This window comes from Ranitomeya variabilis, chromosome 3, assembly GCF_051348905.1.
Source record: "Ranitomeya variabilis isolate aRanVar5 chromosome 3, aRanVar5.hap1, whole genome shotgun sequence".
Classification (NCBI taxonomy): domain Eukaryota; kingdom Metazoa; phylum Chordata; class Amphibia; order Anura; family Dendrobatidae; genus Ranitomeya; species Ranitomeya variabilis.
The window spans coordinates 472,439,644-472,728,001 of NC_135234.1; the positions used below are offsets into that span (position 1 = coordinate 472,439,644).

The 288,358-nt window shown below is 44.6% G+C and overlaps 1 protein-coding gene and 1 long non-coding RNA gene across 3 annotated transcripts; one reads left to right on the forward strand and one right to left on the reverse strand.

Annotated features, from left to right (window-relative positions):
* Positions 1 to 744: 744 nt before the first annotated feature.
* Positions 745 to 91,867, reverse strand: TAB3 (TGF-beta activated kinase 1 (MAP3K7) binding protein 3). Of its 2 annotated transcripts, none has more exons than XM_077296687.1 (8): positions 91,623 to 91,867; positions 34,496 to 34,686; positions 20,402 to 21,791; positions 12,406 to 12,566; positions 7,148 to 7,241; positions 6,112 to 6,201; positions 5,567 to 5,668; positions 745 to 2,330 (listed from the first exon to the last, which is right to left on the reverse strand). In XM_077296687.1, exons 2-8 carry the CDS (start codon positions 34,595 to 34,597, stop codon positions 2,191 to 2,193), a joined length of 2,079 nt encoding a protein of 692 aa, XP_077152802.1. In that variant the 5' UTR covers positions 34,598 to 34,686; positions 91,623 to 91,867; the 3' UTR covers positions 745 to 2,190. The 2 variants fall into 2 exon arrangements, with proteins under 2 accessions (XP_077152802.1, XP_077152803.1); XM_077296688.1 differs by lacking the exon at positions 91,623 to 91,867 and adding an exon at positions 82,707 to 82,794.
* Positions 91,845 to 133,990, forward strand: LOC143816396 (uncharacterized). The gene is made up of 3 exons (XR_013223936.1): positions 91,845 to 91,931; positions 99,294 to 99,824; positions 133,887 to 133,990. It is a non-coding gene; the product is annotated as an uncharacterized LOC143816396 (long non-coding RNA).
* The last annotated feature ends 154,368 nt before the right edge of the window (positions 133,991 to 288,358 follow it).

Sequence of the window (288,358 nt, forward strand, 5' to 3'; positions counted from 1 at the left end):
TCGGAAGGTGAGAATAACCATATTGTTTATTATTTTTCATTTCTGTCATGCCACTTTGCATTAATTCCTGAAAAGCACTTGAAGGGTTAATATAATACCTGACAGCAGTTTTCAATATGTCAGGGGGTGCTCTTTTTAAAATGGTATAACTTTTGGGGGTTTCCCAATATATCAAACCACTAAAGGCACTTTAAACATAGATAGGTCCCTAAAAAAATAAATTTTGTAAATTTTCTTGAAAAAATGAAAAATTACTGCTACATTTTTAAACCTCCTAAAATGCTAACAAAATATAATAACATTTTACAAATGGTGCTGATGTAAAGCAGACATGTGGGAAATATTATTTATTAATGCTTTGCTGTGGTATGACTATCTGGATTAAAGGGAAAATCATTCAAAGTGTGACATTTGCAAATTTGTAAAATTTTTCTCAAATTTCTGATATTTTTTATAAATAAACAAAACATATCGACCTACATTTACGATTATCATAAAGAATAATGTGTCATGAAAAAACAGTCTCAAAATCACTGGGATTTGTTGAAGTATTCCGGAATTATTACCACATAAAGTGACACTGGTCAGATTTCAAAAATTTGGCTCCGTCACTAAGGGATTAAGGTGTTAAGAAAACTAAACCTGCTACAGCCTAAACCTGTAGTCTCCAGTCCAGAGGCAGAGGAGGCAGCCTCTCCACAGCTACTGTCATAGGGCGATAGGGAAAACTCAAATTCTTTCATCTCACAAAAGTATTAGGTGCTTTATTTTGTCAGCCACTTGCATGATGCAAACCAATCACCTTGACAATACAGGATTTTAGATGCATTAAAAGTACCAATATGAATTTTTTCACCCAGATATTTTTCCCATGTATTTTGTACTAACAAAAAAAGAAAAGAAAATTAAAAATACCTTAATGAAAAAAACAAACAAAAATCTTATGCAGTGTACAACATTTCTAAATCTGCCCTCACTTTTTATAAGTAGGCTTGTTAACAATGTGCAAATAACACAGCTATTTTGAGTCTGGCATTTTATTTTCATTAAAGTCAAGTGGGTCCATCGAGGGCACAAAGTACCTTCTTTGCTGTAAACATCAAGCAATTTTCACAAAAAATGGAAGCTTAACAGAAGGTTAGGGTGAATAAGGAAAAGACGTGGACAATGGAAGAGACAGAATGTGTATCCATACGCACATACACCACAGGTCCACTTTTCTTGTGAAATATCACATTCCAGAGAACAGATAAAATAATGCTGTAGTACACATCAGGATTAGGTGGACTATTTACTTCTTGCTCTCAACTGCTGATAAATATACAATATATAGATATATATTAGTGTATAGATTTCAAAGAACGTAAATCAGCGCTTGGCAGAGGTGCCGTGAATAATCATACAAGATGGTCACAGTTAATGTGCCTAACAGCTTTGGGGAATCACTTCAATAGGAATACAGACTTTATACATGCAGTAATATTTCCATCTTCAGCTTGGTATATATTAAAATTGTGAACATAACCAGTAGTTTGAGGACATATCTTGCCTGACACAACGTAGACGAAGATAGAAAAAAAGAAATAAGAGGGGGGGGGGGGGGGGGGAAGGACTGCATCATCACATCAGATAATGTGCTCTACAAAGATAAGGCTAAAACCTTGATTTCTTTTCACCAACAACATTTTAGAACAGCATTTTTCAGCTTGGATTGACTTAATTACCCTGAAAAAAAGCAGCAATTATGTCCTGTGAATATGCTTTATAGGATATTTTACACTCCAACACCTGCTCCCTGCCAAAGTTTTCATTCAGTAGGATAATGCTGGGAAGCAGAAAGAATATTTCTTGATCATTCCATCTCCATAAATCCAATTAATTGATCTACAAATCTCCATCCCCATGTGCCCCTCCATTATGTCATCTTCTGGAGAAGAAACCAAATGACCAGCATTTTGAAACCTCCATCATGTATGCACAAAACTGCAGAGAGGGTTTTGGTGGATCACCAACAAAACTGTCCTGCCACTCATTAATATAACTTGTGACCAATGTGTCTCCAACTGCAGCACTGGAGCTGGGCTCAGCTTGCGGATTAACTTAAGAGTAAGGTCCCTTACTTTCTTGTGCATGCTAGATAGTAGTATCTTGATAAAAACTTCAAGCAAAGTGAAGCAGTGGGCAGCGAGCTCAGGTGAACCGCGGCATCTCACACTGCTCACAGCGGTTTAGTGCCGGGTGATTGAGAAAAGTACAGCTATTGCAGTTCCATGGAGACCCCTCAAAATCTTCATCTCTTGCTGGTCTCGGACTGGACCTATTTCGATTAACTGGAAAACAGATAGACAATGTGATAATGTAAATGTAAACACGACAATATACAAAAACTTTATTACGCTGTTTTCCTTAAAAAAAATTAAGACATGGTGAAAATTTGCACAGGTAATATTCTCAGTAAATTAGAGTAGTAGGCAAGTACACAACATTTCAAAAAACGAATACATATGTTGTGTACATTTTCTGTGGAGCAGAATTTTAAATCCACAGCATGTTAGATCGTTTGGAGATTTTCTCCACTGACTTCAAAAAGGAGAAAAAAACCCCAGCAATTAAACCTGAATACATTTGTTTACTTGGGATTCTGCTGCAGATTATATATGAATCCACAAAATTGTGGTACAAATTTCTGGCTCAAAGTTAGTTAGTTGGTGTAAAATAAAGAGAATCTTACAGCGGATACATGCTGCCCAATACAGGGGCGACAAGCATCAGGCACTGGCTGAATCAACTCACAACTCAGCCAGGTACATACGACTCTGAAATGCTGCATTTTTTTTCCCAAAATGTTTTGGAGGAAAGTGGGTGTGTGTCATAGTCCAGATGTACCTGGCTGTGGCTGGGGGTCGGATGCGGCAAAGCAGCGGGTCACAGGAGGCAGGAGCCGGCGCTGAGGCCGACACGTGTGCCTGCAATTAAAGATGATGAATATGCAGTTCTTCCTGTGCCCATAATCTCGTCCACCTCTCTGCACTGAAGCCGGCACGGAGATGTGAGCAGGACTATGGGCGTGGGGAGCAGTGAATATTCATTTTCCTTAATACTCCCGACATGTCAGGCATGGACAGACTTCTGGAGGACAGTTAGCTTAATTTACCCTTTACACGCTAGCACTTAGCTGACAACCTGGTGAACAGGGAGCAGCAGGCTATATAGCAGATGAAGATAAGCAGTACTGCAGGTGAACAAAAGGTACCTTCACACTGAACGATATCGCTAGCGATCCGTGACGTTGCAGCGTCCTGGCTAGCGATATCGTTGAGTTTGACAGGCAGCAGCGATCAGGATCCTGCTGTGCCATCGTTGGTCGGAGCAGAAAGGCCAGAACTTTATTTCGTCGCTGGATCTCCCGTAGACATCGCTGAATTGGCGTGTGTGACGCCGATTCAGCGATGTCTTCACTGGTAACCAGGGTAAACATCGGGTTACTAAAAGCAGGGCCGCGCTTAGTAACCCGATGTTTACCCTGGTTACCAGTGTAAATGTAAAAATAAAAAAACACTACATACTTACATTCCAGTGTCTGTCCCCCGGCGCTGTGCTTCTCTGCACTGTGTAAGCGCCGGCTGGCCGGAAAGCAGAGCACAGCGGTGACGTCACCGCTGTGCTCTGCTTTACGGCCGGCCGGCGCTGACACATTCAGTGCAGGGAAGCCGCCGGCGGGGGACGTGACAGACATCAGAAGGTGAGTATGTAGTGTTTTTTTTTACTTTTACAACGGTAACCAGGGTAAATATCGGGTTACTAAGCGCGGCCCTGCGCTTAGTAACCCGATATTTACCCTGGTTACAAGTGAACACATCGCTGGATCGGTGCCACACACACCGATCCAGCGATGACAGCGGGTGATCAGCGACTAAATAAAGTTCTGGACTTCTAGCTCCGACCAGCGATATCACAGCGGGATCCAGATCGCTGCTGCGTGTCAAACACAACGAGATCGCTATCCAGGACGCTGCAACGTCACGGATCGTCGTCGTTCTCGCTGCAAAGTCGCTTAGTGTGAAGGGAACAAAATTTAAAATGCGGTGAAATTGCAAAAAAAAGTGCAATTCCACATTAGATTCTGTTTTGCTAGTTTACCATGTTCGGTAAATGCTAAAACTGACCTGCCATTATGATTCTCCAGATGATTAAGAGTGCATAGATACAAAACATGTATAGGTTTCTTTTTTATTTAAATGGTGAAAAAAAATCTAAAGTTTCTTAAAAAAAAATAAATAAAGCTGCCATTTTCCAAGACCTGTAGCATCTCCATTTTTTGTGATCTGGGGCTGGGTGAGGGCTTAATTTTTGCCCGCTGAGCTGACATTTTTAGTGATACCATCTTTGTGTAGAAATGATCTTTTGATCGCCTGTTATTGCATTTTAAAAAAAAGCGATTCTGGCATTTTGACTTCTCTCGCTATGCCGCTTACCAATCGGATTAATTCTTTTTATATATTGATAGTTCAGGCGATTCTGGACGCAGAGATACCAAATGTTTATTATTTTTTTCTTTATTGTTTTATTTTGAATGGGGCAAATAGGGGGTGATTTGAACTTTTGTATTTTAATATTTTTAAAACTTATTTTTTTGTTTTACTTTTTACTGCTTCAGGGAGACTAGAAGTTGCAATCTTCTGCTCGCTTGTGCTACACAGGGCAGGGCGGAAGCCCTGCTCTATGTAGCTAAAATGCTCACTTGCCATGAACGTCGACCGCTGCGCGGCGCTCATAGATATCCGGCAATGACAACCACAAGGGTCTGTTGCAGACTCCGGGTTGTCATGCCAACCAATTGAGGACCCGCGGTCATGTGACATGGGATCTGATGGGTGGGATTAGTGACGCGCTTCTGGCGCGAGCATGTTAAATGCCGCTGTCAGATTGACAGAGGCATTTAAGGTGTTAACAGCCGCTGGTGGATTGCAATTAGGGGCTGTTAGGGGCACATGTCAGCTGTTCAAGTCAGCTGACATGTGCCGGAAAAGGTGCAGGCTCACCACTGGAGCACGCAGCAAACAGAGGGAGCCCACCTTAGACGCAACCATACATCTAAGGTGAAAAAGGGGTTAAAAGCCACCAGGGACAAAGTAGTGCTGCAGACTAATTGGACAGGCGGATCACCAGAGGCTTTTCCCCGCCCACTGGCCCAGATTGAAAGACACCTGCTTATGAGCGCGTATTGGTTATTAAAGTAGGCTTTTCTCTGAAAAGCCACAGCCTTTCAGAGTTAAACATGGCTGGCTGAGTTTGTTCAGCCAGTACCCGATATATGCTGCCCATGGATCAGGTAGCATGTATCAGATGTCAGGTTCTCTAAGTTTACACCACATCTTAGATGACTTACCTTGAGCAGGAAATTTGAAAGACAATTTTGGCATGTTACTTTTTAATGGAAATAACATGCAGCTAATAAGACCTGTGAGGACATCCTGTAAAGTGAGAACTATGCTACATGCACAGAGTGCTGCATTTCAAAAAGGCACTATACATAAGAAAATAGTATTCAAAATGGAATACATACCAATGTCTACAGCACTTGGATTAGGAATATCAGGTGGCTCAACTTTTGTGGTCACACTTATTCTTCTAGCTTTTCGCTCTCCTGATGAAGATTCAGAGGATTCTTAAAATGAAAACAAAATAACAAAAAGCACTTTAAAAAATCTAGTGTCTAAACATAAGCTTAAACACACAGGCAAATGGGTTAATTTTAGTGATGAGGGAGTATGCTCGTTACTCGGATTTCTCCAAGCATTCTTGGGTGGTCTCCGAGTATTTCGGCGTGCTTGCAAGGATTGCCTTGTTTGTTAAGCAACCCCCACACGTATTCAAGCTGTCTAGCGGCCGCAAATCATGCAGCTGCGTCCACATAAACTAAATCTCCGAGCACGCCAAAATACTCGGAGACCACCTGAGCAAGCTCAGAGAAACCAGAGTAACGAATAACATATTCGCTCATCACTAGTTAATTTTACTATTCAGGCAATATTAGGTTAAGATCTACTTTTATTGCAATCTCTTTAATGTTTAACTTAAAAGTATAATTTTAATCTTAAAATAACATACCTTTTTTACAGGAGTTGGGAGGTACAGCAGGACCAGGAGCTATGTTATCATAGAAGTTGCTCATTGCCTTTGCATCAAGTTTTCCCACTCCTATGTTTAAAAAAAAAAAAAAGAAAAAAGAAAACCATTGCATTTTAAGAATCAATGGACTAATAGTATACAAGTATGGATTTTGTTAGGTGTTTATTTTGAAACAGATCTCTTTTAAAAAATCCATCTAAAAACTGCTTGTAATTTAGTCTCTTGCATACATGTGATTTGTTAACAGAAATGTAAGAACGGGAGCGGAACCTGAAAACCGAGATTGTTCCTTGTTTTAACATTTTGGGATATTTTTTTTTTTCTAACCTCCCCACAAACAACTCTAAAAAAACAGTGGCAACAAACTGTCATTTTGTCAGCATGTTTAGTCAGTAGCAAAGATTAGCAGAGAAGCTAATCCAAATATGACAATCAATAAATAAGCACTTCCTGTTCCCGTCTAATCAAAACATAAAAATTACACTCTCCGTAGGTAAATATAAGAAAAGAAGCATAATTACCAAACTTTCTCCAATTAAAGAGGATTACTGCCCAAAACTTAATATGGCTGCTAATTAAAAAAAATAAACTTTCTCTTCCGATTTAGTAATATGTGGCCATTTTAACAGCTTTGGGCGTAATCCTCTTTAATTGTATACACATATTGTACACCCTGGTCATCCTAAACTAATCTTTTAACTTGCGGGTAACAGCAAGCGAGAGAAAGATTATACAAAGAGATGGAAGCTTTCGCAGAAGGGCCTTGGAGATCACTTCAATATCAACTACACTTCAAATAAAACAAGTCTATGAAACGCAGGATATTACCAGATTTTACATGCAGACAGTACTTAAGGGATAATCACGACAAATTTCCTGCAGCTTTTTTGAAAATTAATTTTTCCTCGACATACATTTAAAAAAAAAAAAAAAAGAAAACTTAAAACCACAAGCTTTGTTGACTCAAACACATGTATGTCCCAATTACTCCCACGTATGAGCTCTTTCACGTTACCTCTGGACTGCAGCACGTCAACTTCTTTCAGTGTACAGTCTATATTGATTTGGAGCTGCCTATTCAGGCTCCTCAGTCTGGTCATCTCTTCTGGCTGAGAGGATGGATAACAACATAAGTACAGCAAGTGGGAAGAAACAAAGCAGAGGTAACTATTAGTGATGAGCGAACATGCTCCTATAGGGTGTTATCCTGGCGGGCTCGAATAATGTGGCTGCATGTCCCGCCACTATTAGGCAATCTCTGCACGTGTCGAACAGCTGCAGGGAATCCAGCATATTTTTCGAGCACGTCGAAGACACTTGGCACACGAGCATGCTGGGAACACTCCATATTCGAGCACATTCGCTCATCTCGAACAACCAACCTCTTAATGAGCACCCCATCATGCTTTTAGGGCAGATGCTCTGGAGAACACGTCAGAAGCACAGCCTTTATATTTTGGGGCTACAGAAGTCTACAGAGCTGTGTGTTGCACATTCCAGATCCTCTATTGCCTGAGGCTGATCACTGGGCAATGATGGGAGGCCAAGAAAGTCTGATCATTTAACCCTTTAAGTGCCACAATGAAATACCTATAGGGGACTACTCTCTTGTCTGGATACAAACCCCAGAGTAATCTTCTCTTAACCTGTATTTTCTCTAAAGTAAACAATCTGAAACCCAATGGCATAATTGCAGCTTATTTAGCAACCCTCTTAAAAAGATATCAAATTATATAGAACCCAAAATAGTACTAACAACAACTTCAAACTTAAAAAAACAAAAAAAGAAGCCCAAATACGACTACACTGACTAAAGAGAAGATCTTAAAAAAAAAAAAAAAAAAAAGGGTGCGAGGGGTGTGAGCAGGCTGGGGTTCTCAGGAAGCAGCTATTTAAACCTTCCAGCCCCCCTTTCTGCAAAGCAATTATTGACATATTCCTGCTATCTTATGGAATATTAAACTTAATTGTGTGGTTAAGACTACATTCCCACAATGAGCTTTTGATGTCGCAGACTTTCTGCACCATTTTGGCACATATTAAAGTGAACCTGTCAGCAGGATTGTGCACAGAAACCTACAGACAGTGTCAGGCCGGCACCGTTATACTGATTACAATGATACCTTGGTTGATGAAATCCGTCTTGTGGTTCTAGTTTAATCTCTATTTTCAGTTTTGAGTTAATGATATGCTCATGCCCCGGGCAGGGCTGTGGGGGGGTCTTCATGTGGTGCTCTGATTAGCTATTCATAATGCAGACTGCTAACAGGTCACTGATCCCTCATTGACCTGCCCCCTAGTTAATGAATACCTGCACATCCTGAAGAAAAAAAACCCTTCTGCAGGCAGGTGCCGGCCATGGAACCTGTGCTGCAGCATAATCGTATGTTTATTGTCCAAATAATAAATGTGCTTGATGTTATTAAAGGGAACCTGTCACCCCCAAAATCGAAGGTGAGCTAAGCCCACCGGCATCAGGGGATTATCTACAGCATTCTATAATGCTGTAGATAAGCCCCCGATGTATCCTGAAAGATGAGAAAAAGAGGTTATATTATACTCACCTGGGCGGGCGGTCCGATCCGATGGGTGTCGAGGTCCGGGGCCTCCCATCTTCAAAGGATGGCGTCCTCTTGTCTTCACACTGCGGCTCCGGCGCAGTCGTACATTGTCTGCCCTGTTGAGGCCTCTCTGACCTTTCCCGGCGCCTGCCCACTGAAGTACTTTGCTCTCCCCTCAACAGGGCAGACAAACTACGCCTGCGCCAGAGCCGCACCGTGAAGACAAGAAGAGGATGCCATCGTAAGAAGATGGGAGGAGCTGGAGCGGACCGTGACGCCCATCGGACAGGACCGCAGCTTTCTCATCTTTCAGGATACATCGGGCGCTTATCTGCAGCATTACAGAATGCTGTAGATAAGCCTCTGATGCCGGTGGGCTTAGCTCAACTTCCATTTTGGGGGGTGACAGGTTCCCTTTAAGATAGAAAAAAAAATCAATTTTAAAATGGCGCCCGGGCAGTAGCAGCTATTGGTGTATATAGGAGATCAGATAGCTGCCACTGCGCATGCGCCGGCGACATCTTGCTGGAGAAGAAAAAAAATATTTCCTCCTCCAAGATAACGTCGCCGGCACATGCGCAGTGGCAACTATAAGATCGCAGCTATATACACCCATAGCTGCTAGTGCGCGGGCTCCATTTCAACATTTTTTTTTCTATCTTACTAACATCAAGCACAGTTATTATCAGGACACTAAACGTGATTATGCTGCAGCACAGGTGCCACAGCTGGCACCTGCCTGCAGAAGGATTGTTTTTTTTGTTTGTTTTTTTTTTGCAGTATGTACATATACCGTATATACTTTAGTATACGCCGACCCCCCTAATTTTGCCACAAAAAACTGGGAAAACTCAATGACTCGAGTATAAGCCTAGGGTGGGAAATGCAGCAGCTACCGGTAAATGTCAAAAGTAAAGATAGATACCAATAAAAGTAAAATTAATTGAGAAATCAGTAGGTTAAGTGTTTTTGAATATCCATATTGAATCAGGAGCCCCATATAATGCTCCATACAGTTTATGATGGCCCCATAAGATGCTCCATATTAAAATTTGCCCCATATAATCCTGCATAAAGGTTAATAATGGCCCCATAAGATGCTCCATAGACACATTTGCTCAATAAAATGCTGCACAAATGTTGATTATGGCCCCATAAGATGCTCCATAAAGATATTTGCCCCATATAGTGCTGCACAAACGTTATGGCCCCATACAGACACTTGACCCATACAGTGCTGCACAAACGTTACGTTATGGCCCCATAAGATGCTTCATACAGACACTTGCCCCGTTATAGTGCTGCAGAAACGTTATGGCCCCATAAGATGCTCTATACAGACACTTGCCCCATATAGTGCTGCACAAACGTTATGGCCCCATAAGATGCTCCATACAGACACTTGCCCCATACAGTGCTGCACAAACGTTATGGCCCCACAAGATGCTCCATACAGACACTTGCCCCATATAGTGCTGCACAAACGTTATGGCCCCACAAGATGCTCCATACAGACACTTGCCCCATATAGTGCTGCACAAACGTTGATTATGGCCCCATAAGATGCTCCATACAGACACTTGCCCCATACAGTGCTGCACAAACGTTATGGCCCCACAAGATGCTCCATACAGACACTTGCCCCATATAGTGCTGCACAAACGTTATGGCCCCACAAGATGCTCCATACAGACACTTGCCCCATATAGTGCTGCACAAACGTTGATTATGGCCCCATAAGATGCTCCATACAGACACTTGCCCCATACAGTGCTGCACAAACGTTATGGCCCCACAAGATGCTCCATACAGACACTTGCCCCATATAGTGCTGCACAAACGTTGATTATGGCCCCATAAGATGCTCCATACAGACACTTGCCCCATTTGCTGTTTCTGCAATAAAAAAAAATAAATCACATACTCACCTCTACGTCGCTCAGTCCCCTGGCACTTCCAATATTCACCTGACTTCGTTCCGGCGCTGCTGCATCTTCAGCACTGATGTTCAGGCAGAGGGCGCGCACTAACCACGTCACCGCTCCCTCTGACCTGAGCGTCACTGCAGAAGATGCTAAAGACGGAACGGCGCCCGGAAAGAGGAGCAGGTGAATATCGTGCAGCGCAGCGCTCCCCTCCCCGTTATACTCACCTGCTCCTGGCGCGGTCCCTGCTTCCCAGCGCCGCAGCTTCTTGCTGTACTGAGCGGTCACCGTTACCGCTCATTACAATAATGAATATGCGGCTCCACCCCTATGAAAGGTGGAGCCGCATATTCATTACTTTAATGAGCGGTACCATGTGACCGCTCAGTACAGGAAGAAGCTGGGGCACCAGGAAGCAGGGACCTGCAGGGATCGCGCCAGGAGTAGGTATTATTACACAGCCCCCGCTCCCCCTCCCCTGCCGACGCCTGGGTATGACTCGAGTATAAGCCGAGGGGGACTTTCAGCCCAAAAAAATGGGCTGAAAATCTCGGCTTATACTCAAGTATATACGGTATTCATTATGTAAACTAGGGGGCAGGTCAGTGAGGGATCAGTCACCTGTCAGCAGTCTGCATTCTGAATATATAATCAGAGCACTACATACCCCACCTTCGGGCAAGAGAATCTCATTAACACAAAACTGAAAATAAAGATTAAGAAACAACCATACGACGGATTTCATCACCAAGGTATCATTTTATTCAGTATAACGGCGCCAACCTGACATTGTCTGTAGTTTAGTAACACTATCCTGCTGACAGGTTACCATTTGGTTACTTGCAGGTTTTCATTGTGTTTTTAGTGCGTTTTTATTTTACATGCGTTTTTATCACTGCTTTTTTTCCTTTGCTTGGTAGGTCATTTTTTAAACAAAGCGGTTTTGTTTTCGATACTTTATCGGCTTTGACAGAACTTTATGGATATAGTTATATGCAGATTACATGCATTTTTGATGACGAAAATAGCTAAAAATGCATGTACTTTTTTTTACCTGTAGATTTTCTGCATCTAATACAAGTCAATGGGAAAAATCAGCACATTATACTCCGGGTACCCGCAAAAGAAATTGACATGTTGCGGATTTGAAACATGCATCACAGGTTTAATCCTATTCACTTTGCTGGAACTGTAAGCACGCAGCGTCAAAAACTCACCAAAAGCTCAGTGGGTGCACAGCCAAAAATAGCAAATTAACTATGAAAATAAAAAAAAAAAAACAATTGTGGAACTCTTGATTCTTTTCCATTTTTCCTCAGAAATAAAATGTTAATATGTCAGTGATATGTACGCCAAAATATCAAAATTGTGACATTCCTCCAAATCTAAAGAAAAATTATGGTGAAAGAGTGTGCACAATCATAGTTCTTTGAAATAACTTAGGAGATTGTACTCCCTGAATGTCATCATGGACCAGCCAAGGTCAGTGCTTTGGGCTACTGTGTACCTATGCAGTAGGAAACCGTGTCCTGTCTCCTCAGTCTTCTCCAGTATGGAGTCACCGCTGTAGGATCACGTGTGATTCTACAGCAGTGACCCTTGAAATGGCTACACGGGCCTAGGAGGCAGAGAAGGCCACTGTGCTCCTAGTGCACAGATGTGAGCAGCCCACAATGTGGCCAGTGTCTATCCCATACAAATGACTTCAAGTAGAATCTGCTATGCAATGTATCTAGAAGAACCATTTTAGAGAGGCTTATGTGATGGAAGCATGGCAGACAGCTTACTGTTGGGATTGCTGTGGTACAGCTCACTCTCCTCAGGCGTCTTTGCATCAGATCGTGCTCCATTCCATTCACTTCGGCCTTCAACATCTCCAGGTTGTCTTTTTCAAGTTTTAGTTCCTTTGCAAGTCTTTCCATTCTTGCACGCTGGTGCAACAATAAGGCTATGTATAAGAACACCAGATTGTGTTATTCCAGGTTTTTCAGGAGTCAATAGTCAGCCTCACACTGTCAAACCTTCTAGTACTACTCTGGGCTCTCCACCTGACAGTAAATTGAAAAACCTGATTTTGGCAGCATGCTAGAATGTGAATTACCAATGCCTGAGAGCTGCATTCCTTGATGCAGAATTTTATGTACAGTACAGACCAAAAGTTTGGACACACCTTCTCATTTAAAGATTTTTCTGTACTTTCATGACTATGAAAATTGCAAATTCACACTGAAGGCATCAAAACTATGAATTAACACATGTGGAATTATACACTTAAAAAGTGTGAAACAACTGAAAATATGTCTTATATTCTAGGTTCTTCAAAGTAACCACCTTTTGGTTTGATGACTGCTTTGCACACTCTTGGTATTCTCTTGATGAGCTTCAAGAGGTAGTCACCGGGAATGGTTTTCCAACAATCTTGAAGGAGTTCCCAGAGATGCTTAGCACTTGTTGGCCCTTTTGCCTTCACTCTGCGGTCCAGCTCACTCCAAACCATCTCGATTGGGTTCAGGTTTGGTTGGTGACTGGCAAAGCACCCCATCACTCTCCTTCTTGGTCAAATAGCCCTTAGACAGCCTGGAGGTGTGTTTGGGGTCATTGTCCTGTTGAAAAATAAATAATGGTCCAACTAAACGCAAACCGTATGGAATAACATGCCGCTGCAAGATGCTGTGGTAGCCATGCTGGTTCAGTATGCCTTCAATTTTGAATAAATCCCCAACAGTGTCACCAGCAAAGCACCCCCACACCATCACACCTCCTCCTCCATGCTTCACGATGGAAACCAGGCATGTAGAGGCATCCGTTCACCTTTTCTGCGTCGCACACAGCCACGGTGGTTGGAACCAAACATCTCAAATTTGGACTCATCAGACCAAAGCACAGATTTCCACTGGTCTAATGTCTATTCCTTGTGTTCTTTAGCCCAAACAAGTCTCTTCGGCTTGTTGCCTGTCCTTAGCAGTGGTTTCCTAGCAGCTATTTTACCATGAAGGCCTGCTGCACAGTCTCCTCTTAACAGTTGTAGAGATGTGTCTGCTGCTAGAACTCTGTGTGGCATTGACCTGGTCTCTAATCTGAGCTGCTGTTAACCTGCGATTTCTGAGGCTGGTGACTCGGATAAACTCATCCTCAGAAGCAGAGGTGACTCTTGGTCTTCCTTTCCTGGGGAGGTCCTCATGTGAGCCAGTTTCTTTGTAGCGCTTGATGGTTTTTGCAACTGCACTTGTGGACACTTTCAAAGTTTTCCCAATTTTTCGGACTGACTGACCTTCATTTCTTAAAGTAATGATGGCCACTCGTTTTTCTTAGCTGCTTTTTTCTTGCCATAATACAAATTCTAACAGTCTATTCAGTAGGACTATCAGCTGTGTATCCACCAAACTTCTGCTCAACACAACTGATGGTCCCAACCCCATTTATAAGGCAAGAAATCCCACTTATTAGACCTGACAGGGCACACCTGTGAAGTGAAAACTATTTCCGGTGACTACTTCTTGAAGCTCCTCAAGAGAATGCCAAGAGTGTGCAAAGCAGTCATCAAAGCAAAAGGTGGCTACTTTGAAGAACCTAGAATATAAGACATATTTTCAATTTTTTCACACTTTTTTGTTAAGTATATAATTCCACATGTGTTAATTCATAGTTTTGATGCCTTCAGGGTGAATGTACAATTTTCATAGTCATGAAAATACAGAAAAATCTTTAAATAAGAAGGTGTGTCCAAACTTTTGGTCTGTACTGTATATTGCATGAACTTCTAGTATTTTGTAAGTCTCTAGGAGTGAACAGAACCGGCGTACAGCCCTTTTTAGAACACTAATATTCCAACAAGACTTTAAATTGATGCTTTGTTCATACTGCCAGTATAGACGTGATATGTAATATAGGTGAACAAATTGGAAGGTGTGTTTTTGCAGTGCCTATTAAAAGTTAAAGGTGTTTTCTGGGCTACAACTAGATGTCTGCAGTGCCTCTATGGATAGTGTGCAATAGTCACATTCAGGACATCACTTCTGTTGTCTGCTCAAGCTGTCATCATGCGACCACAAATATGTCATTTCCATAGGTATCGATCAGCGACTTTTCCCTACTTCTCCCAATGTTCAAGATGAGGAGAAACCAATCGGCACATTGTCGCCAACATGCAAATCGCATACTTGGGACATGTGACTGCAACTCGAGCAGGAACACAGCCTGGAATCCTAACAGCATGCATATTACATGGTCAGGATTCTCCAGGGTCTCTAATGTAGTTTGACACCAGAAATTCCCCTTAAGTTATATTTTCCTAAGGTTCGGCAGATATTTATGGCACACCCACAGAGTGCACTGTCGCCTCTGTAAATCCCATACAAGTGTGCATTCATCTCTCAATTCTGTGTGCACTCTATATATTACTGAACAGGAGAGAACCAAGGGGTACTGCATATAATAAATCACTAAAATGGATAAAAAATTAAAATACAATTTTAATAAATTGAGAATTTCTAGACAGCTATAAAGGTTCATCTTGGACAACCACTTTAAATCGAGTGGTCACTGTGCGTTCTTAAAGAGTCTGTGCTGCTGGTACCAAAACAACAGCCTTAATCTACACTTAAATGCAATGTTCACACGTTACATTTTTGATGCATTTTTTCCCGCAGGCAAAACCTACTCTATATGGCAGTAAAGAAGCTATGCTAAAAAAAAGCAGGTTTTGCTGGGTGCTGCGTTTTTATTGCAGCGTCAGGGTACATTTGTCTCTTGTGCTGGTAAAGTTTAGTGCACAAAAAATTATCTGATCTAGCCTCATCAGGTTTTGGAGTGTTTTTTGTACTACCCATTGCTTGCAAGGGGTGAAAAACGCTGAAAGAAGCAACATGCTGCATTTTGCAAATACACAGCTCTTTGACAAAACAAGTCAGGGAAAAAAACAAAAAAAAAAAACACGTGTGCGCATGAGAGTTCTGTAATCTCAGACTTTGCTGGAACTGTGAGGGTATGTGCACACGTCAGGATTTCTTGCAGAAATTTTCTGAAGAAAACCGGAAACTTTTTGCAAGAAATCCGCATTTTTTTTTGCGTTTTTTTCCCGGTTTTTTTCGCTTTTTTTTTAGCATTTTGCAAGCGTAATTACCGTAGCTTGCAGAATGCTAAAGTTTTCCAAGCGATCTGTAGCATCGCTTGGAAAACTGACTGACAGGTTGGTCACACTTGTCAAACATAGTGTTTGACAAGTGTGACCAACTTTTTACTATAGATGCTGCTTATGCAGCATCAATAGTAAAGAGATATCATGTTAAAAATAATTAAAAAATGGTTATACTCACCCTCTGCAGACAGCCGATCTCCTCAGCGGCGTCCGTTCCTATAGATGGTGTGTGCAGGACCTTCGATGACGTCGCGGTCACATGAGCGGTCATGCGACCAATCACAAGACAGCGACGTCATCGCAGGTCCTTCACACAGAGCATCTATAGGAACGGAAGAGAGAGCATGCAGCGCTGAGAGGCGGGAACACTCCGGGGGCCATCGAAGGTGAGTATATGACTATTTTTTATTTTAATTCTTTTTTTTTGACCAATTATATGGTGCCCAGTCCGTGGAGGAGAGTCTCCTCTCCTCCACCCTGGGTACCAACCGCACATAATCTGCTTACTTCCCGCATGGTGTGCACAGCCCCGTGCGGGAAGTAAGATCAATGCACTCCTAGGTGTGCGGAATCCCCGCAATTCCGCAAATTTAATGAACATGTTGCTTTTTTTCCCGCAATGCGATTTTTTCGTGGAAAGAAATGCAACATTTGCACAAAAAATGCGGAATATCCTGAAAATAATGGGAGGCAGGGCCGGACTGGCCATCGGGCAGTTCTGGCAAATGCCAGAAGGGCCGGTGCCAGTAGTGGGCCGCTGCATGCCGACTCACCCTCCCCCCAGCGCCGCCGCTGGCGCATTCAACTATACCGGCGTCTATGATGCTGGTACAGTTGAATGCAATGATGGAGGAGAGAGACCACCTGATGCTCCCTCTCCCATCATTCCCCGCTCTGCCTCTGACACTGCGGGTGTGCGCATTTGGCCTATGCTGTATACTACTATGTGGGCTGTGCTGTATACTACTATGTGGGCAGTGCTGTATAATACTATGTGGGCAGTGCTGTATACTACTGTGTGGGCTCTGCTGTATACTACTATGTGGGCTGTGCTGTATACGGCTATATGGGCTGTGCTATATACTACTGTGTGGGCTCTGCTGTATACTACTGTGTGGGCTGTGCTATACACTACTATGTGGGCTCTGCTGTATACTACTATGTGGGCAGTGTGGATACTACTATGTGGGCTCTGCTGTATACTACTATGTGGGCAGTGCTGTATACTACTATGTGGGCTGTGCTGTATACTATCATGTGGGCAGTGCTGTATACTACTATGTGGGCTGTGCTGTATACTGCTACATGGGCTGTGTAATCTGCAATGCGGGTTGTGCTATATACTATGGGGGTATATTATATTCTATGGGGAGGCCGTGTTATATACTATGTGGCTGCTATATATACTATTGTGGGGGTATATTATATTCTATGGGGGAGGCTGTGTTATACTATGGGGGGCTGCATTATATTCTATGGGGGCTACATTATATATTATGGGGAGGTGGGCTGTATTATATTCTATGGGGTGGCTGCATTATACTCTGGGGTGGCTGCATTATAGTCTGGGGTGGGTGCATTATATTCTGTAGGGTGGTGGCTGCATTATACTATATGTGGGCTGCATTATACTGTATCGAGGATTATGGGGAATACGTTATACTATATGAAGAACTAAGGGGTGCATTATACTATGGGAAGTGAATTGTACTACATGGATGACTATGGCGGTGCATTATACTATATGGAGCACTATGAGGAGTGTATTATGCTATATGGAGGACTATGAAGAGTGTATTATGCTATATGGAGGACTGAGAAGTGTATTTTAATAAATAGAGGACTATAGGTAGTGTATTATACTATATGGAGGACTGTGGTGCACATTATAATATAGGGAGGACTATGGGGTGTATTTTACTAAACAAGCAAAATGCTGCATATTCAGATTGTTTTTGCTGGAACAAATATCTTTGTTCTCAGCAGCACATCGCTGGTGTAAACTGTAGATGTGCTGCTGATAACATGATACTGTATGGTGATCTGTTAATGATCTATTAGTGATTGTTCTGTCCCATCATTATTCCTCAGCTGATGGAAGGAGGCCGGGAAACAAGTGAACAACTTCAGTATTGTTGATCAAACTCATTTAGTGGCCTGAACTCAGCGCTTGTAAATACAACCGAAATGCTTTTGTGTGATGTGCAATATGTTAGCATTTAGAGCCCCATTTTAAACTTTGCCTAGGCGTAGGGCCCCACTTTGCCTAAAACCGGCCGTGCCTACAAGTGTACAAAGATATTATACAGTCACCATGTGACAAGTGGGCCTGTGTAACTTCAAATGCCAGGGCTGAATTTTAGTCCCAGTCCGGCCCTGATGGGAGGCATATGTTAGCCTTTTTTTCGCGTTTTTTTTCGCGTTTTTATAGCGAAAAATACTGAACGTGTGCACATGGCCTAAAACGCAGCAGAAAATTTGCATTAAAAAGTGCTGCAAAAAATGCAAAGTGTGAACACATGCTAAAAGTCAACAAATCTCAGCCCGAGGCGTGTGCCTTCACAGCTGGCCATTACAGGCCTCTCCATGGTCACTAACTTTCCCTGCCAATACTACAAATGCACAGTAGTCTTCGGTCCTCTACATGCATGTACCGCTGCTCACTAGGAGATACCCTCTGGCGACTAAACACTAATTCAACCTTTACATTCAAAGAAAAATGCATTTTTGTGACTATTTGTTTAGCTGAAAACTGATGACAATTGGGAAAGAAATACATGACATATGAGCCCAATATTAATGTGACAAGTAGATTAGTACCATTATGCATGTCTGTGAGGCTTCAGTTTAACATTACAAGGTATACAGAGGTATATAACATTGTTTAGCACACCTTATTCCCATAAGCAGCGAAGACTGTACTTACACATACCTTCTAAGCCCAGAGACAGTAGCACCGCCATGCATATGCAATTCATATTTATTGTTCAGCATGTGCATTCTGGCATTAGAAGCATAATCCCACATGGATTAAGGATTAGACACAGTGCACACTTCTGACTCGCTAGCAACACAATCAGGGCACACTTCCCACCACTGACATTACAGCCAGAGCCGATGCTGTTATTCAGCCTTTAAAATGGGGCTGCGCTCGGTGCAAAATATACACCTTGTCATCTACTTGTTTCCATACATCTCCACCCTTCATAAAGAGAAGGGGGTGGGGTGCAGATTCAGGGGAAATGACTGGCCACACTGCTGGGCCTCTAGGGGGTACTTTGTTTGAACAGTCATTCTGTTGCGGACAGAGTCCCTATAAGTGCACGTTCCCACCTGCTTGGTTTCCATCTATGCCCTTTTCTGACTATGAAGCCAGAGATATCAGAGTAGAGGAAAAACAACCAGATGAGAAGGTGCACATAAATGACTGGCCCTGCCATGTTGCATCAAGCGCCTGTACCTTGTCAGCACAGACTGACTGTTCAGAATCCCTTTAAAAGGGAACTGGTCACCTCAAGAAAAGTGATTTACCGTAGATACAGGGTTACTCTGCAGGTAAATCGTGTAGCCGGGTTACTGGAGCAGCGGTAAATTATACTGTACTCTCCTGGCAGTCATCAGGGGCGGTGGCAGTCACTATTCGGTGAGCGTGTTGGAATCACACTGACTGACAGCCTGCTCTACAGAGGGTGTGTAGTGTGTTTAGAGCTGGCTGCCAGAGTGTCGAGGAGCCATTACAAGTGCACTCACTGAATAGAGAGCAGCGGCCTTAATCCCTCCCAATGAAGGGAAGAGAGTGGCTACTGTGAGAATAACGCTATTTTTCCCTGTAGCTGCTGCTCTAGTAAGCAGTGATTAAACTGAAGATTAACCCTATATCTGGAATAGTGTTTCTCGAGGCAATAGGATCCCTTTAGGGCAGCGGTCTCAAATGGCTGCATCTTTTCACTAAGCTATCAGAGTGTATATTCAGTCTATGGGAACAGTAAAGTCTGCAGCTAATCAGCAGGCACTGATTGTTGTGTCACGACTGTTGCAGACAACATCACATGTACAGTCTAAAACACAAATAGCAGGCAACTATTGACCGCTTTAATTTTCTATGAGGCAGTGATGTGATAAAGCAGGAGTTGGGTAGTAGTGGACAAGCACTTCAATATGACACCTGCTGTCTTACACAAATGCATTTTTGCCCTTCTTGAGTAAAATGTCATATGACCCTTAAGTTAAGGTCTAAAATGTTGAGCATTAGTCTTAAAGGGAGAAGACAGCCAAGGGCCACATCAGACTTAGGGAAGCGTTAGATGGCCGTATAACATGGACAGGGATCGCAACGCAATGTTCAGACTGGCCGCCTGCTCTCCTGACAGCCCGAATGTGACCGCTGCATAGAAATGCATGCTGTCATGCTCATGTCGGGAGTTTGAGCATTGTGTGGCAATCCTCGTCAGAGTTATACGGCAGTCTGACTCTTCCCTTAGTCTTTCCCTATAGTCCAAAGCGATACAGCATTTCAGAGTAAAATACACCTGAATGTAATTGTGCAGCAAGGCTCCGATTCATGCAGCTCATGGTTCTCTTTAACAAAACCTAAGTGAATTTATAATAACTATTACTTACTTACTAAAACGGAAAGAAAAAATTACCTTGTGTATAGGCGTAATCATCCGAGCCCGAACTTGAACTTCTGTGGTATTTCGGAATACCTTTTTCGATACCAGGTATTGGCATTAATGAAATGGGTTGTATTGGTTCTGGAGCTCCTGGATGATGCTCTTGGTCCACAATGTTTAAAAGATTTTCCGTAGGAGCCCGTGCAACAGTAATTTTTAAAAAAGCTGGGTTAGATGGGGACATCAGTACACGTTGTGAAGGGGTTGGAGAGCCAGAGGTGGCTGGTGGTTGTGTGTATGTAATATACAATGGGTTAACACCATAAGGAGTCTTTGGCTGGCCAGGCAAAGCTCTTGATGGGGACCCTGACCGTGCATTTGAGGCATATGCAGAGTGATGACTCCTCTGGGAAGACTGATTATTTATTGGTGAAGGACTTCTATTCATTGCGGTTCCAGGTCTTTGTGGTGACTCCACTGTGATTTCTATCTTGTTCATGGGAGACTTATTTATGCCAGATCCATAGGGAAGATAGGATAAGCTAGGTTGCTTTGGATATGGAGGTGGAGCTTGCTGAAAAGAATGAGGTGATGCTGATGGACTAGGAGGCAAAAACACATGTGATGTCTGGTGGCCCAATGCATTGGGCTGCACTTGATGCTGGGGAGAGCCATAAGGAGACGTGCACTGAGATGTGGGAGGGGAACAGAAAGAAGGCTGTGGAATTGGTGACTGCTTTGGAGAATACTGTGTAGGTTGATAACCTTGAGAATACAAAGGAAGAGGACATGGACTATAGTTAGGCATAGGAACGGAAGGAGATTGTGCCCAAGGAGAGTTCTGTGGGGTCTGCCTGCCTGGAGAATTTTGTGTCGACTGCCTTATGTATATAGAATTCGGAGTCCCATAAGGATTGCTCTGAACTTGAGGAACAATTTGTAAAGCTCTTGGCACGTTATGAGCTGCAGGTATATTTTGTGACACTGTTACGGTAATAGGATTTGGACTGTAGCGAGGTAAGTGCATGTATGTTGGCAGCGACGGTTGCATAGCTGATGAATTTACACCTTGCTGCTGAAGAGGGGGTGGAGTCGGTGAGTTTCGACTCTGGTCATTCAAGAAAAACGGATTAAAATTTTGTGCCACAATTGCTGGCGCCGAATGGGGCTCCACCAAACAGATAAACTTGCCAGAAGAGCGCTGTGGGTCAATGTGCCCATCACTTGAACTATGAACCAGAGGTCTTCCATTCATTGGTGTTCCATCTCCTCCCTGGAAATTGCTGCCTGAATGGATACCAAGATTGATGTGCAAAAGATTGCCATTCGTTCTACAGTCCTCAGGGTTGTGACCCTCCATATAAAGGTATTTGCAGCTTTCTTTACTCAGAGCTCTGCAGCAAGCTTCAATGTTACCATTGTTCTTTAATTTGATAGAGAAAAAAATAAATCAGAATTAGAAATGGCTGAAGCCAAATTCAGCACACGCTTTCAGCACACGCTTTCAGTAGACAATGTTGAAATACATTCATTACTGCACACAAATGGACTTCTAATCATTTTATCAAAATGTAGATATTGAAACAATTCGTACAGAATGCAAGAATATTCAAACAGGCTAGTATTTCTCGGTAGGCAAAGAAGGTCTTTTTAAACCAGACATGTAATTTTTTTTTCTTTTATTTTTACATTTTAACAGGTACAGTTATCAAACTACATAAGGGCATGTTAAAGGGTTATTCCCACTATGGCAAATATAAAAAAAAAAAACAACCAGCACCTCCAAACAGAATAAGACAAGAGTGAACACATGCAAGCCGTCACCAACTATTTAATGTAACCAAGAAAATACAGCTGCACTCTGAAATGCAATAATATGCAAACACCGAACATAAGAAATAGGAACTGCACTACTGCCATAGAAAATATGTTAAAAAAGGAGATTTTTGTGTACTCACCGTAAAATCTCTTTCTCTTAGCCTCTAATTGGGGGACACAGGACCATGGGTGTTATGCTGCTGTCCACTAGGAGGCGACACTATGCATAATCTGAAAAAGATTAACTGTGGCTCCTCCTGTGCAGTATACACCCCTGGACGGCATCAGCCTTCTCCAGTTTTGTGCAAAAGCAGTAGGAGGAACATAACATGAATAACATAATTATGCCTGTAAGAAGGCAACTATGTAACATGAATAACATAATTATGCCTGTAAGAAGGCAACTATGTACGAGCTCAAGAAAACAATATGAGAACTCAACAGTTACAACGGCCCGGAAAGGGCAACAGGGTGGGAGCTGTGTCCCCCAATTAGAGGCTAAGAGAAAGAGATTTTACGGTGAGTACACAAAAATCTCCTTTACTCTGTCGCCTCATTGGGGGACACAGGACCATGGGACGTCCTAAAGCAGTCCCTGGGTGGGAAGCAATGGACGAATATTGTGCAGACAGGCCCCTATACTTAGGGCACCGCCGCCTGCAGGACACATCTACCCAGGCTCGCGTCCGCTGAGGACTGGGTATGAACCCTGTAGTGTTTAGTAAATGTGTGTAAGCTAGTCTAAGTGGCCGCCTTACACACTTGTTGTGCCGAATGGCCCAGGTGGCCCCTACCGCCCGTGTAGAGTGTGCCGTAATACCGGCTGGAAGAGGAGAATTCTTAAGGCGGTAGGCCTATTGTATGGTGGATTTGATCCACCTGGCAAGGGTAGCTTTGGAAGCTGGCAGACCCTTGTGGCCGCCTTCCGGAAGGAGGAAAAGAGAATCAGACCTCCGGAAGGACGCAGTCCTAGACACGTATATACGCAATGCCCTGACAAGGTCAAGCGTATGCAGAGCGTTCTCCACTCTATGAACCGGAACCGGACAAAGGGATGGTAGTGAAATTTCCTCACTGAGGTGGAAGTCGGACACAACCTTCGGAAGGAAGGATGGGACCGTACGAAGAACTACCTTGTCCTGGTGAAAAGCCAGGAAGGGCCGTCTGCAGGAGAGTGCTGTCAGTTCAGACACCCTGCGTAGCGAGGTGATTGCCACCAGGAAAACCACCTTCTGGGAAAGAAGTCGGAGCGGGACCTCCTTAAGGGGTTCGAAGGGTGGTTCCTGCAATGCTGTCAGGACCAGGTTGAGGTCCCACGTTTCTAGTGGTCGTCTGTAGGGGGGAACCAATCGGGAAACCCCCTGAAGGAAAGTCCTTACTTGCGGCTTGGTAGCAATGCGCCTTTGAAAAAGCACTGAGAGGGCTGACACCTGGCTCTTAAGCGAGCCCAATGACAGCCTGGCCTCCAGACCCGATTGGAGAAAACCAAGTACTTTGGGTAGGGAATAAGGGAGTGGGATCTGGCCACGAGATTCGCACCAGGTAAAGAAAGCTTTCCAGGTACGGTAATAAATCTTGGCAGAGGCTGGTTTCCGTGCTCTGATCATGGTTCCAATGACGTCCGTCGAGAGCCCTGCCTGGGTTAGAACCCAGGTCTCAAGGGCCACGCCGTCAAATTGAGAGCCCCTGAGTTCTGGTGGTAGAACAGGCCTTGTGATAGAAGATCGTGGCGGTTGGGGAGACGCCAGGGGGCGACTGCTGTGAGTTGTACGATGTCGGCGTACCATGTGCGTCTGGGCCAGTCCGATGCAATTAGGATGGTTGGAACTCCCACTTGTTTGATCTTCCTCACCACTCTGGATATCAGGGGGAGAGGTGGAAAAATATACAGAAGCTGGAACTGGGTCCAGTCCTGAACCAGAGCGTCTGCTCCGAGCGACCGCGGGTCGTGTGTTCTGGCCATGAAGTTGGAGACCTTGGCATTGAAGTGGGATGCCATTAGGTCCACATCCGGGGTCCCCCAGCGGAGACAGATGTGTTGAAAAATTTCGGGATGGAGAGACCACTCTCCCGAGTCTATTCCCTGTCGGCTGAGGAAGTCTGCTTCCCAGTTGTCCACACCCGGAATGTGGACCGCCGAAAGAACCGACCCTGTGTCCTCCGCCCAGCGGAGGATGTGTGACACTTCTCGCATCGCCTGGGTACTGCGGGTCCCCCCTTGGTGATTCACATATGCCACAGCTGTGACATTGTCCGACTGTATTCTGATGTGAGAGGCTGCCAGCAAGTGATGGAAGGCCCTCAATGCCAGAAGGATGGCACGAATTTCCAGGATGTTGATGGGCATGGTCGCTTCCACTGGGGACCACTTGCCCTGTGGTGTAGGTGCACCACACCCCAACCCGTCAGGCTCGCGTCGGTGGTCAGAACCTTCCATTGACCTGTGAGAAAGGATTTCCCCTTTGCTAGCGAGGTTGGCTTGAGCCACCAGTGCAGGGACCTCCTGGTTGACGACGTTAGCTGGAACTCCCTGTCGAGAGAAAAGGGATTCCTGTCCCAGGACTTGAGAATGGCTAGTTGGAGAGGTCTGAGGTGAAACTGGGCAAATGGGACAGCTTCTATTGCTGCTGCCATCTTGCCGAGGACTCATGGCAAACCAGAGAGATCGAGGGGGTTTGCGGAGGAGGGTGCGCAGTCGGAGAGCCAGTGCCTTGTCCTTGGGAAGGAGCACTAGACCCCTGGAGGTGTTGAATAACATTCCCAGGAAGGTCAGGGACTGACTCGGGGTTGGTGATGACTTTTGTAGGTTGATTAACCAGCCCATGCGACTGAGAGTATCGGTTGCGATTGAGACGCTGAGCTCGCAGTCCTTGAAGGTGGGAGCCTTGATGAGTAGATCGTCCAAGTATGGAATGACTACTATGCCTCTGGAGTGCAGGACGTCCATGGTGGCTGCCATGACCTGGTCCTGGCCTATTGCGAACCTGAGAAACCTCTGATGGGCAGGTGCAATGGGTATATGCAGGTATGCGTCTTGTATGTCTATGGAGGCGAGATATTCTCCCTTCTCCATGGACGCAATGATGGACCGAAGGGACTCCATGCGGAAAAGACGGACCCGTACATATTTGTTGAGCTGTTTTAGGTCTAGTATGGGCCGTACGCTGCCTCCTTTCTTGGGAACTACGAACAGATTGGAGTAGAACCCTCGGAAGCGGTCGGTCGTGGGTACCGGTACTATGACTCCTGCTTGAAAAAGCGAGGAGACCGCTTGGTGGTAGGCACGAGCCTTGGCTGGCGGTTTTGGGGGGACAGAGAGGAAGAATCGGTCCGGTGGGTTGGAGGTGAAGTCTATTTTGTATCCGGAAGACACTAGTTCCATGACCCACCTGTCTTCTGTAATAGGCAGCCAGACTTGATGAAAGAGCAAAAGTCGGCCGCCTACTGGTGTGGTGTCTTCCGGAGTCCGTGAGTCATGATGAGGAGAAAGTCTGAGATTTTCCTCCTCTGGGCTTAGGCTGGCCTGCTTTTGGCTGCCAGGTCTTGTCCGACCTTTGCGTCGATCGTAAGTTGTCCCTGCGTGGGGAACAGTTACGATTTTGTGCTGGACGCGAGACGGACCAGCCGGAGGAATTCCGAAAGGATCGGAATCGAGTTTGGTTACGCTTCTTGTAAGTGCATTTAGGTTTCAGTTGGGGAAGAGAAGTACTCTTACCCCCGGTGGCGTTGGATATCATAGTGTCCAACTGTTCACCGAAAAGTCTCCCACTGAGGTAGGGGAGGTGCGTGAGGGACTTCTTTGAGGCTGCGTCCGCTTTCCATCCCCGCAGCCAGAGGATACGCCGAATCGTGATGGCGTTTGATGCTATCCCCGCTACTCCCATTGGTGAATCCAGAGCTGCATGGAGCATGTAGTCTGCTACAACTGCTATTTGAACTGCTTGGTCCGACAGCTCAGGAGCGGATGCTTGGAGAGCTTGTAAATTCTTTGCCCAGGCCAGAATGGCCTTGGCAGCCCAAACTGAGGCGAACGCGGGAGCCAGGGATGCCCCTGCTGCCTCGAAAATTGAACGAGCCATGCGTTCTACCTGCCGGTCAGCTGCGTCCCTGAGGGTTGAGCTATCTGGCAGTGAAAGGAGGGTCTGTGCTGCTAGCCTAGAGACTGGGGGGTCCACTTCAGGTGGATCTGTCCATTCCTTGGTGTCCTTCTGTGGGAAGGGGTACCTCGCCTCCAGATATTTGCGATTAGCGAATTTTTTCTCAGGCTGTGAGAGCTGCTTTTTAAGGATCGCCTTAAACTCAGGGTGGTTAGAGGAAACCTTAGGCGGCTTCAGAGGTCCTTCAAAGGAAATCTTATGTTCTGGGGCCTCTGGTGGCGGATCAGAAATGTTCAGCACCTGATGGATGGATGAAATTATGTCCTCAGCTAGCGCTGTATTGCTAGGAGGGATTGGGATCAGGGACCCCTCCGTTTCTCTGTCTGAGTCCGAGTCGCAGATGCCTTCCGAATCCTGTGTATCACTGAGGCGTCCCCTGCTGAGTGGGCTGGGGAGGAGGCCTTCTCTGGTCGGGGATTGCGGAGATCTGCATTGTCTGTCCCTGGAATGGGGCGGTATAGATGACCTGGAGCTACGGTGTCTCTCCCTAGAGGGGGATGACCGTGTGCTATGGGATGACGCAGATGGACTTGATCTATGGGTCGGCTTGCGTCCTGACCTAGACGTGGATGTGCCAGGGTCATCTTGTTCCTGAGTCAAGCTCTCCCTTTGCTAGGTAATGGTCATAGCCGGGGCATGACCCTGCAGAGCCTGAGGCAATGTGGAGGTTAGGTTATCTATAGACTGCGTCATAGATTGCGATATCTGAGTAGCCCATTCCGGCGTGGCATTAGACACCGAGGCATTGGCAGGGGCTTCTTGGGGCTCTGACACATTAGTTTGTATACAGTTCTGACAATGCGTACGTGCTACTACTGGGGAGAGCGGTCCCGCAGGCTGTGCAGAATGCATAATAGCAGTTCTGCCTGGTTCTCTTGGACCTTGAGCCCGGCATAGTGCACAGAGTGCAGAAGTGCTGCCAGCAGAGGACCTTACAGGGGTAGAGAAACCTATAGGGGAGCCTTATAGGTAATATGGATTCACAGCTGAGTAAAAAACCCAGCTGTGATCTTACCCCACCAGTGTGCCCCTAGGTCCAGCGCCGAAGATCCACAGTCCTGTGCCCCCCGGAGACTGGCTGCCTGGTCCTGGTCCTGCAGACCGGGAGATGCAGGGTTAATCTGCAGCCGAAAATGGCTGCTGAGACAGAGAGGAAAGGAGGAGAAGGGGGCGGAGAGCTGGAAAAAGGCGGCAAGGCTGTGTAAAAACGCGCCCTTTCTGTCTCGATCCACCCCCTTTATGACACTGTAGTGTCATATTTGTCATGCGGGGGGCGGGCCGGGGGGCGGAGAGGAGGCGGCAGCTTCAGCTAGGCCTAAGCCGGGGCCTAAATTAGATGCCTGAGGCCCAGAAGGGCTCCAGGTCGGCGCGAAAGTCCAGGAGGGGGTCGGATCTGAACCGGACCCCTCCGGATTTAAAGGCAGGATGGCGGTGGGGCTATAAGCGGAAAGGGGAGCCCGGTAGGGGTCTCCCTGAGGCAGTATAGAGCTGGTGCTGCCGCAGAGACAGGAGCGCAGGGAGCCCTGTGTCTGTATGTGCCATGCCTGCCTGCACTCCCCCCGGCCCCAACAGGAGCCCGCAGCTGGGCTGGGGTCCCTGGATGCAGGCGCAGTGTGCTGGCCCATTGCTGGGAGCTGTAGAATGCTGCCTGTACAGGCCCTACCTGAGGTGTCTCAACCTAATACCCCCAGAGGGGGATAGGGAGGGTGCTGTTGTCACCTTCAGGGGCCTTTATCCTCGCCTCAACCTCAACCCAGAAACCAAAAGGAATTGGGGAAGGAGGGGGGGTCTCGACTTCGAACCAGCACCCGAGGGACTGGGGAAGGAGCAACATGGGGAATAGCCATCTCTACTTCAACTGGGCACCCCATAATAGGGGGCCGAGGAAGGAGCCATGACGGGAGTCTCACAGGAGACCCTCTTTTCTTCATCTGTAATCCCGTCGGAAAAAACGGAGTAAAAATCTTTTAGGTGTGCCTCCTATGTGACACTAAGCAAAAACTGGAGAAGGCTGATGCCGTCCAGGGGTGTATACTGCACAGGAGGAGCCACAGTTAATCTTTTTCAGATTATGCATAGTGTCGCCTCCTAGTGGACAGCAGCATAACACCCATGTTCCTGTGTCCCCCAATGAGGCGACAGAGTAATTGAAGGTACTTAGCACACAAGTTGTTCCCCTTTGTTGAGACCCTAACATTTTATGCTTCTCTCGGTGTGAAAGCCTACAATTTTAAGTTTTTAAAGTAAAAATGCCTTAGACCAGACCTGAGCAAAGTGTGGCCCGAGAGGTCCACGGGCCGCACCGTGCCCGCTCTCTCGCTGTCTCCATCTGCGCTTACTGCATTGGTGGAGGAGGGGCCTCCGACCACTTCCTCTACTAATCATCCTGTGAAACAGCTGACGCCCTGATGTCATTTCATCGCGTCAGCTGTGTACTGTGGACAGTCAGCACACCAGAGACAGAGAGAGAAGCTGAGCACTGGGGAACGGAACCAAGGTGAGTATGCAGTGGTCTATTTTTCAATATGAATGGGATGTTTGGGTGGAATGGGGAGGCTATGGGGGCGTCAGGCTGCACATGGGGAGGCTATGGGGGCGTCAGGCTGCACATGGGGAGGCTATGGGGGCGTCAGGCTGCACATGGGGAGGCTATGGGGGCGTCAGGCTGCACATGGGGAGGCCGTGTGGGACTCATGCAGTATATAAGGGGGGAGGCAGTGTGGGGCTCATGCAGCACATATGGGGGGAGGCCTTGTGGGGCTCATGCAGCACATATGGGGGAGGCCGTGTGGGGCTCATGCCGCATATGGGCAGCTGGCTTCCATCAATTAGGCAGCGGAAAGCCAGCTGTCAATCAGCATGACACCAGTAGTCCTGCCCTGTGAACAGGAAAAGAAAAAGCTGCTCTGTTGATGTGATGTCAGTGATGTCTGTTACCGCTCTTTGCTGGCAGAGAACAGTGCTAACACAACAAACAGGTGGGTATCAACTACCTGACTGTTAGTGCTTAGGCACTTTTTTTTTTTTTTTTTTTAAGTCCCGGATATCCCCTTTAAGTGGAAACTATGCATTTAATTTTGCATCTACACTTGTTTTCAGGTTCCTCCACGTATTATGGCTAATTACTGGACATAATTGTTGTTGGGAGACTCCTCTAACACAAAAGGAATTATCCAAAGTGGTCAATCATTTTAGTCAAATGAAATAGAATGCATTAGGATAGTCAATATGTATGTCTCTGTCAAAAATTCAATCTTGGTTTTGATCTTCAAGGATCACGCATTTTCCTAAAACATCTGCTGTTCCAACAACAGAAGTCCGTAATGGCCAAGGTGCTTGGTGCTGGGGCCTCAGCTATTATGGAAACAGTTGACTAACATACCTTTAACAGGATGGTGCCAATTTTTTCTTTGCAAGTATTCTACATAATGCTGCACAATAAATATCAACAACATTAGGAATTGACCATTTTACCTTCTAACATCATTTTTTAGGATGTGAGCATATGGTCCCTGTATTTCAGTGCCAAATTTCAAGTTGCTATCTTGCACTAGACCAATTATCCAAGTTTGCTGTTTTCAGTACTTCATTTTTTTATTGGCACCATTACTATTTTTCCAGTGCAACTGACAAACTTATTTGTGGGCTGTACCTGTACCGTAAATATGAATAACTTTCCTTGCCATCAGACTAATGAAGAAGCATGAATTTACTGCTAGCTATCGTTCACCAAAGTGCCAGGAAATAATTAGATTTATGATAGGTAATTAGGGACACAAGAATCTTTTCTTCCAGATTAGAACCATGATAGACTTGACACTGCAGCAGCACCGTGAATTAGAAGGACATGCAGCAAGTGTGTTATTTCACTAACCGATGGTCTCCATATTACAATGAACGCTATGCAGTACTGTGCAGAAAACCAAAAAAGTGAGGCTAATCATTGAGGGTAAATACAGTATACAGGAAAAGTAAAAAGAACAAGAAAAATTCTGTGCTAATTACTACATTTTTATAATGTGCTTATCTTAAGCTTCAAATAAATAGTAATGAATTTCCTGCGACCTACTATGTGTAAGAAGGCAATGTGTAACTTCAGGCTAAACTGAAAAATCAAAGATGACTAAACTAGATGAACTTGAACTACCATATAAATTATACAAAAAGATTTTGGTGGCTCTTATGAATACTTTCTTTTAAGGATAGCACCCAAGTTGAAAACACAGGAAACACCATTAAAGGAGTTTTCAAACTAACAAAAGTACATTTTAATTAAAGGGGTTGGGCCACCATAAAGAATACATTTAATTAAGCAGAAAAGGTGGACATAAATGGTTTAGTAATTTACATTTATTAAAAATTATGCTCCATACAAAAAGTAACAAGCTTTCATCTTGTGAAGTATGCCCCCTGGCGTTATACCATTCCGTCCTCCCAGTGGCCGATCATGCACAGTTCCTGTCATCAGAGTTCTCCCCAACTCCCCACCCCCAGTGTGCACAGCGCATGCTCCCTGCGCTCCCCTCACATTGTTAGACCTATGTGAGGGGAGCGCAGGGAGCATGCGATGTGCACACTGGGGGTGGAAATTTCGGGGGAACTCTTATGACAGGAACTGCGCATGCTCGGCCAGTTGATCGGCCACTGGGAGGACGGAATGGTATAAAGCCAGGGGGCATACTTCACAAGATGAAAGTTTGTTACTTTTTGAATGGAGCATAATTTTTATTAAATGTAAATTTCAAAACCATTTATGTCCACCTTTTCTGCTTAGTTAAAAGTATTCTTTATGGTGGCCCAATCCCTTTAACCCCCAGAGGTATTTTCATTTTTGAGTATTCGTTTTTTGCTCCCCTTCTTCCCAGAGCCATAACTTAACATTTTCATTTTTTAGTCAATAAGGTCACGTGATGGCTTGTTTTTTGCGGGACTAGTTGTACTTTTGAATGACACCATTGGTTTTGCCATATAGTTTACTGGGAAAGGGGAACAAAATTCAAAATGCGGTGAAATTGCAAAAAAGTGCAATTCCACATTAGATTTTGTTTTGCTATTTTACCATTCCCGTTGTGGCCTAGAAAAAAGGAAAAAAAATCCAAGCGCGGTGAAATTGCAAATCTACAATTGTTTTTTGGTTTGCTTTTTTTTACAGTGTTCATTAAATGGGGAAATTGACCTGCCCTTAAAGATTCTTCAGGTCATTATGAGTTCATAGACACCAAACATGTCTAGGGTTCTTTGTAATCTAAGTGGTGAAAAAAAAATCCAAACTTTGTTAAATTTTTTTTTTTTTTAAATGGTGCCATTTCCAATACCCGTAGCGTCCACATTTTTCGTGATCTCTGGTTGGGTGAGGGCTTATTTTCTTGCGTGTCGAGCTGACGTTTTTAATGATACCATTTTGGTGCAGATATAATCTTTTGATGGCCCGTTGTTGCATTTTAATGCAATGTCGCAGTGCCCCAAAAATGTAATTCTGGTATTTTGACTTTTTTCCTCATTACACCGTTTAGCGATCGGGTTAATTCTTTTTTTATATTGATAGATCGGGCGATTCTGAAAGGTTTGATTTTTTTTCTTCATTGTTTTATTTTGAATGGGGCAAAAGGTGGGTGATTTTAACTTTTATTTTTTTTTTTTATATTTTTAAAAACATTTTTTTTTTTTTTACTTTTAAGATTCTTCAGTAGTATCCATGGGAGACTAGAAGCTGCCATAACCCGATCGCCTCTGCTATATACAGTTGTGTGAAAAAGTGTTTGCCCCCTTCCTGATTGCCTTTTCTTTTGCATTTTTGTCACACGTAAATGTTTCAGATCACCAAACAAATTTAAATATTAGACAAATAACACAAGTAAGCACAAAATGCTGTTTTTAAATGAGGGCTTTTATTATGAAGGGACAAAAAATCCAAATCTACAGGACCCGGTGTGAAAAAGTGATTGCCCCGAAACATAAAACTGTTGGGCCACCCTTAGCAGCAACAACAACTGCAATCAAGCATTTGCCAGTTATTGCAATGAGTCTTTTACAATACTCTGTAGGAATTTTGGCCCACTCATTATTGCAGAATTGTTAGAATTCAACCACATTGGAGGGTTTCCCAGCATGAACCATCTTTTTTAAGGTCTTGACTTTGACTTGGCAACTCCAAAGTCTTAATTTTGTTTTTCTTAAGCCATTCAGAGGTGCACTTGCTGGTGTGTTTTGGATCATTGTCCTGCTGCATAACCCAAGGGCACTTCAGCTTGAGGTCACAAACAGATGGCCAAACATTCTCCTTTAGGATTTTCTGGTAGGCAGCAGAATTGATGGCTCCATTTACCACAGCAAGTCTTCGAGGTCTTGAAGAAGCAAATCAGCCCCAGACTATCACACTACCACCACCATTATTTTACTGTTGGTATGATGTTCCTTTTCTGAAATGATTTGTTACGTCTACATTAGATGTAATGCCACATACACCTTACATAAAGTTCAACTTTTGCCTCATTAATCCACAGAATATTCTCCCAAAAGTAATGGGGATCATCAAGATGTTTTCTGTCAAAACTGAGATGAGCCTTTATGTTCTTATTGCTCAGCAGTTGTTTTAGTCTTTTGAACTTCTGCCATGCAGATCACTTTTGCCCAGTCTCTTTCTTATGGTGGGGTCATGAAAACTGACCTTAACTGAGGTATGTGAGCCTTGCAGTTCTTTAGAAGTTGTTCTGAGGTCTTTTATGACCTCTGATGAGTCGTTGCTGAGCTCCTGGGGTAATTTTGCTTGGAAGGCCACTTCTGGGAAGGTTCATCACAGTACCATGTTTTCGACATTTGTAGATAATGACTCACACTGTTGTTCGCTGGAATACCAAAGCTTTAGAAATAGCTATATAAACTTTTCTAGACTGATAAATCTCAATTACTTTGTTTCTCATTTGGTACAGAATTTCTTTGGATCGCAGCATAGTGTATAGCTTTTGAGGATCTCTTGGTCTAATTAACTTTGTCAGGCAGGTCCTATTTAAGTGATTTCTTGATTGAGAACAGGTGTGGCATTAATCAGGCCTGGGTGTGTCTAGGGAATTTGAACTCAGCTTCCCAAAGATGTGATTTAATATATGTTTTAAGGGGGAGGGGGCAATCACTTTTTTACACAAGGCCCTGTAGGTTTGGATTTCTTTTTCTCTTAATAATAAAGGCCTTCAATTAAACACTGCATTTTGTGTTTACTTGCATTATATTTGTTTAATATTTACATTTGTTTCATGATCTGAAACATTTAAGTGTGACAAACATGTGAAAGAATAGGAAATCAGGAAGGGTGCAAACACTTTCACACAACTGTATATTTTTGGATACCCTTATTCCTATTTTCCCTGTGATTATTAGTGCCAACTAATACTAAAAAGTATTACAGCTCTGAATCTTTCTAGAATCAAGGTGTGTAAAATGCCCTTAAAGATCCTGACATGTAGCAGTGTCATAACTATTAGACCAACTGTAGCGAAGTGTGAAAAGTTGATAGGATGACACAAAGGCCAAAGGTATTGGCAGGTAACAAACTTGTCGATATCCCTATAGTGAAGAATATAAGAATTGTAAATATCCAAGTCTTCGACCCTCACAAAGTGTCCATGGCTGCCCACCTGATGTACACTTCACGTAATTCATATCCATGTGAAATACTAAGAAGACTCCTCATGAATTAAGGATGTGCAAGTGGCTTTTAGTCACATTAAACCTCTGCGCATCCCCCACCAAATGGCATTATCGTTTCTGCAGCCTGCTAAAATTTGTTGTGTGAACCTTCCCTTCTGAAAGCAAATATGGCTGCCTTCTGTGATTTCATAAAAGGTGGACAGACAGCATAATGAGATTCTCCCGACTGGTTCAGTTCACAAAAAAAGAAAAACAAAAAAAGCTCTCTTATACAATTATCTATGATATAGGGTAAAAGCTTGACTTTTGCCATATGTCTGGAATGTTTTCTCAGAACAAAGAATTACCCCCCCCCCCCTTCCCCACAAAACTTATTTAAAAATTATTTGTGGGATGCAACAACTAGAGGAGGTCATCAGTTTCACCTGAAAAGGGAGCTGTTAAAACGGCAAATTATGGAAAGAGACAGTAAAAAGACTCTAGACACTGTCGTCACACTAGCACATACCTGCATCATGCACTGAGATACCACTTCAAGTGGGATCTCAGGGAAGCGTTGCTGAAGATCGCTCAATACCTGGATGTCAAGCTGATGATTGCTCTGTGCCATCTCCGGTTGTGTGCTGGATTAAGATGGTAAAGGACGGGGACTCAGAACGCCCACCAGTGGTTGTGGTCTTCTGACCCTTCCGGCATTTTCTGCCACAAATTGGAAACCAAACAAAACAAAAAAGGACACACAAAAAAGTGTTAGCAATATTGCTACTAAATCGCATCGCTACAACTAATATCTGTGACCTCGTCTCCCGGTACTTTCCTACACGCAACCTCCGATCCTCACAAGATCTCCTTCTCTACTCCCCTCTTATCTCCTCTTCCCACAATCGTATACAAGATTTCTCTCGCGTATCACCCCTACTCTGGAACCCTCTACCACAACACATCAGACTCTCGCCTACCATTGAAACCTTCAAAGAGAGCCTGAAGACCCACCTCTTCCGACAAGCCTACAACCTGCAGTAACCACCGATCAACCGCTGCATGACCAGCTCTATCCTCACCTACTGCATTCTCACCCATCCCTTGTGGATTGTAAGCCTTCACGGGCAGGGTCCTCTCTCCTCCTGTACCAGTTATGACTTGTATTAAGATTATTGTACTTCTTTTTATTATGTATACCCCTCCTCACATGTAAAGCACCATGGAATAAATGGCGCTATAACAATAAATAATAATAATAATAATAATGTTATTGTAAAATAATTATCTCTAGCGTTTCGGATTTGCAGTTAGAAACAATCTAGACTGAGAGGCACATATATTATTTTTGTCATGAAGATTTTAATTTCTTTTATACTAGGTCTTTATTTTGTGATGAAGTGGTGAGCTATGCTGGTCTCATAGGAATAAATGTCTTGGGTTTTTCTATAAATTATTTTTAAACAAAAAAGAAACAAACTGCAGGAAGTATTCACATACAGAAAAAAAGCGTATAGCAAATGATTTGACATTTGCACCAAGTGACATTTCTATAGCACCCTAAAGACAATGTTCTTCAAATATGCTGTTGTGCAAGATTGGATCGGCAGTACCCGACAGTGACCACTAAACAGTTCCCAGAGCGGTGCTGCTCAGCCCTGCAATTGTGGAAATATGTCCGCAACAAGAGCGCAGAACAGCTGATCAATTGGGGTGCCAGGGGTCAGACCCCCACAGATCCAAAGAATAGGATTGGAGTAGTCACACACCCCTTTGATAAAGATTATCACTGAACTTATTGTATCAGATCTAATAAATTAGTTTGTGAAGCAACGGCCAATAAGGTTAGTCAGTTGCCTAGAAATGCTAGGTTTGATCTCCATTTTATGTGCAAACTTGATTTAGTCACTCAGATTCTCCTGTGCTGGAGCATAAAGACTGAAGAAGAAAATATGGCAGCTAGGATCAAAAGGAAATCGGAAGAGTAGTTCATAGGCCCCTATGGAAATCCAATATGCCAGATTGATCTCTCCCTTATCTTCACCTGTTGGGGAAAAGTTGGGAGGCCTCCATACACAAAACTGTAGGCAAACTGTGCCAACATCAGCCTTATATCTTCCACTTCTTATCTGGCCTTAAAAAGTGAGGTCCATGCTTGGACAATCTCTGTTAGAAACACTCCTTGTTTATATCCCATCAATAGCTTGTACACAAAAGCAGATCAATCAGAAACAAATACTATAATTATAACTTAACTATATCTGTATTTGGCAGTCCTTGGAGGCCCACCAAGCAGGGCTTGCGGTGACTAAAGGCCCCCAAAACACACTAGAATAACAGCGTCTAAATCTGCCGATATTAGGGTCATTCCATGTCAAGTGAACCAATGATTTTTACCTCTATATTTTTAATTCTTTTGAGATTTTGTTAATTGGCAATAGTGTGTCAGAGACTGCAAAATGTGAAGGAAAAAAAAAAATTCTAGATATATATATATTTTTTAATTGATTTTCAAAGTTCGGAAAAAGTGCGAATTTCGGTGTTGCCTGCCTTTATATTTCTCCTCATAACTCAGGCTAGAAAAAAGATAGAGAAACAAAAACACCATTCTACTCAGAACTGTACAGGCTTTCACCAGATATGTCACAAGAACAGCTTTGTTAATATTTTACCCATGCGAACGGAAACGCAAAGTTTTAAAACGCATTTCCGAAAAAAACGTTTATTTTCAAAATGTCAAAAACTGCACATTTGCCTGCTATGCTCCTAGCCACATCTGTACCAAAACACAAGCTGGGATCGTGATGGGATCATATTTTAAAAAATAAAACTATTACAGTGTCAATTCGAAAATCTGGAATTCATATCTGTTCAGCCTGTGGTGTAAAAGTGTGGGGTCTATATTTACCAGATAATCCATGATTGTTAGATATTACTGTATTATTTTATGTTATAGAGTCTTAGAAGCAGGAGAGGACAGAGGAGAAAGCTTTAGGTTCACATTGCGTTAATGTGTGCACGCTAACGGACAGCGTTGCACGGCGAAAATGTCGCAATTAACGCCGTGCAACGGGTCCGTTAGCGCACCCATTGACAGCAATGTGAAGTTTCCCTGTAGCGCATCGCTAGCGCGTGCCTTTTTCGGCTCGCGCTAGCGATGTGCCGTTCTTCTGTGGCGCGCCTCGGACGCTGCTTGCAGCGTCCGCGGCGCGCCCGAGGTCCGTTCCCCGCTCTCGCAGATCGGGGATCTGCGAGAGCGGGGACGTTAACGCGACCCCTAACACGGCCCCTAAATAAACATTGCGCTAGCGCTAAACGGATTGCCCTAACGCAATGTGAACCTAGCCTTAGGGCTCATGAGAATGACCAGGGGTAGACAGTGACTGCAGAGCAGATGACAGGCCGTGAGCTCCAGCCTCCAGAGGCCAGATTCACACCAACTCTTAACACCCAGGCAACTCCTCAAATGGAGGGAGAAAAATATTCTTAACATCCAGTTCATGTATTGTACAAACCAGGACTACGAAGAGGAGGAGAGTTTGTGAAAACATCGGTTACGGGAAGCAATACCGGACTGTCATTCCATAAGGTGAAACAGAAATAAAAACAAGGATTTCTTCATTCAGCAGAGACAGTGAAGTCCATGAAGTGGTAGAAGGCGGCACAAGATTGGCAATGGATGGCATAACTGGTTACGTGACCTGTGAATATGATTGGCGCTGGTGGCTACTGTACTCTCCAAAAATTGTGAAAATCTAGAAGCAGAAGTGACTTCTGGTCCAGCGCCGTCCTTTGTGTATCCAAGAAAACCAGACATTGTAAAAGTGAACAAAAATCAGATATTAACTCAGGTGGAGCCCAACACCATGACAGGCCATCCATTGCTAGTAAGCGCTTATGGACAAGATGACATTTCACCCACTAGAAGGGACACATTGATGATAACAGGCCAGTTTAAAAACCTACTATTAATTGTTTGATTAGTTCATATTTTATAGAACGAGGATTTATCTACTGTACTATTCTTCTTAACCCCTTAGTGACAGAGCCAATTTGGTACTTAATGACCGAGCCAATTTTTACAATTCTGACCACTGTCACTTTATGAGGTTATAACTCTGGAACGCTTTAACGGATCCTGCTGATTCTGAGATTGTTTTTTCGTGACATGTTGTACTTCATGTTAGTGGTAAAATTTCTTCGATATTACTTGCGATTATTTATGAAAAAAATGGAAATATGGTGAAAATTTTTAAAATTTTGCAATTTTCAAATTTTTAATTTTTATGCCCTTAAATCAGAGAGATATGTCACACAAAATAGTTAATAAATAACATTTCCGACATGTCTACTTTACATCAGCACAATTTTGGAAACAAAATTTTTTTTTTGTTAGGGAGTTATAAGGGTTAAAATTTGACCAGCAATTTCTCATTTTTACAACACCATTTTTTTTTTAGGGACCACATCACATTTGAAGTCATTTTGAGGGGTCTATATGATAGAAAATAACCAAGTGTGACACCATTCTAAAAACTGCACCCCTCAAGGTACTTAAAACCACATTCAAGAAGTTTATTAACCCTTTACGTGCTTCACAGGAACTCAAACAATGTGGAAGGAAAACATGAACATTTAACTTTTTTTGCAAACACTTTAATTCAGAACCATATTTTTTTATTTTCACAAGTGTAAAAACAGAAATTTAAACAAACATTTTGTTGTGCAATTTCTCCTGAATACGCTGATACCCCATATGTGGGGGTAAACCACTGTTTGGGCGCACCGCAGAGCTTGGAAGAGAAGGAGCACCGTTTGACTTTTTCAATGCAGAATTGGCTGGAATTGAGATCGGATGCCATGTCACGTTTGGAGAGCCCCTGATGTGCCTAAACAGTGGAAACGCTCCACAAGTGACACCATTTTGGAAACTAGACCCCTTAAGGAACTTAACTAGATGTGTGGTGAGCACTTTGAGCCCCCAAGTGCTTCACAGAAGTTTATAACGTAGAGCCGTGAAAATAAAAAATCGCATTTGTTTACACAAAAATGATATTTTCGCCCACAAATTCTTATTTTCACAAGGGTAACAGGAGAAATTAGACCACAAAAGTTGTTGTGCAATTTCTCCTGAGTACGTCGATACCCCATATGTGGGGGTAAACCACTGTTTGGGCGCACCGCAGAGCTTGGAAGAGAAGGAGTGCCGTTTTACTTTTTCAATGTAGAATTGGCTGGAATTGAGATCGGATGCCATGTCGCGTTTGGAGAGCCACTGATGTGCCTAAACAGTTTAAATCCCCCACAAATGACACCATTTTGGAAACTAGACCCCTTAAGGAACTTATCTAGATGTGTGGTGAGCACTTTAAACCCCCAGGTGCTTCACGGAAGTTTATAACGTAGAGCCGTGAAAATAAAAAATCCTTTTTTTTCACTCAAAAATGATTTTTTAGCCTGCAATTTTTTATTTTATCAAGGGTAACAGGAGACATTGGACCACAAAATCTGTTGACCAGTTTGTCCTGAGTACGTTGATACCCCATATGTGGGGGGAGGGCACTGTTTGGGCACACATCAGGGCTCGGAAGGGAAGGAGCGCCGCTTGGAATGCAGACTTTGATGGGATGGTCTGCAGGTGTCATGTTGCATTTGCAGAAATCCTGATGTACCTAAACAGTAGAAACCCCCCACAAGTGACTCCATTTTGGAAACTAGACCCCCCAAAGAGCTTATCTAGATGTGTGGTGAGCACTAGGAACCCCCAACTGCTTCACAGAAGTTTATAATATAGAGCCATGAAAATAAAAAAAATCATATTTTTTCCACAAAAATGATCTTCTCACCCCAAAATTTTTACTTTCACAAGGGTAACAGGAAAAATTGGACCCCAAAATTTATTGTGCAATTTATGCTGAGTAGGCTGATACTCCATATGTGGGGGATAAACCACTGTTTGGGCGCATGGCAGAGCTTGGAAGGGAAGGAGCGCCGTTTTGGAATGCAGACTTTGACAGAATGGTCTGCAGGCATTATGTTGCGTTTGCAGAGCCCCCGATGTACCTAAACAGTAGAAACCCCCCACAAGTGACCTCATTTTGGAAAATAGACCCCCCAAGGAACTTATCTAGATGTATTGTGAGAACTTTGAATGCCCAAGTGCTTCACAGAAGTTTATAATGCAGAGTCGTGAAAACAAAAAAAAATATTTTTTTCACAAAAAAGATTTTTTTAGCCCCCCAATTTTTATTTTCACAAAGGTAACAAGAGAAATTGGACCCCAAAAGTTGTTGTCCAATTTGTCCTGAGTACACTGATACCCCATGTGTGGGGGGGACCACTGTTTAGGTGCATGGCTGAGCTCGGAAGGGAAGGAGTGCCGTTTTGGAATGCAGACTTTGATAGAATGGTCTGCGGGCGTTATGTTGCATTTGCAGAGCCCCAGATATACCTAAACAGTAAAGACCCCCCAGAAGTGACCCCATTTTGGAAACTAGACCCCCCAAGGAACTTATCTAGATGTGTGGTGAGAACTTTGAATGCCCAAGTGCTTCACAGAAGTTTATAATGCAGAGTCGTGAAAATAAAAAATATTTTTTTTTTCCACAAAAAAAGATTTTTTAGCCCCCAAGTTTTTATTTTCACAAGGGTATCAGGAGAAATTGGACCCCAAAAGTTGTTGTCCAATTTATCCCGAGTACGCTGATGCCCCATATGTGGGGGTAAACCACTGTTTGGGCGCACGGCAGAGCTCAGAAGGTAGGGAGCATCATTTTACTTTTTAAGCACAAAATTGGCTGTGGCGTTTAGAGACCCCCTGATGTACCTAAACAGTGGAAACCCCCCAATTCTAACTCCAACCCTAACCCCAACACACCCCTAACCCTAATCCCAACCCGATCCATAATTCTAATCACAACCCTAACCCCCAAAACACCCCTAACCCTAATCCCAAAGCTAACCATAACCCTAATCAAAACCCTAAACCCAACACCTCCCTAATCCTAATCTCAACCCTAACCTCAAAACCTAACCCTAATCCCAATACACCCCTATCCTTAATCCCAACCCTAGCCTTAACCCTAATCCCAAACCTAACCCTAATCCCAAATGTAACCCTAATGCCAACCCTAATCCAAATCCTAATCCCAACTCTAACCCTAACTTTAGCCCAAACCCTAACTTTAGCCCTAAACCTAGCCCCAACCCTAACCCTAACTTTAGCCCCAACCCTAGCTCTAACCCTAATCCTAGCTCTAACCCTAACCCAAGCCCTAAGGCTATGTGCACATGTTGCAGATTTTGCTGCGGATCCGCAGCGTTTCCGCAGCTGTGGGTCCGCAGCAGTTTCCCATGAGTTTACAGTACAATGTAAACCTATGGGAAACATAAAACGCTGTGCCCATGCTGCGGAAAAAAAACACACGGAAACGCAGCGGTTTACATTCCGCAGCATGTCAATTCTTTCTGCTGATTCCGCAGCAGTTTTACACCTGCTCCATAATAGAAAACCGCAGGTGTAAAACCGCAGTGGAATCCGCACAAAAACCGCGGTACATCCGCGATAAATCCGCAGGAAAAACGCAGCGCTTTGGTCCTGCGGATTTATCAAATCCGCTGCGGAAAAATCCGCGGAGAACCATTCTATGTGTGCACATATCCTAACCCTACCCCTACCCCTACCCCTACCCCTAACCCTATTTGGAAAATTGAAATTCATACATTTTTTTTATTTTATTACTTTTTTCTTACTAAGGGGGTGATAAAGGGGGGGGTTATTTACTATATTTTTTATTTTGATCACTGTGATAGGATCTCACAGTGACCAAAATAAAAAAAGAGGAAGAATTTTCTTCTGCCGCCCGGCAGATCATGGCGGGCGCACTGCGCATGCGCCCGCCATTTTCTTACCGAAGCAAGAAGCCGGCGGCCAGCAGAAGAAGCAGGAGGACCCAGGGACACCGGTAAGTATAACAGGGTCCCCGAATCCCCCTATTTCTCTGTCCTCTGATGTGCGATCACATCAGAGGACAGAGAAATGACATCGCTTTTTTTTTTTTTTGCGGTCGCCGGTAAACAGTTAATTACCGGCGATCGCAAAACAGGGGTCGGTAAAAACCGACCCCGATCATGTTCTTTGGGGTCTCGGCTACCCCCGGCAGCCGAGACCCCAAAGAACATCCAGGTGTCGGGCGCACTGCGCATGCGCCCGCCATTATTTCCCCGGAAAAAGATGGCGGCGCCCATCGGGAGCCACGAGGAGCTCCGGGGGAGGTAGGTGAGTATTGGGGGGCTATCTGGGGCTATCGGGGACCACATTTCTCTGTCCTCCGATGTGCGATCACATCGGAGGACAGAGAAATTAAATGACAAATCGCGTTTTGGTTTTTTTTGCGACCGCCGATAAACTGTTGATTACCGGCGATCGCAACTCGGGGGTCGGTAAAAAACCCCCGAATCATGTTCTCTGGGGTCTCGGCTACCCCCGGCAACCGAGACCCCAGAGAAAATCCGACTCTGGGGGGCGCTATTCACTTTTTCCACAGCGCCGTTAATTAACGGCGCTGTGGTTTAAGTACCCTTAGCGGCCGCCGTTAAAAGGCGTATCGGCGGTCGTTAAGGGGTTAAACACTTCATAAATGACATGTTTAGTGATATAATAGACAAAAAATTGTTCCATGTATAAATAGGTGGTGAAAATATTGGTTCTTTTAATCTGGTTTTTAACATATATACCGTAATTAGGATCAGACTGTATTTAGAAAATCACACTTGAGGATATGATCACCTTTTTCTTTTGGCTTGCTCAGCATTTTCAACATGCATTGAACAAGTTGTGTTATGATTAAGGTGTATTTATTCTGGCACTTCGGTATTTGTTTTTTGTGTTTCTTTATTGTTGCATATAAATATTGAATTCAATAAGTTGTAATTTGAAAAGAAAAAAGGAAGAAACTCACACAAACATAAAATCAGATGATTCAAGGCTCAAAAAAAAGTAATACAAATTTGATAGGTCCCAAGTTGAATCCCTGTACATATATAAACAAGAACACAGGTAACACACATGCATGTTTTCACAACTTTAAAACATACGTTTTTTTCACAATTGCGCATCAAAATTTTGAATTTGATTTCTCTAAAACAAAATATAAAGAAACAGTCTTGTGACATAAACAAAAGCCGGTACCATTCTGAGAAAAATGAGGCCTCTCCCAACTCTTTACATTTTTTATGATATCTCCGGCTAGAATTAAGATAAAGCCCTACCAGGCCAAAATCCGCACTTTCAAAATTTTAGAAATCTGTAAAAAAATTAACTGATGAAGAAAAAAACATTCAAAACTTTTAATTTGTAATTAACTAAAGTTGTACTTCATAAAAACAAAAACTAAAAAAAAATCTAAAGACGTCAGGTAAAAAAAATATTCATATTTGGATCACTTGATATGGAATGACCTGATATCGGTGGGCTTGGACGACATTCTAACATGTAAGGGTGTCTCACGACGGATGATGTCGGGGAAGAAAAGGATCTGGCATTTCAGATCTTACATAGTTACATAGTTATTAAGGTTGAAGGAAGACTAAGTCCATCTAGTTCAACCCATAGCCTAACCTATCATGCCCTAACATGTTGATCCAGGGGAAGGCAAAAAAAACCCATGTGGCAAACAGTAAGCTCCACCATGGGGAAAAAAATTCCTTCCCGACCCCACATACGGCAATCAGACTATTTCCCTGGATCAACGCCTTATCAAGGAATCTAATATATATACCCTGTAACATTATACTTTTCCAGAAACGTATCCAGTCCCCTCTTAAATTTAAGTAATGAATCACTCATTACAACATGATACGGCAGAGAGTTCCATAGTCTCACTGCTCTTACAGTAAAGAATCCGCGTCTGTTATTATGCTTAAACCTTCTTTCCTCCAGACGTAGAGGATGCCCCCTTGTCCCTGTCACCGGTCTATGATTAAAAAGATCATCAGAAAGGTCTTTGTACTGTCCCCTCATATATTTATACATTAACATAAGATCACCCCTTAGCCTTCGTTTTTCCAAACTAAACAGCCCCAAGTGTAATAACCTATCTTGGTATTGCAGACCCCCCAGTCCTCTAATAACCTTGGTCGCTCTTCTCTGCTCCCGCTCTAGCTCAGCTATGTCTTTCTTATATACCGGAGACCAGAACTGTGCACAGTATTCTAAGTGTGGTCGAACTAGTGACTTGTATAGAGGTAAAATTATGTTCTCCTCATGAGCATCTATGCCTCTTTTAATGCATCCCATTATTTTATTTGCCTTAGAAGCAGCTGCCTGACACTGGCCACTGAATATGAGTTTGTCATCCACCCATACACCCAGGTCTTTTTCATTGACGGTTTTGCCCAGAGTTTTAGAATTAAGCACATAGTTATACATCATATTACTTCTACCCAAGTGCATGACCTTACATTTATCCCCATTAAAGCTCATTTGCCATTTATCAGCCCAAGCTTCTAGTTTACACAAATCATCCTGTAATATAAAATTGTCCTCCTCTGTATTGATTACCCTGCAGAGTTTAGTGTCATCTGCAAATATTGAAATTCTACTCTGAATGCCCCCTACAAGGTCATTAATAAATATGTTAAAAAGAAGAGGGCCCAATACTGACCCGTGGTACCCCACTACTAACCACGACCCAGTCCGAGTGTACGCCATTAATAACCACCCTTTGTTTCCTATCCCTGAGCCAGCTCTCAACCCACTTGCACATATTTTCCCCTATCCCCATTATTCTCATTTTATGTATCAACCTTTTGTGTGGCACCATATCAAAAGCTTTTGAAAAGTCCATATACACTACATCTACTGGGTTCCCTTGGTCCAGACCGGAACTTACCTCTTCATAGAAGCTGATCAAATTAGTCTGACATGATCGGTCCCTAGTAAACCCGTGCTGATACTGGGTCATGAGGTTATTCCTCTTCAGATACTCCAGTATAGCATCCCTTAGAATGCCCTCCAGGATTGTACCCACAGTAGAGGTTAAGCTTACTGGCCTATAATTTCCGAGTTCAGTTTTTGTCCCCTTTTTAAATATTGGCACCACATTTGCTATACGCCAGTCCTGTGGTACAGACCCTGTTATTATGGACTCTTTAACCCCTTCCCGACCCATGACGCCTATGCGGCGTCATGGAATGATCGCATCCCTGCAGATCGGGTGAAAGGGTTAATTCCTATTTTACCCGATCTGCAGGGAGAGGGGGAGTTGTACTTCAGCCTAGGGGGGGTGGCTTTGCCCCCACGTGGCTACGATCGCTCTGATTGGCTGTTGAAAGTGCAACAGCCAATCAGAGCAATTTGCAATATTTCACCTATGAAAATGGTGAAATATTGCAATCCAGCCATGGCCGATGCTGCAATAGCATCTGCCATGGCTGGAAATCATGTACTGGCCCCCCCCCACCGCCCCCGATCTCCTCCCCAGTCGTCCGTTCTGTCAGGTACCCCCCTCCGTCCCCCTGTTCGCTCCCCCGTGCTCCTGTCCGCTCCCCCGTGCTCCTGTCCGCTCCCCCCGTCCTCCGATCCCCCCCCCCTGTGCTCCGATCCACCACCCCCTCATACTTACCGATCCTCCCGGTGTCCGGCCGTCTCCTCGCTGGGCGCCGCCATCTTGGAAAATGGCGGGCGCATGCTCAGTACGCCCGCCGAATCTGCAGGCTGGCAGATTCGTTACAGGTACATTTTGATCGCTGTGGTAGGTTCTACCACAGCGATCAAAATAAAAAAATAATAAATAAACCCCCCCCTTTATCACCCCCATAGGTAGGGACAATAATAAAATAAAGAAAATATTTTTTTTTCTTTTACCACTAGGGTTAGGGTTAGAACTAGGGGTAGGGTTAGGGTTACGGGTAGGGTTAGGGTTAGGGGTAGGGTTATGGCATGTGCACACAGAGCGGATCGGCCGCGGATCGGCCGCGGATCTGCAGCGGATCGGCCGCGGATCTGCAGCGGATCGGCCGCGGATCCGCAGCGGATCGGCCGCGGATCCGCAGTGGATCCGCAGCGGATCGGCCGCGGATCCGCAGTGGATCCGCAGCGGATCGGCCGCGGATCCGCAGTGGATCCGCAGCGGATTGGCCGCGGATCCGCAGCGGATCGGCCGCGGATCCGCAGCGGATCGGCAGCGGATCCGCAGCGGATTGGCCGCGGATCTGCAGCGGATTGGCCGCGGATCCGCAGCGGATCCGCAGCGGATTGGCCGCGGATCTGCAGCGGATCCGCCGCGGATCTGCAGCGGATTGGCAGCGGATTGGCCGCGGATCTGCAGCGGATTGGCCGCTGCGAATTCGAAGCAGTTTTCCATCAGGTTTACAGTACCATGTACACCTAAGGAAAACCAAATCTGCTGTGCCCATGGTGCGGAAAATTCCGTGCAGAAACGCTGCATTGTATTTTCCGCAGCATGTCAATTCTTTGTGCGGATTCCGCAGCGGTTTACACCTGTTCCTCAATAGGAATCCGCAGGTGAAATCCGCACAAAAAAACACTGGAAATCTGCTGTAAATCCGCAGGCAAAACGCAGTGCCTTTTACCTGCAGATTTTTCAAAAATCGTGCGGAAAAATCTCACACGAATCCGCAACATGGGCACATACCCTTAGGGTTAGGGTTGGAATTAGGGCTAGGGTTGGAAATAGGGTTAAGAATAGGCTTGTGGTTATGGTTACGGATAGGGTTAGGGGTGTGTTGGGGATACAGTTGTGGTTAGGGTTGGGATTAGGGTTACGGTTGGGATTAGGGTTAGGATTAGGGTTGGAATTAGGGTTACGGTTGTGTTGCGGTTAGGGTTGTGGTTAGGGGTGTGTTGGGGTTAGGGTTGTGATTAGGGTTATGGCTACAGTTGGGATTAGGATTAGGGGTGTGTTGGGGTAAGTGTTGAAGTTAGAATTGAGGGGTTTCCACTGTTTTAGGCACATCAGGGGTCTCCAAACGCAACATGGCGCCACCATTGATTCCAGCCAATCTTGCGTTCAAAAAGTCAAATGGTGCTCCCGCCCTTCCAAGCCCCGACGTGCGCCCAAACAGTGGTTTACCCCCACATTTGGGGTACCAGCGTACTCAGGACAAACTGGGCAACAACTGTTGGGGTCCAATTTCTCCTGTTACCCTTGCAAAAATAAAAAATTACTTGCTAAAACATAATTTTTGAGGAAAGAACAATTATTTTTTATTTTCACGGCTCTGCGTTATAAACTTCTGTGAAGCACTTGGGGGTTGAAAGTGCTCACCACACATCTAGATAAGTTCCTTCGGGGGTCTAGTTTCCAAAATGGGGTCACTTGTGGGGTGTTTCTACTGTTTAGGCACATCAGGGGCTCTGCAAATGCAATGTGACGCTCGCAGACCATTCCATCAAAGTCTGCATTTCAAATGTCACTACTTCCCTTCCGAGCCCTGACGTGTGCCCAAACAGTGGTTTACCCCCACATATGGGGTATCAGCGTACTCACAACAAACTGGGCAACAAATATTGGGGTCCAAATTCTCCTGTTACCCTTGTGAAAATAAAAAATTGCTTGCTAAAACATCTTTTTTGAGGAAAGAAAAATGATTTTTTATTTTCACGGCTCTGCGTTGTAAACTTCTGTGAAGCACTTGGGGGTTGAACGTGCTCACCACACATCTAGATAAGTTCCTTGGGGGGTCTAGTTTCCAAAATGGGGTCACTTGTGGGGGGTTTCTACTGTTTAGGCATATCAGGGGCTCTGCAAACGTAACATGATGCCCGCAGACCATTCCATCAAAGTCTGCATTCCAAAACGTCACTACTTCCCTTCCGAGCCCCGGCATGTACCCAAACAGTGGTTTACCCCCACATATGGGGTATCAGCGTACTCAGGAGAAACTGGACAACAACTTTTGGGGTCCAATTTCTCCTGTTACTCTTGCAAAAATAAAAAATTCTGGGCTAAAAAAATATTTTTGAGGAAAGGAAACACATTTATTATTTTCACGGCTCTGCGTTATAAACTTCTGTGAAGCACTTGGGGGTTCAAAGTGCTCACCACACATCTAGATAAGTTCCCTTGGGGGTCTAGTTTCCAAAATGGAGTCACTTGTGGGGAGTTCCTACTGTTTAGGCACATCAGGGGCTCTGCAAACGCAACCTGATGCCCGCAGAGCATTCCATCAAAGTCTGCATTTCAAAACGTCACTACTTCCCTTCCGAACCCCGACGTGTGCCAAAACAGTGGTTTACCCCCACATATGGGGTATCAGCGTACTCAGGAGAAACTGGACAACAACTTTTGGGGTCCAATTTCTCCTGTTACTCTTGCAAAAATAAAAAAATTCTGGGCTAAAAAAATATTTTTTTGAGGAAAGGAAACACATTTTTTATTTTCACGGCTCTGCGTTATAAACTTCTGTGAAGCACTTGGGGGTTCAAAGTGCTCACTACACATCTAGATAAGTTCCCTTGGGGGTCTAGTTTCCAAAATGGAGTCAATTGTGGGGAGTTCCTACTGTTTAGGCACATCAGGGGCTCTGCAAACGCAACCTGACGCCCGCAGAGCATTCCATCAAAGTCTGCATTTCAAAACGTCACTACTTCCCTTCCGAACCCCGATGTGTGCCAAAACAGTGGTTTACCCCCACATATGGGGTATCATCGTACTCAGAAGAAACTGGAAAACAACATTTGGGGTCCAATTTCTCCTATTACCCTTGGGAAAATAAAAAATTGTGGGCTAAAAAATCATTTTTGAGAAAAGAAAAATTATTTTTTATTTTCATGGCTCTGCGTTATAAACTTCTGTGAAGCACTTGGGGGTTCAAAGTGCTCACCACACATCTAGATTAGTTCCTTGGGAGGTCTAGTTTCCAAAATGGGGCCACTTGTGCGGGAGCTCCAATGTTTAGGCACACAGGGGCTCTCCAAACGCGACATGGTGTCCGCTAATGATTGGAGCTAATTTTCCATTCAAAAAGCCAAATGGCGTGCCTTCCCTTCCGAGCCCTGCCATGCGCCCAAACAGTGGTTTACCCCCACATATGGGGTATCATCGTACTCAGGACAAACTGGACAACAACATTTGGGGTCCAATTTCTCCTATTACCCTTGGGAAAATAAAAAATTCTGGGCTAAAAATCATTTTTGAGGAAAGAAAAATTATTTTTTTATTTTCACGGCTCTGCGTTATAAACTTCTGTGAAGCACCTGGGGGTTATAAGTGTTTACTATGCATCTAGATAAGTTCCTTGGGGGGTCTAGTTTCCAAAATGGGGTCACTTGTAGGGGAGCTCCAATGTTTAGGCACACAGGGGCTCTCCAAACGCGACATGGTGTCCGCTAACGATTGGAGCTAATTTTCCATTCAAAAAGTCAAATGGCACGCCTCCCCTTCCGAGCCTTGCCGTGCACCCAAACAGTGGTTTACCCCCACATATGAGGTATCGGCATACTCAGGAGAAATTGCCCAACAAATTTTAGGATCCATTTTATCCTGTTGCCCATGTGAAAATGAAAGACTTGAGGCTAAAAGAAATTTTGTGTGAAAAAAAAGTACTTTTTCATTTTTGCGGATCAATTTGTGAAGCACCTGGGGGTTTAAAGTGCTCACTATGCCTCTAGATGAGTTCCTTGGGGGGGTCTACTTTCCAAAATGGGGTCACTTGTGGAGGAGCTCCAATGTTTAGGCACACAGGGGCTTTCCAAACGCGACATGGTGTCCGCTAACGATGGAGATAATTTTTCATTCAAAAAGTCAAATGGCGCTCCTTCCCTTCCGAGCCTTACCATGTGCCCAAACAGTGGTTTACCCCCACATGTGAGGTATTGGTGTACTCAGGAGAAATTGCCCAACAAAATTTAGGATCCATTTTATCCTGTTGCCCATGTGAAAATGAAAAAATTGAGGCTAAAATAATTTTTTCGTGAAAAAAAAGTACTTTTTCATTTTTACGGATCAATTTGTGAAGCACCTGGGGGTTTAAAGTGCTCACTATGCTTCTAGATAAGTTCCTTGGGGGGTCTAGTTTCCAAAATGGGGTCACTTGTGGGGGAGCTCCAATGTTTAGGCACACGGGAGCTCTCCAAACGCGACATGGTGTCCGCTAAAGATTGGAGCCAATTTTTCATTGAAAAAGTCAAATGGCGCTCCTTCCCTTCCGAGCCCTGCCGTGCGCCCAAACAGTGGTTTACCCCCACATATGAGGTATCAGCGTACTCAGGACAAATTGGACAACAACGTCCGTGGTCCAGTTTCTCCTTTTACCCTTGGGAAAATAAAAAAATTTTTGCTAAAATATCATTTTTGTGACTAAAAAGTTAAATGTTCATTTTTTACTTCCATGTTGCTTCTGCTGCTGTGAAACACCTGAAGGGTTAATAAACTTCTTGAATGTGGTTTTGAGCACCTTGAGGGGTGCAGTTTTTAGAATGGTGTCACTTTTGGGTATTTTCAGCCATATAGAACCCTCAAACTGACTTCAAATGTGAGGTGATCCCTAAAAAAAATGGTTTTGTAAATTTTGTTGTAAAAATGAGAAATCACTGGTCAAATTTTAACCCTTATAACTTCCTAGCAAAAAAAAAATTTGTTTCCAAAATTGTGCTGATGTAAAGTAGACATGTGGGAAATGTTATTTATTAACTATTTTGTGTCACATAACTCTCTGGTTTAACAGAATAAAAATTCAAAATGTGAAAATTGCGAAATTTTCAAAATTTTTGCCAAATTTCCGTTTTTTTCACAAATAAACTCAGAAATTATCGACCTAAATTTACCACTAACATGAAGCCCAATATGTCACGAAAAAACAATCTCAGAATCGCTAGGATCCGTTGAAGCGTTCCTGAGTTATTACCTCATAAAGGGACACTGGTCAGAATTGCAAAAAACGGCAAGGTCATGAAGGGGTTAAAGATTAAAAATAATGGTCTAATAATGGTCTATCAATGACTGTACTTAATTCCTGCAGTACTCGGGGGTGTATCCCATCTGGGCCCGGAGATTTGTCAATTTTTGTGATTTTTAGACGCCGCCGTACTTCCTGCTGGGTTAAGCAGGTGACACTTAATGGGGAATTTTTATCACTACTCATATTGGCTGCCATGGGATTTTCTTTTGTAAATACTGATGAAAAAAAGTGATTTAGCATATTGGCTTTTTCCTCATCCTCATCCACCATTTCACCCAGACTATTTTTAAGGGGGCCAACACTATCATTTTTTAGTTTCTTACTATTTATGTAGTTAAAGAATATTTTGGGGTTATTTTTGCTCTCTCTAGCAATGAGTCTCTCTGTCTCAATCTTTGCTGCCTTGATTTGCTTTTTACAGAATTTATTTAATTTTTTGTATTTATTTAATGCCTCCTCACTACCTACTTCCTTTAATTCCCTAAATGCTTTCTTTTTGTCACTTATTGCGCCCCTTACAGCTCTATTTAGCCATATTGGTTTCCTCCTATTTCTAGTATGTTTATTCCCATACGGTATATACTGTGCACAGGTCCTATCCAGGATGCTAATAAACGTCTCCCATTTTCTTTGTGTACTTTTATGTCTCAGGATATCGTCCCAGTTAATTGCACCAAGATCCTCTCTCATCCGTTGAAAATTTGCCCTCCTGAAGTTGTGTCCTTGTCACCCCTCTACTACACATCTTATTAAAGGAGACATGAAAACTTATTATTTTGTGATCACTATTCCCCAAGTGACCCCCAACCCTTATATTTGATATGCGGTCTGGCCTGTTGGTTAATATTAGGTCTAGCAGTGCCCCCCTTCTTGTTGGGTCCTGAACCAGTTGTGAAAGGTAATTGTCTCTCATAGTTGTCAAAAACCGATTACCTTTACTGGAACTGCAGGTTTCTGTTCCCCAATCTATTTCAGGGTAGTTGAAGTCCCCCATAATAATGACTTCTCCTTGAGTCGCAGCTTCATCTATTTGCTTTACGAGGATGTTCTCCATTGATTCCATTATTTTTGGAGATTTATAACAAACCCCTATCAGTAATTTATTATTTTTTCCCCCTCCCCTTATCTCCACCCACAGGGACTCTACATTTTCATTAGATTTACCTATATTATCACGCCGGATGGGTTTTAAGGTCGATTTTACATACAGACACACCCCAGCCCCACGCTTATCTGTACGGTCATTTCTGAAAAGGCTATAGCCCTGCAAGTTAACAGTCCAGTCATGGCTCTCATCCAGCCACATCTCAGATATCCCCACCATGTCATAATTATGTTCCAACAACATTAGTTCTAATTCATCCATTTTGTTGGCGAGGCTTCTGGCATTAGTATACATGCACTTGATGTTCCTCTCGGTACCTCTATTCTTTCTTAAATTACTAACTGTTCTAACCCCACCCCCCATGCCACCACCACCCCCAACTTCCTTATTTGTGCCCAGGTCTCTATCTGCACTATCTTCCCCTCCTATAAAATGAATACCCTCCCCCCCAGTTTAAACACTCCTCCAACCTTCTAGCCAAAATCTTGGACTGCTTATCCTTTCATTCTTGGCGAGCTAAATCACTGCCAGTTGAGTCTTTACTGCAGCACTCTCAGAGTCGGGAGAGAAAACTGGCTGCGCGACGATCTGCCGGACATCGTTTGCTAACAGCTATCTATGGATATGGGTCATTTAGTATATTTCAGGATGAGGAATTCATATACAGAAGCTGATCGCACTTCAGTTGTTTGGCTGAGAAAATACTGGCTTGGGATGTACCTGACAGGCTTGGGTTAAGATGTGGACACACCAGTGTAAACTTTAGTTTTGCGAAAGAACAAAACCTAGAATGCAAAGGAGTGCCAGATATATTTAGGCTATGCTGACGTGTGCAGTAATGTTCCATTAGATCGGAGCCAGCAGAAATCTGTTATCAAAAAACAAAAAGTTGTGCTGACAACTTTTTAGTCTCTATTCACCTATTCACCAATTGATCTGACGGATCCATTTATTTTATTTTTAACATTGGAGTCATCGAGAAACGGATCCATGAATGCAGCATCCGTTGTCGTCCAATTCTAACAGACCAGCAAGAAAAAGCCTGTTCACTTTCTATACACATGGAGCCGTCACTGTATTTGTAGGTAAAGGAATGGTGTTACATATCTGAGGTTTCCTAGTAGCTGGAGACACATTCCAGTAAAAGGAAATATAAGTAGCAGTGCTAGACCACGTTCACACGGTCAGTATTTGAACAGGATTTGAAAGATAAAACAAGGAGTGGAACAGTCAGAGGAAAAGTAGAATAGAAACACATCACCACTTCTGCATTTATCACCCACTCCAGGTTTTGGCTTCCAAATACTGAATGTGTGAACGTGGCCTAAGGCTATAGTCACACACACCATACGTTGCGGTCTTTACTGTGCTATGAAGCTGTCGCGTTCAGGTCACGCGATCCTCAGCCAGTGCATGCATCGCGGTCCATACTCAGACCATATGTACAGGTGTGTGACAGTAGCTTAAAGGAGCAGGATTGCTGAAAAGTGATTTTTCACCAGGTTTCTGCTTCTCAATCTGAGGGCAGCATAATTTAGGGATAGAAACCGATTCCAGTAGCAGGTCACTTACTAGGCTAGACTCTTTGCTGTAAATTTGGTGACATCAGTATTTCATCTGCTCGACCTCTCAAAGAGCTTTGTATAACGTCACCCACACCATTGCTTGACAGTTTTCTGTCTATACTGTACATAACCAAAACTGTCAATGATGGAGTGTGGGAATAGTCGAAGTGCATAAGTATTGCAGACTACGTTACCAGGAGCTCATAATTAAGAAGACTAGCAGAGCTGCAGCAGATAAGGCAGTGTTTTCTGAAAGAAAAGCCCAGTATGGTCAGATTCACACATTTGTGTGTCTTGGTCAGAGTACAGGCTGGCTGCGGGTCTCCTGACCTGAACTGCTTATTTATTATGCTTTGCTTATATAGCGGCATTATATTCCGCAGCGCTTTAGAGACATCATCACTGTCCCCAGTGAGGCTCAATCTAAATTCCTTAGCTATTCCCTATCAAATATGTCTTATTGGAGTGTGGGAGCAAACAGAGCACCAGAAGGAAAACCCAAGCAAACATGGGGAGAACATACAACATCACTGAAGATGTTGTCCTTGGTGGGATTTGATCCTAGGACCACAGATCTGCAAAGCAGCAGTACTAACCACTAAGCCGCCATGACAGTCTCTTATAGGTCTAAGAGGTTGTCGAGTTCAGGCTTGGAGACCCTTGGTCGGTATGTGAATTAGAGATGTGTAAATGCAGTGTTAGTGACGTATCCCTGGAATCAGGGTCTCAGCCCCTATTTTATGCTGCTCTCACATGGGGGAGCTAAAACCTGGTGACTGACTCTCTTTAAGGGACAATGTATTCTAAGGGTTCTAAAGACCAAACTGAATTCTTTGAATAAAAGTATTCTTTGAATTCCTTTTAAAAAATGGATATTATATTTTATCTACCGTACATATTGCATGCAGTTATATGGCAGCAGGCTATATTATGCAATACCGTTTACAAGCCAAGGTATGTGGGTCAATTCTAGGTGTTCGAAGGTAGTGTGTATGAAGACAGTGTGCATATTCACTGTATATTAAACGGACTTTGTCACCATCTGCGACAAACATGCTGAGCAAAGTTTCTCTACTAGGTGTCTGTGTAGTTTACATTATCAGTCACCTGCGTTGTGTGCCAGAAGTCTGCTCACCGAGATGGAGAAACTCAGTGAGTCCTCCATATTCACAAGCTGCAGGACCCCCCCACTCTCCAGACTCTGATTGAAAGTGTACTCCCTTCTGCATGGTAATAGAAAATGTCCATTAGCAGGAGAAACCCTCCACCAATGAATACTATGGACGCTTCCATTCCAGAACAATAGGAATACTGCAACTAGAAGTGTAAATATCACAAAAATTACACCACAGGCACAAAAACACTGAAATCTATGTCTATCAGTACCTAATGCTACCATAAGAAAGAGGAATACATAAGAATTCCATGTGTTCAAGCGGATCAGCCACATGACCCGCTCCTCCTCACAGTCCTATGTATGGCTGTTATTGTAGCATGAGCCTCCACCCTCTTTACTGACTGCAGCAGAAGACAAAACGGGAAAAACCACGACCCCTTCACTAATTCCCACCGCTCAGTTATCTGGAAAATGGAAGCAATCAGGAAGATCACTCCAAAATTTCTTTCAAGATCGTTTCAGGAACTTTGTTATTTATGCCATCATTAATTTCATTCTTTAATAATAATAATAAATAATCTTTATTTATATAGCGGCAACATATTCCGCAGCGCTTTACAGTTTAGTTTTCTTACGTATGCGTTATCTTTGGGACATATACCCATTGGAGGGACATGCAAGGTCTATGTGTGATATTTCCACTGAGCTGATGCTGTGCTTTTAATATGTATATTCATAGCTATAGGAGGTACTTGGATGCATTTAGTCTGCTCAGCATGTTGCTTTTTTATGCCCCATTTTAAAATTATTGGAAAGCTATGACTACCAATCAAAAAATATTATACAAAAAGCAGGGTGTGATTAATTAATTAAAAACTAACTTTTAATATATTCATTTAAAATAGTGTACCAAATAGTAATAATAATAAAAATACATATAGCACTCACAATCTATCACATTCAAAGGAATGCTAATTAAACCACAATACCACAGACCTCAATCTGTTGAGGGTCTTGTTGCGAAATTCTCTTAACCCCTTCATGACCCAGCCTATTTTGACCTTAATGACCTGGCCATTTTTTGCAATTCTGACCAGTGTCCCTTTATGAGGTAATAACTCAAGAACGCTTCAACGGATCCTAGCGATTCTGAGATTGTTTTTTTCGTGACATATTAACCTTCATGTTAGGCTACTTTCACACTAGCGTCGTGCACTGCACGTCGCTGTGCGTCGTTTTGTAGAAAAAACGCATCCTGCAAAAGTGCTTGCAGGATGCGTTTTTTCTACATAGACTCGCATTAGCGACGCAGTGCGACGCATTGCCACACGTCGCAACCGTCGTGCGACGCAGGACCGTCGCCACCAAAAAAAAGTTGCATGTAACGTTTTTTGGTGCATCGTGCCCGTCTTTTCCGACCGCGCATGCACGGCCGGAACTCCACCCCCGCCTCCCCGCACCTCACAATGGGGCAGCGGATGCGTTGAAAAACAGCATCCGCTGCCCCCGTTATACGGCGCTTTCATTGCTAGCGTCGGTACGTCGCAACGATGCAATTCGTCGTGCGTCGTACGACGCTAGTGTGAAAGTAGCCTTAGCGATAAATTTAGGTACATAATTTTTGCGATTATTTGTGAAAAAAAGGGAAATTTAGCAATTTTCAAATTTTGAATTTTTATTCTGTTAAACCAGAGAGTTATGTGACACAAAATAGTTAATAAATAACATTTTCCACATATCTACTTTATATCAGCACAATTTTGGAAACAAAATTTTTTTTTTGCTAGGAAGTTATAAGGGTTAAAATTTGACCAGCGATTTCTCATTTTTACAACAAAATTTACAAAACCATTATTTTTAGGGACCACCTTACATTTGAAGACACTTTGAGGGGTCTATATGGCTGAAAATATCCAAAAGTGACACCATTCTAAAAACTGCACCCCTCAAGGTGCTCAAAACCACATTCAAGAAGTTTATTAACAGCAGAAGCAACATGGAGGGAAAAAATGAACATTTAACTTTTTAGTCACAAAAATGAACTTTTAGCAAAAATTTTTTTAATTTTCCCAAGGGTAAAAGGATAAACTGGACCCCGAAAGTTGTTGTACAATTTGTCCTGAGTACGCTGATACCTAATCTGTGGGGCTAAACCACTGTTTGGGCAGACGGCAAGGCTCGGAAGGGAAGGAGCGCCATTTGACTTTTTGAATGAAAAATTAGCTCCAGTTGTTAGTGGACACCATGTCTTGTTTGGAGAGCCCATGTGTGCCTAAACATTGGAGCTCCCCCACAAGTGACCCCATTTTGGAAACTAGACCCCCCAAGGAACTTATCTAGATGCATAGTGAGCACTTTCAACCCCCAGGTGCTTCACAAATTGATCCGTAAAAATAAAAAAGTACTTTTTTTCACAAAAAAATTATTTTAGCCTCAATTTTTTTGTTTTCACATGGGTAACAGGATAAAATGGATCTTAAAATTTATTGGGCAAATTCTCCTGAGTACACTGATACCTCATATGTGGGGGTAAACCACTGTTTGGGCGCACGGCAAGGCTCGGAAGGGAAGGAGCGCCATTTGACTTTTTGAATGAAAAATTAGCTCCAAACGTTAGCAGTCACTATGTCGCGTTTGGAGAGCCCCTGTGTGCCTAAACAATTGAACTCCCCCACAAGTGACACTATTTTGGAAACTAGACCCCCAAACGAACTCATCTAGATGTGTGATGAGCACTTTGAACCCCCAAGTGCTTCACAGAAGTTTACAACGCAGAGCTATGAAAATAAAAAAAAAAAATTTCTTTCCTCAAAAATTATTTTTTAGCCCGCAATTTTTTATTTTCAAAAGGGTAACACGAGAATCTGAACCGGAATAGTTGTTGTCCAGTTTGTCCTGAGAAAGCTGATACCCCATATGTGGGGGTAAACCACTGTTTGGGCACACGTCGGGGCTCGGAAAGGAAGTAGTGACGTTTTGAAATGCAGACTTTGATGGAATGGTCTGCATCACGTTGCGTTTGCAGAGCCCCTGATGTACCTAAACAGTAGAAACCCACCACAAGTGACCCCATTTTGGAAACTAGACCCCCCAAGGAACTTATTTAGATTTGTGGTGAGCACTTTGAACCCCCAAGTGCTTCGCAGGATTTTATAACGCAGAGCCGTGAAAATAAAAATTTTTTTCTTCACAAAAATAATATTTTAGCCCCCATTTTTTTATTTTTCCAAGGGTAACAGGAGAAATTAGACCCCCAAAATTGTTGTACAATTTTTCCTGAGTCCGCTGATACCCCATATGTGGGGGTAAACCACTGTGTGGGCACACGTCGGGGCTCGGAAGGGAGGGAGCACCATTTGACTTTTTGAATGCAAGTTTGGCTGGAATCAATGGTGGCACCATGTCGTGATTGGAGACCCCCTGATGTGCCTAAACAGTGGATACCCCTCAATTCTAACTCCAACTCTAACCCCAACACACCCCTAACTCTAAACCCAACTCTAACCATAACCGTAATCACAACCCTAACCACAACACACCCCTAACCCTAATCCCAACCCTAACCCCAACACATAACCAACCCTAATCCCAACCCTAACCATAAACCCTAACCACAGGACTAACCCTAACCTCAACACACCCCTAAACCTAATCTTAACCCTAATTCCAACCCTAACCCTAATTCCAACCCTAACTCTAGTTCCAGCCCTAACCCTAAGGCTAAGGCTATGTGCCCACGTTGCGGATTGCGTTTTACTTGCGGATTTACTGCGGATTTCCACTGTTTTTTGTGTGGATTTCACCTGCAGATTCATATTGAGGAACAGGTGTAAACCGCTGCGGAATCCGCACAAAGAATTGACATGTTGCGGAAAATACAACGCAGCGTTTCCGCACGGTATTTTCCGCACCATGGGCACAGCGGATTTGGTTTTCCATAGGTTTACATGGTACTGTAAACGTGATGGAAAACTGCCACGAATCCGCAGCGGCCAATCAGCAGCCAAATCCGCACCGTGTGCACATAGCCTAATTCTAACCCTAATTGCAACCCTAACCCTAGTTCTAACCCTAAAGTGGAAAAATAAAAATAAATATATTTTATTTATTTCATTATTTTCCCTACCTATGGGGGTGATAAGGGGGGCTTTATTTACTATTTTTTTTTATTTTGATCACTGTGATATAATCTATCACAGTGATCAAAATGTACCTGTAACGAATCGGCCGGCCGGCCGATTCGGCGGGCGCACTGCGCATGCAGTTTTGGAAGATGGCGGCACCCATCGAAGATGCCGGATGGAACTCCCGGGACTCCAGTGGTACAGGGGTGGGATCGGACAGCGGGGGGGCACCGGTGGGGAGAGGAAAGCAGCGGAGGGCAGCGGAGCACCGAACGGAGGGGAGGAAAGACTGACAGCGGCGGCAGATCGCCGCTGTCAGTCGGTGGGGGGGGTCAGATCGCAGTCTCCAGCCATGGCCGATGATATTGCAGCATCGGCCATGGCTGGATTGTAATATTTCACCAAATTTCATAGGTGAAATATTACAAATTGCTCTGATTGGCTGTTGCACTTTCAACAGCCAATCAGAGCGATCGTAGCCACGTGGGGGCAAAGCCACCCCCCCTGGGCTAAAGTACTACTCCCCCTGTCCCGGCAGATCGGGTGAAATTGGAGTTAACCCTTTCACCCGATCTGCCGGGACGCGATCCCTCTATGAAGCCACATAGGCGTCACAGGTCGGATTGGCACCGACTTTCATGACGCCTACGTGGCGTCACAGGTTGGGAAGGAGTTAACAGATGAAGAGAATTGCACAGTTTCACACCATGTACCTTTCAGCAAACCAAAAAAAACAAAAGAAATATACATTCCCCATATAAACATCCAATGCTGGATAGAATGCAATAACACCTTACAATGGTTTCTAAATGGTGTGAAAAAGGGGGACAGTCTCAACCTATTCTTTTTCATAGGTAAGACAATAACCGTTTGTATCTGATGCTATGTCTGGGGAGATGGCAAATTCTCATCCATACAAATACCCCATCACTATATGTCACCAATTCTAATCGAAACACCAAATATATGATAGATACTTCCCTATGCGTTTCGTTTTCTTATACTCATCAGGGGAAGGTTCCTATATCCCTCCCTTAAGGTGGGAGATTGGTCCAAAAACGGGGTGCTGTGACAGTCTTACATGTCTCTTACAGGCTGCTGTTAAATAGCCTGCCCGCTCATTTCTGTGTCCCATAATCAGGCGTCGCTTCCTGTGCGTCCACTGTGAGGCGCACGACTAAACCGCACACGTCACTTCCGGTGACGCGTGCCCAGTATTGCCATGACAGCGCATGAATGAGCCGCAAACATCATTTCCGGTCAAAGCGTCTATATCATTTTGTGACTACCGGAGTCCGGATAATAAAAGCGCAGCGCTGGACCATAAACTCTCGTATCCCAGGGCCGCAGTGTAAATTAGAAATACAGTGGGGCAAAAAAGTATTTAGTCAGTCAGCAATAGTGCAAGTTCCACCACTTAAAAAGATGAGAGGCGTCTGTAATTTACATCATAGGTAGACCTCAACTATGGGAGACAAACTGAGAAAAAAAATCCAGAAAATCACATTGTCTGTTTTTTTATCATTTTATTTGCATATTATGGTGGAAAATAAGTATTTGGTCAGAAACAAAATTTCAACTCAATACTTTGTAATATATCCTTTGTTGGCAATGACAGAGGTCAAACGTTTTCTGTAAGTCTTCACAAGGTTGCCACACACTGTTGTTGGTATGTTGGCCCATTCCTCCATGCAGATCTCCTCTAGAGCAGTGATGTTTTTGGCTTTTCGCTTGGCAACACGGACTTTCAACTCCCTCCAAAGGTTTTCTATAGGGTTGAGATCTGGAGACTGGCTAGGCCAATCCAGGACCTTGAAATGCTTCTTACGAAGCCACTCCTTTGTTGCCCTGGTGGTGTGCTTTGGATCATTGTCATGTTGAAAGACCCAGCCACGTTTCATCTTCAATGCCCTTGCTGATGGAAGGAGGTTTGCACTCAAAATCTCACGATACATGGCCCCATTCATTCTTTCATGTACCCGGATCAGTCGTCCTGGCCCCTTTGCAGAGAAACAGCCCCAAAGCATGATGTTTCCACCACCATGCTTTACAGTAGGTATGGTGTTTGATGGATGCAACTCAGTATTCTTTTTCCTCCAAACATGACAAGTTGTGTTTCTACCAAACAGTTCCAGTTTGGTCTCATCAGACCATAGGACATTCTCCCAAAACTCCTCTGGATCATCCAAATGCTCTCTAGCAAACTTCAGATGGGCCCGGACATGTACTGGCTTAAGCAGTGGGACACGTCTGGCACTGCAGGATCTGAGTCCATGGTGGCATAGTGTGTTACTTATGGTAGGCCTTGTTACATTGGTCCCAGCTCTCTGCAGTTCATTCACTAGGTCCCCCCGCATGGTTCTGGGATTTTTGCTCACCGTTCTTGTGATCATTCTGACCCCACGGGGTGGGATTTTGCGTGGAGCCCCAGATCGAGGGAGATTATCAGTGGTCTTGAATGTCTTCCATTTTCTAATTATTGCTCCCACTGTTGATTTCTTCACTCCAAGCTGGTTGGCTATTGCAGATTCAGTCTTCCCAGCCTGGTGCAGGGCTACAATTTTGTTTCTGGTGTCCTTTGATAGCTCTTTGGTCTTCACCATAGTGGAGTTTGGAGTCAGACTGTTTGAGGGTGTGCACAGGTGTCTTTTTATACTGATAACAAGTTTAAACAGGTGCCATTACTACAGGTAATGAGTGGAGGAAAGAGGAGACTCTTAAAGAAGAAGTTACAGGTCTGTGAGAGCCAGAAATCTTGATTGTTGTTTCTGACCAAATACTTATTTTCCACCATAATATGCAAATAAAATGATAAAAAAACAGACAATGTGATTTTCTGGATTTTTTTTTCTCAGTTTGTCTCCCATAGTTGAGGTCTAACTATAATGTAAATTACAGACGCCTCTCATCTTTTTAAGTGGTGGAACTTGCACTATTGCTGACTGACTAAATACTTTTTTGCCCCACTGTATATTAACCCCTTTTGGTTCTAGCATCGCTAACAAGAGCATGCATGACTCTTCTGTTACTGTGGATCATTTTTATATATAAGATTCTACCTGAACCTCCTTATAGGAAGGAGAATCTTTCGTCTCGGGCACGTGCTTAGTCCATCCAAAAAGAGGGAAAAATATGTAAATTATGCAATATTCATTTAGCAGTCTAACTTTTCTAAAGTGGCAGACTCGTACTCTTGGAGCAGATAGATTATATATATATATTATACATAGGGTATATGAAAAAAAATATATGAAAAGAAGGGATATTTTGAGGATATAGGAGAGATGCCAGGGAAAGTCAAAATCAATTTCTTGGAATATACCCTTATTAGGTGGACGGAAAAAAACAGTTTGAGGGATATTATTATTATTATTGTTTATTTATATAGCACCATTAATTCCATGGTGCTGTACATGAGAAGGGGTTACATCAAAATACAAATATCACTTACAGTAAACAAAACTAACAATGACAGACTGGTACAGCGGGAAGAGGACCCTGCCCTTGCGGGCTTACAATCTACAGGATTGTGGGGAAGGAGACAGTAGGTCAAGGGTATAGTATAATGTACGGGCCCACGCCTTTCTCTATCCATCTCCTAATGCTGATAACCTACCTAGCAATGGAGGTTGGCACCCTGGGATAGGATGTATGGAAGAAGAGTCGCCCCCATTCCTCGGCGGCTCTCCCTATTATTGGCCCTAAATAGCCCTAATGTGCAACGAAGTAAGAAGGAAGTATAGAGATGGTGCCCATAATAATCAAGTCCATAAGCATCCTAGCATATAAATTGACAGAGGGTTCCTATAGAAAACAACTATATGTTAGAATCTCATTCAAGCCTCTTGGTGTTTGCGTCTTTAGGTGGTAAATCCACTTAGTCTCGCATTGTAATAGTAATTGGTCCCAATTTCCCCCTCTCCTAGGTGCATTGATTTTATCAATCCCCATGAACTTTAAGTTACGGTTTTCTGCATTGTGTTCCTTGTTCACATGTCTGGCCAGGAGTGTATCTATTTTTAAGGTACCTTCACACTCAGCAACTTTACAACGAGAACGACAACGATCCGTGACGTTGCAGCGTCCTGGATAGCGATCTCGTTGAGTTTGACACGCAGCAGCGATCTGGATCCTGCTGTGATATCGGTGGTCGGAGCTAGAAGTCCAGAACTTTATTTGGTCGTCAGGTCGGCGTGTATCGTCATGTTTGACAGCAAAAGCAACGATGTCAGCAATGTTTTACATGGAGGTAACGACCTGTGAGAACGATAAGCGAGTCACCGTTACGGCACAGGATCGCTCCTGTATCGTTCTGGAGCTGCTGTGTTTGACGTCTCTACAGCGACCTAAACAGCGACGCTGCAGCGATCGGCTCGTTGTCTATATCGCTGCAGCGTCGCTGAGTGTGACGGTACCTTAAGTGCAATGTCTCTCAAATGTTCCCCCACTCGTCTCCTGAACTCGCGTATCGTTTTGCCTATGTATTCAAGGCCACAAGGGCATACCACCCTGTAGATTACTCCCTTTGATTTACAATCTATAAAGTGGTATATCTGGTACTCTCTTCTCGTGATCTCACTTGTGAATCTTGATCCCACTGAGATCACCCCATTTTAAAATTACTATGACTTAGGCTGTGTGCCTTTTTGATGCATTTTTGCGCCTTTTTTCCGTGTGGAAATGGGTCAAAAGCGCTATGGAGTCCTTATGCCAGCTAATTCAATGACGATCTTGAAGTGATGGGCACATGATCAGTAATTTTCCTTGAGTATTTGCAGTGCGTTTTTTTCTGCAGCATGCAATTCTTTGTGCATTTCTGCAGCGTTTTTCAACCATTGACTTCAATTGAGTCAGTCAAATCCGCAGCAAAAACGCAGGTATAAAAATGTTTGCGCATTTGCTGAGTTTCTGTTTGCGTTTTCATGTACTTCCTATGGCGTTTCCCACACTGTCACCTGTGTGACAGCGTGGGAAACAGCGGTGAGTAGGGTCTTATGGGTGGTAATGCTACCGCAGGTAAGACTACCGGTCAGAGCGCTGCAGGGTCATGCTGGCAGATGTCAGCGTGACCCCCGCAGCTGAGACTGTGACCCGAGATAAAAACCTTACCGCAGGTCAGCAGGCGTGGGCTGGTGAGACTACTGCTCCCGTCTGCTGTCACTAATAACAGTGGCAGCAGGTATTGCTGGTGGGAGGCGTAGTCTCATCAGCCTGCGTATGTGCGCACAGTATATAAAAAAAGGAAAATAATTACATACATATTCAAAATAAAAAAAACATACAGCCACGAAAACGCGTCAAAAACACACTGAGTGCACACAGCCTACGGGTTTGCTCACACTAGCTAGGGTATAAACAATCGGTCCATCCTCATTTAGGAAAGTAGGACCATTTTTTCTCATTTGTCATCAGTATGAAATCTAATTTTTTTCTTTACTCAGCTATTAAAGGGGTTGTCCACTAGGGGTTGACCCCTTCTTGAGCTAAATGTTTGGGGCCGATAAAATAAAAAAGCCTATACTCACCTCCCATGCTGGCGCTGTTCCTGTGGTGTCGGCACTCACGGACCTGGGGCTCTTGTGCGGTTGTTGTGACATGTGAGCCCGGCACCCATTAAGCGCTCGCATCACTGTCCCTGCCTTTGGACATTTTGAACATGCAGAGGAAGCCAGAGATCAGTTGCAGTCATGCCTTCCTCTTCATGTTCAAAATGTCCGGAGGTGGGGACAGTGATGCCAGCACTGATTAGGCTCATGTCTCAACAACCGCATGAGAGCCCGGTGACCGTGAGTGCCGACATTGCTGGAACGGCGCCAGCACGGGAGGCGAGTATAAGCTTTTTTATTTTTTCGGTCCGGAACCTTTAGATCAAGAAGGGGTTGTCCTAGATGTGGACAACTCCATTAATCTTTTACAGGACCATTTACAGTTTCCTATGTAACAGAATTGTAAAGAATCCGAAAAAAAATCAGATGCCATACTGATGGTCCATATGGCATGTGATTTTTTTTCCCTCACACTTTCTGATATAGTGAAAAAAAATTTCTCATCACAATACAATTGAGAAAAAAAAAATAGATCTGCACTGTCTCATTGAATAACATTGGTCTGAGTGCATTCTGATTTTTTATCGGATTGCACTCATTGATTTTTATGCAAGTGAGAGTGAGGTCTTCGTGGAAAAGTGTACGGATCTGCACACAACGCAGTCATGTCTGCAATTTGCTCACGTGAATTCTGTTTAAAATATTTAACGTGGACAGAAAGAACAGAAAGAAGACTACCACAAATAATTTCAGGTCAACTTGAACAGCACAATAATTGGATGCTTCGGTTTCTGGGCTTCCATTCAGATGCAAATTGTGCCAGAGACATAACTCCAATCGGACGAAAATGCTGCTGCTTCGAGGATTATTAGCACTATAATTACACTTCAAAAGTCAGTCATTATTCTGGTACGCAAGAAAAACCAATTTTACCATTAGTTTAATCAAAATGTCTTTTGCATAAGAGAAGGTTTCTCAAGCTTCTCCTACAGGACAAACATAACCACACACAGATGGCATCCAAGTATTGATTTTTTTTTTTCCCCCACAGATCCATACACTGGCATTGGCGACTTTGATCCGTGACTCAATTTTTAAATCAGATATGACTGTGTTTCGGTGTGGAGCACTCAGTCCGCAAGACGTACATGGGCATGTAAACACCGCTTAGACCGTAATAGAAACGCATGTCCCCATAAGACCCATTCATAGACAAAAATGACAAAAACACATTTATTGATGGATAAAAATTAGCCGTGAGGTTTTATTTTGGGTAACATACAACTTTAATAAATACCAAATAAATAAATTCCATAAGTTAAAATTCATATCCAAAGATTCATCCAGTAGCCAAATCCACCCATGGTAGGGTGATTTTTCCCCACAAGGCCAAGACTCAAAGGGTCGCGGCCCCCCCAAAACCATACAGCCATTTTTCAATGATATTACCCATGTTTAAATTGAAAATATCTAAGCCAATATCAGACAAATGCACTAAGTCTTGTCTGAATAAGCCTGGCAGGAAACCTTCCAGATCAGAATGTCTAAACGAAAAACCGTTAATAAGGGGTAAAAACTTCTGCATAGAGAGATTCACTCTCTTCCTGATTTTATCTATAAAACAAAGTTGGTCTTGATGCCACAATAGCCTGGGTATGACTTCTGAAAAAACAACACAGGAACATGGAAAGCTTTGTTTTATGAAGATAAGGTCGGACCGCATAGCAGTCAACAGATTCAGAGTGTTGGTTTTTCCTAAATCATTGCCAGATAAATGCAGGATAATCAAGTCAGGGTACGGGAATTTTGCCAGACAATTTTGCAGTTCAGGCACCAGGGAAGACCATCTCATTCCGCGCACACTGTGCCAAAAAACCTGGGAGCTAGAGGGGTGAAAAGACAGATTCACTGAATATGAACTCAAGCTGGCCCTCTTCTGAGCCCAGAAAACATAGGAGTGACCAACGATCCAAATGACAGTTGGACCTACAAGAAAATGAGAATTAGTCATCATACAATTCATGACGGACATAAAGCTTGAACGTTTTGAATCCCATCTTCCCAATTTCCTTATTTTATCATCAGACAGGCCCGCTCTGGCAGCCTCAGTGGCTGCTCCAATCCTGAAAGAATGTGAAGTGATTCTGAGGTGGCCTTTACCTAAAAAAGTCAAAACACTTTTTCAAAATAAAATTAAACTGAAAGATCGTAACCGGGGTTTCATCCCTATGCAAAAAAAATGGGCCCTGAACTACTGGCCTTGAAATAATCCATTGAGATAAGGCATGCACAGGGCATATAAAAGGATCCGAAAAGGAATTCAATCTAATTTCCGAACCCCTCCCCAACTGATCAGTTTTTGATTTCCTTATAAATAACAAAAGGAACGACTCAAAAATCCGAACATCGGATAACATGAGCCCTGAGGGTTCAGATTTTTTAACTGACACCACCTCGCTAACTCAACGCCCCGAAAAAGGAAATGGAGAATATGGAAGTAAACAACAAAGCCTCCTCGGCATTTAAACATACATGCGGTAGTGCTGAGCATATATCCTTTAATAGAGCAATTGAAATCGGACGTCTAGAATCCGGTAAAAATTTATCCCTTTTGAGGCCTTTTAAAAATTGCTTAACTAAGAAAAATTCCGATAAAGCCATACAACCGTAAAAAGAAAAACTCCTGCAAAGCATGCAAAGCATTTGGCTATTGCAGAGTACGAAAGGCCTTTCTCGACCAGTGATTCTGCAAATTTCAGAGCAGAAATCGGGCTAGGCGACGTCGCTTCGCTCCCGTATGACTCAGAAAAATCGATCCATTTCCTCCATGCGGCTGAGTAGTCAGCCCATGATCTCCTAGATAAAGAATTCTTAATAAAATAAGGAATTATAGTGGAATTACATCCCAGACTGATAGAGGGCAGGGGGTTGCTTCCTTGTCTGCGAGTGGCACCTGTTGGTAAAAATGAAGCCACTGACCATGCAGTATGAAATCAGTTAAATAACTACTATTACTGACCCCCGACTTCGCCTTCAACCAAATATTGCCTTTCAGGCACAGCAAGACTAAATTTCTCAAAACTCTAGCCGTGTGCAGGTGTCTAGACGACAAGGTGTTAACGGAGAAAACTACTGACTGGTTAGCAGAGGTTAAGAAAAAATCTAGAATCCCGTAGGTAAGGACCCAATAGCAGGATTCCCACATAAAGGGAAAAAACTTCCTTAAGCAGCGAGTTTTCATTAAGTTTTTTAAAGACCCATTTGTCCGGCCATGGTAAGGATACCCAGTGAGATCGAAACAAAATAGCTAAACCCGCAATGCTGTAGGTGGAAATAACGAACGGGAAAGAATCCGCCGATACAAAAGGGGACTGGATTACTGATTTACAATTGAAGTCTGCTAAAAATGATAACCAAATTCTGGCGTCTTCTTTCAGCGCAGCGCTTACCCGAACGTGACAATTAGGCAACGAAAGGCCCTTAGTGGCATCATAGAGACTTCTGGAAAAAACCCTGCCGATTGGTATTACCCGTAATGCAAAATTTAAAAGGCCAAGCAATGACTGAAGTTCCTTAAGAGTAACCTTGCTCTTAGACAAGAGGCTTAAAAGGGAACTCCGAAGTTTGTCAATTTTGTCTTGAGGTAGAATGGATTCCATCCTTTCTGAATCAATTGTAATGCCCAGAAATTCAATACGGCATAATGGGCCTATTGTTTTTTCATGGGCAATCGGGACGCCAAAGTGAGAGCATAACTGTAAAAATTTGTTAAGGGTCCTAAAGCAGGAAGGGGATTGAGGAGGACCGATAAATAAAAAGTCATCTAAGTAGTGCAACACACCGGAGTCAATATTACTAGATTCTAGGACCCAGTGCAAAAAACGGGAAAAATTTTCAAAATAAAAGCAAGAAAGGGAAAAACCCATTGGGAGACACTTGTCAAAAAAGAAAAACCCGTCAAACTGAAAACCAAGCGAGTTAAAGCCCCTTGGATGGATTGGAAGGAGTCTGAAGGCAGATTTGATATCTGATTTGGCCATTAAAGCAATAGGGCCGAATTTCCTCAGCATATCCAAAGCGCCGTCAAAGGAGGAGTAGGTGATAGAACATAAGTTCTTATCAACCTCGTCATTCAATGACTGGCCCTGTGGATAGGATAAGTGATGGATCATCCTATAAGAGCCGGGTTCCTTCTTGGGAACAATACCCAGGGGGGATATGGGAAAATTTAAAAATGGGGGGGATGAAAACGGGCCAGCAATTCTGCCTAGCTCCAATTCGTTAGAAATCTTTTCTCTAGCAACATCAGGAAATTCAGAAACAGAAGATAAGTTCTTAACAAAGGCACAGCCGTCCCCTTTAAATTGAGGTACATAAAAACCTACTGAGAAACCATCATACAGTAACTTACTGATCCATTTGTCTGGATACCTGCTTAACCAGTGAGCCATTTTTTCCAGCTTCACTGGAGACTGAGCCTTTTGAAATTGTATCCTTAGGGGATGATTGCTGCACGGCTTGCCTCTTAAAGCACTTAGACATTGGGTGAGGGTTTCCACAGAAGGAGCATTCGTGCCGAAAACGGCAGCTATTGTTCCACTTACAAAAGGACTCATTGTAAGCGAAACAAACTCCCTTCTTGGAAACTGTACTATTAGGCTGTCTATTCATGGTATTCCTAACAGGCAGCATGTGATTAATCCAAATACCTATATCCTTAGAGCCCCATTTGACTTCGGGGTGTACAGATAATTTATGCCTGAATGCCTCATCATATGCCTCTAATATGATATCTACATGTTGAAACAGGCTGCTACACAGGTTAGGAGACTTTTCTCCCAGGACTGCAGCATAAATAGCAAACGCTTGTATCCAATTATGAAAAGATCTGATGTTACGTTTAGCGTCATCAGATTCAGATTTGTCATCTTTTTTGTCAGATTTAGGGAGGTGATCTCTGCGAGGTAAAAGAGAAAAAATGTCCACATAATGGTTGTTCCAAATCAGCTCCTTATCAGAGGGGCTTAAATGGAAGCCAAGAGGGGAGAGCTCGCAGGTCAAAGCCTCCTTAAAAGGGTTCAAAGGGGGAACACTGTGCGCAGGAGCTTCCATGCGATGTACGGCATGGGAAGCTGCTGCTTGGGGGTGTCTAGAAGCCTCACCCAAAGCTTCAGCCAATACAGATCTAATTAAATCCTTTAATTGGGTTTGAGGGACAGACATGGGGAAATTAAGAGTCTCACCCCTTGCTGTTTGGTCCTCGGGTCCTCTGTCTTCAGCAGCACTAGCACTCCAGCCCTCAGAAAAGGGCGAGCGCCGCTGCCTGGATCCACTTGATTGAAGCATCTCCTCTTCATCAGATGACTGGTCCCGGCGGTGCAGGGCAGACCTCGATCCTTCCGCTGCCCCGCAGAAGCCGCCCGGAAGCCAGTAGCAGCGGGCACCGCTGCGCTTTTAAGGCCGGCACCCTTACTGGCTTTGCCGGCGGCTCCTGATGACGAGGGGGTCGCGCCAGAATGATGGCCGCCGAAGTCTCGCGGCGGGCTGCGGGATTTTGCAGCAGGGCGGCGACACGACTTCCTGCTTGTTTCAGAAGAGCCGCGCAGTGACGCTGCAGGCGAGGATGGAGGGGGGAAGACCGCCCTCTGTCTCCTGGGTCTTGACACGGAGCCTTCTAGGAGCTGGAGCGCGGGAGCTTGATCCGAGGGGGGAACCAGAGCCTCCGGGTTCAGGAGGAGGAGGCATGGCTTCGGAGGCTGTCGCTGGAGGTTTTATAGCTAGGCAGCTCCTTAGCCAATCCATTCCGTCCTCCCCGCCGGCTCTGGCCAGAAGTTCCTGCATCAGCTTCTCCATCTCTGGTAGGTCCTCTTCTTTCTTCAGAACGCCAGCGGAGTGACAGGCGCTGGCAGGGATCAGACTTTTATATCATAAAAAACAACCGCCAAATCACTGTCAAGCAATCATGTTGCCAGAAAATTGAGCGCACAAAAACCAGGGAACACTGGTTTTAGCCGCTTTACCTAAAAATAGCATAGTAACTGACCTTTCCCTGACCCTTTTTACCACAGTATGAGGTAACCTAGGTCTATGAGATAATTCAGGTCTATGTGGACATGAGACCCCCGCCATATTTGATATGCTTGGGCGGGCAAACATTCTATCCATGAAAACGTGGCTAGAAATCTTACATGGAAAACTTACTTCTGAATGGGTTCTAAGTATACTGAAACGTCTGCTCAATCCAAATTGGATGTAAAAAACGAAGCCTGTACAAGATCCCGCTACGTTCTCACTTCTACCACTGCAGCGGGTCTGATATTACTCTCCCAAGTTCCGCCAGGTCTTTGGGCTTCTTCTGCTTTCAAGTTAGGTCCTAGTTTTCCAGATAGGGATAATCCAATGCAACAGATACGAAGCCTTAGGCTGGCGTCACACTAGTGAGTTTTTTGCGAGAAACTCGTGTGAGTCTATCGCATCAATACCCGGCACTGCCACCGTCACTAGGGACCAGAGCGTGTGGCTGCATATATTTCCATGCAGCTGAACGCTGCAGTCCCGAGTGCCGGCGGCAGTGCCGGGTATTGATGCGATAGACTCACACGAGTTTCTCGCAAAAAACTCACTAGTGTGACCCCAGCCTTAGGAAAAGTAAGCATTCTACTCTATCAATACTCTGTAGCCAGCACGGCACAGAGATTTTATAGACCGCTGTTTATACCTTCAGTTTGCTGATAAATAGTAGGCAATGCCATTTTCCCAAAACGGCCTTTCTGGGGCTTACTTACATCTCTGTTTAATCAAAGCAGGAAACGGCAGAGAATACAATTCCATGACATATAAGACCAGCTATAATATCAACGGTTTTCAAAGGGGCTTTCCACATTTTTTCAAGAGTGGGCAAAGAGTAGGGTGTATTATAAGCATTATTTATCCCCTGAAAGCCCCCTCCTGATGCTTCAGTCAATAGCAGAGGGGATTCATCAGCTACGTGGCTGTGGGGGCAAATCATTGACTACTTGCCGATATGCAGAGGTCCCATAAATGATGGGCTGAATGTGATTACTTCTGATTCCAGAGGCGACCACTAGAGTTGTAGCAACTCGGGGGATTTGAGAAGCCAATAGTAATTATTTATTTTAATGTAGAACATTTCCCTGTGTTACTTTCGAAAAAAAAACAACAGAAAATCCCTTAAATACTTCACAAATCACAGTCTTCCATCTTAAAAGCACATTACGGATATAATTACTCATTATAAGGAGGCACAAACATTTAAGTAAAACAGAATCTAAATAGGCACACACAAATCCAAGTGTCTTACTGTTCAGCTCATCCTTCCCTGGCAAAATAACCCGGACAACCAAGTGTAACGGGATTATAGTGCTACGATATAATGTCTAACACACCCTTCCAGCCATTGTTTTACTATGCAGAAAATCCAGGAAGTGAAATTTGCTGGGGACGTATACAAGTATGTGCTATACTGCATTCAATATTACACGCTTCATTACATGAATGTGAAGATGAGAATCAACTATTACTGTACTCCATAACCCAGGAGAGACCTGTATACAGAAAATCACACCTGTACAGAGAAGGACAGCAAAAGTATATGATCCCCTTATTCCCTGGGCATCGGGGTCAAGCACAAACTGCGTAAAAGCAGCCAGATTCTGCCCAAAGTTCTTTCCTCTGGCAAATATAGGTCGGTCTTGGGTCCTAGGAGACTTTACTAATCTCCCTCTCCAATGTCATCTGATAAGAAAACACATCGGCGCTCCAGTAGGTTTCTTAAAAGGTTTATACATATATATGCCCATATTTGCTGCTGTGAACTTTGCTGCAGACATATCATGGATTAGAATTTGCAGATTTTGGATTGCAAAGTACAATTTCTACAGTCAAAATCCATGATCTAAATTGATAAATAATGGAGTGGGTTTTAATTCTGCACCACAGGCCACTGTCATTTGAGGATTGTTCGATATGTAATCTATAAAGAGTGAATATACTCATCTTGGGAACTGGGAAGCATTTGGTACGTTGATGCAGCAGATTTTCTGCAGTAGTTAGTTAAATTACGTTACTTGTGTTTTCTTAATGTATTTCTTTTTTGTGTTTTTTTCCTGCTGCGGTTTTCATTTCCTTTTAGAATGTTTCAAATCAGACTACTTTGTTTTAGAATACTTCCTGACACTTGCATGACTATCAATAAATATTATCATGGTTTTACCTGCAGATTTTTCTCATCTCACTCAAGTCTATGGGGAAAATCTGCAAATAACATGCATATTTACTGCAAGCGGAATTGACAGGTTTCAAAAACTGTGGGCACGAAAAGTTACAAATCCCATTCACTTTGCTGGAACTGTAATGCATTGTGTGTTTTTTTATGTGCAGCAAAAATGATTTGTGTCAAAAATGTGCCAAACACTCCCTGGCCTAAGGTCACGTGCACATTTAGCGAGTTGTTTATCTCAACATCTTTAAGCCAAAACCAGAAGTGGGTAAAAAAAATAAAAAATACAGAAGTGGTGACGTGTTTCTATTATTCTTTTCCTCTGACCCTACCACTCCTGGTTTAGACTTACAAATATTGAGGTAAAAAAAACTCAACAAATACTCGATGTGTGCACGTGGCCTAATAGTTTCAAGTGCTTTACAAACATATGAGGGAGTCCTGCAGCCTTACTGCACATCTTCCTCTAGGAGGCCAGAATATAGAGCACACTTACTGTAAATGCTGTGGTCAATCAGTCTAGCGTAAAAGCTGCACTAAGGATTGTAATGGAAACCCAAACAGAGGGCTGACAGAGCCTTTCACCATTATGAGGCAGACAAAGCCACTTTGGATTCCTTTAGGCCTCCGTCTAAGCAGCCTTTAGCGACAATTCATCATTTGCAATTTATTGATGTCCCTTTTGCTTTGTGGCATTCGTTGACATTATTTTGCGCCAAATCACAAATGGGGATCATGAATTTGGTGCAAATTAAAAAAAATCACTATTTTTATCTTTAACAGGTTTTTTTTTTTGCAACTGCTTTTTAATAAATAGATCTAAAACATTTGGATGATGAAAAAAACCTTAAAAGAGTGACCCCAAACCTACAGAGAATAAGAGCTCGTGCACACGTCCATGGATCTCTGTTCGATCACGGACCGCAATGCATGGACTGGGCATAGGTCTCCCGACCGGAGAATGACAGCTTCACATACAGCTCTGGCACAAATTAAGAGACCACCACATCAAAACCCTGCCATGGGCAGCCCAATCTCCAGACCTGAACTCCACTGAAAACCTCTGGAATGTAATCAAGATGATGATGGATAGTCACAAGCCATCAAACAAGGAAGAACTGCTTACATTTTTGTGCCAGGAGCAGTGTGAAAGACATATGGAAAGCATGCCAAGACGCATGAAAGCTGTGATTAAAAATCATGGTTATTCCACAAAATATTGATTTCTGAACTCTTCCTGAGTTAAAACATTAGTATTGTTGTTTCTAAATGATTATGAACTTGTTTTCTTTGCATTATTTGAGGTCTGAAAGCACTGGGTTTTTAAAAAAAAATTTGACCATTTTTCTTTGTCAGAAAAAAAAATACAACATTTATTGCTTGGAAATGCGGAGACATGTTGTCAGAAGTTTATAGACTAAAAGAACAATTTACATTTTACTCAAAAATATACCTATAAAGAGAGAAATCAGACAAACTGAGCATTTTGCAGTGGTCGCTTAACTTTTGCCAGAGCTGTATTTCTATGAGGATGACACGCTTGGATCGGGAGAGCCACGGCCAGTCCATGCATTGCAGCCCGTGATTAAACCGAGATCCATTGACGTCTGCATCAGTCATTATGTGTGTACAGGAAAAAATAACTTATTGAACAAAATGATTAAAAAAAAAGACTAGAAAGTTCAACATGACAGTTGTCACAACACAGCAGACACTATTGAAGTAAAAATGCTATCAATGTAAGGATAGATTGGTGTGTCTTCTTGCAGACAACATGAAATAGGCACAGCAACCAAACACACCCGACGTGCGCTAACCCATGACAGCAGGTACATGGTCTGAACATGACACAGGTCCTGGGCAGAGGAGAATACAAAATATAGTATACAGATAGGAGACAATGGGACGACAGCCAAATCTGTGAGGTAAAACATTTCCCTGCCTGTTTTTTAACAAGGTTTTACCTCACAGAAAGAATCAGTCCCTGTGGTGTAATCTGTATACTCTCTTTTGCTTCCTCCCCAGGAGCTGTGGTATGATCAGACCATGTCCCTGTACGGTTAGGGTACCGTCACACATTGAAATTTTCATCGCTGCGACGGCACGATTCGTGACGTCGCAGCGTCGTATAATCATCGCTCCAGCGTCGTAGACTGCGGTCACACGTTGCAATCACGGCGCTGGAGCGATGCCGAAGTCCCCGGGTAACCAGGGTAAACATCGGGTAACTAAGCGCAGGGCCGCGCTTAGTAACCCGATGTTTACCCTGGTTACCAGCGTAAACGTAAAAAAACAAACCGTACATACTCACCCGTCGGTGTCCTTCAGGTCCCTTGCCGTCTGCTTCCTGCTCTGAGTGCAGCCATACAGTGAGAGCAGAGCGCAGCACCGCTGTGATCTGCTCTCACTTTCCGGCCGGCACTCAGAGCAGGAAGCAGACGGCAAGGGACCTGAAGGACACAGACGGGTGAGTATGTACGGTTTGTTTTTTTACGTTTACGCTTGTAACCAGGGTAAACATCGGGTTACTAAGCGCGGCCCTGCGCTTAGTTACCCGATGTTTACCCTGGTTACAAGCGAAGACATCGCTGGATCGCTGTCACACACAACGATCCAGCGATGTCAGCGGGTGATCAAGCGACGAAAGAAAGTTCCAAACGATCTGCTACGACGTACGATTCTCAGCAGGGTGTCTGATCGCAGTAGCGTGTCAGACACAGCGATATCGTAACGATATCGCTAGAACGTCACGAATCGTAACGTCGTAGCGATGGAAATTTCAATGTGTGACGGTACCCTTAGACATAGCCATTACACAGTACACAGCAGGGGTACATTTATAAGATTATCTCAGCACAGGAACATTTATTTTTTTTTTTTTAAACACATCCAATTGTGGAACTTATTTTTATTCCAATATCTATTGATTAAAATGGTCTTTGTTCATGGGGCAACCACTCAAAGTCCACAAGCATAGTCTGCCACATCTAAAGACCAATTCCACAAGGGATGGATGAGAAAGTGGCTGCGACAGCCTCGCAATAGTGACTGGCTTGGTCGAGATTTCTATCAGATTCCTTTTTTTTTCTTCCTCTCGCCGGGGGACTCAGGTGCAAACAACAACACAGTGGTCAGTGGGGCGAACTGTACACGCATGAACTTGTATCTGCATCCTTTTAACCTCGTCAGGTCAATAAACATCCTAGTCTGTTCTATGTCCTACAGAGACATCCAGGTATATTTTTAACACAAAAAGCTATGGGTGACATATGCTGCTGTATGGCTATGCACTGGCATCCGTCTGAGGCATACCGTACATTAGGAGATACCTTGGTGTATACCTCTGACATACACTTGTTATGAGAACCAAACTGACCTTTAATAAAAATGAGAATATAAAGGGTGATACCTAAATAGAAGCCTTTTGTATTGTGATTAAAAAAGACAGGCCACCCATTAAATAGAATGTGTCCTTACTGAGTAAAACTCCTAATGAAATACCTCCTATACACCTGACCAGAAACCTGTATGGCGACAGATTCTGCACCACACACAGAGCCTTGTGTGAGAATTTGTGCAGCTCTCCTTCTGGTTTTGGAGGGGAGCAATATAATTAGATATGAGTCAGGCTAATAAATCTGCACATTTGCACAGTTAGGTGAAACTGACCCCAGCATTTAAAGGTCTAGAATAAACCATGCAAGAACAGCAAATAACAATGGCCCTTACTGAATTCACCTCGCTCTCTGACTACCATCCGGTAACTGCAGAAGAAGCTGAAGAACCCTAAATACCAAGAAGCACACATTTATGCCTCCTCAAAATAACAGCAATTCATCAAAGCCTGTCAGTCTGCCTCTAATGGAAGCAAGTCACAAGTCACCGCCATGTGCAATGATCCCTGGCTTCCAGGCCTGGAGGATCTGTAACAACTGACTACAGAGGAACACTGGGAAGTGGGCCGCTCCTCTGCACAAATATTACATACAGGCAGCGTTATAGGACGGGTCCAGGAGCACTCAGAACGGAGGATAATGCAAGGTTTAATATCTAGTATATCATCATTTCAGAGACACAAATTCCGGTTAATTTCAAAGATGTCTGCTTTCTGTCAACCAGTATTTCATAACTTATTATTCATGATCCTTTTAACAATAGAATTCTGAGCTGTGCTAAAACTGGGATACTGCTTAGATCGGCATAGGTATCAAGATATGGAAAATTGTCCATTTCCATCCTGCAGAAGAAAAAAAAATATGATTTTTCATCCACAAGTCCTTTTTGGACATCCATACAGCATCTGGTTTTTACATGAACAATTTAATAATGAAAGGCCAAGTACAGTTTCCTATGTTAGTCCATGAAAAACACAACATAATGGAGCAAATCTGGTCCAAAATACGGATCAACGCAGACCATCGGTCCATGTGTAAAACCATTGACATGCAGGGCTGCCACTAGAAATTTCGGGGCCCCATACTGGCAACATTTTCGGGGCCCCCTTAAGACTCCGCCCAGGCAACACCCCAGCCCCGCCTTCAACCCTCGTACTGTCTACAGCACCACCGCTGTCTCTTGGAAAAACTCCACTTCTCACCAATCACACATTACCATCACCAGATCACACACATAGCCAGCAAAATTTGTTTTGGCCAAAAGGTTTTTTTAATCTGCCACGATGACAAGGTAGACTCTTTTGGCCGGGCCCTACTCTACTCTAACTTATTAAACATTTGTTAAAATATGCAATACAATTTAGGTATATTTTTATTTATTTTTCAATTTTTCAAATGACCAATAATACCACATACAAGGGACAAATACCACAACACCATGACCAGACACCACATTATCACCACATAGTGACCTATAATACTATCTACAAGAAATAAATACTGCCACACCATGTGCAGACCACATATTACCACCACAGTGACCGAACAATATTGCATACAAGGGACAAATACCACCGCAGCATGTACAGACCACATATTACCACCACATGGTGACCAACTACATACAAGGAACAAATACCAACACAACATGACCAGACCACATATTACCACCACACGGTGACCGAATAATAGCACGTACAAGGAACGAATACCACCACACCATGACCAGACCACATATTACCACCACATAGTGACCAAATAATACCACATACAAGGAACAAATACCGCCACACCATGGCCGGACAACATATTACCACCACATTGTGACTGAATAGTACAATACTGATCATTATTAAAAAAAAATACTATCACCATAAGTGTCATTATACATAGGAGATCTGTACTTAGTATGCAGTGTCTGTGTACAGGTAATACAGTGGTCACCGGTGCCATTATACACAGGAGCTCTATATGTAGTGTCAGTGTACAGGTAATACAGGGATCACCAGTGACATTATACACAGGAGCTCTATATATAGTGTCAGTGTACATGTAATACAGTGATCACTAGTGACATTATACACAGGAGCTCTGTGTATAGTGTCAGTTTACAGGTAATACAGTGATCACCAGTGACATTATACACAGGAGCTCTGTGTACAGTATATGGTGTCAGTGTACAGGTAACATACTGACTCACCAGTGACGTCTCTAGCTGAAGTCCTTAATCTTTGCGTTTCTTTTTAATCCAGCACAGACCGTCATCACTTCTTTCAGCCAGGACTCATCTCTGCATAAAATAACACAAGTTATCTAGAGCACAGCTTCCAGAGCACATTCCCCACTTTTTCTCTTTCTTCTACACTACACATCTGAATACAGACATTCACCCACCATTAATATATACTGTAATTGGTTATTATGCAACCCACCATTCCAAATATAAATTATAATACGCCACTGAGCCCCTTCTAGCTATACATAGCCACTTTCCCCATTTAATATATAAATTAATTAGCACCTGTACTCTTTCCCCCAATTTATTTCCAGTCACTTTATCCTCAACTACCCCACTATGTACCTCCCGCACTAACCCTAACTCCGATTCATTATAGTTACATGCCCCTTCTGCCTCAATTCATTGTCATGTCTTCTCTCTCTCCCACCCTCTATTCATTATCAACTGCTCTTCCCCACCCTCAAAATTCATTATTTGCTCTCCCTATCTTCAATACACCATTGGCTCTCCCCACCCCCACCTTCAATTCAATTGCTGTCCACGGTCCCTCACACTCACTTGATATGCAGTCCCCATCACCCCCACTTCATCATTTGCAGTCCCCCTTACTTTATCATTTGCAGCGCCCTATCATTTCATCATGTGCAGTACCCCCTCAAACACAATTCATCATCTGCAGCCCCCTATCATTTCATCATGCGCAGTGCCCCCTCAAACACACTTCATCATGCGCAGTGCCCCTTCAAACACACTTCATCATCTGCAGCCCCCTATCATTTCATCATGCGCAGTGCCCCCTTAAACACACTTCATCATTTGCAGCCCCCTATCATTTCATCATGCGCAGTGCCCCCTCAAACACACTTCATCATTTGCAGCCCCCTATCATTTCATCATGCGCAGTGCCCCCTCAAACACACTTCATCCTCTGCAGCCCCCTATCATTTCATCATGCGCAGTGCCCCCTCAAACACACTTCATCATCTGCAGCCCCCTATCATTTCATCATGCGCAGTGCCCCGTAAAACACACTTCATCATCTGCAGTCTCACTCTCCCCCCCTCACCCATTTAAAAAAACAAAAATAAAAATGTTTTTTATACTTACCTCAGTCGTTCCGGGGCATCTAGTGTTTCCAGCAGTGAAGCAGCAGCTAGAATGTATGGGCTGCTGAGAGGACCTGACAGGAGCCCATACATTCTAGCTACAGCCGAGCAGGAGCTGCGCAGCCGACTGACTAGGTAAGACGGCCATGCACAGCTCCAAGAAGGCTCCCGGGCCCCAGCGCCGACGTGTGTGCCGCAGTGCACAGTATTTTAGTGCATGATGGGGCCCGATCAGTAGAAGCACAACAGTGGGGCCCCGGATCTGCGGGCCCCTCTGTGTACTGTTGCTGACCGGGCCCCATACAGCAGTAACGGCTGTAATGCCCTGATGGCGGCCCTGTTGACATGCACACCACTTACTGGAATTAGTGGGTGCACTGTCCGTATACTAGCTGTTTTGCATACAGACCAATAACAAGCCCTAAACTCACCTTACTAATTCAGGAAGGCACGGTCATACACAGAGAGCTCGGAAAGAGAAGAAGGGGCTAAAGCTTCTCAGAAATGCAGATTCATATACTGCTTGTCTAGCACCTCTTTCCCAGTCTGAGATCAGAAGTGGAGAGACAATGGCTGACCCCACGTCATCATGTTGCACGAGTCCTATTCTAAATAACTGGACACACACAACTCTAGCAGGGCGCACTACAGCTGCCAACTGTACACCCGGCGTGCTGGTCCTGCTGCATCCAAGATGGCCACCTCAGTGGCATGTGGGACGCTGCGGTAAACAGTAACCTCAACTCCCCTTCTGTTTCTATGCTGTTGTGGCATGGTATAGACTTCCTACTCTTCTCCCTAAGCCACTGCAGCAATTGGGATACAGGAGGAACAAAATTCTACTTTTCTTGTGAGGTAAATAGAGGGCACCAAATAGGGTGACCATACATAAATGACAAAAATAAATACTACAAACGCTTTAAAGAAGTAAAGGAGTTGTCTGGCAAAAATAAGTGGGGGCCCAACGGTTGGGACCGCTAATCTTATCCCAGTTATATACTGACATGGCAGTGCACATGCTATACCGCTGTTCTATTAGTTCTCTATGGAGCTGCACTGTGATGCGCTCAGCTTTTTCCAGAGGCCCCATAGAGAATTAATGGCGCAGCAGTCAGGCATGCACAGTGTCAATACAAATTGTAACAGGGATAAAAGTTCATCTCCAGGAATAAAAATACCTCCATTTTTCCAATGCGGGTTTCAGTGGTGGGACACTCCCCAATAAGCAAGTTATCACCTAACCTTTGTTTCACTGGACAAACCCTTTAAGGATCTATCAATGTCAGTTAATGGAGTGGACTGTTCATATTAGACAGTTGGCTGATGTGCTTGTGCTTCCGCTAATATATAGGACATTTGTGCCCTCTCAATAGTGTTGGCATACTCACTGCATTAAAGTTTTGCATTTAATTGACATCTTTTATCGTAAGAGGGGTCCCATTGTTGCGTTTTAGTGGCTCCTTTGTATTTAATAAAACATAATTACATTTTTGTAAAAGATTACTCTGATAAGTGCATATATTTAGTGTTCAGGAAAGATATATATCTTGGTACCGTGCTAGCCAGTAGATAGAAAAATATTTAGAATTGAGAGCCCTCAGTGGTTGATACCTTTTAATGGCTAACTGAAAAGATGGTAACAAATTGCAAGCTTTTCAGTTAGCCATTAAAAGGTATCAACCACTGAGGACTCTCAGTTCTAAATATTTTTCTATATTTAGTGTACCTTTTTGCTTGACTAACATTGCGTTTGCACACTTACAGCACTAAGATCTATGGTAAAGGTGTCCATTGGTTTCTGCATGTTCCCTTAGGGCTCACGCAATTTTATTTCCCCTCGGACACAGCTGGTGTGAGGGGGCAAAAAAAAAAAAAAAAACATGCCCACATTGGATCTCATATTCGGACTGTACTCAACATGCAAGTCAATGAGTCCATAGAAAACATCGGACTGCACGCGGATGACATGAGTACAGTCCGATTTCCATGGATTGACAGAATGGAGACTTATTTTTTCTCCATCTCCTCATCCGATTTAATCAGATCACACTTTGTAGTGCTGGAGTCCTGGGTTCAAATCCCAATAAGGACAACATCTGCAAGGAGTTTGTCTGTTCTCCCTGTGTTTGTGAGGGTTTCCTCCAATAGACAAAGACATACTGATAGGGAATTTAGACTGTGAGCCCCAATGGGGGCACTGATGATGAGGTCTATAAAGCACTGCGGAATATGATGGTGCTATATAAGAATGATACCCTTTCACAACATTCACCGTACATGTATAACGCAAGTTCGAAGCAGGCTCACGGGATGTGCCCGCCTCAAAGCTCAGCAGGTGATGGCTGTGTGTTAGAGCCTGGACCTGCCTCTAACACACCTGCTCGGTTCCGTCTACAATTTTTAACCTGTTAAATGCCGCTCTGACAGCGACATTTAAACACACAACGGCATGGGTAAACATTATTCAATGTGTCTATCTGCGCGCCCGTGAAGTGAACGTGGGTTACTATGACAGCTGGGGGTCTACTGAAGACCTCCGTGTTTGTCATTACAGAGCTCCTCTGAAACCCAGCCTGTGGTGAGGCTTCAAAGTGATTTCTGCTGTATACAGACATATAGAGGCGGAATCAGTATAAAATGGGCCGACTCCTAAAATATATAATAAATTGGGTTCAGTAGTACAATGCAGGATGTGCTGTAAATGTTTTCACAAGAATTTAGGAAAGTTATGAAATGTCTGTTCTGTTCCTGCTCTAAGGAATAGAAATGAACCTGTGCTGCACTTTATGCACATGCTCAGTAGTGACCATTGCTGTGGTGTCAGAGTCAGGGAAATTGAGAAGTCAGAGGTTTGGCTTACTGATTCTACAGCCCTGATGGTAATATCCCCACAAATGTAGGTACATTACACACCTGGCTACAGGGATCTGTACAGGAACATGGCTGCCATATCAGGAGTCAGGGAAATTGAGAAGTCAGAGGTTTGGCTTACCGACTCCACAGCCCTGGATGAGGCATTGCTGTATTCAAAACAAACAATCGCAGATTCAAGGCACCCAAGGGGACTATTAAGAACAGTGAAAAATAAAAATCTAATATTTTACAACAAAAAAAAGAAAAACCAGTTCAAATTATACCCCTTTTCACCTATTAAAAATAAAGATGAAAAAAAAAGAAAGAAATACACGTGGCAATGCCGCGTTCAGAAAAATCTGATATAAAATATAAAAAATAACCCGATCAACAAATAGCGTACTTGAAAACCATGACAAAATCAGCTTTTTGTTTTTTTTAGTTGCTGTAATTCCACAAAAATTTGGTAACAAGCGATTAACACATCACATCTTTCCTTAAATGGTATCAATAAAAATGTCATCTCACCCCGCAAAAAATAAGCCGTAAGACGTCCATTGATGCGTTCCAGCAAAAGGCGTAAATGGAGACAACCAAATTTTTTTTGTTTTCACCACTAAAATGAAAAAAAAAAAAAACCTGGATATGTTCGGAATCGCCATAATCACCCTGATAAACAGAACCATACTGCAATGTAATTTATACAACAAAATGTACACAGCAAAAACATCTTCTGGACACCTCTCTATTACTAAGCTGTGGGCTTGATGTGACCGGACAATACAAAGGCGACATCAACCCCACAAATATGAACCCCAGTTGTCACCGCTACAGAGCAAGTGGGAAGAGCCGGGCAAAGCGCCAGAATTGGTACATCTAAGGCTAGGTTCACATTGCGTTAATGTGTGCACGCTAACGGACAGCGTTGCACGGCGAAAATGTCGCAATTAACGCCGTGCAACGGGTCCGTTAGCGCACCCATTGACAGCAATGTGAAGTTTCCCTGTAGCGCATCGCTAGCGCGTGCCTTTTTCGGCTCGCGCTAGCGATGTGCCGTTCTTCTGTGGCGCGCCTCGGACGCTGCTTGCAGCGTCCGCGGCGCGCCCGAGGTCCGTTCCCCGCTCTCGCAGATCGGGGATCTGCGAGAGCGGGGACATTAACGCGACCCCTAACACAGCCCCTAAATAAACATTGCGTTAGCGCAATCCGCTAGCGCTAAACGGATTGCCCTAAACACAATGTGAACCTAGCCTAATAGATGCACCTTTTCTGAGCTAGGGGGAGGAGGCAATATCTATGGCCCCTTACCAGCCTGAGATTACCAGCCACCAGCTTTGAATAATTAAAAAAAGTGTGGAGACTCCTCTATGCTTGATAACCAGCCTTGCTAATGCCGACAGCTAAGGGTTGCAGCCCCAAGCTGTCAGTTTTGCCTGGCTGCTTGTAGAAAATACAGGGGAACCCATGCCGGATTTTTAGGTTTCTTATTTATTTATAGTGCAGGCAGCGAGTGATGAATACGCCCATCAGGCACTCCTGCTTTCACTGTTATTAGCGGCTAGCAGGTGTTGGCTGATGGGAGTAATAGTCCCATCAGCTGCCGCCTGCTCTCATTGTTATCACTTGAATACAACTCTCATTATTCTCCCCTGCTCATGCGGATCGCCGGCAGAGCAGGGGAGAATGATGAGAGCCGTGTTCAGCACCCGGAGCCGGGGAACAGCACTTAATGTACCGCTGCTTTTCAGGCGCCAGCACGTGTCACGCAGATAATATCCCAGTGTATCATCCGTGTGCGGGATGTTTTTCAGCTCGTGCTGCAGGTAAAAAACGGACGGACATGTCTACATGTGGGTCACGCGGACACATGGTCCATGGAAACACACCGACAAGTGCACAGACCCATTTACTTGAATGGTTCCACATGTGTAAGTAACTCAGATACGCGTGAAAACTGTCACCACACGTACCGGATATAATGATGCGTGAATCCGGCCCTAGAGGAAGAGGCTGCTTCAGACATCCATGCACATCTGGTCGCATGTCTTCTGACTCAAACGTAGCAGCTTTATATATGGCTATGAGGCAGTCACGCTCAGGGTTAACTAGGAGAGCCACAGCCAGTCCGTGCATTGAGTTTATGTCTGTGCTAGGACAGGTTTGCACAGATGTTTGAAGCAGCCCTAAATTCCTACAAAGAACAAAATGCAATGAAAACACCTAAAATAACACCCATATTTGTGAATGTCACAATACAGAATGTTTGGAGGATTTGCACTAGGCTAACCCTAAAGCTTTGAAAAGAATTGATCTGCTGCAAAATTTAAAATCCACACTTCAAATCAATTTAATGGGGTCATTCGGGATTTTTTTTTAGTGGACTGAGTGGTCCATGTAAAATCACGGTGACATGTCTGATATTGATCAGAGTGTCAGCAATGCAAATCTATGAAAAAAAAAAAAAAAAAACAATATCAGACAGCATTCAGATACCAGCTGTGTGAAGTTTGTTTTTCAGGGAGCCAGTTTGGCAAAGGTGGAGAATTTTTTTTTCTCATCAGTGAAAATCACTTAAGAAACTTGGTCCATTTTTCTCGTACATCAAGAAAAAGGCCATATGAATGAGGTCTTACGCTGCTCCTAAATCCACACTGAAAGTTGTCTGCAACGCAGATTTCCTACTGCAAACACCAGAAGCGTCTAGAGAGTCTTTTTAGCACAGAAAATGCACTAGAATCAGGTTGAACACTGGCTCCGTGTGAACATCCTTTTACATACAGCACAGCATTACGTTTATATTAGGAGAAGTGTTATCTGTGCTGACAGACATAACACACATACGATACCAGTGTTACATTACAGTACACGTAGCTGACTAGGAGGCGTCATTCTGTAAATATTTTTTGGCCAAACCCAAATGTTTACACAATGTATTTCTATGGAGTAACGTAGTGCCCAAGAACTCGTACAGACGTCCCTGTCGGTCTGAGCAGGGGCTGCTAATGCCTGGACATGCCGCGGCTCCTCCGACCCGAGCGTGACAGCCTCAGAAATACACGGTATGTAGCTGCCAAACTCGGGGTGGAAGAGCCGCAGCCAGTGTCAGCAATGCGCTCCGAGATCGGACCCAAATCCAGGAACGTTGGGCCAATACTAGGAACCTGGTAGCCAAGGTGGCTGAAAGTCTGCTACTGCCACTCATATGTATGGGTGGTTTTCTGTTGAGATACATTATAACACAATGATTGCCGATGCACCACCTACAATGCCCACTGCCATGCTAAACAGAGGGGCCACACAGTCCAGTTTGCCACAAAGTCCAGCAGAATCTGATGGGGTTACAGCATGTGAATAGTCTTGTAAAATCTCAACAATGTACCTGCTACTGTAATCCCCTGTGGGTTTCACCTCTGCAAGTCAACACTCATACTATAGTCTTCTATTGGGAGCCTCAAAAAAAAAAGACATGTAAAAGCAGACATGCATCTTTTTAGGAGCACAAGAGAGAAAAATAATCCTGCTGACTCAAATCTGCACCTAAAACGCGTACAAAAAGGGGGGAAACGCATTACGGAACGCAGCAAAAAGGCAATAACCAGAGCAGTTTGCTGTTTATTTTGGTAATGACTTCTGCAGAAAACAAATGCAGCATTTCCATACATTTAAACATGGTGCTATAGTGGGATAGGCTGGAATAAAAAGGACCCCATCCATTCTCCGAAGTAATCTTCAGCAGCACTCATCTGTGATCACTCGCGAGGCTGCACACTGGCTCAGCAGGACCACTAAAAGCTAATACTATGTGGCATACATGGCTCTGGTCCCAGAAGCAGGACGTGGGGATACAAGTAATGGCAGCTATTGAAGATTCAGGTAATTACAGCATCCTAACCACCATCAAAGGGGCTAAAAATACGGGTAACAGCAGCAATAAATGGAACAAATCCCATCAAACCTCCCTACCCCTTCTTCACTCATGAGGGCAGCAGAATGGTTGCTAATCAGAATGTATTCCTTGCAACCACATTGGCAAACATGGCTCAGCTGTTCAATCAAAGCTGAATTGACACCGTACCGACAACTTTTTCACTAAGGGAATCAGTGAGTAAAAAAAGCAAACAAAAAAAAACACAGCATTCTGTGATTTTCATTTGTTTCAAGTCTATAGATACATGGAAAACTTCGGGCTGCACTTGGATGAAATCTGAGTGCGGTCCAATTTCCGCAGACTAATTTTGTTCTCCATCTTCTCCTCACAGTGTGCTCAGATTCTCTCACCCGATTGCCTCACACTATGATGACACTGAGCACACACTAATCAGTGTCATTTACATTATTGGCCAGACTCTCGGAGGAGGGAATATACGGCCGTCTGACCGTAGCCTCACTCTGATGTGAGCCTGTGCCTGAAGCTAAAGAACAAGGAATCACTATGGCTCCAGTCACAAATGAAGAATTAACTGCATTGTCCTGGGGATTGGTGATGGAAGCTACACATACAAATACCTTCGGCTTAAGGCCGGGGTCACATTTGCGAGTGTGATGTGAGAAACTCGCGCATCAATACCCGGCACTGCCGCCGGCACTCGGGACCGGAGCGTTCAGCTGCATGTATTTCTATGCAGCTGCACAATCCGGTCACAAGTGACCCCGGCCTCATGAGGACTTTACTAGACAGACATTAAAAGTTAAACAAGCTTCCTACCAACATTTATATATAAAATCAGATTATTAATACTGCAGTCTGCTACATGGATCCATGAGGCCGAGTGCTCTGATCTCAGCACAGCACTTATCCAGCCAATCATGGGAGGTTACTAGGAGTGCATTGCCAAAATGCCAGTGTGGTATCAGGCAGCGCCGGCCTAGTAACTAGACCATTTTTTTTTTTTTGTTAAATGAATAGAAGTAAACCATCTCTGCCTTTGCTCCAATATTTATCAGATGTGTGAGTGCATAGGTTGCCCGCTGTACTACTGCAATATTAGCTGTATGGAGTGTGTACAGATAGAAACATGACAATGAACTTTTGCACACTGGTAACCTGGGCTGTGGAGTCAGTATAAAATGGACCAACTCCTAATATACATAATACATTGGGTACAGTAGCACCATGCATAATAATAATAATTTGGGAAAGTTATGAAATGTCCTATCTGTTCTGTTCCTGATCTAAGGATCTTGGCTTTTGGTTGAGATGAATCTGTGCTGCACTTTATGCACATGCTCAGTAGTGACCATCCCTGTGGGGTCGGAGTCAGTCAGAGGATTGGCTTACCGACTCCACAGCCCTGCTTGTAATAGCCCCCATAAATTGTACGTACACTAGTCACCTGGCTCCAGGGATCTGTCCAGAAAGAAACATGACTGCCGTATACTTCGCCCCAAATAATGCACAGCAATCCGTCATGAACACAAAGCAAGAGGATTAACAGAAGGCAGGAATATTTATCAGCTACAACATTCCAAATACTGTCTATAAAAGTACACGGCACGATGACTGCTCTCCATGTCTATGCAATAAAAGGGATGGCGGTATTTAATTCTCACATATGGATTGATCAGATACAACCACATAAGCACATTACAAGCTTCAGTATATGACATTATGTGTGTGTATGAAAGCATGTGTGACATATGTAAGGGCCAGCACAAATGTGATATATACAGCGTGGCGGTGCGATGGCAGTAACACTGTTAGTGAAATTCCAGATTCAAAACCCAATAACCCAGCATTGCTACCAGAGCATTCTGCAGGGCATGCTATTCCATTTGGTTTGCATTTTGTGATGATTTGTGTCTCATCAGGACAATGAACCAAACCACATCCCCAGGCTATGTAAGGGATATGAGACCAAGAAGGTGCGGGATGGAGAGATGAGTCAGGTAACATGGTCTCCACAATCACCTGACCTCAACCCAACTGAGATGGATCGCAGAGTGAAGACAAAGACCAACAATTGCTCTGTACTTCGGGGAATTTGTAGATTGTGAGCCTTCGTGGGCAGGGTCCTCACTCCTCCTGTACCAGTTATGACTTGTATTGTTTAAGATTATTGTACTTGTTTTTATTATGTATACCCCTCCTCACTTGTAAAGCGCCATGGAATAAATGGCGCTATAACATTAAATAATAATAATAATTCTTTCGAGACGGTAGGAAAACAATAGCTGCTTGAAAGAAAGTCAAGGGGCTGTAAGGCTGACAGAGTAAACGGGAGCACTGTGAGGAATCTAAGATGTAACACATTCTGGCTTGTTTCGCACGTGTACTCCTGGCTTCCATACTCGTTCCTTCGTGATTTTGCTGCCTTTAGTCTCTATATACAATGTGCACATTCCACTAAGAGCAATGATAATCATTGCATGAATAGGTGTCTACAGACTTTTGACCGATGCTGTAAGCAGGGCTGTGTAGTTGGAGAGTCAGTATAAAATGGACCGACTCCTAAAATATATAATACATTGGGTACAGTAGTTCAATGCAGGAAGAAGAAAAAGAACTTGGGAAAGTTATGAAATGTCCTATAAGGCTATTTGCACACGTTGCGGATTTTGCTGCGGATCTGCAGTGGATTTGACGCTGCGGATTGGCAGCAGTTTTCCCTGAGTTTACAGTACCATATAAACCTATGGAAAACAAAATCCGCAGTGCACATGCTGCAGAAAAAAAACAGGCGGAAACGCAGCGTTGTATTTTCCGCAGCATGTCAGGTCTTTGTGTGGATTCCGCAGCGGTTTACACCTGCTCCATAATAGGAATCCGCAGGTGTAAAACCGCAGGTGGAATCCGCACAAAAACCGCGGAAAATCCGCAGAGTGGTTTACCTGCGGATTTACCAAAATCAGTGCGGAAAAATCCGCACACCATTCCGCAGTGTGTGCACATAGCCTTAATGTCTGTTCTGTTCCTGATCTCAGGATCTCGTCTGTTAGTGGAGATGAATCTGTGCTGCACTTTATGCACATGCTCAGTAGTGACAAGTGTTGTGGAGTCAGGGAAATTAAGGAGTCAAAGGTTCGGCTTACCGACTCCACAGCCCTGGCTGTAAGGGCCCCCATGAGAGCATGTATAATGAGTACATGACTCCACATGTGTGCCTAAATAATGTGTATGTGCCTTCATAAATACACAGGCGATAGGTGAGGGTGCAGGGACACATGCGTGATCCATATGTATGTGGCATGTGTGTGTGCAGGTATACATGTGTGACACACTGAGGGCACATGTGTATAACTGTACATATGTGTGATGTACGGTATGTGTGACACACTGAGGGCACGTATGTAGTTATGTACGTGTGTACACATGTGTGATGTACGGTATGTGTGACTGCGGGGGCACATGCATATACACGTGATGTACTGTGAGGGCACATATGTACAGTTATATACGTGCGTGTACACATGTGATGTACGGTGTGTGTGACACTGTGGGGGCACATATGTACAGTTATATACGTGCGTGTACACATGTGATGTACGGTGTGTGTGACACTGTGGGGGCACATATGTACAGTTATATACGTGCGTGTACACATGTGATGTACGGTGTGTGTGACACTGTGGGGGCACATATGTACAGTTATATACGTGCGTGTACACATGTGATGTACGGTGTGTGTGACACTGTGGGGGCACATATGTACAGTTATATACGTGCGTGTACACATGTGATGTACGGTGTGTGTGACACTGTGGGGGCACATATGTACAGTTATATACGTGCGTGTACACATGTGATGTACGGTGTGTGTGACACTGTGGGGGCACATATGTACAGTTATATACGTGCGTGTACACATGTGATGTACGGTGTGTGTGACACTGTGGGGGCACATATGTACAGTTATATACGTGCGTGTACACATGTGATGTACGGTGTGTGTGACACTGTGGGGGCACATATGTACAGTTATATACGTGCGTGTACACATGTGATGTACGGTGTGTGTGACACTGTGGGGGCACATATGTACAGTTATATACGTGCGTGTACACATGTGATGTACGGTGTGTGTGACACTGTGGGGGCACATATGTACAGTTATATACGTGCGTGTACACATGTGATGTACGGTGTGTGTGACACTGTGGGGGCACATATGTACAGTTATATACGTGCGTGTACACATGTGATGTACGGTGTGTGTGACACTGTGGGGGCACATATGTACAGTTATATACGTGCGTGTACACATGTGATGTACGGTGTGTGTGACACTGTGGGGGCACATATGTACAGTTATATACGTGCGTGTACACATGTGATGTACGGTGTGTGTGACACTGTGGGGGCACATATGTACAGTTATATACGTGCGTGTACACATGTGATGTACGGTGTGTGTGACACTGTGGGGGCACATATGTACAGTTATATACGTGCGTGTACACATGTGATGTACGGTGTGTGTGACACTGTGGGGGCACATATGTACAGTTATATACGTGCGTGTACACATGTGATGTACGGTGTGTGTGACACTGTGGGGGCACATATGTACAGTTATATACGTGCGTGTACACATGTGATGTACGGTGTGTGTGACACTGTGGGGGCACATATGTACAGTTATATACGTGCGTGTACACATGTGATGTACGGTGTGTGTGACACTGTGGGGGCACATATGTACAGTTATATACGTGCGTGTACACATGTGATGTACGGTGTGTGTGACACTGTGGGGGCACATATGTACAGTTATATACGTGCGTGTACACATGTGATGTACGGTGTGTGTGACACTGTGGGGGCACATATGTACAGTTATATACGTGCGTGTACACATGTGATGTACGGTGTGTGTGACACTGTGGGGGCACATATGTACAGTTATATACGTGCGTGTACACATGTGATGTACGGTGTGTGTGACACTGTGGGGGCACATATGTACAGTTATATACGTGCGTGTACACATGTGATGTACGGTGTGTGTGACACTGTGGGGGCACATATGTACAGTTATATATGTGCGTGTACACATGTGATGTACGGTGTGTGTGACACTGTGGGGGCACATATGTACAGTTATATACGTGCGTGTACACATGTGATGTACGGTGTGTGTGACACTGTGGGGGCACATATGTACAGTTATATACGTGCGTGTACACATGTGATGTACGGTGTGTGTGACACTGTGGGGGCACATATGTACAGTTATATACGTGCGTATACACATGTGTGATGTACAGTGTGTGTTACACTGTGGGGGCACATGTATATATACACATGTGTGATGTACACCCGCGATACCATACTACTAGACATGGAGTCAGCCCCCGCCATGTCACTTTCTGGCAGCCCTGCAGCTGGGCCCGTGGCTTCCCTGCCCTGATGATTTGCATACACGTATATGACAGCCATACTGTCCTGTGCCCCGCACCATGGCTCTGAACCCTGCCCTCACTGACGAGACGCCACACTCATCCTACCTGCCAGCTGCGCTCATTCATCTCCCATGTCCCCGTGCAGGTGGTGGGGATGCCCCGGAGCCAGTCACTAGTGGGCGGTCACTACTCCATGCCCGGGGGGCGGCTGCACACAGCTGATATCCCTAGGCTGCTTCTCCGGCTTGGGGCCGAGCAGCTGTGACGTCACCAGGCCGGAGCCGTGACCACCAGCGCAATGCTGAGCTGCGGAGCCGCCGCACTGAGCCCGCTCACTTCCTGGATCCGGTCCCGTGGTATCATGACGTAACATAGGCGTCTTGAGTGAAGGGCGTGCGGCGCTGTCCTTGTCACGTGGGTACCTAGGGAGCCTCTGATGTTTGCTTATCACCTGGGTGCTCGTATCTGCGGGGGCGTGCGGCACCGCTGCTCTCAGCACTCGGGGTCCCGTGCTGCTCTCTGCCCTCGGGGTCCCGTGCTGCTCTCTGCCCTCGGGGTCCCGTGCTACACTGCTGCTCTCTGCCCTCGGGGTCCCGTGCTACACTGCTGCTCTCTGCCCTCGGGGTCCCGTGCTGCACTGCTGCTCTCTGCCCTCGGGGTCCCGTGCTGCACTGCTGCTCTCTGCCCTCGGGGTCCCGTGCTACACTGCTGCTCTCTGCCCTCGGGGTCCCGTGCTGCACTGCTGCTCTCTGCCCTCGGGGTCCCGTGCTGCTCTCTGCCCTCGGGGTCCCGTGCTGCTCTCTGCCCTCGGGGTCCCGTGCTGCTCTCTGCCCTCGTGGTCCCGTGCTGCTCTCTGCCCTCGGGGTCCCGTGCTGCTCTCTGCACTCGGGGTCCCGTGCTGCACTGTTGCTCTCTGCTCTCGGGGTCCCGTGCTACACTGCTGCTCTCTGCCCTCGGGGTCCCGTGCTGCACTGCTGCTCTCTGCACTCGGGGTCCCGTGCTGCTCTCTGCACTTGGTGTCCTGTGCTGCACTGCTGCCCTCGGGGTCCCGTGCTGCTCTCTGCCCTCGGGGTCCCGTGCTGCTCTCTGCCCTCGGGGTCCCGTGCTGCACTGCTGCTCTCTGCCCTCGGGGTCCCGTGCTGTTCTCTGCCCTCGGGGTCCCGTGCTACACTGCTGCTCTCTGCCCTCGGGGTCCCGTGCTACACTGCTGCTCTCTGCCCTTGGGGTCCCGTGCTGCACTGCTGCTCTCTGCCCTCGGGGTCCCGTGCTGCTCTCTGCCCTCGGGGTCCCGTGCTGCTCTCTGCACTCGGGGTCCCGTGCTGCTCTCTGCACTCGGGGTCCCGTGCTGCACTGCTGCTCTCTGCCCTCGGGGTCCCGTGCTGCACTGCTGCTCTCTGCCCTCGGGGTCCCGTGCTGCTCTCTGCCCTCGGGGTCCCGTGCTGCTCTCTGCCCTCGGGGTCCCGTGCTGCTCTCTGCCCTCGGGGTCCCGTGCTGCACTGCTGCTCTCTGCACTCGGGGTCCCGTGCTGCACTGTTGCTCTCTGCTCTCGGGGTCCCGTGCTGCACTGTTGCTCTCTGCTCTCGGGGTCCCGTGCTGCACTGTTGCTCTCTGCTCTCGGGGTCCCGTGCTGCTCTCTGCACTTGGTGTCCTGTGCTGCACTGTTGCTCTCTGCACTCGGGGTCCCGTGCTGCTCTCTGCACTCGGGGTCCCGTGCTGCTCTCTGCACTCGGGGTCCCGTGCTGCTCTCTGCACTCGGGGTCCCGTGCTGCACTGTTGCTCTCTGCTCTCGGGGTCCCGTGCTGCACTGTTGCTCTCTGCTCTCGGGGTCCCGTGCTGCTCTCTGCACTTGGTGTCCTGTGCTGCACTGTTGCTCTCTGCACTCGGGGTCCCGTGCTGCTCTCTGCACTCGGGGTCCCGTGCTGCACTGCTGCTCTCTGCACTCGGGGTCCCGTGCTGCACTGTTGCTCTCTGCTCTCGGGGTCCCGTGCTGCACTGCTGCTCTCTGCTCTCGGGGTCCCATGCTGCACTGTTGCTCTCTGCTCTCGGGGTCCCGTGCTGCTCTCTGCACTTGGTGTCCTGTGCTGCACTGTTGCTCTCTGCACTCGGGGTCCCGTGCTGCTCTCTGCACTCGGGGTCCCGTGCTGCTCTCTGCACTCGGGGTCCCGTGCTGCTCTCTGCACTCGGGGTCCCGTGCTGCTCTCTGCACTCGGGGTCCCGTGCTGCACTGCTGCTCTCTGCACTCGGGGTCCCGTGCTGCACTGCTGCTCTCTGCACTCGGGGTCCCGTGCTGCACTGTTGCTCTCTGCTCTCGGGGTCCCATGCTGCACTGCTGCTCTCTGCACTCGGGGTCCCGTGCTGCACTGCTGCTCTCTGCACTCGGGGTCCCGTGCTGCACTGTTGCTCTCTGCTCTCGGGGTCCCATGCTGCACTGCTGCTCTCTGCACTCGGGGTCCCGTGCTGCTCTCTGCACTCGGGGTCCCGTGCTGCTCTCTGCACTCGGGGTCCCGTGCTGCTCTCTGCACTCGGGGTCCCGTGCTGCACTGTTGCTCTCTGCACTCGGGGTCCCGTGCTGCTCTCTGCACTCGGGGTCCCGTGCTGCTCTCTGCACTCGGGGTCCCGTGCTGCACTGTTGCTCTCTGCACTCGGGGTCCCGTGTTGCATTGCTCGCTGTTCCTGCATCCCTATGCTATAGAAGCGATCAGTGTGCAAAAAATGAAAGTCACATAGTGGGACAAATTAAAACGTTTTAAAAAAATTAACAAAATGAATTTTTTTAAATTTAAAAGAATAAAAATGTATTGTGCCCAAACATTTATATTTTTATGAAAAAAACCAAAACAATAAAAGTACACACATTTGGTTCCGCTGCGTCAGGAACAACCTGAGCTATAAAACTGTCTCGCTAGTTAACCCCTTTAGTGAACACCGTAAAAAGTAAAAAAAACAAGGCACAAAACAATGCTTTATCATCATACTGCCGAACAAAAAGTGGAATAAAATGCAATAAAAAAAACATACACTGTGTGCAGAATTATTAGTCCAGTTGTATTTTAGAGGATTATTTTTATAATTGATCAACAACTATGTTCTCAATCAACCCAAAAGACTCATAAATATCAAAGCTTAATATTTTTGGAAGTTGGAGTGAGTTTTTTTAGATTTGGCTATCTTAGGAGGATATCTGTTTGTGCAGGTAACTATTACTGTGCAGAATTATTAGGCAACATAATAAAAACCAAATATAATCTCATCTCACTTGTTTATTTTCACCAGGTAAACCAATATAACTGCACACAATTTAGAAATAAACATTTCTGACATGCAAAAACAAAACCCACAAAAATTAGTGACCAATATAGCCACCTTTCTTTATGATGACACTCAGAAGCTTTGGATGGAAGGCTGTTGTCAGTTGCTTGATCTGTTTATTATCAACATTGCATGCAGCAGCCACCACAGCTTCCCAGACACTGTTCTGAGAGGTGGACTGTTTTCCCTCCCTGTAGATCTACGGGGTTCAGATCAGGTGAACAAGGGGGCCATGTCATTATTTTTTCTTCTTTGAGACCTTTACTGGCCAGCCACGCTGTGGAGTAGTTGGAGGCATGTGATGGAGCATTGTCCTGCATGAAAATCATGTTTTTCTTGAACGATACCGACTTCTTCCTGTACCACTGCTTGAAGAAGTTGTCTTCCAGAAACTGGCAGTAGGTGGTGGTATCGGTTTTCCGCTATAGGAGATTATTGTTGAATACATTCTCTGTCTCTAGCTTACCTCCCCTGTTAGGGCACTACAGGATTAGGAGGAGAATATAGGAGTACTCGAATTAAATATATAAAATAGTATACATTTTATTAGACAAAACTTATTATAAAAAACACACAAAGTGACATGAGCATTCAGGATATACAGTATGAGATAGTGTGCACACATAAATCAATTGTCAGGTAGAAAGTCTATGACTAAAATACTTTGGTAATCATATATCAGGTAAGTAGTGATAGAATCTCAGCAAATAATCGCTATGGACAATAGGGGAAGAAGGTAAAGTAAAGCAAACAGCCTAATGTAGCCTAAATAGGCATGAGGTGAGCACGTATCTGGCTGTGATGAAACAACCCACTATAGCTAGCCATGCGTGTTTAATAGCATATAAATAGAGCTGGGAGGTGTCAACAAACTTTCCGAAGTGTGCACAGAAAACCCTCACTAGATGGTGAGTGACCCGACGCGCATTTCGTGTCCACGCTGGACACTTCTTCACAGGGTATACTGCGCTTGTATGGGAAAGGACCTTAAGTAGCCATGGAAACAAATCACATGTCATATCACCAGGTCCAAATTGACCAATCAGAGGACGACATTATCGGCGCATGCGCGGTGCGTATCCCAGGTCCTAACATGGCATAACCGAGCGTCATGCATCACAGCGCATGCATAGGAGGCAAAAAAGACACTAGGTACCATGCCGAATCAGGGGACCACAGCGCGCACGCGCTTAACCGCATAAGGACTGTGCAGGTGTATATTAAATGAAGATATTCCTAAGAACAAATACTCCTGATACACCATACGTATATTATAGGAGAACTATATATAAATATTCGGTCATCCAATATGGGCAGAGTATCTGTGCAGCAATATAACAAATCACTATTTAACAAAGCACAATTAGCGTCCATTGCATATTCTTGTCCTCAGTGGCGACATGGTATGATGAGTAGCTGGAATGTTTACACAGTCTCCATATTAGAACAGTAGGAGGAAACTCCATAGCAGGAATCTTGACCATACATAAATATCACTAAATAAGATAAAAATAATTACAAACAGAAAAAATACACCATCAGAGGGGAAGGAGGATACAGAGCAATATATGGGCAAATGAAGAGCCAACATGGAACAAGTATTTATAAAAATGAGGCAAAACTAAGGGATTCATTCAGACCATTCGGGGTCATGGTGTCAAGTATCACAATCCATCTGGATTCTCTTTGAGCCAGCATCCTTTTATAGTTACCACCTCGAATACCAAGATGAATAGCCTCAATGCCTCTCACTTTCAGCGTAGTAGGATCACAATTGTGATACAACTTAAAGTGGCGAGGGATGGTCTAAAGTTCAAAAGAGTCGGCCACTGTCTTGGCCGCACAAATGTCCCGCACATGCTCCCGTACTCTAACTCGTAGTTCTCTTGAAGTAAGGCCAACATATATCATGGAGCAGCCACATGTAGCATAGTATATTACATTGGTGCTGCTGCACGATATGCGCTGTCGTATTTGAAATTGCTTTAGGCCATCTGAAGATTGAAAGGTGGAGCAGCGCAGGACATTTGCGCAGGCAAGACAGGCCACAAGAAAAACAACCAGGGGTGGGTCCCCTTGTACCAAATGGATTGGATAATTTTGGAACATAGTGACTATTGACAAGTAAATCATTAAGATTTTTTGATCTTCTTGCTGTCATAGAAGGGAAGCTGCCAATTGATGAACCCAGGGAGGGCTCGGCACCCAGAATAGCCCAATGTTTCATCAGAATATCTCGCATGTTACTCCATTCGTGATTGAATGTTGAGATGAAACGAATTTTTTGGTTATCATTTTTAATTTTATCCTTTCGGGGATACACAAGGTCACAGTGGGGGGGTCTTTTTTGCCCTATCATAGCCCCTCCTTATACATCTGATGCTATATCCGTGATTTTGAAACCGAATCTTAAGGTCTGCAGCTTGTTTTTCGAAGCAATCATTTGTGGAGCAAATCCTCATCCTGAGGAACTGTCTGACCGGGATGGCTCTAATGGTAGCAGGGTTATGTGAAGAGCTGGCATGTATGAGTGAATTGACCGATGTTGGCTTTTGTAGACGTCCGTCTGCACCGACCTGTTAGTGTCGATTGTCAGAGAGATGTCCAGGAAGTCCACAGTAGTGGTGTTAAAATTATAGGTCAATTTAATATTAAATGTGTTGCTATTCAAAGATGCCATAAATTCCCCAAGCTGCTGCACCGTCCCCTCCCACAAAAATAAAACATCATCGATATAACGAAGCCAGCACAGCACATGGGAAGCTGCCTGCGCGCCTCCGTCGCCAAATAAAGATCTCTCCCAAGAGCCTAGGAAGAGATTAGCGTACGAAGGCGCACAGGCCGCGCCCATGGCTGAGCCGCGCCTCTGTAAATAGAAATAATCTTTGAAGACAAAAAAATTATGGGTAAGGACGAAATGCAGCAGCTCGAGGATAAGTTCCACCATTGAGCCGTCCAGGTCGGAGGTCCCCAGGAAGAGGCGGTCCGCATCCAGACCATTCTTATGGTCAATACAAGTGTACAAGGATTCGACATCCGCAAGGGTTAGACAGGGCAAGTTGACGTCTGAGTGTAAGCGCCACTGCCCAGTTTAACGGTGCCAACCTCTACAGTAAGGCAGGGTCACATTAGGCCATTGGTAGGGAAAATCAATACCCCCTCATTGTATTTTTAGGTGAGTGACCATGTGTTTGCTACCATATTATATGATTGCTAAGTACTCCTTTTTTAACATATTTTGATTAAAAGTGATGTTTTAATATACTGTAGTTCTGCATCTGACATTGTGTTTAGTCGGTGATATTCTAGTTTTTCGTACTCTAATTATTTACAAGTCGGTGAAAAATTTCTCTAATGTGAACAGCCCTTTTACCAACTGTTTAAGAAGAATGCCCTTTATTTTAGTAAAAAAAAAAAAGGAAATCACAACAAGGTTGCAAGTCTCAGACCTGTGACCAAAAATCTATCTAGTTTGTGTTTTGGCCAACAGTCACATTTCAGTTATTTCGGGTGCTGCAATGTGACGCCATTGGCGATCATTGAATGACATATCAACATGTGACACTGATCAGAAATGCTGCCTGCTAGCTTTATTTTTAGATTCAATGTTCAGGAAAGTGAGTATTTTTTTTACATTTGTTTCTTTAAAGTCTTTAGTGATCTGCAACATGTACTGTAGTTGCTGTATAGCGCTATATATAGTTATTGGGAATGATCACTTAGCAGATATGTTCTAAAAACGTAGATATGGTCTTTTGTTCTAGTGACATATATACAGTCATAGTTGAAAGTGTTGGCACCCTAGAAATTGTTCTAGAAAATGAAGTGTTTTTCCCAGAACATTCTTGCAATTACACGTTTTGTTATATACATGACATGTTTATTTCCTTTGTGTGTATTAGAATAACACAAAAAAAAACCAGAGGAAAATTGGACATAATTTCACTCAAATCCCCTAAAATGGTCCTGACATAATTGTTGGCATATTTGCAAAATTGGCAGGAAACAATTTTGTTTCAAGCATGTGATGTTTGTTCAGACTTACCTATGACAAGTAACAGGTGTGGGCAGTATGAAAATCACATCTGAAACTAGATAAAAAGGTTCATGGTCTGCAACATAATTCTAACACTAATGCCGACACCCCTGCATGGTCCCTCTTCCCCCTCCATGCAGGGACGCCGATATACTCACCACATCGGCCACGTGGTGACCTTTCCGTCTCCTGCCTCTTATGCATGCCACACGAGCTTCCCAGTGGAGCACCTGGTGTGCGCTCCCCTGTTCTTAAAAGGGCAACGCACGCACCTTGTAAATAACTCAAGCCAATAGCTGGGATGTATCTAATATAAAAGGCACCCTCCCCATTTAGTTTCCCTACAACTCTTATGTGTGTTCAACTGAATGTTGCAAGGTCCCCTGTCCTAATCCATTTAAGTTCCTTATCCTGTTTCTATTCCTGTATAGTATGTATGTTACTCTGAAGCCACTTTGGTGGTACCTGAACCCTGAAGCCACTCCAGTGGACCCCGAACCATGAAGCTGCTCTGGCTGTATCTGAACTCTGTAGCTGCATCGGCAGACCCTGAACCTGAAGCCTCTCTGGTGGTATCTGGACCCTGAAGCCGCACCTGTCTGAAAAGTTTCCGAATCCAGCCTTGTTTGTTACTCTGAGTCCAGTCTGTGTCAGCGAACCCAACCCTTGGGGTCGGCAGGAGACCCAGGAGGATCCCACTGCTGACTCAGAGACCTAAAAAAGCTAGGCCGCAGTTTGCCATAATGTACATGAGTGAGCCAAAATCTTTTGGGAAAGCGTCTTGTGGACAGATGAGACCCCAAATATACTTAAAGAAGCACTAGAAGTGGATGGAAACAAAGCGCTGGAGAGTTCTGGAGTGGAAAGCAATGAGTCCGGATCAAAATCCAGTTGAACACTTGTGTAAAGATCTTTCTGGACAAAGTTTTCTTTGCGGTGTATAGCAAGACCTGGGTTATTGGGTGAGATAATTTCACTGCTTTATTATTCTGATATACATCTAATGATATTTATGGTACCAATGTTTGTTATGGTGATTATGGATGATGAATTTGTGAGCTGGTCTGGCCCAGCATCATTTAAATCCTACCTTTAACTACATGCTGATTGATATTCATGCTGCACATGGTATGGGTACGAGTCCCATGTTAAAGGGAATCTGTCACCCCATTTTTGGACTATAAGCTGCAGCCACCGCCATCAGGGGCTTATCTACAGCATTCTGTAATGCTGTAGATAAGCCCCCGATGTAACCTGAAAGATAAGAAAAACAACTTAGATTATACTCACCCAGGTGCAGTCCCGGTGCGGTCCGGTCCAATGGACATCGCGGTCCGGGTCAGGCGCCGCCCATCTTCATACGATGACATCCTCTTCTTTGCTTCCTGTCGCGGCTCCTGCGCAGGTGTACTTTGTCTGCCCTGTTGAGGGCAGGACAAATTACTGCAGTGCACAGGCGTCGGGAAAGGTCAGAGATGCCCAGCGCCTGCGCACTGCAGTACTTTGCACTGCCTCCCACCAGTCCCATAATGAAACACAGACAGTTCTAGGTGGGTTGAACAGGTCGGACACAGTTTATTAATTACATCAGCAGAGAAAAGGCAATTACAGTTCGTAACGGGCGGCTCGCGCCGAGCTACTGTCCACAATCGAAAGGCGAGTTGGCCCAACGAGCGGTTACGAACCTTTGCCCTCCTCCGCTTCTTCCGCTGTGACTCAGTAACGTTAACAATGGTTACTTACATACACACACGTTTTTTTAAACTTATTTATTTATTACATATAATTTACACATTTACATCTATCTGCCGGTTAGTATGGCCATTCACCCCTATTAACCCCTATAAGGGAGGGTGGGACAAAAGCTTCCAGGTATCCACCGGGGAAAAGAGGAAGTTACTGGCCCAGACACCTGGATTTAACCCCTGTAGGTGTGGCCGTAGGCACCTTCCCCTTTAGGAACCATTGGCCGGCTGGGGCATCCCAATTAGTTCATCACCAAGGGGAGTGGTGCGAGGGGGGAACTGGGCACTGACAGTATTTTATTGGCATCTGTTATATGGGCTCCAAAGTCAGAGGCACGCTCCTTATGCAGTACCGCGCCTGCCATTAATATGGGCATACAGGTAATAGAAATGTTACACTAGTCCTACTTGTATGCCTCATATTAATGGTTTTGTTGCTGAGAAATGTTATATTCTTTATGTTAATGATTTCTTCCAGGCACCAGTGACTTCCGCTCCTGTGACCTCAGGTGTGTGTGCCGATAAGGTGCTCTCCCCACTTTCTCCTTCATAGTCGTCGCCATGTACACATGGTTCCTAGTGATGACTGTGCAGGGAGGAAGTTGGGAGAGCATATTATCAGGGCGCCCACTGGAGTTCAGTGACTCGACGGCACTTGCTCAGAAGATCCCTGAATGCAGTGCCCACAGAAGGGAGGATCAGGTATGTATTTCTGAGCGATTGCAGGCGCAGGATTCTGGGGCCGTAAGTCACGCTGATGGGAGGGGAGGTAGTATTATAGTGAGGATAGGACACAGGGATTTCTTCCAGGCACCGCACACCCCGGAGCCTGGAAAATATCATTAGCACAAAGAAAGAACTCAGCAACAAGACCATTATCATGGGGGATACAGGTAGGACTCTTTCTGGCATTAGACGTACTATTCAATCCATGCGACCTGGGACTTATTTCCCATGGACGAAATAGGACATCATAGGCAATCAGCCTCGCTCTCGGGGGCAGCGTGGCTGTTCGTGGCCGGGTATCAGCTGATTCTCACAGCTCACTCCTGGCTCTAAGTACCAGGAGCGGTCACGGACTGCTCCCGGCACTTTAACCCCTGGAACACTGCGATCAAACATGATCGCAGCATTCCAGAGCCGGCACAGGGGTTGACAGCCCCTCTGCCTTTGGATCGGAGACCCCGCGGCATGATGCCGGGGTCCTGGTCGCTGCCATGGAGGCCCGATGTCATCATGATGACATCCGTGTTTCCAGACCTGAGTGACTTCCTGTCATGCGCAGTGATGGCCAGGAAGTCTCTCAGGTCAGTATAATAGAAACTGCAGAACTGACAGCTTCTATAGCATGCAGATCTGGCGATCAGGCTGCACAAAATGAGTGTCCCATAATGGGACAAAGTGTAAAAGTAAGAATGAATTTAAAAAAAAAATGTAGTAATTGTAAAAGTATTTTAAAAAAATAATACAAAAAATCAATATTTATTCCATCAATGAATAAATATTTGAATAAAAAAAATCTAAACAATAAAAGTACACATATTTAGTATCGTCCATAATGACACAGTTTATAAAACTGTCCCACTAGTTAACCCCTTTAGGGAACACCATAAAAAAACAAGTTAAAAAAACAGTGCTTTATCATCATACCATCAAAAAAAGAATGGAATAACACGCAATCAAAAAGACGGATATAAATAAACGTGGTACCACTGAAAACGTCATCTTGTCCCACAAAAAACGAGCTACGATATAGCTCCATCACTGGAAAAATACAAAAGTTATACCTCTCAGAATAAAGCGATGCAAAAATAATTATTTTTTATATAAAATAGTTTTTATTGTATAAAAGCGCCAAAACATAAAAAAATTATATAATTGATGTATCGCTGTCATCGTACTGACCCGAAGAATAAAACTGTTTAATCAATTTTACCACACGCGGAATGGTATGAATGCCCCCCCCAAAGAAATTCATGAATTGCTGTTTTTTGTTCATTCTGCCTCACAAAAGTCGGAATAAAAAGCGATCAAAAATGTCATGTGCCCGAAAATGGTACCAATAAAAACGTCAAATCATCCTACAAAAAACAAGATCTCACATGGCTCTGTGGGCCAAAATATGGAAAAATTTTAGCTCTCAAAATGTGGTGATGCAAAAACTATTTTTTGCAATAAAAAGCATTTTTTAGTGTGTCACAGCTGCCAAAAATAAAAACCTGCTATAAATAGTAAATCAAACCCCCATTTATCACCCCCTTAGTTAGGGAAAAATAATAAAATAAAAAAATGTATTTATTTCTATTATCACATTAGGGTTGGGCTAGGGCTAAAGTTAGGGTTGGGATTAGGGTTAGGGGTGTATTAGGGTTATGGTTAGGGTTGGGGTTAGGGGTGTGTTGGGGTTAGGGTTGGAGTTAGAATTGGGGGTTTTCAATGTTTAGGTACATCAGGGGCTCTCCAAACGCGACATGGCATCCGATCTCAATTCCAGCCAATTTTGCGTTGAAAAAGTCAAACGGCGCTCCTTCCCATCCAAGCTCTGCCATGCCCCCAAACAGTGGTTATCCCCCATATGGGGTATCTGCATACTCAGGACAAATTACACAATAAGTTTTGGGGTCCAATTTCTCCTGTTACCCTTGGGAAAATAAAAAAATGAATGTCTGAAGTAATTTTTTTGCGAAAAAAAGTAAAATGTTATTTTTTTTTTAAAACATTCCAAAAATTCCTGTGAAGCACCAGAAGGGTTAATGAACTTCTTGATTGTGGTCACTTTTGGGTATTTTCTATCATATAGACCCCTCAAAGTGACTTCAAATGTGATGTGGTGCCTAAAGAAAAATGGTGTTGTAAAGATGAGAAATCGGTGGTCAACTTTTAACTCCCTAACAAAAAGAAATTTTGGTTCCAAAATTGTGCTGATGTAATGTAGACTTGTGGGAAATGTTACTTATTAAGTATTTTGTGTGACATATCTGTATGATTTAAGGGCATGAAAATTCAAAGTTAGAAAATTTCAAATCAATTTCATATCAAATAAATGTTACCACTATCATGAAGTACAATGTCACAAGAAAACAATGTCAGAATCACTGGGATCCGTTCAAGCGTTCCATTGTTATAACCTCATAAATGGACAGTGGTCAGAATTGTAAAAATTTGCCTGGTCATTAACATGCAAACCACCCTTGGTTGTAAAGGGGTTAAAGTAAATCCTCCAAACATTTTTAAACTGTTAGCTATTCTAGATCATTGTTCAAACAGATCCTAAAGAACCCCATTGCCTTGCTATGGGAACTGTCAGAAATTACCCATAATGTGGATTATAAGAATGATGCTCCATACTAAACTATTGTAAAAAATACTGTAGTGTAGTAAAAAATACCCTCACTAATATGAGGGGATAAGAAATATTTAATATGAAACTGTTTTCTAATTTATACAAAACTGGTCCTTTTTGATGGAAGAATATTTGTAGAGATGCTATGCATAAGGTCAGAGCAGTACTGATACATAAAGATGTAGAAATAAATCTTGGTAATCATTGGAAGACTAGTAAAACACATGACCACGCACGTAAATATTAGAAACTAGATCGAGGCCCGATTCTATCGCATTGGGAGGGCGGTAATGTCATGATGGGGCAGGCATGCTGCGCTGTTGTTGTTGCCTAATGGCATCCTGTGATAATCTAATGACTTTTGCATCAGGAGACTCATGTGCTTGATACCTTTGCTTAGGCTTCTTTCACACTTCAGTTTTTTGGCGTCAGTCACTTCCGACATAATGACGGATCGACGGATCCGTCACAATAGTTGAAAAAACGGATGTAACAGATCCGTTTTTTTGACGGATCCGTTACTCGGGGGTTGTATATACTTTTTGGAGCATGCGCAATTGAAAAAAATTGAAAAAACAGATTGGGGCGACGGATCCGCCGAAATGACGGTCGCGACGGATCCGTCGCCCATAGGTGGCCATTCTATGAAATGACGGACGCGACGGATCCGTCACGATCCGCCATTTCAACGAAGACAAAAAACGTTGCAATGACCGTCAATGTCTAGATGACGTCCGCCAAATTTTGACGGATCCGTCGCATGACGGATGGAACGGACGACCATCCATCACAATCCGTCGCTAATGCAAGTCTATGGGGAAAAAAACGGATCCGTCGGAAAAAAAAACGGATCTGTTTTTTGAGGAAAATGGCGGATTTAGACTGACGCCAAACAACTGAAGTGTGAAAGAGGAGTTATATGCATTGTTTTTGTCTCAGCGATGCTGTTGCTCTTCAAGTCTCATTTGCCCTTTGTTGTCTTCGACGTTGTGCCTTTGCTAATTTCCTTTCATTGTCATTGGTGTACTTTTTATGAGGAGCCATGTTGGCGTTGATATTTGCTTTTTAAAGGGAACCTGTCACCCCCCCACCCAGGTGTTTTTAACTAAAAGAGCCACCTTGTGCAGCAGTAATGCTGTATTCTGACAAGGTGGCTCTTTTAGTTATTGGTGCTGTAACTGCAGAAATAATCCGTTTTTTAATTTGTCATAAATACCTTTCTTCAGTCCTGGAGACAGGTCTTTCCCCCCCTGCTGCAGACGCCACACAGCCGTCACTCAAGTCTTCTTGGCGCCGGGCGCCGCCTCCTCAGCGCTGTTTTGAAATCAGCCAGCGCCTGCATAATATGCGCGTTATGCATAATATTTGAGCATATACGCCTACTGGATGCAGACACTCAGATGTAGTAGAATGTGTCTTTCCATGTCCAGCAGGCATATATGCCAGAAAATGATGAACAACTTGTTGATTCTGTCTGCACCAGCTGCGCATAAACCCAAATCCTATTTTGTAGGGGGGGTTCAGAAGTAAGCCTCCATACAGGACCAGTAAATGTAGGGTAGGGTGAAGTGCAGTGTGAAAGCAACCTAAGAAGTCATGGAAGTGTTGCAGAAGTGAAGAAGCTCAATAACATTTGATAACAATTAGACCATATGTATTTTTGTATGTAATAATTTGTTGGCTTCCCAACTACTTTTTTCATGTGTCTCCGTATTTTGGCATTTTTTATATATCTTCTTAAAGGGGTTGTCTGGTTTAAAATAATAAGTCTGCTGTCACTCTGTGACTTTATTTTCATTTTAGACTGGACAACTCCTTTAATGTGTATTCAATTAAAGCAAAATGAATTTTTAACTTTTTATATGTAATCACTTACAGTGCCTTGAAAAAATATTCATACCCCGTGAACTTTTCCACATAATTTTCACATTACACCCACAAGCTTAAATATATTTTCCAGGACGTCCTCCTCCCCTTGCTGGGACAGGAAACACACGAGTTTAAAAGGTCATGTCCCACCCCCAGTCCTCAGTGTTTTTCCTGTCCCTGCAAGGAAGGGACGCATGAGTGAAAGCTGCGCAAAGCTTACCGGAGCTCAGGGGGATCGTGCGGCTTGCCAATACCCTTCCCCCTGTCAAGAGGCTCAGAGCAGAAACCCTCCGGAGGGGGGTCCCTCTGCTCCAAAGACCAGGAGTGGGACGAGGCTCCTGGTGGCAGCCGCTCCTCCCGGTGGGAGGCTCTCGGCTGCGGACGCTATCCACGCGGTGTGCAGACTTACAGAAGCAGCGTGGTGTCCAGCACGGCGTCTCCAGACGGAAGTTCCCAGGGACGCGTCACTTCCGGTTTTTCGGCATCCGTTACCGTCACTTCCGGTAACACTGCATGTGTGGGGCAAAGTGTGCGTTCCAGCATGGATCGCATAGCGGCTGAAGCGCTCCTGATCCGGCGCTGCGAGCTGCGGGGACCTGCTACCTTCATCATGGAAGCAAGCATGCCAGTCGAGGAGGGGGTAAGTGCGCATAGCACAGACTCCCCTATCTGCACGCAGGAGCAGGCTTACCCCAGTGCTTATCCCTATCTTATGTCATTTAAGGATAAGGGAACCCCCGCTGGCCCCTCTGGTCAAGCTAAGAGATCCGGCAAGGCCTCTGGGAAATCCACTAGATGCCCTATTTGTAATACGAAGCTCCCGGACTCCCATGGGAAAACCTTGTGTGCAGATTGCACATCTAAGGGTACTGTCACACAGTGCCATTTTGATCGCTACGACGGCACGATCCGTGACGTCGCAGCGATCGTATGATTATCGCTCCAGCGTCGTAGACTGCGGTCACACGTTGCAATCACGGCGCTGGAGCGATGCCGAAGTCCCCGGGTAACCAGGGTAAACATCGGGTTACTAAGCGCAGGGCCGCGCTTAGTAACCCGATGTTTACCCTGGTTACCAGCGTAAACGTAAAAAAAACAAACAGTACATACTCACATTCCGGTGTCTGTCCCCCGGCGTCTCAGCTTCTCTGCACTGTGTAAGCACAGCGGCCGGAAAGCAGAGCGGTGACGTCAGACGTCACCGCTGTGCTCGCTTTCTGGCTGGCCGGCGCTCACAGTGCAGAGAAGCTGAGACGCCGGAGGACAGACACCGGAATGTGAGTATGTACTGTTTGTTTTTTTTACGTTTACGCTGGTAACCACGGTAAACATCGGGTTACTAAGCGCGGCCCTGCGCTTAGTTACCCGATGTTTACCCTGGTTACAAGCGAACACATCGCTGGATCGCTGTCACACACAACGATCCAGCGATGTCAGCGGGTGATCAAGCGACGAAAGAAAGTTCCACACGATCTGCTACGACGTACGATTCTCAGCAGGGTCCCTGATCGCTGCTGCGTGTCAGACACTGCGATATCGTAACGATATCGCTAGAACGTCACGAATCGTACCGTCGTAGCGATCAAAATGGCACTGTGTGACAGTACCCTAAGGTCATGAGGGACGAACAACCTGCACTGCTGTCTGAGATGAGATCCCTTATACGCGAAGAAGTACAGGCTTCTTTGTCTAGCATGGTGCAGAAATCCAGCCCTATTCCCAGCCGCAAGAGAGCCAGACGGGAGCGAGACTTAAGAGAGCCGGAGTTTACTTCTGAGGACAAGTCTGACTCAGAAGACTTCGTCTCAGAAGAAGAGGGAGAACTTCCGTCAGGGAGCCAGGACCACCAAAGGAAATATCTCTTCCAGGCAGAAGAGACGAATGATCTCGTGCAGGCTGTGCGATGCACTATGCAGATAGAAGAGACATCTAAGCCACAATCCCGGCAGGACCTGATGTTTGGGGGACTTATGTCACGTCAGCAGACAGTGTTCCCGGTTAGCGAGCATATTAAGGCCATGATACTGGAGGAGTAGAAAGAGGGGGAACGCCGACTGGTATTATCTAAGGACTTCAAAGCTCGTCTACCATTTGAGCCTGAAGACGTAAGACTATGGGAAGAAATTCCCAAGGTAGACGTTCCGGTGGCAAAAGTGGCTAAAAAGACAGCCATACCATTTGAGGACTCGTCAAACCTGCACGATCCCATGGATAGGAAAGCTGACATACTGTTAAAAAGAGCCTGGGAATCTTCCGCGGCTCTAATAAAAACTAACATAGCAGCTACTTCGGTAGCTCGGTCTATGTACCTATGGATGGGTCAATTGGAAGAGCACCTGTCCAATAAGACCCCGAGATCTGAAATCCTAAATTCTCTCCCTATAATGAGATCCGCCACGGCTTTTCTGTCCGATATGACTGCCGAATCAGTCAGATTTTCGGCTAGTAGCGGTTCTCTATCCAACGCGGCTAGGAGGGCGGTCTGGCTGAGATCCTGGTCAGGGGATAATGCTTCTAAATCCAAACTATGTTCAATTCCCTTCTCAGGAGCAAGGGTATTCAGGCCCTCCCTAGATACTATTCTAGAGTCGGCCTCTGATAAAAAGAAAGGGTTTCCGGAAGAGAAACCTAGGAGACCTCAGTCCTTTCGGAGAGTATTCCCCTTCAGGAGACAGTCTGATTTTAGAGGAGGTAGATCCAATAGAGGATCTTATAGGGGTTCACGTAGCCAGGGCAATAGAAACAGAAGTTTCTTCTTCAGTCCCTCCTCAAAATCTAAGACACAATGACGCCACATATAGGGGGACGGCTCCGCCATTTTGCGCACAATTGGGCCCAGATCACCCAAAACCAGTGGGTCCTTCGGACCGTGTCAGAAGGCTACAGTATAGAGCTTTACTCCCCCCCACCAGACAGATTAATCGTGCCTACGGTGGTAACGCGAGACTCTTCCATGATGATAGACCTAATGGATATGCTTTCCTCAGAGGTCATAGTTCCAGTACTGCCACTAGAAGTAGGCCAGGGACATTACTCCTCCCTTTTTTCCATAACAAAACCATCCGACGAATCTCGCACAATAATAAATCTGAAACCTCTGAATGCCTGGGTCAGGTACAAGAGGTTCCGTATGGAGTCCATTCGATCGGCAATCCTCCTCATAGATCAGGATGCCGTGATGTGCACTCTCGTTCTGAAGAGTGCCTATTATCAGGTTCCCGTCCACCCTTCATCTCAGAAGCTTCTGAGGTTTGCGGTAGTTCTGCCGTCCGGGACCTGTCACTACCAGTTCCAGTGCCTTCCGTTCGGACTTGCCTCAGCACCTCGTATCTTTACAAAACTGGTGTCGGAGATTGTCGCTTTCCTAAGAAATCAGGGGATCATAATAGTCCCATATCTCGACGACTTCCTCCTGGTAGCAAGAACGCCAGAGATTCTATCAGACCACAGGAACCGAACCATTTCGGTGATGGAAGAGTTAGGATGGGTCATAAATTGGCAGAAATCCGACCTAACTCCAGAACACAGGAAGACCTTTCTGGGAGTGTGTCTGGACTCAACAAACAGAATATCCCTCCTACCCGAGTCCAAGCTGGACGCAATACAGTCCCAAATCTGGCTCCTATTAGAGCACAGAGTGTCAGTAAGGACGGCCATGAGAGTTCTCGGCCTAATGACGGCTTGCATTCTGTGTGTAAGATGGGCACAGTTCCATTCAAGACCACTGCAGAAATTAATCCTTTCCAAATGGGACCGGCGCATGTCTTCTCTGGACAGTATTTTAAGGCTATCACATCTTGTAAGAAGGTCTCTCCTCTGGTGGACAGAGCCAGAGAAGTTAAGAAAAGGAGTGTTATGGTCTGCCGATCCCTACGTAGTAGTTACTACAGACGCCAGCACCTGGGGCTGGGGAGCTCACTTAGAAGACAGGATCCTTCAAGGGAGATGGCCGGAAGACGTCATCCACAGCTCCTCCAACTTCAAAGAGCTGTACGCTGTTTGGGAAGCCTTGAGAAGGAACCGACACATTCTGGAGAATCGCCATGTCAGAATAATGTCTGACAATGTGACAACAGTTTCTTTCCTGAAACATCAGGGAGGCGCAAGACACCATCCGCTTCAGGAATTGGCGGGGAGAATATTTCGTTGGGCAGAAAGATCAGTCCTATCCATTTCGGCAGTTCACCTGGAAGGCTCCCAGAATGTCATAGCGGACTATCTCAGCAGGAGAAAGGTGTTTTCAACAGAGTGGGAACTCAACCAGGATATCTTCCAGGACTTATGTCTACGCTGGGGAACTCCCTGTATAGACCTATTCGCAAGCAGGAGAAATTCGAAGGTCTCAAGATTCTTCTCACTGAACCCTCGGGATCTTCCGGAAGGAATAGATGCTCTGAGCCAGGATTGGACGGAACCGCTCTCGTATGCATTCCCTCCTCTGGCATTAGTCCCGGCTGTTCTCAGAAAGATCAAGGGGGATCGAGCTTGTGTCATATTGATTGTTCCATCCTGGCCAAGAAGGAGTTGGTTTTCCCTTCTACTAGAGCTGGCAATCGAGAGTCCAGTAGAGCTTCCTCTCAGAGCAGATGTAATCCAACAGGGTCCGGTATTTCACCCAAACCCAGAGAAGCTCCATCTCTCAGCATGGATCCTGAAGGGTTCGTCCTGAAGGCAAGGGGTCTGTCGAGCCAAGTAATAACTACTATCAAGTCTAGTAGGAAGCCTGTTACATCAGCAATTTACTTGAAGATCTGGAGGCGATTCTGTCTGGAAGGTGGCAGGTCTGAGGTTGCGGCAGGCACTCCCGACTTACCCAGAATTCTAGATTTCCTACAGGCTGGGTTTGACAAAGGTCTCAAACCAAGCACCTTGAAGGTGCAGATCTCGGCACTTAGCTCCTTTCTTGACTATCCCCTAGCGACTCACCCGAGGATAGTTAGATTTATCAGAGCCACCCAGAGGTTGCGCCCCACCATTAGACACTTATCGCCTTCCTGGGACCTTAATTTGGTCCTCAAATTCCTCTGTAAAGACCTCTATGCTTCAACCGATAATATGCCCATTTCGGTTCTCACACGTAAAACGGCATTTCTAGTAGCGATTACCACGGCTAAAAGGGTGGGGGAGATTCAGGCCCTGTGCACTAGGGACCCGTACCTCCAGATTAGAGAGGATTGTATAATTCTTAAACTGGACCCCTCATTTATTCCAAAAGTAGGAACAATTAAAAATAGAAATCAGGAGATCGTGTTACCATCCTTCTGCAATAACCCTGCTAATGCTAAAGAAAAGGCTCTACATTCGCTGGATGTCAGGCAGGCAGTCCTAGACTACCTGGCAGCCACCAACTCATGGCGCATTGACCCAAACTTATTCATTCTGTATGGGGGAAAGAATAGGGATAAGAAGGCCTCTAAGGCCTCTATCGCGCGGTGGATCACGTCTGTGATCCCTGAGGCCTACCAGTCAGAGGGGGTCTCTCCTCCAAAGGGTCTCCATGCACATTCTACTCGAGGGATAGCTACTTCTTGGGCAGAGAGGGCAGGTGCCTCTCTAGAACAGATCTGTAAGGCCGTGACATAGGCTAGTGCCAACACCTTTTGTAAACACTATAAACTTGATGTTTTTTCTGGTCAACATACTGCATTTGGGAGAAAAGTTCTCCAAGTGGTAATCCCACCCTGAGGAAGTGCTTTGGTACTCTCCAGGGTGCTGTCAGGAGGACGTCCTGGAAAATAGGTATTAAGCTTACCGTTAATGATGTTTCCAGGAGTCCATCCTGACAGCACGGGTAGTTCCCTCCCTGTAATATCTATATCATGTTATGGTATCCCGGCATGTATGTAACACGTTCCTAACGTATGATGTAATATGTTCTTGGATACAATGTAATATGTTCGTTACCATTAAACAATTTTTTTCTGCATTTCCTTGAAGCGGTTCTTGTTACAACACTGAGGACTGGGGGTGGGACATGACCTTTTAAACTCGTGCGTTTCCTGTCCCAGCAAGGGGAGGAGGACGTCCTCCAGGGTGCTTTCAGGATGGACTCCTGGAAACATCATAAACGGTAAGCTTAATACCTATCTTATTGAGATTTTGTCACATACCATCACAAAATAGACAGTATTTGTGGAGTGTAAAGGAAATGATACATAGGTTTCAAATTATTTAAAAAAAATAGATCTGAAAATTGTGACATGCATTTTTATTCAGCCTACTATAGTCTGATACTCCTAAGTTGTTTATCAAATTATTATACAGCATGTATGTAAGTTCTTGGATAAGAATACAGTAATTAACTAGAGCAAGCATTGGTTTGTAGCAAACAAGTCATTCCAGACTAATCTAATTTCCTTCTATGATGGAATCACTGACTTGGTGGATCAGGGAAATGTACTAAATTTAGTGTATCTTGATGTCAGCAAAGCATTTGATAAAGTATCTCATACTATCCTTATTGAAAAAATGACCAAGTATGGGATTGACAAGGTTACGATTAGGTGGATTCAAAACTGTCTCAGTGATTGTACTCAAACACTGGTGATAAATGGTTACACATTCAATTGGAAGAGTGTTTCAAGTGGAGTACAACAAGACTCTGTCCTGGCCTCATTGTTGTTTAACATTTTTATAAATTATCTAGATAAGGGAACTAAAAGTAAACTAAATTTGCAGACTATGTAAAGCTAAGGCTTTCACACTAGCGTTTTTTTGCATACGTCGCAATGTGTCGTTTTGGTGAAAAAACGCATCCTGCAAAGTTGTCTGCAGGATGCGTTTTTACCCCATAGATTTACATTGGCGACGCATTGCGACGTATGCACACACGTTGCAACCATCGTGCGACGGTTGCGTCGTGTTTTGGCGGACCGCCGGCAGCAAAAAACGTTACATGTAACGTTTTTTTCTGCTGACGGTCTGCCATTTCTGACCGCGCATGCGCGGCCGGAACTCCGCCCCCACCTCCCCGCACCTCACAATGAGGCAGCGGATGCGTGGAAAAACAGCATCCGCTGCCCCCGTTGTGCGGCGCATTCACTGCTAGCATCGGTACGTCGGCCCGATGCACTGTGACGGGCCGAGTACGATGCTAGTGTGAAAGTAGCCTAAGAGGGATAGTTAAGAGTAGAGAAGACAAAGAAAGGATTGCAAAGGATCTAGATTTGTTTGGGCAGTGACTAATAAAATGGTATTTAACAGGGGTAAATGCAAGATTCTACATCTGGGCAAGAAAAACAAAAATTACATCTACAGAATGGGAGGCATAGAACTAAGCAACAGTATGTGTGAAAATGACTTGGGTATACTAATAGATTACAGGCTGCACATGAGTCTACAGTGTGATGCAGCAGCAAAAAAGACAAATATATTAAGAGAAGCATAGATTCTAGATCACGTGAAGTAATTATCCCTCTCTACTCTTTTTTGGTCAGACCTCATCTGGAATACTATGTCCAGTTTGGGGCACCACATTTTGAAAAGACATTGAAAAACTGGAGCAAGTTCAGAGAAGAGCTACCAGGATGGTGATGGTGATGCAGAGTAGTTCTCCTATGAGGAACAGTTAAAGGATCTGGTAATTTTTAGATTGCAAAAATGAAGGATAAGAGGAGACTTAATAGCTGTCTTCAAATATCTGAAGGGATGTCACTGTGTAAAAGGATAATCTGTATTCTCATTTGCACATGGAAACACGAGAAGCAGTGGAATGAAACTAAAATGGAGTAGATACAGATTAGATATTAGAAAAACTTTTTGACAGTGAGGGTGATCAATGTGTGGAAAAGGCTGTCATGAGAGGTAGTGAGTTCTCCCTCAATGGAAGTCCTCAAACAGATGTTTGACAGACATCTGTCTGAGATGGTTTAGTAAATCATGCATTGAGCAGGGGGTTGGACATGTTGACCATGGAGGTCCCTTCCAACTCTAACATTGTATGATTCTATTAAATAAAATCCTGAGTGACCAATTGTCTCCAGAAGTCATGTCATTAGTAAATTGAGTCGATATGTGTGTAATTTATGCTCAGTATAACAACTGCTGTTTTGTGAATGCCTCAGAGGTTTGTTTGAGAACAATGGGAATCAAATGGTATCATGAAAACCAAGAAACACATCAGACAGATCAGGTATAAAGTTGTAGAGAAGAGTAAAGAAAAGTCAGGTTATTGAAAAAAAAAAAAAAGCACAAGCTCTGAATATCTCATGGAGCACTCTTCAATTTATCACCCAAAACTGCACAACTGCGAGGCATGGCCGTTCACCTAAACTGACATCCCAAGCAAGGAGAGGACTTATTAGAGAAGCAGCTAAGAAGGTCAAAGGTCACTGGAGGAGCTGCAAAAATGTACAAATCAGATGAGAGAATATGTCCCCAGGGCAACTATTAGTTGTATACTCCACAAATCTCCCCTGTTTGAAAGAGTGGCAAGAAGAAAGACATTTTGAAAGAAAGCCATAAGTATTGATTCAGGGGTCTGAATACACCTCCCAATTTTCAGATTTATATTTTTAAAATATGTAGAAAGCCATGTATCATTTCCTTTACACTTCACAAATATTTGCTACTTAGTGTTGATACATCATAAAATCCAAACAAAATATACAGGGTAGGCCATGTATATGGATACACCTAATTAAACTGGGAATGGTTGGTGATATCAACTTCCTGTTTGTGGCACATTAGTATATGGGGGGGGGGGGGACTTTTCAAGATGGGTGGTGACCATGTTGGACAATTTGAAGTCGGCCATTTTGGATCCAACTTTATTTTTTCCAATTTGAAGAGGGTCAAGTGACACATCAAACTTATTAAGAATTTCACAAGAAAAACAATGGAGTGCTTGGTTTTAACGTAACTTTATTCTTTCATGAGTTATTTATAAGTTTCTCTTTGTTTACAGCCATTGACATGTCGCAGAGGTTAACATGTGAGGAGCGGATAGAAATTGTGTTGATGTCTGGTGAACACAGTACCTGGGTCATTGCAGCAGATTTTAATGCAAGACACCCTATGCAAGAAAACTCACCATTCACATGTTATTTAGGTGTATCCATATAAATGGCCACCCAAAAAAGTTTTCCTCATCACTGAACATAATGTTCTGTTTAAACTGAGGGTCCTGTTCCAATTTTTGTTTTGCCCATTCTGCAAATCCAGCGCTCCGATCTGGCATCAGTCGAACATCCCTTCGGCGGATATTAGCTACTCACAAATGGCACCCTTATAAAATCCAGCTGCAGCAGCATCTCAACGAGGATGACCCAGATCGGCGCCCTGAATTTGCAGAATGGGCAAAACAAAAATTGGAACAGGACCCTCAGTTTACACAGAACATTATGTTCAGTGATGAGGCAAACTTTTTTGGGTGGCCCAAAAGTTCATACTAATAAAATATTCAGAAGAAAAACAGAAGAAAAAACATAAAATACCTGACATAAACAATACTAAGAAATAGAGGTAGAGGGATGAAGCGTGCAAAAAAACCCGACAGTAAATATATAAATAATAAAGATGGTCCGGAAACTGCAATATGACTGAAAATACATAGTTAATGGTTGTCTATAAAGCGGACAAGTACATAAAAATAATTACATAAATGGATGACCATCTGTCTATACAAGTCAGTGAAGTTCTAGTGCATGATATATAGTGCAGTAATCAATCCATAATACAATGATAAATAAAATATCATTGATAATGTCAAGTGAAATTCTGTCCGGTTCACTTCATACCCAATAAAGAATATTTTATTTTATTAATATTTATGAACTGGACTTATTTAGGTGTTTCTACTATGAACACATTCAGTATTTGAATGATAATATACTTGGCACTCAGGAGAACTTTGTAGTGAAGTAAAACATCATTTATTCAGTGCATCCAGTTCAACATGAACGTTTTCGTTCCCCACATAGGACCACATCGACGACATATTCTGCGTCTGGGACGGCCCCATTGAGTCGCTCCTTTCCTTTGATCAACATATTAATAACATCTGGCCCGAGCTCAAATTTTCCATTCAACAAGACACACATAGGATTAGTTTTCTGGACACCCTGGTTTATAAGGAAAGGGACGGCACCCTAGCCATTGATCTATTCACCAAGCCCACTGACCGTAACGGCCTTCTACATTTTACCAGCTGTCACCCACCCTCGGTTAAGAACTCTATTCCAAAATCACAATTCCATAGGGTAGAGAGAATTGTCTCGGATATAGAAACCAAGAAAGTCAGACTTACGGAAATGGAACACAAGTTCATCAAGAGGGGCTATCCCCGGGGAGTGTTGACAGAAGCCAAAAGAAACCTATCTCACACTAGACCAAAAGACAACCAAAAGAGAATTCCTTTCGTTTCCACGTTTCACCCGTTTTCTGGTTTGGTGCAAACTACAATCAGAAAACACTGGAACATCCTAACAAAAAGTTATCCCAATATTCCGGAATTCACTAGGCCCTTCCTTCCATGTTTCAAACGAGCAAAAAACCTCAAAGATAGACTTGTAAAGGCTGACATTGGTTCAAGCACAGTGGTCCCCAGGCAGACTTTCCTTCAAACTCAAAGACAAGGGACATTCCCCTGTTTGAACTGTCTACAGTGTAGCAACATACAGAGGGGTTCCGTTGTTTTTCACCCACAAACTGGTAAGGCAATTCCCGTCAAGGGATTTTTTACTTGTGAATCCACCTTTGTGGTATATCTTATAAAGTGCCCATGCGGTTTGGCCTATGTGGGGGAGACTACCCAAATGGTGAAGGATAGAGTGGCCCAGCATAAGTCCACAATCCGATGCAAAAAGACACATCTCCCCCTCCCTTATCACTTTTCCGAAAAAAATCACACCATCGCCCAGCTCCGTTTCCAGGTTCTTGAACAAATTGATATCCCTAGGAGAGGTCAGAACCGTACCAAAATGCTCCAGAGAAGGGAAGCTTTTTGGATCTACACGTTACAGACCTTAGAACCAAAGGGATTAAATAGGGACTATGACGTCTCAGCTTTTCTGTAAAACTGTGAATATTATATTATGTTCCCTGTTATACTGAGCATGTTGTATTGATTTTGTTTGTTTCCTTCTTTTATATCCTCACAGAATCGCTAGCTGCACTACTAGGCACTGAGCACCAACTATCCTTCACATGGTATAGTATTTCCACACCATGCCGGTTTAATATAGAGTATTCAGATTGCCACTTTATCATAGCTGTGTGACCACCATTAGATCTCCCAAGGTCTGACTAGTTTTTTCTTCAATATGCATATGTAGCCCCCACACGCATCCTTCCTGCTATTTCATTCCTCTTTCGTATGCTATAGTGCCCACAACTAGTTTAATCCCTCCTTTGTACAGATGGCCCCCACATGCAATTTTTCTGCGGTTTCATTCCTCATTGATACATACTACAGTGCCCACAACATCTCCCCCTGTGGCCTCGTCGCTCATGCCTGAGCTGCGCGGTGCATGTGTACACTGTATACGATAGATACAGGCGCCAGTGCGCTTATAATTTCTGCCCAGCGCTCCCCTCGCTTCTGCGCATGCGCGGCTGCCACAGTCATGTGACGCCGATGACGCAGCGGGTCAGCTGACCCCCTGTGGGCGCACACATAAACCCGGAAGTAGCGCTGGAGGATCAGCGTCTCCGGGAGGATTCTCTGCACGGCGCCATTCCTCTCCTCTGCAGCACCAGGTATAGCGACGCCCAGTCTCCTCTCTGTTGTTATACATTGGGCCTGGACTATTCACCTTACTGGGACCACCTTTATTCATTCTTTTCAGCGCTCTTCTCATCAGCGAGCACCTCGCCCATTTGCAGCGCAGTTCCATATATCATACAAGGTATTGTGTCCCATTACTTGTTGTGACAACAACTTTTAGGGTCCAATTTCTCCTGCTACCCTCGGGAAAATACAAAACTGGGGGCTAAAAAAATAATTTTTGTGGGAAAAAATTTTTGTTGTATTTTTACGGCTCTGCATTATTAACTTCTGTGAAGCCCTTGGTGGGTCAAAGCGCTCACCACACATCTAGATAAGTTCCTTAGGGGGTCTACTTTCCAACATGGTGTCACTTGTGGGGGGTTTCTACTGTTTAGGTACATTAGGGGCTCTGCAAACGCAATGTGACGCCTGCAGACCATTCCATCTAAGTCTGCATTCCAAATGGCGCTCCTTCACTTCCGAGCCCTTCCATGCGTCCAAACGGTGGTTTCCCCCCACATATGGGGTATCAGCGCACTCAGGACAAATTGGACAACAACTTTTGGGGTCCAATTTCTCCTGTTACCCTCGGGAAAATACAAAACTGGGGGCTGAAAAATAATTTTTGTGGGAAAAAATTTTTGTTTTATTTTTACGGCTCTGCATTATAAACTTCTGTGAAGCCCTTGGTGGGTCAAAGCGCTCATCACACATCTAGATAAGTTCCTTAGGGGGTCTACTTTCCAACATGGTGTCACTTGTGGGGGGTTTCTACTGTTTAGGTACATTAGGGGCTCTGCAAACGCAATGTGACGCCTGCAGACCATTCCATCTAAGTCTGCATTCCAAATGGCGCTCCTTCCTTTCCGAGCCCTCCCATGCGCCCAAACAGTGGTTCTCCCCACATATGGTATATCATCGCATTCAGGACAACTTGGACAACAGATTTTGGGGTCCAATTTCTCCTGCTACCCTCGGGAAAATACAAAACTGGGGGCTAAAAAAATAATTTTTGTGGGAAAAAATTTTTGTTTTATTTTTACGGCTCTGCATTATTAACTTCTGTGAAGCCCTTGGTGGGTCAAAGCGCTCAAAACACATCTAGATAAGTTCCTTAGGGGGTCTACTTTCCAAAATGGTGTCACTTGTGGGGGGTTTCAATGTTTAGGCACATCAGTGGCTCTCCAAACGCAACATGGCGTCCCATCTCAATTCCTGTCAATTTTGCATTGAAAAGTCAAACGGTGCTACTTCCCTTCCGAGCTCTCCCATGCGCCCAAACAGTGGTTTATCGCCACATATGGGGTATCAGCGTACTCAGGACAAATTGTGCAACAACTGTTGGGGTCCAATTTCTTCTCTTACCCTTGGGAAAATAAAAAATTGGGGGCGAAAAATAATTTTTGTGAAAAAAATATGATTTTTTATTTTTACGGTTCTGCATTATAAACTTCTGTGAAGTACTTGGTGGGTCAAAGTGCTCACCACACCTCTAGATAAGTTCCTTAGGGGGTCTACTTTCCAAAATGGTGTCACTTGTGGGGGGTTTCAATGTTTAGGCACATCAGGGGCTCCCCAAACGCAACATGGCGTCCCATCTCAATTCCAGTCAATTTTGCATTGAAAAGTCAAACGGTGCTACTTCCCTTCCGAGCTCTCCCATGCGCCCAAACAGTGGTTTATCGCCACATATGGGGTATCAGCGTACTCAGGACAAATTGTACAACAACTTTTGGGGTCCAATTTCTTCTCTTACCCTTGGGAAAATAAAAAATTGGGGGCGAAAAATAATTTTTGTGAAAAATATGATTTTTTATTTTTACGGTTCTGCATTATAAACTTCTGTGAAGTACTTGGTGGGTCAAAGTGCTCACCACACCTCTAGATAAGTTCCTTATGGGGTCTACTTTCCAAAATGGTATCACTTGTGGGGGGTTTCAATGTTTAGGCACATCAGGGGCTCCCCAAACGCAACATGGCGTCCCATCTCAATTCCAGTCAATTTTGCATTGAAAAGTCAAATGGCGCTCCTTCGCTTCCGAGCTCTGTCATGCGCCCAAACAGTGGTTTACCCCCACATATGGGGTATCGGCGTACTCAGGACAAATTGTACAACAAATTTTGGGGTCCATTTTCTCCTGTTACCCTTGGTAAAATAAAACAAATTGGAGCTGAAGTAAATTTTTTGTGAAAAAAAGTTAAATGTTCATTTTTATTTAAACATTCCAAAAATTCCTGTGAAGCACCAGAAGGGTTAATAAACTTCTTGAATATGGTTTTGAGCACCTTGAGGGGTGCAGTTTTTAGAATGGTGTCACACATGGGTATTTTCTATCATATAGACCCCTCAAAATGACTTCAAATGAGATGTGGTCCCTAAAAAAAATGGTGTTGTAAAAATGAGAAATTGCTGGTCAACTTTTAACCCTTATAACTCCCTAACAAAAAAAAATTTTGGTTCCAAAATTGTGCTGATGTAAAGTAGGCATGTGGGAAATGTTACTTATTAAGTATTTTGCATGACATATCTCTGTGATTTAAGGGCATAAAAATTCAAAGTTGGAAAATTGCAAAATTTTCAAAATTTTCGCCAAATTTCCATTTTTTCTGCAAATAAACGCAGGTAATATCAAAGAAATTTTACCACTATCATGAAGTACAATATGTCACGAGAAAACAATGTCAGAATCGCCAAGATCCGTTGAAGCGTTCCAGAGTTATAACCTCATAAAGGGACAGTGGTCAGAATTGTAAAAATTGGCCCGGTCATTAACGTGCAAACCACCCTTGGGGGTGAAGGGGTTAATGTGCATCATGAATTTTGTCTCTAAAAATATTCTTTTGTATTTTTGTATATATATATTACAGTACTCAAAAATTCTGTCTGATGAAGGTCCTATGTGGGGACCGAAAACGTTCATGTTGAACTGGATGCACTGAATAAATGATGTTTTACTTCACTACAAAGTTCTCCTGAGTGCCAAGTATATTATCATTGATGTACTATGGGTTGGACACCTAACTTGAGCACCTCTCAGATACCCAGAGTGCCGTGCTTTACTATATTACATTCAGTATTTGGTCAATATTTTGCATCAGTATTTGTAAGCCAAAACCAGGAGTGGGTGATAAATACAGAAGTGGTGACGGGTTTCTATTATACTTTTCCTATGATTGTTCCACTCCTGGTTTTGGCTTACAGATACTGATGTAAAATACTGACCAAATACTGAACGTGTGAACGTTGCCTAAATGTGGATCAATGTTTGTCTCCTCCTCAAAGTGTAATGTCAAAATGGAAGAGTCATTATAGCCTTGGGACAGAAATGATGTTAATCACACAATTGACATTTGTTTATTTTTATAAGGCCACTGCAAAAATTTGTTGTTTTTTTAACCAGTGTACGTTTGTCATTAAATTTCCTCCTACAATCTCTAGTTTCGAAAGACTTTAGCCTTGCGTAAGTCGAATTGTGACATTCCATCGTAGTGACGTCTCGCATTCAGGTGTTCTTGTACTATAGTAGCCACTTTATTCTAATGGAACCTGCCTACATGTTCACTCACAACAATGAACTACTTTGACGCTGAATCTCTGCAAAGGGGGAAGTTACTCCTGCTGTATAATACATCAGTCTTAAAGAACCTTAAAGAACCACTCCAGCAGGTTTTCTTTTATTTGACCACTGGAGTGGTGCTTAAAATCCAAGTTCATTGCCCCCGTCTGATACTCACCTACCAGCGTTTTCATCTGTTTTCTCCGCCGCTCCTGTCCGTCTCCTGTAGTTTGTGACCTGCCGGCTTCTCCAGTCTTTCATGGAGCAAGCCAAGGTCACTAATCAATATAAGTCTATGAGATCCTCGTTCTTGCTCTAATAAACTTGCATTGAGAGTTTGTGGCCTAGCTTCTGATTTCTGGCCACTCAGAAGCTGTGCTCACAACGTAACGCCGTGGGACCAGACTGGCACTGAAAAATGGTGAAGACGTCACAGGGTGAGTATATGATCGGGGACAGACGACTCATGCTTAAAGGGAACCTGTCACAACCAAAATGGAAGATAAGATAAGCCCACCAGCATCAGGGGCTTATCTACAGCGTTCTGTAAAGGCCCCGTCACACACAGCGACGCTGCAGCGATACAGACCGCTGCAGCGTCGCTGTTTTGTCGCTGTGTGGTCGCTGGGGAGCTGTCACACAGACAGCTCTCTCCAGCAACCAACGATCAGGGGAACGACTTCGGCATCGTTGAAACTGTCTTCAACGATGCCGAAGTCCCCCTGCAGCACCCGGGTAACCAGGGTAAACATCGGGTTACTAAGCGCAGGGCCGCGCTTAGTAACCCGATGTTTACCCTGGTTACCAGCGTAAATGTAAAAAAAAACAAACAGTACATACTCACCATCTGATGTCCGTCAGGTCCCTTGCCGTCTGCTTCCTGCTCTGACTGAGATCCGACCGTACAGTGAGAGCAGAGCGCAGCGGTGACGTCACTGCTGTGCTGTGCTCTCACTGTACGGCGGCACTCAGTCAGAGCAGGAAGCAGACGGCAAGGGACCTGACGGACATCAGATGGTGAGTATGTAGTGTTTGTTTTTTTTTACATTTACGATGGTAACCAGGGTAAACATCGGGTTACTAAGCGCGGCCCTGCGCTTAGTAACCCGATGTTTACCCTGGTTACCAGTGAAGACATCGCTGGATCGGTGTCACACACACCGATTCAGCGATGTCAGCGGGACCTCAACGACCAAAAAAGGTCCAGGCCATTCCGACACGACCAGCGATCTCGCAGCAGGGGCCTGGTCGCTGGTACGTGTCACACATAGCGAGATCGCTACTGAGGTCGCTGTTGCGTCACAAAACTTGTGACTCAGCAGCGATCTCACTAGCGATCTCGCTATGTGTGACGGGGCCTTAATGCTGTAGATAAGCCCCCGATGTATCCTAAAAGATGAGATAAAGAGGTTAGATTATACTCACCTAGGGGCGGTCCGGTTCCGGGGCCTCCCATCTTCATACGATGACGTCCCCTTCTTGTCTTCACGCTGCGGCTCCTGAAGCTGAGAAGAAAGGGTGCACTATAGCTGTATGCTAACTATAGATAGGGGTGCAGTGCCTAGTCCAATAATATATATAGCCACAAAGAAGAAAAAGGATTGGACTAAAAAAGGCCCGCACAACCACATGTTGTAGAAAAATATAACAAACGTTTTATTGAACACCACAACAAGCAACATAAAAACATTTAAAAATGCACAAATCAGTACATGACACCCCAATTCAAGTAAATATGCAGAGTAGAATATATATATATACCACTGATATGCTCAACCATACTGGCACATATGTGCCGACATCATAGCCAGAACCATAGGGGGACCCTTTAAAGTAAACCAAACAATAATAAAAGAGGTCCCTAGCAATGTATGGTAAAATCCTATAACCTACAGCAAAGAATGATAAGGTTGCAGGTAAACAGGAGAAAGCTGCTAAATATGCAGAAACACGGTATAGTGCCGTAAATACCTAGCTGAGTCTGGAGCACATCAGAGTCAAAAAAGATGTAAGGCCATGGAAATCGCCTAAACCTGCATACCAAAAATAATCAGCGTAAAGTGCAGAAATGGGGTGTGGGAGACTGGCCCCACGCGTATCGCTGCCGCAGCAGCTTCATCAGGGGAAGTGAAGTGTGTGGTGAACCGCCCACGTTATATATAGAATATAATTGCCTTAAGTACCTGCCGTTGTGTTGACTCGAATAGGCAGACATGGACCGCACTGTGTGCGCTGGCCGGAAGTAGAGGGGAACTGTGCGGAAGTCGCAAGAATCTCCATGGAGAAGAAGTTGCGCCTGCGCACACACGGCTCAAGAATGAGCCATGTTGCGCAAGCGCCCAGTGAGGGAGAAAAAAAAAAAAAAAGTATAGTAGGAGGAGTAAAGACCTGCGGTATAATCAACACACAGGAATGAAACAGAAAAATATACTCACGCCGCGGCTCCAGTTCAGGCATACTTTGTCTGCCCTGTTGAGGGCAGAGCAAAGTACTGCAGTGTGCAGGTGCCGGGCCGCTCTGACCTTTCCCAGTGCCTGCGCACTGCAGTACTTTGCCCTCAACAGGTCATACAAAGTACGCCTGCGCCGGAGCTACAGCATGAACACAAGACGAGGATGTCATCCTATGAAGATGGGAGGCCCCGGACAAGGACTGCAACTCCCATCGGACCCGAACAGAACCGGGACCGCCCCTGGGTGAGTATAATCTAACCTCTTTTTCTCATCTTTCAGGATACATCGGGGGCTTATCTACAGCATTACAGAATTCTGTAGATAAGCCCCTGATGCTGGTGGGCTTAGCTCATCTTCCATTTTGGGGGTGACAGGTTCCCTTTAAAGCACAACTGCAGTAGTGCTGAAACAGCAGAGCCCTGATGGAAGATGTGCCAAATTTGTCAACAGCCTCCTGTCATCAACAGAGCAATGTGCTTTAGAATTAATTTGTACTAACACTTCTGCTATCTAGCAGAGCTGAGACCCTAAGGAGAGATTAAAGCTATTCATCACTGCCTCTGTTTTCCAAGTTTTATAGCACTCAATAGACACTATGTGGTGAACAAACGCATCTGTAATGCTGCTTTTTCTATTGGACACAGTTAATCATCGCTGGTTATCTGCCTGGTATATCAGAGCTGTTGGTTTTCAGATCCAGATCAGCTATGCGATGACATGTCTCTGCTGAAGGATGTTTTCCTCTTTAGCTGGTGAATTTTGGGAATTTATTATGCAAAAGTCTGCTTACATGTCCAGCAGTTTTGTTCACACTATTACTCTGTCACCATACCACATGCATGTTGTTGTTGGCAGACAGTCCCCAGTTTTCACAGTGAGATATGCAGCTGGGAAAAATTGATTTAATGGCCGTCGTAAATGATCAAATCAGCTGACAAACTTGTATTTTACAAGTTTTTGGATCCACACAGGGCCGTATTTGCCACTAGGCACGTGAGGGCACGTGCCTAGGGCGGGAACAATGCAGGGGGCGGCACCTGAGCAAGGTTTGGTTGTTTGTTTTTTCTTGTTTTTTTTTTTTTTTTAAAGCTGGGTCACCTCCCGACCGACCCCGCCCCCCCCCTGGCCCCCGCCTCCCACCCACCCTCCTTGAAGACGATACTCACCCTGCTCCAGCAATGCCTGGTCTCGGCATCTGGAGCTCGTCCTGAATGAGCGGTCACGTGGTACTGCTCATTAAGGTCATGAATATGCGCATATTCATGACTTTAATGAGCGGTATTACTTGACCGCTCATGCAGGAACAAGGTGCAGCGCCGGGAGTCGGGACAGCCAGAGGGACATCGCGGCCGCGCGGTGAGGAACAGGTGAGTATGAGGGATTTGGTCCACAAGTAGAATTGGCCGTGTACACTCACTATAATAGACCCATTATGCACAATGATCCATTCTATGCTTGTCTGAAAGAGCCCTTTGCCTGACAGGCGGCCAATGTATCCCCATCTCCAGCAGGATCGTACAGGCTATAGCATATGTCAGACCTGTATGGGGGGACAGGGGAGGGGGGAAGAAGGAGGACGGTAAGCTGCGCCATTCAAGATTGGGGGGTGGTGGAAAGATGAGTGATGCATACAGGGGGGGTGGAATATGAGCCATGCATAGGAGGGGGTGGTGAATATGAGCCATGCATACAGGGGGGTGGAATATGAGCCATGCATACGGGGGGTGAATATGAGCCATGCAGGGGGGGGTGAATATGAGCCATGCATACAAGGGGGTGGAATATGAGCCATGCATACAGGGGGGTGAATATGAGCCATGCATACAGGGGGTGGAATATGAGCCATGCATACAGGGGGGGGGGAAATATGAGCCATGCATACAGTAGGGGGGTGAATATGAGCCATGCATACAGGGGGGTGAATATGAGCCATGCATACAGGGGGGATATGAGCCATGCATACAGGGGGGGGGAATATGAGCCATGCATACAGGAGGGGGAATATGAGCCTTGCATACAGGGGGGTCATTATACAGTATGGAGAACTGTGTGTGGCCATTATACAGTATTGAGCATCATGTGTGGCCGTTATACAGGATGGAGCATCATGTGTGGCCATTATACAGTATGGAGCATCATGTGTGGCCATTATACAGTATTGAGCATCATGTGTGGCCGTTATACAGGATGGAGCATCATGTGTGGCCATTATACAGTATGGAGCATCATGTGTGGCCGTTATACAGTATGGAGCACCATGTGTGGCCAATGGCCATTATATAGTATGGAGCATCATGTGTGGCCATTATACAGTATTGAGCATCATGTGTGGCCGTTATACAGTATGGAGCATCATGTGTGACCGTTATACAGTATGGAGCATCATGTGTGGCCAATGGCCATTATACAGTATGGAGCATCATGTGTGGCCATTATGCAGTATTGAGCATCATGTGTGGCCGTTATACAGGATGGAGCATCATGTGTGGCCATTATACAGTATGAAGCATCATGTGTGGCCGTTATACAGTATGGAGCACCATGTGTGGCCATTATACAGTATTGAGCATCATGTGTGGCCATTATACAGTATGGAGCATCATGTGTGGCCGTTATACAGTATGGAGCATCATGTGTGGCCATTATACAGTATGGAGCATCATGTGTGGCCATTATACAGTATTGAGCATCATGTGTGGCCATTATACAGTATGGAGCATCATGTGTGGCCGTTATACAGTATGGAGCATCATGTGTGGCCATTATACAGTACTAGACTGTGGCCCGATTCTAATGCATCGGGTATTCTAGAATATGCATGTCCCCGTAGTATATGGACAATGATGATTCCAGAATTCACGGCAGACTGTGCCCGTCGCTGATTGGTCGAGGCAACCTTTATGACATCATCGTCGCCATGGCAACCATTATGACATCTACGTCGATACTGTGCCCGTCGCTGATTGGTCGAGGCGAATTCACGGCAGACTGTGCCCGTCACTGATTGGTCGAGGCAACCTTTATGACATCATCGTCGCCATGCTGTGCCCGTCTCTGATTGGTCGAGGCCTGGCGGCCTCGACCAATCAGAGACGCGGGATTTCCAGGACAGACAGACAGACAGAAAGACAGACAGACAGACGGAAAAACCCTTAGACAATTATATATATAGATGTAGCATCATGTGTGGCCATTATACAGTATTGAGCATCATGTGTGGCCGTTATACAGTATGGAGCACCATGTGTGGCCAATGGCCATTATATAGTATGGAGCATCATGTGTGGCCATTATACAGTATTGAGCATCATGTGTGGCCGTTATACAGTATGGAGCATCATGTGTGGTCGTTATACAGTATGGAGCATCATGTGTGGCCATTATACAGTATGGAGCATCATGTGTGGCCATTATACAGTATGGAGCATCATGTGTGGCCATTATACAGTATGAAGCACTGTGGCCATATTTTTTTGTTTATAATTATTGTATATAAAACAGTGTGATCAGCAGTGCTAAATGGCTGTGGTTGGGACGTGGATATGGGTGTGACTAATTGTGAAATGGGTGTGGTCAGAGGTGTGGCCTAAAATTTGCCGCAGCGCACTACGCACGCCGCAAACTTTATACCTCCTTCCCTTCTTCAAAAGTTGGGAGGCATGGTACCGCATTTGCCAGATCATGGCAAGTGCCGCAAATCCCATAGGGAATGAATGAGGCCGAACGCAGTGTTGCTGTAAGTGATCTGTTACACGGCACATGCAGAAAAACTGCCGGATCTGCTGCAAAAGGCAACTTTCACATCAGCGAGTTTTTGCCAAAGTCACTGCCGATAGTGTCATACCCACCAAAGGGGGAGGCAGCGCTAAAAGTGCCTAGGGCAGCAGAAACTCTAAATACGGCCCTGGAAAAGAGTGAGTATATATGTGTATATACAGTGTTTATGGTGTGTGTGCGGGCTGTGTGTGGTAATGTGAGTATAATAATAATAATAATCTTTATTTATATAGCGCCAACATATTCCGCAGCGCTTTACAGTTTAACAGTTTCAAACACAACAGTCATAGGTAACAATGTTAACAATACAGTAATAAAGCAAAATAAGACAAAATAAGACGACCCTGCTCGTGAGAGCTTACAATCTACAATGAGGTGGGGAGATACAAAGTACAGGTGTGTATTTACAATTATGTATTTACAATGATGGTCCAGCCATCTTCAGAAAGTGGGGGGTAGATTGAGATAGCGAATGGGCTACACACACACAAACATAAAATTAGTTTGATTAGGGAACGTGATAGGCCGCTCTGAACAAATGTGTTTTGAGCGAGCGCCTAAAACTATGCAGGTTGTGGATGGTCCTAATATCTTGGGGTAGAGCATTCCAGAGGATTGGCGCAGCACGGGAGAAGTCTTGGAGTCGGGAGTGGGAGGTACGGATTAGTGCAGAGGTTAGTCGAAAGTCGTTTGCAGAGCGCAGCGGTCGGCTAGGCCGATAGACAGAAATGAGGGAGGAGATGTAAGGGGGTGCCACACTGTGGAGATCTTTGTGGGTGAGAACAAGTACTTTGAATTGTATCCTGTAATGAATGGGCAGCCAGTGTAACGACTGGCGAAGAGCGGACACGTCCGAGTAACGATTAGCCAGATGGACAACCCTGGCTGCTGCATTAAGGATAGACTGGAGAGGGGAAAGTCGCGTGAGGGGGAGGCCAATTAATAGAGCGTTACAGTAGTCCAGACGGGAGTGGATTAGGGCGACAGTGAGGGTTTTTGTTGTCTCCATGGTGAGAAAAGGGCGGATTCTAGAGATGTTCTTTAGGTGTAAGCGGCACGAGCGGGCAAGAGATTGTATGTGGGAGGTGAAGGAGAGATCGGAGTCAAACAAAACACCCAGATAGCGTGCCTGCTGCCGGGGTGTTATTATGGTGCCACCCACGGAGAGGGAAATGTCAGGTTTAGGGAGGTTAGTGGAAGGCGGGAGCAGAAGAAGTTCAGTTTTGGAGAGGTTGAGTTTCAGATAGAGAGCGGACATGATGTCAGAGACTGCGGACAGATAGTCAGTGGCGTTCTGTAGTACAGCGGGGGTAAGGTCAGGGGATGACGTGTATAGTTGTGTGTCATCAGCATAAAGATGGTACTGAAAGCCAAATCTGCTGATGGTCTGTCCAATTGGGGCCGTGTAGAGGGAGATGAGAAGGGGGCCAAGGACTGAGCCCTGAGGTACCCCGACAGTGAGAGGAAGAGGAGATGAAGTGGAGCCGGAGAACAGAACACTGAAGGAGCGTTCAGAAAGATAGGAAGAGAACCAGGAGAGAGCAGTGTCCTTAATGCCTAGTGACTGGAGCCTAGAGAGTAGGAGAGGGTGGTCAACAGTGTCGAAAGCTGCAGAAAGATCGAGGAGAATGAGCAGAGAGTGGTCACAGTTACATTTTGCTGTCAGAAGGTCATTGGTCACCTTGATGAGTGCAGTTTCTGTCGAATGTAGGGGGCGGAACCTGAACTGTGAATGGTCTAGGAGGGAATGAGTGGAGAGGTAACGGGTAAGGCGGGAGTAGACTAGGCGCTCCAGGAGTTTTGAGATGAAGGGGAGATTGGAGACCGGTCTGTAGTTGTTTGTGCATGATGGGTCAAGGGTGGGTTTTTTTTAGTAATGGAGTAATGATAGAGTGTTTGAAGGAGGAGGGGAAAATGCCAGAGGAGAGGGAGAGATTAAAAATTGTAGTTAGGTGAGTTGTGACGACTGGAGAGAGAGACTGGAGGAGATGTGTTATGATCCTTAGTGGTTGAGGATCACAAATTACTCCAGCTAAGTAACAAACATAGGACAAGCTCTAGGGAGGTGGCAAGCTGGACTGACCGCAAATCTGAACCTAACCAAACACACTAGAAGTAGCCGGTGAACGTGCCTGAATTCCTAGACGTCTCAAGCCAGCCTAAGGAACTAACTACCCCTAGAGAGAAAGAAAGACCTCTCTTGCCTCTAGAGAAATAATCCCCAAAGATATAGAAGCCCCCAACAAATAATAACGGTGAGGTAAGAGGAAGGCACATACACAGGGGTGAAAGCAGATTCAGCAAATGAGGCCCACTAATACTAGATAGCAGAAAATAGAAAAGGGAATCTATGCGGTCAGTAAAAAAACCCTTACAAAATATCCACTCTGAGATTTCAAGAACCCCCACACCAACTAACGGTGTGGGGGGAGAAACTCAGTCCCCTAGAGCAACCAGCAAGCGAATAAATCACATTTTAGCGAGCTGTACTAAAAACATAATGAACACTGATAATCAAAAAATGATCAAACAAAAACTTAGCTTGTCTTGGAGAGACTGGGAGCAAGGTAGACACACGGAATCTGAAGAGCACTGAATACATTGATAGCAGGCAAGGAACTGAGTATCCAGGTGGGCTAAATAGAAAACCAACCAAGGATAACGAACCAGCTGATGAGGCCAACCTGCAGAAAGACAACACTACACAGTACCGCTTGTGACCACTAGAGGGAGCCCAGAAATAGAGTTCATAACAGAGATGTGAGGGAATGGGGTCGGTGGTGCATGTAGTCGGACGAGGAGAGGAGCTTGGAGACTTCTTCTTCTGTGATGGGATCGAATGTGGAGAGTGAGCCAAGGGAGATGCAGGGAGGAATGGGAGTCGACTCATTGCACTTGGTGTCTGGGAGCAGATTTCCTGACGTATATTGTCTATTTTCTCTATAAAGTGGGAGGCCAGGTCATCAGCACAATTGTCTGTGATAGGGTCTTGTGCTTTTGGCCTGAGGAGGGAGTGAAAGGTGTTAAAAAGTTTCTTGGGGTTGTTGGATAGTGAGGAGATCAGGGTGGTATAGTAGGACTGTTTGGCGAGGTGAAGGGCAGCGCTATAGGTCCTTAACATAAATTTGAAGTGTGTGAAGTCTTCTGGTGTGCGTGTTTTCCTCCATAAGCGTTCAGCACACCTAGAGCATCGCTGGAGAAATCGGGTTTGCGATGTGAGCCAGGGCTGTTTCACTCTGTGTTTGGAGGTTCTGAGGGTGAGGGGAGCTACTTGGTCTAAGGTGCTTCTAAGAGTGGCGTTGTAGTGATGTACAGCCAGATAAGGACAGGAAAAAGAAGAGATTGGGAACAATGATGAGTGTAAGGAGTCTGAAAGTGTATGAGGGTTAATGGTATGTAGATTTCTGAATGTGTGGTAGGTAGGAGAGTGCTGGGGTGGGCGAGGAATTGTGAGTGTGAAGGAGAGAATGTTGTGGTCAGAGAGGGGAAGTGGTGAGTTATCTACAGTAGGTAAGAGATTGAACAGAGCCGGACAAAGACCAGGTCCAGGGTGTTACCGTCTTTGTGTGTTTCAGAGGTTGAGAGCTGTGAGAGGCCTAGGGAAGTGGTTAGTGATAGAAGCTGGGATGCAGATGTGGAAGTGGGGCTGTTAATGGGAATGTTGAAGTCTCCCAGGATAAGAGTTGGTAGTTCTGAGGTCATGAAGTGCGGCAGCCAGGCTGAGAAGTATATATGTGTATATATTATATTTATTATTATAGCACCATTTATTCCATGGCGCTTTACATGTGAAAAGGGGTATACATAATAAAAGACAAGTACAGTAATCTTAAACAATACAAGTCATGACTGGTACCAGGGCCGGATTTAAGTGGTGGGTGGCCCGGGGCCCATTTTGGAGGGAGGCCCATTTTTCAAGGTGCTGCAATATGTAATGCAAAAACACAAAATGAAACGAACGTAAGTTTATTTACAAAAATCATTTACGCAGAGTAATTCAAGTATAATCATTAATTTTTTACAATCCGGGCACTTTCCTTGATTTTCGTGCTGCAAAATCACTAATGATGTCACTAAAGTCCAATTCACGCAGTATATCTGACCTTGTCAACCCTTGACGTCCTGAAAGGGCGTTAAAGATTAAAATATGTACATATGTATGTATGTATATTGCAGAAATTTGGGCTGTCTATATCAAAGACTGCTGCTGGGCTCTGTATGTCAGAGGCTTCTGCTGGACTGTATATGTATGAGAGGCTTCTGCTGGGCTGTATGTGTATGAGAGGCTTCTGCTGGGCTGTATATATATGAGGGGCTTCTGCTGGGCTGTATATGTATGAGGGGCTTCTGCTGGGCTGTTAATATATGAGGGGCGTCTGATGAGCTGTATGTATATATATATATATATATATATATATATATATGAGCGGCTTCTGCTGGGCTGTATATATATGAGGGGCTTCTGCTGGGCTGTATATGTATGAGGCGCTTCTGCTCGGCTGTTTATATATGAGGGGCTTCTGCTGAGCTGTATATATATATATATATATATATATATATATATATATATATATATATATATATATATATATATATATGAGGGGCTTCTGCTGGGCTGTATATATATATATATATATATATATATATATATATGAGGGGCTTCTGCTGGGCTGTACATATATATATGGGGGGCTGCTGCCGGGCTGTATATATCAGAGGCTGTTTACCTGTATATATCAAAGGGTGCTGCTGTGCTGGCTGTATATGTATGAGAGGCTTCTGCTGGGCTGTATACGTATTAGAAGCTTCTGCTGGGCTGTATATATATGAGGGGCTTCTGCTGGGCTCTATATGTATGAGAGGCTTCTGCTGGGCTGTATATGTATGAGAGGCTTCTCCTAGGCGGTATATGTATGAGAGGCTTCTGCTGGGCTGTATATGTCAGAGGCTTCTGCTGGGCTGTATATGTATGAGAGGCTTCTGCTGGGCTGTATATGCATGAGAGGCTTCTGCTGGGCTGTATATGCATGAGAGGCTTCTGCTGGGCTGTATATTTATGAGAGGCTTCTGCTGGGCTGTATATATATGAGGGGCTTCTACTGAGCTGTATATATATATGAGGGGCTGCTGCTGGGCTGTATATATTAGAAGCTGCTGTTGGGCTGTATATATATATGAGGGGCTGCTGCCGGGCTGTATATATCAGAGGCTGTTGCGGTGCTGGCTGTATATAGAATAGAGGCTGAGGGGCTGTATAAAGTGTATACACAGCACTATACTGTAAACAGGTCCACACTATATACATACAGTACACACAGACACACTGTAATGCAGGATATAGTGTGGACCTGTATATACAGTATGGTACTGTGTAGGACAGGAGCTGCAAGAAAGATACATACACACAGACAGACACACACACAGACACAGAGATCATACCCACCGCGACACTGTGAAGACTGAACCACTTCACTTCTGGATCTTCAGTGACTGAAGTTCCAGAGTGAAGTCCTGCCGCTCTCCGCGGTGGAAAATCCTCTTCTCACGCCGACATCGTGGCTCCGCCTCCTTCCTCGAAGATAGCTGAACAAACTCTCATCTGATCTAATCCGAGGGAGTGATCATATAGCTGAATGGGTAGCGCCTAGAAGCTTCGGACAATTTAAAATTTGAGAACCAGGCAAAAATTTTGACACAAAATCTGAAACAAAGGGGTTATAACCATCAGAACATCAGGGCGGGTTATCGGCGGGCTAAATTTACACCTAGGAATCAGTTACTTGTAAAAAAACAAAAATCGGAGACACAAGCAGAACAACCAGTGAGATTGATCACTGATTTTAACTCCAGGTGGACAGATATATTGGATATCTGTAAAAAACACTGGTCAGTACTGACAACTGACGGTGATTTAGCAAAACATCTCCCAGAAGTGCCATCTATCACGTGGAGAAGATAAAAAAATCTGAAAGATATTTTGACCCGCAGTCACTATGTACCTCCCAAAAACTCCTTTTTCTCAGAGAGATTGGGCCCCAAATGGGGCTGTTTTAAATGTGGTGATTGCTCGGCTTGTAAATTTATTGAGCGTACCTCTACATTCTTTAATAGTGACCAATCACGTATATACAATATCACGCACCACATCTCTTGTAGAACTGATATGGTAATATATTTCGCGTCCTGTCCATGTAATCAGATTTACATTGGCATGACTACGCGACAGCTCCGAGTGAGAACATTAGAACATGTTAGAGACATTAAAAATGTGGATCCTACTCAGGATATTGCCATGTTAAAAACAATCCCCAGACATTTTTTAGTCCATCACAATGGTGATCCTAGGGGATTGAGAATAAGAGGAATAGACAGGGTCCAGCTGGGAATCAGGGGAGGAAATTACCAAAAAGAACTTTTGAAAAGGGAGACCAAGTGGATTGTTGTGCTTAATACTTTCGCACCTCATGGGTTAAATGAGGTGTTGAGCTTCAAATCCTTCATTTAATGTACGGCGCGAATTTTAGAGTTGTGTATGGTTTTTACAGTTTTTATTCACTCTGTTTATTTCTTTAGGTATGTTTATTATGTGCTTACCCCAATTTCTCTGGCTGACGTATATGGAGAGATACATGATGAGTTTGAGGACATGATCAAGCTGACTGATGATTTTGAAACGGAGCCACTGAATACACCATGTGGAGGAATCCTGTTGAGAGAAGAACTGTATGGTGTTAGGCTACGTTCACATTTGCGGTGTGCGCCGCAGCGTCGCCGCCGCAACGCACAGCGCAAATGTGAACACATGCACAACGCTGCTTTTTGCGCCGCATGCGTCCTTTTTTCCATTGATTTTGGACGCAGCAAAAATGCAACTTGCTGCGTCCTCTGCGCCCCGACGCGGGCGCCGCAGGGACGCATGCGGCGCAAAAAGCAAGTGCACCGCATGTCCATGCGCCCCCATGTTAAATATAGGGGCGCATGATGCATGCGGCGCCGCTGCGGTGCCCGACGCTGCGGCGCTAGCCGCGAATGTGAACGTAGCCTTAGATGTACATATTTATAATGACCGGCTATGCTAGGGCTAATGCAATAGAAACTATGTTTATTAATACTGTTTGCGTATCATATATGTCAGTAGATTGTGGTATCATGATTTTATAAATGCGGACGTATTATGCAGCATGGGCCTATGTTGGATGTATATGTATTTATCACTGGCCGGTGTTTTTCCAACATGGTGCTCATGGTGGCTCTATATACTAAACGTTTATTTATGATAATTTTCCATTATGTATATTACCCTTGTTGCACATCATAGATATGTTGACACATTGTGTTTGGGATTACGGTATATAGTCACTATGGCGTAGCAGTATTAGGTGGTAGTGCACCATGTTAATGTATACGCCAATCAGAGAGATTAGTGTCCATATGGGATATAGTTATATTTACATACATCTCATATTTATGAGTATATATGGACTGTGCCATTGTGCACATTAGACATGACATCAGAGGGGTGTAGTAGATATTGTCTCATACCTGATAGATGTTTTTAATGGTTACTGCAGACTAGAGCGCGACCCGAGCATGCGCTGTTGCTCGGTGAGGGTGGCGGCGTTCTACACGGGTATTGCGCTGCCTTGGTAACAGGCGCGGTCATGTGACCGGGCTTGGTTGCCGGGTGACGCGATCTCTGAGCGCCGCGCTCGTCACTGGGCGGCAACATGCCGGGGATGCGCCGTCACAGCTGCACACAATTGGGATAATGTAGGTTGCATATAAGGACGCCGTGCATGTAGCTAGCCACCTCCTGACGAAGCTGCAGGACAGCGAAACGCGCGTCGGGGTCATCTGGGCACCGCATACTCACCTATACCATGGCTACAGGTAATGGATACACCAGATTTCCTTTATAGCAGATGGGACATTGCGTTTTAGCTGACACCGCCTCCCATACATTTATGGTTAAAGAGATAGCATAGAGGCTGTACACTACTTGTACTCACATGTAGAGGCTTACGCCCCATCTAGTGGGTATATGGAGTCATTGTCTGCTGTAGTACCTTCAGCAATTGCTACAATCTTCGTACATTTGGGTATATAGGTATTTATGTTAGTTCCCAGGTTGTATGTTTCCATTGTCACAACTGATAGTCCATCAACGGCAGAGTTTAGGATTTCCATCTCTGCTGTTACTATTTATTACTATTTTTGATATTTCTATACATATATATGTAATACTATTGTTGTATGTATTTTCCTAGTATATAATAAAGAATTGCTATTTCTATTTTCATTATTGATCGTGTTTGCTTCACTATCTCTATTGGTTATAGCGCCTAGAAGCTTCTGTTGGGATCAGAGAAGGCTGCCGCATGCCATAAGCTAAGCATTGGGTACAGGGAGGGTACTAAGGAAGTCTGGCTAGGCTAGCCAGGTCAGCGGATGCTGACGCAGGTCAGGTGCCTTGACTCTGCCGCTCTGCGCCAGCTACTGAGATGTAGGACTGTAGCCAGGTCCCTACACTTTCAATAGTTTCTCTTTTGTAAATGTTCCTTATCATTAGAAATGGTTCACAGCAAAGAGACGTGTATTTTACATGTTTTGGGATATTTATCCCTATATTGGTGGGAGGCCCCCGCTTGGTGGGTGGCCCAGGGCCCGGGCCCCTTGGGCCCACCCCTTAATCCGGGCCTGACTGGTACAGGAGGGGAGAGGACCCTTCCCGTGAGAGCTCACAATCTACAAGGGATGGGTGAGGATACAGTAGGCAAGGGCAGAGCTGGTCGTGCAGTGGTTTGGTGGATCGGTGGTTACTGCAGGTTGTAGGCTTGTCAGAAAAGGTGAGTCTTCACGTTCCTTTTGAAGGTTTCCACAGTAGGCGTGAGTCTGAAATGTTGGATTAGCGAGTTCCAGAGTATGGGGGATGCGTGGAAGAAAGCTTGTATGTGATTGTGGGAAGAGGAGATAAGAGGGGAGTAAAGAAGGAGGTCTTGTGAGGATCAGAGGTTGCGTGCAGGTAAGTACCGGGAGACAAGGTCATGGATGTATGGAGGAGATAGGCTGTGGATGGCTTTGTATGCCATGGTTAGAGTTTTGAACTGGAGACTCTGGGTAATAGGGAGGCAGTGAAGGGATTGACAGAGGAGAGGCTGGGGAATAGCGGGGGGACAGGTGGATTAGTCGGGCAGCAGAGTTTAGGATAGATTGGAGGGATGCGAGGGTGTTAGAAAGGAGGCCACAAAATAGGAGGTTGCAGTAGTCAAGGCAGGAGATGATGAGGGCATGCAGTACAGTTTTTACAGATTCTAGGTTGAGGAATGTATGGATCCTGGACATATTTTTGAGTTGAAGTCGGCAAGAAGTGGAAAGGGCTTGGATATTTGGTTTGAAGGAGAGATCAGAGTCAAGAATTACCCCAAGGCAGAGAGCTTGTGGGACTGGAGAGAGTGAGCAACCATTTGCTTTAATGGATAGGTCTGTTGAGGGAATCGAGTGAGATGGGGAAAAGATGATGATTTCTGTTTTGTCCATGTTAAGTTTTAGAAATCTAGCGGAGAAGAAGTATGAAATAGCGGACAGACATTCTGGGATTTTGGTTAGTAGGGAGGTGATATCTGGTCCAGAGAGGCAGATCTGTGTGTCATCAGCATAGAGGTGATACTGACTGCAAGCCGTTAGATTCTATGAGCTGTCCCAGGCCGCAGGTGTAAATGGAGAAGAGCAAGGGCCCTAGGACTGAACCTTTTGGGATGCTGACAGATAGGGCGAAGTGAGGAGGTGGTATGTGAGTGGGAGACACTGAATGTCCGGTCTGTTAGGTATAATGCGATCCAAGATAGGGCCAAGTCAGTGATGCCAAGAGATGAGAGGGTCTGTAGTAATAGGGAGTGGTCCACTGTGTCAAAGGTAGAGGACAGGTCCAGGAGGAGGACAGAGTAGTGTTGCTTGGCTTTGGTGGTTAGTAGGTCATTGATGACTTTTGTTAGGGCAGTTTCAGTGGAGTGACGCAGTTGGAAACAGATTTCAAGCAGTGTTGAGCGAAAGTATCGGTATCGGAAAGTATCGGCCGATACCGGCAAAGTATCGGATCTCGCCGATACCGATACCGATACCAATACAAGTCAATGGGACTCAAGTATTGGAAGGTATCCCTGATGGTTCCCAGGGTCTGAAGGAGAGGAAACTCTCCTTCAGGCCCTGGGATCCATATGAATGTGTAAAATAAAGAATTAAAATAAAAAATATTGATATACTCACCTCTCCGACGCAGCCTGGACCTTACCGCTGTGAACCGGCAGCCTTCTTTGCTTAAAATGAGCGCGTTCAGTACCTTCCATGACGTCACGGCTTCTGATTGGTCGCGTGCCGCTCATGTGACTGCCACGCGACCAATCAGAAGCCGTGACGTCATCCCTCAGGTCCTAAATTCCTAGAAGGGAATTTAGGACCTGAGGGATGACGTCGCAGCTTGTGATTGGTCGCGTGGCGGTCACATGAGCGGTACGCGACCAATCAGAAGCCGTGACGTCATGGAAGGTGCTGAACGCGCTCATTTTAAGCAAAGCAGGCTGCCGGTTACTACCAGGGCGCATCAGAGGGTGAGTATATCCCTATTTTTTATTTTAATTCTTTATTTTTTACATGGATATGGATCCCAGGGCCTGAAGGAGAGTTTCCTCTCCTTCAGACCCTGGGAACCATACACTGGGAACTTCCGATTCCGATTCCCGATACCACAAAAGTACCGGATCTCGGTATCGGAATTCCGATACCGCAAGGATCGGCCGATACCCGATACTTGCGGTATCGGAATGCTCAACACTAATTGCAAGCGGTCGAAGAGGGAGCAGGAAGAGAGGTGGGAGGACAGTTTGAAATGGACATGTTGTTCCAGTAGTTTTGAGCAATAGAATAGAAGTGATATGGGGTGATAGGTAGATACAGAGGATGGGTCAAGCGAGTGCTTTTTAAGGATGGGTGTGATTGAGGCACGTTTGAAGCATGAGGGAAAACACCAGTTGTTAGTGATAGGTTGAAGAGATGAGTTAGGGTTGGCATGAACACTGTGGCGACATTTGGGATGAAGTAGGATGGGATTGGGTCAAGTGCACAGGTGATGAGATGTGATCTCGAGAGTAGGGCAGAAAGTTAGTCTTTTGTAATGGTGGGGAAGCTGGTTTTAGAGGAGGAGAGCTGAGTAGTTAGGAGGAGGGACTCTGGGGTTGTAGGCCAAAGCTTTCTCTGATGTTATCAATCTTCTGATTGAAGAATGAGGCAAAGTCTTCAGCTGTGATAAGTGGAGAGGGAGGAGGTGCTGGGGGGATGGAGGAGAGAATTGAAGGTGTTGAATAGCTGTTAAGGCTATGTGCACACGTTCAGGAATTTTTGCGTTTTTTCGCTATAAAAATGCTATAAAACCACGAAAAAATGCATACATTAAGCATCCTATTTATTAGAATGCAATCTGCATTTTTTGTGCACATGCTGCGTTTTTTTCCGCGGCGGAATCGCATTCTGGAAAAAAAACACAGCATGTTCATTCTTTGTGCGGAATTGCGGGGATTCTGCACACATAGAAATGCATTGATCCGCTTACTTTCCGCATGTGGCTATGCCCACCATGCGGGAAGTAAGCGGATCATGTGCGGTTGGTACCCAGGGTGGAGGAGAGGAGACTCTTCTCCAGGCCCTGTGAACTATATAATTGTTAAAAAAAAGAATTAAAATAATAGATCATGATATTCTCACCTTCCGGCGTCCCTCGCAGCATACCCGCTCCTCGCGATGCTCCCGTTCCCAATAATGCATTGCGTGAATGACCTGTGATGACGTGCGGTCTCAAGAGACCACTACGTCATCTGGGGTCATTGCCGCAAAGCATTACTGGGACCGGAGCATCGCGAGGAGCGGGAAAGGCTGCCGGTGTTGCCAGAAGTTGAGAACAGCACGATTTTTTATTTTTTTTATTTTTAACATTACATTTTGTTTACTATTGATGCTACATAGGCAGCATCAATAGTAAAAAGTTAGTTACACTTGTCAAACACTATGTTTGACAAGTGTGACCAACCTGTTAATCAGTTTTCCAAGCGATGCTTCAGATCGCTTGGAAAATGCTAGCATTCTGCAAGCTAATTACGCTTGTAAAACGCTAGTGTTTAGCGGGAAAACGCATGCCAATTCCGCATGCGTTTTTCCCGCGGCAGGGAGTTCCGGAATTGCCGTGGAAATTTCCGCTGCTATTCCGGACGTGTGCACATAGCCTTAGGGTTGTGAGATAGGGAGGATATGAGAGATGAGAAGTCGAACTTTGGAATGGAACGCGTCTTCCCGATGCCAAGGATTGTGGACCCTACGTCAATCAGGGTTGCCCCCACAGTCTACAGCTCCTGCACCTCCTCTTCCTCTTCAGATTCCATCTCCGAAATGACCACATCAGTCACAAGCTGGAAGCTCTGCAGCAATGCCTCAGGCAAGAGGCAACAGACTGTGCTGAAGCTAATATGCTTAGGTGACAAACCGCACAATGCTGAAGAGTTGTGGACAGCTCTGAAAGAGCAGGCAGATCTGTGTTTGACACCCCTGAACCTACAGCCAGGCATGGTCTTGTGTGACATTGGCCGGAACCTGGTGGCGGCTCTGAGGCGAGCTCACACACGTACCATGCCTGGCCCATGTGCTTAACTTCGTTCAACGGTTTCTCAAAAGCTACCCAGAGCTGCTAGATCTGCTTGTGAAAGTACGCCGCCTGTGTGCCCATTTTTTGAAAGTCAGCTACAGCTTCCGCCGCCCTTGCCGTGCTTCAGCAGTGTTTGCAGCTTCCGTCTCACCGACTAGTGTGTGATGTTACCACGCGTTGGAACTCTACACTGCATATTTTGGAAAGGATTTGTGAGCAGAAGTGGGCAGTTGTTTACAAGCATGAACAAGGTCGTCGGTATTCTGTTCAGACTCCACACATAAGACCTCAGGAGTGGACATGGATGCCAGACATGTACAGTTGTGGCCAAAAGTATTGACACCCCTGCAATTCTGTCAGATAATGCTCAGTTTCTTCCTGAAAATGATTGCAATCACAAATTCTTTGGTATTATTATCTTCATTTAATTTGTCTTAAATGAAAAAAACACAAAAGAGAATGAAGCAAAAAGCAAAACATTGATCATTTCACACAAAAATCCAAAAATGGGCCAGACAAAAGTATTGGCACCCTCAGCCTAATACTTGGTTGCACAACTTTTAGCCAAAATAAATGCAAACAAACGCTTCCGATAACCATCAATGAGTTTCTTACAATGCTCTGCTGGAATTTTAGACCATTCTTCTTTGGCAAACTGCTCCAGGTCCCTGATATTTGAAGGGTGCCTTCTCCAAACTGCCATTTTTAGATCTCTTCACAGGTGTTCTATGGGATTTAGGTCTGGACTCATTGCTGGCCACCTTAGAAGTCTCCAGTACTTTCTCTCAAACCTTTTTCTAGTGCTTTTTGAAGTGTGTTTTGGGTCATTGTCTGTCATGATTCTCAATGGCGAGAGAACATAGCCCAGCATATATGAGAACTAGCTCTTGGAAGATGGAAACTATACTGACCATGAACTAAACCTGCCGCACAACTAGAAGTGGCCGGGTAGCATGCCTACGTTTTTTTATCCCTAGATGCCCAGCGCCAGCCGGAGAACTACCTAATCCTAGCAGAGGAAAAGACAGTCCTGGCTCACCTCTAGAGAAATTTTCCCAAAAGGCAGACAGAGGCCCCCACATATATTGGCGGTGATTTTAGATGAAATGACAAACGTAGTATGAAAATAGGTTTAGCAAAAATCGAGGTCCGCTTTCTAGATAGCAAGAAGACAGAAAGGGCACTTTCATGGTCAGCAGAAAACTCTATCAAAAACACCATCCAGAAATTACTTTAAGACTCTAGCATTAACTCATAACACCAGAGTGGCAATTTCCGCTCACAAGAGCTTTCCAGACACAGTAACGAAACAGCAGCTGTGAACAGGAACAAAATGCAAAAACACACAAGGACAAAAGTCCAACTTAGCTGGGAGTTGTCTAGTAGCAGGAACATGCACAGAAAGGCTTCTGATTACATTGTTGACCGGCATGAAACTGACAGAGGAGCAAGGTTATATAGCGACTCCCAAATCCTGATAGGAGCAGGTGAACAGAGGGGATGATGCACACAAGTACAATTCCACAAGTGGCCACCGGGGGAGCCCAGAATCCAATTTCACAACAGTACCCCCCCCTCAAGGAGGGGGCACCGAACCCTCACCAGAACCACCAGGGCGATCAGGATGAGCCCTATGAAAGGCACGGACAAGATCGGAGGCATGAACATCAGAGGCAGTGACCCAAGAATTATCCTCCTGACCGTATCCCTTCCATTTGACCAGATACTGGAGTTTCCGTCTGGAAACACGAGAGTCCAAGATCTTTTCCACAACGTACTCCAACTCACCCTCAACCAACACCGGAGCAGGAGGCTCAACGGAAGGCACAGCCGGTACCTCATACCTGCGCAACAATGATCGATGAAAAACATTATGAATCGAAAAGGATGCAGGGAGGTCCAAACGGAAGGACACAGGGTTAAGAATCTCCAATATCTTGTACGGGCCGATGAACCGAGGCTTAAACTTAGGAGAAGAAACCCTCATAGGGACAAAACGAGAAGACAACCACACCAAGTCCCCAACACAAAGCCGAGGACCAACACGACGACGGCGGTTGGCAAAAAGCTGAGTCTTCTCCTGGGACAACTTCAAATTGTCCACCACCTGCCCCCAAATCTGATGCAACCTCTCCACCACAGCATCCACTCCAGGACAATCCGAAGATTCCACTTGACCGGAGGAAAATCGAGGATGAAACCCCGAATTACAGAAAAACGGGGACACCAAGGTGGCAGAGCTGGCCCGATTATTGAGGGCGAACTCCGCCAAAGGCAAAAAAGCAACCCAATCATCCTGATCCGCAGACACAAAACACCTCAAATATGTCTCCAAGGTCTGATTAGTCCGCTCGGTCTGGCCATTAGTCTGAGGATGGAAAGCAGACGAAAAAGACAAATCTATGCCCATCCTAGCACAGAATGCCCGCCAAAATCTAGACACGAATTGGGTCCCTCTGTCAGAAACGATATTCTCCGGAATACCATGCAAACGAACAACATTTTGAAAAAACAGAGGAACCAACTCGGAAGAAGAAGGCAACTTAGGCAAGGGAACCAGATGGACCATCTTAGAGAAACGGTCACACACCACCCAGATGACAGACATCTTATGAGAAACAGGCAGATCCGAAATAAAATCCATCGAGATGTGCGTCCAAGGCCTCTTCGGGATAGGCAAGGGAAACAACAATCCACTAGCCCGAGAACAACAAGGCTTGGCCCGAGCACAAACGTCACAAGACTGCACAAAGCCTCGCACATCTCGTGACAGGGAAGGCCACCAGAAGGACCTTGCCACCAAATCCCTGGTACCAAAGATTCCAGGATGACCTGCCAACGCAGAAGAATGAACCTCAGAGATGACTCTACTGGTCCAATCATCAGGAACAAACAGTCTACCAGGTGGGCAACGATCAGGTCTATCCGCCTGAAACTCCTGCAAGGCCCGCCGCAGGTCTGGAGAAACGGCAGACAATATCACTCCATCTTTAAGGATACCTGTGGGCTCAGAATTACCAGGGGAGTCAGGCTCAAAACTCCTACAAAGGGCATCCGCCTTAACATTCTTAGAACCCGGTAGGTAAGACATCACAAAATTAAACCGAGAGAAAAACAACGACCAGCGCGCCTGTCTAGGATTCAGGCGCCTGGCAGACTCAAGGTAAATTAAATTTTTGTGGTCAGTCAATACCACCACCTGATGTCTGGCCCCCTCAAGCCAGTGACGCCACTCCTCAAAAGCCCACTTCATGGCCAAAAGCTCCCGATTCCCAATATCATAATTCCGCTCGGCGGGCGAAAATTTACGGGAAAAAAAAGCACAAGGTCTCATCACGGAGCAGTCGGAACTTCTCTGCGACAACACCGCCCCAGCTCCGATTTCAGAAGCGTCGACCTCAACCTGAAAAGGAAGAGCAACATCAGGCTGACGCAACACTGGGGCGGAAGAAAAGCGGCGCTTGAGCTCCCGAAAGGCCTCCACAGCATCAGGGGACCAATCAGCAACATCAGCACCCTTCTTAGTCAAATCAGTCAATGGTTTTACAACATCAGAAAAACCAGCAATAAATCGACGATAAAAGTTAGCAAAGCCCAAAAATTTCTGAAGACTCTTAAGAGAAGAGGGTTGCGTCCAATCACCAATAGCCTGAACCTTGACAGGATCCATCTCGATGGAAGAGGGGGAAAAAATGTATCCCAAGAAGGAAATCTTTTGAACCCCAAAAACACACTTAGAACCCTTCACACACAAGGAATTAGACCGCAAAACCTGAAAAACCCTCCTGACCTGCTGGACATGAGAGTCCCAGTCATCCGAAAAAATCAGAATATCATCCAGATACACAATCATAAATTTATCCAAATAATCGCGGAAAATGTCATGCATAAAGGACTCTAAAAACAAGAAAAAGAAGCGCACATAGAGTAATACCTTCAGATATCGCAATCAAGTCGACCCCCACAAAACAGACTCACCTGGTCTGGTTGTGACAGGTCACAACTCCCTTGGATAAGCACGTATGGTCGCAGCAGGCTCCCGGCAGACAGTATGGATCCACATGGAAAAAGATAGAACCGGAGGATAGAAGCCGCGCAGACCACAATAAAGGTAACAGAGTTACCCACACACTCTGTTTATTAGCCTACGCGTTTCGTGGCAGACAGGCCACTTCATCAGGGCATCGACTCCCAAATCCTGATAGGAGCAGGTGAACAGAGGGGATGATGCACACAAGTACAATTCCACAAGTGGCCACCGGGGGAGCCCAGAATCCAATTTCACAACAATTGTCCTGCTGGAAGACCCATGACCTCTGAGGGAGACCCAGCTTTCTCACACTGGGCCCTACATTATGCTTCAAAATTTGTTGGTAGTCTTCAGACTTCATAATGCCATGCACACGGTCAAGCAGTCCAGTGCCAGAGGCAGCAAAGCAACCCCAAAACATCAGGGAACCTCTGCCATGTTTGACTGTAGGGACCGTGTTATTTTCTTTGAATGCCTCTTTTTTTCTTCTGTAAACTCTATGTTGATGCCTTTGCCCAAAAAGCTCAACTTTTGTCTCATCTGACCAGAGAACATTCTTCCAAAACGTTTTAGGCTTTTTCAGGTAAGTTTTGGCAAACTCCAGCCTGGCTTTTTTATGTCTCGGGGTAAGAAGTGGGGTCTTCCTGGGTCTCCTACCATATAGTCCCTTTTCATTCAGACGCCGACGGATAGTACGGGTTGACACTGTTGTACCCTCGGACTGCAGGGCAGCTTGAACTTGTTTGGATGTTAGCTGAGGTTCTTTATCCAACATCCACACAATCTTGGTTGAAATCTCTTGTCAATTTTTCTTTTCCGTCCACATCTAGGGACGTTAGCCACAGTGCCATGGGCTTTAAAGTTCTTGATGACACTGCGCACGGTAGACACAGGAACATTCAGGTCTTTGGAGATGGACTTGTAGCCTTGAGATTGCTCATGCTTCTTCACAATTTGGTTTCTCAAGTCCTCAGACAGTTCTTTGGTCTTCTTTCTTTTCTCCATGCTCAATGTGGTACACACAAGGACACAGGGCAGAGGTTGAGTCAACTTTAATCCATGTCAACTGGCTGCAAGAGTGATTTAGTTATTGCCAACACCTGTTAGGTGCCACAGGTAAGTTACAGGTGCTGTTAATGACACAAATTAGAGAAGCATCACATGATTTTTCGAACAGTGCCTATACTTTTGTCCACCCCCTTTTTTATGTTTGATGTGGAATTATATCCAATTTGGCTTTAGGACAATTCTTTTTGTGTTTTTTCCTTTAAGACAAATTAAATGAAGATAATAATAGCAAAGAATTTGTGTTTGCAATCATTTTCAGGAAGAAACAGAGTATTATCTGACAGAATTGCAGGGGTGTCAATACTTTTGGCCACAGCTGTACCATCCTACAAAACTTTGAGGAGTCCACCAAGATGGTGAGCGGCAATGATGCCATAATTAGCATCACCATCCTGCTTCTCTGTATTCTGAAAAGCTCTCTGCTCACAATGAAAGAGGATGCATCGCAGGTGGAGCATGATGAGATGGAGCAAGGAACCATACAGGGTGATTACACACAGCCCAGCCTCATGTCATCCCAATGTGTATTGGTTGATAATGAGGAAGAGGAGGTGGAAGAACAGGAGCTACTTTCATGCGCTATAGATGGTACTACAAACACAACTGTCATACCGTCTGTTCAATGTGTATGGCCTGAGGACAGGGAGGAGGAAAGCATGGTCAGTTGTTCTCTTGGTGAGGACACGGAAGTCTTACCTGTTAGCAGCCTGGCACGCTTGGCTGACTTTATGTTGTTCTGCCTTTCCTGTGACCCTCGTTTTTCAAAATTTTGGGTGGCAGTCATTACTGGTTGGTGGCACTTCTAGACCCATGCTACAAGGAGAACTTTCAATCTCTTCTTCCAGAGGCAGACAGGTGAGCTAAAATGATGCAGTGCCAGAAGGCCATTGTTGCGGAAATATAAAAAAAAAATTCTCATCTGAAAACGCTGGTGGCAGAGGTCACAGTTCGTTGGACAACCAAGGAGTACCGGTAAGAGAGACACAACTCCAGTCCAGCAGAGGCAGGGGAACACTGGCAAAGTTCTGGGAGAGTTTTCTCAGACACTCCCATCGCACTGGCCCTGAGTTGTGGTGTACTCTCACAAGTAGTGCAAAGTTTTTGAAGATGCTGAGGGAGTACCTTGCTGACCGTACCAACGTCTTCCGTGATTCCTCTGAGCCTTTTAATTATTGGGTATCCAAGCTGGACACATGGCATGAACTGGCTCTCTACACTTTGGAGGTCCTGGCCTGCCCTGCCACTAGTTTTTTTTCAGAGCGGGTTTTTAGTGCCGCTGGTGGAATTATAATGGATCGGCGCATCCAACTGTCAACTGAAAATGCTGACAGGCTGACACTTGTAAAAATGAACAAGGGCTGGATTGGGCCAGACTTCTCTACACCCCGAGTGATAACAGCGAAACATAACCTCAAATCCAGTGTCATTTTTTGGGAGGTCTATTTCCATGCACCTCTTCACACCCACACATGGGTATGCGCTTCCTGATTTTGCCTATTTGCTGTTATCCTCCACCTTCTCCTCATCCTCATCAGCCACCACCACTAGATCAACATGGTGACTGTGGTCCGTGATGCAACAGCCACGTTATTGTGTTAAAAGGTGTTTTTTGTGTAAATCAAGTTTATTAAAAGAGGTTGCATATAATCATACATTGCAAGTTAGGTTAATAACAAACAGATACATATCAAGTGCCTACGGACACTTTCAAGAACTGTAATTCAGGAAAATACAATAAAGTTTTCTAAATCAACCTGTAAAATAGATTCTTTGTCTCCTTGAATATGGAGAATACCATTCTAGTAACTTTTCCAAAGAGAATCTGGAAGCAATGATCAATCTCTAGAAATCGGACCCATGAACGTCCTCTCGTTGACTATGAAGTAGTATATTCTTTTGATAATGGGATTTTGGTCGCTACAGGTCCAATTCTCCAAAACCCATTCTGTCGATTCAAATTAGATAATGCTGGGGTAAGGGTAACCAGAATGTTTCATTATGTAAGCTTATAGTGTAATTTAAACCAACTTTATGATTAGTAGAGAAAAAAAATAAAGTGAATAGAAAGAAGGAAGAGAGGAGAGGAGAGATGGGTTAGGGAGGGAAGGTATGATTTCCGGTATCTCGTCCAATTCGGCTGTTAATTAGTATGAAGGCGAAATTGTTCCATCACCTAGGATATAAATGCATGAGGGTACCAGTAATATAGTCAGTAAGTTAACCAAGCCAAGTAATTAGCTCTTCAGTCTCTCTAAACACTATCCAAGGAGTCTAGTATCCAAGTTTAGTACTTTATCTGAAGTTCCCGTATCCTAACCAACCAATTGTTCCATACGAAGGAGGTGGTTCAATTCTGCTACAAATTCAGATTTTGAGGGGGGAATTTGATTGTTTCCAATAGCGGGGTATTAGATTACGTGCAGCTGTCAAAAAATGTCTAAGAAGGCTTTTCTTAAACTTGGCTATGGAGAGATCACAAATAGACAGCAGAGCCACCTCCATTGTAGGTCGAACCTTATGAAGGGATAATTTGTTGTGGAGATCAAAAACAGCCTCCCAAAAACCTCAGGACAGGACCACCAAATATGAGCATACGAACCCCTCTCCTTCCAACATCTCCAACACGTATCTGGGGTAGTAGGGAACATAGTGTGAATGCTGTCTGGGCATCTGAACCAACGAGTCAACAGCTTATAGCTTCTCTCTTGGAAGTCTGCACATAATTAGGATCTGAACATGTGGAGGAGACTCTTATCCCTGTCCTCCAATGTTAATGGTTTATGTAAGTCATTTTCCCACTTCAAGAAGAAAGCTGGAGGATCCAATGTAGACACCTGATGCTCCTGAAACATTTTATAGAGGAGCGATACCATGTGAGTTGGAGGGTCCCCTTCCAGGCAAGCCGACTCAAAGGGAGTAAGGGGTCTAAATAAATCAACCCATCTGGATATTTTGGTTATAAAGCTTCTAATTTGTTCGTAAAAAAGCCACAAATCGGGGGGAGGCCCCACCCCTCCAAAGAGAGACTGCAAAGATTTTATAGAAGATTGGGTTATGTAATCATAGACTATCGGGTGGCTATCCTTGTGTTTATGTAGGAATATAACTTTATCTAGGCCCGCAGGGAAGTCTGGGTTATCAAAGATCGGGGTCAAGGGGCCTGGTATGGACAAGATATTAAGCTTTTGATTATTGAGTCTAACAAAGAGAGTCAAGTTTCTTGTGAGATAGGGCAGGTCCCCCCTCCGATCCTCCACACCTCCCCCCGCCAAATGTTTACTCTGGGATTATTCGTTAATATCTTTGATTCTAAATCCACCCATTTTTTTGTATGGTGATATAAATCTAAGAGGCAGGTTCCGAGGGAGGCGTAGCTGTAAAATAGAAAATTAGGGAGGTTCAATCCTCCTGTTCGTTTAGATCTGCTTAATAACTGATATGACAAAAGAGGACGTCTGCCCGACCACACATATCTTGAAATTATTGTCTTGAGTCTGGAGAAAAAGGAGGCTGGTAGGACCATAGGAATAGTCTGAAAAAAATAAAGGAGACGTGGCAACAAGTCCATTTTTATCGTATTGATCCTCCCAAGCCAGGATATATGCAATTTATTCAATTTCTCCAGATCAAGTTCTACTCTACGAAGAGCTATTTTGTGATTGGCCTCAAACAATTGTGACATCTTAGAAGTTAGGTTTATTTCCAGATATCTAAGGGAATCAAAACGCCATTTAAATGGGAAAGAGTGTAGCTGAGAAACTAGGGAGGGCGGTAGAGAGATGTTTAACATTTAATATTTCGGATTTATGGGAATTTATTTTAAAATTGCTCAGTTGACCAAAGCAATGCAGTTCCGATAAAATATTGGGTATAGTGATTGTGGGGGATGTAATAAACATGAGCACATCGTCAGCAAAAAGTGCCAACTTGTGTTCTTCTGATAGGATCTTCACCCCTTTAATAGATGGGTTATTACGGATTGCGTTGGCCAAATGTTCCATAATCAATACATATAGCAAGGGTGATAAAGGACACCCCTGCCTTGTGCCGTTTCGTATATGTAAAGGATCCGACAAAGAGCCATTAACTTTAATCTGTGCAGAAGGAGATTCATAAAGGGCCATGATACTCCTCAGTATTTTCTTTTTCAGTCCGATACCCTGTAGTGTTTGGTACATAAACTCCCACCCCACCTTGTCGAAGGGCTTTTCGGCATCAATTGAGAATATACACATGGGATCCCCTGTCCTGTTTGCTCTGTCTATCAGAGAAATAGATCTTATAGTGTTATCCCTTGCCTCTCTTCCCAGAACGAAACCCACCTGATCCTGATTAATCAGGTGAGGCAAGAGACAACTTAATCTTTTAGCGATCATTTTGGCATAAATTTTAACATCAACATTGATAAGTGAGATAGGACGATAACTGCTACATAACGAGGGGTCCTTCTCCGGCTTCGGGATAACCGTTATATGGGCTGCTAGAGCTTGTGGAGGAAAGGATCCCCCCGATGCCACAAAATTACACGCGGCCAGGAACGGAGGGCCCAGCAGGTCCGAAAATTGTTTATAAAATCCCGCTGAGTAACCATCGGGACCAGGACTCTTGCCCGGCTTCAGATCCCCAATTACAGAGGCGACCTCCTCCAAAGAAAAGTCTTCCTCTAGTTTTGCTAGGCACTCCTCAGAGTGATTGTTTGATTGCATATAAGTTTTGATTTTATCATGGAATGAATGTGCTGGGAGGTCCCTAAAGTGACCCTTTATATTATACAGGGAGTTATGGTACTCGTAGAAGCTAGATAATATATCCCGTGTATTATGGGCTATCTTACCCTTGGCATTTCTTATGGATGGTATAAATGTTTGTGGGCCCCGTGGATGTAAAGCTCTTGCCAGAAATTTGCCACTTTTGTTACTTAATTGATAGAAACGGCTCTTGACTCTCTCCCTAAGGCAACGGGATTTCTGGTCTAGTATTGTGAGTAACTTTTGTCTGGCTGTAGATAAAGTTGCCAGGGTAAGCAGGGAAACTTCTTGTTTGTGCCGTGTCTCGAGTTTAGAAATCTGGGAGGATAGGTCAGCTATTTCTGCTATGCAAATCTTCTTAAGGCAGGCACCCTGTGAGAGAAGGACCCCTCTCAGGACACTCTTCAAGGCCTCCCATTTTTTTGAAGGAGACGTGGGGTCCGCAGCGTGGTCCACCACGAAACCCTCGATAGATCGCTTTATCTCAGAGGCACATATCGGGTCCTGTAACAAGTTCTCATTTAAACGCCAGGAAAACTTAGATTTCGCAAAAAGGGTCCAGTTGCATTGAAAAAAAAATGAGAGCGTGATCGGACCACAACACCGACCCCACCTCCGCCCCCACCCCCAGGTCCAGTAAGGAGTGGGACACAAAAAAATAATCAATTCTACTATAAGTGGAGTGTACCCTTGAGAAAAAGCTATAATCTCTCACATCCGGATGGAGAGCCCTCCACACATCGACCAGGCGGAGATCACTCATCTGCTTTCTTAGTTTTTTAATAGAGGACAGGGGACTTACCCGTTGACACGTCAATTAGAGGGTTCACTGGAAGGTTAAAGTCACCTCCAAGGATAATCGGCGAATCGCCTGCAAATTTCTCCAGAAGCCTCTTGCATGAGTAGCCAAATTTCTGCTGATCCTGGTTAGGGAAATAAACATTCGCCAAGATAAGTTCACGAGATGTCCAAGCCAACTTCAAGAAAATAAATCTCCCTTCCGTATCAATCACCGAGTCAAGGACCTCTTGTAGAAAGGACTTATGAAAACCCACTGACACTCCCTTAGACTTGGAGTGAGGGTTTGTACTATGGTACCACTTCGGGTAGTAAAAGGATGTACAATCAGGGGTCACTCCAGTCTTAAAGTGGGTCTCTTGGAGTAGCAAAATTGAGACACATTGCTTATGATTGGAGTACAAGATCTGTTTTCTTTTTTCTGGTATGTTTAACCCCTTTAGCATTAAAGGAACAAAATTTAACTCCAGCCATAATCAAGATGTTGTTTGAAGAATTGATTATATAAGGACGGACTCCGGATCTCCTGAATAATCATGAGTAGTTCCAGGATGGGGAATAGGTTGAGGAATTGGGGGCTGAACAGTAAAAAGAAGGGAGAAGAACAGGAAACAAACAGATTGAGAAGAAAAAAGAAGAGTTTAGTATGTGGTGAATGTACACCTATGAGAAGAAATCGTGACGTGGTGGTGTATCGAGAATCCACCAGACACATCAGTTAGGGTGAGAGACAGCCGAAGGTGAGGTCCATCCCGTGCCCGCCCCCCCCCCCCCACAGCCTAAGCGAAATAATAACCAGCAGATAACATTAATTAAGGTCTATCAAGATTATCCAACGTCAGACCCCACTCGAATTAACTTTAAGCTCTAACTAAACAGTGCAAACTGTAGAGAGGATAATTACACCTTCCATTCTTTAACATATCATAAGTTGAGGAGTCCACTTAGTTAAAAAGAAACCGTATTATCGAATGCAGCGCCCCAGAGTCCTGGTCGTTGCAGTACTGATGCTCCGCCGCTAAGAAGGGCTATGGTACGTCTGATGGCACTGAAGGAGTTCACCTGACCAGGTATCACAGACACCAATACACTTCACAGTCTGGCCTCCAGGGGGAGCTAAAGGTGCTATGTATTAGGCCACTCCTCACAATCTGGTAAAACTGGGGGTTAGATAGGAAGTTAGTCAGAAGCTGAATGGGTTGGAACCAGGCAACATACTGTGGCAGAGGGTGTTGCAGGGGAAGATTCAGGGGGGTCCCTGTCAGGGGTGGGATCCTGACAGAGGCCTAGTGAACAGGAAAGAACGTTACGGGACCGCGCCTGCACTTCATCGCGGCGGTACCCCAAGAAAGGACAAGAAGCGAGGTTTATTGTGCTGAGTGAGAAACGAGATCAACGCAACAAGGAGAAACACCAGTAGGAGTCGTGCTGTAAGACGAGGCAACATCCTACTGAGGCGCGTAGCCGGTGGCCGGAAACGCCGAGGAAGTATTGAGCTCCAGGCCTTACTTCAAACCTACGGCAGGACAGTCAGTTATAGGCGGGCTGTCTCACTCAAATCACCTAAGAAGACATAGGGGGCAACAGTTGGAGAGGGGCGACACTAGGTTCCCGGAAGAGCTCCGAGCCTACCCGTCATACGGGTGCGTCCTAGCCATATCATCTGGGGGGACGAAGAAGAACATCAAAATCGAGTTGTGAGGGAACTTCAGAAACAGACACAACAGTTGTGGGGACTATCCCGTAAGCACAGCAGGGGAGGACCACAACACACAAGCGCTAGAAGGTAGGCACAGATTTCCACCTGCAAAGGGAACTCTGGAGGTGCCATCGGACCGGCCGGACTCACGCCGGCCGGACTCACGCAGCCCGGTTAACCGTATTCCGGACTGAGGATCCTGAAGCCTTCAGTAAAGAGGTAAAGAGACTGCAACCTGGTGTCCTCGTTATTTACTGCGACCTGCACCGCACCACAACCTCATCACATTCTCAACTTTTACTGGACGCCCCTCAGCAGGGTCACGGACCGGACCCAGCCACCGTGACAACCCCAGAACCGAGACGTAGAGGCCCGGTACCGGGTACCCCTCGGCCCTGCAGCAGTGGGGGCGCTCCATTGAACATAGGCAAACCCGGCGCATGCCGGACCAGAGGTCAGAACGACCTGTCAGGATGTATGTAAGCAGGGCATTATATTCTGAGAATAGGAGTGAGAGAGTCCCCTCAAGTCTGGCAAGGAGCAGAACCATTTTTCTGATGTTGTTTGGCGTGTTGAGCTTTCAACCATCTTGGAAGGATATGTGGAAGCTGGGGAGATCTCGGCCAATCAGGGAGATCAGTTAGTGGTAATTGAAAAGTTCCCAGGAAAGTGGCCAGGTCACCCAGGTTACGAAAAATTGCTGTTTTCCCTCCTTTAAAGGCTATCAGCTGGAATGGGAATCCCCATTTATAGAGAATGTCTTTTCCCTTAAAGGGAACCTGTCACCTGAATTTGGCGGGACCAGTTTTGGGTCATATGGGCGGGGTTTTCGGGTGTTTGATTCACCCTTTCGGGTGTTTGATTCAATGCCTTGCGCAGGCATGTACTCGGGAGGACAGAGAATGAACTTCAATCCAATATTGCGGCCAGCATGCAGCCAGCGGGTAAGGAAAGGGTGAATCAAACACCCGAAAACCCCGCCCATATGACCCAAAACTGGTCCCGTCAAATTCAGGTGACAGGTTCCCTTTAAGGAGAGATAGAAGTGGTCTTAAAGCTCTTCTTAGCCGTCTAGAGAGATCCGAGAGTATTAGAATCTGAGCTCCACAAAAGGTGATGGTGCCTTTTTGTCTAGCTGCTATCATAATAGATTCTTTAACTTTATAATAATGTATTCTGCAGATGACGTCTCTAGGTCTTGAATCTGATAACGGTTTAGGTCCAAGGGATCTGTGAATCCGGTCAAATTCTATGGAGCTTGCCGTCTTATCATTTAAAATCTCAAGGAACAGTTTTTGTACTGTAATGTCCAGCTCAGACAGGCTCACAGACTCTTGAAGGCCACGTATTCTAAAGTTATTACGTCTGTTACGGTTCTCCAAGTCCTCCAATCCCGTTGCCATATCCTCCAGTCTCATAGCATGGTTTGTTATTACTTCTCTGTGGGTTTGTAATTCTTGCAAGATGAGTTCCTGGGATTTCTCCACATCTTCCACTCTAGAGGTAAATTATGATTTTAGAGCCTGCAGTTCCTTCTTATAAGAGTTTTCAATTCTGCAAGCGAAAGTCTCCAAGTCATTTTTAGTGGGAAGAGTTTTGATAAGTTTACTAAGATCGCGGATAGTCAAGTCCTCTGGGAACTCAGGATTATCATCCCCTTCATCTATTGCTCTATCAGGGGAGCTATGTGAGGCTAAGGAGTCCTGAGAAGAGGAACATTCCCCAGGGATTTTGGAAGAGGACATGGATCTAGTGTTTCTTTGTTGGATTTTTGTAGTAAGAAAGCGATCCATGTCTTCTGAGGGATCTTTAGTATCCAGAAACTGTCCAGCATGCTTTTTGGACTTGCCCATAAATATAAGTGGGTTTTACAGAGTAATATGTGGCCACGGGGGGGGGGGCACGCGAGGCAGGGGCAGCTTCATCAAGCTACTTTATCCCCATCAGCAGACCTCCCTCCCCCAATGAGATTTCCACTCCATGTAGAGATGCGGCCTGAAGTCTCTCAGGAGCCAGGCAGATCTTGTGCTGTTATAGCGCAGCAGGAGGTGGGTTATTGCCTCTGTCTCTGCCTTTCAGCAAGATGGCGGCGTTTGGCGCCAAAAGAAAGCCCCAGGAGAAGGAGAGCGCACCAGGAGTCCCACAGCCCTCCGAAGGTAATCCCAGCTCCTCCGCTCCAGATAGGTGAGACCGCGGCAGGTGAGGAGTCGCAGGAGGAGGGGAGTGGGTAAGTACCACCGGAGCCGCGGCCTGTCTGCCTCCTCAGCACTCCGGAATCAAGATGGCCGCCGCTGCAGCAACAGGCGGTCTCCCCCCCGCTCCGCCGTCACTCCCTCACTCACCAAGTCCCTTCTGTGGTGTGTCAATGTCACCGACACTGTCTCCGGTGCCAGCGCTCCTGTCTCTGCTCCATCCTCCCGATCAGGGCGGTGATCCTCCTCCTATTCAAGGCTCCTGCTGGTGAGTGGCAATGGCGTCCCTCTGTGAAGGCGCTCCAGCGTCCGCCGATATCGGGCCCCTTCAGATATAATTTCCCGGTGATATGGATGATGGGGCTGTAATATTCCGGGGTCTCTGGCTGATTAAGGGTGGTTGTGGAGGTAAAATCTGGTGCAGTCTGGGGATCTCTCCTCAGACACGTCCCGTTAAAGGGTGTTTTTGATGCCTGTAAAAAAAAATGTTTACACATTATGTTGAGGTGTACCCCCCCAGGCGGAAATGCTTGCCAGCCTATACACTTAGTGTATGGGCATTACAAGTATAGGAGACCCACTCCTTTAAACTGGGAAAACATTTTTAGGAGGCCATCCTCCTTGTCTCTTCCGACACCACCACTAGATCACCAGGGTGAAAGTGTTCCGTGATGCAACAGCCAAGTTATTTTTTTCATGGGCGTCCATGATGCCCATAAAAAAAATGTTTACACATTATGTTGAGGTGTACCCCCCAGGAGGAAATGCTTGCCAACCTATACACTTAATGTATGGGCATTACAAGTATAGGAGACCCACTCCTTTAAACTGGGAAAACATTTTTAGGCAGCCATCCTCCTTGTCTCTTCCGACACCACCACTAGATCACCAGAGTGAACGTGTTCCATGATGCAACAGAAAAGTTATTTTTTTCAAGGGTGTTTATGATGCCCGTAAAAAGAATGTTTACACAGTATGTTGAGGTGTACCCCCCAGGGGGAAATGTTTGTCAGCCCATACACTTAGTGTATGGGCATTACAAGTATAGAAGACCCGCTCCTTTAAATTGGGAAAACATTTTTAGGAGGCCATTCTGCAAGTCTCTTCTGACACCACAACTAGATCACCAGGGTGAAAGTGTTCCGTGATGCAACAAACAAGTTATTTTTTTCAAGGGTGTCCATGATGCCCATAAAAAAAATATTTACACAGTACTTTGATGTGTACTCCCCCGGGGAAAATTTTTGTCAGCCCATACACTTAGTGCATGAGCATTACAAGTATAGGAGACCCACTCCTTTAAACTGGGAAAACACTTTTCAGAGTCCACATTTATTCCAAGAGGGATTGAGGTCCGTGCAAATTTTGGGCAGGCCTTGCATTCACTTCATGGGCATACTTTATGGGAGTACCAAATGATTAATAATGGGAACTTTGTTTTTTTGTGGCCATCCAGTGCCTCGGTTCAAAGGCTTATTGGGGTGCGTGTAACTTTGGGGCAGGGCAGGCCTTGCAATCAATGCATAAGCAAACAGTATGGGAGTAAAAAATGAATAATGTGAACTTGGTTTTCCTGTGGCTATCCAGTACCTCGTTTCAAAGGCTTATTGAGGTGCATGTAACTTTGGTGCAGGGCAGGCCTTGCATTCAATGCATAAGCAAACAGTATGGGAGTACCAAATGAATACTGGGAACTTTGGTTGCATGTGGTCATCCATGACGTCTGTTTAATGGGTTGTTGGGGTGCGTCTAAATTTTGGGCAGCCCTGCCACTCACTGCATATGCAATAACAGTATAAGGGACCCACTGTTTAATAATGGGAACAACAAAGCATAGCCAGCTGATGGCTCCCTAAGAATAGTGAGGGCCGACTGCTGGCTCTATAGAAATAGACTTTGTGACTTTCAGAGTCCCTCCTTCATAAATGAAACATGATGTGTCTGATGATGTGTCACACACCACATGGCCAAATAAGGTTGTAAAATGTTAAAATGACATTTCCCAGTGAATGCATTTGTCTTGGTTGAAAGCAATGCTAAAGTTGAAAAACGCATAAAAAATGCTACGTGCGAGTGGTGGAGGAACATTTTTGTTTCAAGTTATTTATTTTGCCTTACATACAAATCATTACCCTCGAAAGGATGTTCCTGAACATATTTCCCAGGAAAATCCATTTTTGTTTAGTTTTTGTATGTTTTACTGTGCGCCTGTAAAAGTGGCGTAAGACTCTGACAACATTGTTCACAGCTGTGACCTGGGAGTCAGAAATACTTCCAGAGGTCTTCCCCATGGTGTTCCAATGTCATTTGAGTACTGTTCCCATCGATTTCAGATGTTTTTAGACCCTAAAAGGACCCCCGGGGGGTCGCGGCAAAAATGCTCGGTTTTTCCATAGAGCTCGTTGTTAGGGTCGAGCACCCGAGCATTCCAATTTGCTCAACCCGAGCAACGAGCACCCGAGCATTTTAGTGCTCGCCCATCACTAGTTTCAAACTTTAAATTATTAATGTGCTCTGCTTTACGGCCGGCGCTGACACAGTCAGTGCAGGGAAGCTCTCGGCAGCAGCGCGTGCATTAGCAGCGCTCCTGCCGAAAGCAGTTTTAACCCTGTGGACGCCGGAGGACGTGACAGACATCAGAATGTGAGTATGTACTGTTTTTTTTTTAAACTTTTACAATGGTAACCAGGGTAAATATCAGGTTACTAAGCGCGGCCCTGCGCTTAGTAACCCAATATTTACCCTGGTTACAAGTGAACACATCGCTGGATCGGCATCACACACGGCAATCCAGCGATGACAGCGGGTGATCAGCGACCAAAAAATTGTCCTGATCATTCCCCAATGACCAACGATCTCCCAGCAGGGGCCTGATCGTTGGTCGCTGTCACACATAACGAGATCGTTAGCGGGATCGTTGCTACGTCACCAAAAGCGTGACGTTGCAACGATATCGTTAACGATATCGTTATGTGTGACTCAGCCTTAAGGATCTTGGATGGTAATCCAATTTAACTCTCGAAAGTCCAAACAAGGACGCAAAGCCCCCTTTTTTTCCTGACACAAAAGAACCCTATGGGGGAAGAGGAAGGTCTGATATGTCCCATAGCAAGGCTGTCAGCAATATACTCCTTCATAGCCTGTCTTTCTGGGCCCAAAAGATTGTATTGAAGCTCACGTGACTTGGAGTCAGTGAGGGAGACCTGGTCAGGATCATCAGAGATGGCCCAGGCCACAAAAAACTCATATACTTACTGGAGGGAATGTGAGCCAACCGGAAGAGAAAATGGCCAAGACTAGAGATCCCCTTGGATTAGAGATATTCCTCATTCTCAGAGAAATGCAACCTAAAAAAAAGTTTGGAGGCTTCCCTGAACACAAACAACAAATTTGTCCCATCCCCCAGAAAAACGGTCCGGGAGGGGCACCTTGGGTTCTGACTGGGTCTGGCTGATTGATGACACCATGAGACCCAAAGTCTGCTGCTGCTGTTGTGCTACTAAAGACCTCAGGTCTGTCACTTCCAAAAACAGAGTCTGAATCTGTTTAGCAAGTACTGTAACAAGATCCATGTTAGTATCTTACAGGGAGATGCCCTGTGTGTGATGCAAGGGGAGAGGTGGGCAAACAGATAAAGGGAACCCTAACGATAGAGAGAGGAAGTAGATGATGACCCCTAAAACATATATAGAGAGGAGGAAATAATCAGCTCACTGTATATCTAGCACTTGGTAGTGAAAGGAATCCACGCACGGAGCAGCCCTAGTACAATAGCAATTAAATACTGCCTATATGCCTGCTCTAATCTAAGCTCTCCCTGAACTGTTTTTGGTGGACAGTGTGCAGAGCATCACGAAGCGACTGGCCAATTACAATAATGCTAGTAGCCAACATGGCTACGGCATTACCGTGTATTGCGGGCAATCGTTGCTTGTTTATTGGCTATCTAAAACATGAGGGATTGAAACTCGAGCATGGTGCTCGAGCACCTGTGATACTCAATCGAGCAATAAGCGTACCCGAGCACCCCAATCCTGCAGTGGCGAGTATGCATGCTCTTCACTATTAATTAATAATTATGTTCTTATTAGTATATACAATGGTGAAAATAAATATATGATATACTACCGATTTTGTAAGTTTTCCCACCTAGAAAGAATGGGCAGGCGCCGGGAAAGGTCAGAGAGCCCCGACGCCTGCGCACTGCAGTACTTTGCTCTGCCCTCAACAGGGCAGACAAAGTACGCCTGCGCCAGAGCCGTGGCAAGAAGACAAGAAGAGGACATCATCGAATGAAGATAGGAGGTGCTGGACCTGGATCGCGATGCCCATTGGACCAGACTGCAGCGGGATCGCCCCTGGGTGAGTATAATCTAACCTTTATTTCTCATCTTTCAGGTTACATTGGGGGCTTATCTACAGCATTACAGAATGCTGTAGATAACCCCTGATGCCGCTGGGCTTAGCTCAGATACGATTTTTGGGGTGACGGAGTCCCTTTAATAACTCCCAGAAATTGCCTGTGGCTAGGCTGCTGTTCATGGCCAGAAAATTAATTACCAGGTGCTGGATCAGGGCTGAGCTGCTGTCTAGAAAAGAATACATTCAGCAAGTGGATTATACAGTTCATTTTGAAGAAAGTATATATCGGAGAAGGAATGCTGTTAAAAAGTTTGAAGAAATTTGGGCATCATCTTTAAGGTTAACGTAAAGGGGGGCATCTGGACATACAAGCTATATTAGAGGTTGCCTAAAGACTCCTGGGCGAGATTCCTGTTCCAGCTGTACAGGTCCTTCTCAAAAAATTAGCGTATAGTGTTAAATTTCATTATTTACCATAATGTAATGATTACAATTAAACTTTCATATATTATAGATTCATTATCCACCAACTGAAATTTGTCAGGTCTTTTATTGTTTTAATACTGATGATTTTGGCCTACAACTCCTGATAACCCAAAAAACCTGTCTCAATAAATTAGCATATTTCACCCGTCCAATCAAATAAAAGTGTTTTTTAATAACAAACAAAAAAACCATCAAATAATAATGTTCAGTTATGCACTCAATACTTGGTCGGGAATCCTTTGGCAGAAATGACTGCTTCAATGCGGCGTGGCATGGAGGCAATCAGCCTGTGACACTGCTGAGATGTTATGGAGGCCCAGGATGCTTCAATAGCGGCCTTAAGCTCATCCAGAGTGTTGGGTCTTGCGTCTCTCAACTTTCTCTTCACAATATCCCACAGATTCTCTATGGCGTTCAAGTCAGGAGAGTTGGCAGGCCAATTGAGCACAGTAATACCATGGTCAGTAAACCATTTACCAGTGGTTTTGGCACTGTGAGCAGGTGCCAGGTCGTGCTGAAAAATGAAATCTTCATCTCCATAAAGCATTTCAGCCGATGGAAGCATGAAGTGCTCCAAAATCTCCTGATAGCTAGCTGCATTGACCCTGCCCTTGATGAAACACAGTGGACCAACACCAGCAGCTGACATGGCACCCCACACCATCACTGACTGTGGGTACTTGACACTGGACTTCAGGCATTTTGGCATTTCCTTCTCCCCAGTCTTCCTCCAGACTCTGGCACCTTGATTTCCGAATGACATGCAAAATTTGCTTTCATCAGAAAAAAGTACCAGGTCAGGCGCTTCTGCCGCTGTTTATGGTTCAAAAGTGGCTTTACCTGGGGAATGCGGCACCTGTAGCCCATTTCCTGCACACGCCTGTGCACGGTGGCACTGGATGTTTCCACACCAGACTCAGTCCACTGCTTCCTCAGGTTCCCCAAGGTCTGGAATCGGTCCTTCTCCACAATCTTCCTCAGGGTCCGGTCACCTCTTCTCGTTGTACAGCGTTTTCTGCCACATTGTTTCCTTCCAACAGACTTCCCATTGAGGTGCCTTGATACAGCACTCTGGGAACAGCCTATTTGTTGAGAAATTTCTTTCTGGGTCTTACCCTCTTGCTTGAGGGTGTCAATGATGGCCTTCTTGACATCTGTCAGGTCGCTAGTCTTACCCATGATGATGGTTTTGAGTAATGAACCAGGCAGGGAGTTTTTAAAAGCCTCAGGTATCTTTTGCATGTGTTTAGAGTTAATTAGTTGATTCAGAAGATTAGGGTAATAGGTCGTTTAGAGAACCTTTTCTTGATATGCTAATTTATTGAGACAGGTTTTTTGGGTTATCAGGAGTTGTAGGCCAAAATCATCAGTATTAAAACAATAAAAGACCTGACAAATTTCAGTTGGTGGATAATGAATCTATAATATATGAAAGTTTAATTGTAATCATTACATTATGGTAAATAATGAAATTTAACACTATATGCTAATTTTTTGAGAAGGACCTGTATATTATGGTGTTAGTGGGTATTGCAAAGTCTGTTTTTGGGTGCCCACAGGGAGGTGAATAATGCAATTGCTGTCTACAGGGGGGAGAGGAAGGGGGGGGGGGGCGATTGATTCATTAGCATAATGTTATATATAAAAAAAAAAAAATTAAATGCCTAATTGTATGCTATTTGGTATAAGTTGTAATTGTTATTTGTGTTGAATAAAAATCATCTGATTTTTAAAAAAAGGGTGATTCTGAGAAAGGTCAGAAATCAGCCCAAAACTACACGTGGGGACCTGGTCAATAGTCCTTAAGGGAGCTGGGACCACAGTCTCAAACATTACTGTTAACAACACACTATGCCGTCATGGATTAAAATCCTGCATAGCGCTCAAGGCACATATCCAGACCCATTTGAAGTTCACCAGTGACCATCTGGATGATCCAGAGGAGACATGGCAGAAGGTCATGTGGTCAGATGAAACTAAACGTAGAACTTTTTGGTATCAACTCCACTCGCCGTGTTTGGAGGAAGAAGAAAGATGACTACAACCCCAATAACACCATTCCAACCATGAAACATACTTTGGGGGTACTTTTCTGCAAAGGGGACAGGATGACTGCACCGTATTGATGGGAAGATGGATGGGCTCATGTATCGTAAGCTTTTGGCCAAAGACCTCGTTACCTCAGTAAGAAATTGAAGATTGTCATGGCTGGGTCTTCCAGCATGACAATGACCTGAAACACACAGGGTAGCTAAGGAGTGGCTCCATAAGAAGCATTCAGTGTCCTAGAGTGGCCTAGCTAGTGTCCAGACCTGAACTCAGTAGAAAATCTTTGGAGGGAGCTGAAACTCAATGCTGCCCAGTGACCGCTACGAAATCTGAAAGAGCAGGAGAAGATCTGTATGGAGGAGTGGTCCAAAATCTCTGCTGCAGTGTTCTCAAATTTGGTCAAGAACTACAGGAAACATCTGACCTCTGTAATTGCAAACAAAGGTTTCTGTACCAAATATTAAGTTGTATTTTTCTACTGTATCAAATACTTTTTTCATACAATAAAATCCAAATTATGTAAAAATCATACAATATGATTTTCTGGTTGTTTTTTTTAAACTCTGTCTCTCATAGTTTAAGTGTATCCTTGATAAAATAAATACTTATTTTCATCACTGTATATTATGCTACGTTGCAGGCTTTTCTGTGTACACTGAGTTCTGGTCTATAAGGGTATTGCCACGACACAGGTGTCGGGTGATCCTAACACTAGGGGGCCCTAGCTTGCCCTGCTCTCTGGGATACTTCAGATGGCAAAGATGCCACGGCCTCCGCTCTTGCCTTATCTCCTAAATTAGCCTTCCGTCTCTTCTCTTCCCCTACCCAGGAAAGAGGGGGTGCTACTGTGCACCGCAGTACACCAACCCGACAAGCAGGGAAACACAGACAAGGGTTAACGCAAAACTCCAGACACACAAAATATTCACTCATATTTAACAGAGGAATCCACCGGGGTGTGCAGGAAGGGGAAAAAAAAAAAAAAATTGAGAAGTATAAGGAATTACCACAAATAGAGACCAAACAACAGTCGCTAATAACTCCTCCAACTCTAATTCTCATACCAACTCCTTTCTCTCCTTTAGCCATGCAGCAATAAAGATAGCTCTGATGAGGATTACCGTAATAGCAGAGCCCAGATTATATAGGGAAAAGGAGTGGCTAACCGAGCACAGCTGAGAACAGAGATTTCCAACATGGGCGCTTAACCCCTGTTCTGCCAGAAGAAATAAACACATTAAAATGAAGGAGAAGTGCTTCTTCTCATTGCTGGAGTAGGAGCAATCAGATGCTGTGGTCTTCTGGCTCCATTCTGTAGTGGTAACTCTGTGACAGGTATGTGCCCACAATCCGGAATAGCAGTGTTTTGGATGCAGCTCACCTGCGCTGCATCCAAAACGCTGCGATCAAGGTTGCAAGCACAGTGGATGGGATTTATAGAAATCTCATGCCCACTGTGCTTCTAATTGAAGCTGAGTAGACTCACCCGCAGGGTGGGTTTTACGAGCCTCTGCATGTTAATTATTTGCAGCGTAGACTCACTCAATTATTTGCGTAGACTCACACATAGCCATTCATTAGATGCGGAAAGTCTGCATGGTTCAATGAACACATGCGGATTTCTTTGTGATTAGAATGCAGCGTTTTGGATCCAGCAAAAATGCACTGCATCCAAAACGCTGCTATATCCTGATCGTGGGGACATAGCCTAACTGAAGAACAAGACTGATTTTGATATATTGGGTGTAATAATTACCCTTGAAATTCTTTTTATTGTTTATACAAAACTGATTCTTTGCAATATGCAATTTTATTTTGGCTTGGGCATGTGCAGAAACCTCATGGCTGTATGGAAGAATTTTGGCTAAAATTCTACACACTTTGTAGGGCATGCAAAACCTTTATCAATACGGTTTCCTTGCTTCCATTTCTTTAATCCCCTATCTATCTCTATCCCGATTGTTTTTCATTGTAACTTTTAGCCTTAATACATTTTCCTTCTATTCAAACCACCTGGATCTTTACTAGGAAATACAGTTTTCCATATCAGAATACTCTCTGTAAAATAGACGATCTAAAAAGAGAAATCCAATAATCCACTGCTGCCACATCCATTTAGTAGGTTTATTACTGCATAGGTTTTTCCCTTTACCGTATTTTTCGGACTATAAGACGCACCGTACCATAAGACGCACCCCAAATTTGGGGTGAAAATTGCAGAAAAAAAGATTTTTTATAAGATGGGGGTCCGTCTTATTGTCCGAATTTAAGATCTCTTACCTGAGGGCAGAGCAGGGTCACAGGAGGCATGGTGTCAGCAGAGGTGCGGTGATGCTGAGGCGCGGTGGGCGGTACGGCGTGCACCTGAGCAGGGTCCCTTCCTGCTTAGGTGGGCGACGCCATGGCCTGGTGTCCATTGGGAGGTTGCGGCAGTGCTGTGGTGGCGGCAGATGTGCGGTCACTTCCTCAGGTAAGGTGACGCCGCAGCCCGGTATCCAAAGAGAGCAGCAGAGCTGTGTTAATCATTAGTTTATCGGTGGCGGCGGCCACCTTCCTGAGGCCGCGCGTGTGCAGATTGAGTACTCTGCTTCCCAGGGCTTCAAGAAAATGGCCGCGGGAGGCTGCGCATGCGCAGATGGAGATCACGGCGGCCATTTTCCTGAAGCAGAGATCTCAATCTGCGAACTCAGCTTCAGGAAAATGGCCACGACGATCTCAATCTGCGCACGTGCGGCCTACCGCGGCCATTTTCCTGAAGCCCCAAGAAGCAGAAAACTCAATCTGTGCACGCGTGGCCTCAGAAAGATGGCCGCCGCCACCGGGAATGCCGTGACTCACCCAGCTCTGCTGCTCTCCTTCGATACCGGGCCGCGGGATCACCTCACCTGTGGAAGGGACCCTGCTCACGCCATACCGCTCACCGCGCCTCATCATCCCGCACCTCTGCCGCCGCCACACTGCCAGTAAGCCTGCATTCCAACTATAAGACGCACCCCCCATTTTCCTCACAATTTTTTTGGGGAAAAAGTGCGTCTTATAGTCGGAAAAATACGGTAATTATTTTTACAAATAGGACTAATACAGCCCCATATGCCCTCTGTACCAGTGCCAGCCACCTAGTACACCCTCAGAACATGGTGGTTACATTTTGAACACAAACTAGCAAGCATCTACATTCAATGGTACCGTGTGTCCTAACATGTTGTAACTATACCTAGTACCATCTATTACTTTCAAAGACATTATAGTTTGTAGTTGCAAACTAGGATAAATTTAGGCTATTTACCTGCTTTTCTACTCTGCACAGATGGAGCCTATTTAATGCTTAGATTAATAAACTTCTAAAAAAAACAGACTAAAGTTTATTGAAATAGCGGCATTTCTGCTGCACAGGATAATATTGACAAGTCGGTAGATGAATCATAAACTGACTCTAAGAATCCCAATAACTCTGGATTATTGATTAAAGTGACAATATCCTGCCAATACATTTTTTTCCATTTAATTAGTAGAATATGGTCTGTTAGCCTTATAATGAAGCAACATATTCTGGTTTCTGCTTTCATAATGTTCAATAACCTGATCTATATTTTTATATGTGCACCAACAGGCCAGATTTCTTATTGCTTTTGACCTTCTGCTAAGTTTCGATCAATGTGTGCAGGAAAGAAAAAGCAAAATAGTTTTAAACCCTGTGAATTTGTTTTCCTAGAGCCTTGGTACACATTTGTCTGAACTCTATGGTTTAATTGGTTATTGATTATAAGTTCCTGTAAGTAGCTGTTCTGTCCTTATACTCCGAGAAGCATCTGCAGAGTTCCAGCAGAAGAATGGATAGTACAAAATGCAGAATAACATTTAAATTGCCCTAAATTCAAATATGTGACCATTTTCAAATATTAAATATTATTTTCCTTAAAAAAAAATAAAAAAAAAAATCTTATTTTGTAAAAATATTTCTACAGGTGATTTTCAGCTTTCAATTACCATTTATTCCAGAAAGATTTTTTGTGAGTGGTTGAAGAAACTAATTAAGGCCGGAGACACACTGGTGCGAGAGACGGCCGAGTCTCGCTGGTTAAAAGCAAGCTGTGGCACCTGCATTCCGGAGCGGAGCGTGCAGCTCCATGTATTGCTATGGAGCCGCACGCTCCGCTCCGGAGTGCAGGTGCCACAGCTTGCTTTTAACCAGCGAGACTCGGCCGTCTCTCGCACCAGTGTGTCTCCGGCCTAAGAAGGACTGTTATTACCGTATTTTTCCGACTATAAGACGCACTTTTTTCCCCAAAAAATTGTGAGGAAAATGGGGGGTGCGTCTTATAGTTGGAATGCAGGCTTACCGGCAGTGTGGCGGCGGCAGAGATGCGGGGATGATGTCGTGCGGTGAGCGGTATGGCGTGAGCAGGGTCCCTTCCACATTAGAGGTGATGCCGCAGCCCGGTATTGAAGGAGAGCAGCAGAGCTGGGTGAGTCACGGCGTTCTTGGTGGCGGCGGCCATCTTCCTGAGGCAGCGCGTGCGCAGATTGAGTTTTCTGCTTTCCGGGGCTTCAGGAAAATGGCCGAGGGAGGCCTCGCGTGCGCAGATTGAGATCGCGGCGGCCATTTTCCTGAAGCCGAGTTCGCAGATTGAGATCTCGGCTTCAGGAAAATGGCCGCCGCGATCTTCATCTGCGCACGCACGGCCTCCTGTGGCCATTTTCCTGAAGCCCTGGGAAGCAGAGTACTGAATCTGCGTATGCGTGGCCTCAGGAAAATGGCCGCCGCCACCGGGAAAACCGTGACTCACCCAGCTCTGCTGCTCTCCTTCAATACTGCCGCGGTGTCACGTCAAATGTGGAAGGGACCCTGGCCACCGCCACCTGAGAAAGTGACCGCACGTCTGCCACCGCCACAGCCTCCCCATGGACACCAGGCCATGGCGTCGCCCAACTAAGCAGGAAGGGACCCTGCTTAGGTGCACGCCGTACCGCCCACCGCGCCTCAGCATCACCGCACCTCTGCTGACACCATGCCTCCTGTGACCCTGCTCTGCCACCGCCTGCCCTCAGGTAAGAGATCTTGAATTCTGACAATAAGACGGACCCCCGTCTTATAAAAAATCATTTTTTCTGCAATTTTCACACCTAATTTGGGGTGCGTCTTATGGTACGGTGCGTCTTATAGTCCGAAAAATACAGTATATGAGGAAAGATAAGTATAATGTGATCCTCCACCTATGATCCTATTTAGCTGAAAATATTAGTGAAAAGCTATCCAATAGTTCTAAAAGCTACACAGTATGGATACTATACTGCAGTAAAGTTGCCAACCAGATTTTTGTGTCAGAAAATCTTCTACATATTGTAATAAATCCAAACGATAACCCATGGTCTTTGGTAAAATATGCTTTATTGTGGAAGGCAAGGAAACGATGGTGACAACAGAGTCACCCAACAAAATATAAAATACTAGCTGAAGAGCCCGGCGTTGCCTGGGCATAGTAAATATCTGTGGTTAGTTATAGCACCTCACTTCTCTTATTTTTCCATCACGCCTCTCATTTTCCCCATCACATCTTTCATTTTCCCCCTCACATCTCTCATTTTCTCCCTCACACCTCTCATTTTCCCCCTCACTCCTCTTATTTTCCCCCTCACTCCTCTCATTCCCCCCTAACACTTGTCATTTCGACCTCACATCTGTCATTTCCCGATCACTCCACTATTTTCCCTCACTCCTCTCATTTTGCACTCACACCTTTTCATTTTCACCTCACACCTCTCATTTTCACCTCAGTATATACATGTTTGTCATCTCCCTTATATATAGTATACACCTGTATGTCATCTCCTGTATATAGTATATACCTGTATGTCATCTCCCCTGTATATAGTATATACCTGCTGTGTGTCATCTCCCCTGTATATAGTATATACCTGTATGTCATCTCCTATATATAGTATATACCTGTATGTAATCTCCTCCTGTATATAGTATATACCTGTGTGTCATCTCACCTATATATAGTATATATCTGTGTGTCATCTCCTCCTGTATATAGTATATACCTGTATGTCATCTCCTCCTATACATAGCATATACCTGTATGTCATCTCCTCCTGTATATACTATATACCTGTAGGTAATCTGCTCCTGTATATAGTATATACCTGTGTGTCATCTCCTCCTGTATATAGTATATACCTGTATGTCATCTCCTCCTGTATGTAGTATGTACCTGTATGTCATCTCCTCCTGTCATGGTTCTCAATGGCAAGAGAACATAGTAAAGCATACAAAAAGGACTAGCTCTTGGAAGATGGGAACTCGAGCTGACTGTGAGCTAAACCTACCGCACAACTAACAGTGGCCGGGTAGCGTGCCTACGTTTTATCCCTAGACGCCCAGCGCCAGCCGGAGAACTGACTGACCCTAGCAGAGGAAAATACAGACCTGGCTTACCTCTAGAGAAATTTTCCCCAAAAGGCAAACAGTAGCCCCCACATATATTGTCGGTGATTTCAGAGGAAATTGACATACGAAGTATGAAGATAGGTTTAGCAAATTGAGGTCCGCTTACTAGATAGTAGGAAGACAGAAAAGGGAACTTCACAGTCAGCTGAAAACCCTTTCAAAACACCATCCTGAAATTACTTTAAGACTCTAATATCAACTCATGACACCAGAGTGGCAATTTCAGCTCATAAGAGCTTCCAGCCTCAGAAATAATCAATCACAGAGAACTGGAACAAAAATGCAAAACAAACTTAGGACTACAAGTCCAACTTAGCTGATAGTAGTCTAGGAGCAGGAACATGCAACAGAAAGGCTTCTGGTAACATTGTTGGCCGGCATAGAAATGACTGAGGAGCAAGGTTAAATAGAAAACTCCCACATCCTGATGGAAACAGGTGAACAGAGGAGATGAAGCACACAAGTGCAGTACCACCAGAAACCACCGGGGGAGCCCAGAAACCAAATTCACAACATCCTCCTCTATATAGTATATACCTGTGTGTCATCTCTCCTGTATATAGTATATATCTGTGTGTCATCTCCTCCTGTATATAGTATATACCTGTGTGTCATCTCCCCTGTAAATAGTATATACCTGTGTGTCATCTCCTCCTGTATATAGTATATATCTGTATGTCATCTCCTCCTGTATTAGACCTCGTTCACACGTTATTTGGTCAGTATTTTTACCTCAGTATTTGTAAGCTAAATTGGCAGCCTGATAAATCCCCAGCCAACAGTAAGCCCACCCCCTGGCAGTATATATTAGCTCACACATACACATAATAGACTGGTCATGTGACTGACAGCTGCCGGATTCCTATATGGTACATTTGTTGCTCTTGTAGTTTGTCTGCTTATTAATCAGATTTTTATTTTTGAAGGATAATACCAGACTTGTGTGTGTTTTAGGGCGAGTTTCGTGTGTCAAGTTGTGTGTGTTGAGTTGTGTGTGGCGACATGCATGTTGCGACTTTTGTGAGATGAGTTTTGTGTGGCGACATGCGTGTAGCAACTTTTTGTGTGTCGAGTTGCATGTGACAGGTTAGTGTAGCAAGTTGTGTGCAGCAAGTTTTGTGCATGGCGAGTTTTGCGCGTGGCGAGTTTTATGTGTGGTGCCTTTTGAGTATGTGCAAGTTTTGTGTGAGGCAACTTTTGCATGTGTTGCAACTTTTGTGCATGTGGCAATTTTTCCGCGTGTGCAAGTTTTGCATGAGGTGAGTTTTCCATGAGGTGAGTTTTGCACGTGTGGCGAGTTTTGCATGTGAAGAGTTTTGCGCGTGGCGAGTTTTGAGCGGCGACTTTTGTGTTTCGACTTTTATGTGGCGAGGTTGGTGTATGTGTGGTGAAATGTGCGCTGAGGGTGGTATATGTGTTCGAGCACGTGGTAGTGTGTGGCGCATTATGTGTGTGTGTTCATATCCCCATGAGTGGTGAGTATCCCATGTCGGAGCCCCACCTTAGCAACTGTACAGTATATACTCTTTGGCGCCATCGCTCTCATTCTTTAAGTCCCCCTTGTTCACATCTGGCAGCTGTTAATTTGCCTCCAACACTTTTCCTTTCACTTTTTCCCCATTATGTAGATAGGGGCAAAATTGTTTGGTGAATTGGAAAGCGCGGGGTTAAAATTTCACCTCACAACATAGCCTATGACGCTCTCGGGGTCCAGACGTGTGACTGTGCAAAATTTTGTGGCTGTAGCTGCGACGGTTCAGATGCCAATCCCGGACATACACACATACACACACACACACATTCAGCTTTATATATTAGATAAAAGGGCACTGAGAACCAAACATGCCATACTATCTATATGGTATACATTTTATATAGGTAATAAAAAAAGAAAAGGGGGCATTAGATGTACCCACAAATGCATGTGAAAGAGAATGAATACATAGTCTCATATAGGACAGTGCCAAGCCGGCTCCTAGTAGAGCCTGAAATCATGCCAGATAGAAACAACAAGAGTAAATATATATCAAGAATACATCACCCCAAAATGCAGGCAAGTGCTGGCAGGTAAACGGTCCCAGTGCCCGCCCCAACGCGCGTTTCGGAACACCTTCGTCAGGGGGCGCATAATGTAACACAGAGAAGCGGTATAAAAAGGCCACACACAGGAAGTGAACCATACTAGTGCTCCGGAAGTGCCTCAGCGCTCCTTAGCAACCACCCACACAACAGAGAGAGCGGCGCCGTCCAGGCTGTGCGCGCAGAAACACGTGGGCCCCACGTGATCGGCTAACAACAGATACAAGAACGTCACTGCCCGCAGAGGACAAGTTGGTAGGCGCATGCACTGAAGAAGATCCGAAGCTGAAGCCACCATAGATTCTAAGGGCAAAACATGGCCTGCCATAAAGATAGCAAAATGGCAGAGTTAGTAACGGCAGAGGCTCCAATATTAATATGTCACCTTTCAAGCACTAGAATTAGTAGAAAACCAACATAACAATCTATACATGAAGTACATCAAACTAAACATAGGACAGCAAGTGAAAAAATACATAATATAGTGTAACACTGTTATCCATTACATAACCCATCGCATATATAGATAATCTACGTAAAGTCAAAGTATACAATTTAAGTATCATACAGTTATTGGTATATAGAAGATTACATCATGGGGTATATATAGATAATAATAGCGCAAAAATAGATCATAGTCTTTCACAAATATCACTCCACAAAGATGTCCAAACAAATAGTATATTGGATAATTTCATATCTTCAATCTTGTGCCGTAGAGAAGGCAAAAATTCCGTAACCATGGCCAAAAAATACAGAAGAATATTAATCTAAAAATATAAAAGAATTATTAAAACAGGTCGGATGACTGTGACACAAGAAACTCACAGTTCGAGGCCAACAAAAATGGGGCAAAGCTAAGGTTTTCATTAAGACCAAGGGGGTGTGTAGTCCATAGTGTCCAAATCCATCTAGACTCAAGGCGTGCCAGTTTAGTAGAGAGTTTGCCACCCCGTATTCCAATGTCTAAAGAATCAGTTCCCCTAAACCTGATGAACCTACCATTACTCCCATGGAATTTTTTGAAGTGTCTTGGGAGTGTCTTCAAAACAGAAATATTAGTACAACTTGCTGCTGCTTCAATACCTAGCACGTGTTCGCGTACGCGGACTTTCAGTTGGCGGGACGTAAGCCCAACATAAATTAAGCCACAGGGGCGTGTGGAATAATAAATCACCAACCGTGTAGTACATGTAATTGCTTTTTTAATGTTAAAGGTTTCTCCACCACTAGAGTCAGAGAACGTACTGATGCGATCCACATTGGGACACGCCACACAATGACCGCACGGAAAGGAGCCACAGCGTGGAGAGGCATTATCTAAAAAAATGACCCTTGGTATTCCTTCATAGTGACTCTTTGTCAAATGATCTTTTAAGTTCCTAGCCCGCTTGAAGGACATAAGGGGACGATCTGGTAAGATTTTAGAGATAGTCTTATCCACTTTAAGGATAGGCCAAGATTTTAATAATACCTCACGGATTTTAGTAGCCTGAGAGTTAAAGTTGGTTACAAACCGCAACTGCTTGTCAGACTGCAAGGATCTACTTGCTTAATTATTGTAGATGAGAGATTCCCGAGGGGTTGTCCTAGCCCTATTATATGCCCTCTTAATAGACCGTTTACTATATCCACGGTGTAAAAGGTCATCATAAGTTTATACTCCCAGATTCTCATGTCTCTCTGAGATTTGAAGCTACCTTTCAATACAATTAATTTCAGGTCCATGCCGAAAGCTTGCAATTTGATACCATCTTTTCAGTTAGCCATTAAAAGGTATCAACCACTGAGGACTCTCACTTCTAAATATTTTTTAGGGCCCATAGTAGACTTGATTCTAGTAACCCACACTTCACCCACATGCAAATACTTGTTAGGCATAATCCCCATTTGAGCTGAGCTTTGACTGTAAAATACAGATGGCTCCTGAGCTTCTACTGAGCTCACACCATAAATGTGATGTACACTAACGGTAGTTTACATTAATGTGGCGCACCAGTGAAGCCAAGTTATCACCTATCCAAAGGATAGGTCATAACTTATAGGTCAGTGGAGGTCTGATCGCTAGGACACGCCCCGATATGGTAGAACACGCATTTTCATCCCCATTTCAAAATTAAGTGGCAGGTTAAATGCCCAACCACTGCTCCATTCCTTACAGATCCTCTATTTTATGGCCCTCATATAATATAAAATTCCTTATTGTACCCCCCATTCAGTATAATTTTCTACTCTGTTGCCCCAAAAGGTATAATGTCCCACTCTGTAGTCCCCATATAATATAATGTCCCTCTCTGTGCCCAGCATGTAGTATAATATCCCAATCTATGGCCCACATACAAGTATAATGTCACTCTTTTTGTCACTTATACAGTGAAGTGTCCCCCACAGTGGCCCCTATACAGTATTAATGTCGACCATTATGGCTCACACACAGTATAATTCACCCATCTCTGAACCCCATATATTATGATGTCTCACTTTGAGGCCCTTGTATAGTATATTTCCAATTCTTCCCCCACCCATAAAGTACAATATCTCCTCTGTAGCCCCCATGCAGTATAAAATCCCCCTCTGTGACCTCCATTCAGGAAAATGTCCCCCCTTGTGGCCTCATATATTATAGCGTCCCCCATTCTCACCCATCCATACGATATAATGTCCCATTGTGACCTACAAACTATATAATGTCCAATCTGTGGCCCCAATATAGAATAATGTCCCACATTGAGGCCCTTATATAGTCAAATTTCCTCATTCTGGACTCCACACAGTAAAATGTGCCACTCTGTAGCTCCAATATAGTTTAATGTCTCCATCAGTGGCTCATATACAGTATAATATCCCTCTCAATGGCCTTCATATAAAATAATTTCCCCCACTCTGACTCTTATACAGTATATCCCCCATTCTGAGCAGACCATACAGCATAGTGTCCTCCTCTGTAGCCTCTACACAGTATAATGTTCCCCTCTGTGGCCCACACATACACACATAATATCATTTTCCCTTCTGTAACATTCTTTACATGGAAATGTGAAAAAAAAACAACAAAAACAATTCTTACCTGTTCCCGTTCACATGATGAGCAGCTCCTTCTTTTTCTGTCACGCAGTACAATATAATGATGTCATTGTAAATCCTGAGATGGCCTGATGTCATCTTCTGGTGCTGTCCTCTCATAGGCAGGTGGTGTGTACAGGTGTTGGAGGGCAGGGAGGCAGTGGTTCCCTTCTCTAATAATTTTCAAATTTATTGTACATCCAAGGAAGCACATCCAGCAGAGAATAGCACTGACACGGCAGGCCCCTTGAGACCAAGTGGCATCCTCTCTGACAATGACTGTTAAGCTCCAGCTCAGGTGCCTACCAAGGGATTTGTTCAGTAGGCCAGTATAAACCTGGCATTCTGTATAAAGGAGTGCTGTTTGCAGTCGACTTTCTTCATGATAGCGTTAACTATATGAGCATGACTGCGCGGCAAACATTGCTTCTGATTGGCAGTAAAATGATTACCGCCAGTCAGACAGCTGCGGTTCCCACGCTGTCAGATGACAGTGTGAGCCCACAGATGTGATCAGAGGTATAAAGTTTACATCCGGTCCCTGGTGTCGGCTGATGGGACTACTGCTTCCTTCAACCGTACGCCTGATACCATTAATATCAACAAGACCAGGAGTGGGTGATGGGAGTATTCGTCAGCTGGCACCTGCGCTATAAATAAATAATTAAGTAAAAAAAAAAAACTTGGGTTGCCCTGCATTTTTGATAACCAGCCAGACAAAACTGATAGCTGGGAGCTGCAACCCTGAGCTGTCACTGATAGCAAGGTTGGTTATCAAGAATGGAGGGGTCCCCATGCAGTTTTTTTTTATTTAAATAAATAATTTAAAAAAACGGCATGGGGTCCCCCATATTTGACAACCAGCAAAGCTAAAGTAGACAACTGGGGGATAGTATTCTCAGGCTGGTAAGGGGCCATGGATATTTACCCCCCAGCCTAAAAATAGCAGCCCGCAGCCCCTAGAAAAAACGTTTCTATTAGATGTACCAATTCTGGTGCTTTGCCCGATTCTTCCCACTTGTCCTTTGGCAGAGGTAAGTGGGGTTCATATTTGTGGGGTTCATATCCCCTTTGTATTGTCCAGTGACATCAAGTCCATGGGTTAGTAATAGAGAGGCCTATAGTTGTATGGTAAATAAAAACACATCAAGTATAAAGTATTTTATTTGAAATAAAAACAAAGCACACTTTTAGTTTTGTATTTAAATATAACAAACACAGTTATACTCACCTAACACCCATTCCATTGAAGCTCTCATCTCCTGTAATAATACAAAAATAAAAAAACAAGAATATGCCTCATCTGTATATATATATATATATATATATATATATATATATATATATATATATGTAAAATAAATAAAGTAATATATATATATATATACTATATTACTATATATATGATGATCTTTTACAGTGCAGGAATGAATGTGTCGCATTAATTTATGTCTTTTTACATCAATTAAGGAATTTGCACTTCATACCATGTGGGGTCATCATAACAGAACCAGACCCCAATCAGAGGACAACAAAACATTTACTCCTAATCTAGGAACTTTCCAATATTTATGGACACAACTGTTTCTCACTTATCACTCTCCCATAATGACAGTTCTGTGCTGTGTTGTGTATAAATATGTGATTCTTCAGAATTTGCTTTAGTCTGTGACTGATGAAGAGACCTGTGTAGTCTCGAAAGCTTGCAATTTGTTACCATCTTTTCAGTTAGCCATTAAAAGGTATCAACCACTGAGGACTCTCAATTCTAAATATTTTTCTATCCACTGGCTAACACGGTACCAAGATATATAACTTTCCTGTGGGCCCTAGGCACTTTTGTTCAATAGTGCAGAATAGAGTCTATTCATATATTACTGAAGAAATTTAAATGATTGGAACATTTTTTTGATTTGATGAATCGAAAGATGAAATTTATCAGAAAAGAGAAAATAGAATAATCCCTATAAGTTCTCAAAAAAAAAAAAGAATTTCAACTATCCTGATATTTATTGGGAATCTCTCTCAGGCAAAAGTAACAGGTTCAGCAAAAACCTATCCTCTCTTGCTGACAATCATCTTCCAAAAGGTAGAGGAGAAAACAAGGGGATCTGCTGCCTTGGATCTAATCATTAAATTATAATAGCAACCCTATTTCCCAGCCAATAAGAAGAAGAAGAAGAATGTATACAGTGGGGCAAAAAAGTATTTAGTCAGTCAGCAATAGTGCAAGTTCCACCACTTAAAAAGATGAGAGGCGTCTGTAATTTACATCATAGGTAGACCTCAACTATGGGAGACAAACTGAGAAAAAAAAATCCAGAAAATCACATTGTCTGTTTTTTTAACATTTTATTTGCATATTATGGCGGAAAATAAGTATTTGGTCAGAAACAAACAATCAAGATTTCTGGCTCTCACAGACCTGTAACTTCTTCTTTAAGAGTCTCCTCTTTCCTCCACTCATTACCTGTAGTAATGGCACCTGTTTAAACTTGTTATCAGTATAAAAAGACACCTGTGCACACCCTCAAACAGTCTGACTCCAAACTCCACTATGGTGAAGACCAAAGAGCTGTCAAAGGACACCAGAAACAAAATTGTAGCCCTGCACCAGGCTGGGAAGACTGAATCTGCAATAGCCAACCAGCTTGGAGTGAAGAAATCAACAGTGGGAGCAATAATTAGAAAATGGAAGACATTCAAGACCACTGATAATCTCCCTCAATCTGAGGCTCCACGCAAAATCCCACCCTGTGGGGTCAGAATGATCACAAGAACGGTGAGCAAAAATCCCAGAACCACGCGGGGGGACCTAGTGAATGAACTGCAGAGAGCTGGGACGTAACAAGGCCTACCATAAGTAACACACTACGCCACCATGGACTCAGATCCTGCAGTGCCAGACGTGTCCCACTGCTTAAGCCAGTACATGTCCGGGCCCGTCTGAAGTTTGCTAGAGAGCATTTGGATGATCCAGAGGAGTTTTGGGAGAATGTCCTATGGTCTGATGAAACCAAACTGGAACTGTTTGGTAGAAACACAACTTGTCGTGTTTGGAGGAAAAAGAATACTGAGTTGCATCCATCAAACACCATACCTACTGTAAAGCATGGTGGTGGAAACATCATGCTTTGGGGCTGTTTCTCTGCAAAGGGGCCAGGACGACTGATCCGGGTACATGAAAAAATGAATGGGGCCATGTATCGTGAGATTTTGAGTGCAAACCTCCTTCCATCAGCAAGGGCATTGAAGATGAAACGTGGCTGGGTCTTTCAACATGACAATGATTAAAAGCACACCGCCAGGGCAACGAAGGAGTGGCTTCGTAAGAAGCATTTCAAGGTCCTGGAGTGGCCTAGCCAGTCTCCAGATCTCAACCCTATAGAAAACCTTTGGAGGGAGTTGAAAGTCTGTGTTGCCAAGCGAAAAGCCAAAAACATCACTGCTCTAGAGGAGATCTGCATGGAGGAATGGGCCAACATACCAACAACAGTGTGTGGCAACCTTGTGAAGACTTACAGAAAACGTTTGACCTCTGTCATGAAATTTTGTTTCTGACCAAATACTTATTTTCCACCATAATATGCAAATAAAATGATTAAAAAACAGACAATGTGATTTTCTGGATTTTTTTTTCTCAGTTTGTCTCCCATAGTTGAGGTCTACCTATGATGTAAATTACAGGCGCCTCTCATCTTTTTAAGTGGTGGAACTTGCACTATTGCTAACTGACTAAATACTTTTTTGCCCCACTGTATATATATATATATATATATATATATATATATATATATATATATATATATATATATATATATATATATACCGTATTTTCTGGTGTATAAGACGACTGGGCGTATAAGACGACCCCCAACTTTTCCATATAAAATATGGAATTTGGGATATGCCCGCTGTATAAGACGGGGGTCATCTTATACGCCCAGTCATCTTATACGGTGTGTGGTTCCCAGGGTCTGAAGGAGAGGAGACTCTCCTTCAGACCCTGGGATCCATATTCATGTGAAAAATAAAGAATAAAAATAAAAAATATGGATATACTCACCCCTCCGAGAAGCCTGGCTGTCACCGCTGCAAGCGTCTGCCTCCGTTCCTAAGAATTGCAGAGGGTGAAGGACCTTCGATGACGTCACGGTCCTGTGATTGGTCCGTGACCGCTCATGTGACCGGTCACCTGACCGTGACGTCATCGAAGATCTTTCACGCTCTGCAATTCTTAGGAAAGGAGGCAGTCGCTTGCAGCGGTGACAGCCAGGCTTCTCGGAGGGGTGAGTATATCCATATTTTTTATTTTTATTCTTTATTTTTTACATGAATATGGATCCCAGGGCCTGAAGGAGAGTTTCCTCTCCTTCAGACCCTGGGAACATTCAGGATCGCTCCCTGCAAACGCCGTAACCGGCGTATAAGACGACCCCCGACTTTTGGGACAATTTTTAGGGGTTAAAAAGTCGTCTTATACGCCGGAAAATACGATATATATATATATATATATATATATATATATAAATAAATATATATATATATATATATATATATATCATAAAAAGCGGACATAGGAAATTAAAGTTACTAAAAAGAAGAAGCGTGGCTAACCACTCGGAATTAGTACAACAAACAGAAAACCGTCATATAGGAATTCAAAAAAATTACATGCAAATGAATATAAAACAAAATATACAATGGGTATAATAAAAAAGCCTTTATTATATACTATGGCAGACAATGGCACAACTGTGCATGTACTTGGGAGTATTACCACAAGGGTTAAAAATATATTTTCCAATAAATATAAAAATGATAAAACGGACAAAAGGTAAAAAAGTCAAGAATAATAAATATAAAGTATTATACAATCATCTGAAAAGAATATGCAATGGTGTGCATATATATTATGTGTATATAACATAAAAAATAATACTAATAAATGTGAAACAAATAAATCTCAAGAGGATAACAATAGTGTGCATATATAATCAATTCATAAATAATGTGAACATATAAAATGTGTATGCAAAAAAGAAAAATTAAAAAGTGTGTAGGAAATGTGTATATATATATATATATATATATATACTGTATATATATATATATATGTATATATATATATATATACTGTATATATATATTTTATATATACAACTAGTGTTATAAAAAGATACTATAAAAAGGCAGTGTGAAGGACTTAAAAGTGCAATAATATATATATGTGCGTTATATATAAAAATATAAAAATAATTAAAGTGTGCCAAAAAGAAATGAAAGCAACACCATGTGTATATATATATATATATATATATATATATATATATATACTTACATATGCATCACATCTAAGTACCTAGAGAACGCACCAAATGCATACAAGAATTGGATAAATATTGTATATACCTTTATGCCCAATGTCCCAAGTACAACGCACCCCGACGTGCGTTTCGGATATTCCTTCGTCAGGGGGTGATGATCTAATCATTATAAGGGAGGAAATGGTTGAGAAGGTAAGGGTGTCTGGGACCCTTGGAGGCAGCGATCATGCTATCATTGAATTTTGGACAACTAGAGGAAGAAGACCTGTGAATACTCAGACTTTAAGGTTGGATTTCAAAAAGGCAGATTTTAAGGGACTCAGAAAGAGGATAGGAGGGATCCAATGGCTGGATGTCCTTAAGGACAGAAATGTCCAGGAAAGATGAGAAACTTTGAAAACTGTGTTTCTCAAAGCACAATCGTTAATAATCCCTAAAAGAGGGAAGAATAGGAAGAATTTAAGGGAACACGGATGAATGAAGATACAGCTTAAACACATGTTAAAAAGGGAGATTCTGCATACATGCCTTTCCACATGCTCTTCCGGAAGTCCTACTCCCAGGATCTTCCAACACAGGCCTCTCAGTGCCCTATTCAGGGATCCGATCCTACTCCCAGGATCTTCCAACACAGGCTTTTCATTGCTCTATTCAGGGATCCGATCTTACTCCCAGGATCTCCCAACACACAAGTCTCTCAGTGCGCTATTCAGGGATCCGATCCACACACAGGACCTCCCAACACACAAGCCGTCCAGGATCTACACACTCTCCATCATAGACCATGTGACCACACCATGGTCACATTATGTAGTTGTAACCACTCCCATAGATGGGTGGTGTGTGGTTAGCCAGACCCGCCCAGCTCTCCAGCTAACCCTGCAAGCCTCCCTTTACAAACTATACAAATACTTGTGGGACTACAGGTCCCAGAACAACAACATTACTTCAGGTTTACAGCGCAGACTCCCTCTGCGACACAAACTGGCCATTTACAATCCTGCTGGTCACTGTTTCACCATCATAATCACAGATACGCCTCCATGCGCATCCCGAGGAGCACCTACAGCACCCCCTAGCTGTAACAGGGGTCACTGCATCACATACCCCCCTGTTCAAACTTGTGGCGTTGAACATCTGTCATACACCCGGGGTCTTGAGACAGGTCACGCACGTTACCTTACCCTACCAGTCGAGAGAACCGTCTCAGTCGGTTTTGAGCATCATACATCATCACACCCTTGTTAAGCGGTCAACATGTAGCCCTTGTGCTTTGGCACTTAAGTCACTGTCTGCGTCACCAGACCTTTAGTCACCACACTTTCCGAGTGCGCCCCTTCATGTGACCTTGGCTGCCACCCACGGTTGTTGCGATCATGAGTCCACCGTCCAGTCGAGCCTAGTGACTGATCTGAGTCTGACCCTTCATTACTATGTCCGCTACTGTCCATGTGCCTTTGTACTGGGAGTGGAACTGCCATTTTCAGATGCTCGACCTCCTTGTCTCTCTGAACATCTTTGGCAGTCAGCCATTCCATTATTTGAAGGGCCTCATTTGTTCCCTTTTTCTTGCTTTGAACGCGGCCGCCACCTTATGTTCTGTAGCTGTTTATTAACCTGCAGTTAGTCCAGTATTAGCTGCTCTATTTCTTTCACGCAATACCCCAGGAGCATCCAGATATTCCCAAGACTCTCTATGGACCCGACAACAAGGAATGGAATCATCCCATCTTCACCCACGACCTGGGCCTCGTCATCAGCCGGAATCCTCAGTCTCTTCACACCGGATCTATTCACAATCTCCTGCATCACTTTCCCAAATCTTCCGCTGACCTTCCTCACCAAATTTCTGGGTACCAGAACGATGTCTTCCACAAAGCCCAGCCGACTTTGAGCTTTCCTGGCTTGCTCCAAACATCGAGTTGCTTCCTTTTTTCTCAACAGGATCATCTGTTTTATGCAGAGGCACTGTAGGTGCATATCCTCCAGGATAGCCACCCGCTTCACTGTGACTTCCCTAGTTGACAGTATCACCAACTGTTTAGTCTCTGGTGCCCAGTTCACACTGTATGCCTCTACTGCCTTTTTAAAGGCCTCATGCACACCCTCACTAGTACATGCATCCCGCACATCCTCAGGTATCTTTATCATGCACTTGAAGAGCGAGGTCTCACTTTCTTCGCGGATGGATGGCTCACGTTTTGCCTCGGATATTTCCATCAAGACATCTGCCACGACCGGGTGACTGTCTTGTTCTGCTTTTAGTGCCAACTCTTCCTCTACTTTATCTTCTGCATGATGGGCATTGGCAGCTCCACCTCATTATCACTCTGGCACTGCCGCGGTAAGTCTGTGATCACCACCCCTTTCTCTTGTAGAGGACCTCGTAATGCTTCTCTGAGCACTTCCACATCTTCCCTTAGGGCCTTGGTCATGGTTTGCCACATTGCCACATGACCTTTGAGCTTAGACACCTCTTTCTTCAAGGCACCCACTCGGCACTCCGCAGCCTCTCCGAAGCTCCTCTTGCTTCATACGGGCTTTTACTGTCTCCTGGATCCTTCTTAACTCGCTTCTTCCAACCTCTGGATTGGTTGAGCTTCCATCACTCGAAGAGGTATCTGCTTCAGGCCCCACTCCTTTGGTAGCCTCCTCCACTTCTGCACCCTCGGACTCAGCACTGTCATCATCAGCCCTCTCTTGAGTCTCAGCGGTGACATCCTTAGCTATGTCCCATTTCTCTGGGACTTTAGAGTATGTCACACACTCCAGCTCCTCAACATCAGGTTTTCTGGAGCCTTCACCATACTTTGCCCTAGCGGTTGCTACGGGCAATGACTCGTCACCTTCCTTCCCTATCTCATCAGTGTCTGAAAGAGAACTCACATGGGAGGTAGAAGTACGTGACCTTCTATGATCAGCCAGAGTCACTTGAACAACTTCTTTGTGGCCCTTGCTCCTCCAGCGATGGGAGGACTTGCCCTTCTTGTGGGGCTCTTCTTTACTGTACTCCCTTACATTCTCAGAGTCACAGTCACCCTCGGAGTCTGTGTCACACCCCACAGTATGGTGAACCCCCAAGTCATTCTCTATCTGGGTGTCAGCTCCACTCTGTTTATCTACCACACCATTACAACAGTCACACCTTTGGTCACCTCTGCCAAGTCCCAGAATTGGTCAGACCCTCTCTTCCGTACAGTCATACGTTCTGGTATGGCTACCACCGTCATCTTTTGGTACACGTCAGGTGACATCATGTCTGTAAGTTGGGCAGACGCACCCTTCCTTCTGGTCAACCCAATGTCTGACCCATCAATTTTGGAAGGTATTAATTCTTTTAAGTACGCAACCCCATCAGCCGAGAGCCCTCCATTTTCCTGCTGTAGAAAAGCTCCCCTCTCCCACAAGTATGCAAACAGCCCAGAGTCCCAGCCTATTACCAATGGACAGGTTAAGTTTGAAACTATAGCGACATCATGGATTGCACTGTCCCTAGCTGTCTCGAGGACCACTCTGGCCACTGCATAGTCCTTAGTTCACCCATGGATGCAGGTGACCCTGACCTTCCTATTCGGTATTTCAAATCCCTCAGGTGCAACCCTCACTATAGTCAATGGGCTCCCAGAATCGACAAGTCCGCACATTTCCTTCTCATGCATCCGCAGGGCACACCCCCATAAACACTCGCCAGGTGGGTAGTTCACATAGCAGACTGGAAACACATAATGCACTTGCCCCAGTCAATAGTTCATCTGCAGCACCCCTTCAGGACTCTCTGCCCCCTTTTGGGAAACTACCATTCCCTGGGACTCCACCCCCTTTTGGGCAACTATCCCTGTTTTGGTTACTGCCCCTTTTGGGATTCCACCCCTGTTTGGGCAACTATCTCTGTTTGGGTTACCGCCCCCTTTTGGGGCTCTATCCCTGTTCGGGTTACCACTCCTTTTGGGACTCCACCCCTTTTTGGGCCACCATCCCTGTTTGGGTCACCGCCCCCTTTTGGGACTCCACACCTTTTTGGGCAACCATCCCCGTTTGGGTTGCTGCCCACTTTTAGGGACACCACCCCTTTTAGGGACACCACCCCTTCCCTGGGGTACACCCTGTGGACTCCCCACAGTACTCTCAGGCCCCAGTTCGCACAGTATACCAATATATCTCTGGGCTCGCACTGGCCCTTTAAGAGTTTGTACAACCTGGACCACCAATGTTTTTATGAGACCTCACAAGCTCCTGCTGGTACTGCCACAGCTCTTGCTGCAGTCACAAACCACCGGCACCTCCAGCTGCCGATCACAAGCCGCTGCTGCTGCCACTGCAGCTCCGGCTGCAGCAGAACCTTTTGCTGCAACTGCAGTTCCTCTCCACAAGGCTCTGCACCGCAGACTTCGTGGACCCGCCGATCCACAGCAACTCTTCGTAACCCCTCCGAGTTACAGCAATCAACTCCACATGTGCTTTCTGGACTGTTGCCAGCAGTGAGGGAATAGTTAGCTACCATGAATAAATTCAAGACTCTAGGATGAGCTGAATTACATCCTAGGATACTGAAGGAGATAGCAAAGGAAATTACTGAACCACTCTCCATAATCTTTGAAAATTTTTGGAGAACAGAAGTCCCAGAAGACTTGAGAATAGCAAATGTTGTCCCTATCTTCAAAAGGGGGAAGAAGGTTAACCCTGGGAACTATAAGCCTGTGAGCCTGACTTCTATTACCAGGAACGATCTTTGAACAAATTATCAAACAACATGTATGCAAGTACCTGGATGAGAGTAAAGTGACTAACCAGAGCCAGCATGGGTTTGTAATTAATAAGTCATGTCAGACTAACTTAATTTCCTTCTATGACAGAATCACTGACTGGGTGGATCAGGGAAAACCAGTACATATAGTATATTTTTACTTTAGCAAAGCATTTAATAAAATATCTCATGCCATCCTTTTTGAAAAAATGATCAAGAATGGAATGGACAAGGCAACTGTTAGGTGGATTCATAACTGGCTCAGGGATTGAACCAAAAGAGTGGTGATAATTGGTTTCATATCCAATTGAAAGAAGTGGAGTACCATAGGGCTCTGTCCTGGGCACTGTGTTGTTCAACATCTTTATTAATGATTTAGATAAAAAAATTGAGGGTAAACCGATTAAATTTGCTGATAACAAACAGCTAGGAAGGATAGCTTAAACTAGAGAAGAGAGAGTATTTAAAATGATCTAAACAAACCGGAAATGTGGGCAGAAACTAAAGGTACCTTCACACTAAACGATATCGCTAGCGATCCGTGACGTTGCAGTGTCCTGGCTAGCGATATCGTTTAGTTTGACACGCAGCAGCGATCAGGATCCTGCTGTGATATCGCTGGTCGTTGAACAAAGTTCAGAACTTTATTTGGTCGTCAGACCGGCGTGTATCGTCGTGTTTGACACCAAAAGCAACGATACCAGCGATGTTTTACACTGGTAACCAGGGTAAACATCGGGTTACTAAGCGCAGGGCCGCGCTTAGTAACCCGATGTTTACCCTGGTTACCAGCGTAAAATGTAAAAAAAACAAACACTACATACTTACCTTCGCGTCCCCCGGCGTCCGCTTCCTGCACTGACTGAGCACCGTAAAGTGAAAGTGAAAGTACAGCACAGCGGTGACGTCACCGCTCTGCTGTTAGGGCTGGCGCTCACACAGTGCAGGAAGCGGACGCCAGGGGACGCGAATGTAAGTATGTAGTGTTTGTTTTTTTTACATTTTACGCTGGTAACCAGGGTAAACATCGGGTTACTAAGCGCGGCCCTGCGCTTAGTAACCCGATGTTTACCCTGGTTACCCAGGGACCTCGGCATCGTTGGTTGCTGGAGAGCGGTCTGTGTGACAGCTCCCCAGCGACCAAACAGCGACGCTGCAGCGATCGGCATCGTTGTCGCTATCGCTGCAGCGTCGCTTAATGTGGAGGTACCTTAACAGAATGGTTTTTAAAAGGGAGAAATGCAAAGTCACACATCTGAGCAAAAAAAATGGAAAAAGCATATGCAGAATGGGAGGAATAGGGCTAAGCAACAGCACATGTGAAAAAGACTTGGGTATATTAATAGATCACAGGCTGAAAATGAGTCAACAGTGTGATGATGATGCAGCAGCAAAAAAAGCAAACAATTCTGGTTTGCAATAACAGAAGCATACAGTAATTATCCCCCTCTACTCCTCCTTAGTCAGACCTCATCTGGAATGCTGTGCCCAGTTCTTAGTAGAATTAAGTGAATTTTTCAAAATTCAGTTCCGATTATGATCGGCAGCGAATATTAAAGTTAAAATAAAGTTATAGCTCTCAGAATAAAGAGATGCAAAAATAATTATTTTTTCTGTAACATAGTTTTTATTGTGTAAAAGCACCAAAACATAATAAGAATATAAATGTAGTATTGCTGTTATTATACTGACCCAAAGAATAAAGCTGCCTTATCAATTTTACTACATGCGGAATGACATAAAAAAAATCCCGGAAAAACAATTCCTCAATTGCTTTTTGTTAATTCTGCCTCCAAAAATTCAAAATAGAAAGCGATCAAACAATGTCATGTGTCTGAAAATGGTTCCAATAAAAATGTAAACTTTTCCTGGAAAAAAATAAGACCTCAAATGACTGTCGGTGATCAAAAAATGTCATGTGCCTGAAAATTGTACAAATAAAAATTTCAACTCGTTCCACAAAAAACAAACCCTCATATGACTCTGCCAGCTGAAATAGGAAAAAGTAAAGCTATCAAAATATGGCGACACAAAAACTATTTTTTGCAAAAAAAAAGTCTTTAAGTGTGTGACAGCAGCCAACCAGAAAAACATGATATAAATCTGGTATCGCTGTAATCGCTCGAACTCAAAGAATAAAGTCATCTAATCGCTTGTACCTCATGAGGAATGGTGTAAAGAATAAATAAAACCAATTCTTCACTTGCTGATTTGTTCATTCTGCCTCCCATAGATCGCACCTACACCAGAGTTTCCGTGTAAATCTTTGAAATATGTGATTCAGACGGAACCCCAGGTGGAAGATTCTCTATAATGAGAGATATGGAGTCACTGTGGATGCCGTCTAGCCTGTGATCAGATAGTAAACAACAAAAGCAAAAAAGTAGCGATAAGACCACTGAATGGTAAAATGCAAAAATATCCTTTATTACGTAATCAAACAAAATGCAGAAAAAATAATTTTGTTTGGTTAACTAATAAAGGATATTTTTTGCATTTTACCATTCAGTGGTCTTATCGCTACTCCTTTGCTTTTGCTGTTTATGATATTGTTGAAGTACTCGACTTTGGCAACTTTACTACTACCATATTGGGAGACTTAGGTCTTAACATGCCCTTGGCCTCTCTATATAAAATGTGCTTTTTGATTATCTTCTTTGCTTGTGTTCTGACAGTGTCCGTATTTTTTGGCGTTAGTAAAAGCGCGGTCGGCCATAGTTTTTCACACTTGTGATAAAAAGGACATTGCTAAACACCTCTAACTCTGCTACGTCATTATTGTGAATGGATCCTTCGAGGGTTTCATCTGAATTACACCACTCAGAGATTTAGATGGAAACCCCAAAGTAAGTGCTCAGTAGAGCACAGGATAAATGTGACCCCAAACGTTATGTAAATTGTTCCCAATAAAAGCTTCAACTCAATCCACAAAAAAAGCCCCCACTCAAGTCCATCATCTGTCAATGGAAATAAAGTGAACTTCCACATGACTGGTAGCACAAAAGCTCTGGAAAAGAGAAATGGCTCCTCGCTCCCCAAAAGAAATGTAGCAAATTCTACCCTGGCAAATCCAAATGCCCCCATCCCTTTCTGCACCCCTTAATGTGCCCAAACCATATTTAGCGCCCACACGTTTGGCATTTCTGTAGCGATGAGAGCCCACCTAATTTACGGGCACTTCTCAAGAACCATGAGCTGGGCATAACGAACTTGTCACTACAATGGTAGTTTGTAATTTTCAGTCAGCAACATCCACTGCTTTTTGTTTCTGGAAAACACCCATGGTGTCAAAATTGTCACTATACCTGTAGATAAATTCCCAAAGGGTATAATTTCCAAAATGGGGTCATTTGAGGGGGGATTCTGCTCTTCTTAGCACTTAGTAGCTCTGTATATGGAGGGAGCAAACTATTCTAGGAAAATCTATGCTCCAGGAGGCAAATAGAGCTCCGTCCCTCCCGAGTTGTGCTGTGTGGCTAATCAGTACTGTACAGTCATGTATACGGTATTTCTACAATCAGCAGAATTGTGGGACAAATTTTGGTGCCATTTTTACCCATTTTCCAGTGTGAAAATGTAAAATATGGGGCTAAAACAACATTTTGGTTGTAAAAATGTGATATTTTTTAACTTTTTTTCCTTCACCGCCCAATGGTATAAAATTCTGTGACCTACCTGTGGTGTCTATATGATCACTTCACCACTACATAAATTAATTAAGGTGTAGTTTGTAAAATGGTGTCACTTATGCGGGACTCTTCTGTTTTGGCACCTCAGGGGCTCTGCCATTGTGACATGGGACTCTCAAACCGCACCAGCAAAATCTGAACTTCAAAATGGTGCTTCTGAGCTTTGCATTGTGCCTCAAAGGTAGTTTTTGACCACATATTGGTATCTGCATACTCAGGAGCTATTTCAGAACAAATTTAGGGTTCCATTTTCTCTTGTTACCATTGTAAAAATAGAAAAATGGGGCTAAAATAACTTTTTTGTGGGAAAAAAGTGATTTTTTTTATTTTCCCAGCTCTATGTTATAAACTTCTGGGAAGCACTTGGGCATTCAAGGTGCTCACCGCACATCTAGATACATTCCATTTGTAGTCTACTTTCTAAAATGGTGTCACTTGTAGAGAATTTCTACTGTTTATGCACTTCAGTGGCTCTCCAAACGTGGCATGAGGCCCGCAGACCATTCCATCAAAGTATGCATTCCCAAACATCACTCCTTCCTTTCTGAGCCCTGCCGTGCCCCCAAACAGTAGTTATTCCCCACATATTGTGTATCTGCATACTCAGGAGAACTTGCAAAACAAACTGTATGGTGCAATTTCTCTTGTTACCTTTATGAAAATACAAAGTTTTGGGATAAAAAACATTTTTGTGGGAAAAATATGCTTTTTTTTTTCACGGGTCAATGTTATAAGCTTCTGTGAAGCACCTGGGTTTCAAGGTGCTTACTACACATCTATATAAATTCCCTGAAGGTCCAAAATGGTGTCAATTGTCGGTGGCTTCCACTTTTTAGGCACACTAAGGGCTCTCCAAATGCGACATGGTGTCCGCTAATTATTCCAGCAAATTTTACACCTTGAGGGGTACAGTTTTTAGAATGGTGTCACCTTTTGGTATTTTCTGCCATATAAAGTTGAAACCAGAAGTTTATATGCATGTTTTTCTCAATATCTGACATGAAATCAGAATAAGTGTCCTGGTCGTCGCAGTGATGTCATTATCCTCTCAGGGGAGAAGTGATGTCATGTCTGAAGGCAATGAAAGACAACCACATTCAGGTATCACACACATGCAACATGTTCACACTCCAGACCAGAAGGGGGAGCTCTAAGCCTGTTTAGGGTGAACTCCCCTATTTAACATCCTGATCTGGAGGGATAAGGGGTTCAGTTCCTGTCAGGCAGACAGAAGGAGAGGAGCTCTGCTGGCATGAAGTGCTGCAACTCCTGGGGAAAGACACTAAAAGGTGAACATACTGCAGAGAGTGTGCAGGAAAGCAGAGCACAGGAGAGAAATACCAGAGGGAGATCAGCCAGGAACAAGCTGCTCCTTTCTGAGGCGCAGAAGCCGGTAGCCAGGAACACCGAGGGAGCAACTGTCTCTAAGCCTTGCTCCAGAGACCGGCAGGACAGTCAATTCCAAGTTAGCTGCCCGACCTTAATACCTAAGAAGACACGGTGGCAACTTGTGGGGGTCGGGGCGTCTCTAGGGTCCCTATAAACAAGCCTCAGGCCATCAGTCATACGGGTTTGTCCTATCCATACCATCTGGGGGACAGAGAGGAAGAAATAACATCCAGAACATCTACAAGAGTTGTGAGGACCTTACCGGGAAGCTCAGCAGGGAGGTACTACAACACACAGGCGCTAGAAGGAAGGCTACTGATTTCCACCTGGATAAGTGAACTCTGGAATTGCCTTCAGACCGACCGGACTCTGCCTGCCCTGTCATCTGGCCCTCCGGGCTGAGGATACCATCTGAAGTCTTCAGTAAACAAGGTAAAAGACTGCAAACCTGTCTCCTCGTTCTTTACTGCACCTTGCCCATATATAAACTTTTTACTGGACACCCCTGAGGGCCATGGACCGGGTCAGCCACCGTGACATCCCCCCGAACCACAGGACCCGGTGCCGAGTACCGCATTGCCCTACTCTGGGGGCGATCCATAAACCTTTCCTATTTTAGGTCAATTGGGATTACCATAATTATTAATATTTGCCAAATGCCAGAAAAATGAGAGAAAGAGAATGTTTTAAGGCATTTTTATTACTTACTGCAAAGTCATAAGTTTACATAAGTTTCATTAGTAACATAGTAACATAGTAACATAGTTAGTAAGGCCGAAAAAAGACATTTGTCCATCCAGTTCAGCCTACATTCCTATATTCCATCATAATAAATCCCCAGATCTACATCCTTCTACAGAACCTAATAATTGTATGATACAATATTGTTCTGCTCCAGGAAGACATCCAGGCCTCTCTTGAACCCCTCGACTGAGTTCGCCATCACCACCTCCTCAGGCAAGCAATTCCAGATTCTCACTGCCCTAACAGTAAAGAATCCTCTTCTATGTTGGTGGAAAAACCTTCTCTCCTCCAGACGCAAAGAATGCCCCCTTGTGCCCGTCACCTTCCTTGGTATAAACAGATCCTCAGCGAGATATTTGTATTGTCCCCTTATATACTTATACATGGTTATTAGATCGCCCCTCATTCGTCTTTTTTCTAGACTAAATAATCCTAATTTCGCTAATCTATCTGGGTATTGTAGTTCTCCCATCCCTTTTATTAACTTTGTTGCCCTCCTTTGTACCCTCTCTAGTTCCATTATATCCTTCCTGAGCACCGGTGCCCAAAACTGGACACAGTACTCCATGTGCGGTCTAACTAGGGATTTGTACAGAGGCAGTATAATGCTCTCATCATGTGTATGCAGACCTCTTTTAATGCACCCCATGATCCTGTTTGCCTTGGCAGCTGCTGCCTGGCACTGGCTGCTCCAGGTAAGTTTATCATTAACTAGGATCCCCAAGTCCTTCTCCCTGTCAGATTTACCCAGTGGTTTCCCGTTCAGTGTGTAATGGTGATATTGATTCCTTCTTCCCATGTGTATAACCTTACATTTATCATTGTTAAACCTCATCTGCCACCTTTCAGCCCAAGTTTCCAACTTATCCAGATCCATCTGTAGCAGAATACTATCTTCTCTTGTATTAACTGCTTTACATAGTTTTGTATCATCTGCAAATATCAATATTTTACTGTGTAAACCTTCTACCAGATCATTCATGAATATGTTGAAGAGAACAGGTCCCAATACCGACCCCTGCGGTACCCCACTGGTCACAGCGACCCAGTTAGAGACTATACCATTTATAACCACCCTCTGCTTTCTATCACTAAGCCAGTTACTAACCCATTTACACACATTTTCCCCCAGACCAAGCATTCTCATTTTGTGTACCAACCTCTTGTGCGGCACGGTATCAAACGCTTTGGAAAAATCGAGATATACCACGTCCAATGACTAGTATTTGCCCTTAAACTGAATGACTTTGGTCAAATCTTTGGGATATCCTTCCACAAGCTTCTCACAATAGTTAGTATTTGGTTCCATTCCTCCTGACAAAACTGGTGTAACTGATCCAGGTTTGTAGGTCGCCTTGCTCGCACCTACCTTTTCAGTTTTGTGCATGAATTTTCAATAGGATTCAGATCAGAGCATTGTGATGACCACTCCAAAACATTGACTTTGTTATCCTTAAGCCACTTTGTTATCATTTCGGCAGCTTGCTTCGGGTCATTGTCCATTTAGAACACCCATTACCGCCCAAGCTTTAACTTCCTGGCTGATGTCTTGAGATGTTACTTCAGTATTGCCACATAATTTTCTTTTCTCATGATGCCATCTTTTATTGCCAAGTTTTTAACACTAAGGTTCGGATACGGCTTTAAAGAAGGCTACTACTTGCGATATAACGCAATTTTATTTCAAAATACAAAATTAAAGGAATAATATGATTGGATAGTGTGATTGTGTACACATTTGTATATTTTAAGATACAAAGTACATATAAGGATTAAATTCATATAATGATTAAGTACATATACTCACATCATCCGTCACCGTCACCAAGGAGCTTTTAAACATCATCCGTCTGGAAAATCAGAGAAGCAACACCAAGACAGAGAAACCCTGGAAAATTCACAACACTGCACGGGCGTCCCCAATTATGCAGGTATCTCAACACTGTACACATGTAAGTACAGAAACACCAGTTTATGCTTCTATCTTAGTCATGGTTTTTCTGGTCTTATATAATGATTTGCACTATGTGTAAGGGTACCGTCACACAGTGCCATTTTGATCGCTATGACGGTACGATTCGTGACGTTCTAGCGATATCGTTACAATATCGCAGTGTCTGACACGCAGCAGCGATCAGGGATCCTGCTGAGAATCGTACGTCGTAGCAGATCGTATGGAACTTTCTTTCGTCGCTTGATCACCCGCTGACATCGCTGGATCGTTGTGTGTGACAGCGATCCAGCGATGTGTTCGCTTGTAACCAGGGTAAACATCGGGTAACTAAGCGCAGGGCCACGCTTAGTAACCCGATGTTTACCCTGGTTACCAGCGTAAACGTAAAAAAAACAAACAGTACATACTCACATTCCGGTGTCTGTCCTCCGGCGTCTCAGCTTCTCTGCACTGTGAGCGCCAGCCAGCCAGAAAGCGAGCACAGCGGTGACGTCTGACGTCACCGCTCTGCTTTCCGGCCGCTGTGCTTACACAGTGCAGAGAAGCTGAGACGCCGGAGGACAGACACCGGAATGTAAGTATGTACTGTTTTTTTTTTTTACGTTTACGCTGGTAACCAGGGTAAACATCGGGTTACTAAGCGCGGCCCTGCGCTTAGTAACCCGATGTTTACCCTGGTTACCCGGGGACTTCGGCATCGCTCCAGCGCCGTGATTGCAACGTGTGACCGCAGTCTACGACGCTGGAGCGATAATCATACGATCGCTGCGACGTCACGGATCGTGCCGTCGTAGCGATCAAAATGGTACTGTGTGACGGTACCCTTACTCTGGTTTCATCCCGCCTTTCAAGTGGCCAGCTTTTAAGGTGGGATGAGACTGAGATACCATGGAATCATCAGACAATGGGCCATAAACCCATAGATACATAAAAGCCCATAAGGGTTAGATAAAACTACCATAGACAGAGGTTAAATAAACCTTAATGTTTTACAATAGCAAACACACTTAAAACTGTTTGTAAACTCTAAGGGTACTGTCACACATTGAAATTTCGATCGCTACGACGGTACGATTCGTGACGTTCTAGCGATATTGTTACGATATCGCTGTGTCTGACACGCTACTGCGATCAGACACCCTGCTGAGAATCGTACGTCGTAGCAGATCGTTTTGAACTTTCTTTCGTCGCTTGATCACCCGCTGTCATCGCTGGATCGTTGTGTGTGACAGCGATCCAGCGATGTGTTCGCTGGTAACCAGGGTAAACATCGGGTAACTAAGCGCAGGGCCGCGCTTAGTAACCCGATGTTTACTGTGGTTACCAGCGTAAACGTAAAAAAAACAAACAGTACATACTCACATGCCGGTGTCTGTCCCTCGGCGAAAGCTTCTCTGCACTGTGTAAGCACCAGAGCCGGAAAGCGAGCACAGCGGTGACGTCACCACTGTGCTTTCCGGCCGCTGTGCTTTACACAGTGCAGAGAAGCACAGCGCCGAGGGACAGACACCGGCATGTGAGTATGTACTGTTTGTTTTTTTTACGTTTACGCTGGTAACCAGGGTAAACATCGGGTTACTAAGCGCGGCCCTGCGCTTAGTAACCCGATGTTTACCCTGGTTACCCGGGGACTTCGGCATCGCTCCAGCGCCGTGATTGCAACGTGTGACAGCAGTCTACGACGCTGGAGCGATAATAGTACGACGCTGCGACGTCACGAATCGTGCCGTCGTAGCGATCGAAATTTCAATGTGTGACAGTACCCTAAGGTCTTCAGACAATAAACAAACAGTTCTCAAGATTGTGTCACAATGAGCATTGTCTGTCTGCAAATGTATGACAAGAAATGCTGCTCTGTAATGGTCTGTATGCGTTCAGTATATTTCAATATGGACTCAAAATAGCCATTTTATATTCACATTACACATCTATTTTGTGAAGTGCACCAGTCCCTCCTGCAGCAAAACAACCCCACAACATGATGCTGCCACCCCCGTGTTTCACAGTTGGGATGGTGTTCTTAGGCTTCCAAGCTTGTCCCTTTTTCCCCTAAACGTAACGATGGTCATTATGTGTAAAAAGTTAAATTTTAGTTTCATCAGACCAGAGGACATGTCTCCAAAAATTAAGGTCTTTGTTCCTGTGTGCATTTGCAAACATTAATCTGGCATTTTTTAATGTTTCTTTTGTAGCAATGGTTTCTTCCTGGCAGAGTGGCCTTTCAGCCCATGTTGATAAAGTGCTCGTTTCACTATGGAAATTGACACAATCTTACCAGTTTCCACCATTGTGTTCACAAGATCTTTTGCTTTTGTCCTTGGGTTGATATGCACATGTCGGACCAAAGCACATTCATCTCAGGGACACAGAACCTTCCTGAGCGGTATGATGGCTGGATATTCCCATCTTGTTTGTACTTGCGTATAATTGTTTGCACAGATGAACGAGACACCTTCAGGTATCTTGAAATTGTACCCAAGGATGAGCCAGACTTGTGCAAGTCCACAATTCTCTTGCTGATATCTTGGCTAATTTCTTTAGACTTACCCATGATGCTACACAAAGAAGTAGTGTGTTTCAGGTGTTCATTAATATACTGTACATATATACAGCGTCAGACTGGAGCACCTTGGGCCCACCAGAGAAAATTATTCTTGGGGTCCAATATGTAGCTACATAGAAATAAATACAAGACCACCAATTGTGTGGTAAAACACGCTAATATCAGGGTATAAAATAAGGTAGTACACATCTTAATTATGTAGCAGGGGTTTAGTTAGCCCTCCTCATGGAATATAATATATCCCCCTCATAGAATATAATGTACCCCCTTATAGAATATAATGTAGCTCCCTCATAGAATATAATGTAGCCTCCCTTATAGAATATAATGCAGCCCCCTCTCATAGAATATAATGCAGCCCCCTCTCATAGAATATAAAGCAGCCCACCTCATAGAATATAACGCAGCACCCCACAAAATATAATGCAACCCCCTCATAAGGTATAATGCAGTCCCCACCATAGAATATAATGTAGCACCATCATAGGGTATAATGCAGCCCCCCATAGAGTATACTGTAGCCCCCTCATAGGGCATAATGCTGCCCCCCATATAGTATGATGTAGCCCCCTGAGAGAATAATGCAGCCCCACCACAGAATATAATATAGCCCCCCCATAGAGTATACTGTAGCTCCCTCATATAGTATGATGTAGCCCCCAGAATACAATGTAGTCCCCTGAGAGAATAATGCAGTCCCAAACACAGAATATAATGTAGCACCCTCATAAAGTATAATGCAGCCCCCCTCATGGGGTATAATGCAGCTCCTCTCCACCTCCATCATTGTTCTCCCCCTCCACCCCCATCATTGTCTTCTCCCCCACCACCCCTTTCATTGCCCTTTCCACCACCTCCATCATTGCCTTCTCCCACACAACCCCCATCATTGCCCATTCCACCACCACCATTGTCTTTTCCACCATCATTGTCCTTTACACCACAACCATTATTGCTTTTTCCCTCACCACCCCCATCATTGCACATTTCAACACTCCATCATTGCTTATTTCAACACCTCCATCACTGCCTCCCCCCACCACCATCATTGTCCTTTCCACCACAACCATCATTGCCTTCCCCCCACCACCCCATCATTGCCCATTTCACCACCTCCATAATTGCCTCCTTCCCCACCACCCCATCGTCCTTCCCCACCACCCATCATTGCCAATTTCCAATACTTCCAATACACATCTCCAATACACACACACATCACCGCACCACTCTCTCTCACTCACACACATACACACACAAAGCACTGCACCACATATACACACACACTACCACACCACTCTCTCACACTCACACACAAAGCACTGCATCACATACACTTGCAGCACATCCCAGCAGCCTCTTCCTCGCTGGCAGCTTTCTGTCTGAAACAGCTGCACGCTGAATGATAACATCATCCAGCTGTGCTGTCTCAGTCAGGAGGCACAGGGCAGGACGCCAGGATGTGCTGCGATAGGTGAGTGGTGCTGTGTGTCTGTCTGCATGCGTGAGTGTATGTGGTGCGGTGCTTTGTGTGTGAGTGTGGTGCAGTGGTGGTGGGGCTTTACATGCAGGCAGTGTTAACTGCAGCCTGTGGCTAACGCTGTCCGCTATTAAAGTGAAATGGTATTCACTCCTCTCCATGCCCCCTGTTGTGAATTCTGCTTTTGGGTTCCCTCCGGTGGTGGTAGGTGTGTTGTGAATCCGCTTTTTGGGCTCCCCTGGTGGTTGCTGGTGGTACTGGTGACTTGTGTGTGCTTTGCTGTCTCAGTTCACCTGCTCCCATCAGTGTTTGGGAGTTTCCTATTTAGCCTTGCTCTCCAGTCATTTCCTTGCCGGTCATCATTGTAACCAGAGCCTTCGGTTGCATGTTCCTGCTACTAGTCTGCTGATCAGCTAAGTGGACTTTGTCCTTTTGTTTTGTATCTTTTGTCCAGTTTGCAGTTTTTGTTATTCTCTGTAGCTGGAAGCTCTTGCGGGCTGAAATTGCCACTCCTGTGTCATGAGTTGACACAGGAGTCTTAAAGTAATTTCAGGATGGTTTTTTGAAAGGGTTTTCAGTTGACCGTGAAGTCCTCTTTTGTATCCTTCTGCTATCTAGTAAGTGGACCTCTCTTTGCTAAATCTACTTTCATACTGTGTATGTCTTTTCCTCTTAACTCACCGTTATTACATGTGGGGGGCTGCTATCATCTTTTGGGGTATTTCCCTAGAGGTAAGCCAGGTCTGTTCCTTCCTCTACCAGGCGTAGTTAGTCCTCCGGCTGGCGCGTGGCATTTAGGAAGTCGTAGGTATGCTCCCTGGCTACTATTAGTTGTGTGGTAGATTGAGCTCACGGTCAGCTCGAGATTCCATCACCCAGAGCTCGTCCGTTATTTTTGTGTTCTGATGTTTCCCTGCCATTGGGAATCATGACAGTATGACCGGCCAATGTTAAAGTTATTGGCAGAAGAAAGGAGAGAAAAAAGAAGTCTGTAGATTTTTTTTTTTTTTTTTTTCCCCCTATGCTTGCTCCATAGTTGGATCAGTTGTATTTCAGCTCTAATTACAGCCTTTGCCTTTCTCTCCTTCTAATCCTTGAATGGCTCTGATCTCACCTGTTTAAAGATGGACCCTCAGAGTTTGGCTGTAGGTTTAAATAATCTTGCTACCAAGGTTCAAAATTTACAAGATTTTGTTATACATACTCCGATGTCTGAACCTAAAATTCCTACACCAGAGGTGTTTTCCGGAGATAGATCTCGGTTCCTGAATTTCAAATATAATTGTAAATTGTTCCTTTCTCTCAGACCTCACTCCTCTGGAGATCCTGTCCAGCAGGTTAAGATTGTAATCTCTTTGCTGCGAGGTGACCCTCAAAATTGGGCATTTTCATTGACACCAGGGGATCCTGCGTTGCTCAATGTGGATGCGTTTTTTCTGGCTTTAGGGTTGCTTTATGAGGAACCTAATTTGGAGATTCATGCTGAAAAAGCTTTGATAGCCCTATCTCAAGGGCAAGATGAAGCTGAGATATACTGCCAAAAATTTCGTGGATGGTCTGTGCTTACTCAGTGGAATGAGTGCGCCCTAGCGGCAAATTTCAGAGAGGGCCTTTCTGATGCCGTTAAAGATGTTATGGTCGGGTTCCCTGCGCCCACAGGTCTGAATGAGTCCATGACAATGGCTATTCAGATTGATCGGCGTTTGCGGGAGCGCAAACCCGTGCACCATTTGGCGGTATCTTCTGAAGAGACGCCAGAGAAAATGCAATGTGACAGAATTCTGTCCAGAAGCGAGCGGCAGAATTATAGGCGTAAAAATGGGTTATGCTTCTATTGTGGTGATTCTGCTCATGTTATATCAGCATGCTCTAAACGTACAAGGAAGGTTGACAAGTCTATTTCAATTGGCACTTTACAGTCTAAATTTATTCTGTCTGTAACCTTGATTTGTTCATTATCAGTTATTACCGTGGATGCCTATGTGGACTCTGGCGCCGCTCTGAGTCTTATGGATTGGTCCTTTGCCAGGCGCTGTGGGTTTGATTTAGAGCCTCTGGAAGTCCCTATACCTCTGAAGGGTATTGATTCTACGCCTTTGGCTTGTAATAAACCACAATTCTGGACGCAAGTGACTATGCGTATGACTCCAGACCATCAGGAGGTGATTCGCTTCCTTGTGTTGTACAATTTGCATGATGTTTTGGTGCTTGGATTACCATGGTTACAATCTCATAACCCAGTCCTTGACTGGAAAACAATGTCTGTGTTAAGCTGGGGATGTCGGGGGGCTCATGGGGACATACCTTTGGTTTCCATTTCGTCATCTATTCCCTCTGAGATTCCGGCATTTTTGTCTGATTATCGTGATATTTTTGAGGAGCCAAAAATTGGTTCACTCCCTCCCCACAGAGATTGTGATTGCGCCATAGATCTGATTCCTGGCAGTAAATTTCCAAAGGGTCGTTTGTTTAACTTATCTGTACCTGAACATGCTGCTATGCGAGAGTATATTAAGGAGTCCCTGGAAAAGGGACATATTCGTCCTTCTTCATCTCCTTTAGGAGCTGTTTTTTTCTTTGTATCTAAAAAGGATGGCTCTCTGAGGCCTTGTATTGATTATCGACTCCTGAATAAAATTAGAGTCAAATATCAGTATCCGTTGCCTTTGCTGACTGATTTGTTTGCTCGCATAAGGGGGGCTAAGTGGTTCTCTAAGATTGATCTTCGTGGGGCGTATAATTTGGTGCGAATTAAGCAGGGGGATGAGTGGAAAACCGCATTTAATACGCCAGAGGGCCATTTTGAGTATTTAGTAATGCCTTTCGGCCTTTCTAATGCACCTTCAGTCTTTCAGTCCTTAATGCATGATATTTTCCGTGAGTATTTGGATAAATTTATGATTGTGTATTTGGATGATGTTTTGATTTTTTCTGATGACTGGGAGTCTCATGTTCAACAGGTCAGGAGGGTTTTTCAGGTTTTGCGGGAGAATTCTTTGTGTGTAAAGGGTTCAAAGTGTGTTTTTGGGGTTCAAAAGATTTCCTTTTTGGGGTACATTTTTTCCCCTTCTTCTATTGAGATGGACCCTGTCAAGGTTCGGGCTATTTGTGACTGGACGCAGCCTACTTCTCTTAAGAGTCTTCAGAAATTCTTGGGCTTTGCTAATTTTTATCGTCGATTTATAACTGGTTTTTCTGGCGTTGCTAAACCTCTGACGGATTTGACCAAAAAGGGTGCTGATGTTGCCAATTGGTCCCCTGCTGCTGTGGAGGCCTTTCGGGAGCTTAAGCGCCGCTTTTTGTCTGCCCCTGTGTTGCGCCAGCCTGATGTTTCTCTTCCCTTTCAGGTTGAGGTCGATGCTTCCGAGATCGGAGCGGGGGCGGTTTTGTCGCAGAAAAGTTCCGACTGCTCGGTGATGAGACCTTGTGCGTTCTTTTCTCGAAAATTTTCGGCCGCCGAGCGAAACTATGATGTTGGTAATCGGGAGCTTTTGGCCATGAAGTGGGCATTTGAGGAGTGGCGTCATTGGTTTGAGGGTGCCAGACATCAGGTGGTAGTTTTGACTGATCACAAGAATCTGATTTATCTAGAGTCTGCCAGGCGCCTGAATCCTAGACAGGCACGATGGTCGTTGTTTTTTTCTCGGTTTAATTTTGTGGTTTTATACTTACCGGGTTCTAAAAATGTTAAGGCAGATGCCCTTTCTAGGAGTTTTGAGCCTGACTCTCCTGGGGATTCTGAACCTGCTGGTGTCCTTAAGGATGGGGTGGTTTTGTCTGCTGTCTCCCCAGATCTGCGACGTGCTTTGCAAGAATTTCAGGCGGAAAGACCTGATCGTTGTCCGCCTGGTAGACTGTTTGTTCCTGATGATTGGACCAGTAGAGTCATCTCGGAAGTTCATTCTTCTTCGCTGGCAGGTCATCCTGGAATTTTTGGTACCAGAGATTTGGTGGCTAGATCCTTCTGGTGGCCTTCCCTGTCTCGGGATGTGCGTGTTTTTGTGCAGTCTTGTGATGTGTGTGCTCGGGCCAAGCCTTGTTGTTCTAGGGCTAGTGGGTTATTGTTGCCCTTGCCTGTTCCGAAGAGGCCTTGGACGCACATCTCTATGGACTTTATTTCTGATCTCCCTGTTTCTCAGAAGATGTCTGTCATCTGGGTGGTGTGTGACCGTTTTTCTGAAATGGTTCATTTGGTACCATTGCCTAAGTTGCCTTCCTCATCTGAGTTGGTCCCTCTATTTTTTCAAAATGTGGTTCGCTTGCATGGTATTCCGGAAAACATCGTTTCTGACAGGGGAACCCAGTTCGTGTCTAGATTTTGGCGGGCATTCTGTGCCAGGTTGGGCATTGATTTGTCTTTTTCGTCTGCATTTCATCCTCAGACTAATGGCCAGACGGAGCGAACTAATCAAACTTTGGAGACTTATTTGAGGTGTTTTGTGTCTGCGGATCAGGATGACTGGGTTGCCTTTTTGCCGTTGGCAGAATTTGCTCTTAATAATCGGGCTAGTTCTGCCACTTTGGTTTCTCCTTTCTTTTGCAATTCAGGGTTTCATCCTCGTTTTTCATCTGGTCAGGTGGAATCTTCGGATTGTCCTGGAGTGGATGCGGTGGTGGATCGGTTGCATCAGATTTGGGGACAAGTGGTGGACAATTTGAAGTTGTCCCAGGAGAGGACTCAGCAGTTTGCTAACCGCCGTCGTCGTGTTGGTCCTCGCCTTCGTGTTGGGGACTTGGTGTGGTTGTCTTCCCGTTTTGTCCCTATGAGGGTTTCTTCTCCTAAGTTTAAGCCTCGGTTCATCGGTCCTTATAGGATTTTGGAGATACTTAACCCTGTGTCCTTTCGTTTGGACCTCCCGGCATCTTTCGCTATCCATAATGTATTCCATCGGTCGTTGTTGCGGAGATATGAGGTACCGGTGGTTCCTTCTACTGAACCTCCTGCTCCTGTGCTGGTGGAGGGTGAATTGGAGTACGTTGTAGAGAAGATCTTGGATTCCCGTATTTCCAGACGGAGACTTCAATATCTGGTTAAATGGAAGGGCTATGGTCAGGAAGATAATTCTTGGGTAACTGCCTCTGATGTTCATGCCTCGGATTTGGTTCGTGCCTTTCATAGTGCTCATCCAGATCGCCCTGGCGGTTCTCGTGAGGGTTCGGTGCCCCCTCCTTAAGGGGGGGGTACTGTTGTGAATCCGCTTTTTGGGCTCCCCTGGTGGTTGCTGGTGGTACTGGTGACTTGTGTGTGCTTTGCTGTCTCAGTTCACCTGCTCCCATCAGTGTTTGGGAGTTTCCTATTTAGCCTTGCTCTCCAGTCATTTCCTTGCCGGTCATCATTGTAACCAGAGCCTTCGGTTGCATGTTCCTGCTACTAGTCTGCTGATCAGCTAAGTGGACTTTGTCCTTTTGTTTTGTATCTTTTGTCCAGTTTGCAGTTTTTGTTATTCTCTGTAGCTGGAAGCTCTTGCGGGCTGAAATTGCCACTCCTGTGTCATGAGTTGACACAGGAGTCTTAAAGTAATTTCAGGATGGTTTTTTGAAAGGGTTTTCAGTTGACCGTGAAGTCCTCTTTTGTATCCTTCTGCTATCTAGTAAGTGGACCTCTCTTTGCTAAATCTACTTTCATACTGTGTATGTCTTTTCCTCTTAACTCACCGTTATTACATGTGGGGGGCTGCTATCATCTTTTGGGGTATTTCCCTAGAGGTAAGCCAGGTCTGTTCCTTCCTCTACCAGGCGTAGTTAGTCCTCCGGCTGGCGCGTGGCATTTAGGAAGTCGTAGGTATGCTCCCCGGCTACTATTAGTTGTGTGGTAGATTTAGCTCACGGTCAGCTCGAGATTCCATCACCCAGAGCTCGTCCGTTATTTTTGTGTTCTGATGTTTCCCTGCCATTGGGAATCATGACATAGGTGGTAATGCAGTTGTCCCTGGGTTTCAGTCCTGGTCAGGTGTTTCTGCTGATTGCAGTTCTGACTGGGGTATTTAGGTGTGCAGGATTCATTAGTCCTTGCCAGTTGTCAATTGTTGTTGGGAGGTGTTGGACCTCTGCCTGGTTCCTCCTGCCTTTCTGCCAAATCAGCAAAGATAAGTGTCTGGTTTTTTTTTCTGTGGCACAAATGCTGTGTGCTTCATGATTCAGTGCTATTCTTTTGTGTTTTCTTGTCCAGCTTAGATTGTGTCAGTATTTTCTCAGTCTTGTTGGATTCTCTGGAGTGGCAGATATACATTCCATGTCTTTAGTTAGATTGTGGAACTTTTTGTATTGTCTGCTGTGGATATTTTTGGAAGGGTTTTAATACTGACCGCTTAGTATTCTGTCCTATCTTTCCCTATTTAGCTAGAGTGGCCTCTTTTGCTGAATCCTGTTTTCTGCCTGCGTGTGTCTTTCCTCTCCTACTCACAGTCAATATTCGTGGGGGGCTGACTATCCTTTGGGGTTCTGCTCTGAGGCAAGGTAGTATTCCTATTTCCATCTATAGGGGTATTTAGTCCTCCAGCTGTGTCGAGGTGTCTAGGGTTTGTTAGGCACACCCCACGGCTACTTCTAGTTGCGGTGTTAGTTCAGGATCTGCGGTCAGTATAGTTTCCACCTACTCCAGAGAAAGTTTCATGCGGCTCCAAGGTCACCGGATCATAACAGCCCCCATGGGGGTGTGGAGAATTGTGAGTATTCATTTCTCTTTAGCAGCGGGGACAGGCGTGGCTTTCTGTCACCCGCTGCTGCTCCACTGGCACAGGGCGGGCCCCCTTGACTCAGGGGCCCCATAGCGACTGGCTGGGGCTCCTAGAGCAGTGAGGGCCCTAGGCAGCTGCTGGCCAGTATGCCAGCAGGTGTCTGCCTGGGCCACCGGAGAATCGTCCGGTGGGCCAGTACGACCCTGCATATATACATCCACATGTGTGTCTCTAAATAAGATGTTGCCAAAAAACCAGAAGCTTCCAAACACATAACATTATCATTTGAGCAGTTGAGAATTGTTTAACCCTTTTCTGCCAGCTGAGGGAAGCTGTCAGCTGGCAGTATCCCCCGCTTTGAGGTGGGCTCTGGCGGTGAGCCAACCTCAAAGCCGCGACATGTCAGCTGTTTTCAACAGCTGACATGTGCGCGCAATGGGCGCGAGTGGAATCGCGATCTGCCCACGCCCATTAACTAGTTAAATGCCGCTGTCAAACTCTGACAGCGGCATTTAACAAGCGCTCCTGGCTGCACGGCCAGAAGTACTTGCACCGCTGACCCCCGTCACGTGATCGGGGGTCATCGGTGCATTGCCATCACAACTAGAGGTCTCCTTGAGACCTCTATGGTTGTTGATGGCAGATTGCTATGAGCGCCACCCTGTGGTCGGCGCTCATAGCAAGCCTGCAATTCTGCTGCATAGAGGGGATCTGTGCATCACCTCTATGTAGCAGAGGCGATCAAGTAGTGCATGCTTCTAGCCTCGCATTGAGGCTATTGAAGCATGCCAAAAATTTAAAAAAATGTGTTTAAAAATATAGAAAAAATATAAAAGTTCAAATCACCCCAATCAAAATAAAACAATTAAAAAAAATCAAACCTACACATATTTGGTATCGTTGCGTTCAGAATCGTCCGATCTATCAATAAAAAAAGATTAACCTGATCGCTAAACGGCGTAGCGAGAAAAAAATCAAAACGCCAAAATTATGTTTTTTTGGTTTCCGCGACATTGCATTAAAATACAATGGGTGATCAAAAGAAAGTATCTGCACCAAAATATAACATTAAAAACGTCAGCTCGGTGCACAAAAAATAAGCCCTCACCCAACCCGAGATCACGAAAAATGGAGACTCTTCCAATATCAGAAAATTGCGCAATTTTATTTTTTTTAGGAAAATTTGGAAAATTTTTTACCACTTAGGTAAGAGAACCTAGACATGTTTGGTGTATATGAACTCGCAATGACCTGGAGAATCATAATGGCAGGTCAGTTTTAGCATTTAGTGAACCTAGCAAAAAAGGCAAACAAAAAACAAGTGTGGGATTGCATTTTTTTTTTGCAATTTCATCGCACTTGGAATTTTTTTCCCGTTTTCTGTTACATGACATGGTAAAACCAATGGTATCGTTCAGAAGTACAACTCGTCCTGCAAAAAACAAGCCCCCACATGGCCATATTGACGGAAAAATAAAAAAGTTATGGCTCTGGAAAGAAAGGGAGCGAAAAACGAAAACGAAAAAAAGAAAAAAGCTCCGGGGGTGAAGGGGTTAAAGGCATAGTAATCTTAGTGTATGTAAACTTTTGACTTTGCAGTAAGTAATAAAAATTCCTTAAAACATTTTATCTCATCATTCTGGCATTTAGCAAATATTAATAATTATGATCCTAACTGACCTAAAACGGGAAAGGTTTATTCTGTTTTTATGTCAGATATTGAGAAAAACAGGCATATGTGTCTTTTTATATAGTGAATTTAAACTTCTGGTTTCAACTGTAGACCCCTCAAAGTCACTTCAAATGTGATGTGGTTCTTACAAAAAATTGGTTTTGTAAATTTTGTTGGAAAAACTAGAAATCGCTGGTCAACTTTTCACCCTTATAACTTCCTAACATAAAAAGATTTGTTTCAAAAATAGTGCTGATGTAAAGTAGATATATGGGAAATGTTATTTATTATCTATTTTGTGTGACATATCTCTCATATCTTTCACCAAATTTCTGTGTTTTTTTTTCACAAATAAATGCAAGTCTTGTCGAAGAAATTTTACCACAAAACATGAAGTACAATATGTCACTAAAATCATCCTCAGAAGCAGATGAACCCGTTGAAGCGTTCTGAACTGCATGGAGCATTATATGGGGCATTTTATGGGGCATCTTATGGGGCCATAAAGAACTGTATGGAGCATTACAGTATATGGGGCATATTTGTATATGGATGGAGCATCTTATGGGGCCTATCATGAACTGTATGGAGCATTATATGGGGCTCCTGATTCAATATGGATATTCAATAACACTTAACCTACTGATGTCTCAATTAATTTTACTTTTATTGTTATCTATTTTTATTTTTGACATTTACCGGTAGTTGCTGCATTTTCCACCCTAGGCTTATACTCGAGTCAATAAGTTTTCCCAGTTTTTTGTTGCAAAATTAGGGGGCTCGGCTTATGCTCGGGTTGGCTTATACTCGAGTATATACGGTACCTAACAATGAACAGTGTTCCAGTAAAAATAAATTCAGAAATTACTGTATATCCTCGAGTATAAGCTGAGTTTTTCAGCACTTTTTTTTTGCTGAAAATGCCCCCCTTAGCTTATACTCGAGTCATTATCCCAGAAGACAGCGGGGGAGAGGGGAGCGACGGAGCAGTGGGTCACATGAGGCAGGAGTCGGCTGCTGTGGCTAAAGCCTGTGCCCGCTGCTAAAGACAAATGAATATTCACTGAACTGGCAGTGAATATTCATTTCTCTTATTTCGCGCACAATGTCAGCCACAGCCGCCAGCTTCCAGCCGCTGCCGGGCTATCACGGGTGAGCGCTACTTACGAGTTATGAATATTCACCTCTCTCTACTCCTATACAAGGGTAGGGATAAGGAGCCATGCAGACAAGGATGGGAACAAGGAGCCATGGATTCAAGGATGGGGATAAGCAGCAGGGCCGGACTGGGACTAAAATTCAGCCCTGGCATTTGAAGTTACACAGGCCCACGTCACATGGTGACTGTATAATATCTTTGTACACTTGTAGGCAGGGCCGGTTTTAGGCAAAGTGGGGCCCTACGCCTAGGCAAAGTTTAAAATGGGGCCGCAAATACTAACATATTGCACATCACACAAAAGCATTTCGGTTGTATTTACAAGCACTGAGTTCAGGCCACTAAATGAGTTTGATCAACAATACTGAAGTTGTTCACTTGTTTTCCGGCCTCCTTCCACCAGCTGAGGAATAATGATGGGACAGAACAATCACTAATAGATCACTAACAGATCACCATACAGTATCATGTTATCAGCAGCACATCTACAGCTTACACTGGCGATGTGCTGCTGAGAACAATGATTTTTGTTCCAGCAAAAACAATCTGAATATGCAGCATTTTGCTTGTTTAGTAAAATACACCCCATAGTCCTCCCTATATTATAATGTGCACCACAGTCCTCCATATAGTATAATACACTACCTATAGTCCTCTATTTATTAAAATACACTTCTCAGTCCTCCATATAGCATAATACACTCTTCATAGTCCTCCATATAGCATAATACACTCCTCATAGTGCTCCATATAGTATAATGCACCGCCATAGTCATCCATGTAGTATAATTCACTTCCCATAGTATAATGCACCCCTTAGTTCTTCATATAGTATAATGTATTCCCCATAATCCTCGATACAGTATAATGCAGCCCACATATAGTATAATGCAGCCACCACCCTACAGAATATAATGCAGCCACCCCAGAGTATAATGCAGCCACCCCATAGAATATAATACAGCCCACCTCTCCATAATATATAATGTAGCCCCCATAGAATATAATGCAGCCCCCCATAGTATAACAGCCTCCCCCATAGAATATAATATACCCCCACAATAGTATATATAGCAGCCACATAGTATATAACACGGCCTCCCCCATAGAATATAATATACCCCCATAGTATATAGCACAACCCGCATAGCAGATAACACAGCCCACGTAACTAGCAGTATACAGCACAGCCCAGGTAGCAGTATACAGCACAGCCCACATAGTAGTATACAGCACTGCCCACATGATAGTATACAGCAGAGCCCACATAGTAGTATACAGCACAGCCCACATAGTAGTATACAGCAGAGCCAAACAGTAGTATATAGCACAGCCCACATAGTAGTATACAGCACAGCCCACACAGTAGTATACAGCAGAGCCCACACAACAGTACATAGCATTGTCCACATAGTAGTATACAGCAGAGCCCACATAGTAGTATACGGCAGAGCCCACATAGTAGTATATAGCAGAGCCCACACAGTAGTATATAGCACAGCCCACATAGTAGTATACAGCAGAGCCCACACAGTAGTATATAGCACAGCCCACATAGTAGTATACAGCACAGCTCACACAGTAGTATACAGCAGAGCCCACACAGTAGTATATAGCACAGCCCACATAGTAGTATACAGCAGAGCCCACACAGTAGTATATAGCACAGCCCACATAGTAGTATACAGCACAGCCCACACAGTAGTTTACAGCAGAACCCACACAGTAGTATATAGCACAGCCTACATAGTAGTATACAGCACAGCCCACATAGTAGTATATAGCACTTCCCACATAGTAGTATACAGCAGAGCCCACATAGTAGTATACAGCACTGCCCACATAGTAGTATACAGCAGAGCCCACATAGTAGTGTATAACACAGCCCACACAGTAGTATACAGCAGAGCCCACACAGTAGTATATAGCACAGCCCACATAGTAGTATACAGCACAGCCCCCATAGTAGTATACAGCAGAGCCCACACAGTAGTATACAGCACAGCCCACATAGTAGTATACAGCACTGCCCACATGATAGTACACAGCAGAGCCCACATAGTAGTATACAGCACAGCCCACATATTAGTATACAGCAGAGCCAAACAGTAGTATATAGCACAGCCCACATAGTAGTATACAGCACAGCCCACACAGTAGTATACAGCAGAGCCCACACAGTAGTATATAGCATTGCCCACATAGTAGTATACAGCAGAGCCCACATAGTAGTATACGGCAGAGCCCACATAGTAGTATATAGCAGAGCCCACACAGTAGTATATAGCACAGCCCACATAGTAGTATACAGCAGAGCCCACACAGTAGTATATAGCACAGCCCACATAGTAGTATACAGCACAGCTCACACAGTAGTATACAGCAGAGCCCACACAGTAGTATATAGCACAGCCCACATAGTGGTATACAGCAGAGCCCACACAGTAGTATATAGCACAGCCCACATAGTAGTATACAGCACAGCCCACACAGTAGTTTACAGCAGAACCCACACAGTAGTATATAGCACAGCCCACATAGTAGTATACAGCACAGCCCACATAGTAGTATATAGCACTGCCCACATAGTAGTATACAGCAGAGCCCACATAGTAGTATACAGCACTGCCCACATAGTAGTATACAGCAGAGCCCACATAGTAGTGTATAACAAAGCCCACACAGTAGTATACAGCAGAGCCCACACAGTAGTATATAGCACAGCCCACATAGTAGTATACAGCACAGCCCACATAGTAGTATACAGCAGAGCCCACACAGTAGTATACAGCACTGCCCACATAGTAGTATACAGCACTGCCCACATATTAGTATACATCACAGCCCACATAGTAGTATACAGCATAGGCCAAATAGTAGTATATAGCACAGCCCACATAGTAGTATACAGCACTGCCCACATAGTAGTATACAGCACTGCCCACATAGTAGTATACAGCACAGCCCACACAGTACTATACAGCAGAGCCCACACAGTAGTATATAGCACAGCCCACATAGTAGTATACAGCAGAGCCCACATCTCTCCTCCCCCCTAGAATGTCCCCACAGTCCAGTAAAAAAAACCACTCCTCACCTCCCCTCGTGCCCGCAGTGCTCCCTGCTCCTGTCTCGGCGGCTGCCGCTGCACTGCCTGGGACACAGTGAGTGCGCGCGCACCCGCAGTGTCAGAGGCAGAGCGGGGAATGATGGGAGAGGGAGCGTCAGGTGGTCTCTCTCCTCCATCATTGCATTCAACTGTACCGGCGTCATAGACGCCTCACATAAATCGCCTTACTGCGATCTTTGGGAGGCAGAATGAAAAAATCAACATTATGTGAAGAATTGGTTTTATTTCTTTTTTACGCCATTCCTCGTGCGGTATAAGTGATTAGGCGACTTTATTCTTTGGGTCGGTGCGATTACAGTGATACCTGATTTATAGTGGGTTTTTATGTTTGGCTGCTGTACAGTACTGCTCTGGGCACAAATGCACCTCCTGTGGAGCAGTACTAGTATGGCGCATGTCGCGAAGTGGTTAAAAATGTCAGCTCGGCACGAAAAAATAAGCCCTCACCCAACCTGAGATCATGAAAAATGGAGGCGCTATGAGTATCGGAAAATGGTGCAATTTTTTTAAAATAAACTTTGGAACTCTTAAATCAAAAAGAACCTATAAGATTAGATAAACTCCGGCACTCAAAAAATTTTTTTTTAAAGTGCTATATTTTATTTTTTATTTTTTAATTTTTTATAATGCCACACTTAGTGATGATATGAAGAAAAAAGTAATTACAGACTATTTATTTTACGTTTCTGCTAATCATGCCTTTTTCAAGTTATGTCTGTTTTCTGCAAAACAGAAAAATAAAATAATGTCATAATATATAATAATACAAACAAAGAAAACCAGACCATTATGGTCATACAGAACGAAATACAGGAAAATCGCTTAGACACAGGAGGTAAGAGAATCATAGAGGATTCCACACATGGAAAAATCGCAGTGGTAAAGATAAAAATAATGTTCAATCCTAAGAAATTAAATGAATGTATGCAATTGTTATTCAACCTTCTTCGGTTTCTTATAACCTTTATCTACTTCTTTATCTAACAGCACGCAGGCGCGGAAACAAGATGAAGGTTTTTTTCACCAACCAGCACGGACGCATGCGCACTGACTTTTTAACATTCGGCCCTCCTCGGTAACACTCGGCTATCTTCGGCGCACTCAGGCGCACTAGGGGCCTTATCTAGCGACCCAGAAGTATTCTCCTCTCACACGGATACCGCACACATAAGACCACGAGCGTACTCCATACACTCACTTGCACTTTGGAGCGCTGTCAGACTCTGTTACCCGAACCTTCTCCTGGCACTGTTTGCCTGGTCAGACTCTATACCGGACACCCTTTCCCGGAACTTAACAGGTATTCACCTATCATTTAATTTCTTAGGATTGAACATTATTTTTATCTTTACGACAGTGATTTTTCCATAGTGGGACTCTGTTTTGCGTACCCGCAGATGAATTAATGTACCAGTAAAGTATTTTCTGTTTATTCCATTTTGCACCAACCTGGTTAATAATTCACTGGTTAATAATTCACTGGCTTATTATATGATCTTTGAGTGGTGATCCTTCTCTTCTGCTCCAGATTCTTTCTTACATCTGTGGAGTCCTCTAAATGATTCTCTTACCTCCTGCGTCTAAGCGATTTTCCTATATTTTGTTCTGTATGACCATAATGGTCTGGTTTTCTTTGTTTGTATTATTATACATTATGACATTATTTTATTTTTCTGTTTTGCACAAAACAGACATAACTTGAAAAAGGCATGATTAGCCAAAACGTTGTAAAATAAATAGTCTGTAATTACTTTTTTCTTCATATCATCACAAATGGTGCATCATAATAAAAAAACTAAAAATAAAATATACCACTTTAAAAATTTTTTTTTGAGTGCCGGAGTTTGTCTAATCTTATAGGACTTTTTTTTTTTCTCCTGAGCGCCAGTCTTTAATTATACTGTCAGCACCCCATAATCTCCCCTCAAAAAGAACCTAGACATGTTTAGTAGAGCGCCCCGTCAGGGCAAGGGGTTACTCGGTACCGGGTCTGGTCGGCTCAAAGGGGGGATGTCACGGTGGCTGACCCGGTCCGTGGCCCTGGGACGTCCGTGTAAAATGGAAAGGTCTTTAAAGGGATAAGGTTTATGTTCATGACGCCACCTGTGGTATTCGGTCAGGGTGACCGACGCTGCTTTAAGGGGTCCGCTGGGGTGATGTTATATCAGCAAGATGGTATACCTTCCCACAGGTGAAGTATATCCCAGTATGTAGATGGTAGTATGGTGAGAGGCGCAGTGAAGAACGAGGACACGAGGTTGCAGTCTCTTTACCTTTACTGAAGACTTCAGCATCCACAGTCCAGGGCACCAGACCACAGGGCAGGCAGAGTATGGCCGGTTCGGAGGCAAGTCCAGAGTCCCCTTGTCCAGGTGGAAATAAATAGCCTTCCCTTGTGCTGTAGTGGTGTAGTCCCTTACTGCATAAGCTTCAAATAAGGGCCTCACAGATGTTGTCTCTCTCTCTGTCCCCCATATGGCTGGTGGCTTGAGGCTGTTTATAGGGACTCTAGCATGCCCCGGCCTCTGAGGGGTGCCACTGTGCCTCCTGGGTGTAGGTGCGGACAGGTAACCTGCAATTAACTGTCCTGCCAGTCTCTGAAGTAAGGCATAGAGGTCCTTACTACCTCGGTATTCTGGCTACTGGTGTTCTGCACCTCAGAAGGAGACAGCCTGTTCAGGGCTGGTCCCCTTCTGGTATCCTCTCCTTTGCTTTTCCTTCCTTCATGCTCGCTGCAATACAATTCTGCCTTCAAAATCTCTCTTTTTGGGAGCTGCAGCTCTTAGGGCATGCACAGCTCCGTGGACCCTCTCCTCTGTCCTCTGACAGGAATTCGCTCATGCCAGGAACAGCTTCCCTGAAGGACTGACTCACTTTCCCTACAGACTACCAGTTATATATATGTGGGGAGTCACCTAGTAAGTAGGATCAGAAGCTCCCCCTGGTGGCCTGGAATATGAATGTGTTGCATGTTTGTGATATCTGGATGCAGTTATCTGTTGTGAATTTGGATTCTGGGCTCCCCCGGTGGCTACTGGTGGAATTGAACTTGTGACATCATCTTCCCTGTTCACCTGTTCTGATTAGATCTGAGTGTCGCTATATAACCTGGCTTCTCTGTTAGATGCTTGCCGGTCAACAATGTTATCAGAAGCCTCTCTGTGCTTGTTCCTGCTCCCAGACATCTACTAGATAAGTTGGACATTCGTCCATGTTTTGTTTTTGTATTTTTGTTCCAGTTCACAGCTGCAGTTTCGTTACTGTGTCTGGAAAGCTCTTGTTGATCAGGAATTGCCACTCTGGTATTATGAGTTAATGCCAGAGTCCTAAAGTAATTTCTGGATGTGTTTTGTTAGGGTTTTCTACTGACCATGAAAGTATGCTTTCTGTCTTCTGCTATCTAGAAAGCGGACCTCAAATTTGCTAAAACTATTTTCCTGCTGCGTTTGTTGTTTCATCTCATATCACCGCCAATATATGTGGGGGGCTTCTGTCTCCTTTTGGGCATTTCTCTAGAGGTGAGTCAGGTCTTATATTTCCCTCTGCTAGCATTATTTAGTTCTCCGGCCGGCGCTGGGCATATAGGGATAAAAAGTAGGACATGCTACCTGGCTACTTCTAGATGATGCGGTAGGTTTAGTTCATGGTCAGTACAGTTACATCTTCCAAGAGCTTGTTCCTATAGAGGCTTATGCTAGTTCTCTGGCCATGGAGATCATGACAGTTTGACCGGCCCACTAAAGGGTTAAAATCCTTGGCTGAGAAAGGAGAGAAATAAGAAGTCTGCTGAGAGTTTTTTTTTTTTTTTTTTTTTTTTTCCTCTGTGCTCTTAATTGGATCACTTGCCAGTCTGTCTATGCTGCAGTCTTTCTTTTTTTTCTCTCTCCTTATAATCTTTGAATGGCTTTGTGTTCACCTGTTAATAATGGATCTTCAGAGTGTAACTGCAGGTTTGAATAATCTCACCACGAAAGTACAAAATTTGCAAGATTTTATTATTCATGCTCCGGTATCTGAGCCGAGAATTCCTTTGCCGGAATTCTTCTCAGGGAATAGATCTAGCTTTCAGAATTTTAGAAATAATTGTAAGCTATTTTTGTCCCTGAAATCTCGTTCTGCTGGAGACTCTGCACAGCAGGTTGGGATTGTGATTTCCTTGCTCCGCGGCGACCCTCAAGACTGGGCTTTTGCATTGGCACCAGGGGATCCTGCGTTGCGCAATGTGGATGCGTTTTTTTTGGCCTTGGGCTTGCTGTATGAGGAACCTCATTTGGAACTTCAGGCAGAAAAAACTTTGATGTCCCTATCGCAGGGGCAAGATGAAGCTGAAATTTACTGCCAAAGATTCCGTAAATGGTCTGTGCTTACTCAGTGGAATGAGTGTGCCTTGGCGGCTACTTTCAGAGAGGGTCTCTCTGATGCCATTAAGGATGTTATGGTGGGGTTCCCTGTGCCTGCGGGTCTGAATGAGTCCATGACAATGGCCATTCAGATCGATAGGCGTCTGCGGGAGCGCAAACCTGTGCACCATCTGGCGGTGTCCACTGAGAAGACGCCAGAAAGCATGCAGTGTGATAGAATTCTGTCCAGAAGCGAGCGGCAGAATTTTAGACGGAAAAATGGGTTGTGTTTCTATTGTGGGGATTCTACTCATGTTATATCAGCGTGCTCTAAGCGTACTAAAAAGCTTGATAAATCCGTTTCCATTGGCACTTTACAGTCTAAATTTATTTTGTCTGTGACCCTGATTTGCTCTTTGTCATCTATTACTACTGACGCCTATATCGACTCTGGCGCCGCTTTGAGTCTTATGGATTGGTCCTTTGCCAATCGTTGTGGGTATGATTTAGAGCCTTTGGAAACTCTTATTCCTCTGAAGGGGATTGACTCCACCCCATTGGCTAATAATAAACCACAATACTGGACACAAGTGACTATGTGTATTAATCCGGATCACCAGGAGACTATTCGTTTTCTAGTGCTGTATAATCTACATGAGGATTTGGTGCTGGGATTGCCATGGCTGCAGTCTCACAACTAGTGTTGAGCATTCCGATGCTGCAAGTATCGGGTATCGGCCGATACTTGCTGTATCGGAATTCCGATACCGGGATTCCGATACTCTTGTGGTATCGGGTATCGGGTATCGGAACAACATTAATGTAAAAATGTGTAAAATAGAGAATTAAAATAAAAAATATCGCTATACTCACCTGTCCGACGCAGCCGGGACCTCAGCGCAGGAACCGGCAGCGTTGTTTGTTTAAAATTCCCGCTTTTACATGGTTACGCGAAGTCCCGGCTTGTGATTGGTCAGGGCGGCCATGTTGCCGGGCCGCGGACCAATCACAGCAAGCCGTGACGAAAATACGTCACGGCTTGCTGTGATTGGTCCGCGTCCCGGCAACATGGCCGCCATTAACCAATCACAAGCCGTGACGTCACGGGAGGCTGGAAACGCGCTCATTTTAAAAAGGGCGCGTGTCCAGCCTCCCGTGACGTCACGGCTTGTGATTGGTTGCGTCGCGGTCAACCAATCACAAGCCGGGAGGCTGGACACGCGCCCATTTCAAAATGAGCGCGTCCAGCCTCCCGGCTTGTGATTGGTTGATCGCGGCGCAACCAATCACAAGCCGTGACGTCACGGGAGGCTGGACACGCGCCCATTTCAAAATGAGCGCGTCCAGCCTCCCGGCTTGTGATTGGTTGATCGCGGCGCAACCAATCACAAGCCGTGACGTCACGGGAGGCTGGACACGCGCCCATTTCAAAATGAGCGCGTCCAGCCTCCCGTGACGTCCCGGCTTGTGATTGGTCAGGGCGGCCATATTGCCGGGACGCGGACCAATCACAGCAAGCCGTGACGTAATTTCGTCACGGCTTGCTGTGATTGGTCCGCGTCCCGGCAACATGGCCGACCTGACCAATCACAAGCCGGGAATTCACGTAACCAAGTAATAGCGCGATTTTTAAACAAACAACGCTGCCGGTTCCCTCGCTGAAGTCCCGGCTGCGTCGGACAGGTGAGTATAGCGATATTTTTTATTTTAATTCTTTCTTTTACACATTTATATGGTTCCCAGGGCCTGAAGGAGAGTTTCCTCTCCTTCAGACCCTGGGAACCATCAGGGATACCGTCCGATACATGAGTCCCATTGACTTGTATTGGTATCGGGTATCGGTATCGGATTGGATTCCGATACTGTGACGGTATCGGCCGATACTTTCCGATACCGATACTTTCAAGTATCGGACGGTATCGCTCAACACTACTCACAACCCAGTCCTTGACTGGAGAGCTATGTCTGTGTTGAGCTGGGGATGTAAGGGGACTCATGGGGACGTACCTTTGGTGTCCATTTCATCATCTATTCCCTCTGAAATCCCTGAGTTCCTGTCTGATTATCGTGACGTCTTTGAAGAACCCAAGCTGGGTTCACTACCTCCGCACCGTGAGTGCGATTGTGCTATAGATTTAATTCCGGGTAGTAAATACCCAAAGGGTCGTTTATTTAATCTGTCTGTGCCTGAACATACTGCTATGCGAGAATATATAAAGGAGTCCTTGGAAAAGGGACATATTCGTCCATCGTCATCTCCCTTAGGAGCCGGTTTTTTCTTTGTGTCAAAAAAAGACGGCTCTTTGAGACCATGTATTGATTATCGGCTTTTGAATAAAATCACGGTTAAATATCAATACCCATTGCCGTTGCTGACTGATTTGTTTGCTCGCATAAAGGGGGCCAAGTGGTTCTCTAAGATTGATCTCCGTGGGGCGTATAATTTGGTGCGGATCAGGCAGGGGGATGAGTGGAAAACCGCATTTAATACGCCCGAGGGCCACTTTGAGTATTTGGTGATGCCTTTTGGTCTTTCTAATGCCCCTTCAGTCTTCCAGTCCTTTATGCATGATATTTTCCGCGATTTTTTGGATAAATTTATGATAGTGTATCTGGATGATATTCTGATTTTTTCGGATGACTGGGACTCTCATGTCCGGCAAGTTAAGAGGGTTTTTCAGGTTTTGCGGTCTAATTCTCTGTGTGTCAAGGGTTCTAAGTGCGTTTTTGGGGTTCAGAGAATTTCCTTTTTGGGATATATTTTTTCTCCCTCTTCCATTGAGATGGATCCTGTCAAGGTTCAAGCTATTTGTGATTGGACGCAGCCCTCTTCTCTTAAAAGTCTTCAGAAATTTTTGGGCTTTGCCAACTTTTATCGTCGATTTATTTCTGGTTTTTCGGATGTCGTTAAGCCATTGACCGATTTGACTAGACAGGGTGCTGATGTTGCTAATTGGTCCCCTGATGCTGTGGAGGCCTTTCAGGAGCTTAAGCGCCGTTTTTCTTCTGCCCCTGTGTTGCGTCAGCCTGATGTGACTCTTCCTTTTCAGGTTGAGGTCGACGCTTCTGAGATCGGAGCTGGGGCAGTGTTGTCGCAGAAAAGTTCTGACTGCGCCGTGATGAGGCCTTGTGCCTTCTTTTCCCGTAAATTTTCGCCCGCTGAGCGGAATTATGATGTTGGGAATCGGGAGCTTTTGGCCATGAAGTGGGCGTTTGAGGAGTGGCGCCATTGGCTCGAGGGGGCCAGACATCAGGTGGTGGTATTGACTGACCACAAAAATTTGATTTATCTTGAGACCGCCAGGCGCCTGAATCCTAGACAGGCGCGCTGGTCATTATTTTTTTCTCGGTTTAATTTTGTGGTATCGTACCTACCAGGTTCTAAGAATGTTAAGGCGGATGCCCTTTCTAGGAGTTTTGAGCCTGATTCACCTGGCAACTCTGACCCCACAGGTATTCTTAAGGAGGGAGTTATCTTGTCAGCTGTTTCTCCAGACCTGCGGCGGGCCTTGCAGGAGTTTCAGGCGGATAGACCGGATCGTTGTCCGCCTGATAGGCTGTTTGTTCCTGATGATTGGACCAGTAGAGTCATCTCTGAGGTGCATTCTTCTGCGTTGGCAGGTCATCCTGGAATTTTTGGTACCAGGGATTTGGTGGCAAGATCCTTCTGGTGGCCTTCCCTGTCACGAGATGTGCGAGGCTTTGTGCAGTCTTGTGACGTTTGTGCTCGGGCCAAGCCTTGTTGTTCTCGGGCTAGTGGATTATTGTTGCCCTTGCCTATTCCTAAGAGGCCTTGGACACACATCTCGATGGATTTTATTTCAGATCTGCCTGTTTCTCAGAAGATGTCTGTCATCTGGGTGGTGTGTGACCGTTTTTCTAAGATGGTTCATTTGGTTCCCCTGCCCAAATTGCCTTCTTCTTCCGAGTTGGTGCCCCTGTTTTTTCAAAATGTTGTTCGTTTGCATGGTATTCCTGAGAATATCGTTTCTGACAGAGGAACCCAATTTGTGTCTAGATTTTGGCGGGCATTTTGTGCTAGGATGGGCATAGATTTGTCTTTTTCGTCTGCTTTTCACCCTCAGACTAATGGCCAGACCGAGCGGACTAATCAGACCCTGGAGACATATCTGAGGTGTTTTGTGTCTGCTGACCAGGATGATTGGGTTGCTTTTTTGCCATTGGCGGAGTTCGCCCTCAATAATCGGGCCAGCTCTGCCACCTTGGTTTCCCCGTTTTTCTGTAATTCGGGGTTCCATCCTCGATTTTCCTCCGGTCAGATGGAATCCTCGGATTGTCCTGGAGTGGATGCGGTGGTGGAGAGATTGCATCATATCTGGGGGCAGGTGATGGACAATTTAAAGTTGTCCCAGGAGAAGACTCAGCTTTTTGCCAACCGTCACCGTCGTGTTGGTCCTCGGCTTTGTGTTGGAGATTTGGTGTGGTTGTCTTCTCGTTTTGTCCCTATGAGGGTCTCATCTCCTAAGTTTAAGCCTCGGTTCATCGGTCCGTATAAAATATTGGAGATTCTTAACCCTGTTTCCTTCCGTTTGGACCTCCCTGCATCCTTTTCTATTCATAACGTTTTTCATCGGTCGTTATTGCGCAGGTATGAGGCACCGGTTGTGCCTTCCGTTGAGCCTCCTGCTCCGGTGTTGGTTGAGGGTGAGTTGGAGTACGTTGTGGAAAAAATCCTAGACTCCCGTGTTTCCAGACGGAGACTCCAGTATCTGGTCAAGTGGAAGGGATACGGCCAGGAGGATAATTCTTGGGTCACTGCATCTGATGTTCATGCCTCTGATCTGGTTCGTGCCTTTCATAGGGCCCATCCTGATCGCCCTGGTGGTTCTGGTGAGGGTTCGGTGCCCCCTCCTTGAGGGGGGGGTACTGTTGTGAATTTGGATTCTGGGCTCCCCCGGTGGCTACTGGTGGAATTGAACTTGTGACATCATCTTCCCTGTTCACCTGTTCTGATTAGATCTGGGTGTCGCTATATAACCTGGCTTCTCTGTTAGATGCTTGCCGGTCAACAATGTTATCAGAAGCCTCTCTGTGCTTGTTCCTGCTCCCAGACATCTACTAGATAAGTTGGACATTCGTCCATGTTTTGTTTTTGTATTTTTGTTCCAGTTCACAGCTGCAGTTTCGTTACTGTGTCTGGAAAGCTCTTGTTGATCAGGAATTGCCACTCTGGTATTATGAGTTAATGCCAGAGTCCTAAAGTAATTTCTGGATGTGTTTTGTTAGGGTTTTCTACTGACCATGAAAGTATGCTTTCTGTCTTCTGCTATCTAGAAAGCGGACCTCAAATTTGCTAAAACTATTTTCCTGCTGCGTTTGTTGTTTCATCTCATATCACCGCCAATATATGTGGGGGGCTTCTGTCTCCTTTTGGGCATTTCTCTAGAGGTGAGTCAGGTCTTATATTTCCCTCTGCTAGCATTATTTAGTTCTCCGGCCGGCGCTGGGCATATAGGGATAAAAAGTAGGACATGCTACCTGGCTACTTCTAGATGATGCGGTAGGTTTAGTTCATGGTCAGTACAGTTACATCTTCCAAGAGCTTGTTCCTATAGAGGCTTATGCTAGTTCTCTGGCCATGGAGATCATGACAGTTATCCTTCCTTGCCTCCGAACGAAGCATCACTCTCCCCTGAAGGAAAGCAAGACCACTGTGACGACCAGGACCCTGGGGCACCACATTTAGTGTCTATGAACTCGTAATAACCCGGAGAATCAAAATGGCTGGTCAGTTTTAGCATTTAGTGAAAATGGTAAAAAACAAAACAACAAAAACTGTGGGATTGCTTTTTGTTTGCAATTTCACAGCACCCGGAATTGTTTTCTCGTTTTCCAGTACATGACATGGTAAAACCAATGATGTCTTTCAAAAGTACAACTCGTCCCGCAAAAAAAAAAAGCCCTCGCATGTCTATTTTAACCTACAAGTATTTAGGTTATGACTCTGGAAAGAAGGGGAGCAAAAAATGAAAATGCAAAGTCAAAAATACCTCTGGTATTTCAACTGCTTAACCAGCATCTTTATTTTCACCACTTGGTAAGTACAGTAGATCTTTAATGAACATAACAAACCTATATTTTTCTTTTTTACAAATTTACACAATGTGCACGTGTCTAGGTTTGGCTTATGACTGAAGATACTTAAAATAATTACCAAGGAAAGCACATATATACAGATAAATGTTCCAATCATATCCTACGCATATTTGCTAACTTATGATGTAAATAAATAAAAACAGATCTAGGAATGAAGCAGTAATTTTCCAAATATACCCTCACAAAAAATATTTTTAGTGTCCCCACTTGTTTAATTCTGCTCTTTCATAAACGAAAATGGAATGAATGTTATTGGGTAGCCAGATAGATCTTGAGATGATACTAATATTACAATTGTGACACCTTCCAAAAAGCTGTGAGTCAAAGTATCTGGAATTTTTCAGGCTGCTATTTCAGTAGTATTGATATTTATTCCAATGGTATCAGTAGATAAATAATAATTTTCTGGAATGCAAATAATAGACCCAAAATTGAAAGCTAGGCATGTGTAATGTAACATCACTAATATAACTGTCTTACTTTTATCTGTAAAATTTTATCAGTATTTTCAATGCCATATTTAGTGGGCAGCAGCATAAAAAGTTTTGCTTCTTGTTTCTGTGAGTGTGTTTATGGGAGGGGGAAATCAGTCACTGACAAAAGTTAGAAAGATCACAACCTTTTACTTCTGTCTTCCCTGAGCATCTTCTAGTGACCCCAGGGTAAGACATGATATTTTCCTCTTGTTGTCATATGAGGTTATGTGCTCTTTTATTGTCAAATTTCTGGGAAGGAAGTTAGTGCTAAGAGGAGTTTGAAAATGTGCCAAATGAGCACCATTTTTTATGCAAAATGGTGTAGGCAGCCGACTTTTATAAGCGGGAACCAATTTTTCAATATTAGTTCTTACAATTAGTCTTTTCATGCCAAATATATCACTAATCTCTCCCATGAGTAACTGTTTGTTGGAGGTGTGGCCATAATTAGAGATGGGCGAACCTGAACAGTATAGTTCGGCATCTGTACCAAACACCTAGTGTTTGGGCACGGACGCCGGGCACGGATGCCAAACCCGGACTTCACCAGGAAGTCCGTGTTACTGTTCGAGTTTGGCCCGCAAACACTGAGTGTTTGTCACACTGTCATGTACATGACAGCGTGGCAAACACTGCTTCTGATCGGTGGTAAAATCATTCCCACTCTCTCAAGTGACAGCTTGACCCCTCAGCTGTGATCAGAGGTATAAAGTTTACCTCCGGTCACTGGTGTCCGCTGATGGGACTACTGTTCCCATCTGCTGACGCTTGCTGCCATTAATAACAGTGAGAGCAGGAGCGACTGATGGGAGTATTCATTAGCCAGCTCCTGGGCTGAAAATAATTAATTTAACAAAAACACGTCATGGGTTCCACTGTATTTTTGATAACCAGCCAGGCAAAACTCACAGCTCTGGGCTGCAGCTCTTAGCTGTCAGCTTTAGCAAGGCTGGTAATCAAGAATAGAGGCATCCCCATGCCATATTTTTAATTATTTAAATAAATAATTTTAAAAAATGGCGTGGGGTCCCCTCCATTTTTGACAACCAGCCAAACTAAAGCAGACAGCTGGGTGCTGGTATTCTCAGGCTGGTAAGGGGCCATGGATATTGGCCTCCCAGCCTAAAAATAGGAGCCCGCAGCCGCTGAGAAAATGCGATTCTATTAGATGTGCCAATTCTGGTGCTTTGCCCTCCTTTTCCCACTTGCCCTTTAGCGGTGACAAAAGGGGGTTCATATTTGTGGGGTTGATGTCACCTTTGTATTGTCAGGTGACATCAAACCCATGGATTACTAATGTAGAGGCATCTATAAGACAACTATCCATTACTAATCCTACAGTTATATGGTAAATAAAGACACAGCCAGAATAAAATCTTTTATTTGAAATATAACAAAACACTTATACTTTTTTATTTAAAAAATAACAAACACAGTTATACTCGCCTAATGCCTAATTCCACTGAATCAATCCCTTGTTCCTGTAATAAAACAAAAATAAAAAAACAATATCCCTCATCTGTCAGTTATTCTGTCGCGCGCCGTAATCCATGTCTTGGGGATATACAGTTTTCAACCTGGACGGTGCCAAGATGCGACCATCCAGGCTGAGAACTACTGTTGACTGAACTGATGCGAATGCAGCCTCAGTGACTAGCGGTGACATCATCAAGGTTACCGCAGGTCACTGAGACTGTCTTCTTAGCTGGGCTGAACCGCGCTGTTTGACTGGTGGTGATTTTACCACCGATCAGAAGCAGCGTTTGCCGCACTGTCATGCACATGACAGCGTGGCAAACACTGGATGTTCAGGACCCCCATTCAAGTGAATGCGGTCTGGGATCGGGTTCGGGTCCTGTTCTGGTACCCAAACACGAACTTTTTGTAACTGTTCAGCTGAACCCGCCGGACCCGAACATCCAAGTCTCCGCTCATCTGTAGCCATGATGAGAGCACACTCATCATAGAATGATAAAATGTTAGAGTTGGAAGGAACCTCCAGGGTCTTAGTGTCCAACCCCCTGCTCAATGCAGGATTCACTAAACCATCTTAGACAGATCTATGTCCAGCCTCTGTTCGAAGACTTCCATTGCACGAGAACTCACCAACTCTTGTGACAGCCTGTTCCACTAAATGATCACCCACACGGTCAAATAGTTTTTTCTAATATCTAATCTGTATCTTTTCCCTTTCAATTTCATTCCATTGCTTCTTGTGTTTCCATGTGCAAATGAGAATAAGGATGATCCCTCTACACTGTGACATCACTTCAGATATTTGTAGTCTCTTTTTAGCCTTATTTTTTGCAAGCTAAACATTCCCAGATCTTTTAACCGTTCCTCGTAGGACTTACTTGCTGTCTGCTCACCATCCTGGTAGCTCTTCTCTGAACTTGCACCTGTTTTTCAATGTCTTTTTTAAAATGTGGTGCCCAAAACTAGACACAATATTCCAGATGCAGCCTGACCAAGGAGGGGTAGAGGGGGATAATTACGTCACATGATCCAAACTCTATGCTTCTCTTAATACATCCTAGAACTTTGTTTGCCTTTTTTGTTGCTGCATCACACTGTTGACTAATGTGCAGTCTGTGATCTATTAGTATACTTAAGTCTTTTTCACAAGTGATGTTGCTTAGTTGTATTCCTTCCATGCTGTAGATGTAATCTTCGTTTTTCTTGCCCAGATGTAGAATCTTGCATTTCTCCCTGTTAAATACCATTCTATTACACTGTGTTCCAAATTATTATGCAAATTGGATTTAAGTGTCTTAAAGATTTAATTGTTTTGTTTTTCAAATAAACTTGTGGATGGTATTGTGTCTCAGGGCTCAATGAATCACTGAAATCAATCTTAACCCCTTCACGACCTTTGACGCATACGCTGCGTCATGAAAGTCGGTGCCAACGCGACCTATGATGCAGCGTATGCGTCATGGAATGATCGCGCTCCTGCAGATCGGGTGAAAGGGTTAACTCCCATTTTACCCGATCTGCAGAGACAGGGGGAGTGGTGCTTCAGCCCAGGGGGGGTGGCTACACCCCCCCGTGGCTACGATCGCTCTGATTGGCAGTTTCACTTTCAACAGCCAATCAGAGCGAATTGTAATATTTCACCTAAAAAACAGGTGAAATATTACAATCCAGCCATGGCCGATGCTGCAATATCGTCGGCCATGGCTGGAAATACTGATGTGAGCCCCCTCCACCCCACCGATCGCCCCCCCAGTCCTCCGTTATGGGGTCCGGTCCCCTCCGTCCTGTGCTGCGCTGCCCCGTGCTCCTGCCCGCTCCCCCGTCCTGCTGTCCGCTCCCCCCTGTGGTCCGATCACTCCCCCTGTGCTCCAATCCACCCCCCCACCACCCCTTCATACTTACCGATCCTCCCGGTGTCCGGCCGTCTCCTCGCTGGGCGCCGCCATCTTCCAAAATGGCGGGCGCATGCTCAGTACGCCCGCCGGCAGATTCCATTCAAGTACATTTTGATCGCTGTGGTAGGTTCTACCACAGCGATCAAAATAAAAAAAATAATAAATAAACCCCCCCCTTTATCACCCCCATAGATAGGGATAATAATAAAATAAAGAAAATATATATTTTTTTCTTTTTCCACTAGGGTTAGGGTTAGAACTAGGGTTAGGGTTAGAACTAGGGTTAGGGTTACGGGTAGGGTTAGGGTTAGGGGTAGGGTTAGGGTTAGGGGTAGGGTTAGGGTTATGGCATGTGCGGATTTGGCTGCGGATCCGCAGCGGATTGGCCGCGGATCCGCAGCGGATTGGCCGCGGATCCGCAGCGGATTGGATGCGGATCCGCAGCGGATTGGCCGCGGATCCGCAGCGGATTGGCCGCGGATCCGCAGCGGATTGGCTGCGGATCCGCAGCGGATTGGCCGCGGATCCGCAGCGGATTGGCCGCTGCGAATTCGAAGCAGTTTTCCATCAGGTTTACAGTACCATGTACACCTAAGGAAAACCAAATCCGCTGTGCCCATGGTGCGGAAAATTCCGTGCAGAAACGCTGCGTTGTATTTTCCACAGCATGTCAATTCTTTGTGCGGATTCCGCAGCGTTTTATACCTGTTCCTCAATAGGAATCCGCAGGTGAAATCCGCACAAAAAAACACTGGAAATCTGCTGTAAATCCGCAGGTAAAACGCAGTGCCTTTTACTTGCAGATTTTTCAAAAGTCGTGCGGAAAAATCTCACACGAATCCGCTACGTGGGCACATACCCTTAGGGTTAGGGTTGGAATTAGGGCTAGGGTTGGAAATAGGGTTAAGATTAGGCTTGTGGTTAGGGTTACGGATAGGGTTAGGGGTGTGTTGGGGTTACAGTTGTGGTTAGGGTTGGGATTAGGGTTAGGGTTGGGATTAGGGTTAGGATTAGGGTTGGAATTAGGGTTACGGGTGTGTTGGGGTTAGGGTTGTGGTTAGGGGTGTGTTGGGGTTAGGGTTGGGATTAGGGTTATGGCTACAGTTGGGATTAGGATTAGGGGTGTGTTGGGGTTAGTGTTGAAGTTAGAAATGAGGGGTTTCCACTGTTTAGGCACATCAGGGGTCTCCAAACGCAACATGGCGCCACCATTGATTCCAGCCAATCTTGCATTCAAAAAGTCAAATGGTGCTCCCTCCCTTCCAAGCCCCGACGTGTGCCCAAACAGTGGTTTACCCCCACATTTGGGGTACCAGCGTACTCAGGACAAACTGGGCAACAACTGTTAGGGTCCAATTTCTCCTGTTACCCTTGCAAAAATAAAAAATTACTTGCTAAGACATAATTTTTGAGGAAAGAAGAATGATTTTTTATTTTCACGGCTCTGCGTTGTAAACTTCTGTGAAGCACTTGGGGGTTGAACGTGCTCATCACACATCTAGATAAGTTCCTTGGGGGGTCTAGTTTCCAAAATGGGGTCACTTGTGGGGTGTTTCTACTGTTTAGGCACATCAGGGGCTCTGCAAATGCAACGTGACGCCCGCAGACCATTCCATCAAAGTCTGCATTTCAAATGTCACTACTTCCCTTCCGAGCCCTGACGTGCACCCAAACAGTGGTTTACCCCCACATATGGGGTATCACTGTACTCACAACAAACTGGGCAACAAACATTGGGGCCCAATTTCTCCTGTTACCCTTGTGAAAATAAAAAATTGCTTGCTAAAACATCTTTTTTGAGGAAAGAAAAATGATTTTTTATTTTCACGGCTCTGCGTTGTAAACTTCTGTGAAGCACTTGGGGGTTGAATGTGCTCATCACACATCTAGATAAGTTCCTTGGGGGGTCTAGTTTCCAAAATGGGGTCACTTGTGGGGTGTTTCTACTGTTTAGGCACATCAGGGGCTCTGCAAATGCAACGTGACGCCCGCAGACCATTCCATCAAAGTCTGCATTTCAAATGTCACTACTTCCCTTCCGAGCCCTGACGTGCACCCAAACAGTGGTTTACCCCCACATATGGGGTATCACTGTACTCAAAACAAACTGGGCAACAAACATTGGGGCCCAATTTCTCCTGTTACCCTTGTGAAAATAAAAAATTGCTTGCTAAAACATCTTTTTTGAGGAAAGAAAAATGATTTTTTATTTTCACGGCTCTGCGTTGTAAACTTCTGTGAAGCACTTGGGAATTCAACGTGCTCATCACACATCTAGATAAGTTCCTTGGGGGGTCTACTTTCCAAAATGGGGTCACTTGTGGGGTGTTTCTACTGTTTAGGCACATCAGGGGCTCTGCAAATGCAACGTGACGCCCGCAGACCATTCCATCAAAGTCTGCATTCCAAAACGTCACTACTTCCCTTCCGAGCCCCGTCATGTGCTCAAACAGTGGTTTACCCCCACATATGGGGTATCAGCGTACTCAGGAGAAACTGGACAACAACTTTTGGGGTCCAATTTCTCCTGTTACCCTTGCAAAAATAAAAAATTCTGGGCTAAAAAAATATTTTTGAGGAAAGGAAACACATTTATTATTTTCATGGCTCTGCGTTATAAACTTCTGCGAAGCACTTGGGGGTTCAAAGTGCTCACCACACATCTAGATTAGTTCCTTGGGAGGTCTAGTTTCCAAAATGGGGTCACTTGTGCGGGAGCTCCAATGTTTAGGCACACAGGGGCTCTCCAAACGTGACATGGTGTCCGCTAATGATTGGAGCTAATTTTCCATTCAAAAAGCCAAATGGCGTGCCTTCCCTTCCGAGCCCTGCTGTGTGCCCAAACAGTGGTTTACCCACACATATGGGGTATCATCGTACTCAGGACAAACTGGACAACAACACTTGGGGTCCAATTTCTCCTATTACCCTTGGAAAATTAAAAAATCCTGGGCTAAAAATCATTTTTGAGGAAAGAAAAATTATTTTTTATTTTCACGGCTCTGAGTTATAAACTTCTGTGAAGCACCTGGGGGTTATAAGTGCTCACTATGCATCTAGATAAGTTCCTTGGGGGGTCTAGTTTCCAAAATGGGGTCACTTGTAGGGGAGCTCCAATGTTTAGGCACACAGGGGCTCTCCAAACGCGACATGGTGTCCGCTAACGATTGGAGCTAATTTTCCATTCAAAAAGTCAAATGGCACGCCTCCCCTTCCGAGCCTTGTCGTGCACCCAAACAGTGGTTTACCCCCACATATGAGGTATCAACGTACTCAGCAGAAATTGCCCAACAAATTTTAGGATCCATTTTATCCTGTTGCCCATGTGAAAATGAAAAAATTGAGGCTAAAAGAAATTTTGTGTGAAAAAAAAGTACTTTTTCATTTTTACGGATCAATTTGTGAAGCACCTGAGAGTTTAAAGTGCTCACTATGCTTCTAGATAAGTTCCTTGGGGGGTCTAGTTTCCAAAATGGGGTCACTTGTGGGAGCGCTCCAATGTTTAGGCACACAGGGGCTCTCCAAACGTGACATGGTCTCTGCTAGCGATGGAGATAATTTTTCATTCAAAAAGTCAAATGGCGCTCCTTCCCTTCCGAGCCTTACCATGTGCCCAAACAGTGGTTTACCCCCACATGTGAGGTATCAGTGTACTCAGGAGAAATTGTCCAACAAATTTTATGATCCATTTTATCCTGTTGCCCATGTGAAAATGAAAAAATTGAGGCTAAAATAATTTTTTTGTGAAAAAAAAGTACTGTTTCATTTTTACGGATCAATTTGTGAAGCACCTGGGGGTTTAAAGTGCTCACTATGCTTCTAGATAAGTTCCTTGGGGGGTCTAGTTTCTAAAATGGGGTCACTTGTGGGGGAGCTCCAATGTTTAGGCACACGGGGGCTCTCCAAACGCGACATGGTGTCCGCTAAAGATTGGAGCTAATTTTTCATTCAAAAAGTCAAATGGCGCTCCTTTCCTTCCAAGCCCTGCCGTATGCCCAAACAGTGGTTTACCCCCACATATGAGGTATCAGCGTACTCAGGACAAATTGGAAAACATCGTTCGTGGTCCAGTTTCTCCTTTTACCCTTGGGAAAATAAAAAAATTGTTGCTAAAAGATCATTTTTGTGACTAAAAAGTTAAATGTTCATTTTTTCCTTCCATGTTGCTTCTGCTGCTGTGAAACACCTGAAGGGTTAATAAACTTCTTGAATGTGGTTTTGAGCACCTTGAGGGGTGCAGTTTTTAGAATGGTGTCACTTTTGGGTATTTTCAGCCATATAGAACCCTCAAACTGACTTCAAATGTGAGGTGGTCCCTAAAAAAAATGGTTTTGTAAATTTTGTTGTAAAAATGGGAAATCACTGGTCAAATTTTAACCCTTATAACTTCCTAGCAAAAAAAAAATTTGTTTCCAAAATTGTGCTGATGTAAAGTAGACATGTGGGAAACGTTATTTATTAACTATTTTGTGTCACATAACTCTCTGGTTTAACAGAATAAAAATTCAAAATGTGAAAATTGCGAAATTTTCAAAATTTTCGCCAAATATCCGTTTTTTTCACAAATAAACTCAGAAATTATCGACCTAAATTTACCACTAACATGAAGCTCAATATGTCACGAAAAAACAATCTCAGAATCGCTAGGATCCGTTGAAGCGTTCCTGAGTTATTACCTCATAAAGGGACACTGGTCAGAATTGCAAAAAACGGCAAGGTCATTAAGGCCAAAATAGGCTGGGTCATGAAGGGGTTAAACACATGTGATAATTAGTTTTCCAGGTGACTCTAATTAAAGGGAACCTATCACCCCGTTTTTTTCGGTATGAGATAAAAATACTGTTAAATAGGGCCTGAGCTGTGCATTACAATAGTGTAGTTTGTGGACCCCGATTCCCCACCTATGCTGCCGAAATAAGTTACCAAAGTAGTCGTTTTCGCCTGTCAATCAGGCTGGTCAGGTCGGATGGGCGTGGCTTCTTCCCCCAGATATTGCGTAGTTTTCCGTTGGTGGCGTAGTGGTGTGCGCATGTCCAACGTCCCCAATCCTGCACGGGGGGTTGAAAATAGCAGCGATGTCCGTTATTCCATTGGTGGTCGGTGGGCGCGGCCATCTTCCTTTGGCCGCGTGTGCGCAGAAGCGGCGCTCTGCTGGCCGCGGCTTCAGGAAAATGGCCGCCGCGATCTCCATCTGCGCACGCGCGGTATCCCGCGGCCATTTTCCTGAAGCCGCGGCCAGCAGAGCGCCGCTTCTGCGCACGCGCGGCCAAAGGAAGATGGCCGCGCCCACCGACCACCAATGGAATAACGGACATCGCTGCTATTTTCACCCCCCCGTGCAGGATTGGGGACCTTGGACATGCGCACACCACTACGCCACCAACGGAAAACTACGCAATATCTGGGGGAAGAAGCCACGCCCATCCGACCTGACCAGCCTGATTGACAGGCGAAAATGACTACTTTGGTAACGTATTTCGGCAGCATAGGTGGGGAATCAGGGTCCACAAACTACACTATTGTAATGCACAGCTCAGGCCCTATTTAACAGTATTTTTATCTCATACCGAAAAAAACGGGGTGATAGGTTCCCTTTAAAGGAAAACTACTCAAAAATGATGTTCCACATTATTATGCAGGTCACAGGTTTCAAGCAATATGGGTAATAAAAAGGATCTGTCTGCTGCTGAAAAGCGTTAAATAGTGCAATGCCTTGGACAAGGTATGAAAAAATTAGATATTTCACGAAAACTTAAGAGTGATCATCATACTCTGATGAGATTTGTGACTGAAACAGAGCACAGACAGAGTTCATGCAAATAAAGGCATAATGAGGAAGTTTTCTGGCAGACAAATTCATTGTATTAAGAGAGCAGCTGCCAAAATACCATTACAAAGCAGCAAACAGTTATTTGAAGCTGCTGGTGCGTCTGGAGTCCCTCGAACCTCAAGGTGTAGGATCCTTCAAAGGCTTGCTGTAGTGCATAAACCTACTATTCGGCCACTCCTAAACAGTGTTCACAAGCAGAAATGGTTGCAGTGGGCCCAGACATACATGAAGACTAATTTTCAAACAGTCTTGTTTACTGAGGAGTGTCGAGCAACTCTGGACGGTCCAGATGGATAGAGTAGTGGATGGTTGGTGGATGGCCACCATGTCCCAACAAGGCTGCGACGTCAGCTCAGCAAGGAGGTGGAGGAGTCATGTTTTGGGCTGGAATCATGGGGAACCAGCTGGTAGGGCCCTTTAAGGTTCCTGAAGGTGTGAAAATGACCTCAGCAAAGTAAATAGAGTTTCTGACTGACAACTTTCTTCCATGGTCTAAAAAGCAGAAACGTGCCTTCAGGAACAAAATCATCTTCATGCATGACAATGAATACCTCTGAGTAATTGGCTGCTATGGGCATAAAAGGAGATAAACTCATGGTGTGGCCACCATCTTCCCCTGACCTCAACCCTATAGAGAACCTTTGGAGTATCATCAAACAAAAGATCTATGAGGGTGGGAGGCAGTTCACATCAAAACAGCAGCTCTGGGAGGCTATTCTGACTTCATGCAAAGAAATACAAGCAAAAACTCTCCATAAACTCACAAGTTCAATGGATGCAAGAATTGTGAAGGTGATATCAATGAAGGGCTCCTATGTTACCATGTAACTTGGCCTGTTAGGATGTTTTGGAGTTAAATAGCTTTTTTGCTCAGTGAATGTGACCTCCTAATGCTGCAAATTCCACAAATGAGCATTTTCAGTTCTTTAAAACATATCAAATGTTTAGAAATACTACTGTGCCTAATAATTTGGAACAGTGCATTTTGAGTTTTTATTCATTTTGGAGATTATACTGTTATCATTGGGAGGTTTCTTCAATAAAATTCGATGTATACTCTAATGGGTGATGACTTTTATTAGACTGACTGTCATTTGCACTGACCATTTAGGAAAATCCGAGAAAAATGTCATTTGCATAATAATTTGGAACATAGTGTAGTCGCTGCCCATTGTTCAAGCTTATCTAGATCCTTCTGAATCCTTTCTCTGTCTTCTATTAAAGCAGTGATACAGAGCTAGTTGAGGTGGATTAGGTTTTTCTGTGGTGTTCATATTCCCCAACATACAGTGGGGAAAAAAAAGTATTTGATACACTGCAGATTTTGCAAGTTTTCTCACCTACAAAGAATGGAAAGGTCTGTCATTTTTATCGTATGTATACTTCAACTGTGAGAGCAACTAAACATACCGTATATACTCGAGTATAAGCTGAGATTTTCAGCCCACTTTTTTGGGCTGAAAGTGACCCTCTCGGCTTATACTCGAGTCATTGTCAGCGGAGGGGGGGGAGCGGCGCGGTGATATACTCACCTGCTCCCGGCGTGGTCCGTGGCAGCGTCTCACTGTCAGATGGTCTCTGGGAGCCGGCGGCATCTTCCTGTGTTCAGCTGTCACATACCGCCCATTAAAGTAATTAATATGCGTCCATATTCATTACTTTAATGAGCAGTACCACGTGACCGCTGAACACAGGAAGATGCCGCCGGCTCCCGGAGACCATCTGACAGTGAGACGCTGCCATGGACTGCAGCGGGAGCAGGTGAGTATATCGGGGGAGGTGAGCATTGCGCGATAGTCACCTTCCTTGTTCCATCGCTGGGCGCTGCTCTGTCTTCCGTCCTCTGGCTGTGACTGCTCAGGTCAGAGGGCGCGATGACATGATTAGTGTGCGCGCCGCCCTCTGCCTGAACAGTCAGTGCACAGGATGGAAGACAGAGCAGCGAGCAGCAATGGAACGAGGAAGGTGACTATCGCAAGTGCCGGGGGAGTATGTGATTTTTTTTATTTTAATCGCAGCAACAGCAAATGGGGCAAATGTGTGGAGCATTGTATGGTGCCACAATATATGGAGCATTGTATGGTGCCACAATATATGGAGCATTGTATGGGGCCACAATATATGGAGCATTGTATGGGGCCACAATATATGGAGCATTGTATGGGGCCACAATATATGGAGCATTGTATGGTTCCACAATATATGGAGCATTGTATGGGGCCACAATATAGGGAGCATTGTATGGTGACACAATGGAGCATCGTATGGTGCCACAATGTATGGAGCATTGCATGGTGCCACAATGTATGGAGCATTGTATGGTGCCACAATGTATGGAGCATTGTATGGTGCCACAATGTATGGAGCATCGTATGGGGCCACAATGTATGGAGCATCGTATGGGGCCACAATGTATGGAGAATCTTATGGGGCCACAATGTATGGAGCCTCTTATGGGGCATAATGTGTGGAGTATCTCTTGGGGTATAATGTGTGGAGCATCTTATGGGGCATAATGTGTGGAGCACCTTATGGGACCATAAACCTTTATGCAGCATTATATGTGGCGTATTTTAATATGGAGCATTATATGGGGCGCATTTTGTATGGAGCATCTTATGGGGCCCATCATGAACTGTGTGGAGCATTATATGGGGCTCCTGATTCAATATGGATATTCAAAAACACTTAACCTACTGATGTCTCAATTAATTTTACTTTTATTGGTATCTAACAAAAGAAAACACCAGCGCTACCAGTAGAAAAGATGCCCTTTGCTGCTGGTATCAAAACAGCCAGATGCCAGGGCTGTCAATATAAATAAATAATAAAGATAAAACAGGATGATACCGCACTAAAGGGATATAACTTGGCTGAGAAATCTATATACAAATGAGTGGACTATATAAAAGTTACCCCTATTAATAAACTCCACGCTGAGTACCTGCTACATATGATGGAAGAGTGGAAGGGTGAGTGCACTATGGTAAATAATAAGCTGAGCACAATGTGGTACAAAAGATTTTGGCACTAACCAGTGCGAGTCTGACTCACCGCGATCTGATGTTGGTCGTAGTGTAGGAGGTACCAGAAATCCGGGCGCCCAGACAGTGGGTCCGGCACGTGAGACGCTGCTCCTGGGGAACAAGTGCTGGGCGAGGAGGCCAGTGCCAGGTGACAGCAGCTGAACAGGAGGGCGGTGTATCGGCGTGGAAACCAGGAACGCCCCGGCCGGTGGCGTCCCTGGAAACAGTGAGGGAAAAAAAATAAATAAATGGCCGATGGGAGCGCTCACTGTGTGACGTCACAAAAGTGTGGAGCAGCACTGGGACCAAGCAGAAACCGACGCGTTTCGAAGGAGCGCAGTCCTTCTTCATCTTCATCTTTTTTTTTTCAAGAACTACAGGAAACGTGACCTCTGTAATTGCAAACAAAGGTTCCTGTACCAAATATTAAGTTCTGTTTTTATATTGTAGCAAATACTTACCGTATTTCATTAAATAAAATGCATATTAATTATGTATAAGTCATACAATATGATTTTCAGGATTTTTTTTTACATTCTGTCTGTCACAGTCGAAGTGTACCTAGGATATAATTACAGACATCTCTATTCTTTGTATGTGGAAAACTTGCAAAATCGGCAGTGTACTAAACTGTATAATTTGAATAATTTGTTTGTAATAATCTGTATAATTTGTAGCCAAATAAATTGATCTTGTTCATAACGAGTGGGAGGTACTCCGGCTGTTGTTCACTCTGAGCAGCGTAATAGAGGTTGACTGATAGGAGGCGAGAGAATAGTTTGGTCCGATGAATCTGTTACTTCAGGCCTGGACACTTCCCTGGGGCCGGTGGACAGTGAATTAGTCTGGGGCTGTGGCGAGTGTCTCTTCCTCATCGCAGTCAAGAACCGTTAGAGTGGGACCTGGTCCCAGGTCGGTGTCACCACAGCGAACTTGGTGAAGTGATCCGTCATCACCAGTGTTCATACCCAAGATATGCCAGTCCTACAACTAAGTAGTCAATCATCAATATCTCCAAGGGGCAGTAGTCACGATGGTCTGCGTTGGGGTTCTCTGCTCTGGAGGTTTAGCTAGTTCAAAGCTCCAACATCTTTGACAAGCCTCCTCTACTGCAGTCCTCAATCGGGGGTGATACACCAACTTCTGTAACCACTGGAAAGTCTTCTCCAGACCAAAGTGAGCCCCTCTCTCATGGGCCTACTTGCCAAGTGACCCTCAATTCCCGCACCAGCTGTATTCTTCTATATAGCAATCATCTTCCAACTGGGGTCTCTCCCACTGTCTCCGAATCTGCAGAGCCCCTGGGGACAGAGCATCTCTCGCCCGATAAGCGATCCTGTACCGATACTTCGCCATGCGGGCCACCCATCGCTGTTCCAAGACCCCCAATTTTGCATTTTCCAGGTGTGCTAGGGGATTATTATCGGTGCGTACCTGGATGTCAGACCCCGACAAATACTCTGTGAATTTTTCGGTAATTGCCCACACCAACGCCAGCAGTTCCAACTTGAAAGAGCCGTAATTGTCCTGGTTCCATTCCGATTCGTGAAGAGAGTGGCTCGCATAGGCTATCTCTCATTCCTTTCCTCCCTGCATATGTGATAAAACGGCACCCAGACCATGTAGGCTTCCATCATTGTGAAGGATGAAGGGCTGTGAGAAATCCACGCAGGCGAGTATTGGGGCCTCAGTCAAGGCTATCTTCAAGGCTCTGAAGGCTTCCTCCTGGCTGCTTCCCCATTGGATAGCTTGATTCTTTGAACCAGAAGTTCCAGTAGCGGATTGGCGAAATGGGTGAAATTCTTTACAAACCTTCGGTAGTACCCGGTAAGCCCCAGAAAGGCCCAAAACGTCCTTTGCTATTTTCAGAATGGGAAATTCTTGCACCGCTGCTATCTTTTATCACGCAGGTCTCACTCCTTCAGCGGATATGATGTGTCTCAGGTACTCAATTTGTTTGCAAAAAAGGTGACATTTTTGAGGCATCCTATTAAACTCAAACAATCCCACGGGCAGTATAAACGCCATCTTCAGCTGGTTATGTTCAGCCATGGGCACCTGCCAGTAGCTGCTGGCCACATCCAGGGATGAAAAATACTTTGCCTTTCCCAAGGCAGCCCACGATTCCTCAATTATGGGCAATGGATAGGAGTCCCGCATAGTACAAGCATTCAGTCGTCCATAGTCAACGCAGAAGCACAGGGTTCCGTCTTTCTTCCGAACTCTGACTCTCCCTTATGACTCCGCTCTGCAACATGTGAACCAGCATCTCCTTCACTTCCCTGTACATCTGAGGCGGTATCTGTCAATATCTTTCCCGGACTGGTGCAGCATTTCCCTTGGGAATCTCGTGAGTGATAGCCTGGGTGCACCCAAAGTCATCTTCATGGCGAGCGAAGACAAGAGGTCTTCGCTCGCCATGAAGATGACTTTGGGTGCACCCAGGCGCTCTAGTACAGCTTCCACCTGTTGCATCTGTTGTGGCGAGAGTCCCGTCAACCCGGCCTGCATCTGCTCCAAGATTCGACGACCCTCCTTCATGTTTCCAGGAGGATGCTCTGGCGTCATTGTAATGGCTAGGGTCCATGGGTCTCCTTGCATTACTGCTAACTGTACAGCCTCCGATTGCACCAACTCTTCCGGCATTCTTAGTACCTGAGCCACTTCATTCTTAGGCGGGTGGGTGAGATTATCTTCTCCCAGGTTGACGCATCGCACCACAACGTTACCATCATGGACTGTGGCTAATGTACGAGTGACAAGGAGTCCTGAGGGTACCTGATCCACCAATGTTGGCTCTATCTGCACTTCCACCACCTTAAGAGGCATACAGGCTCATACTGGCAATGTGAGCAATGTGAGCACAGTCTGACCAGGCGCTAGAATGAGTTTAGCAGCTGCAGGAATCATCACCTTTCCCAGAACTTTCCCTTCACTTGACATTTCCTGGGCCTGGACAGCCCGTATCAGTTGGTGAAATACCTTTCTCTGGGGGGTTCGTGGGCTTTAATGGTCCAGAAAGGTCCAGAAAGGTCTATTGCATCTCACTGATCAGGAGAGTTCCGATTTCTTTCAGTACATTCATCCCAAGAGTCATCGCAGGCCCACTGCTGACATCTCCGGCGACCAACACGACTTCTTTTCGGCCCACATCCTTTCCGTACACTTTAATCTCCATACAGACCACCCCTGTGACTGGGATGGGCAACTGGTTGGCTGCCGTCAGTCTGATCACTGGGCCCCACTCCAGCCGCGACACTTCTGGAAAATGACATCTAAAGTACGCTTCCGGCATGGTGGTCACTTTGGAACCAGTATCAATCAGGCAACGGACGGCTCGCCTATTCACTTCAGCCCAGATGGTAGGACTCATAGAAAGCAAAGTTTCGGGACTGTCCTCTCTCCTCCTTGGTCTCTCAGACTCCAGGCGGCTTCCCCCAGCCACGGAGCCCACTAGTTTAACAGCTGCCAAGGTAGAGACTGTCCCCATCTCGCACACCCACGGGCATAGTGTCTGGTATTCCCACACTTGAAACAAGTCGGATTCCATTCTGTACGAGATTGTCCCATTCCCTGGCAATGTTCGACAAGCAAACGGGACTCAGAGTCACTCCTGTCTCTGGGCATATTTTGAGCTACAATGGGGGCTCCTCTGGCTGGATCACTTTTCCCGCATTTCCTTCTGCATCTCTCGGGCCCATTCTGGTTCAGCCATGGGCGGGGAGGGTGCCTCGATGCTCCAGACCATCCCTATCAAGGCTGCTGTCCCCTGCTCCTGCTCTCTCACACACGCTTCTGCCCCAAATTCTAACAAGGTCATACGCGGTTTGGCATGCAGGCACTCCCGCAAACCTTGCTTAAGCGGTGCGTTCCTGAGGCCCGCCACAAACTGATCCCTCAATATCACATTGGGGGGCTTACTCCTATTATCCCTACATCATCCCGTTTGGCGATATGCACGTTCACCTCTTGCAGTGCATTAATGTATTGAGTCACTGACTCTCCCTCTCTCTGAACATGGTGGAACAATCGCATCCGCAATTCCCTGACATTGGTGAGATCCCCATGCATCTCTTCCAAAATCTGCAACACCTTGTTCAGGGTGTCCCGTTCATGAGGGGGGGAAAACATTACAGAACATCTAGCCTCACCGTCCAGGGCCATCACAGCAATCTCTGCTTGCATAGCAGGAGTCATAGGATGCATCCTCAACATGCCTTTAACCTGCTCAGTCCAGTCCCACAGCATTAAATTACTCCCCATGAATTTTGGGAGATTGCTGAGCATGGTTCCCAGTTCAAGCTTGACCTCGGAGCACTCATGCAAAATTGGTCTGCGGTCTCTGCGTTCGTAGACTGCATCCTGCTGACTACGCCAAGTGTAAGTAGGTTCAGGGATGCAGTAATGCAGGGAATGCAGAGCAAGGGTTGACAACAATGTGGTTTAATTTATAACAATAATGAACTCCTCGCAGGGAAGCAACAGATAATTAACAATAGAATTATGGTATAACACAACAGTCTTGTTATTAAACTTCACTCATCATGGCTTCTCTGTTCCTCAATTGCATGCAGTCTGATGAGAGTTGTAATACCGGCAACGGACGGTATGGCGCCCTAAGTCGTAACCCACCAACACGTGATCCAGCTCCTGGTGGCAACGGGCGGTCACCGGTTTTGCCCTTTGAGCCCCTAGTCCATTAATCTGTAAAGCCGAAGTGGGTAATGCCGTGGAAGTCTCTACCCAGGGCGTGCACCGCAGCACGCCTGTCAGCAAGGGGAAATACACCTCACGATCCTGCACCTGGCACTCGCTTCTCAATGCGAGCACTGCACACTGTCTGTCCGAGCGCCCGAAGATCTGTACACTCACTGGTTCTGCGGGGCCCTCACGTAACCTCTGCTGGGTCTCAGCTCTGCACCCTCTCTCCCCTCGTAGAGCGCAGCGCACACCTGCTTCCTCTCCCTGCCGGCGGGAAACTCTTTTCCCGCGCTTCCTGCTTTCTCTCCTGTCTCGCCACGCCCCCTCTCACCAGGTCATGAGTCCTATCTGGCTCCTTATTCTTTCCCCCCAGCAACATTGGATGCAACCTCAACAGTTCCGGAACCGGGATTGCGCAGGTACCCACCGGTCTTCTTCCTTACACACGAAATCTCAGTCACCCACAGGGAGTCTCTAAAGGAGGCTATACTGTACATGTTAACCCCTTAACGACCGTCTATACGCCTTTTAACGGCGGCCGCTAAGGGTACTTAAACCACAGCGCCGTTAATTAACGGCGCTGTGGAAAAAGTGAATAGCGCCCCCCAGAGTCGGATTTTCTCTGGGGTCTCGGTTGCCGGGGGTAGCTGAGACCCCAGAGAACATGATTCGGGGTTTTTTTACCGACCCCCGAGTTGCGATCGCCGGTAATTAACCGTTTACCGGCGGTCGCAAAAAAAACCAAAAACCGCGATTTGTCATTTAATTTCTCTGTCCTCCGATGTGATCGCACATCGGAGGACAGAGAAATAGAGTCCCCGATGGCCCCCGATAGCCCCCAAATACTCACCTACCTCCCCCGGAGCTCCTCGTGGCTCCCGATCGGCGCCGCTATCTTTTTCCGGGGAAATAATGGCGGGCACATGCGCAGTGCGCCCGCCGCCCGGCACCCAGATGTTCTTTGGGGTCTCGGCTGCCGGGGGTAGCCGAGACCCCAAAGAACATGATCGGGGTCGGTTTTTACCGACCCCTGTTTTGCGATCGCCGGTAATTAGAGTTGAGCGACTTTCATTTTTTTAAGATCGAGTCGGGTTTTGTGAAACCCGATTTTGTCCAGAGTCGAGTCGAGTGCAGTCGGCCGATTATCGCTAAAAGTCGGGGATCGACCGAAACACGAAACCCAATGCAAGTCAATGGGGAAGCATAGTCGGCAGTGAGTGGAGGCCAGGAAAACACCTACAGTGCCCATTTTAATGCCAAAAACATCCATTCTTGTTTCTGAAGCTTGTCAATCTTAATTAACTTTATAATAATAGTTGGGCATAGGGAATTGGGGGTCATTTGGCAAAAGTTGTGGGGGGAGTAGGGCCGGCTCAAGTTTTTCGTGGGCCCAGGAAATGCGGACTACGTCACGGCGGTGTTGCAGGGAAAGGTAAGTATTTCAACGTTGCAAGTGCTGTGATCCTGAGCAAGCAGGGGGGGCCCACTCGTTCGCATTGGCACTGGCACAGGGCCCCTCAAAGTACAGCGATGTGTGTTTGCATGGCGGGGGCGCCTCCCACCAGCAGCGACACTTTTGCGTACTCTGAGGGGCCCTGTGCCAGTGACGTCGCCAACGAGTATGCCCCCCCACCTGATGAAGGAACCTGCACTTTCATCTGCACCTTCCTCTCTGTCCCTGTGTAAGGTGGTATAACATGCGGGAAGGGGAACCTTACTTTCAGCAGGGTCAGATTCTGGCTGTGTAGAGTATAAGGGGAATGTAGTGGTCTAGGTCAATGTACCAGCAGACTCATCTAGCAGTGGCTGGGCAATGGGCAGGATGAGGAGGAAACAGATATAGGGCCAAAGAATAAAGTAGGCTAAATGCAGTTCAAAATTGGTAACAGGACTAAACAGGCGGCATTGCTTTGTTCAGTGGAGTAGCAAACCCAAGAGCAGCAGACACTGTTTCAAGGGCATAACCACACTAGTAGGCCAAATGCAGTTTAATATCTGATAGTATAGGGCGAAAGCCAGAATGTGGAAGCTCAGCTTTGTTCAGTTGAGGACAACACCAGGCAGGGGCAGACAGACACCTTTAGTAGGCCGGAACAGCCAATTGCATTTTTAAAAATGGTAATTTGGAACTGAAGGTAGAAGCTCAGCTTTATTCAGTTGAGGACAACACCAGGCAGGGGCAGACATTCACCTTTAGTAGGCCGGAACAGCCAATTGCATTTTTAAAAATGGTAATTTGGAACAGAAGGTTGAGGCTCAGCTTTATTCAGTTGAGGACAACACCAGGCAGGGGCAGACAGACACCTTCAGTAGGCCGGAACAGCCAATTGCTTTTTTAAAAATGGTAATTTGGAACTGAAGGTTGAAGCTCAGCTTTATTCAGTTGAGGACAACACCAGGCAGGGGCAGACATTCACCTTTAGTAGGCCGGAACAGCCAATTGCATTTTTAAAAATGGTAATTTGGAACAGAAGGTTGAGGCTCAGCTTTATTCAGTTGAGGACAACACCAGGCAGGGGCAGACATTCACCTTTAGTAGGCCGGAACAGCCAATTGCATTTTTAAAAATGGTAATTTGGAACAGAAGGTTGAGGCTCAGCTTTATTCAGTTGAGGACAACACCAGGCAGGGGCAGACAGACACCTTTAGTAGGCCGGAACAGCCAATTGCATTTTTAAAAATGGTAATTTGGAACAGAAGGTTGAAGCTCAGCTTTATTCAGTTGAGGACAACACCAGGCAGGGGCAGACAGACACCTTTAGTAGGCCGGAACAGCCAATTGTTTAAAAAAACAGCAGTTAGTAAGAGGCAGAAGGTAGAAGCTCAGCTTTATTCAGTTGAGGACAACACCAGGCAGGGGCAGACAGACACCTTTAGTAGGCCGGAACAGCCAATGGCATTTTTAAAAATGGTAATTTGGAACTGAAGGTTGAAGCTCAGCTTTATTCAGTTGAGGACAACACCAGGCAGGGGCAGACATTCACCTTTAGTAGGCCGGAACAGCCAATTGCATTTTTAAAAATGGTAATTTGGAACAGAAGGTTGAGGCTCAGCTTTATTCAGTTGAGGACAACACCAGGCAGGGGCAGACAGACACCTTTAGTAGGCCGGAACAGCCAATTGCATTTTTAAAAATGGTAATTTGGAACAGAAGGTTGAAGCTCAGCTTTATTCAGTTGAGGACAACACCAGGCAGGGGCAGACAGACACCTTTAGTAGGCCGGAACAGCCAATGGCATTTTTAAAAATGGTAATTTGGAACTGAAGGTTGAAGCTCAGCTTTATTCAGTTGAGGACAACACCAGGCAGGGGCAGACATTCACCTTTAGTAGGCCGGAACAGCCAATTGCATTTTTAAAAATGGTAATTTGGAACAGAAGGTTGAGGCTCAGCTTTATTCAGTTGAGGACAACACCAGGCAGGGGCAGACAGACACCTTTAGTAGGCCGGAACAGCCAATTGCATTTTTAAAAATGGTAATTTGGAACAGAAGGTAGAAGCTCAGCTTTATTCAGTTGAGGACAACACCAGGCAGGGGCAGACAGACACCTTTAGTAGGCCGGAACAGCCAATGGCATTTTTAAAAATGGTAATTTGGAACTGAAGGTTGAAGCTCAGCTTTATTCAGTTGAGGACAATACCAGGCAGGGGCAGACATTCACCTTTAGTAGGCCGGAACAGCCAATTGCATTTTTAAAAATGGTAATTTGGAACAGAAGGTTGAGGCTCAGCTTTATTCAGTTGAGGACAACACCAGGCAGGGGCAGACATTCACCTTTAGTAGGCCGGAACAGCCAATTGCATTTTTAAAAATGGTAATTTGGAACAGAAGGTTGAGGCTCAGCTTTATTCAGTTGAGGACAACACCAGGCAGGGGCAGACAGACACCTTTAGTAGGCCGGAACAGCCAATTGCATTTTTAAAAATGGTAATTTGGAACAGAAGGTTGAAGCTCAGCTTTATTCAGTTGAGGACAACACCAGGCAGGGGCAGACAGACACCTTTAGTAGGCCGGAACAGCCAATGGCATTTTTAAAAATGGTAATTTGGAACTGAAGGTTGAAGCTCAGCTTTATTCAGTTGAGGACAACACCAGGCAGGGGCAGACATTCACCTTTAGTAGGCCGGAACAGCCAATTGCATTTTTAAAAATGGTAATTTGGAACAGAAGGTTGAGGCTCAGCTTTATTCAGTTGAGGACAACACCAGGCAGGGGCAGACAGACACCTTTAGTAGGCCGGAACAGCCAATTGCATTTTTAAAAATGGTAATTTGGAACAGAAGGTTGAGGCTCAGCTTTATTCAGTTGAGGACAACACCAGGCAGGGGCAGACAGACACCTTTAGTAGGCCGGAACAGCCAATTTTTTAAAAAAACAGCAGTTAGTAAGAGGCAGAAGGTAGAAGCTCAGCTTTATTCAGTTGAGGACAACACCAGGCAGGGGCAGACAGACACCTTTAGTAGGCCGGAACAGCCAATGGCATTTTTAAAAATGGTAATTTGGAACTGAAGGTTGAAGCTCAGCTTTATTCAGTTGAGGACAACACCAGGCAGGGGCAGACATTCACCTTTAGTAGGCCGGAACAGCCAATTGCATTTTTAAAAATGGTAATTTGGAACAGAAGGTTGAGGCTCAGCTTTATTCAGTTGAGGACAACACCAGGCAGGGGCAGACAGACACCTTTAGTAGGCCGGAACAGCCAATTGCATTTTTAAAAATGGTAATTTGGAACAGAAGGTTGAAGCTCAGCTTTATTCAGTTGAGGACAACACCAGGCAGGGGCAGACAGACACCTTTAGTAGGCCGGAACAGCCAATTTTTTAAAAAAACAGCAGTTAGTAAGAGGCAGAAGGTAGAAGCTCAGCTTTATTCAGTTGAGGACAACACCAGGCAGGGGCAGACAGACACCTTTAGTAGGCCGGAACAGCCAATGGCATTTTTAAAAATGGTAATTTGGAACTGAAGGTTGAAGCTCAGCTTTATTCAGTTGAGGACAACACCAGGCAGGGGCAGACATTCACCTTTAGTAGGCCGGAACAGCCAATTGCATTTTTAAAAATGGTAATTTGGAACAGAAGGTTGAGGCTCAGCTTTATTCAGTTGAGGACAACACCAGGCAGGGGCAGACAGACACCTTTAGTAGGCCGGAACAGCCAATTGCATTTTTAAAAATGGTAATTTGGAACAGAAGGTTGAAGCTCAGCTTTATTCAGTTGAGGACAACACCAGGCAGGGGCAGACAGACACCTTTAGTAGGCCGGAACAGCCAATTTTTTAAAAAAACAGCAGTTAGTAAGAGGCAGAAGGTAGAAGCTCAGCTTTATTCAGTTGAGGACAACACCAGGCAGGGGCAGACAGACACCTTTAGTAGGCCGGAACAGCCAATGGCATTTTTAAAAATGGTAATTTGGAACTGAAGGTTGAAGCTCAGCTTTATTCAGTTGAGGACAACACCAGGCAGGGGCAGACATTCACCTTTAGTAGGCCGGAACAGCCAATTGCATTTTTAAAAATGGTAATTTGGAACAGAAGGTTGAGGCTCAGCTTTATTCAGTTGAGGACAACACCAGGCAGGGGCAGACAGACACCTTTAGTAGGCCGGAACAGCCAATTGCATTTTTAAAAATGGTAATTTGGAACAGAAGGTTGAAGCTCAGCTTTATTCAGTTGAGGACAACACCAGGCAGGGGCAGACAGACACCTTTAGTAGGCCGGAACAGCCAATGGCATTTTTAAAAATGGTAATTTGGAACTGAAGGTTGAAGCTCAGCTTTATTCAGTTGAGGACAACACCAGGCAGGGGCAGACATTCACCTTTAGTAGGCCGGAACAGCCAATTGCATTTTTAAAAATGGTAATTTGGAACAGAAGGTTGAGGCTCAGCTTTATTCAGTTGAGGACAACACCAGGCAGGGGCAGACAGACACCTTTAGTAGGCCGGAACAGCCAATTGCATTTTTAAAAATGGTAATTTGGAACAGAAGGTAGAAGCTCAGCTTTATTCAGTTGAGGACAACACCAGGCAGGGGCAGACAGACACCTTTAGTAGGCCGGAACAGCCAATGGCATTTTTAAAAATGGTAATTTGGAACTGAAGGTTGAAGCTCAGCTTTATTCAGTTGAGGACAACACCAGGCAGGGGCAGACATTCACCTTTAGTAGGCCGGAACAGCCAATTGCATTTTTAAAAATGGTAATTTGGAACAGAAGGTTGAGGCTCAGCTTTATTCAGTTGAGGACAACACCAGGCAGGGGCAGACAGACACCTTTAGTAGGCCGGAACAGCCAATTGCATTTTTAAAAATGGTAATTTGGAACAGAAGGTTGAAGCTCAGCTTTATTCAGTTGAGGACAACACCAGGCAGGGGCAGACAGACACCTTTAGTAGGCCGGAACAGCCAATTTTTTAAAAAAACAGCAGTTAGTAAGAGGCAGAAGGTAGAAGCTCAGCTTTATTCAGTTGAGGACAACACCAGGCAGGGGCAGACAGACACCTTTAGTAGGCCGGAACAGCCAATGGCATTTTTAAAAATGGTAATTTGGAACTGAAGGTTGAAGCTCAGCTTTATTCAGTTGAGGACAACACCAGGCAGGGGCAGACATTCACCTTTAGTAGGCCGGAACAGCCAATTGCATTTTTAAAAATGGTAATTTGGAACAGAAGGTTGAGGCTCAGCTTTATTCAGTTGAGGACAACACCAGGCAGGGGCAGACATTCACCTTTAGTAGGCCGGAACAGCCAATTGCATTTTTAAAAATGGTAATTTGGAACAGAAGGTTGAGGCTCAGCTTTATTCAGTTGAGGACAACACCAGGCAGGGGCAGACAGACACCTTTAGTAGGCCGGAACAGCCAATTGCATTTTTAAAAATGGTAATTTGGAACAGAAGGTTGAAGCTCAGCTTTATTCAGTTGAGGACAACACCAGGCAGGGGCAGACAGACACCTTTAGTAGGCCGGAACAGCCAATGGCATTTTTAAAAATGGTAATTTGGAACTGAAGGTTGAAGCTCAGCTTTATTCAGTTGAGGACAACACCAGGCAGGGGCAGACATTCACCTTTAGTAGGCCGGAACAGCCAATTGCATTTTTAAAAATGGTAATTTGGAACAGAAGGTTGAGGCTCAGCTTTATTCAGTTGAGGACAACACCAGGCAGGGGCAGACAGACACCTTTAGTAGGCCGGAACAGCCAATTGCATTTTTAAAAATGGTAATTTGGAACAGAAGGTTGAAGCTCAGCTTTATTCAGTTGAGGACAACACCAGGCAGGGGCAGACAGACACCTTTAGTAGGCCGGAACAGCCAATTTTTAAAAAAAACAGCAGTTAGTAAGAGGCAGAAGGTAGAAGCTCAGCTTTATTCAGTTGAGGACAACACCAGGCAGGGGCAGACAGACACCTTTAGTAGGCCGGAACAGCCAATGGCATTTTTAAAAATGGTAATTTGGAACTGAAGGTAGAAGCTCAGCTTTATTCAGTTGAGGACAACACCAGGCAGGGGCAGACATTCACCTTTAGTAGGCCGGAACAGCCAATTGCATTTTTAAAAATGGTAATTTGGAACAGAAGGTTGAGGCTCAGCTTTATTCAGTTGAGGACAACACCAGGCAGGGGCAGACAGACACCTTTAGTAGGCCGGAACAGCCAATTGCATTTTTAAAAATGGTAATTTGGAACAGAAGGTTGAAGCTCAGCTTTATTCAGTTGAGGACAACACCAGGCAGGGGCAGACAGACACCTTCAGTAGGCCGGAACAGCCAATTGCTTTTTTAAAAATGGTAATTTGGAACTGAAGGTTGAAGCTCAGCTTTATTCAGTTGCAGCTTCTTGGCAATAATATAAAGAAGACGAGACAGGACAACACTCGTTGGATGCCATATCTGTGTTTTCACTGGAAAAAAAACTGTCAGTTAACTACTTGTAGGAGAAAGTTTTTGTAGCTGGAGGCCACTTTTTGTATTGTACCAGTTTTCTGTTGTATGTTTGGAACTGAAGGTTGAAGCTCAGCTTTATTCAGCTGAGGACAACACCAGGCAGGGGCAGACACCTTTAGAAGGACGGAACAGCCAATTTTTTTAAAAACAGCAGTTAATCAGAGCCAGAAGGTAGAAGCTCAGCTTTATTCAGTTGAGGACAACTTGAACTAGGGACTGCAGACAGACTTTGCAGGCTGTCCCCTGTGTGGACCATGCATCCAATACATTAACCCATTTAGCCACAAAGGACACGTAACCTTCCGTGGCCAGGCCTACAGGTCCATGTGTCTGTTGTCAGGTATACCTTTGGACTGACAAATTGACAGAATGCAAGGACAATGCGGTCTTTAACATGCAGGTGGAGGGGTGGGATGGCTTTTCTCGCAAAAGAATTGTCAACTGGGTAGCTCATAGCGTGGTATATCGTAGTTCATCCTGGCTTTATTAATATTAAATTAAATAAAAAAATAGGCTCTAGGCACTTTATTATTGGTTCCAGGGGTACACGGGCAGCAGTGGTCAGGTGAGTGGAGGCCTAGTGGAAGGAGGGACCTTAGACAGGCTTCGAAGGCCTAACATAATAAAATGGGCTGGCGGTAGGCACTTTATTATTGGTTCCAGGGGTACACGGGCAGCAGTGGTCTGGTCAGTGGAGGCCTAGTGGAAGGAGGGACCGCAGACAGGCTTCAAAGGCCTAACATAATAAAATGGGCTGGCTGTAGGCACTTTATTATTGGTTCCAGGGGTACACGGGCAGCAGTGGTCAGGTGAGTGGAGGCCTAGTGGAAGGAGGGACCGCAGACAGGCTTCGAAGGCCTAACACAATAAAATGGGCTGGCTGTAGGCACTTTAAAATTGGTTCCAGGGGTACACGGGCAGCAGTGGTCTGGTCAGTGGAGGCCTAGTGGAAGGAGGGACCGCAGACAGGCTTCGAAGGCCTAACACAATAAAATGGGCTGGCTGTAGGCACTTTAAAATTGGTTCCAGGGGTACACGGGCAGCAGTGGTCTGGTCAGTGGAGGCCTAGTGGAAGGAGGGACCGCAGACAGGCTTCGAAGGCCTAAAATAACAAACAATAGGCTCATGGCAGTTTTACAGCGGTTACATGGATACACGGGCAGCTTGGTGGTGAGTGGAGGAGTATTTAAAGTAGGGACCGCAGACAGGCTATCAAAGGCCTAAAATAACAAACAATAGGCTCATGGCAGCTTTACAGCGGTTACATGGATACACAGGCAGCTTGGTGGTGAGTGGAGGAGTATTTAAAGTAGGGACCGCAGACAGGCTATCAAAGGCCTAAAATAACAAACAATAGGCTCATGGCAGCTTTACAGCGGTTACATGGATACACAGGCAGCTTGGTGGTGAGTGGAGGAGTATTTAAAGTAGGGACCGCAGACAGGCTATCAAAGGCCTAAAATAACAAACAATAGGCTCATGGCAGCTTTACAGCGGTTACATGGATACACAGGCAGCTTGGTGATGAGTGGAGGAGTATTTAAAGTAGGGACCGCAGACAGGCTATCAAAGGCCTAAAATAACAAACAATAGGCTCATGGCAGTTTTACAGCGGTTACATGGATACACGGGCAGGCAGCTTGGTGGTGAGTGGAGGAGTATTTAAAGTAGGGACCGCAGACAGGCTATCAAAGGCCTAAAATAACAAACAATAGGCTCATGGCAGCTTTACAGCGGTTACATGGATACACAGGCAGCTTGGTGGTGAGTGGAGGAGTATTTAAAGTAGGGACCGCAGACAGGCTATCAAAGGCCTAAAATAACAAACAATAGGCTCATGGCAGCTTTACAGCGGTTACATGGATACACAGGCAGCTTGGTGGTGAGTGGAGGAGTATTTAAAGTAGGGACCGCAGACAGGCTATCAAAGGCCTAAAATAACAAACAATAGGCTCATGGCAGTTTTACAGCGGTTACATGGATACACGGGCAGGCAGCTTGGTGGTGAGTGGAGGAGTATTTAAAGTAGGGACCGCAGACAGGCTATCAAAGGCCTAAAATAACAAACAATAGGCTCATGGCAGTTTTACAGCGGTTACATGGATACACGGGCAGGCAGCTTGGTGGTGAGTGGAGGAGTATTTAAAGTAGGGACCGCAGACAGGCTATCAAAGGCCTAAAATAACAAACAATAGGCTTATGGCAGTTTTACAGCGGTTACATGGATACACGGGCAGGCAGCTTGGTGGTGAGTGGAGGAGTATTTAAAGTAGGGACCGCAGACAGGCTATCAAAGGCCTAAAATAACAAACAATAGGCTCATGGCAGCTTTACAGCGGTTACATGGATACACAGGCAGCTTGGTGGTGAGTGGAGGAGTATTTAAAGTAGGGACCGCAGACAGGCTATCAAAGGCCTAAAATAACAAACAATAGGCTCATGGCAGCTTTACAGCGGTTACATGGATACACAGGCAGCTTGGTGGTGAGTGGAGGAGTAGTGCAAGGAGTGTCTGTCCCAGTACTCCCAAAATATAAATAGATGTTAATGTCTCGCAAAACAACCAAAACAAAAAAAAAGGTGGCATACTTAGGTACAGGGGTGGGCTCATCTACTGAGTTTCTGACATAGTAATTTGGCAGTAACTATTTAATGGTGCCAATATAGGACACAGACACAGACTACTTTAAGTTGCATCATAGATGTCTACAAATTTGTATTGTCAGTGCCAGACATTGAATGATGTCAGCGAATAGACTAAAGATTGGTGGAGCTGTGCGACATAATTTTGCACGTGGTAGAGCACATTTTGAGCTGGGGTAGGGGGGAACTCTCTTGAGGCCGGCGGGACCGCCCCAGGGCCCCTCATGTTACAACGGTGTGTCTGACGTTGGGTGCGCACCACCACCGCCAGAGACACTACATTGTACTATGAGGGACCCAGTAGCAATGCCGTCAACCAAAAGCGAGCACACCCACCTCTTCAGACAAACAGCAGTCTCACGGGTGCTTGCGCCAAGTCGCGATACCACGGCCCCGTGTGGGGAGTTTTGCCATTTAGGGAGGTGTAAACATGTCGTATGCTGTACAATCAGCTGCAGCAAATTAGACATTAGAAAAGTAATTCACAGGCAAGAGCTTTTCATAGGAAAGCTAGGTGTCGGCCGGGCAAGGTGGGGCAAAAGATTTCGAAATCCAGTTGTGGTTCATTTTAATGAATGTTAGATCGTCAACATTTTGGGTAGCCAGACGAGTCCTTTTTTCGGTTAATATTGAACCTGCAGCACTGAATACTCTTTCTGATAGGACACTTGCTGCCGGGCAAGCAAGCTCCTGCAATGCATATTCTGCCAATTCTGGCCAGGTGTCTAATTTGGAGGCCCAGTAATCAAATGGGAATGACGGTTGAGGGAGAACATCGATAAGGGATGAAAAATAGTTAGTAACCATACTGGACAAATGTTGTCTCCTGTCACTTTCAATTGATGCAGCAGTACCTGTCCTGTCTGCGGTCATAGCAAAATCACTCCACAACCTGGTCAGAAAACCCCTCTGTCCAACGCCACTTCTGATGTGTGCACCCCTAACACTCCTAGTCTGCTGCCCCCTGGAGCTCGTGTGAGAACGATCACGTGCGCTGTGTGCTGGGAATGCCTGAAGCAAACGGTCAACAAGAGTTGATTGTTTGGTTGCTAATATTAGTTCCAAGTTCTCATGTGGCATAATATTTTGCAATTTGCCTTTATAGCGTGGATCAAGGAGGCAGGCCAACCAGTAATCGTCATCGTTCATCATTTTCGTAATGCGTGTGTCCCTTTTTAGGATACGTAAGGCATAATCCGCCATGTGGGCCAAAGTTCCAGTTGTCAAATCTCCGGTTGTGATTGGTTGAGGGGCAGTTGCAGGCAAATCTACGTCACTTGTGTCCCTCAAAAAACCAGAACCCGGCCGTGACACGCAACCAATTTCCTGTGCCCCCGGGAAAGGTTCGGCATTAAAAATATACTCATCCCCATCATCCTCCTCGTCCTCCACCTCCTCTTCGCCCGCTACCTCGTCCTGTACACTGCCCTGACCAGACAATGGCTGACTGTCATCAAGGCTTTCCTCTTCCTCTGGTGCAGACGCCTGCTCCTTTATGTGCGTCAAACTTTGCATCAGCAGACGCATTAGGGGGATGCTCATGCTTATTACGGCGTTGTCTGCACTAACCAGCCGTGTGCATTCCTCAAAACACTGAAGGACTTGACACATGTCTTGTATCTTAGACCACTGCACACCTGACAACTCCATGTCTGCCATCCTACTGCCTGCCCGTGTATCCTCCCACAAATAAATAACAGCACGCCTCTGTTCGCACAGTCTCTGAAGCATGTGCAGTGTTGAGTTCCACCTTGTTGCAACGTCTATGATGAGGCGATGCTGGGGAAGGTTCAAAGACCGCTGATAGGTCTGCATACGGCTGGCGTGTACAGGCGAACGTCGGATATGTGAGCAAAGTGCACGCACTTTGAGGAGCAGGTCGGAGAACCCAGGATAAGTTTTCAATAAGCACTGCACCACCAGGTTTAAGGTGTGAGCCAGGCAAGGAATGTGTTTCAGTTGGGAAAGGGAGATGGCAGCCATGAAATTCCTTCCGTTATCACTCACTACCTTGCCTGCCTCAAGATCTACTGTGCCCAGCCACGACTGCGTTTCTTGTTGCAAGAACTCGGACAGAACTTCCGCGGTGTGTCTGTTGTCGCCCAAACACTTCATAGCCAATACAGCCTGCTGACGCTTGGCAGTAGCTGGCCCATAATGGGACAACTGGTGTGCAACAGTGTCATCTGCCGATGGAGTGGTTGGCAGACTGCGTTCTGTGGAAGAGCTGTAGCTTCTGCAGGAGGACGAGGAGGAGGAGGAGGAGGGGGTGCGAACGCCTACAGCCAACTGTTTCCTAGACCGTGGGCTAGGCACAACTGTCCCTAAATTGATGTCGCCTGTGGACCCTGCATCCACCACATTCACCCAGTGTGCCGTGATGGACACATAACGTCCCTGGCCATGCCTACTGGTCCATGCATCTGTAGTCAGGTGCACCTTTGTACTCACAGATTGCCTGAGTGCATGGACGATGCGCTGTTTAACATGCTGGTGCAGGGCTGGGATGGCTTTTCTGGAAAAAAAGTGTCGACTGGGTAGCTCGTATCGTGGTTCAGCGTACTCCATCAGGGCTTTGAAAGCTTCGCTTTCAACTAACCGGTAGGGCATCATCTCTAACGAGATTAGTCTAGCTATGTGGGCGTTAAAACCCTGTGTACGCGGATGCGAGGATAAGTACTTCCTTTTTCTAACCAGAGTCTCATGTAGGGTGAGCTGGACTGGAGAGCTGGAGATCGTGGAACTTTCGGGTGTGCCGGTGTACATGGCAGACTGAGAGACGGTTGGAGACGGTATTGTTTCCGCCGGTGCCCTAGATGCAATATTTCCTCCTACAAAACTGGTGGTTCCCTGACCCTGACTGCTTTTGGCTGGCAAAGAAACCTGCACAGATACTGCCGGTGGTGCGGAAAATGGTGGCCTTACAGTGACGGAAGGGATGTTGCGTTGCTGACTAGCTTCATTGGCCGAGGGTGCTACAACCTTAAGGGACGTTTGGTAGTTAGTCCAGGCTTGAAAATGCATGGTGGTTAAGTGTCTATGCATGCAACTAGTATTTAGACTTTTCAGATTCTGACCTCTGCTTAAGCTAGTTGAACATTTTTGACAGATGACTTTGCGCTGATCAGTTGGATGTTGTTTAAAAAAATGCCAGACTGCACTCTTCCTAGACTCGGATCCCTTTTCAGGGATTGCAGACTGAGCTTTAACCGGATGGCCACGCTGTCCTCCAACAGGTTTTGGCTTTGACACGCGTTTTGGGCCAGATACGGGCCCGGCAGATGGAACCTGTTGCGATGTTGATGCCTGCTGCGGCCCCTCCTCCACCTCCGCTTCTGAACTACTGCCGCCTGCACCCTGTTCCCCCAATGGCTGCCAATCGGGGTCAATAACTGGGTCATCTATTACCTCCTCTTCGAGCTCGTGTGCAACTTCGTCTGTGTCACTGTGTCGGTCGGTGGTATAGCGTTCGTGGCGGGGCAACATAGTCTCATCAGGGTCTGATTGTGGATCTGTACCCTGAGAGGGCAATGTGGTGGTCTGAGTCAAAGGAGCAGCATAGTACTCTGGCTGTGGCTGTGCATCAGTGCACTCCATGTCAGAATATACTTGTAATGGGCATGGCCTGTTAAATGTTTCACTTTCTAAGCCAGGGACGGTATGTGTAAAGAGCTCCATGGAGTGACCCGTTGTGTCGCCTGCTGCATCCTTCTCTCTTGTTGTAGTTTTTGCTGAGGAGGACAAGGAAGCGACTTGTCCCTGACCGTGAACATCCACAAGCGACGCGCTGCTTTTACATTTACCAGTTTCGGAAGAGGAGGCAAAAGAGCTAGAGGCTGAGTCTGCAATGTAAGCCAAAACTTGCTGTTGCTGCTCCGCCTTTAAAAGCGGTTTTCCTACTCCCAGAAAAGAGAGCGTTCGAGGCCTTGTGTAGCCTGACGACGAAACTGGCTCCACAGCTCCAGACTTAGGTGGAATATTTTTATCCCCACGACCACCTGATGCTCCACTACCACTACCATCATTACCAGCTGACAATGAACGCCCACGACGACCTCTTGCACCAGACTTCCTCATTGTTTTAAAATCTTAACCAAAGTAACTTTATTTGTTGCTGTCAAACAACTTACACGGTGAGCTATAACTTCAGTATGATTTCAATATCCCTTAACAGGTTGGTGAGACCACAAGGAAAATCAGGCACAATGTTACACACTCTGTTTTCTGTGGCACAAAATCACAGAGATGACACACACGCAGGACTGTCACTCAAGCACTAATGTCAATATTAATCTCCCACCTAATTTATTTTTTTTTTTTTTTCAGGGAGACTTTAGAAACCAAATAATATTAAAAAAACCAAAAAAATAAATAGCCTTTCTATGGCCCACTGAATGAGAGAGGTGGCACACCCAGGAGTCAAGACTGGCACACAAGCTGAAAGGGCAATATTACTCTCCCACTGTTTTTTTTTTTTTTTTTTTTTTTTTCAGGGAGACTTTAGAAACCAAATAATAAGAAAAAAAATAAATAAATAAATAGGCTTTCTATAGCCCACTGAATGAGAGATAGCACACACAGCAGTGGCACACAAGCCCTGACTGAGGCCAATATTTTTCTCCCACTGATTGATGTAGTGTTTTTGTGTTGAGGTAGATTTTAGAACACAAATCAAGGAAAAAAAAAAAATGCTTTCTATGGCCCACTGAATGAGAGAGGTGGCACACCCAGGAGTCAAGACTGGCACACAAGCTGAAAGGGCAATATTACTCTCCCACTGTTTTTTTATGTATTTTTTGTTTTTTAAGGGAGACTTTAGAATCCCAATAATATTTAAAAAAATAAATAAATAGGCTTTCTATGGCCCACTGAATGAGAGAGGTGGCACACCCAGGAGTCAAGACTGGCACACAAGCTGAAAGGGCAATATTACTCTCCCACTGTTTTTTTATGTATTTTTTGTTTTTTAAGGGAGACTTTAGAAACCCAATAATATTTAAAAAAAAAAATAAATAGGCTTTCTATGGCCCACTGAATGAGAGAGGTGGCACACCCAGGAGTCAAGACTGGCACACAAGCTGAAAGGACAATATTACTCTCCCACTGTTTTTTTAAGTTTTTTTTTAATTATTTTCAGGGAGACTTTAGAAACCAAATAATATTAAAAAAAACCAAAAAAATAAATAGGCTTTCTATGGCCCACTGAATGAGAGAGAGGTGGCACACCCAGGAGTCAAGACTGGCACACAAGCTGTAAGGGCAATATTACTCTCCCACTGTTTTTTTTTTTTTTTTCAGGGAGACTTTAGAAACCAAATAATAAGAAAAAAAATAAATAAATAAATAGGCTTTCTATAGCCCACTGAATGAGAGATAGCACACACAGCAGTGGCACACAAGCCCTGACTGAGGCCAATATTTTTCTCCCACTGATTGATGTAGTGTTTTTGTGTTGAGGTAGATTTTAGAACACAAATCAAGGAAAAAAAAAAATGCTTTCTATGGCCCACTGAATGAGAGAGGTGGCACACCCAGGAGTCAAGACTGGCACACAAGCTGAAAGGGCAATATTACTCTCCCACTGTTTTTTTATGTATTTTTTGTTTTTTAAGGGAGACTTTAGAATCCCAATAATATTTTAAAAAAAAAATAAATAGGCTTTCTATGGCCCACTGAATGAGAGAGGTGGCACACCCAGGAGTCAAGACTGGCACACAAGCTGAAAGGGCAATATTACTCTCCCACTGTTTTTTTATGTATTTTTTGTTTTTTAAGGGAGACTTTAGAAACCCAATAATATTTAAAAAAAAAAATAAATAGGCTTTCTATGGCCCACTGAATGAGAGAGGTGGCACACCCAGGAGTCAAGACTGGCACACAAGCTGAAAGGGCAATATTACTCTCCCACTGTTTTTTTAAGTTTTTTTTTTATTATTTTCAGGGAGACTTTAGAAACCAAATAATATTAAAAAAACCAAAAAAATAAATAGGCTTTCTATGGCCCACTGAATGAGAGAGAGGTGGCACACCCAGGAGTCAAGACTGGCACACAAGCTGAAAGGGCAATATTACTCTCCCACTGTTTTTTTTTTTTTTTTTTTTTTCAGGGAGACTTTAGAAACCAAATAATAAGAAAAATAATAAATAAATAAATAGGCTTTCTATAGCCCACTGAATGAGAGATAGCACACACAGCAGTGGCACACAAGCCCTGACTGAGGCCAATATTTTTCTCCCACTGATTGATGTAGTGTTTTTGTGTTGAGGTAGATTTTAGAACACAAATCAAGGAAAAAAAAAATGCTTTCTATGGCCCACTGAATGAGAGAGGTGGCACACCCAGGAGTCAAGACTGGCACACAAGCTGAAAGGGCAATATTACTCTCCCACTGTTTTTTTATGTATTTTTTGTTTTTTAAGGGAGACTTTAGAATCCCAATAATATTTTAAAAAATAAATAAACAGGCTTTCTATGGCCCACTGAATGAGAGAGGTGGCACACCCAGGAGTCAAGACTGGCACACAAGCTGAAAGGGCAATATTACTCTCCCACTGTTTTTTTATGTATTTTTTGTTTTTTAAGGGAGACTTTAGAAACCCAATAATATTTAAAAAAATAAATAAATAGGCTTTCTATGGCCCACTGAATGAGAGAGGTGGCACACCCAGGAGTCAAGACTGGCACACAAGCTGAAAGGGCAATATTACTCTCCCACTGTTTTTTTAAGTTTTTTTTTAATTATTTTCAGGGAGACTTTAGAAACCAAATAATATTAAAAAAACCAAAAAAATAAATAGGCTTTCTATGGCCCACTGAATGAGAGAGAGGTGGCACACCCAGGAGTCAAGACTGGCACACAAGCTGTAAGGGCAATATTACTCTCCCACTGTTTTTTTTTTTTTTTTTTTTTTTCAGGGAGACTTTAGAAACCAAATAATAAGAAAAAAAATAAATAAATAAATAGGCTTTCTATAGCCCACTGAATGAGAGATAGCACACACAGCAGTGGCACACAAGCCCTGACTGAGGCCAATATTTTTCTCCCACTGATTGATGTAGTGTTTTTGTGTTGAGGTAGATTTTAGAACACAAATCAAGGAAAAAAAAAAAATGCTTTCTATGGCCCACTGAATGAGAGAGGTGGCACACCCAGGAGTCAAGACTGGCACACAAGCTGAAAGGGCAATATTACTCTCCCACTGTTTTTTTATGTATTTTTTGTTTTTTAAGGGAGACTTTAGAATCCCAATAATATTTTAAAAAAAAAATAAATAGGCTTTCTATGGCCCACTGAATGAGAGAGGTGGCACACCCAGGAGTCAAGACTGGCACACAAGCTGAAAGGGCAATATTACTCTCCCACTGTTTTTTTATGTATTTTTTGTTTTTTAAGGGAGACTTTAGAAACCCAATAATATTTAAAAAAAAAAATAAATAGGCTTTCTATGGCCCACTGAATGAGAGAGGTGGCACACCCAGGAGTCAAGACTGGCACACAAGCTGAAAGGGCAATATTACTCTCCCACTGTTTTTTTAAGTTTTTTTTTTATTATTTTCAGGGAGACTTTAGAAACCAAATAATATTAAAAAACCCAAAAAAATAAATAGGCTTTCTATGGCCCACTGAATGAGAGAGAGGTGGCACACCCAGGAGTCAAGACTGGCACACAAGCTGAAAGGGCAATATTACTCTCCCACTGTTTTTTTTTTTTTTTTTTTTTTCAGGGAGACTTTAGAAACCAAATAATAAGAAAAAAAATAAATAAATAAATAGGCTTTCTATAGCCCACTGAATGAGAGATAGCACACACAGCAGTGGCACACAAGCCCTGACTGAGGCCAATATTTTTCTACCACTGATTGATGTAGTGTTTTTGTGTTGAGGTAGATTTTAGAACACAAATCAAGGAAAAAAAAAATGCTTTCTATGGCCCACTGAATGAGAGAGGTGGCACACCCAGGAGTCAAGACTGGCACACAAGCTGAAAGGGCAATATTACTCTCCCACTGTTTTTTTATGTATTTTTTGTTTTTTAAGGGAGACTTTAGAAACCCAATAATATTTAAAAAAAAAAATAAATAGGCTTTCTATGGCCCACTGAATGAGAGAGGTGGCACACCCAGGAGTCAAGACTGGCACACAAGCTGAAAGGGCAATATTACTCTCCCACTGTTTTTTTAAGTTTTTTTTTTTTATTTTCAGGGAGACTTTAGAAACCAAATAATATTAAAAAAAAAAAAAAAAAAAGGCTTTCTATGGCCCACAATTAGAGAGAGAGGTGGCACACCCAGGAGTCAAGACTGGCACACAAGCTGAAAGGGCAATATTACTCTCTTTCTCTTAGAAACCAAATAATAAGAAAATAAATAAATAAATAAATAGGCTTTCTATAGCCCACTGAATGAGAGATAGCACACACAGCAGTGGCACACAAGCCCTGACTGAGGCCAATATTTTTCTACCACTGATTGATGTAGTGTTTTTGTGTTGAGGTAGAATTTAGAACACAAATCACGGAAAAAATAAATAGGCTTTCTATGGCCCACTCAGTGAGAGATGGCACACACAGGGATGGCACTGTAGCAGAAATGCCAATCTTAATCTCCCACAAAAAAAAAAAAAAACAGGGACTGTCCTACAATTACTATCTCCCTGCAGTAATCTAAGCCAGGTATGGCAGGCAGCAATAGGAGTGGACTGATGCACAAATTAAATAAAAAGTGTGGACAAACAAAAAAGATAGCTGTGCAGAAAGGAACAAGAGGATATGTGCTTTGAAAAAAGCAGTTGGTTTGCACAGTGGCGTACACACAGCAATACAGCTATCACGGAGCCTTCTAGGGCAGCCCAATGAGCTACAACGCTGAGGAAAAAAAAAAAAATAGCTTCCACTGTTCCTGCACACCGAAGGTGGTGTTGGACAGTGGAAATCGCTACAGCACAAGCGGTTTGGTGGTTAGTGGACCCTGCCTAACGCTCTCCCTGCTTCTGACGAAGCGGCAGCAACCTCTCCCTAAGCTCAGATCAGCAGCAGTAAGATGGCGGTCGGCGGGAACGCCCCTTTATAGCCCCTGTGACGCCGCAGACAGCAAGCCAATCACTGCAATGCCCTTCTCTAAGATGGTGGGGACCAGGATCTATGTCATCACGCTGCCCACACTCTGCGTTCACCTTCATTGGCTGAGAAATGGCGCTTTTCGCGTCATTGAAACGCGACTTTGGCGCGAAAGTCGCGTACCGCATGGCCGACAAGCACAGGGGTCGGATCGGGTTTCATGAGACGCCGACTTAGCCAAAAGTCGGCGACTTTTGAAAATGATCGACCCGTTTCGCTCAACCCTACCGGTAATTAACTGTTTACCGGCGACCGCAAAAAAAAAGAAAAAGCGATGTCATTTCTCTGTCCTCTGATGTGATCGCACATCAGAGGACAGAGAAATAGGGGGATTCGGGGACCCTGTTATACTTACCGGTGTCCCTGGGTCCTCCTGCTTCTTCTGCTGGCCGCCAGCTTCTTGCTTCGGTAAGAAAATGGCGGGCGCATGCGCAGTGCGCCCGCCATGATCTGCCGGCCGGCAGAAGAAAATTCTTCCTCTTTTTTTATTTTGGTCACTGTGAGATCCTATCACAGTGATCAAAATAAAAAAATAGTAAATAACCCCCCCCCCCTTTATCACCCCCTTAGTAAGAAAAAAGTAATAAAATTAAAAAAATGTATGAATTTCTATTTTCCAAATAGGGTTAGGGTTAGGGGTAGGGTTAGGGTTAGGGGTAGGGTTAGGGTTAGGGTTAGGGTTAGGGTTAGGGCTAGGGGTAGGGTTAGGGGTAGGGTTAGGGTTAGGGGTAGGGTTAGGATATGTGCACACATAGAATGGTTCTCTGCGGATTTTTCCGCAGCGGATTTGATAAATCCGCAGGACCAAAACGCTGCGTTTTTCCTGCGGATTTATTGCGGATGTACCGCGGTTTTTGTGCGGATTCCACTGCGGTTTTACACCTGCGGTTTTCTATTATGGAGCAGGTGTAAAACCGCTGCGGAATCAGCAGAAAGAATTGACATGCTCCGGAATGTAAACTGCTGCGTTTCCGTGTGGTTTTTTCCGCAGCATGGGCACAGCGTTTTATATTTCCCATAGGTTTACATTGTACTGTAAACTCATGGGAAACTGCTGCGGACCCACAGCTGCGGAAACGCTGCGGATCCGCAGCAAAATCCACAACATGTGCACATAGCCTTAGGGTTAGGGTTAGGGCTTGGGTTAGGGTTAGAGCTAGGATTAGGGTTAGAGCTAGGGTTAGGGCTAGGGTTGGGGCTAAAGTTAGGGTTAGGGTTGGGGCTAGGTTTAGGGCTAAAGTTAGGGTTTGGGCTAAAGTTAGGGTTAGGGCTAGGGTTGGGGCTAAAGTTAGGGTTAGAGTTGGGATTAGGATTTGGATTAGGGTTGGCATTAGGGTTACATTTGGGATTAGGGTTAGGTTTGGGATTAGGGTTAAGGCTAGGGTTGGGATTAAGGGTAGGGGTGTATTGGGATTAAGGTTAGGTTTTGAGGTTAGGGTTGAGATTAGGATTAGGGGGGTGTTGGGTTTAGGGTTTTGATTAGGGTTATGGTTAGCTTTGGGATTAGGGTTAGGGGTGTTTTGGGGGTTAGGGTTGTGATTAGGATTATGGATCGGGTTGGGATTAGGGTTAGGGGTGTGTTGGGGTTAGGGTTGGAGTTAGAATTGGGGGGTTTCCACTGTTTAGGTACATCAGGGGGTCTCTAAACGCCACAGCCAATTTTGTGCTCAAAAAGTAAAATGGTGCTCCCTACCTTCTGAGCTCTGCCTTGCACCCAAACAGTGGTTTACCCCCACATATGGGGCATCAGCGTACTCGGGATAAATTGGACAACAACTATTGGGGTCCAATTTCTCCTGCTACCCTTGTGAAAATAAAAACTTGGGGGCTAAAAAATCTTTTTTTGTGGAAAAAAAAATATTTTTTATTTTCACGACTCTGCATTATAAACTTCTGTGAAGCACTTGGGCATTCAAAGTTCTCACCACACATCTCGATAAGTTCCTTGGGGGGTCTAGTTTCCAAAATGGGGTCACTTCTGGGGGTCTCTACTGTTTAGGTATATCTGGGGCTCTGCAAATGCAACATAATGCCCGCAGACCATTCTATCAAAGTCTGCATTCCAAAACGGCACTCCTTCCCTTCCGAGCTCAGCCATGCACCTAAACAGTGGTTTATCCCCCACATATGGGGTATCAGCCTACTCAGCATAAATTGCACAATAAATTTTGGGGTCCAATTTCTCCTGTTACCCTTGTGAAAGTAAAAATTTGGGGGTGAGAAGATCATTTTTGTGGAAAAAATATGATTTTTTTTATTTTCATGGCTCTACATTATAAACTTCTGTGAAGCAGTTGGGGGTTCCTAGTGCTCACCACACATCTAGATAAGCTCTTTGGGGGGTCTAGTTTCCAAAATGGAGTCACTTGTGGGGGGTTTCTACTGTTTAGGTACATCAGGATCTCTGCAAATGCAACATGACACCTGCAGACCATCCCATCAAAGTCTGCATTCCAAGCGGCGCTCCTTCCCTTCCGAGCCCTGATGGGTGCCCAAACAGTGCCCTCCCCCCCACATATGGGGTATCAGCGTACTCAGGACAAACTGGTCAACAGATTTTGTGGTCCAATGTCTCCTGTTACCCTTGATAAAATAAAAAATTGCAGGCTAAAAAATCATTTTTGAGTGAAAAAAAAGCATTTTTTATTTTCACGGCTCTACGTTATAAACTTCCGTGAAGCACCTGGGGGTTTAAAGTGCTCACCACACATCTAGATAATAAACCAATAAATACGGCCCCTTAAGGTGACGCTTCCCAAATACAAATACCGAAAAAGAGAAAAACACAAATGGAAGCACCGTCACAGTATTTAAAGACTGATAGATTTTATTAAAGGTCAATTGACACAAACATTATAAATAAATATATATATAAAAGAGTAATAGGATACCATCTTCTGGGGAGCAACATACAGTCTGAGACCACAGGTGCACGGCCCTATACAACAATCATTTACTTACTCAAAAAGACACTTGGGGTAAAAAGCAGTAAATATATATAGTTCCTATCAAAGGATGTCCAATTGGTTTGGCTACATATTAGTTCATGGTGGAGATTCACCCTTTATCATAGTATGCCTGGATCAATGTATGGAGGAACTATAGATTTATAAGGTAAAGTGCCAAGTGCTTTAAAGAGCTCACTATTGTTGCTGCCAATAATCTATCTGGAGTCATAGTGGCAGTGAGAAATAAGAGGCTGGTGAAAGCATCAAACCCACTATCTAGCTTGTAATACCGGCATGAATAATGAAAGTTATACGTAACCTGCACGTGTAGTCCTGACAGCCCCAACGCGCGTTTCGCGTCTTGCTTCTTCCGGAAGAACATACTCCCCCGGAAGAAGCAAGACGCGAAACGCGCGTTGGGGCTGTCAGGACTACACGTGCAGGTTACGTATAACTTTCATTATTCATGCCGGTATTACAAGCTAGATAGTGGGTTTGATGCTTTCACCAGCCTCTTATTTCTCACTGCCACTATGACTCCAGATAGATTATTGGCAGCAACAATAGTGAGCTCTTTAAAGCACTTGGCACTTTACCTTATAAATCTATAGTTCCTCCATACATTGATCCAGGCATACTATGATAAAGGGTGAATCTCCACCATGAACTAATATGTAGCCAAACCAATTGGACATCCTTTGATAGGAACTATATATATTTACTGCTTTTTACCCCAAGTGTCTTTTTGAGTAAGTAAATGATTGTTGTATAGGGCCGTGCACCTGTAGTCTCAGACTGTATGTTGCTCCCCAGAAGATGGTATCCTATTACTCTTTTATATATATATTTATTTATAATGTTTGTGTCAATTGACCTTTAATAAAATCTATCAGTCTTTAAATACTGTGACGGTGCTTCCATTTGTGTTTTTCTCTTTTTCGGTATTTACACATCTAGATAAGTTCCTTAAGGGGTCTAGTTTCCAAAATGGTGTCATTTGTGGGGGGTTTCCACTGTTTAGGCACATCAGGGGCTCTCCAAACGCGACATGGCATCCGATCTCAATTCCAGCCAATTCTACATTGAAAAAGTAAAACGGCACTCATTCTCTTCCAAGCTCTGCAGTGCGCCCAAACAGTGGTTTACCCCCACATATGGGGTATTAACGTACTCAGGAGAAATTGCACAACAACTTTTGTGGTCTAATTTCTCCTGTTACCCTTGGGAAAATAAAAATTTTGGGGCAAAAAGATCATTTTTGTAGAAAAAATGTGATTTTTTATTTTCACGGCTCTACGTTATAAACTTCCGTGAAGCACCTGGGGGATCAAAGTGCTCACCACACATCTAGTTAAGTTCCTTATGGGGTCTAGTTTCCAAAATGGTGTCACTTGTGGGGGGTTTCCACTGTTTAGGCACATCAGGGGCTCTCCAAACGCGACATGGCATCCGATCTCAATTCCAGCCAATTCTACATTGAAAAAGTAAAACGGCACTCCTTCTCTTCCAAGCTCTGCGGTGCGCCCAAACAGTGGTTTACCCCCACATATGGGGTATCGACGTACTCAGGAGAAATTGCAAAACAACTTTTGTGGTCTAATTTCTCCTGTTACCCTTGTGAAAATAAGAATTTGTGGGCGAAAATATCATTTTTGTGTAAACAAATGCGATTTTTTATTTTCACGGCTCTACGTTATAAACTTCTGTGAAGCACGTGGGGGCTCAAAGTGCTCACCACACATCTAGTTAAGTTCCTTAAGGGGTCTAGTTTCCAAAATGGTGTCACTTGTGTAGCGTTTCCACTGTTTAGGCACATCAGGGGCTCTCCAAACGTGACATGGCATCTGATCTCAATTCCAGCCAATTCTGCATTGAAAAAGTCAAACGGCACTCCTTCTCTTCCAAGCTCTGCGGTGCGCCCAAACAGTGGTTTACCCCCACATATGGGGTATCAGCGTATTCAGGAGAAATTGCACAACAAAATGTATGGTTAAATTTCTGTTTTTACACTTGTGAAAATAAAAAAATATGGTTCTGAATTAAAGTGTTTGCAAAAAAAGTTAAATGTTCATTTTTTCCTTCCACATTGTTTGAGTTCCTGTGAAGCACGTAAAGGGTTAATAAACTTCTTGAATGTGGTTTTAAGTACCTTGAGGGGTGCAGTTTTTAGAATGGTGTCACACTTGGTTATTTTCTATCATATAGACCCCTCAAAATGACTTCAAATATGATGTGGTCCCTAAAAAAAAATGGTGGTGTAAAAATGAGAAATTGCTGGTCAAATTTTAACCCTTATAACTCCCTAACAAAAAAAAATTTTGTTTCCAAAGTTGTGCTGATGTAAAGTAGACATGTCGGAAATGTTATTTATTAACTATTTTGTGTGACATATCTCTCTGATTTAAGGGCATAAAAATACAAAATTTGAAAATTGCAAAATGTTAAAAATTTTCACCATATTTCCATTTTTTTCATAAATAATCGCAAGTAATATCGAAGAAATTTTACCACTAACATGAAGTACAACATGTCACGAAAAACAATCTCAGAATCAGCAGGATCCGTTAAAGCGTTCCAGAGTTATAACCTCATAAAGTGACAGTGGTCAGAATTGTAAAAATTGGCTCTGTCATTAAGTACCAAATTGGCTCTGTCACTAAGGGGTTAAATATCTTTCTATTAAACACTCATTTGGAAGCTATTCCTTGTGATCCCTCTCCCCATACCCAGGCACACTCTGTTCAGCTTTTGAGCACTCATGTGTTCTCTTAAGAGATAGAGGAACTAACTGCTGTCAGACACCTCTGGTTGAGGTTATGTCTCCTGAAAGTAAAATAATAGTGGGTTTGACATTCCAAATGCCCAGTTGTTCTTTTCACTCACATGATCTCATAGGGGAATTGGGAGGTCAGGATATACATTAAGTAGTCAACCGGTCCTGCCATAATAATAAAATAATGTACTGTAAAATTTAGTAGAATTAGCTGTCAGCCAAACAAATATTTGGCTGAATGCTATAGAGATGTATAGAAAGCCTGACTGATTTTTCTAAAAGCAATTTATAACAAGGCAACCAAGAGTAAAGATGAATAGTTTACTATGTTACATTGATATGCATATATATCACCAAATGCATATATATCACATTTATAAACTATGACACATTACAAAGCATGTGACACACTTCATGAGGTCTAATAAGACAACTGGAATGAAAGTGTGTACTTGCCTCCAGCAGATGGCGTACAACCACTGTTGAAACAAAGAATCAATCAATCACCCCTGTCAAAAGCCAGTGAAAGAAAAAAAAAGCTTTCAGAACAGCTAATCCACGTAGGTCCATAGAATGCAATTTGTGACTCACAGGCTCAAGTCAGGCTATGAATCCTATGTGATTCAATCACCAAAAAGAAAAATCCAAGAAAGAAAAAATTAACATTTTATCTAAGTGGATGAGAATAATTTGCCCTCTTTATCCTATTTCTTGTAACAGAAATCCAATAATGGTGAATTTAATCTCTGCTGCTGAAAATGTACAATTTAATTTGGATGCACACATACAATAAAAGGAAAATAACTGTTCCTCATATTGTTTTTTTCAGTGCTAATATGTGCTTTGGAGTATTCACATTAACTCTAGGTGTAGTTTATTTAAAATATAATGAGGAAAACTATGGCTACCTCCTTATAGATAAGGAGTTACCCAGAATAATTGTCTTACATGTGCATATTAACCACGCTCCATTAAGAATAGTGGATGGACAAGAACATTTCTATGAACTGACATGAAATGCTTATCAGAATCAGATCTTGAGTCTTATGACCCATTCATACTGACTGATAACAGGGTACGAGCATTCTTAGGCCGGCGTCACACTGGTGAGTTTTACGGACGTATGAGCGCAGAAACTACGTCCGTAAAACTCGCATAACATACGGCACAATTATTCTCAATGGGGCTGCTCCTATCAGCCGTATATTACGGATCCGTATTATACGGCTTTCTACGGCCGTACAAAATCGCAGCATGCTGCGTTTGTCAGCGTATTGCGCAAAAAAAAATCGCCAATGAAAGTCTATGGGGGCGAGAAAAATACGGATTCCACACGGACCAGCAGTGTGACTTGCGAGAAATACGCAGCGGTGTTAGTGAAAAGTCGGTAATTCAATTGCCGGCTTTTCATTTCTCCTGCACAAACCCGACAGGATATGAGACATGGTTTACATACAGTAAACCATCTCATATCCCCCTATTTTTTGCATATTCCTCACTACTAATGTTAGTAGTGTGTATGTGCAAAATTTCAGCGCTGTAGCTGGTAAAATAAAGGGTTAAATGGCGGAAAAAATTGGCGTGGGCTCCCGCGCAATTTTCTCTGCCAGAATGGTAAAGCCAGTGACTGACGGCAGATATTAATAGCCAGGAGAGGGTCCATGGTTATAGGACCCCCCCTGGCTACAAACATCTGCCCCCAGCCACCCCAGAAAAGGCACATCTGGAAGATGCGCCTATTCTGGCACTTGGCCACTCTCTTCCCACTCCCTGTAGCGGTGGGATATGGGGTAATGAAGGGTTAATGCCACCTTGCTATTGTAAGGTGACATTAAGCCAGATTAATAATGGAGAGGCGTCAATTATGACACCTATCCATTATTAATCCAATTGTATGAAAGGGTTAAAAAACACACACACACATGATTTAAAAGTATTTTAATGCAATAAACACAGCGGTTGTTTTAATAATTTATTGCTCTCTCAATCCATAAGCAACACCCTCGCTTGGAAAAATAATAAACGCACAAGATACATACCTTCTGATGTCCTATCACATCCAACGAGGAAATCCATCTGAAGGGGTTAACTAATATTACAGGCACGAGCTGCGAAAAACCACTCGCTCGTGCCTGTAATCCCCGGGTGCTGAAAGGAAAGCTGGGTGATCTGTACTTACATTGAGTCGCGGTGATGCACCCTCTGGTGGATGTTCTCATGAACTGCAGCCTGGGAACTTTTTCCCACGCTCCAGGTCATATGAGGACATCCACCAGGGGGCGCATCACCGCGACTGAAGAAAATGTAGGTCAATGACCTACATTTCATTCATTCGCCGGGGATTACAGGCACGGAGCACAGCTGCATTAGCAGGGCTCCTGCTTGTAAAATATTTTAACCCCTTCAGATGGATTACTTCGTGGGACGTGACGGTTCAGCTGTGGGTATGTATCTTGTGCGTTTATTATTTTTCCAAGCGAGGGTGTTGCTGATGGATTGAGAGAGCAATAAATTATTAAAACAACCGCTGTGTTTATTGCATTAAAATACTTTTAAGTGTGTGTGTGTGTGTGTGTGTGTTTTTTAACCCTTTCATACAATTGGATTAATAATGGATATGTGTCATAATTGACGCCTCTCCATTATTAATCTGGCTTAATGTCACCTTACAGCGCTGAAATTTTGCACATACACACTACTAACATTAGTAGTGTGGAATATGCAAAAAAAATGGGGATATGAGATGGTTTACTGTATGTAAACCATGTCTCATATCCTGTCGGGTTTGTGCAGGAGAAATGAAAAGCCGGCAATTGAATTACCGGCTGTTCACAGATATCGCGCTGAATTAAATCTAAATACAGAATATATATATATATGTGTCTCAATGACATATATATATATATATATATATATATATATATATATATATATATATATATATATATATATATATATATATACTGTATATATGTTTTAATGAACATTTGAGCACATAAATCCATTAGATGTCGGTTTTGCAAGCCTGCGCGAAAATCTCGCAGTACGGATTACATACGGAGGATGCCATGCGCAAAATACGCTGACACACCCTGACTACGGATCACTATTTTGGGAACATTTCTCCGTATTATGGCCGTAGTACGGACGTATAATACGTGGCGTATTGTCTTACGCCAAGTGTGACGCCGGCCTTAGGAACAGTAATCTCCCGATTGGCCTCTCTAAACCGGCCGGCAATCACCTGATAAATGAGTAAAGCGTTTGTTCGTTGGGTTAAATAATTTTTAAGCAAACTTAAAAATCACCGTACTTGGCAGCACATTGTTCTGTGTAAACCTAATGTGCAAAATGGCCATGTGAGGGGTTGAATAACACAGTTTTTTTTAACATATCATATACTGGAAAATGGGAAAAAAAATTCCAAGTGTGGTGAAATTGCAAAAAAAGAGCAATTCCACAGTTGTTTTTTTTTTTTTTTTACCATGATCACTAAATGCTAAAACTGACCTGCCATTATGATTCTCCAGGTCATTACGAGTTCATAGACACCAAACACATGTAGGTTCTTTTTTATTTAAGTGGTAGATAGTGATGAGCGAATATACTCATTACTCGAGATTTCCCGAGCACGCTCCGAGTATTTTTTAGTGCTCAGAGACTTAGGGTACCGTCACACAGTGCCATTTTCATCGCTACGACGGCACGATCCGTGACGTCGCAGCGTCGTATGATTATCGCTCCAGCGTCGTAGACTGCGGTCACACTTTGCAATCACGGCGCTGGAGCGATGCCGAAGTCCCCGGGTAACCAGGGTAAACATCGAGTTACTAAGCGCAGGGCCGCGCTTAGTAACCCGATGTTTACCCTGGTTACCAGCGTAAACGTAAAAAAACCAAACAGTACATACTTACATTCCGGTGTCTGTCCCCCGGCGTTCTGCTTCTCTGCACTGTGTAAGCACCATAGCCGGAAAGCACAGCGGTGACGTCACCGCTGTGCTCGCTTTCCGGCCGGCAGGCGCTCACAGTGCAGAGAAGCTGAGACGCCGGAGGACAGACACCGGAATGTGAGTATGTACTGTTTGTTTTTTTTACGTTTACGCTGGTAACCAGGGTAAACATCGGGTTACTAAGCGCGGCCCTGCGCTTAGTTACCCGATGTTTACCCTGGTTACAAGCGAACACATCGCTGGATCGCTGTCACACACAACGATCCAGCGATGTCAGCGGGTGATCAAGCGACGAAAGAAAGTTCCAAACGATCTGCTATGACGTACGATTCTCAGCAGGGTCCCTGATCGCTGCTGCGTGTCAGACACTGCGATATCGTAACGATATCGCTAGAACGTCACGAATCGCACCGTCGTAGCGATGAAAATGGCACTGTGTGACAGTACCCTTAGTTTTCATTGCCTCAGCTGAATGATTTACATCTGTTAGCCAACATAAGTACATGTGGGGATTCCCTAGCAACCAGGCAACCCCCACATGTACTTATGCTGGCTAACAGATGTAAATCATCCAGCTGAGGAAAACGAAATCTCCGAGCACTAAAAAATACTCGGAGGCAGGGCCGTATTTAGAGTTTCTGCTGCCCTAGGCACTTTTAGTGCTGCCTCCCCCTTTGCTTAGTATGACACTATCGGCAGTGACTTTGGCAAGAATCGCTCATGTGAAAGTCGCCTTTTGCAGCAGATCGGCAGCCTTTCTGCATCTGCCGCGTAACGGATCACTTACGGCAACACTGCGTTCGGCCTCATTCATTCCCTATGGGATTTGCGGCACTTGCCATGATTTGGCAAATGCGGTACCATACCTCCCAACTTTTGAAGAAGGGAAGGAGGTATAAAGTTTGCGGCGCGCGTAGTGCGCCACGGCAAATTTTTGGCCACGCCTCTGACCACACCCATTTCACAACTAGTCACACCCATATCCACGTCCCAACCACAGCCATTTAGCACTGCTGATCACACTGTTTTATATACAATAATTCTAAACAAAAAAAATATGGCCACACAGTGCTCCATACTGTATAATGGCCACACATGATGCTCAATACTGTTTAACGGCCACCACACATGATGCTCCATACTGTATAATGGCCACACACAGTTCTCCATACTGTATAATGGCCACACAGTGCTCCACACTGTATAATGGCCACACATGATGCTCAATACTGTATAATGACCACACATGATGCTCCATAATGTATAATGGCCACACAGTGCTCCATACTGTATAATGGCCACACATGATGCTCAATGCTGTATAATGGCCACACATGATGCTCCATAGTGTATAATGGCCACACATGATGCTCCATAATGTATAATGGCCACACAGTGCTCCATACTGTATAATTGCCACACAGTGCTCCATACTGTATAATGGCCACACATAGTGCTCCATACTGTATAACGGCCACACACATTTCTCCATACTGTATAATGATCCCACATGATGTTAAATACTGTATAATGGCCACACATGATGCTCCATACTGTATAATGGCCATTGGCCACACATGATGCTCCATACTGTATAACGGCCACACATGATGCTCCATACTGTATAACGGCCACACATGATGCTCAATACTGTATAATGGCCACACACAGTTCTCCATACTGTATAATGATCCCACATGATGCTCAATACTGTATAATGACCCCCCTCCTGTATGCATGGCTCATCTCCCTCCCATCCCATATACATGGCTCATATCCCCCCTTCCTGTATGCATGGCTCATATTCCCCCTCCTGTATGCATGGCTCATATTCCCCCCCTGTATGCATGGCTCATATTCCCCCTCCTGTATGCATGGCTCATATTCCCCCCCTGTATGCATGGCTCATATTTCACCCCCTCCTGTATGCATGGCTCATATTCCCCCCTGTATGCATGGCTCATATTCACCCCCCCTCCTGTATTCATGGCTCATATTCCCCCCATGTATGCATGGCTCATATTCCCCCTCCTGTATGCATGGCTCATATCCCCCCTGTATGCATGGCTCATATCCCCCCCCCCTGTATGCATGGCTCATATTCACCCCCCCTCCTGTATGCATGGCAGATATTCCCCCCTGTATGCATGGCTCATCTCTCCACCCCCTGCTCCCCCCGCTCCCATCTTGAATGGCGCCGCTTACCGTCCTCCTTCATCCCCCCTCCCCTGTCCCTCCGTCCCTCATACTCACCTGTCCCACACCGCGCGGCAGCACCGACATCCCTCTGGCTCTGTCCCGACTTCCGGCGCAGCACCTTCTTCCTGCGTGAGCGGTCAGGTGATACCGCTCATTAAGGTCATGAATATGCGCATATTCATGACCTTAATGAGCGGTACCACGTGACCGCTCTTTCAGGAGCGCTGCAGAAGCCGAGACCAGGCATCGCTGGAGCAGGGTGAGTATCGTCTTCAAGGAGGGTGGGTGGTAGGCGGGCGGGTGGCAGGGGGGGGCGCGGGGGGCGGTCGGTCGGGAGGTGACCCAGGACTTATAAAAAAAAAAACCAAACCTTGCTCAGGTGCCGCCCCCTGCATTGTCCCCGCCCTAGGCACGTGCCCTCAAGTGCCTAGTGGCAAATATGGCCCTGCTCGGAGGTCACCAGAGCATGCACGGGAAATCTCGAGTAACGAGTATATTCGCTCATCACTAGTGGTAGAAAAAAAATCCAAACTTTGGTAAAAAAAATAAAATTGCTCCATTTTCCGAGACCAGTATCGTCTCCATTTTTCATGATCTTGGGCTGGTTGTGGGCTTATATTTTGCGAACCGAGCTGACGTTTGTGACGTTTTTATTGATACTATATTGGTGTAGCTGTGGTCTTTTTTTTTTTTCCTCTTTTTCAAATAATCTTTCTTGAATTTTTTTTTAGTAACTCAGAGGGGAAAGGAGACTGAAGGGAAGAAGAAGGGGAGGGGGGAGGGGGGAGCTATGATCTTTTAATCCCCTGTTATTGCATTTTATTTCAAGGTAACGACGACCAAAAAAAATATAATTCTGACATTTTTAATTTTTGTTCTCATTACACCGTTTAGCAATTGAGTTAATAATTTTTTAACATTGATAGATAGGGCAATTCTGAAAGTGGCGATACCAAATATGTGTATATTTGATTTTTTTATTGTTTTAATTTGAATGGGACAAAAGGGGGGTGATTTGAACATTTATATTGTTTTAATATTTTTTAAAACTTTTTTTTTTAATGTTTGCATGTTTAATAGTCTTCATAGAAGTTGCAGTTGTCGGATTGCCTCTGCTACACACAGGCGATGATCAGATCGCCTGTATGTAGCAGAAATGCTCACTTGCTATGAGCACCGACCATGGGGTGGCGCTCATAGCAATGTGGCAATGACAACCAGATATGTCTGCTGGAGACCTCTGGTTGTCATGCCAACCCATGTGATGGGGTCACCGGTGGGCAGGATTTAAGATGCGCTTCCAGTAAGCACGAGTTAAATGCTGATGTCAGAGGTGGAATCACTGTTTCAAGCACATGTCAGCTGTACAGATCAGAAAGGTGTGGGCTGAGGCACAGGAGGAGTCCGACATCGGCGTACTATTACTCCAATGTCGGGAAAGGGGTTAATAGATGGTTTAACAGGTTGACTGCACTTGCATGTATACAGAACAATCATTAAAGGGGTGGTTCAAAACTAACTTTATATTGATATTAATCATAAATGTCTATTTCTGTAATATAATAATCAAATAGCTTTTCTAATATACTTTAATTAATAAGTCTGTATCATTCCCTCTCTATCCGCTGTTTCGTTTAACTGTTTCCTGTTTGATGAGATTTGGTTTGAGAATGGCCGGTACACGCTGGGTCACTGCCACAGCCTCTGTTCCCACTGTGAAATGAAGAGTTATCAGTGAGATCCATTTCAGAGGCTCGGCCAGCCCCAGCTCTACTTAGCATGTCAATTCTGACGTATGCTCAGTATGACCTCCTTTGTCATTCTGGAATGTTTTTTTCAATGCAGGGTGACAGTGAGCTCCCTCGCTGACTCTAATGAGAAGTGAAAAACTAGCAAGAGAGCGTACTGTCAATGCGCTTTGTAATGAAAGAGAGCGGTGAGCAGGAAAAGCAGAGACCAGCTCGGAACCGGAAATAATTTTCTGGGGCTGGGCTGGTCTCTGCCTGCTGCATTTGTAGAATCATAGAATCATGGAATCATAGAATGTTAGAAGGGACCTCAAGGATCATAGTGTCCAACCCCCTGCTCAATGCAGCATCCACTAAACCATCTCAGACAAATGTCTGTCCAGCCTCTGTTTGAAGACTTCCATTGAAGGAAGTCTTCTATCGTTATCATGCGCTCTCTTGTCGGCTTATCACTTCTCATAAAAGACAGTGAGGGAGCGCACTTTCACTGTGCATTGAAAGTAATATAGTACAGTGACAAGGGATCTCGTACTGAGCATATGTCGGAACAGTCAATGAAATGGATGTATCTGATGATTCAATTCAGGGTTGGAACAGAAGTTACAGTGGGGATTAAATTATTATATTAACCCCTTTCCAACATTGGGCTTAAATGTACACTGATGTCGGACTCCCTCCCTTTGATGTGGGCTCCAGCGGTGAGCCCACATCTTTCCCGGGACATGTCAGCTGTTTTGAACAGCTGACATGTGCCCGGAACAGCCGCAGGTGGAAACATGATCCATCTGTGGCTATTAACCCGTTAAATGCCGCTGTCCATCACGCCGGGAATCCGCCCACCGATGATCCCCGATGGGTTGCATGAGAACCAGAGGTCTCCTGCAGGACTCTATCGTTGTCACTGCCGGATTGCTATCAGCACCACCCAGCTTTCGGTTTTTAAAAATATAAAAAAATAAAAAAAAATAAAAAATTCCAATCACTCCCCTTTCACCCCAATCAAAATAATAATAAAAAAAAATCAAACATACTCATATTTGGTATCGCTGGGTTCAGAATCGCCCGATCTATCAATAAATAAAAGGATTAACCTGATTGCTAAACGGCGTAGCGAAAAAAAAAGTCAAAACGCCAGAATTATGTTTTTTTGGTCGCCACGACATTGTCAGCTTGGTGCACAAAAAATAAGCCCTCACCCAACCCGAGAGCACGAAAAATGGAGACGGTACGGGTCTCGGAAAATGGTGCAATATTTTTTTTTTCTTAAAGTTTGGAATTTTTTTTCACTAATTAGATAAAAAAGAACCTAGACATGTTTGGTGTCTATGAACTTGTAATGACCTGGAGAATCATAATGGCATTTAGCATTTAGTGAACATAGTAAAAAAGCAAAACAAAAAACATCTGTGGGATTGCACTTTTTTTTGCAACTTCACCGCACTTTGAATTTTTTTCCCATTTTCCAGTACACGATATGTTAAAACCAATGGGGTTGTTCAAAACTACAACTCGTCCCGCAAAAAACAAGCCCTCACATGAACATTTTGTTAAAAAGATTAAAAAGTTATGGCTCTGGGAAGAAGGGGAGCAAAAAATGAAAATGCAAAACCAAAAATGCCTCTGGTCGTTAAGAGGTTAAATATACAGACACTTAGGCCGGCGTCACACTCAGCGTAAGACAATACGGTCTGTTTTTTACGGCCGTAATACGGCCGTGATACGGAGAAATGTTCCCAAAATAGTGATCCGTATGTCCTTCGTAGTCAGGGTGTGTCAGCGTATTTTGCGCATGGCATCCTCCGTATGTAATCCGTATGCCATCCGTACTGCGAGATTTTCTCGCAGGCTTGCAAAACCGACATCTAATGGATTTATGTGCCCAAATGTTCGGTAAAACATATATACAGTATATATATATATATATATATGTCATTGAGACACATATATATATATTCTGTATTTATATTTAATTCAGCGCGATATCTGTGAAAAGCCGGTAATTCAATTGCCGGCTTTTCATTTCTCCTTCACAAAAACCCGACAGGATATGAGACATGGTTTACATACAGTAAACCATCTCATATCCCCCTTTTTTTTTGCATATTCCACACTACTAATGTTAGTAGTGTGTATGTGCAAAATTTGGGCGCTGTAGCTGCAAAAATAAAGGGTTAAATGGCGGAAAAAATTGGGGCTCCCAATTGTGGGCTCCCGCGCAATTTTCTCCGCCAGAGTGGTAAAGCCAGTGACTGAGGGCAGATATTAATAGCCAGGAGAGGGTCCATGGTTATTGGCCCCCCCTGGCTACAAACATCTGCCCCTAGCCACCCCAGAAAAGGCACATATGGAAGATGCGCCTATTCTGGCACTTGGCCACTCTCTTCCCACTCCTGTGTAGCGGTGGGATATGGGGTAATGAAGGGTTAATGTCACCTTGCTATTGTAAGGTGACATTAAACCAGATTATTAATGGAGAGGCGTCAATTATGACACCTATCCATTATTAATCCAATTGTTTGAAAGGGTTAAAAAACACACACACACATGATTAAAAAGTATTTTAATGAAATAAACAAACTGGTTGTTTTAATATTTTATTGCTCTCTCAATCCATTTGTAGACCCTCGCTTGGCAAAATAATAAACCCACAATATACATACCCTCAGATGAACTGTCAGGTCCCACGAGGTAATCCATCTGAAGGGGTTAAAATATTTTACAGGCAGGAGCCCTGCTAATGCAGCTGTGCTCGTGTCTGTAAGCCCCGGCGAATGAAGGAAATGTAGGTCAATGATCTATAGTTACCTTCAGTCGCAGTGATGCGCCCCCTGCTGGATGTCCTCATATGACCTGGAGCGTGGGAAAAAGTTCCCAGGCTGCAGTTCATGAGGACATCCACCAGAGGGCGCCTCACCGTAACTCAATGTAAGTACAGATCACCCTGATTTCCTTTCAGCACCCGGGGTTTTTAAAGACACGAGCGAGTGCTTTAGCACAGCTCCTGGCTGTAAAATGATTTAACCCCTTCAGATGGATTTACTTCGTGGGACCTGACAGTTCATCCGAAGGTATGTATATTGTGAGTTTATTATTTTGCCAAGCGAGGGTGTTCCGGATGGATTGAGAGAGCAATAAAATACTAAAACAACCTGTTTGTTTATTTCATTAAAATACTTTTTAATAACGTGTGTGTGTGTTTTTTAACCCTTTCAGACAATTGGATTAATAATGGATAGGTGTCATAATTGACGCCTCTCCATTATTAATCTGGCTTAATGTCACCTTACAATAGCAAGGTGACATTAACCCTTCATTACCCCATATCCCACCGCTACACAGGAGTGGGAAGAGAGTGGCCAAGTGCCAGAATAGGCGCATCTTACAGATGTGCCTTTTCTGGGGTGGCTGGGGGCAGATGTTTTTAGCCACGGGGGGTCCTATAACCATGGACCCTCTCCTGGCTATTAATATCTGCCCTCAGTCACTGGCTTTACCATTCTGGCGGAGAAAATTGCGCGGGAGCCCACGCCAATTTTTTCCGCCATTTAACCCTTTATTTTAGCAGCTACAGTGCCCACATTTTGCACATACACACTACTAACATTAGTAGTGTGGAATATGCAAAAAAAAAGGGGATATGAGATGGTTTACTGTATGTAAACCATTAGGGTTGAGCGAAACGGGTCGATCATTTTCAAAAGTCGCCGACTTTTGGCTAAGTCGGCGTCTCATGAAACCCGATCCGACCCCTGTGCTTGTCGGCCATGCGGTACGCGACTTTCGCGCCAAAGTCGCGTTTCAATGACGCGAAAAGCGCCATTTCTCAGCCAATGAAGGTGAACGCAGAGTGTGGGCAGCGTGATGACATAGATCCTGGTCCCCACCATCTTAGAGAAGGGCATTGCAGTGATTGGCTTGCTGTCTGCGGCGTCACAGGGGCTATAAAGGGGCGTTCCCGCCGACCGCCATCTTACTGCTGCTGATCTGAGCTTAGGGAGAGGTTGCTGCCGCTTCGTCAGAAGCAGGGAGAGCGTTAGGCAGGGTCCACTAACCACCAAACCGCTTGTGCTGTAGCGATTTCCACTGTCCAACACCACCTTCGGTGTGCAGGAACAGTGGAAGCTATTTTTATTTTTTTTTTTCCTCAGCGCTGTAGCTCATTGGGCTGCCCTAGAAGGCTCCGTGATAGCTGTATTGCTGTGTGTACGCCACTGTGGAAACCAACTGCTTTTTTCAAAGCACATATCCTCTTGTTCCTTTCTGCACAGCTATCTTTTTTGTTTGTCCACACTTTTTATTTAATTTGTGCATCAGTCCACTCCTATTGCTGCCTGCCATACCTGGCTTAGATTACTGCAGGGAGATAGTAATTGTAGGACAGTCCCTGTTTTTTTTTTTTTTTTTTTTTTTGTGGGAGATTAAGATTGGCATTTCTGCTACAGTGCCATCCCTGTGTGTGCCATCTCTCACTGAGTGGGCCATAGAAAGCCTATTTATTTTTTCCGTGATTTGTGTTCTAAATTCTACCTCAACACAAAAACACTACATCAATCAGTGGTAGAAAAATATTGGCCTCAGTCAGGGCTTGTGTGCCACTGCTGTGTGTGCTATCTCTCATTCAGTGGGCTATAGAAAGCCTATTTATTTATTTATTTATTTTTTTTCTTATTATTTGGTTTCTAAAGTCTCCCTGAAAAAAAAAAAAAAAAAAAAAACAGTGGGAGAGTAATATTGCCCTTTCAGCTTGTGTGCCAGTCTTGACTCCTGGGTGTGCCACCTCTCTCTCATTCAGTGGGCCATAGAAAGCCTATTTATTTTTTTGGTTTTTTTAATATTATTTGGTTTCTAAAGTCTCCCTGAAAAAAAAAAAAACAGTGGGAGAGTAATATTGCCCTTTCAGCTTGTGTGCCAGTCTTGACTCCTGGGTGTGCCACCTCTCTCATTCAGTGGGCCATAGAAAGCCTATTTATTTTTTTTTTAAAATATTATTGGGTTTCTAAAGTCTCCCTTAAAAAACAAAAAATACATAAAAAAACAGTGGGAGAGTAATATTGCCCTTTCAGCTTGTGTGCCAGTCTTGACTCCTGGGTGTGCCACCTCTCTCATTCAGTGGGCCATAGAAAGCATTTTTTTTTTTTCCTTGATTTGTGTTCTAAAATCTACCTCAACACAAAAACACTACATCAATCAGTGGGAGAAAAATATTGGCCTCAGTCAGGGCTTGTGTGCCACTGCTGTGTGTGCTATCTCTCATTCAGTGGGCTATAGAAAGCCTATTTATTTATTTATTTTTTTTCTTATTATTTGGTTTCTAAAGTCTCCCTGAAAAAAAAAAAAAAAAAAAAAAACAGTGGGAGAGTAATATTGCCCTTTCAGCTTGTGTGCCAGTCTTGACTCCTGGGTGTGCCACCTCTCTCTCATTCAGTGGGCCATAGAAAGCCTATTTATTTTTTTGGTTTTTTTAATATTATTTGGTTTCTAAAGTCTCCCTGAAAAAAAACAAACATAAAAAAACAGTGGGAGAGTAATATTGCCCTTTCAGCTTGTGTGCCAGTCTTGACTCCTGGGTGTGCCACCTCTCTCATTCAGTGGGCCATAGAAAGCCTATTTATTTTTTTTTTAAATATTATTGGGTTTCTAAAGTCTCCCTTAAAAAACAAAAAATACATAAAAAAACAGTGGGAGAGTAATATTGCCCTTTCAGCTTGTGTGCCAGTCTTGACTCCTGGGTGTGCCACCTCTCTCATTCAGTGGGCCATAGAAAGCATTTTTTTTTTTTCCTTGATTTGTGTTCTAAAATCTACCTCAACACAAAAACACTACGTCAATCAGTGGTAGAAAAATATTGGCCTCAGTCAGGGCTTGTGTGCCACTGCTGTGTGTGCTATCTCTCATTCAGTGGGCTATAGAAAGCCTATTTATTTATTTATTTTTTTTCTTATTATTTGGTTTCTAAAGTCTCCCTGAAAAAAAAAAAAAAAAAAAAAACAGTGGGAGAGTAATATTGCCCTTTCAGCTTGTGTGCCAGTCTTGACTCCTGGGTGTGCCACCTCTCTCTCATTCAGTGGGCCATAGAAAGCCTATTTATTTTTTTGGTTTTTTTAATATTATTTGGTTTCTAAAGTCTCCCTGAAAAAAAAAAAAAAAAAAAAAACAGTGGGAGAGTAATATTGCCCTTTCAGCTTGTGTGCCAGTCTTGACTCCTGGGTGTGCCACCTCTCTCATTCAGTGGGCCATAGAAAGCCTATTTATTTTTTTTTTTAAATATTATTGGGTTTCTAAAGTCTCCCTTAAAAAACAAAAAATACATAAAAAAACAGTGGGAGAGTAATATTGCCCTTTCAGCTTGTGTGCCAGTCTTGACTCCTGGGTGTGCCACCTCTCTCTCTCATTCAGTGGGCCATAGAAAGGCTATTTATTTTTTTGGTTTTTTTAATATTATTTGGTTTCTAAAGTCTCCCTGAAAATAAAAAAAAAAAAACTTAAAAAAACAGTGGGAGAGTAATATTGCCCTTTCAGCTTGTGTGCCAGTCTTGACTCCTGGGTGTGCCACCTCTCTCTCTCATTCAGTGGGCCATAGAAAGGCTATTTATTTTTTTGGTTTTTTTAATATTATTTGGTTTCTAAAGTCTCCCTGAAAAAAATAAATAAATAAATTAGGTGGGAGATTAATATTGACATTAGTGCTTGAGTGACAGTCCTGCGTGTGTGTCATCTCTGTGAGTTTGTGCCACAGAAAACAGAGTGTGTAACATTGTGCCTGATTTTCCTTGTGGTCTCACCAACCTGTTAAGGGATATTGAAATCATACTGAAGTTATAGCTCACCGTGTAAGTTGTTTGACAGCAACAAATAAAGTTACTTTGGTTAAGATTTTAAAACAATGAGGAAGTCTGGTGCAAGAGGTCGTCGTGGGCGTTCATTGTCAGCTGGTAATGATGGTAGTGGTAGTGGAGCATCAGGTGGTCGTGGGGATAAAAATATTCCACCTAAGTCTGGAGCTGTGGAGCCAGTTTCGTCGTCAGGCTACACAAGGCCTCGAACGCTCTCTTTTCTGGGAGTAGGAAAACCGCTTTTAAAGGCGGAGCAGCAACAGCAAGTTTTGGCTTACATTGCAGACTCAGCCTCTAGCTCTTTTGCCTCCTCTTCCGAAACTGGTAAATGTAAAAGCAGCGCGTCGCTTGTGGATGTTCACGGTCAGGGACAAGTCGCTTCCTTGTCCTCCTCAGCAAAAACTACAACAAGAGAGAAGGATGCAGCAGGCGACACAACGGGTCACTCCATGGAGCTCTTTACACATACCGTCCCTGGCTTAGAAAGTGAAACATTTAACAGGCCATGCCCATTACAAGTATATTCTGACATGGAGTGCACTGATGCACAGCCACAGCCAGAGTACTATGCTGCTCCTTTGACTCAGACCACCACATTGCCCTCTCAGGGTACAGATCCACAATCAGACCCTGATGAGACTATGTTGCCCCGCCACGAACGCTATACCACCGACCGACACAGTGACACAGACGAAGTTGCACACGAGCTCGAAGAGGAGGTAATAGATGACCCAGTTATTGACCCCGATTGGCAGCCATTGGGGGAACAGGGTGCAGGCGGCAGTAGTTCAGAAGCGGAGGTGGAGGAGGGGCCGCAGCAGGCATCAACATCGCAACAGGTTCCATCTGCCGGGCCCGTATCTGGCCCAAAACGCGTGTCAAAGCCAAAACCTGTTGGAGGACAGCGTGGCCATCCGGTTAAAGCTCAGTCTGCAATCCCTGAAAAGGGATCCGAGTCTAGGAAGAGTGCAGTCTGGCATTTTTTTAAACAACATCCAACTGATCAGCGCAAAGTCATCTGTCAAAAATGTTCAACTAGCTTAAGCAGAGGTCAGAATCTGAAAAGTCTAAATACTAGTTGCATGCATAGACACTTAACCACCATGCATTTTCAAGCCTGGACTAACTACCAAACGTCCCTTAAGGTTGTAGCACCCTCGGCCAATGAAGCTAGTCAGCAACGCAACATCCCTTCCGTCACTGTAAGGCCACCATTTTCCGCACCACCGGCAGTATCTGTGCAGGTTTCTTTGCCAGCCAAAAGCAGTCAGGGTCAGGGAACCACCAGTTTTGTAGGAGGAAATATTGCATCTAGGGCACCGGCGGAAACAATACCGTCTCCAACCGTCTCTCAGTCTGCCATGTACACCGGCACACCCGAAAGTTCCACGATCTCCAGCTCTCCAGTCCAGCTCACCCTACATGAGACTCTGGTTAGAAAAAGGAAGTACTTATCCTCGCATCCGCGTACACAGGGTTTTAACGCCCACATAGCTAGACTAATCTCGTTAGAGATGATGCCCTACCGGTTAGTTGAAAGCGAAGCTTTCAAAGCCCTGATGGAGTACGCTGAACCACGATACGAGCTACCCAGTCGACACTTTTTTTCCAGAAAAGCCATCCCAGCCCTGCACCAGCATGTTAAACAGCGCATCGTCCATGCACTCAGGCAATCTGTGAGTACAAAGGTGCACCTGACTACAGATGCATGGACCAGTAGGCATGGCCAGGGACGTTATGTGTCCATCACGGCACACTGGGTGAATGTGGTGGATGCAGGGTCCACAGGCGACATCAATTTAGGGACAGTTGTGCCTAGCCCACGGTCTAGGAAACAGTTGGCTGTAGGCGTTCGCACCCCCTCCTCCTCCTCCTCCTCGTCCTCCTGCAGAAGCTACAGCTCTTCCACAGAACGCAGTCTGCCAACCACTCCATCGGCAGATGACACTGTTGCACACCAGTTGTCCCATTATGGGCCAACTACTGCCAAGCGTCAGCAGGCTGTATTGGCTATGAAGTGTTTGGGCGACAACAGACACACCGCGGAAGTTCTATCCGAGTTCTTGCAACAAGAAACGCAGTCGTGGCTGGGCACAGTAGATCTTGAGGCAGGCAAGGTAGTGAGTGATAACGGAAGGAATTTCATGGCTGCCATCTCCCTTTCCCAACTGAAACACATTCCTTGCCTGGCTCACACCTTAAACCTGGTGGTGCAGTGCTTATTGAAAACTTATCCTGGGTTCTCCGACCTGCTCCTCAAAGTGCGTGCACTTTGCTCACATATCCGACGTTCGCCTGTACACGCCAGCCGTATGCAGACCTATCAGCGGTCTTTGAACCTTCCCCAGCATCGCCTAATCATAGACGTTGCAACAAGGTGGAACTCAACACTGCACATGCTTCAGAGACTGTGCGAACAGAGGCATGCTGTTATTTATTTGTGGGAGGATACACGGGCAGGCAGTAGGATGGCAGACATGGAGTTGTCAGGTGTGCAGTGGTCTAAGATACAAGACATGTGTCAAGTCCTTCAGTGTTTTGAGGAATGCACACGGCTGGTTAGTGCAGACAACGCCGTAATAAGCATGAGCATCCCCCTAATGCGTCTGCTGATGCAAAGTTTGACGCACATAAAGGAGCAGGCGTCTGCACCAGAGGAAGAGGAAAGCCTTGATGACAGTCAGCCATTGTCTGGTCAGGGCAGTGTACAGGACGAGGTAGCGGGCGAAGAGGAGGTGGAGGACGAGGAGGATGATGGGGATGAGTATATTTTTAATGCCGAACCTTTCCCGGGGGCACAGGAAATTGGTTGCGTGTCACGGCCGGGTTCTGGTTTTTTGAGGGACACAAGTGACGTAGATTTGCCTGCAACTGCCCCTCAACCAATCACAACCGGAGATTTGACAACTGGAACTTTGGCCCACATGGCGGATTATGCCTTACGTATCCTAAAAAGGGACACACGCATTACGAAAATGATGAACGATGACGATTACTGGTTGGCCTGCCTCCTTGATCCACGCTATAAAGGCAAATTGCAAAATATTATGCCACATGAGAACTTGGAACTAATATTAGCAACCAAACAATCAACTCTTGTTGACCGTTTGCTTCAGGCATTCCCAGCACACAGCGCACGTGATCGTTCTCACACGAGCTCCAGGGGGCAGCAGACTAGGAGTGTTAGGGGTGCACACATCAGAAGTGGCGTTGGACAGAGGGGTTTTCTGACCAGGTTGTGGAGTGATTTTGCTATGACCGCAGACAGGACAGGTACTGCTGCATCAATTGAAAGTGACAGGAGACAACATTTGTCCAGTATGGTTACTAACTATTTTTCATCCCTTATCGATGTTCTCCCTCAACCGTCATTCCCATTTGATTACTGGGCCTCCAAATTAGACACCTGGCCAGAATTGGCAGAATATGCATTGCAGGAGCTTGCTTGCCCGGCAGCAAGTGTCCTATCAGAAAGAGTATTCAGTGCTGCAGGTTCAATATTAACCGAAAAAAGGACTCGTCTGGCTACCCAAAATGTTGACGATCTAACATTCATTAAAATGAACCACAACTGGATTTCGAAATCTTTTGCCCCACCTTGCCCGGCCGACACCTAGCTTTCCTATGAAAAGCTCTTGCCTGTGAATTACTTTTCTAATGTCTAATTTGCTGCAGCTGATTGTACAGCATACGACATGTTTACACCTCCCTAAATGGCAAAACTCCCCACACGGGGCCGTGGTATCGCGACTTGGCGCAAGCACCCGTGAGACTGCTGTTTGTCTGAAGAGGTGGGTGTGCTCGCTTTTGGTTGACGGCATTGCTACTGGGTCCCTCATAGTACAATGTAGTGTCTCTGGCGGTGGTGGTGCGCACCCAACGTCAGACACACCGTTGTAACATGAGGGGCCCTGGGGCGGTCCCGCCGGCCTCAAGAGAGTTCCCCCCTACCCCAGCTCAAAATGTGCTCTACCACGTGCAAAATTATGTCGCACAGCTCCACCAATCTTTAGTCTATTCGCTGACATCATTCAATGTCTGGCACTGACAATACAAATTTGTAGACATCTATGATGCAACTTAAAGTAGTCTGTGTCTGTGTCCTATATTGGCACCATTAAATAGTTACTGCCAAATTACTATGTCAGAAACTCAGTAGATGAGCCCACCCCTGTACCTAAGTATGCCACCTTTTTTTTTGTTTTGGTTGTTTTGCGAGACATTAACATCTATTTATATTTTGGGAGTACTGGGACAGACACTCCTTGCACTACTCCTCCACTCACCACCAAGCTGCCTGTGTATCCATGTAACCGCTGTAAAGCTGCCATGAGCCTATTGTTTGTTATTTTAGGCCTTTGATAGCCTGTCTGCGGTCCCTACTTTAAATACTCCTCCACTCATCACCAGCTGCCTGCCCGTGTATCCATGTAACCGCTGTAAAGCTGCCATGAGCCTATTGTTTGTTATTTTAGGCCTTTGATAGCCTGTCTGCGGTCCCTACTTTAAATACTCCTCCACTGACCACCAAGCTGCCTGCCCGTGTATCCATGTAACCGCTGTAAAACTGCCATAAGCCTATTGTTTGTAATTTTAGGCCTTTGATAGCCTGTCTGCGGTCCCTACTTTAAATACTCCTCCACTCATCACCAGCTGCCTGCCCGTGTATCCATGTAACCGCTGTAAAGCTGCCATGAGCCTATTGTTTGTTATTTTAGGCCTTTGATAGCCTGTCTGCGGTCCCTACTTTAAATACTCCTCCACTGACCACCAAGCTGCCTGCCCGTGTATCCATGTAACCGCTGTAAAACTGCCATAAGCCTATTGTTTGTTATTTTAGGCCTTTGATAGCCTGTCTGCGGTCCCTACTTTAAATACTCCTCCACTGACCACCAAGCTGCCTGCCCGTGTATCCATGTAACCGCTGTAAAACTGCCATAAGCCTATTGTTTGTTATTTTAGGCCTTTGATAGCCTGTCTGCGGTCCCTACTTTAAATACTCCTCCACTCACCACCAAGCTGCCTGTGTATCCATGTAACCGCTGTAAAGCTGCCATGAGCCTATTGTTTGTTATTTTAGGCCTTTGATAGCCTGTCTGCGGTCCCTACTTTAAATACTCCTCCACTCATCACCAGCTGCCTGCCCGTGTATCCATGTAACCGCTGTAAAACTGCCATGAGCCTATTGTTTGTTATTTTAGGCCTTTGATAGCCTGTCTGCGGTCCCTACTTTAAATACTCCTCCACTGACCACCAAGCTGCCTGCCCGTGTATCCATGTAACCGCTGTAAAACTGCCATGAGCCTATTGTTTGTTATTTTAGGCCTTTGATAGCCTGTCTGCGGTCCCTACTTTAAATACTCCACTCACCACCAAGCTGCCTGTGTATCCATGTAACCGCTGTAAAGCTGCCATGAGCCTATTGTTTGTTATTTTAGGCCTTTGATAGCCTGTCTGCGGTCCCTACTTTAAATACTCCTCCACTGACCACCAAGCTGCCTGCCCGTGTATCCATGTAACCGCTGTAAAACTGCCATAAGCCTATTGTTTGTTATTTTAGGCCTTTGATAGCCTGTCTGCGGTCCCTACTTTAAATACTCCTCCACTGACCACCAAGCTGCCTGCCCGTGTATCCATGTAACCGCTGTAAAACTGCCATGAGCCTATTGTTTGTTATTTTAGGCCTTTGATAGCCTGTCTGCGGTCCCTACTTTAAATACTCCTCCACTGACCACCAAGCTGCCTGCCCGTGTATCCATGTAACCGCTGTAAAACTGCCATAAGCCTATTGTTTGTTATTTTAGGCCTTTGATAGCCTGTCTGCGGTCCCTACTTTAAATACTCCTCCACTCACCACCAAGCTGCCTGTGTATCCATGTAACCGCTGTAAAGCTGCCATGAGCCTATTGTTTGTTATTTTAGGCCTTTGATAGCCTGTCTGCGGTCCCTACTTTAAATACTCCTCCACTCACCACCAAGCTGCCTGTGTATCCATGTAACCGCTGTAAAGCTGCCATGAGCCTATTGTTTGTTATTTTAGGCCTTTGATAGCCTGTCTGCGGTCCCTACTTTAAATACTCCTCCACTCATCACCAGCTGCCTGCCCGTGTATCCATGTAACCGCTGTAAAGCTGCCATGAGCCTATTGTTTGTTATTTTAGGCCTTTGATAGCCTGTCTGCGGTCCCTACTTTAAATACTCCTCCACTGACCACCAAGCTGCCTGCCCGTGTATCCATGTAACCGCTGTAAAACTGCCATAAGCCTATTGTTTGTTATTTTAGGCCTTTGATAGCCTGTCTGCGGTCCCTACTTTAAATACTCCTCCACTGACCACCAAGCTGCCTGCCCGTGTATCCATGTAACCGCTGTAAAGCTGCCATGAGCCTATTGTTTGTTATTTTAGGCCTTTGATAGCCTGTCTGCGGTCCCTACTTTAAATACTCCTCCACTCACCACCAAGCTGCCTGTGTATCCATGTAACCGCTGTAAAGCTGCCATGAGCCTATTGTTTGTTATTTTAGGCCTTTGATAGCCTGTCTGCGGTCCCTACTTTAAATACTCCTCCACTCATCACCAGCTGCCTGCCCATGTATCCATGTAACCGCTGTAAAGCTGCCATGAGCCTATTGTTTGTTATTTTAGGCCTTTGATAGCCTGTCTGCGGTCCCTACTTTAAATACTCCTCCACTGACCACCAAGCTGCCTGCCCGTGTATCCATGTAACCGCTGTAAAACTGCCATAAGCCTATTGTTTGTTATTTTAGGCCTTTGATAGCCTGTCTGCGGTCCCTACTTTAAATACTCCTCCACTCACCACCAAGCTGCCTGTGTATCCATGTAACCGCTGTAAAGCTGCCATGAGCCTATTGTTTGTTATTTTAGGCCTTTGATAGCCTGTCTGCGGTCCCTACTTTAAATACTCCTCCACTCACCACCAAGCTGCCTGTGTATCCATGTAACCGATGTAAAACTGCAGTATTTTGCTTATAAAAAAGAAAATACTGGAGAGATATCAAATGCAGACATTTTAACATTAAAAACAAAAACACATACAACAAAAAACTGGTACAGTACAAAAATTGGCCACCAGCTACAAAAACTTTCTCCTGCAAGTAGTTAACTGAAAGGTTTTTTTCCATTGAAAACACAGATATGGCATCCACCGAGTGTTGTCCTGTCGCGTCTTCTTTATATTTTTGCCAAGAAGCTGCAACTGAATAAAGCTGAGCTTCTACCTTCTGCCTCTTATTAACTGCTTTTTTTTAAAAAAATTGTCCACCAGCTACAAAAACTTGCTCCTGCAAGTAGTTAACTGAAAGGTTTTTTTCCATTGAAAACACAGATATGGCATCCACCGAGTGTTGTCCTGTCGCGTCTTCTTTATATTATTGCCAAGAAGCTGCAACTGAATAAAGCTGAGCTTCTACCTTCTGCCTCTTATTAACTGCTTTTTTTTTATAAAATTGGCTGTTCCGGCCTACTAAAGGTGTCTGTCTGCCCCTGCCTGGTGTTGTCCTCAACTGAATAAAGCTGAGCTTCAACCTTCTGTTCCAAATTACCATTTTTAAAAATGCAATTGGCTGTTCCGGCCTACTAAAGGTGAATGTCTGCCCCTGCCTGGTGTTGTCCTCAACTGAATAAAGCTGAGCTTCTACCTTCTGTTCCAAATTACCATTTTTAAAAATGCAATTGGCTGTTCCGGCCTACTAAAGGTGAATGTCTGCCCCTGCCTGGTGTTGTCCTCAACTGAATAAAGCTGAGCTTCTACCTTCTGTTTCAAATTACCATTTCTAAAAATGCCATTGGCTGTTCCGGCCTACTAAAGGTGAATGTCTGCCCCTGCCTGGTGTTGTCCTCAACTGAATAAAGCTGAGCTTCTACCTTCTGTTCCAAATTACCATTTCTAAAAATGCCATTGGCTGTTCCGGCCTACTAAAGGTGAATGTCTGCCCCTGCCTGGTGTTGTCCTCAACTGAATAAAGCTGAGCTTCTACCTTCTGTTCCAAATTACCATTTTTAAAAATGCAATTGGCTGTTCCGGCCTACTAAAGGTGAATGTCTGCCCCTGCCTGGTGTTGTCCTCAACTGAATAAAGCTGAGCTTCAACCTTCAGTTCCAAATTACCATTTTTAAAAATGCAATTGGCTGTTCCGGCCTACTAAAGGTGAATGTCTGCCCCTGCCTGGTGTTGTCCTCAACTGAATAAAGCTGAGCTTCTACCTTCTGTTCCAAATTACCATTTTTAAAAATGCAATTGGCTGTTCCGGCCTACTAAAGGTGAATGTCTGCCCCTGCCTGGTGTTGTCCTCAACTGAATAAAGCTGAGCTTCAACCTTCAGTTCCAAATTACCATTTTTAAAAATGCAATTGGCTGTTCCGGCCTACTAAATGAGTCTGCTGGTACATTGACCTAGACCACTACATTCCCCTTATACTCTACACAGCCAGAATCTGACCCTGCTGAAAGTAAGGTTCCCCTTCCCGCATGTTATACCACCTTACACAGGGACAGAGAGGAAGGTGCAGATGAAAGTGCAGGTTCCTTCATCAGGTGGGGGGGCATACTCGTTGGCGACGTCACTGGCACAGGGCCCCTCAGAGTACGCAAAAGTGTCGCTGCTGGTGGGAGGCGCCCCCGCCATGCAAACACACATCGCTGTACTTTGAGGGGCCCTGTGCCAGTGCCAATGCGAACGAGTGGGCCCCCCCTGCTTGCTCAGGATCACAGCACTTGCAACGTTGAAATACTTACCTTTCCCTGCAACACCGCCGTGACGTAGTCCGCATTTCCTGGGCCCACGAAAAACTTGAGCCGGCCCTACTCCCCCCACAACTTTTGCCAAATGACCCCCAATTCCCTATGCCCAACTATTATTATAAAGTTAATTAAGATTGACAAGCTTCAGAAACAAGAATGGATGTTTTTGGCATTAAAATGGGCACTGTAGGTGTTTTCCTGGCCTCCACTCACTGCCGACTATGCTTCCCCATTGACTTGCATTGGGTTTCGTGTTTCGGTCGATCCCCGACTTTTAGCGATAATCGGCCGACTGCACTCGACTCGACTCTGGACAAAATCGGGTTTCACAAAACCCGACTCGATCTTAAAAAAATGAAAGTCGCTCAACTCTATAAACCATGTCTCATATCCTGTCGGGTTGGGGAAGGAGAAATGAAAAGCCGGCAATTGAATTACTGGCTTTTCACTAACACCGCTGCGTATTTCTCGCAAGTCACACTGCTGGTCCGTGTGGAATCCGTATTTTTCTCGCCCCCATAGACTTTCATTGGCGTATTATTTGCGCAATACGCTGACAAACGCAGCATGCTGCGATTTACTACGGCCGTAGAAAGCCGTATAATACGTCGCCGTAAGATACGGCTGATAGGAGCAGCCCCATTGAGAATAATTGTGCCGTTTGTTTGGCGAATTTTACGGACGTATTTTCTGCGCTCTTACGTCCGTAAAACTCGCTCGTGTGACGCCGGCCTAAGGCTGGAGTCACACTTGCTTGTGTAATGCAAAAAACTTGCGCAAGTCTCTGACATCAATACCCAGCACTTCCCCCGGCACTCAGGACTGGAGCGTTCAGCTGCATAGAAATACATGCAGCCGCACACTGCGGTCCCGAGTGCCGGCGGCAGTGCTGGGTATTGATGTTTGAGTTTCTCGCATCACACTCCTAAGTGTGACCCCGGCCTAAGAAATGTTTACAGACGAATGCTGATGAGAAAAAAAATGTTACTTCCCTTGATGATACAGCACTGACTCTCTACCTGTGTCCCACTTTTTAATACATTATTTAAAAATTATAAATGGAAAACCCCTTTTATTATCCCCTTCATGACCCAGCCTATTTTGACCTTAATGACCTGCCCGTTTTTTGCAATTCTGACCAGTGTCCCTTTATGAGGTAATAACTCAGGAATGCTTCAGCGGATCCTATCGGTTCTGAGGTTGTTTTTTCGTGACATATTGGGCTTCATGTTAGGCTACTTTCACATTAGCGTCGTGCACTGCACGTCGCAATGCGACGTTGCGGCGCACCGAGGCATACTGTGGAAGCGCCGCACAACGGGGGCAGCGGGTGCTGTTTTTCAACGCATCCGCTGCCCCATTGTGAGGTGCGAAGAGGCGGGGGTGGAGTTCCAGCCGCGCATGCGCGGTCAGAAATGCTGGACACGACGCACCAAAAAACTTTACATGCAACGTTTTTTGGTGGCGACGGTCCGATGCAACACGACTCAACCGTCGCACGACGGTTGCGACGTGTGGCAATGCGTCGCACTACGTCGCTAATGCAAGTCAATGGAGAAAAAACGCATCCTGCAAGCACTTTTGCAGGATGCATTTTTTCTATAAAATGACGCATAGCGACGTGCAGTGCACGACGCTAGTGTGAAAGTAGCCTTAGTGGTAAATTTAGGTCGATAATTTTTGCGTTTATTTGTGAAAAAATGGAAATTTGGCTACAAGTTTGAAAATTTTGCAATTTTCAAATTTTGAATTTTTATTCTGTTAAACGAGACAGTTATGGGACACAAAATAGTTAATAAATAACATTACTCTTATGTCTACTTTACATCAGCACAATTTTGGAAACAATTTTTTTTTTTGCTAGGAAGTTATAAGGGTTAAAATTTGACCAGCGATTTCTCATTTTTACAACAAAATTTACAAAACCATTTTTTTAGGGACCACCTCACATTTGAAGTCAGTTTGAGGGGTCTATATGGCTGAAAATACCCCAAAACTGACACCATTCTAAAAACTGCACCCCTCAAGGTGCTCAAAACCACATTCAAGAAGTTTATGAACCCTTTGGGTGTTTCACAGCAGCGGAAGCAACATGGAAGGAAAAAATGAACATTTAACTTTTTAGTCACAAAAATGATCTTTTAGCAACAATTTTTTTATTTTACCAAGGGTAAAAGGAGAAACTGGACCCCAAAAATTGTGGTCCAATTTGTCCTGAGTACGCTGATACCCCATATGTGGGGGGGAACCACTGTTTGGGCACACGACACGGCTCGGAAGAGAAGGAGCGCCATTTGACTTTTTCAATGAAAAATTGGCTCCAATCTTTAGCGGACACCATGTCGCGTTTGGAAAGTCCCTGTGTGCCTAAACATTGGAGCTCCCCCACAAATGACCCTATTTTGGAAACTAGACCCCCCATGGAGCTTATTTAGATGCATAGTGAGCACTTTGAACCCCCAGGTGCTTCACAAATTGATCCGTAAAAATGAAAAAGTACTTTTTTTCACAAAAAATGTCTTTTAGCCTCAATTTTTTCATTTTCACATGGGCAACAGGATAAAATGGATCATAAAATGTGTTGGGCAATTTCTCCTGAGTACACTGATACCTCATATGTGGTCACAAACCACTGTTTGTGCACACGGCAAGGCTTGGAAGGGAAGGAGCGCCATTTGACTTTTGAATGACAAATTAGCTCCAATCGTTAGCGGACACCATGTCGCGTTTGGAGAGCCCCTGTGTACCTAAAGATTGGAGCTCCCCCAAAGTAAACCCATTTTAGAAACTAGACCCCCCAAAGAACTTATCTAGATGCATAGTGAGCACTTTGAACCCCCAGGTGCTTCACAATTTGATCCGTAAAAATGAAAAAGTACTTTTTTTCACAAAAAATTTTTTTTAGCCTCAATTTTTTCATTTTCACATGGACAACAGGATAAAATGGATCCTAACATTTATTGGGCAATTTCTCCTGAGTACACTGATACCTCACATGTGGGGATAAACGACTATTTTGGCACACGGCAGGGCTCGGAAGGGAAGGAGCGCCATTTGACTTTTTGAATGAAAAATTAGCTCCAATCGTTAGCGGACACCATGTCATGTTTGGAGAGCCCCTGTGTGCCTAAACATTGGAGCTCCCCCACGTATGACCCCATTTTGGAAACTAGACCTCCCATGGAACTAATCTAGATGTGCGGTTACCACTTTAAACCCCCAAGTGCTTCACAGAAGTTTATAACGCAGAACCGTGAAAATAAAAAATCTTTTTTCTTTCCTCAAAAAGTATTTTTTAGCAAGCATTTTTTTATTTTCACAAGGGTAACAGGGGAAATTGGACGCAATAGTTGTTGCACAGTTTGTCCTGAGTACGTTGGTACCCCATATGTGGGGGTAAACCACTATTTGGGCACACGTCGGGGCTCGGAAGGGAAATAGTGTTGTTTTGGAATGCAGACTTTGATGGAATGGTCTGCGGGCATCATGTTAGGTTTGCAGAGCCCCTGATGTGCCTAAACAGTAGAAACCCCCATAAGTGACCCCATTTTGGAAACTAGACCCCCCCAAAAACTTATCTAGATGTGTGGTGAGCACTTTGAACCCCTAAGTACTTCACAGAAGTTTATAACTCAGAGCCGTGAAAATAAAAAAATCATTTTTCTTTCCTCACAAATTATTTTTTAGCAAACAATTTTTTATTTTCACAAGGGTAACAGGAGAAATTGGACCCCAATAGTTGTTGCCCAGTTTCTCCTGAATATGCTGGTACCCCATATGTGGGGGTAAACCACTGTTTGGGTACACGTCAGGGCTCGGAAGAGAAGTAGTGACGTTTTGAAATGCAGACTTTGATGGAATGGTCTGCGGGCGTCACGTTTGTGTTTGCAGAGCCCCTGATGTGCCTAAACAGTAGAAACCCCCCACAAGTGACCCCATTTTGGAAACTAGACCCACAAGCAACTTATCTAGATATGTGGTGAGCACTTTGAACCCCCAAGTGCTTCACAGAAGTTTACAACGCAGAGCCATGAAAA

Coding starts and splice junctions, on each gene's coding strand:
- TAB3 (XM_077296687.1), bottom strand. CDS start 34,597: ATGGCACAGAGCAATCATCAGCTTGACATCCAGGTATTGAGCGATCTT. Junction 12,567..20,401: donor TGATTACGCCTATACACAAG/GTAATTTTTTCT, acceptor TCTTATACATAG/CCTTATTGTTGCACCAGCGT. Junction 5,669..6,111: donor TCCCAACTCCTGTAAAAAAG/GTATGTTATTTT, acceptor TTTCATTTTAAG/AATCCTCTGAATCTTCATCA.